The sequence below is a fragment of the Sarcophilus harrisii genome, chromosome 1, assembly GCF_902635505.1.
Source record: "Sarcophilus harrisii chromosome 1, mSarHar1.11, whole genome shotgun sequence".
Classification (NCBI taxonomy): Eukaryota; Metazoa; Chordata; class Mammalia; order Dasyuromorphia; family Dasyuridae; genus Sarcophilus; species Sarcophilus harrisii.
Genome location: NC_045426.1, coordinates 381,972,762 through 382,222,465, shown reverse-complemented (window position 1 = coordinate 382,222,465; position 249,704 = coordinate 381,972,762). Strand labels below are relative to the sequence as shown.

Genomic DNA, 249,704 nt, shown 5'->3' with positions numbered 1-249,704 from the left:
ATAGCTAGGATTTCTTGGGTAAAAAGGGGTCGCAAGTAGAAAAAGTTTAAGAAGCTACTGGTACTAGAATCAGGATTACCTGTGTTATTACTTACTAGCAGTGTGATCCTGGGCAAGCCTTTTAACCTGTACTCTTAGTACACTAGACATGTAGCCTTTTCTCCTTGTTTATATTCAATAAGAAAGTACTTGTTTAAAATCTTTGTTTCTAATGTAGAAAAAAATATACTGTTGTAGGATTAGATTTCTTTGCAGCATTAGCTCTTATAGATGATTTTTTTTTAACTTCCATGGGAATTTGAAGATTTCAGGGTTATTCCAATTTGATATTTTAAAATTTTGTTTTATTTTAATTTGATACATATTAAGCCAGCAGAAATTATAAAACATTGTCTTTTTCATTACTGTAAGAGAAATAAGCATTGCTCATCTTGCAAGAGATTGAGAGCATTAGGAGAAATATCTCCCCTCTCACTGTAACCTCAAACCAAAAACTCCACTATCCTGCCAGTGCCTGCAGCCAGCAGCGTTCTTGTCTCTCTGTGTCTGCACCCACTGGGTGGTTGCTTCCTTCTTGCCCAAGACTCCCATCTCTGCAGCACAGCCAGGCCTGGCATTTCTAATCAATTTTCCCAAACTCAGATATCCAATTCCACATGAACAGGAAGTGAAAGCTCCTATGGTTCCTGGGGATCCAGTCAAACCCAGCTATCTCCAGGATCTCCACTTGGTGTTTGTGTGGAGTTAGTCTGGGAATGTTTGCACTGGTTAATCCCATTTTAGGATCTTTCTTCAGATCTTGGGTTGTCCCAAGAAGATTCCTGTTCTGCCCCAAGTCTTTCTTGTGTTTCATCAATCTATGTTTGCCCTGCAGTACAAACTTGTTCTATTTGTGGGGGAAATCTGGAGAGCTTTAAATTTATTGACCTATTCCACCATCATCAATCATCCTCTTTGCTTGTCATTTTTTATAGCCCATTACTATCATAATACCACAACTTGTTCAGTCATTCCCAAATTGATGGGGATTTCCCCAATTTCTAGTTCTTCGCCAGTACAAAAAGAGCTGCTACAAATATTTCTCTACATGTATGATTTTTAAAAAAATCTTTGTGATACATGCCTAGTGAGTGGTATTGCTGGGTCAAAGGATATGCATGGTTTTATAGCCTCTTGGATATAATTCCAGTTTGCTCTCCAGAGATGGACAGAGTTGGAAAATTCCATCAACAATGCTTTAGTGTCTCAATTTTCTCACATTTCCTCCAACATTTGTCATTTTTCTTTTCTGCCCAATCCGATAGATGTAAGGTGATAGATATCTCAGAGTTGTTCTAGTTTACATTTCTTCAATCAGTAGTGATTTAGAACATTTTTTCATATGGTTATCAGTAGCTTTGATTACTTCATCTGAAAACTTCCAGTTCATTTCTTTGATCATTTATCAATTGGGGAATGACTTGTATTATAAATTTGACTCATTTGTCTATTTCAGAAATGAGGCCTTTATCAGAGAAATTAATAATTTTTTTCATAGTTATGATTATTGTATATTTTCCTTAATCCTATTTTTCCTTCTGTTTATCCTATTCTCTTTTCATCCCGTCCATCCTAAAAAATGTTTGTATCAGTCTCCCCTAATCTTCCCTCTATTCTGGCAGCATCTCCTCCCCTCTTCTTTTATCCATTTCCCTTCCTAATTTTCTATGGGATAAAATGGATTTCTATATTCCAACTGAGTGTGATTGTTATTCCCGCTATGAGCCAAATCTAATGAAAGTAAGGTTCAAGCACACTTCCTCAGCTTCCCCATCTCTCCCTCTACTATAAAAGTTCTTTTATGTCAGAAAAGTGCCCCCATTCTACCTCTCTCTTTCTTTCCCTTCTTTCCAGTATATTCCTCTTTTTTACCTCTTACTTTAATTTTTTTTTAGATATCCCATCATATTCAACTTACATCCATGCTCTCTATTTATGTATATGCTTTCTTTGTGCCCTAACAGTGAGAAAGTTATTAGGAATTATAGCTATCATCTCCCTATGTAGAAATGTAAACAATTTAGCCTTATTGAATTCCTTCTGATTTCTCTTTCCTGCTTACTTTTTAATACTTATCTTCTATCTTGTATTTAAAAGTCAGATTTTCTATTCAGCTCTAGTCTTTTTATCAGCAATGCTTAAAAATCTTCTATTTCATTAAATATCTATTTTTTCCCCTTAAAGCATTATAATTACTTTTGCTGAGTAGGTGATTCTTGCTCCGTTGCCTTGTGGAATATCATATTCCCTTGATCTGGACATCGTGATTTTCTCAGTAAAATCTAAGATTATATTAGCTTTTTTGGCTGCCTGTGTCACATTGTTGAATTATGTTCAATTTTGCAACATGTTAAAACCTTTCATAATGCTTTTCATCTCCAGAGAGAAAACTGATCGACTCCAAATACAGTTTGAAGCATCTATTTTTCACTTTATTTTTTTCTTTTCCCCCCCTGCAACATGGCAAATATGGAAATATGTTTTGTATTACTTCATAAGCTATGTATCAAATTGCTTGTCTTCTCAATGGCTAGAGGAGAGTCTGGAGGGAAGGAGAGAATTTGTAGATAATTTTTTTTTTTTTTTTAAAAGAACAAAAAAAGAAGCAAACAAAAAATCTTCCATGGTCTCAACATCGTGTTGCTTCCAGCATGAATTTCATCTGGAATTTCATCAACTGGTCTAGTCCATTTTCTCTTCCCAATTTCACTTTCTCAAGTGACATTTTGATTTCATCATACCATATGGAGGACTGAGGCTTCAGAGCCTTAACATGGTGTGTCTACTTTCACCAATCATGATGACAGGTAATAAGGCTGTAGATTTAGAGCCTGAAGGGATTTTAGAGGTCAATGTTTGACCTCTAAAACGTCAGAGGTTTCAATTCCTTCATTTTTCTGATAAGAAAATTAGGGGCCTAACCTTTCAAGTAATTTATTTAAGGTCACATAAGTAGCAAGTAGGAGAACTTGGATTTGAACATAGGTCTTTTTTTTTTTTTTTTTTTAAGTCCAGTGCTCTTTCCACAGTACTGCACTATGTTTCTATACATTAGAAATATCAGAACTTTTATATTTTTTAAAAAATCTATTGTATTCCAGTTTCATCTATAAATGTTATCATGATAATATGACTTTTTTGTGTCTCCCAGTTTTTTACAGGCTTACTTTCCCCTCTTTTTGTGTATGTTTATATGAAGCAATATTCCTAATATTCCATTGTCTTCTATAATATCATGAGTTTATATTCTACTCTGGAATTGCACTTGGCTACCATGCTGCTTCACTTAGCACAGAGATCAAATATTTGTTGATTGTACAAATTTGGGGATTTGTTTGACCTCCAAAAATTTAAGCATTTGTTAAGTATCTACTCTGTATCTGCATACTGCACTTTGAATTAGCAATGTAAAGATAAAAATAAAACAGCCCCATTGTAAACTCAGTCAGTCAGTAAACATTAAGTGTTTAAGTGACTCAATGGAGGGAGTGCAAGGCTTGGAGTCAGGAAGATTCCTATACTAGCTGTGTGACTCTGGGCAAGTCATTTAATTCTGTTTGCCTTGGTTTCGCATCCATAAAATGAGCTGGAAAAGGAAGTGTCAGACCATTCCAATCTTTGTCAAGAAAACCTCAAACGGGGTCATAAAGTTAGACATGACCAAACAAATGGCTATTATGTGTCAAGCCCTGTGCTGAACTCTAGGTTTATGAAAAATAAAAGGCAAAAGACAGTCCCTTCAAGGAACTTCTAAGGAATTCTAATTCTGGGAGACTTTAATGCTAGAGTAGGCTTGGACTACTACACATGGCAGAGAGTGCTTGGGAGGAATGGTGTTGGAAACAGCAATAGCAGTGGTTTAGTACTGAAGACTTGGTCATCTCACGATCTTCTCACCAGCACTGTTCCATTTACCTAAACACAATAAAACTTCAAGAATGTGCTCTCATAGCAAACATGGGCATTTAATAGACTGTGATTGTAAGGAGAGGAGTTAGGAAGTGAGAGTGACAAAGTCAATGATGTGTGATGTATAGTGCTGAATTGATGCTAGACATTCTCTCCAAGTTAAATATTTGTATCCAACAAAAGTGAGGGTCCCCAGGTAAAAAGACTATCAGAAGAATTAATGTCAACAGTGCTTCTCTGGGTGTGAACATTTTGATGCTAATTTGTATGGAAAGTTGAGCCAACATAAGACAATCAGAAAAGGAGTGGGCAGCTTTCAGAGATTTGGTGTCTAGTGCTGCATATGCTCATCTGGGTCAGAACCCTCACAAACATGAAATCTGGTTTGATGAAAATGATTGGGAAGTTCAGAAACTGCTAAATGAAAAATGAGAACTCCTAGTGTGTACCAGAAAGACAGTCCATCTATCTCTAAGAAGGCAGCATTAATTCCATCAAAAGTAAAAGTACAAGCAAAGCTTAGAGAAATGCAGCATTCTTGGCTCTGTAAGAAGACAGATGAAATTTAAATTTATGATGATAGTAATGATCCAAAGTGTTTTTATGATGTCCTGAAAGTTTTTTATGGGCCAAAGAAAGATGCTATGGCATCTAAACTACTCAGTGCTGATGGAATACATTGATTAGGGATAAGGATGTGATCCTAGAGAGATAATGTTCTCAAATAGGTCATTAGTCATTGTTAAAGCTATTAACTGTTTGGCTTAGATTGAAGTCAGTCCCTCCCTAGCTGAAGTTCCAACTGAAGAAGAGGTTTTAAATGCCATTAGGCTGTCTTTGTGTAGCAAAATACCTGATGTTGATTTTATTCCAGCTAAGATGTACAAGGTGGGGTGTGGGGGATTACTCATATTAAAGCTGACTGAAACTCCCAGTAATTCAAGGACATCCCAGTAAATGTAAAGAAAATATTGTCCTATGACAATCACAGGGGATTCTCAGTTATTATGGCAAGATTCTTGCCAGAGTCCTCATTAATAGACTGATCCTTCACCTGAAAGATGGTCATCTACCTGTTCAGAAGGGGCCAAGGAACAGTCAATATGGTATTTGCTATCCTGTCCAACAACCCCAGGAGAAATACCAGGAACAGAAGAGAGTCTGTACACAACCTTTGTAAATCTGACCAAGGCCTTTGATACTGTCAGTCCCAAAGGCTATAGAAAATTATGTCAACATTTGCTTGCCTGAAAAAGTTCAATGTTGTATATCAATATAACAGGATGCTTGCCTATGTTCTGGGTAATGGACTCTTGCTGTTGTACTTTCCCTGTCACCAAGGGAGTAAAACAAGTCTGTGTGCTTGCTCTCATGCTTTTTACCATGATGTTTTCAACCATTTTGTCAAACGCCTTCAAGGAGGATGAACATGGCATCAAGATCAGCTACTGAACCGATGGCAAATTTTTCAACTTGAAAAGGCTGCCAGCCAAGACTAAAGTGCTTTAGAAATCAATTTGGCTACTGTAAGAAGAATAGATTTGAGACCAGAGGGACAGATTCTTTGCTGTTATGTTTGCTTTATAATCATTAAAATACTGTGAGAAAAGGCGATACTTACTGCTTTTTTTTTTTCCTATATTCACTTTCAATTTTTCATCTGATAGCTTATTCTATTAAACCAGGTCAAAGTTAAAATTTCATGCAGTCTTTTCTTTTACTTTGGAGCTGATTTTGACCTTTGTTCAACTAGTTAATGATCTAACTGTTCAGAAATCATTCTACATTCAGTAACCAATTTTCCTATCTATAAGATACAGTCAACAGCACCTTGTTATAGTAATGAACGAGATGATTCTTTGTTTAAATCATGTACCCATTTTGACCTTATCTTGCTATTCAGGGTGAGATGTTGAACTATACCTGATTTCTGCCACACTATTTTCAAGTTTTCCTTGCAGTTTTTGTCAAATAGTAAATTCTTATCCCAGAATCTGGAGTCTTTGGGTTTATCACAGAAAGGATTACTAGAATAATTTTCAAGACAGTTGTGAAAATTGAGTAAGGCTTCATCTATTTCAGAGTTGGAGTAGGCCTGAAGGACTTTAAGCATCAAGTCAAGGGCATACTTAAGTCCCCTCCCTGCTATCCCCTAAGGGCATACTTGAGTCCCCTTGTTATGGGCAACTGTGTACTTATTGGTCAAGTTCAATTTCTTGGGTAATTCCCGCTTTTAGAATGTAAGATCCTCAGCCAATAAGGATGAGGGTCAGTGGTGGGAGGGGGTAGCTGTGTTAGGGATAAAAAGTGTTGACCCTGCCCCCTAAGGCACTTCCTCCCTTCGATTGTCTGCTCGGTGGGTGGGACGCCCGATTCTTGAGAACGTATAATAAACTTTGCTTTGCTTCTAGATATTTCTCCAGCTTTTTTAAATAAATGCTGTCTGAACCACACAGTAATACTGTTTGGAGATCATTATGTGCATATGTTCTGACTTTCAGGAGGGAATTTTACATAGTAGATATGTGGCTTTTGAATAGAATACCCTCTTTTGCCAGCTTTTGTTTCTTTAAGCCTGAACCATGGTTTTTCTTGAGGTCCTACCTTGTGTTCACCATTACATGAAAGTAATTCAATATAGATATATATGGTAATGTATTATTCCAATTTTCCCACATTTTCTACATTTAATCATTTTCCTTTTTGTCATATTAGCCAATATGATAGGTGTGAGATGGTACCTCAGAGTTGTTTTAATTTTCATTTCTCTAATCAATAGTGCCCTGGAACATTTTTTCATGAGACTATAATTTTAATTGAAATATAATTTTAATAATGTAAATTTAATTTCTTCATTTGAAAACTTGTTGTTCATGTCCTTTGACCATTTATCAATTGTGCAATGACTTGTATTCTTATAAATTTTTTTCAGTTCTCTATAGATTGGAGAAATGATCTTTATCAGAAATACTGGCTGTAAAAATTGTTTCCCAGCTTTCTGTTTTCCCTTCTAATCTTCATTGCATTGGTTTTGTTTGTGCAAATATTTATTTAATGTAAGCAAAATTATCCATTTTACATTTCATAATGCTCTCTTTTGTTTAGTTATAAATTCTTTCCTTGCCATAGATTTGGCAGGTAATCTATTCCTTTCTCTTCTAATTTGCGTATGATAGCATTCTTTATGTTTAAATCATGTACCCATTTTGACCTTATCTTGGTATTCAAGGTGAGATGTTGAACTATACCTGATTTCTGCCACGCTATTTTCCAGTTTTCCTTGCAGTTTTTGTCAAATAGTAAATTCTTTTCCCAGAATCTGGAGTCTTTGGATTTATCACAGAAAGGATTACTAGAATAATTTGTTGTGCCCTTTGTACTATTTCATTGATCCACCACTTTTTTTTCCTTATGTGTGGCACAGCATTTAATAAAAAAGCTGGAGATATCTAGAAGCAAAGAGAAGTTTATTATACGTTCTCCAGAATCGGGCGTCCCACCCATCGAGCAGACAATCGAAGGGAGGAAGCACCGTAGGGGGCAGGGTCAACACTTTTTATCCCTAATGCAAATACCCCCTCCCACCACTGACCCTCATCCTTATTGGCTGAGGATCTTACATTCTAAACTCGGGAACTACCCAAGAAATTGAACTTGACCCATAAGTACACAGTTGCCCATAACAAGGGGACTTAAGTATGCCCTTGACTTGATGCTTAAACTCCTTCAGACCTACTCAAACTTTGAAACAGATGGAAGCCTTACTCGATTTTCACAACTGTCTTGAAAGATCTTACCTCATCTCGTTCACTTAGCTGCTTGATAATACAGTTTTGGAGCTGGTATGGCTAAGCCACCTTCCTTTGCTTATTTTTTTTTCTCATTAATTCCCTTTATATTTTTTAACTTTTCTTCTTCCAAAGGAATTTTGTTATTTTTTTCTAGCTCTATAAAATAATTTCTGGTGGCTTGATTGGTATAACATTGAATAAGAAAATTAATTTAGGTAGAATTATCATTTCTATTTTATTAGCTCAGCCTACCTATGAGCAATTGATATTTTTCTAATTGTTTAGATCTGATTTATTAGTGTGAAAAGTATTGTGTTAGAGTGTTCCTATAGTTCCTGGGTTTGTCTTGGCAGGTGACAGTTTTAAATGGCATTTCTCTATCTCTTGTTTCTGGACTTGGTTGATAATAAATGCTGGTGATTTTATTTTATGATGAATTTACTTTATATCCTCCAATTTTGCTAAAGTTGTTAGTTATTTCAACTCTTTTTTAAGCTAATTTTTAGGATTCTCTAAGTATGTCATCATATACAAAGTGATAATTTTGTTCTTCATCACTTATTCTAATTATTTCCATTTCTTTTTCTTCTCTTATTGCTATTATTAACATTTCTAGTACAATATTGAATAATAATGGTGAGAATGAGCATCCTTTATATGTCCCTGATCTTATTTGAAGGATTCTGGATTCTCCCCATTATAGATAATAATTTAGATAGATAATACTTTTCATTTTAAGGAAAGCACCATTTATTCTTATGCTTTATAGTATTTTCAATAGGAATGGGTATTGTATTTTCTCAAAAGTTCATTTTCTTAATATTGAACTAGCCCTACATTTTTGGTATAAATTCTACCCAGTTATAAAGTATGATCTTTGTGATATATTGTTGTAATCTCCTCAATCATATTTTATATTAAATTAAATATTTATATTAAATATAAAATATTTTAAATTAAATTCTCATTAGAGAAATTGCTATGTAGTTTTTTTTCCCCTCTGCTTTTACTCTTCCTGGGATAGGTATCAGCAACATAAAGAATATTGTAGGGCTCCTTTTTCCCCTATTTTTCCAAATAGTTTATATAGTGTTAGAATTAATTATTTAAATATTTGATAGAATTCACTTGTGAATCTATCTGGTCATGGGGATTTTTTTCTTAGGGAGCTCATTGATGACTTATTCTATTTATTTTTCTAAGATGGGTTTATTTAAGTATTCTATTTCCTATTCTGTTAATCTGGGCAAATTATATTTTTGTAAATATTTATCCATTTCATTTAGATTGTCACATTTATTGGCATACAGCTGGACAAAATAGCTCCTAATAATTGCTTTAATTTCCTTTTCATTGGTGGTGAATTCACTCTTTCCAATTTTGATGCTGGTAATTTGGCTTTCTTTTTTCTTTTTAATCAAATTAACCAATAATTTATTGAGTATTTGTTTTTCGTAAAAACTCACTCCTGGATTTATTTATTAGTTCAATGGTTTTCTTTTAATCCTTTGATTTTATAACGTTTTGGTCAGGTATACTTATTGTGTATCTAATTTATATTTTAATATATTTAACATCTACTGGTCATCCTGCCATCTAGGGGAGGGGGTGGGGGGGGGGGGTAAGAGGTGAAAAATTGGAACAAGAGGTTTGGCAATTGTTAATGCTGTAAAGTTACCCATGTATATATCCTGTAAATAAAAGGCTATTAAATAAAAAAAAAAATCCTTTGATTTTAGGGATTTCCAATTTGGTATTTAATTGGGTTTTTAAAATTTGTTCTTTTTCTAGTTGCTTTTTAGAATTGGGCATACAAGTAAAAAACTAGAAAAAAATAAAAATAAATAAAAGGGTAAAGTCAGTGTCCTTCTAAGATATCTTGAGAGGACTCAGAGAAGTCCAGGACTGAGATTTTGTCTGAGTGAAGCATAAATACTTTCACTGAATCAACAAACTCCTGAGAGAAGCAGACAATGCCACAAGCAATTTCACCTCAAGAACTTTTACTTGACAAACTTTAATCTGAAGAACAGTGGATGCTGAATGAGGGAAGACAGAAGGACCTCCTTCTGTTTCAGGAAGTCAGGTCTAGCTGTGCTGGCCAGAAATGATACCCCACTTTTGCTGTGGGTGAGAAGTGAGCCAAGCCCTGTCAGTGCAGTACCATAGGGAGCAAGAACATACTGGGGACAGCATGGCTGGGGCTAAGGGGAAGAAGACAGGAGCAGAAAACAAGGAGGATCTGAGGTGTAGGGTAATACTACCCACAATTCAGGATTAAAACTAGATAATAATAATTCTAAGCTACTAAATATAAAATAAAACAAATTAAAAATAAAAATGAATAAACAAAGAAAAAAGAACATCGCCGTTTATAGGTACTTACGTGTAAAAGAAGATCTGAGTTCATATTTAGAGGAAAATAGGTTAAAAAAAAAGATCACTCATCCCAAAAAGAAACATAAAATGGTTGCAAGCCCAAAAAGAAATCTTGGAAGAACTTTAAAAAGAATTTAAAAATCAAATAAGAGAAAATGAGGAAAGATTAGAAAAAAAAAAAATTAAGAACAAGGAAAAATTAGAAAAAAAAAGTAATCCAAGAAAATTATGAAAAGAAAGTTAATCAATTAGAAAAGAGATACAAAATCATAAGGAAAAAATAACTCTTTCAGGACTAGAATCTGGCAAAAGGAATTGGATGATATTATAAGACATCAAGATATAATAAAATAGAAGAAATATAAGAGAATATGTGATATTTCATTAGAAAATATACTTATCTGGAGAACAGATCAAGGAGAGACAATATAAGAATTGTCAGAGTACCTGAAAATTATGATCAGAAAAAGAATCTGGATATAATATTTCAAGAAAATTTTAAGGAAAATCGCTTTAAAGTTCTAGAACAGAAGGTAAAGTAGAAATAGAAAGATTCCATTGATCACCACCTGAAAGAAATCATAAAGAAAAAAAACAGGAGCATCATAGCCAAGTTTCAAAATTCCCAGATTAAAGAGAAATATTGCAAGCAAGAAGAAAAAATTTAGTAATTTAAATATTGTGGAGAAACTACCAGAGAATTTCATAAGATCTAGCAACTTCTACATTAAAAGATCATAGGCCTTATAGAACATTATATTTTGAAGAGCAAAAAAGCTGGGGTTGTATCCAAGAATAATTTATCTAGCAAAATTGAGTATAATTATGAACTGGAAAGGGAAGAGAAATGGATATTTGATGAACTGATTCAGATATTTGTAACTCAATGGGAAATTTGATATAAAATATCAAGGAGAAATATAAAGAAATCATTAAAGACTAATTATAAGGTGCTGATAAAAGTTAAATTGCTTACTTATGATAAATGAAAGGGTTATCAGTATTCTTAAAACTTATCATTGCTAAAGTATCTTGAAAGAAAGGTTGTGTCTTAGTTGTGTGTGATGGGGTGATTCTAAAAAGACAAAACCTGGATAGGAAACAATAAAAGGAAGCATTCATCTCATTAAAAGCAGCCTATGAAAGGAAAAAAAAAACAGATATAGAGGAAACAGGAGGCGGGTGGAGGGTTGGTAATGTTGGTACCTTAGCTTTGTCTGGGTTGAAGAGGAAATAAAGTTCACACAAAGAGATTTAGAAATTTTTTGAACTTCTAAAAAGGTGAGAAAACTGAGGGAGATTTTGGTGGGGAGTAACTTTTAAAAAAGGGTATATAGGATAAGATTAAGAGAGTGAGAAGATAAGAGAGAGACTTTTAGAGGGGTGGATAAACTAAGTAATAAGAGGGCAAGGGGAAAAGGTAAAATAAGAACAATAGGGTAAAAAGAAAGGCTAAAAAAGGAAAATAGTAAAATTTAAGATGGAGGAAAATTTACAAGTAGTAATTATAAATTTGAATGTGAATGGAATGATTTCACATAAATTAGAAATTTAAAATAGAATAGAAATAAAATAGAATAGAATAAAATAGAAATGAATATTAAAATAGATTAAAATTAAAATTCAATAATATATTGTTTTTAAAAAAACACATTTAGGAAAGAGAGAGTTAAAATAAAGGGTGGGAACAGAATTTATGTGCCAGTGATGAAAAAAAAGGCAGTGATAGCAATTTTGATCTCAAAGTTATAGCTAAAAATGGATCTAATTAAAAGAGATAAATGGGGTAACTACATTTTGATAAAAAGTACCATAGATAATGGAGCAATATTAATACTGAACCTATAGATACACTAAATACTAAAGCATCAAAATTTTTAAAAGTTAAATGAATTGCAAGTGAAAATGGATAGTGATACTATAGTAATAAAGGATTTTAATTTTCCCCTCTCAGAACTAGATAAATCTAATCCAAAAATAAATAAGAAAATAGCTAAGGAAGTGAATAGGATTTTAGATAAGCCTGATATGGTAGATATCTAGAGAGAACAGAATAGAAATAGAAAGGAATACAAAATTGGGTAGGAAACAATAAAAAGCAATTATCTCATAAAAACGGCATGAAAGGAAAAATTAATACAGAGGAAACAGGTAGGTTTTTCTCAACAGTTCATAGTACCTTTACAAAGACTAGCCATATTAGTATATAAAAATATTATAGTTAAAAGTAGAAAAGCAGAAATATTAAACGTTATTAATTGTAGGCTAGCTCTCTGGAAGCCTCAGGATCATCCAGAGTCAGGATAAGTAGAAGTCCTTGGTCTTTAGGGGAAGAGGTAAAAGAAGCAGGCAAACTGCCAGGAATTTAGCCAAAGATCTCTTCTGGATTCTGGAATCCAGAATCTCCACCTTTCTTCTCTTTGTCCTGCTGCCAAGTGAGTCTCCAGCTTCTGTCACCCCACCCTCCAATCCTTGCCTACGATTATCTTAACCCCAAACATTGAGCCAGCACCAAACAGTGAGAAGGGCCATTTTCCCAAACATATGCTAATAGAATCACTGTCTTATATGGAATAAGTAATTAGCTCTAAGTGTTTGGCTGTCTGATTCAAGCACACTTTTTTTCACAGTTTCATCCCTTTACAAAAGGTATGATCTGAAGTACTTTCATAAGGAAACTTGTTTCTTTAGACTTATTTTTCTTGAGCCAAACAACATAAATTAGCAGATTTCATCTGATGAAAGTGAAAGCTTATTCACAACTTGACCTATCCAAAAGTAATCGTAGAACTAGGGTGCATTGTCATTGGAGGACTTCATGTTGATAATCTGTTCAGGTTGATTAAATAACTTGTAGAGTTTCAGAAGTTCAGAAATTGAATTCAGGAATTCTTTGATTCTTATATTTCTAACCCTTGATATTCTGTACATATGACCTCAGATTCCTTATAGTCCAACAGTTTGAGGGACAGTGAACTGGCCCCCTATTTAAAAAGTTTGAGGACCCCTGTCAGAAACCTTTCCTGTTGCCTTTAATGCTGGTGTATTAACTCTGCTGATTATCTTCAGTTTTTCCTGTATATATCTTGTTTATACATAGGTGTTTGCATATTTTCTCCCCCAGAGATTCTTGAGAGCAAAAGTTGTCTTTTGATTTTGTATTCCTGATTAGCTCACAGAAGGCATTTAAAAAATGTTCATCAATTTGGCTAGTTGCAGATCACATTCATCGTGTCCCAGTATCTATCTCTGACTTAGAATGGAAACAGCAAATAACTTTCCACTTAGGTTTTGTTAACTTGATTTGCAGTGTAAGTGTTGAATTACTATGAAACAGTTATTAATAGCTACATCCTTTAAAGGAGGCACATAAATTTCAAATGTAGATTATGACATCTTCCATTAAGTTTTCAGTATCAGTTTGATTATCTACTATAGATGATCATAGAGTGTTAATATAGAAAGAAGTCTCAATGGAAATTCAATTTGACTTGCATTTCTTCATTGGGCAGGAATCTCTGTTATAATAGCCCTGACAAATATTGACTTATCCTTTGCTTGAATAATTCCAGTTATGGAGAGCTTAACTACTCCATAAAGCTGTCCATTTACTTGTTGGACAGATGTACTTATTAGAAAGATTGTTTCTATATATTAAAATAAAATCTTCCTAAGTTTCCTTTTTTACTTGTCTTTAAAGCCAGTCATTTTTTACAATAAGGAAGAGTAAGACTGAATTGTCCCTCCAAAAAAGATATGGAACCATCATGTAGGGTAGCAACTGTCATGTATTTGCTGGGGAGCTCTGCATCAGCCTTACTATCCAAGAAAGAACATCAATATCCATTCCAAAGCAATCTTCTATGCCTTCTCAAGGACCCTGTGATTTACTCTTTTCCCTGACTGTTGGGGCTCAGCCATGCAATGCTCACCTGACTTTGGAAAATCTTTTCATTGTTCTGGGTTTTGGTTTATAATACCAAAGAAATTGAGGTGAGTAGAGATTGATTTTAATTTTTAATGTGGAAAGTTTAAGCTAGCTGACCAAATGGAACTGTAGTCCAAAAGTTTTGGTCCAGATAAAGAGAGTCAGAGAGCTTATAATAGGGTTTTAGCTAACAAGAGTGTGTGAACAGAATACATAACCTGAGTATACAATTTTATCCTAACATATTGCAACATTAGGGAAAACAAAGGCAGGTTAGGGGGACAAGCCATAATTGCAAAACAGGATCATAACTTAATCCTGACAGAATAGAGGTCAAGATTAGAAGGTTGTAGACAGGAGACAGTGAGGCAAGGGGCAATACTCAAAAGGAGGGGGGGATTATCCTAGTAAGGATCTAGATAAGGTTCCTGGATGTTTATGACACAATGGTATGTAAAGGGGCATTGGAGCTTCAAGGTTTTCCTGGACTCTTTAATAAACTAAATTTTCCCAGTCCTAATTGTAAGGAAGTGATGGTGGCTATGGCTTATTATCCAGGGTTCAACATGTTTTCTCATAAAAGGATCAAAAATCATGCAGGGCAACTAGGAGCACAGTGCATAGAGTAGCAGGCCTGGAGGCAGGAGAACCCAAGTTTGAATATGGCACTTCTTAGCCATAGGATTCTGGGCAAGTCACTTGACACTAATTGTCTCCATCATCCTCTCCCCCAAAACCAAAAAACAAACAAGCATATAGCACCAAAAGAGATATTAGAGATCATCTAGTCTAACTCCCTCCATTTATAGGTGAGAAGGTCCAAAAAAGTAATGATTGGGATGAGAAGAAAGGAGCAACAGACTTTTCAACCTTAATGATTAATATATTAATCAATAAATATTTATTAAACAATTCTATGTGCCAGACACTACTAGGCTGATTATTAGTTAAAGCAGTAGAATAAATACATGAATACTCAATTCATGTAAATATGTATGTGTATACACACACGTGTTACAGTAAACTCCTGAGGTCCAAAATCATTAAATGACCTCTTCCATGTCCCATATTGGGTTAGAAAGTTTGGTTTTAATTTAGGTTTTCTGATCAGAAATTTTTTGATCAATTCTTTTCCTACCTATACCATATTAACTGAAGAAGTTGGTTTTTTCTAGTCCTATAATCTTTTTCAAGAAAAACTAAGACCAGGCCAGAAGAAAAAAAACTAAGTTAGTGCTAAACAATTCCTGCATTTTCATATCTCTGTTACTTTGATAGAATGTGGTATAATGGAAAAAGCACTGACTCTGGAGTTCGAGGATTTCTATTCAAATCCTGTTCAATAAGTATGAAAGAGTTGGATTAGATATGGTTCTTATAGTTACTTCTAATGTAAGGAATTTATGTTTGTGGACTAATTATTTGGCTTTGTTCGCCACCCAGTGGTCAAATAATTATTTTTTTCTTATTGGTAGAAGTTTTTGTAGGAAAATTCCTGGGCAGGTCACTTAACCCCAGTTGCTTTGCAGGAAAAAGGAAAAGGAAAGGAAAAAGAAAAAGGAAAAAAAATTCTAAGAGTTGTATTTTCTCAACTTTTCTGGTTCAATATTACTAATAATTTAGATTGGGAAAAGCCCTTGAAATCCATAATGAAATATCATTATTGTACAACCATTTTGGATAGTAATTTTAGATTATGCAAACAAAGCAACACTCACCTTTTGACTCAGAGATTCTATTGTTTGGAATATACCCCATCTGGTCATTGATAAAAAGAAAGACCTCAAATACATCAAAATATTTCTAATCGGTCCTTTTAGTGTTAACCAAGAACTGGAAGCAGTATTGCTATCCATCAGCTGGGAAATGCCTAAAGGAATTGTAACATGTGAATGTAATGTATGTTATTATGCTGTAAGAAACAACTTATGTAATGATTATAGCGAAGTATGGAAACAGACATTATTTGATTCAGAGTGAAATAATCAGAGCCAAGAAAACCACACACACAAAAATATGACTACAACAATGTAAATTTTAAAAAAAAATCACAAAAGTGAATGTTACAAAATTACAATGAATAAGTATGCCTAAAAAAGATATAAAAAAAGACATCTTTTCCTCACTCCTATGGTGGGAAGTCCATGGATGTAGAACATTGCCTATATCTTCAGGCTTTTTTTTTTTAATGTATTGCCTGGTTTTGTTAATTTTTTTTCTCTTCCTCTTTTTCATTTTTTGTTCTTTAAAAATATTTGTTATATGGAGTAACTCCTTTACTAACAACCTCCTGTGACCATATCATGACAAAGAGGTAATTTTGAACTCTCATGTGGCTGCTAATGCAATAAAAGGGTTAAAAGGCAGCTTAGTATAGGGCTGTAATATATACAGTGGAAGGCTGATTATGAAATCACATATCTTTTGAAACATTGAGAGAAGACATAATTAAGAAAATGATTTTGCTCACTTTTCACTTTCTCTATATGGATCTACTTACCCACTCACCCATCCTTAAGTTCAAAGCTAAGTATGAATGCCTTTTAGATTGTTATGTCTGTTCTTCTGAATTGGTCATAGTATGACAAGTATGATACTCATTAGCAATCCAGAAAATCAAGAGTTTACTGTTAACATAAGTGTGTGTGTTCATGTACATACATAACTTGAGTATTCATACATTTACTTGTTTTACTGCTTTAAGTAATAATCAGCCTATTTCAGTGTCTGGCACATAGAAGTTACTTACTAAATGTTTATTGATTGATATATTAATCATTGAGATTGAAAGGTCTGTTGCTCCTTTCTTCCCACCCTGATCTTTAAATTTTTCTAATAATGGAATGCTCTGCTATGGTCTTTTGCTTTCTATTCCAAGACATGCTGAAGCAGCTGGAAATTGACAATAACTTTTAAAAGGATTATATTTTCATATTATATGGTTAGGTAGACCCCACCTTAACAAAAGCGGGTCAGTGAGATAGAGATTTGGGATCAAAATGAAACACTGGAATAGTCAGAGATTTTTCTCTTGATGAAAAAAATTCCCCATTTCAAGGGTGCCCAGGAGTGAATTTCATTTCAACTCAGATCTTCTTGACTACAATTCTGGTTCTCTATCCACTGTACCATTTGTCTGTTTTTATATTCTGATTAAACTCTTCTAGATATTCTTCAGCTTATCAATATCCTTCCTAAAGTGTGGCATTCAGAACTGAATGCAATATTTCACACATGTGGTTTTACTAGAGTGAAGTACAGTGGAAGTACATTTCCCAATTCCTGTATACTGTTCCTTTCTTAGACACCCAAGTGGCACAGTGAATAATAGAGTGTCTGGACTGAAGTCAGGAATGTTAATCTTCTGGTCTCACTTATTAGCTGTGTGACCCTGGGCAAGTCTCTTAACCCTGTTTACCTCAGTTTCCTAATCTGCAAAATGAGCTGGAGGAGGAAATGGCAAACTATTCTTTGCCAAGAAAACCCCCAATGAGGTCAAAACAACTAGACAACAATGCCATCTAAGATCACATTTGACTTTTTGGGTTGCAATAGCAAACTGTTTACTCCCATTGAGCTTGCGGGCTACTCAATTCCCAAATCCTTTCCTAGTGACTTACTGTCTACTCACTACTAAAGTGAATTTTAATGAATTAGAGTAATTCCAGTAGAGGTAGCCACTGGGAAGAAGGATATATTTGCAAGAGATATTTTTGAGGTAAAGTTAGAGGTTATAGAAACTGATTAAGTGTGGGGATTGAGGGAAAGGAAGAGAGATTCCATAACCTTCTTCAATTGTCTGCTCTATTCTTCAACAGTTTTCATGAGTAAGACTTTCTGCAGTTTTAATCAGAAAAGATAATAGTATCAACACATTTGGAAAAGAAACATTATATTGGAGATAAAGTATTTGAAAAAAACAAAACACTAAAATGATGTGAATGTAGGAAGCTAAAATAAAGATATATACTATTAAGTGAGATGAGGGTTCTTCCCCAAAATACTAACATGTATGTTTAGTAAAAATAGGAAACTACTATTATTAATAACACCTATTTGTGACACACTGATAGTAGCCAGTCAACTGAATCTTCCTTTAATTCTTGTTCTACTCCCATATCATGAATTACAAAGTTGATGTGAACATCCATTTTGGGTTGCTTGTCCCCAAAATGATACTTATGACTCTGGGAATTAATCACTGAAATGATTGGCAATTGCAATATCAAATAATAGGATCCTAAAATCTCAGAGCTGATTGAGATCTAACAGATGATCCTTCTTAACCCTTACCTAAAATATGAATGCCTTTCTGGTCAAACAAAAATAAATAAACTTTCAGAACCTCAGATATCTTTCATTCTAAATTATACTAAAATAAAGAAAAAAGGCACATGATATCAAAGCACACTTATTGTTTATTTCCAGGCAAGTTATTTTTGTCACTCAGATCTTGATCCAAACTGAATCCTTGTGATATGAATTTGTGAATCCTTGGCATGTGAATTCATGGGTATAATTGGTGAAGATATCCTCCCTTGTTAAGATCGCATGATCAGGGGTTCTCAAACCCTTTTAAATAGGGGGCCAGTTCACTGTCCCTCAGACTGTTGGAGAGCCGGACTATAGTAAAAAAAACTTTGTTTTATACGCCATTAAATAAAGAAACTTCATAGCCCTGGGTGAGGGGGATAATCACCCTTAGCTGAAGCATCTGGCCTGCGGGCTGTAGTTTGAAGACCCCTGATCTAAATAATATACCATGGATACACTATACTTGGTCTCAACAGACTGTTTTTCATGTGCCCAAAATATTGAAAAATCTAAGCACTTATAACAAATAATTGAACTAGAAACTAGGTAGGTGGTGATTCCTGGTAATGATGAATGGGTTGGGTCTACTGATTACAATCTTCCAGACTGGGACCAAACTGCTAAAGAATTTAGGGTTTTTAAAGTAAGTTCTAGAAATGTTCATATGAAAGGGATTTTCTGAAGTTCTAAAATTCAAGGAAGGTCTCAATCTTTAAGGTGTGGCTCTCAACCATCAGTTTTAGATCCCTTGAGTATTTACAAGTCTTGCCGACAAAAGAAGTATCTCTCAGAGTTTCAGAATCTCAGGGGAGAAAGGGATCACAGAGGCCATCTAGTCTAACCTCTTTTTGACCATGAATCCTCTCTATAATATCCCTGAGAAATGGTCATTTATGTTTGAAGACTTTCTCTGAGAGAAACCTACTAACACTCTCTTTCCCCCAACAAGGTAGCCTATTTTCAGGATTAAATGATTCTAATGGTAGAGCAATTTTTCCTTAAGTTGAATAAAATTCTTCCTTATTATGGCTTCTCTTTGAACTACTGATTTTAATACTGTTTCTAATCACTGCAAAACCAAAACAAACAAACAAACAAAAACAAAACCTTGCCACTGGGTTTTAAGAGAACAATGAGTGACAGCGTTAATAGATTATTAATTCAGATCAGAAATAAAAGTAGAAACACTGTCAAATCATACTGCAAAAGTACTGCATGAGTTCTGAAAAAAAAAAAAAATACTTGTGAACCATTTGGAGGACTTGCAAACTTTTACAGATCATATCTTGAAAACCAGTACCATAGAGAATTTATTGATAAGAATGAAAGTCTGGTTTGCTTTTCTCATCTTTCTTCTTTCTATTTCTTTGTTAAGTTCATTAACTTAGTGACCAACTCACTTACTCTTTGTGTTTTCTTGTAGCTCTGTCTCCGTAATTTTTTATCATTCATTTCTTTCTTACCCTATCTTTATTACATCCCTGTTGGCTTGCTACACTTTGGGTAGCTACAATTGGCATCCTCTTCCAATCACCCAGTGCCTTTCCCCACTGCTATGGTATGGTCTTTTCCACACCCAGGACCAAGGAGATTTGCTTGGTCTATAGCAGTCCTCCAAAGCAGGTTGCCTGACCATAATATCTTTTCTTCAGACCGTGCTGGATGGCTGATGCAACTTCTGTGAAGATCTCAGGGATTTTCCCTTCTTCCTGTTAACTTCTACTCAGACTCTCAGAACCGACTATGAAGACTAAAAGAATAGCATTCAGGTGTATTTCAAGTGTGAACTCCAAGAGGGCAGGAACAGGACTAGGTATTCTGTTTTGAACTGTGCCCATCCCAATGCCCTGTATAAACAGGCGTCTAATGAATGCTTGATGATGGTGGTAGTGGTGGTGGTGGTGATGGTAGTCATGAGAATGATAATTATGCTTCATCTTGGTTCCATCCCCAACCCAAGACAGATCTCCAGAGGGAAAAGGAAAATTGATGCAAGAGCATCTCATTGTGATGTAGTTTCATGGACTTCTTTTAAAGCACTTAATTCATTTTTTTTAGTGCTGTGGTAAAGTTTTCTAAAGCATCTCTGAAAGATTGAAGCAAAAAGGCTCCAAGCTCATTGCTTGTTTCTTGAATGTCTGGGTCATAGCTTCCAAAGAGAGGTGTGGAAGCCTTGATATCTTCCCGATTAGCTTGAAGTAGGATTGTATGAAGTTCTTCTCTAGTCTTCTCATATTTCTGGTGATCATATTTGGAGAGGGTAGCATCATCTAATGGATAATTTACACCGTCTGGATAGCAGTCCCTTGGGACTGGGAACTCAATGTATTTCATCTTGGGGAGCTGACAAAAAACATTGAACAGACATTTCAGTGCTTGTGAGGAAAGTGGGTTCCCAAGAAATTTGAAGACTTGGAGTTTCCGGCAGGGAGTCAAGCCTACGATCATCATGTTAAGATTTCGATCCTCAATGTTGCATTCTTCCAAGGTCAGGATCCTCAGAGTACAGGAAGCTTGGCTGAGCAGTTTGAAGAATGTTGATGGGTAGAGATTGACCACATTATGTCCACTGAGATCAAGTACCTCCAGATGAGGAGCATGGAGGCAATTTGCTAAGTAGGCCATATCTGCATAGTTCAGGGAGCAGTTAGACAAGTCCAGAGTTTTCAGGGGAGTTCTCAAAGGACTGCAATGAAAAATACAAAGGAAAATGGTTGAGAGAAATAAAAAATAGGAATCTTCTAAAATCTTCAAGGTAAAATTTGATTAACTGATGACTTCTACTTGGAATAGTTCCTATCAGTAGAAGTCCTTTCTCCTCTTTGAGGAACCTGAAGAACTTTGTAGTTATCATAAAAACATTTCTGGTGGAAGAAAAGCTCAGTTTGAGTAAAGAGAAAACTCTGGAGAGAAGAATTTTCAGCATTTTAAAATTTTTAAAAAATATATTTATTTATTTTTTCTTTTTCTTTTTTTTTTCAGCATCTACCTCCTTTTCCATTTTTCATCTCTTAGGTTGATTTGAATATCACTAAGGCTACTCCCCTTCCCTCCTCAGCAATGATCCATTAATTATTATCAGCTCATTGCAAATCTGCTTAGCTCTAGTAGGCTAGAAAGTCTTTATCAATAGGTCCTTATCCTTTCATTCTTGTCCACAAGATATGAGATTTTGTCAAAAAAGCCTTGACAAAATCCAGATATACTTAACCTCAGTATCATGGAGAAGAAACTAAAAATGGATTAGAAAAGCAAAAGATGCTTTCTTGGCAGAAAGAATAAATTTGTTCTATTTGACTCCAGAGGCAAGAATTAGGAGCAATGGGAAATTACTATAGAAAAATTTTGAAAATTTTCCTGAAAATTAAGCTATTTAAAATAGGGTAGGGGGATTAGCAAATTATAGTCCATAGACCAAATCTGGCATGCCTTCTATTTTTATGTGAGCTAAAATTTTTTTTTTTTTATTTTCAAATAAACTTTCATTGTATTTAAAAATGTTAAATAAATAAATAAATAAATAAAAACAATTCTTAGGTCTTGGGCAATACAAAAAATAGGAGGTAGATAGGTCCACAGTCCACAGATTGTAGTTTCCTGACTGCTTCATGGAGATGATCCAAATAGACTGCTTTTCCTGTCACTGGAGATCTTTCCTTAGATGCTAGGTGATCTCTAATTGGGAATATTGTAGAAAGGATTCATGTTTGAGGTGGGGATTGGATTAGATGTCCTGAGGTCCCTTCCTATGCTGAGATTTTATAGTTCCATGTGATTAAAAAAAATTGTGCTTTACTAGAAAGGAAGGTGGGGAAATAAAAGGTGAGGAAAAGGTACCTAAAACTTTCAGTAGTAATTGAAGAAGTATCTGTTTCGAAATGTAGAATTTAGGCACAATTTTCATTGTTAGAATATGTCAATGAGGAATTTTGAGACTCCCACAGGATGCAGAGACATTATAAATAAAAAACAGATACCTAGATTGGGTTTATAGGGCCTGGCACATAGTAAGTGCTTAATAAATATTTATTGACTGGAAAAGTCAAAAAGAAAGAACAAAAAGACAATCAGAAGTTAATACTTAAAATGAGAGTTTCTTCCTCTCTCCATGCCTGATATATGACAAGGACTGCTTTCTGTTGTGACTCCTTCCACGCCAGTAGAACCAAGGACTATGAATTAACATTGTTCCCTCTAAAACTCATGCATGTTACTGACTCAGTATTTTAGTCTGATGCATTTTTAAATATATATTTACCTCTTACTTTCTAACTGCTTTCCTGATTTCTGAACTCTTGTGACAATTATATATCTGACAGGTAACAACAATAAGCAGTACTTAATGTGGCCACCCAAACTGGGGCAGTCAATTTGAAGAGAGGAAGCTAAAAAACATTTCATGGATAGCCCAACAGCACTATGGTAAAATATTGATGCATGATACCATTATAAAACTGGATACTATTGTAGTTTCTGGGTAGAAGAGCTAGAGGGTTCCTCAAAACAACTATAACCATTTATGAAGCACCATCTGCTATGAGCCAAATCACTAAACTAGCTGATGAGGATGCTAATACAAAGAATGAAATGATCCATCCTCAAAATAAACTTATATTCTAATTAAAGATTGAGGAACAGTGGCTTGGGAGGAAGGAATACAAATATATTTATGATAATTTAAATTGTTTATGTGACTAAGAGTTCTCAGAGCCTTCAGTGGACATGAATAAACAAGTTACACTTGGCTTGGGATGACATTCATCCCTTGTACTCTTTATCTGTAAGCCAAATTTAGATGTAACTGTATCCTAGCTGCATTTAATTCCAAAACTAAGTTGCAGTTGTTGTTTTAAAAGTTTGTTTTGTTTTCATTACTTTGATTTGGATTTGATCAGTGTGAGAGCTTCTTGCAGCAGCCCTTCTATGTCTCAGAAGACAGTTTTATGAATTGTGGCCAATTTTCTAGTCAGGAAATTTTGTTTCTTATGAGTTCAGTTAATGTGTGCACAATAGATACACATTCTGTCCCAAGACCCACACATGAAGCCTTTTTAGCAGGGTAGGACCTGTGATAGCTTATATTAGCCTTTGAGAGCCCAGAATTATCACAATACTCCAATTGGTACTGGTCTATGATTTGAGTATAGAAATTAAAAAAAATAAGTCTAATAATGTTAACTAAAAGGGGCTAGTTAGAAATGAGCACAGAGGTCAAGAATGTACAAAATGCTCAATACATCTCTTTGTTGGTTAATTTTAGACCTTTGGCAATTAGGATTTATCTACATGCAAAGGGGTGTTGGGTGAGAAGGACATCTTTTGGAGCAATTCTGGGATGGAACATTTGAGCTGTTAGCTTTTGGCCCATGTGTCAGAATGACACATCATTAAAATCCAACACATGTTAAATGAAAGAGAGGAATCTAAGACATTGGCAGAGGGGTCAGAAAAGTGTCTGTTTTCTCATCTCCCTATGTGAGTTACATATCCTAGTGATTCCAAATTTTGCCCCAAAAAGGAAAGGGAGGAAAAAAGAATTCATAATGCCAAAAGTTAGAGAGGTATATTTTCTTTCTTTCATTATCAATCCACCAGAAATGTGCTAAGATGACATGACATCTCATGTTCTTTCCCTGTATTATCCTTTTCAAATAATTACCCTGACACTATCCAGCCTTCCTTTAAGTGCCTGACTGTAGCATTTAGTGAAGGTAGAGCCAGAAGGATTACTGAGGCAGAATGTGTATATACCTATATAGAAGTCATAGCCATTCGTCAGTCAGTCAATATCTTCGGATCTTGGTTTCCTCACCTGAAAAATTAAGAGGTTCAAACCAGGCAGTCTCCAAGATCGCTATGAGACTACATGGTACTTTAAAGATCCTCTTTTGCCTAATACCAGTGTTTTACTTACCAAGGCAAGTGCATTGCTGGAGGCAGGTATGTGATGTCTAAAATATGTAGGAGAAATATATATATATATATAGTCATTGAAAAGGTGTCAGGTTTAGAGAATAATGACACATGATAAAGGGTAGTCTAATAGAAACTGGAATCTGTCAAGGAAAAGAAATAGGGAAGATAATTGGCTAATAGGCTGATTTGATCAGAAATGTTATTTTAATGGTGTTTGTGAGCATTGCTAACACTGTAAAGTCTCTCAGAATTGTGTCAGGGGAATGATAAAATTTGTGATAAATCATATCTTAACTACCAAGGAATTACTCAGGTTGAATACATCTTTGAGAATATATCTCTTCACCTGGGAAGATTTACATAGACTGATACAAAGTGAAGTAAAACCCAGAGAACATTATATACGGTAACAGCCACATTGTAAGAATTATCAACTATGAAAGACTTAGCTACTTTGATCAAGGCAGTGATGCAAGACATTTCCAAATTCTTATGATTAAAAAAAAATGCTGCTGTTTACCTCCAAAGAGAATTAATGAAATCTGAATGCATCTTGAAGCATACTTTAAAAAAAAATTACTCTTTTTGGGCTCTGTTTTTTGTTTTTTGGTTTTTTTTGCAACATGGCTAATATGGAAATGTTTCACAGGATTTCTTGTATATACTTGATATAAAATTGTTTGCCTTCTCAATGAGGGGGAAGGGATAAAAGAGTGGAAGAGAACTTAGAACTCAAAATTGAAAAAAAAAATGTTAAAATTTGTTTGTATGCAATTGGAAAATATTTAACAAAATAAATATTATTTTAAAAAAGAAAGCATATCTTCTAGCTCATTAGCTTCAGAGATTGGAAATAGAATTCCAAACACAGCATGTTGGAGCTGGAAGGAATCTTGGAGGGGGTGGTATGTGGGTTGTCTAGTCAGACTTTCATTTTATTTATAAAGAAACTTAGAAAGGAGAAATGATTTTTCAAGTGTCTCATGGGTACTAAGTAGAAGAGATAAGTATCAAACCCAGGTCTTCTCATTCTATATTCAGTGTTCTTTCTGTTTTGTAAATTTACACTATGTGCCAAATCTTGCTGCCTTTTGTAATTTTAAAAATCATCTTGTAGTCATATATTTAGAGGTAGCTAAGTGGCAGTGAATAGAGCACTGAGTCTGGAGTCAGAGAGTCTTGAATTCAAATCTGACCTGAGACACTTACTATATGACTGGACACATCATTTAACCTGTTTTCCTTAATCCATTGGAGAAGGAAATGGTAAACCACTCCATTATCTTTGCCAAGAAAACTCAATAGATGGTCTTGGAGTCCTATTTCACAGGGTCATGAAGAGTCAGATATAACTGAGGGACTGAACAGTAATAATTCATATTTTTATTAGCTATCTCATGTTAACATCTGAACATTCAGTGTACATAACCCTTGGGCTGTAGACTGTTCAGCCATTGCTATTGAATATCTGACACTATTTTTTCAACTGATAGTAGAAACCTGAACGTATGCTGGAGACTTCTCAACTTGAACATGTCCAAAACTGAACTTATTATCTTTCTCTCCATATTCTTCTCTCTTCCAAACTTTTGATTTCTATTGAAGTTGCTGCTTGTCATTCTCCTAGGTTGCTCCTTTTAATCAGTTGCTAAATTTTGCTGTTTATTTCTGTTTATATGGCTGCAAATTTAGTTCAGCAGCTCATTACCTCTTAGATTATTATAAAAGTCTCTGAATTAGTTTACCTGATTCAAGGATCTTATTTCTCCCGTGCCTTCTACATATTCTTTTTGTTGTTTCATATTTTCAGTTGTGTCTGACTCTTTGTGACCCCATTTGGGATTTTCTTAGCAGAGATTCTGGAGTGGTTTGCCGTTTCTTTCTCCAGCTGTGTGAAAGTGATTTTCCTAAAGTGCACAAACTCCATTGACTCACTACTGCCTCTAGAATAAAAGACAAGCTTCTTTTATATTTTTAAGCCCCAATCTTATTAGTTTAATTGGACAGTATTCATTCTCTCTGTTACTCACATATAACTCCATCCCTATGTCCATGCCTTAGGAGTGGTCCTTCCCCATGTCCAGAATGCATATACCCTTTGCCTGTATCTCACAGAATCCCTCTCTGGTTTTAAGATGCAGTTCAAGTATCATTTACTATATGCTAGTGCAGTCCTTGAGATTTTAGGATAAATAAAAGAAATATACAAGAAATGCACAGGGAGCTCTTTGTAAAGGTAGAAAGAAGACTAGTGAAGTGTCTATTAAGATAACAATTACTCCACAAACTTGCATCTATTCACCTCTCAATTTTTATCCTACTGCACACAGCCATGTATATGCATGGGTTTCCAAAAATGAAAATAATTAACAAAATTAATTATTAATAAAATCATACACAAATGCTGGTGTGGGGATTGATTAAACTTTATGGATTGATTGAGGCAAAACTCTTAGCAAGGATTTGTGATTCCTAGCAAAAAATGCACCTCAAACACTATCATATAGTGAATTAGAGCAGCAGGTCACAACTAGATACCACAGTCTCCCTGCTTTAAGTACTTTCTAGTTCTCCTATCTAGAGAGTCAAAGTAGCTCAGAATTAATTTATAAGCTCTAGATTTACCAGCCTATCACAATGCTTTCCTCAGTCTGTTTTCCTCTAAGCTGGAAAATGGAATAACTTTTACTTCCTAAGGTCTGAAAGGCTATGAGTGTAACTGCTTGAATAGCAGACTATTGAATACACTGTGATGTAACTTGGCCAAGGATTCCAAAGGAAATCACTGCATCTCCATCCTAGTCTCTATTGGCTCTGAGTCACCTTGCTGACCACTTCTGCCATCCCTTCTCTTGGAGGGAGAGAACTTATTACTCTGACTTCAATTCATTTTTGTCACTTCTGTCTCCCTCGCTATGATCCGGTTTTTACTTAGATTTATACTTAGTAATGTAGTTGGGATGTATCTGACTTAGAACTATGAAATTTTAAATTTGACCCCACAACTCAAAGATATTAAAAAAAGAGGTAGATGCTAAGAAGAAACCCCCTAGGCTTTAATGCCAACATGTAATAATATTGTCTGGACGTTTTCCTAATAGAAAGAAAAGCTCTTATTCTTTAAGACTAGATCTCTTCATGCTGGATACACTGAAATGCCTTTGAGTTAAAATATATATCTACAATATATAAAATATAAATATTAACATATAAAATACAATATTGTCTGGATGGCTTCCTAATAGAAACAAATGCTCTTACTTTTTAGGACTAGATGACTTTCTTCATGCCTGATACACTGACCTGTCTTTGAGCTAAATTACTTATCTATAATATATAAAATACAAATACATAAATATATAATATATTAATTTATAAAATACAATATTATCTGAATGGTTTCCTAACAGAAACAAAAGTTCTTATTTCTCAGGACTAGATATTTTTCTTCATACTGTATATACTGATGTGCCTTTGAGCTAAAATACATATCTACAATATATAAAATAAAATATACAATACCAAATTTATTATTTCTTACTTGATATAATACCAAAACTACTCTGTATTACTACTTCATTTCTCCTTTCCCAGACTCCTCAGAACCCTATATATTCGTGGAAGATTTTGATACTTGAATCCCACTGCTTGCCTGGGAAATGCTCATTTTAATTAGATTACCTTTTAAACGGTGGATTTCTAGCCATTGTTGGGTAACCTGGCTACCCCAGGTGATAGAGCCTGCCAGGATCAGGATCTCACCTGAGCAGCTTCCGAGTTCTCCCGGTCAGGATGGAAAAGGCCAGGCTCAGCTCGGTGAGCTGGGACATGCGGCTCAGCTTCTCCCCGATGGTGGTGAGGAGGGACTCATCTTCTCCCTGGAGCCGGCGCACGTTGAAGGCTCTGGCAGGCAGGGTGAGTGAGACCAGGCGGGGAAAGTCCAAGTGGTTGAGTAACACCTGTAGGTGCTCCATCTCCATGTGCACGTTGTGGACGATCTCCAGCTTCTCCAGGGAGTCGGGCTCCACCAGGCGCAGCATGTAGAAGAGCTTCTTCAGGCCCAGGCTGTCAGCGCGGAAGGCCACACAGCGCACCTTCAGCGGGGAATGGCACCTCACCATCAGGGCTTGCAGGGCACACTCATAGTTGCCCTCCGTGACAAAGAAGTTGATGAAGACGTCGATCCCCATGTCCAAGATGCTGGGGTTGAAGGGTCGCCTCTGCAGCTCCACCAGCAGATCGAAGCAGAGTCTGGCTAGGAGGCCCGTCCGGCCCCATCGCCCCAGGGAGGTCTGGCACTTGCACAGCTGAACTTCCACATCCTGGATGCCCGTGAGATTGGCCGTTCTCAGCCTTTTGGTGTAAGTTGGGGAATCATTCAGCACATAGTCTTTAAGCCCCACCAGACAGGCTTCCAGGCAGATCTTGCAGGCCCGAGTGCTGAGATCTTCTGGGCAGTCTGCCGTCGGTCCCAACAGGTTTCCAAGGTTGAATTCTGCTAGTGGCCAGTTTTCCAACAGGTCGTGAATCACTTCTCCTTGCTCCAGCAAATAGCTGGCTTTAAACAGGAGGGGGTAGAGGTTGTAGGCCACATTTGGGAGATTCTCCCTGGTCACCTGGGCATTGGACACTAGGGCTTCTGCACTCGCAAACCTCAGAGACTTCATGACACCTCAGGGCGCTCACCAGTATGTCAGGGATCGCTCCGTAGTGTTGCTCAGACTGGGATTGCTTCTCCTTCCCGTCTATTTTTGGGAGCAGCTGCTACCGGGTCCTGACAGTGCTGGGTCTTTGGGACAGGGGTGAGTGAGCAATCACATGCTGCCATCTGAGTTCTATTTTGGGCCCAGCTTCAGATTCTGCCCAGGCTAAGTACTTGGATTTGTTTGTCTGAAGTATCTCTTTACTTTGGGTTTACTGTTGTTGCATTCAGGCAGAATATTGCAGCATGAAAGGAAGGAGACTTTACTTTTTGGGGTTAAAGGACTTTAAGCTGGGGCTGCTTGGTAATCATTTATGGCCTCCTGGTATCAAGAGTTACCTTGGAAATTTAGAGAGAGAAGACCTCAAGGAAGATAAGGGATCCCACAACGAAAACATCAGGAAAAATGTTCCCTGAAACCATGCTGTGGAAGGAGTGCTGAAATTTATTCCTGTGAAAGGACACAAGACCATTAGATTTAGATCTGAAAAACCTGGGCTTAAAGGAACTGATGCAAAGTGAAATGGAGTAGAACCAGGAGAACTTTCTACACAGTAATAGCAATATTATATGATAATCAATTATAAATGGCTTAAGTTATTAGTAATAATGCAATGATCTAAGACATTTCTGAAGGACTTGTGGTAAAAAATTCTATCTACCCTCAGAGAAAGAACTAATGGAGTTTGCATATAGATTGAAACATGCTTTTAAAAAACTTTTTCTTTTTTTTTCTTTTTTCGATTTGTTTTCCTTCACAAAATGACTAATATGAAAATGTTTTGCTACTTGTGTCCAATCTATACGAAATTGTTTGCCTTCTTAAAAAGAGGGGGAAGGAGGAAAAGGGAAGGAGGAAATTTAGAACTGAAATAAAAAAAAAACATGTTAAAATTATTTTTACATAAATTGGGAAAAATAAAAATGCTAAATAAATAACTTTTAAAAGTTTATATCTGAAAGATTTTAACATGAAATCTTAAAAATAAGGACATGTTTATCAGTATTTAGGAATCTGGAGAATACAACTAGCCAAGGAGCATCTGTATAAGGATAGAACCTGAGAGGGATATGAATGGAAGGAGGTCATGTCAGGTAAAAGGGTCAAGTGCCTCCTCTTAGTTAAAACTCACTTGGAAGAGGCAGCAACTGGTTGAGTGGGAAAAATCTCCTTGCATACTGACATATATGTCTGTCTAATACTGCCAGGCTGGTGTTTGTGTGGAATCAAGTCAAAAGTCTACCATTCATAAATACAATTTTAGCATTTGGAATAGAAAGCAGATAATCTCAGTACCTACCACATGAGGGAGCCAGTGTCAAACTTTGCACAATGGCAAACAAAACTCTTCACACAAACTGCTTGGAAAAACCAAGGAACCCGGATAGGTTTTGCAGGAATGGGATTGAGTAGTCTGCAAATAAACTGTGGGACCAGCCTGATGGATCCAAGTGTGGGCTGGGAGGATTGATTGATGTTGATACTGGTCTAAGGCTGGATACAGGGGTTAGAATTGATGAGTTAATGCAAGATTTGGGTCAGTGGTCAGGTGAACTGGAGTTAGATAACAGGGAGATTTGATCCAAGGGATCCAAGACCAAGTGAGAGGCCTGGACAAGGGAAAATAGGGGCTATGACTCTTAATTGAAGTGGGGGGAGTGCAAATAAAATGGGAAGAAGTGATTGCATTGCTGGGATATGAGGTTGAGAGATAAAAGTAAGTAGAAACTGGTCAGTGAACTTACTAAGCTGGAGAAGTTAAGAAATCATCTAGGGACAAGGAGCCAGGGAAATATCCAAAGCAAGAGTTGGACTTTTACCCAAGAGGGCAATGTTGTCCTTCTAATATAGCACTAATTTTTTTTTTTTTAAATAGCATTTTATTTTCAAAATACATGCAAGGATAGTTTTCAACTTTTCACCCTCGCAAAACCTTGTTTTCCATATTTTTCTCCCTCCCTTCCCTACACTTTCCTCCCCTAGACAGCAAGTACTCTAATATAGATTAAACATGATAGCATTAATTTTGAATGAGTGAATGAAAAAAGCACTTATTAAACACAATATGTAGGAAGCACTGTGCTAAGATGTAATGATACAGGTAGAAATGCATGGCAGTACCTGTTCTCAGTGAATTCTTCCTCACATTCTAATGAAGGAGACAACACCTCTAGAAAGTTTTTGCCTCAGATGGAAATTTCCAGTTCAGGGTGCAATAGCATAGGAGATGTAATTTATCTTTTTGTGTATGTGTGTCATTTCTTTTTTTTTTTTTTTTAATTTTAATAGCTTTTTATTTACAAGTTATATGCATGGGTAATTTTACAGCATTGACAATTGTCACATCTTTTGTTCCAATTTTTCCCCTCCTTCCCCCCACCCCCTTCCCCAGATGGCAGGATGACCGATACATGTTAAATATATTAGAGTATAAATTAAATTGTATCATTTCTTTTAAGAAAACCTTATTTGTTTCTAATATTGAAACATTTGAGAGTGCCAAGGATTGGAGTATTGAAAAATTCCTTTTTTGGATCTTTAGAATCTGTGGGTGCTTAAGAGATTGGGGTTGCAACAGCCTGGGAGGAAGTAACCTGGGGACGTCTTCACAAGGTTTGACTGTACCTGTATCAGTGGGTGCTGCTGTTCCCAAAATTAAGCTGGTATTGGGGAAGGGGACAGAAGGTCCTCCCTTTATAAGGATTGCTCACCTTGATGATGGCTGCAGGGTCCAGGCTGGATGCAGGGCTGGTGGTCTGGGGGTTTCTGTTATTCCTGGGCTCTCTCCCCTGAGGGCTTGTAGGAAGTGGTGGTTTGACCCACCTGGGTATTTGTCACCTTATGTTTCTCCCTCAGAGTGCCTAGGCTACTACTGCTAGGTTGGCTTGCCTTCCCTATAAGTGGTGGTCAGTTAGCAATTGGTGTTAGGGTGGTGTGCCTGTTTCCACAAGGATTTCTCCCTTTATGATGGCTGCAGGGACCAGGATGGAAACAGGACAGCTAGTCTGGACAGTGCTGTTATTCCCAGTGGTCTTGGGCTTACTTGCCCCTTAGAAGAAAGAGCTAACAGGGTTTTTAAAGTAACCTTTCTTCAGGTCTGATCACCTTAGAGGAGTGAGCTTGAAGAACAAAGCATCTTCATCTTCCTTATCTTAGGAGCTGCTCATGACAGGATCAGGAGACAGTATGATATCCTTAGGTAAGGATAGACAAGGACTCTCGGGGCCAATTCAATTAAATAAAAATCTATAATAACAATAGTCCTGCCAAAAATGTCTATTCTCTTCCATCTTCCTGTGGCTGTTTCTTAAACCCTAACAAACTAGAAAGGTTTTGAGAAAGGGCCTATGCCTGTATGTGTATATATGTGTATGCATGTGTGTGTATATACACACACACACACGTATCTATGTAAGTGACCAAAACAGGAAATAAGAATGCAAATGGGAACCTGAAAGTCATGTACAAACTATCCCAAAGATCGAAGGAGCATAATTTTGCAAATTATATCATATATTAATTAAATTCATATTCTGGTAGTATGTAATATTCAGGAAAAACCATCTAGGAGCTGCCGGTCAAAGGTCTGGTCCCGAGATATGCAAATTCTGGAGACAAAATTCAGATCAGTAGAATATCAAAAAGATGCTTATCATTTTGGGATGCGGACTTTGAAGTTTTACTGAGAACTCTGGGATGACATGGATATGTTAATGAACTAATCTCAAAGTGGTACAGACCAGAGTTGGTCTAATTTCCCCAAAAAACTCCTGTTCTTTCTTCTATCTTTTTGGTGTCAGTGCTTCTAACAATAATCCAGTCAATCTTGCCACTATATTCTTCTCCATTTTTTGCTGCCTTTCTTTGAACCCTCCATGTCCTATTGAATTAAGATAATCCCCCTGTTTCCTGCTGCCAATCATGGTCTTTCCGGTGAGTACTCAAAGAACCAAGCATGTCTGCTTGCATTTGATAATTGCACAAATTATGAATCTATGCACTTATACATATGTTTCTAATACATGCACAAGAATGTTATGTATGCATGTGTATATATAATATGTACATGTGTAGATATATGTATATACTATGCATTCTACTCTGGAATTTCTATGGGTTATGGAGTTTAGTATAAATTTAAGGGGAAACTAGGTGGTGCAGTGAATAAATACACTGGGATGGGAGTTTAAATCTGGCCTCAGACACTTACTAGCTAGATGACCCTGGGTTGGTCACTTAATCCTGATTGTCTTTCCAAAAATATATATTTAATCTAAGATTTAACTTCTTACTATATGCCTACTCTAATGACAGACCAGGCAAGAACTATTGTTCAAATAGCCATGTATTTAATTGGGATGAAATAACTAAGAAATATTAAGCAAAAGGAAATTCTCAGTCCCCACTACATAAGTAGGTAAGATCTTTCATTTCATCTTGGTGGTAGGGAAAGCTTTAAGACTTCTCCCCTATAACTGCCCTTGGAGCCTAAATCCTCCATTACCCCAGAATATGAGTTTTCTGAGGATTTTTTTTCTAACCTCCTTCCTTCCCATCCTAACCTCCCTATTTAATCCAGGATTATGCACATTATGATAAATCTTTAAAAGCTAAAGAAGGCACAAGAATCACTGGAAGGAGAGGGGGAAAATTAGTATTTTCTGCTACATATCTCTCTACAGTAAGATTCTGGAGTCATTTGTATAGAGGTGATAATTGAAGTCATAAGAGTGGATAAAATCAAGGGAGAAAGTGTAGGAAGAGAAAGGAAGTAAGAACACAGTGACATATTTTTAAAGGGTGGGGATGTTAATGGGAATAATATCTGGTTGCTAGAATTTGTTCTATTTTATGTCAAATTGTTTGACTTACTAGACTAAATCAGTAGATTTAGCTTTTAGCGATGTTTTCCATACTTCTATGACTGCTCATTACTAATTTTCTACTCTTCACTTACCAGTGAAGAAAGAAGCTAATATCACTTAGGACCCCACAGATTTCAAGATCAATTGGTCAGGCTTCAACACTAGTAACTCATCTTGGGTATTTGGAACAGACATTTTTCTGTTCTTTTAAAACTGTTTTTGCTTCTGTTTTCATGTCTTTTAAAATGTTTATCCAACTGTTTTATTGATCAATGCCTTTTGTTGTAAAATCACAATTTCTGTATTTTTCCCTCCTCCTCTCAACATGCTTTCTTTTGTATCAAAGATTAAAAAAGAAAGAAGAAAAAAGGAGCTCAGTAGAGCCACCAACAGATGTTAATGAATCTTTTTTAATAGTTTTCCTTGAAATCTATTTTAGCTTTGTAGGATAGGGGATAAGGAAAAGGCTTCTGAAGAGAAAGCAAGGAAGAAAAAAAAAAAAACAAAAACAAATAGAATGGAAAGAGAGAGAAAACAGAGAGAACAAAAGACCAAGATGCCCATAACAGGGAGTGGAAGAAAACCGTCAGCAATGCCCTTAGACATGACCAACTATAGGCAAGACTGTAAAATTTAATGGAAGCATCCTCTCCACCTCCTATCCACACACACTTTTTGAGTCCTTTCCCCCTACTCTGTGGAATTCTTGTACCAACCATCTCAATCACTAATGAGATAACCTCATGCTCTATTCCACATTCCCACTTTAAAAAATCCATTCTCAGGCTGATAAACTTCACATTAAGGTATAAATGGCTTATAAGGCTTAATGTACTGTTTCCCTGAGGGACATTTGTATCATAACAAGGGATAAGAAGCTGAAAGCTAAAGGAAAGAACTCATAAGTTGTAGTATCATCAAGCTGGCAAACAGGATTTTTTTTTTCTGATCTTTCAGAATGCTTTTTTCCCCTTTAAATCCTACCATGTGAAGCTGGCCCTGACATTGTGGCCCTCAGGTCATATACAGATTATATAAACCAGAGCCAGAGAATGTGAAGAGATAGGTCAGTGGAAGTCAGCCTTTAGTCATCCTAAGGCTTGGGCTTCATGCCTTGGTTTTTTTTCACAGATTCATTTTGCTAAACATAAAAATACATATTAAGTGCAATAAATTCATGAGCGGAAGTGAAAATAGAAAACATACTAACTCTTTAATACATCTAGTTTTGCAATGAAAATCATTTTCATTTTTATCAGTGAAGAAATGTGATATGGTAGAAAAATGTTCCATTTATTTTTTTAAGTAGTAAACAAGGCTGTATTGAAACAAAGTAAAAAAGTAAAATGTTATCAACAGCTGACAGATAGTGAAATGTTTTCATATTTGATCTCCGAAAAAGTGGTTGAAAATACTTATAAAAAACCATTACTAAAATCATTATCATTTTCTAACATGGCCCATACATTTCTATCTATACACAGTGTTTCTGTGGACCTTTGCAGAAGATGCTACTGCTTTAAAAGACAAGAAGACCTTGTCCCAGTTATAGGAATTTTAAAAGTGAGACCCCCCCCAAAGTACTATTTACAAAAGCTTCCAGCTGTTTGCACCTTTTTTGCTTTTGTTCAGAGGGTAGCTCACTCCTTAGGGTTGCCTACCTTGACAGGATTGCACAATACCAAGTACAGTCAACTTGAGATTCTCCAAGCCATGCACTGGTGGAAGCTTGGCACTATTAGTTTGGCTTAACAGGAAAACAGACCAAGAGAAGTGAAGTTATAACTTTGGCCTGGTTTTGTGGAATTTCAGGTACCACTTGGCTTCCCTTCTATGGTATGGATAATCAGAAGTTGACTGTAAGTTCTAAAATACTCCTAAGCTATTTACATAGAACTTGTTAGAAAAGAAAGAAAAGATTTAAAGTTCTTAACACCCACACAGACATGTGTACAAACATGCACATTTAGAGTCAATCTCTGCTCCCTTAACTCAATGGCTAGTACATCTCAGGTACCTATTCCAGTCAGAATTTAGATCAATATTTTAGCTTTGCAGGTTAGATGTACTACGAAACAAATATTTTTAAAAATGAAATGAAAAAGTCTGTTATCAAATTCCAAGTCCATCATTATTTGAAAGATGCAAAAGGGCAAATAAATGAGTCGTACAGGGATAAAAGCATCATCAGCTGGGAGCAAGTTGTGATTTTTGTGTTGATAGTACCTCTGGTCCATGCAATCCTGAAGGCTGAATTTATGTGTCGGGGACAAGGCTGGGTCTTTTCAAGAAAGAAATGTTTATGTCTCCCTGGTGACTTATCAGCACTACTCAGGTCTCTCTGCTTCCATCCTAAAGGATTGGTTGCCTTTCTTTGGATGGCAGATCCATATTTGGTCATTCTGAGGTGGGATTGAGTCTAAAGGCTTTTCAGCTTTTCCCCTGACATATAAAAGCAAAGTCAGGCAGTAGAAAGTTTCCGAATGGTGGTCAAGTGAAGTGAGTGTTGAACTGTTATACAGGTGTAAGTTGGCGTGATCATCAAAGAAGAGGCGATTTCTAAGGCATAAGCAGCTCTACTTATCCCTGTAACTTGGGAACTGTGGGCTCATCACAAGCCTTGATCCTTTTCTTCCTGACAGCATGTTGTAACAAATATGCAGTCTTAAGTTTTCTCTTTGAGATGAACATTCCTGTGTCTGGATCAGAAGGGTGTTGAGATGTTTGTTGCGTAGAAAATGTCAACAAGTTCAAATCAATCACAGCTGTCAAAACAGTGACTGGTATTAATATAATGTTACTTGCTCTTTTGGAGACTTCAATATTGCAGAAAAACACTGGTGACCGATTGCATTCTCCACCCTCTCTCCTCCCTTCCCCATTCCCTCTAAATAAAAAACAGAACATTGAATCATTTTGATAAAAGAATCCAAAGCTGCTGAGAGAGAAAGCCCCAAGAAAAAAGCAGTGTCTTTATATCACGTGATGATGCTGCCAAAGAAAAATGGCCATCCAACCATGCAATGCAAACATGCCTTACCCAAGGCCTCCAAGCTGCAGCAGTCCCTTCCTGGAAGTCAGAGTGCATTTTCCTCAGTATCACTATTTTCAGGTTCATATACCACTCCCCTTCTTTCTCTCCCCCCCAAAACATTCTCCCCCCAACCATGGTCAATAGAGTAAGATGGAGCCCAGGGAAAAAGGTGGATAGGAATGAGAATGGAGGTCCAAAGTAAAAAGCAGAGGAAACTCAATGGGGACAGAGTTGAGAAGAGTGTGAAAATGTGGGCAAGCTTGTCAGATGGCTCAGGTAAAAAGGTCTGTATAGGTGATTTTTCTTAATGTCAGCTGAAGAGTAAGAGAAGTACATGAATGGCAACATGGTATTTGCTATAAATAAGCATTTCTATTTCTGTTCATTATCCTGAAATATGGCAAAGAGATGCTCATTAAGGTCCCTTCCAATGATCCTTTGATCTTATAAACAGAGAAAATATTCAATGGTTGTACTCCAGCTACTAATGGTACCTAATCATTCCACATGAAACAAAGGGGAACCTTCTTGCCGGTCTAGCTACCATAAAGGACAGAGTGCTAGTTCTGGAGTTAGAAAGATCTGAATTCAAATTTGGTCTCAGATGCTTAATGGCTGTGTGACTCAGGACAAGTCTCTCAATCTCTGCCTGAGTTTCCTCACTGATAAAATGGGGGTCATAATAGTACTTAATTCCTGGGGTTATGATATGGATCAAATGAGATTATATGTATAAAGAGCTTTGCAACCCTATAAATGTTAACTATTATTGTGATATCTTTATATGCACAGATATAGTTACAAAATGTAGATATAGATATAGATATATGTGTATTTGTTTATATAGTGTCAAATGTACACAAATGAATTTGCTACCAAATATCTTTCACTAGAATCCTCCTATGTGGCCTCACTGTGGCAAGGAGGTGATAATGGAGTCTCAGAGAGTATTCCAATGCAGCACAAGTGCTTGAGATGGTCATACTAAAGTGGAAAGACCCAAGTACAGGCTGGTGACAGATGATGATACTGTATTGTTTACATAGAAGAAAATGATTGGCTATCAAGAAATAATTAAAAAAAAATTTTTTAATTGTATTTTTCTAAATACATGTAAAGATAGTTTCCAACATTTACCTTTGCAAAACCTTGTGTTCCAAATTTTTCTCCCTTTCTCACTCCTTCCTTCTTCCCCAAGACAGCAAGCAATCTGATATAGGTTAAACAAATGCAAAGGAAAACACCTTTCTTCTTCCCTCTCCCTCCCGTTTTTAGCAACCTATGAAGACATTTAAGTTGGAGTTGGGTAGGCTGTAATCTGCATTAATGGAAAGAATATTCACACAAATGAAGTTCCATATCTTCTAAAATTTTGTAGTTACCCAATGAAATAGAGAAGTAATTAGAAGTGAATGTTTTTCATTAACTCTTCTTTTATCATTGCAAGGTTCTTAAATCAGTCAAGGAGCTTAATTGCTTCATCCCACTACTGTTATCCTCTTGCCTTCTTCACAAAAGAAACAAGGATGGCAAATGTTATTCTGGACCTGATTCTAAACCATAAGCAAAGAATGGATGACCCAACAGAAACGATTATAATGTTTGGAAGGCAGTGATGGTGCCATTTTGAATTCATGGTAGATAAAGAAGCTAGGAGGACTTATGTGAAAATTCTTTCTCAGACATTTTTCATGCTATGTGGCTCTAATCAAATTGCTTAACCTCTATCAGCCTCAGATTTTCCATTTATAAAATGGGGATAGAAATAGAACCTCCCTCACAGGGTTACTGAAAGGATCAACTGAGACAATATATGTATAAAACACTTTGCAAACCAAAAAGTATTACAGAAATATTAGCTAAGGGATCAAGAAGTGTGACTCAGAAAGGCCCAAGGCTGTTAGAAAGCAGATGGGAATCTCAAGACCAACCACTCCATAAAGCCCGGAACCAACTCTATCCCAGGTAACTTGGAAAAAGCTGCTGTGTCTTTGTCATTAATGAAATCTAGAAAGAGTATGGAAAACAAAATGAAAATTGGAGAAGGGCAAAATGTTGTATTAAATTTTCAAAAGAAGAAAAAGATGGATTCTTCAAAATGGTAGGCCAATAACTTGACTTTTTAGTATGTCTTGACTTGATAACATGATCATGGTAGAAGCCACAATACCATGGCTAAATAGGAGAGTTAACTAACTCATTCAATCATACCACTGGGATACAGAAAATTTTAGTAGCCATAATAATGGTCAAAGTTTATGTGATGAAATTCAATAAGGACAAACTCCTGCTTTTGCAGACAGTCAAAATGTAAATTAGTATTTACTTTGTATATGTATATTTTACAATTACTTATTTCTATGCAAATTCTTTTCAGTAGAATGTAAACTTCTTAAAAGTGGGCATTTTTTAGTGTCCCTATACCACTAGCATCCAGTACAATGTCTGGTCCATAGTAGGAGCTCAAAATACCTAGTGAATTGAATTCTTGGAAAAAAATTTTAGAACTAATGAGTTCTAAACGAGTTCTCTTATTAAAGAGAAGCTTTGTGAATAATTTAAAAGGGAATCTGAGCCCCATACATCAGAAGAAATCTATTAAAAACAAATTTTGGCAGACTCTGTTTATTGGCAAGCACTCTAGATTGGTAGTTAGATCAGGAGAATGCTAGGATATGCTGGTAAATGTTTAACAACTGGCTTTCTGGAAAAAAAGTACGCATGTTATCCTTTTAGATTTAATCTGCATTGCGAAAATTTCTATTACTTTATTGTGTCTAGACAATCAACAAAATAACAAATCAATGCCAGATTACAACATTTGCAATTTTGAGGGATAAATGCTTACGTGGAAATTTAACAATCAGCTCTCATGAGTAGATTTGAGCTGGCTACACTACAGCCCTGGAGGAATGCCATATAGAAAATGTAAATTTCAGTGAGGTATCTCTCATGATATCCTTGTGAACAAAACAAGAGAAATGACAGCTCAGTTAGGTGAATTTTTAATAATTATACATATAGACTCAAAAATAGTGATTAATAAGTTGAGATGAATGAGTAAAGTTTGTAGTAGAACACCATAGGGCCCTATTTAGGGACCTGTTCTTTTCAAGAGGTTAATCAATGCTTTCAGGGAAGACAGTATCCTTATCAGCTTTATAGATAACATGAAGGTTGATAGAAGAGTCAGCTAACTCATTGAATAATAAAACTGAGATGCAAAGAGATTTCAACAAACCATAACTATGGGTTCAAAGCTAATATGATGAAGTTGAATATAATTCTTTACATTTGCAGACAACAGGCATTAGGATTTGGGAAATATGGCTACACAAAGGTTTAGAAGAAAAGAACCTAAAGGTCTGAGTGGACTGGAAACTCAATAATGTGACAAGGCAGATAAAAAAGCAACTATGAGCTTAGAATAATAGGAGGTGAATCTAGAATAATGGAGATCATTATCCTACAAGAGCAGCTAGGTGGTACAGTAGATGGAGTGCCAGAACTGGAGTGAAGAAGATTCATTTTCTTGAATTCAAATCTGGCTTCAGACACTTATTAGCTGAGTGATTCTGAGCAAGTCATTTAACCCTGTTTGCCTGTATAAAATGAGTTGGAGAAGAAAGAAGGAAACCATTCCAATATCTTCATCAAGAAAACTCCAAATGTGGACATGTCTGAAAAAGGCTGAACAACAACAAATTATCCTATAATCTAGTCAATGACACATTTTGAATGGAGTTTTCACTTTAAGGGGCCACATCTTGGAAAGGATACTGACCAGATGGAGGATATCTGGAGGAGGTCAACCAGGACATGGAAGGACAACTCTATGTCATATAAGAATTAAAATGCCTTGAGAAGAGAAAACTCATGGAGAACACAATCACAGTATCAAAGCTCTAGAGCTGGAAAAGACTTTTGAAATCATTTTACAAATGAGGAAGCGGGGGCCCAGTGAAGTCACTTTCCAAGGTTACACAAGTAGAAAGTGAGAGAGATAAGATTTAGACAGATAGTGTTTATTTCCACTTCATTCCACTGCTTAATTATTTGGAAGTTTAGATGTGGAAGATGAATCTACGATGTTCAGCTTGGTCCTAACATGTACAAATAGGACTAATGGAAACTATGGGGAGGATGACTAGGGTCCAATGTAAGAAAAATCTCTTAAGAGAGCTGCTCAGAATTGCAATAGATATCCTTTGGAGAAAGTGATTTCCCCATCACTGAAACTCCTTAAAGAATTGGTTGAATGACCACTTATAGAAGAGAGGATTCTTTTTTCTGATCCTGTCTAGGTTAATTGACTTCTGGAGTCTCTTCCTTGAACACTTGAGTTTTTATGTCTTTTCTTTATTTCTTTCTTTTTAATAATAGTGTTTTATTTTCAAAATATGTTTTTAACATTCGCCCCTGTGTTCCAAATTTTTCTTCCTTCCCTTCCCCCGCCCGCCCCCTCCCCTAGACAGCAAGTAATCCAATAAATGTTAAACATGTGTGATTCTTCTATACATATTTCCACAATTATCATGTTGCACAAGAAAAATCAGATCAAAAAGGAAAAAAATGAGAAAGAAAACAAAACGCAAGCAAACAATTATGTTGGTTTTTTTCTCCCCTTTTCATCAGGTATAACTTCCCCCCTAACATCCTCAGGCATAAAGTGACATGCCAACATCAAAGGGGATTTTCTGTGGGCAAAATAGTCATTGCATAAGATGTGGTTCTACATTTGTGATGCTGACCCCTGGATGACAGGATAACTCTATTAATAAGCATGTTTGCAGGAAATGCTTCCCTGAGGGACATTGTCACAGATTAGCCTGGAGTAACCCCAAGGTTGGCGGCAGCAGCACCAGTGGCAGCAATGACATTCTCATCTGGCTTCATCTGACATGAGGTTAGATCACAATACTCTCTTAGAATTCTAGATTCAGAGTGTGGAGGGGTGTTAGGGACCACCTAATCCAAATCCCACCTTTTACATATAAAGAAACTGAGGTCCAAGGAAATTAAGTCATTTACCTAAGGTCAAAAACACATTAAGTGTCAGAAGTGGGATAAACCAAAGCAGTAATATGGATGAACTCATTTGCTTTTGTAGTGTTTCAATTCACAGGGATTTTTCCTCTGAATATATAATGAATAAATTCCTTAGTTAATTCTGGGAAAGCATCTTTGATAAAGGTTTGCTCATTTAACAGTATGGTTAGTGGAAAATGAATCTTATTTTAAAATAAAATGTTGTTTGAATGGATGTTGTTCCAACCTGATTTTTTTTTTTTACATAATAAGTTTATTGTCTCTGATTGGTCCAAATCGGAACTATTCAAGCATTTCAACTTTTCATGAACTTTATCTTGTTATAACCATAACATTGGTAAAGATCATGGATAAGCTATGTAAACCACATTGATTGCAATTCCTGCAGATGTACCCAGGTTCCAGGTAGACTGGGATGGGGTTTTTATCCCTGAATGGATACTGGGCTCTCTCACTACTTCAAGGAAACCCCTTTCTATCTGTCTTTTCCATCCAATGTTGGAGCATCTAATGTGAACACTATGTACTTTAACAGTGCTGAGACCTCATTTCTTGAAAAGGCTGATTGAAAAAGAGATCATAAAAGAAGGAAAAGGGCCCACATGTGCAAAAATGTTTGTAGCAGCTTTTTGTGGTGGCAAGAAGTTGAAAATTGAGTGGATGGATGCCCATCAGTTGGGGAATGGCTGAATAAGTTAATGTATATGAATGTAATGGAATATAATTGTTCTACAAGAAATGATGAGCAGTCTGATTTCAGAAAAATTTGGACTTACATGAACTGATGCTGAGTGAAGTGAGTAGAACAAAGAGAATATTGTATATAGCGACAGCAACATTATGTGATAATCAACCATGATGGACTTAGTCCCTCTCAGCAGCACAGTGATCTAAGACAATTCCAATAGACTTGGGATGGAAAATGCTATTTGCATCCAGAGAACTATGGAGATTGAATGTGGATCAAAACATCCTATTTTCACCTTTTTTTGTTTTCTTTCTTTCTTTTTCTGATTTTTCCCTTTTGTTCTGATTTTCCTTTCTTCACATGGTAGTATGGAAATATGTTAAAATGATTGTACATGTATAATCTATATTAGATTGCTTACTCTCTTGGGGAAGGGAGAGGTAAAGGAAGGAGGAAGAAAAAAATTTAAAACTCAAAAATCTTACAAAAATGAGTGTTGAAAACTATCTTTACATGTAATTAGTAAAATAAAATGCTATTAAAATGGGGAAAAAAGAAAAGGCTGGATGGTCTAGGTAGGTGGATATGGGGAGGGAGAAGGGAAGAGAGAGTACAGGAAGAAATGGGTAAAATGGAAAGGGGAAAAGAAAGGAGTAAGTAGGTGAATAGAAGAGAGAGGACTGCCTCACTCTCTAATTCCTAGTAATATGTTAATCCCAGGCAAATTATTTAGTAGTCATTTCTTTCCTCCTTATGTACCTACTGTGAAACAAGTTTTGGCAGACAGAAGTAAAAAGAAGCCTATCTAGGTATGGGCTTATTCTCAAAATAAGTCATGGGGCTTAGTGTTTTTGTTTTTATTTTTAAATAAAATTCTGGTGTTGGGTTAATTTATGCCAGGGTCTCTGGTCATCCATCCTGTTCTTAGGCAGCTTGTAAAGCTGATGATAAATGGGTTGAGATTAGAACTGCCATATTTTATTGCATTTCCTAAGTGAAAATATTGTCCACACTCTTAGTGGGTAGAGTTTAGCTGCAATAAAAGTCACCTTTCTGTTACAGTGCAATCCATCCCCCAAAACAAGAACTGGCTGGACACATGATACACAGAAGGGAAAATTCAGTGAAGGAGAAGCAGCAGAGAGCAGGCTTACATTACCTTTCTGGCAGAACCCCCCTTAGGAAGGAAGCATTGTTAATATCAGGCAATGCAATTAAGCTTCCAGTGCTCTTTTAATATGGTTAGACATGCAAATCAGCCTGGAGAAACGTGTGCATGCTCCAATTTAATTGATTGTTAACTTTGACCCAGATGTGGCAAATCAGAGCATCCCTCTCCTCCCTCCCCTTAAACAATTTAACTTGATTATTTCAGTGTTGAGCTGAAAAAAACCAGTTACTTACTGAATGTTTGCATGCCAGTCAAACCATTGTTGAGAAGCCTAATACATGAGAAGTTTTGTTCTGACAAAAAAGGGAGGGAAATCAACTAATTAAAACCAATGTCATTGCTTGTCCTAGACAATTTTGGGAATATTACTTCCCCTGAACTAGCTGATTGTTCCAAGACCTATTACCCCTCTTCTTGACTCAGAGAACCATTAAAATGGGTCTATATGCTTGGCACATAGTGAGTGCTTAATAAATGCTTGTTGGCTGACTGGCTGACTAGAACCTGGAGATCAGTTCATTCCTCCTGCTACCTTCTGACTAGATCTTAGGAGAGAAAGGACTATGGAAAAAAAAAGTTATGTATTATGAGTTAGAGAGGATGGGGACTGAGCCAGCATCCTTGGTTAACATTCTTAGAAAAGGATCTAAATCTGAATCATCCTTCAAAAACCACTAAAGGTTTTCTTCTTCCTAATTCACCATATCTAGTCATCCTCTTCTTTCTATACTTCTCACTATAGCTTCATGTCTCCAACCAGACTTTCTTTGCTGCCATCTTTGTGTTTTTACTCAGCTCTACTTCCATTTTTGCTTTTTCTTTCTTGTAAGATGTCTTCTTTCTTTTCAATGTCAATCAAGCTGTTTTTCACTTGCCCCAAATGCTGGGATTTTTTCTTTTAAACTACTTTGTTCTTATTTGTACTTATTTTATATTTATATAAAATATAATTTATATAAAAGATATATTTAATAGCTATAAAATATAAATATAATATACAAACACAAAACATTGTTTATATGTGAAATGTAAACAATGTGTTAAATATAAACAAATATGTAAATAAAATATATATTGATATATATTTGTAATTTGTTTTATATTTATTGTCTCTATATTTACATATTGTCTCTCCCATAGAAAGTAACTAACAAAGATTGTTTTCATTGTTACTCATTCATTCATTTATTTTTGTATTTGCATCCCCAGTGCATCCCAGTGGTTGGCCATATAAAATGATTGATTGACAGATACTCTGATCAGTTTTTTACTTTACATTTCTAAAATCTTGTACATTGTTTGTCCTACATTATCTTAAAGTCTTTATGTGTATTGTGATTGTTAATGCTTTTTTTTTTAGCCTAATTACAACATAAGCTCCACTTGAAGGGCCAAATCTGTTATTTATTTTATATTCCTCACAGCAACTATTACCTAGAAAGGGTAATTAACAAAATGTGGATGAATGAATGGATTGTTTATTTGCTAATTATCTTTTCTATGAGCACCCATAGTCATCTAAGCTGTTAACTTAGTTTTAATAGCCCAATTCTTCATTGCTTAACTATTTAACTATGTTAGTGGTTCTCAATACATTGGGGAGATAGCTACAAGGGAATTTAGGGAAAAACAAATTTAAATGAGAAGTGGAAAGGTTCTGACCTGTACCAATGAAAGGAGTATCATCCTGAAGAGATCACAGGTTCTTTGTAGTATGAAGTATGTAGTTGGCTAAAGAACTTACAATGTTAGTTCAGGTACGTTATCTCTTGATCTCTCATTTGTCAGAATTATAGAAGCTACTTTTGCCTCATTCTAAATGGGTCAAAAAGATTTTTTAAATCTTTCATTTTTAAATTAACATTAGGGAAGGTTGATATTATTTTTGAACTTTGTGTTTAAATGCAGAACAAACTTTTGTACCATGAGTATAAGATTAGCTTTTCTTTGAAGAAAAAAAAAGATGATGAATTGCATTTGTCTTTGGTTCATTGCCTTCACTTTTCAGTTTCATATTCTTGTCCCCCTTTTTCCATGATCAGTTTTAATTATAAATTCTTGGCATTAAGACATTGTTTCATCTAAGTCTGGTTGCCCCAGTTAGTTCAAAAGTCATATTATCTTTTTAAAATCCTTCAAGATGCAGTAATGAACTGAACCAGCTATGCCCAGAGAAAGAACTCTGGCAGATAACTAAAAACCATTACATTGAATTCCCAATCCCTATATTTATGCCCACCTGCATTTTTGATTTCCTTCACAAGCTAATTGTACAATATTTCAGAGTCTGATTCTTTTTGTACAGCAAAATAACAGTTTGGTCATGTAAAAAAAAAAAAAAAAAAGATCCCTGAGGGTTACATATTGACTTAGAAGACTACATTCTAACATTATTTATATTTTACTGCATTTTTATTTATTTTTAAAAATATTCCCCAATTGTATTTTAAACTGGTTCAGCCACATTGATTGTCACAAGCCACATGTGGTGTCAGCCATATTTGACACTTCTGTTCTCAATGATTTTAAATGTCAAAGTGAGTTTTTATTTTATCCTTGAGGCAATAGTGACTGAACTTCAAAAATAAAGATTCTTGAATAAAAGAGTAATGTGATGAAAAAAAAAATAAAATCCTTCAAGATGAAGTGAAATTAATTCTTCTTTCCCAAACCAGTGTTATTACCCTCAACAGAGAGAGTAGGTGGTATACACAAATAGTCACAAATTGGGACCTAAAAGACCCAGATTCTAGTCCCTGCTCTCCCTTTTTTCTAGTTGATTTTTGACAAGTAATTTAACTTTCCTGGGATTCACTTTTCTCATTTTTAAAGTAAAGGAACCAAATGATATCTGGAGTATCCTTAAGCTCCAACAATCTGAGTCTTGAGAACACAGGAAAGAAAGGTCTTATTATTTCTCTTGTATTTCTCTTAATGCTCAACTGACAGGTTGTGAATAGACAATTGACAGGCTGAATTATTGACTTGGAAGACCCTTTGTGAAATTTCTTTTGGAATTATTTTGTATGGACTTAGTTATGTTTTCCCCTGGGACACTTCTTGAGAACAAAAATTGGTTTTTTTATATTTATGTATTTTCAGGCCCTAGAAGAGTACCTAATAGATAGTATATAATAAGTGCTCAAAAATGCTTATTGATTTAAGTTGAAATGATGTTTTCTCTGTATGTGTATTTGTATTAATTATTTAATGATTACAAATACTAATGACTAGGACTTTCTTTGGTTTGACTAGATGGACAGTATAGACTTAGGAGCATCATAGTGAAATTCATTTGTTGAAAAGACTCTGGCTAAGCCGAATTCTTAGCTAATGTCTTCTTTTACTTAAGGTAATGACAGGGCCTTCTTATTCACCTTGACTATCTGAACTGCAAAGGACAATTTAAAAAAAGGAACTAAAATGTGGGATATAAACACCATGGGATCCCATGGGATCCTCTAATGGATCTGGTTTGCAAGCTGCCTCACTAAAACCACAATTTCATCATTGCCTTTAAGGCACAGATCCAAGTTTTAGTATTGGTTTTATGTCCAGTTTGAAATTGTACTTTGTTTAAAGCTTTCCTCTCAGGGCCAATAGGTGTTACTTTGTGCTCTCTACCATGGTAGTTCTCACAAAAATGAATGTTACACTGAATGGACAGGTACTTCAGTTTCTGTTGATTGATAATCAGGAGGCTGGCCAGAGTCATATCATGACTACCATTAACTCCCATTGCTCTCTTGCTGGTGCAATCCTTATAAGAAAAGCAAAAAGACTTGTACATCATAGGGCTAGCCAGTTTCCTCTTTAGTAGAACTGTCCAAAAGTGGAATGGGAATTCTTCTAAAACTTCCCACAGAAACTAGTGAGATTACACTGCTTATTAATTTTATAAGTATGGGGGTCTAATCTTTATAACTCTCCCAGAGTCTAGCATTTTCAACATAGTAAGTATTTAATAATTGTTAATTAAGTGAATGAATGTTCAATGGAAAATTTTATGATAGTAGCCCATTTAGAGTTGGTATGGGAGAATTAAAACTATCCCATAAAACTTGCATTTCCTATTTATCTTCCTGGTGTTCTACATGGATATTATTAGAAATAGGACCTGCTTTGCTAAAAAGATAATACAAATATCTAAAAGAAAGCTCTGTCTCACCCAATTTCCATGCTAAAAGTATATTACACCAATGGGATATGAGTTGTTAGAGTAGCTCTAATGTTGAAAGAAGCTACATGAATTAGGCTGGTTCTTAACTCTTCGTGTACTTTACATTCTATCAACTTTTATCCTTAATTCCCTCTTTGCTTTTACAGAAGCTGTCCTTTGTAACTGTACTTTAGTCCTTCCTCAGCTTCACTTTTTAGCATTTCTAGGTACTACCAAGATTCAGTCCACTTGCTACCTTCTACAGGAAGTCTTTTCTGATTTTTCCTTTCTCTCTGTTTCTGTTTGTCCATCTGTTTCTTCTCTCTCTCTCTCTCTCTCTTCTCTCTCTCTCTCTCTCTCTCTCTCTCTCTCTCTCTCTCTCTCTCTCTCTCTCTTTCCGTCTCTGTCTCTTTCTCTCTCTTTCTCCTTGAATTATTTTAAATTTACATCTTGCATACCTCAATAGAATGAAAGTTTCCTGAGGGAAGGGAGAATAAAAGTTCTGTTTTTACTTTGGTCTTTGAATCCCCAGGACCCATCACAGTGGCTCACACATAGTATATCTTTATTAAATATTTGCTGAATTTAACTGAGTTGAATTCAACATTAATAAATAGCATGGATATAATGTGAATTTATTTTTTAAAACCCCAAATACTTACTGTTGTAATATACTGATTACTATCATGTTTCAACCTGGAATTCCTTCCAGGGAGAGCTGGAGATGTGCACTGGGAAGGAGGTTTGGAGCCAGGATTTGAAGCACTTTCATCTGAAAATGTGTCTGGAAGAAGCTGAGACAATCCAGGATGGGCCGAGTTGCTAAATCCACTTATACTCTCACCAGAGGTGCACTGTGATGACTCCGAACTCTCAGTGACTACAGACAAAGAGGAATAATAATAAGATAGTCTAATCAAGCATTAATCAGCTTACTTATTTACAGAAATAAGTGCCTCAACTTCTCATATTTCAAGTACATTTTCTTTTGATATCAGAAGCCCTAAGTTATAATCTTCTCTACAAATTAATTCCCTTTCACCATGATCAATTCACATAGTCCCTGTTGGTGACTAGGAAATACTTTAATAACTACTAACTTTTACCCAGAATTTTTATAATAACTGCCAACTTTTTAATTTTCCTTGGATCTTTGTTTTTGACAAATATTTTTAAAATAATTTACAAAGACAAGAGTTGGACTATCTTTTCACTGACTTTTCAACATAGCCCTTTCTGCTCTTATAATACTCTAGAATATATATTTATACTTTTAAAGTGAATTAACTTTGAAAATTTCATAGCAGCACTTGAAGCAATCAGAAATACCTCAAGATATATTCAAATTCATTGGTCAAGTCAGTCAGGATATCTTCCTGTTCAGAGTATTTGAACTGGCCTTATTTGTAAACTCCTTCTATCTCCCTCATCATTGTATATTCCTTTCTACCATTATTTTAACCTTCTTTAGTACTATGTACAGATCCACTTACTCATTGATGGTTGGCTTCCTGTTTCCTGTTCTAGTTCATCTTCCTCGATGCAAGTTTTTATGTCATAAGTCCAGTGATAAAAGGGAGGGCTTAATAGCCCTGAATAAGATGGACTAGAATAAACATGCAGGTTTAGTGACCCCAAAATTGAAGATGATGACTGGCTGCTTGAGGAAGATGTGCTGCTATTGGAGATGGTAGAGTGAGGTCTTTTGAAAGGTGTCGAGTGATCAAATGAAGATACAGCTATAGATGCCCTAGATCTTGATTCTAGAAACAAAAAAATAAAAGGTTCATTTTACTCCTTTTTCAAGTCATCATCCAAGCCACGGATTGATTATTTTATCTCATCTTTTCCCTACCTTTACCAATCATTACCTTCTTTCCCCTTCCTTTCTACTGCCTTCCCTTCTCTTGCCTCCTGTTGCCTTTCCTTTGTTCCGCATTTCAGACAAAATCATCTCTCTTGCCTTAGACTAAACATGAAAGTGTCATCACCATTATTGATTGACAAAGCAGCTTTGACCTACTTTGCTTCCAATCTGAGCCAGTTCACCCTGCTTTGGTGACCTGATGGCCTCCCCCCTCTAGGGACTCATCATTTTGGTTCTGGTCTTAGGGTAGACACCTTATTGAGTACTATATTTTAGAAAATCCAAGCTCTCTGGCAGCAGGGATTATGTCCATGCACTATCAGCCTTAGGTTAGCTTCACAATGCACAGTGCTTCTCATATTATCACTTGCTCAAAATCTAGAGCAGTGGTCCTCAAAGTGTAGTCCAAAGAATTGTTGGGGTCTCTGAAACCCTTTCAGAGGGTCTACAAATTCAAAATTATTTTTTATTTCTAATATAGTAAATAGCTATAACTATAACCCATGTGAACAAAAACTCTTTGAACAGATCCTCGATAGTTTTTTAACAACATGAAGATACTGAGAACAAAAATTTGAGAACCACTGATTCTAGAGTCTCAAAGCTAGAAGAAGCTCAGGGATCAAAGTACAACTTGATATTGATTAGAAAATTTCTCTATAATATAATCCAAAGAGTGGTTATCAACTTGGATATGAACACTCTGAGAGGAAACCTGTTCCCACTGAGGGCAGCCTACTCATCACTTTGAGAAAACTGCAGTTTTCCTATTCCATATCAAAATCCTTCAGTAAATTAAAAAAAAATCCCTATTGTCTCCTAAATAAATGAGTGCTCAAGTGAGATGCAAACTTTGTATTCTATAAATCTGGAAATACAACATTATAGAAAATTCATTATTTTGCTTCTAAATTTTCAATGAGGGGATCATTCATTGGTCATGGACAGGAGGCTATGATTGTTATACATAGAATCCTTGACCCTAATCCATACCCCCAAGATGATATTCTCAAGTCTGGTGTTTTATTTTTAAAATCGAATTTCTCCAGTGGAAGAGAGAATGAAGAGCAAAGTAACAGGTGGTACCTGTTCCCTTCATGATATAATCTATTGCCCGGTCACTTATGGCTGCATCGCTGGGTTTGATATCCATGAATGGTTTGTTGCCTATTCCCATAGATACCATTTCTTGCATCCTGAGTTCTAAAATAGAAAAACGTGCATCATTTGAGAGAAAAATTTCATTGAATTGTAGATTTTAAACTGGAAGAAATTTCAGCAATCATTTTGTACATTCCCTCTTTACTCTAAGGACACTATGCCTAGAAAGGTCATGTAACTTGGCCAATGGTGTCCAGATTGCAAACAGCACAGCCAAGATCTGATGCCAGGACCTTTGACTCCAAATCCAACACTCTGTAAGAGGAACTAAATTGACAATTTGCTAGGGAATATCTATTGTTTCAGTCCATCTGTTAATAAATAGATTAAGCAGACAAACAGGAGAGAGGAACATAAATGTACAAAGCTGAATAAAGTAGGTTGTCCAAAAAACCCCAAAAACTATTGTTATGACCTGAGAGATCTGCAGAATCCAAGGAGAAAAGAAACAAGAAAACAGCCTCATAGCAACAAGAAGGATGTTAATAACCAAGGTAGCTCTATGTCTTTGGCTCAGTTTTTGTAGCTGTAATTCCACTGTGGCTATCTGGGGTCCTGGCAGCGGGGAAGTGTGTACATGGAGTCACCTAGCTGATGGGAATTGCATGGGGATAGAGAAGGCAGCAGCTTCTGGTCTGGCAGATCTCCAAAATCAAAGGGAAATGAATTCTGAGAAAAGGCCATTTGAACAGGCAAGAGTAGAGAACAGCTAGGGAGAAGCCAGTTTCATTAAAATTGACTTTCTCCCAACCACCTATTAAAAAAAAAAAAAAAAACTACTTTATGTGTAAAGTATTTATAGCTTTCAAGTAGGTTATTCTCCATAGCTCCAGAGAATAGTTACTCTGACTCACGCAGCTGAATTCTTTATGCTCAAGCTTTAATATGATCTGGCTTGCATCTCTATCATGTTAAACTATCTCATAAAATGAAATTTGAATTATCCCTTTCCAGGATGAGTTACTGCTTCCTCATATTCCATACCTCTGTTCCTCAGAGCTTGTCTCCATAGGATTTTCCCTATGATATTTGTCCAAGCAATTTTCACTTCTGTTGAACTTGCTTGAAGAATGTATGTATCCTGGGATTTCCGCCTCCTTCGGAACCAAATCTCAAACCTCAGACCACTGTCTCCAACATTCTCAGTCATTCCAATTTCAGCAGTCTGAAATCATATCCGATATCCAGAAAAATCAGTGTGTTCAATTTTATCTTAGCATTTTCCACAGCAATGTAAAATTGTTTTTACTGCAAAGAATGTGATGGTTCAAATAATTCAACATGGGAATTAATTTACTGTACAAAGTAAATTCTGGTTTTCTATAGGAGCTCCTAAGAGCTGCAACCATGTCACATATTTATGAAATGTTATTTTTCTCAAATGACTTGTATTTATCAATGTCATCTTCCTAGTCAACCTCATTCATTTTCGTGAATGCATGATTAAAGGGGGAGCAGAGATTATTTTAACAACCCTTTTTATCTAGGACAATTAAAATTATAATTATATGATTTTCTTAAAGTTTAGTTCTGAGTTTTGGGACACATACACACACACACACACACACACACACACACACACACACACACCCCTATAATGATTCCCTTTTTCTTCAGAAGCAAATTTAAAATTCTATGTTATTGGGGGAACTGCAGGTAATATAATGGATGGAGCACTGGCCAAGTTAGGAGAACCTGAGTACAAATCCAGCCTCAGACATTTGACACTAGTTGTGTGACCCTGAGCAAGTTACTTAAGCCCAATTGCCTCACCAAAAAAAAAAAAAAAAAAAAAAAAAAAAAGTCCTATGTGACTTTTATAATTTCACTACTTTCCAGTAGACTATTTGAGGGGTAGGAGTAGAATTTCACTAGCTGTGTGACCCTGGACAAGTCACACAACTCTTGTTTCTGTTTCCTCAACTGTGAAATAATCAGGAGAAGGAAATGGCAAGCCCTTCAGTAGTTTTCCAAGAAAACCCCCAAATGGGATCCTGGAGAGTCATTCATGACAGAAATGGCTGAACAACAATAAATCCCTAGTTATTGCTGTGTTTTGAAGTAATTAAGCTTCTATGAAGCACTTAGCCAGGGTCATGCACATGGAGGGATATTGTGATCCTAGGAGCACTAGCTCCATTACAGTGCTATACTCCCTGGACTATTCAGGCTTCTGAAGGAAAAACCCTGGAACCCAATATTTTTTGCAAACCGAAAGCAGAAGTTTTGCTCTGGTATTCTCTGAAGCATTAAATTGTTATAAATGCACCCAAACTTGGAGAGTAGATGTTCTTTATGTGAATATCCTGTTTTATTTTTTAAAGTCTAGATAGTGGTCTGCACTTTCTCTACAATTTTATAACTTATCTAGTGCTTAGAGGTTAAGGGACTTGTGTAAGTCACACAACCAGTTGAGTTAAACCAAGGTCTTCAAGATTCTAAGGCTGGTGCTCTATCTAGTGCATCATGCGGCTTCCTGTGTCCTCACTGGTGTTCTTCATTGAAGGCAGGCGGTCAGAAGCTCCCAATTAAAGGGGACTGGAAGTTGGCCCAACTTGCAGGAGCTTCTGGACCGCCAAGTGTACCAAGAGGCGTGGTTCAGACAGCTGTTGACTGCCAAATGAGCATAATAGAAATGCAAAATAGAATTATTTGCTCAGGAAACATCTGGCTTCCACTGAGTCCCATTCAGCAAGACATCTCAATGCACTATATAAATAAATACAAGTGGTACAGGGATGAGTAACACCTCTGGGGAATAAAACTGAGTTCATAGTGATCTGAAGTTTTTGGAAAAATCAGGTAATGGTAATGAAGGAATTATAAATACAGTGAGGTACAAAAATACTACTGTGCTGCTCTCCTTTTTACTTCATGAAGTTGAGTTTTTGTGCTTTTTTTCCTTTCCTTACTTATATATATTTCATATATATATATATAAAATCAAGAAAACTGTGAGCTTCTTTAAATTCAGAAATAATTACCAACCAAACCTATTAAAAAAAAAACTGTACAATCAATGCAACAATCCTATGTAGTAAGCCCATGCCTCAAGTTTATTTGTTTTTACCTTGAATGACTGTTTGTACATGTAAATATCATATCCCCCATCAATCTTCTTAGTCTTGCTAAACAAGATAAGATCCTCAAAAAGGAAGACATGTCTCAGATATTTTTTCCTTCCACAACAAACAATAAATTCATCTTGACATCTCAGCTGCCCTTGTTCTTTTAAATTCACCTAAAGAGAGAGAAACATTTTAAAGAGATAATGAAAATTTTGTTTGAAGCAGGTTGAGAGTATTTTTAAGTTGGTACTATTTTTCACCTTTAAACATCCCTTTAGCTGTGCAAAATTCAAGGATAGTGGAACAGATACAAGCTTCTAGCTTTAAAAAACCAATGTCAAAAATTTGCTTTTAACAATATATAAGTACGTATAATACTATATTAGAACATATGGAAGAAGAAAACACATTTAGACAATATTTTTAAAACCCTCTCTCTATTTTTTCTTTTTTTCAACAGTATTTTATTTTTCCAATTACATGTAAAGATAGCTTTCAACATTCACTTTTGTAAGATTTTAGTTCCAAATGTTCTTTTCTCTCTCCCTTCTCCCCAAGACAACAAGCAACTTGATATGTTATACATTTACAATCATTTAAAACTTTTTTCCTATATATTGTCATTCAACAATATACTTTTAAGTGCCGAATAAGGACCAAGAATGGTGCTAGTTGCTGGGAATACAAAAATAAAAAACGACAATCCATACCCTCAATTGTAAAATGGGAGATAATAACAGCACTTCTCAGTCTTCTTGTGAGGATCAAATGAGATCATATTTTTAAAATGCACTCTTAGCAGAGTGCTGACATATAGTAGGCACTATAAAAAAGCTAACCATTATTAATATTAGCCTTTTATCTAAAAGGGAGAATAGGATGTGATATAAATTTGTATGACAGAATAAATGAGAAGTTTCAAAAAATTTTAAGAGATTGAGGAAGTTCTGTTTTATTTCTTCTTATACAACATGACTAACTTGGAAATATGTTCTACCTGATTGCACATATATATGCACGTATATATAACCTACATCAAAGTGCTTACTATCTTAAGGATAAGGGAAGGGAAAAAGGAAGGGAAGGAGGGAGGAAGAAAATTTAGTACTCAAAGTTTTATTTAAAAATGCATGTTAAAAATTCTCTTTACACGTAATTGGAAAAAACAAAATGCTATTTAAAAGGAAAAAAAAAGAAATTTGAGGAAGATATCCAATCACATTCTTTCTCAAGGAGGAAGGAAGGGAAAGAATATAGAATTCAAAAAATTTTAAGTATGTAATTTTTTTATTATGTGTAATAAAAAAATAAAAATAAAATTTAAAAAAGACATCTGAGTAAGGAATGATACAGAGCTGAGGACTGGAGAGAAGTGATCAAGGAAAGCTTCTTGGAAGAAAGTTCACCTTAGTTAGGCCTTGATGAAAAAGAAATTAATATGAATAGTCAGCTAAGGATGCTGGGCATTCCAGGGAGAAGGATGGCCTACATGAATACACAGAATCAGGTAAAAGGTAGCACAAGTTCCAGGAAAAGCTAATAGTCTAATTTGGCTGAAACACGGGATGTGAAAAAGGGGGAAATGTAAGGTTTATTGGAACCAGATTAAGAAGACCCTTAAATGTCAGGCAAATAGCAAATAGTAATAGCTAGAATTTATTAAACTTACTAAGGGCTAGACATTACTTAGGGCTTTACAAATATTCTCATTTTGATCTCACAACAATCCTTCAAAGTAGACTTGACCCAAATCACACAGCTATTAAATACCTGAAGTCATATTTGTATTCAGGTTTTCCTGACTCCAGGCTTGACTGCCTTATCTATTTACCACTTTGCTGCCCAAGGTAAACCAGTGAGTGACATGCCCACACGGTCTGAAGCCAGATGGGGCCAAGTCCATTTGCTTTTCCCTGAATCTTGCTGCCTCACTTTTGCATTAGTTATGTATGTCACAGAATGGGCTAATGACCCTAATTTTAAGAGATACCTTAGAGCAGTGGTCCTCAAACTTTTGTCCTCAATATATTTATCCTATTAAAAATGATTGAGGATCTGTCCAAAGAGTTTTTGTTTATGTGGTTTGTAGTTATAGATATTGATCACATTAAAAATAAAAACTAATTATGAATTTGTAGACTCTCTGAAAGGATTTCAGAGATTCCCAGGATGCTCTGGACCAGACTTTGAAAACCACTGCCCTAGAGAGTCTCAGAGGTTTTGCTTTTTGGTTCAGCTTCAGACAAGGTAGAATGGGAAAGTTTCTAAAATATATTCCAAAATTTCAAAAGCCCTAGATCCAGTGTTTATCTTTCACTTTTCTTTTGTCCCCAGGGCTTGATACAGTGTCTGACACACAGAAAATGTTTAAGAAATGCTGATGGATGGATTGATTAATGTATGATTTCTATCCGTGGTCATATAATTTCAGTGAGCCTCAGTTTTCTCCTCTGTGAAGTGGAGTTTACTTCTTACCTCATAGGCTGTAGTGAGGAACATTTGGCAAACTTTATAGCACTATGGAATTAAGTCATAGTGTTATAATTGTTCTTATTCCTAGTGTGGCTGCAACTGTGAAGTACATTTTAAACCATTCAAGTGAATTGAATTTAGCTAGTTCATTCAGCTTTTTTTCAGAGTAACAAGTTTTAGTATGGCTGGATTTTGCACCTTGAATCACCAAATGACACAATGCCCATCCCTACCTCAGTTAGACACTTGAAGATTTATGGAAGGACAGGTACAATAATCTCATGAAAGGATAAGCTATGGATGGTTTTAAATCTTCACCAATGGAAGAGGGTACCACATCAATGACATGACAGGTCCTTTGTAGGACTGATCATTACACAGCAGAGGGGCTGGCTTCCAGAGATGAGGAATGAATAACAGTGTTCCCTGCTTTTGGTTTGCTTTAATTCTAAGAAAGAAGCTATCAACAGCAGCCAAGATCACAGAATCTGAGTGTTGGAAGGAGTATCAGTAATTCAATTGATACTCAAAAGAAATCATCAATTACAGAACACAGAATTCCACTTTCCCTATCCTTCTTTCCCTTCAAAGCCCAAAGTGGCAGATTGGAGCAGATGATTAAGGTGAGAGATATGTGGATGTAATTTCCTTCTTTACTTTCCCACACCCCTGCAAGGCCCGGAGAGGGACAAATACTTATCCAGATGGTACTTCCTTGGTCACTCCCTTTACCAAGGGCAGCAAAGGGAGACTTCCCACTGACTTACCACATGGTACACAAAGGTTGCCAGTAGGAAGCAAAGAGAGGAAAATGCTTACATCACAGCCCCGGATGGCATCCATGGCCAGTAAGTCATTCCCATGGCGAAGCTGGAATTTGACCATCTCCTCAGCAGCTTGGAGGTCACTGAGTTCCTGCTCCTGAGTCTTCGTGCATTCTTTGATCATGTCCTTGAGCAGCAGGGCATATTTGCTCATCCTCTGGATTGGTTTAAGTAGATAGGAAGCTAGGTCCATCTTATCACCCAGGTCTTGCTGCTTGTTCTAAGAGAATGTCAAAAGGAAGACATTAGTTTTGTGGCTGATGATTCAGAGCCATCAAAATAGCGAACACTCACTGATATTGGGTATAGACTTCACTGGATGGAATAATGGATATATAATTACTTTAAAGAAGGCATTTCCGTGGCTGCTAAGCAAAGCATCAGATTGTGGTTTGTTTTTGCTGTATAGTGCATACATTCCAAACTGTTCTTCCTAAAAAAGAATAGGAAATACAATTTTTACTTTTTCTTAGATGAAGTCAATAAACATTTACATTTATACAAACATATCTGCTTCTAAACTGGAAATGGACCAGGTTTTTTTTTCTGTGAATAGAGGGAAAAACTGTCATTACGATCCCATGAAATAAATGGACTAGGCTTTTACAGTGAATAAAGGGAAAAACTATTATCATTATCCCATGAAATCCTCTAGGTGGTACTCTTGGTTTAGATGTATTTGAAAGTGGCATTTTAAACCCCTTGTAAAGTTTTTGTTCTCAATGGCTCACTTAATGTTTCATTTAAAAATGCCTTAGGCATCCCAAATCTAACAGGAGAACTTTGGAAACCATCCACTTAAAACTGTATACACAATTCCAAGAATTCTAGCATTGTTCTTAAACAACAAGACATGGGAAAAACAGAAAATGCAGGACTTGTGACTTAGTGGGGAAGTCAGGGAAGAGAAACTTGTAATTAGTTTATGGTGAAAATCCTATGACTGATGGTTTGGATACAACTTCTTCTAAAAACAAAAAAAATTACATTGTCCTTTGTGATTATTGTGCAATACAGAAATTGCAATTTATGGACAATAATAGTATTTTTGGTGAGCTGAAGGGATTTTGCAAAGGGGTTCTTATTGATCTCTTGTATACTTATTATTAATGGATTTAAGTCTATTGATTAGATAGATCCAAGAGTTTATCTAGTTAAGCTGTTGGGATGCATAGTTAAGCTGATGGGAGCATAAGAATGCTTTTTTTTTTTTGGGGGGGGGGGGTTATCTTTCTATAGAACCTAATAGAGCAGCTAGGTGGCATAGTAGATTGAGTGATGGGGCTGAAATCAGGAATACTCATCTTTCTGAGTTCAAATATGGTTTCAGACACTAGCTTCTGACCACAGGCAAGTCATTTAATCCTATTTGTCTCAATTTCTTTATCTGCAAAATGAGCTGAAGAAGGAAATAGCAAACCACTCTAGTAACTTTGCCAAGAAAAACTCAAAACCTTAGGACTGAAAAATGGCTGAATAACAGATAGCACCTGCTACACATGTATGTTGAAAAGCTATATTTATTAGCTTGGTAAAAAACATAATGTTGGACAAAATGGCATTATGCAGGGCATAATGCATCCACACCCACAGTGCTATAAATGGGCTTGCTGATGAATGACATTACGGGAAGTTTTGTGATTTTGCAGTAAGTTTTGCCAAAATGCATTAACACTATTATTACAAAATGATGTTGGAGCAATCTCAGATTGTGGCTCTGCATAGAAGAGGGACTCAATAGACACTAGCTAGTTAATTGAGTAACTTTCCTAATTCTGAGATGAGAGAAAGGAGATTCACAGCAAGTTATACAACATAGTTTAATGTCAGGAATAAGATGAGTCCCTTTAGAAAGCAGGGTATATTCCTTTTTTGTCCTCAGAGAAAAATGATACTGCTTTTCAAAGGGTTAAAATAAAAAAGGCTTATCTGAATCCAGAAAGAAGAATATGGGGACTGAATATGGATCACAACATAGTATTTTCACCTTTTTTGTTGCTTGTTTGCTTTTTTTTTTTCTTTCTTATTTTTTCCTTTTTTTTCCTGATTTTTCTTCTACAGCATGATAATTGTGGAAATATGTATAGAAGACACATGTTTAACCTATATTGGATTTCTTGTTGTCTAAGGGAAAGGAGTGGGGGGAAGGAAGGGAAGAAAATTTAGAATACAAGGTTCTTCAAGGTGAATATTGAAAATGTATTTTCATGGATTTTGAAAATAAAAAAATTATTAAAATTAAAAAAAATAAAATAAATGAGGCTTAGGCCCATCCAAGAAGACACGAGCTCTAGCTCCTTATTAGAGAGGAGTCCTAGGGCTCCTTATTGTTTTTCTCTCAGTGGGAAAATAAGATTTATTTTTTTTGTGTGACTCTGGACCCTTCCTAGATTGGAAAAACCCTCTTCTTAGACGGAATACTATATTGGATTTGGAGAAGCTAGGTAGCGCCATAGTGCACTGAGGGCTGAACCTGAGTCAGAAAAACTCATAACCTGAGTTCAAATATGGTCCCAGACACTTATTAGCTCTGGGAAAACTGACCCTGGGCAATTAATTTAATTTTGTTTGCCTCAGTTTCCCCATCTTTAAAATAATTTGCAGAAGAAGATGGCAAATTATTCCAGTATCTTTTCCAAGAAAAGCCCAAATGAGGTCATAAAGAGTTGGGATACAACTGAAATGATTGAACAACAACAAAATGATCTGATTCAGAGAAATAGCTGCAGATGAAGAGAAATGGAGCACCTGAGAGTTTTCTTTGGGGAAAATAATTGCTCTCTTCAATACAAACTTTTATAATTTGGAAAATGGACTCAATAATTCATATTGTAAAATCTTATCGTCCCCTTACACCAATCTTATGGTTTGGCCAATAGTATGAGTGTGGTATATGTATGTAGTGTGTGCGGTATGACTGTGAGGTGGACTACCTTGTTTCAAAGGGAGATATTTGTAAAGTGCTTGCTATAATGTCTGGCACATGGTAGGTTCTATATAAATGTCTTATTTACTTTCCTTTTTAAACAAATATATTAAAATTCATACATCCAAATGAAAGTTATTTTTCAAAGGGAATCATTGTCTTTGAGAAACTTTCTATCTTTTCATCTGATTCTTCTTTTATTTCTCAAAATATCTCTGAGACTTAGTCTTTTTTGTTTGCCTTCAGAACCTGTACCACTTTCTTTGTAATATACTCCATGGTGGCAAATATACAACATGTATGAAAGGATTTGATTTTTGGAAATGGCCCTAAATTATATGAAGTCAAATCAGCCTAGTCCAGTTGCAGAGCTCACTGGCTCTGGATGTAGAAGACATGTATTCATATCCAGCCACTGATGTCTAGTACTTGTGTGTGAGCTTGAGCAAAAAATAATATAATATCAATATTTTAATATAAGATAATATTATATGTGATATATGTATAATATAAAGTAATAAGTAGGATTATATCTATATATATCTATATCCATAAATAGAGCCTTCAAACACCAGATTTATGGTCCTATAAGCTGATGATTAAGGTGAATGGTTAAACTAGTTAGTGCTGATTTTGGTTGAAAAATGAAACACAAATATATCATGGATATAAAATAAAGAGGTTGATTTTCTTGTGGGTCTTCAAAACTGGTTCTAAAGATCATTCTTAAGTTTCCCCCTAAGTTTTCAGGGAGAGTATACTATCTCAGCAGCTTGTATTTATTTGTTGAGGCTAAATACATATTTGTAAAGGCAGAATAAACAAGTATTCCTTTAAATTCCAGAACCATTGCTGTTTATATTTATTCTGTAAGTCGATCATTTTTAAGAGCTTATGTAGGTCAGCTACTTAAAAGTAGCTGAGTTTAGAGTTCTGTGGCAAAATTAAAAATGTCAGGGAATTTGAATATATTTTCATTTACTCAAAAGCATCAATAATTTGTAAGTGGATTATCTTGTTAAAAACCAGCTAGAGATACTGGCTTATATTTGTGATTCCCTTCACTAAGTAACGGTATGACTTTAGACAAATCATTTAACTTTTCTTGGCCTGGGAAATAAGAAAGCCTTATAGAAGTTTCCCCCTGCTCCGTGACTTGATGAAAGAAGTCATTCAATCTGATCATTAAAATGATTAACTTTGATAATTATAAGCAAAATCTAAATGAACAAGCATGCTTATTGTTTTTCCCTGTGGAATGTGAATCTTTCAACTTTGGCTAAAACCCATTTTGAAATTCACTAGAGCTTCCAAAGTGTGGATCTAAATCCCATTCTCATCACATATCATAGAATCACAAACAGAAATGAGTCATTTCTAAGGATAGCTTTTGCACAGATTAAAAAATGGTTCATTATCTAGAGAAGTATAAATTACATTGTGGGTAAAGAGACTGTCATTTACTCATTTAATTTGTTTAAACTCATTCAACTTGTTTTTTGGGAAGGTCAAATTCTAAATAAGAATATAACCTATAAGCACTGGATTATGAAGTAAGAGCTTGAATCTAGAGGTTGCCCAAACATATCATTTACAGATAAGGAAACCAAGGCACAGAAGGATTGTGTGATTATATAAAGTCACACAGTAAGTATTTGAAGTAAGATACAATTTTGATTTCTTGCTCCAATTTCAATGTTTTGTCGCTTTTATCACACTTCAGAGGCCACCAATTTCCTTTCTTTACTTTATAGCCAGGTGGTGCAGTGGAAAGAGCACTGAGCCTGGAGTCAGGAGGACCAGAGTTCAAATTTAGCCTCAGACACTTTTTAACTGCATAACTCTGTTTGGTTTCATTTTCCTTCTGTATAAAATGAGTTGAGGAAGGAAATGGAAAACCACTCTAGTGTTTTTGCCAAGAAAACCCCAAATGGAGTCATGGAGAGATGGATGTGACCAAACATAACATTTTACAGATGAGGAAACCAAGGTCTAAAGAAGAGCAATAACTTGTCCAATGTCACAGAGGAGTAGACACTAATGACCTCACACCTGGACTTTTGCAGTAGGTGGATAGCAAGCAGGTCTTCCTAATACAAATGTCTCTTCTCAGTCCAGTTCTTCCTCTGCTCAGCTATCCATGTGATCTTAAAGCGCAGACCTGACTGTGACCTCCCAGCTCAATAAACTCAATGACTCCCTATCACTTCTAAGATCAAATGTAAAATTCTATGCCATTCAAAGCCTGACTTCTCCACATTTCCAGGCTTCTTACCACCCTTACCTCCCACATACACTATTCTCACTGTTCCTTAAACAAGACAATTTCCTGACTGAGCATTTTCACTTGCTTGAAAAACTCTCCCTTCTGGTTTCCAGAGCTTCCTTCAAACTCCAGATAAAATCCCACCTTCCTCAGGAAGCCCTTCTTGACCTCCTTAAAGCTAGTGCTTTCCCTCTATCGACTATTTCCAATTTATCTTGCAGGAAGCTTGTTTTCACAAAACTATTTGCATGTTTTCTCCCCCATTAGAGTGTCAGCTCTTTGACAGCAGCAAATACATTTGCCTTTTCTTTATATACCCAGGGCTTAGCAAAGTGTTTGACATATAATAGATGCTTAATAAATGGTGATTGATCGGCTGAAATAAGCAATATGTAGCATAGGTTCTCTGATTCCAAATGCAGTGCGTTTTTGTGATTCTCACTCTCCTTGCACTTAGAAACAAACAGCTCAATTAATGCTAACAGTGGCTCTCAATCACACTTTATATAGAGCCAATTCTCAATAGACAATTATTGATTTGATTTGATTTCCAGTAAATGCCAAGACTATTTAGGATCTACCTCTAAAATCACTTACACCTGGTGATGGGGAAAAGACATTAAATGGTTTTAATTCTGCCCTTGGGAGGATGCCTATATTCATCTAAGAAACAAAGAAAAATACTTTTGCAACACTATATCTGTTTTTATAACCAAGTGTTTTATTTATTAACCCTCAAGGGCAGGGGTTTGAGTTGTCTTGGTTACATCTAATTCTCATTTTATTTGAGTTTTTGGTTGGGTTTACACAGCATAATGAAGTTAAGAACTGAGCATATCTTTTCACAATTCTTACTCCAACATTATACTTTTTTCTTAATTATTTGGATAATTCAGGAAATGTGAAATATACCTAGGTGATTGAGGTTAGGTAGAGAGCATGTATTTCTGAGGTTTGGTTCATAATGTATTTATTTCTCAGAGAAAGAGTAATGAAACATAGAAATTATCACTGTCATCACTCTGATAAATTTTCATATTAATGATTCTCAGGTGGAACTTGCCCCTAGGTATATGGCTAAGTTAACCAACAACTCTCTTCTTGGTCCTTGATGAACCTTGCTGCCAATTAAGTACAAATCCCACTTAACTTGTGTTGGTTATCACATATGCAGATAGAGTAATTTATTACTATTTGTGGAGGAAAAACCCCCACTTGATTAACAACACCAGTATCGAAAATGTGCTGAAGGGGGTTGGATGGGAAGGCAATTGAGCTGGTTGAAAGTCAGTGTGATATCCTGAGGATAATGGTTGCTTTGAAGGCTCATGTGGAGAAATCTAAGAAGTCTATGACTACTAGATATAGTGGTTACCCATGCTCAATTTAATTGACATTTTCTTCAAGATGCCTTTTTTTTTTTTTTAAGTTTACATTCTACTCCACATCCTCCACCTAGACTTAGCCCCATCTTCCAACCAGTATCTCAATACCGTCTTACCTGAGATTGTTTTGATTATTTAAACTGCATATGTTCTTTTAAAAAGTGTCTAAAAGCTATATAAGTATTTATGTACAACTTTCTTTTTCATATTTCCTTCATTAGATTGTAAATTCTTTGAGAGCAGAGACTATTTTAGTCTTTGTTTATATCCCCGTGATTTAACACAGTACCTGGAATACAGTGAGAGTTAAGTAAATGTTTGTCAACTTCTACCTGATGGATCCCCGAGGAAGGATAGCTATAGAGGACCTGGACTTCTGTGCTCATTTCACATAAGGTCCATGGAAGAAATATGAATTATGAACAGATGCAGATGAAAAACCCTTTTTGGGAAAAAATTTCTCCTTTTTTTTAACTGACATTTATTAAGCACCTGTAGTATATAAAACATTGTGCTAAGTACTGGAAAAACATGAAATCTTGGTAAAATAATCTTTGACATCATGGAATTTATAATTTAGGAGATGAGGACCCATAAAAATTACCATATTCTTAAAGGCAGTTTTTTTTTTTTCTTTTCTTTTGGCTTTTACCACAGTTTCTGGCACACAGTTAATATTTAATAAATGATTTTTCATTCATTCATACATTGATATACTTACATATGCTCATATTATCTCTCCTAAAGGAATGTAAACTCATTGAAGATAGGGAATGGTTTTGTTTTTGTCTTTTTGTCTCTAGTAACTATGATGTGTCTGTCACAGAATCATTGCTTAATAGATGTTTCATTTATTGTGAGTCCTGAATATTAAACACTTTTCAACTCTAATAGTGTCATACAACAAAATTTGTGGGAAAGGAAGGGGATCGGGCTTCCTTAAATTTACTAAATTGCCCAGGAACACAGCTGTGTCATAAAAGTCTTGCTACCAAAGGGACCTGGGAGAGGATAAAGAATGTTGACAAGTGTAATGATAGTTTGCAGAAAAAAGATTCAGAGAACCAAGGAAGAAGAACAGAATGACCCTTAAAAGATTATACTATTTTCCAATAATCCCCTGCTAAACTTCTTTAGGAATTTAGCCAATTCAGTCAATGGCATAATTTCAATTTAACCAGTCTTATGGAGAAGAGGGTTTTTAGGAACTTGCTATACTTTAATGGAATTTTCTGCCTAATGATGTCTTCTCCCTTGTTAATGTCTAAAACCCCTTTTCCTTGCTAAAAGCTCTAATGGATTTAACCTGCTGTTAGCTGAGCAATAGAGTCTTTGCCTCTTGGGAATAAAAAAAGATTATGCTATTTTAGCTAAGATGAAGTATGAGGTGGAAAAGAAGGATTAGTTTGGTCTAGCAGTGGGGATGGGTTGGAGATACTGGAAAGCAAGGTAAAACAGGTTAAACACTTTTTAGTGGGCCATAGAAAGATGTCAGAAGGAAAAGTGTCACATATGATTATCCTATTAATCCACACTGATAACAATTAACAATAATAATAGCTAGCATTTATTTAGTTCTTTGGGGTGTTAGATGGTGCCATAGTATATAGAGTACTGAATCTGTATAGTATATAGAGTACTGGAATCTTGAAGACTCATCTTCCTGAGTTCAAATCTAGCCTCAGACACTTAATAGCTGTGATACCCTGGACAAGTCACTTAATTCTGTTTGCCTCAGATTCCTCATCTGTAAAATGAACTGGAGAAGAAAAGGGCAAACCACCCCAAATGGGATCATGACTAAAAAAATGAACAACAATAATAACAACGAACATTTAATTCTTTAAGGTTTGCAAAACATTTTTCATAGGATGTTTTTCATTTTATTTTCACAACAATATTCTGAAGTAGATGCTTTTATTATCCTCATTTTACTGGTTAGGAAACTGGGACAAATGGAGATTAACTTGTCCAGGATCACACAATAAGTATCTGAAACTGCATTCAAAGTCAGGTTTCCGGATGCCAAGTCCAGCAGTCAATCCAATGTTTCAATAGAGATCCCTTAGGAATGGAAGATTTGGGAAATGGAAACTATTTTGCCAAAATACATAAACTACATTTTTTTACAATTGGGAGAGGGAAGTACTAGCTGATAATCACAGAGCTGGGTGATATTATTTTTGAGGCTTTGGGGAAATCTTGTTGAAACTGAACAATAAAACCAATCTTAAACCACATAAAGACAGTCCTAAAATAAGAACTAAAACCTCTATTCTGAAACACCCTCATTCAAATATCCTCCTATCCACCTTTAAGTGTAGATGCTTAATCAATCCCAATTGTGTTTACTACATGGCAAGGGCCTAATAGAAACATTAGGAAAGACAATTATTTTAGGAAAGACTCTCCATCCATTTATTTCCCTCTAACTTTCAGGGAGACCTGGGAGATTACCTTGAGGTCTCCAGCTTCATGTGAAGGTAGAGGTAGTGTGGCTTTTGGCATCAGGAATGACCTCTCTTCCAATGTCACTTAAAAAATTCTCCATAGGCAAGTTATCTAGCCATTAGGAGCCTTGGTTTCTTCATCTGTAAAGTGCATGAGTATCAGCACCTACATCATATGGTTATTGTGAGGTTCAAAAGGGAATGTATATAATGGACTTCACAAATCTTAAAATGTGATATAAGAATAAGTTATAATGAGCCAAAGATAAGCACAGGCCAACCTCTGAGGGTTAATCTCCAGAGTCCAGAAACCATATTTAATCATGATCAACCTTAGAAGATTTCCTTGTAATAATGTGATATCTCCAACACAAATTGTTGGAGAAGGAATCTACATCCTTGGGAAAGAGATAATTGAAAGAAAAAAGACTTAAGGTTTAAAGAAAAGAGAAGTGTTAAAATGGAAAAAGAAAAAAGGAAAAAGGAAGGAAAAATGGAAAATAAGATTGCAAATAAATAAAATTGAATTTTTTTTTTTTAAGGATAGGCATTTGATCTTTAATTTCACTGTGATAAAGCCCATCTTGGCAAGAAAAATTTGTACCAAAAATGTACACTGGAACTTTCTCTTCAACTTAAATGCTTTGAGAGTCACCTAGAGTCACACAATTAGTAAATATCTGAGGCTAGATTTGAATGCAGATCTTGACTCTAGGCTCACTGTTGTATCTACTAGACCACTTAACTGTCCCTCTTTTATTAATCAAGAAAATGTTTTCAGAGGTCATGACTTAGTATTGTTGTGGACTAGAATTCTTATTTTTTAAAATAGCAAGATATTAACATCTGAAGCTGTTGTTGTTTATAGGGCTCGTGATTATCAACTGGGGTGGGGAAGGAAGAAAAGGAGATATTAGATTTTGGTTCCCTTCTGAAAGCTTCCATTCTGATATCGTATGCATTTGGTGCCTGACGGTCCAGAAGCTTTTCTTATATTGGTAATGTTATCCAGGTTATCTGTAGTACTTTATTTATTGATGGTATTTGTGTTGTTTTCATTTTGCTTGGCAGACCCTAGTCTCAAACATACTGTTAAGGAGCTGACAGAAAGATATCTAGTAATTTTCCCTTTCTCTTTCTTTAGCATTTTCATTAAGCTTTTGCCATGGGGTGGAGGGCAGTCAGGGGATGGCCATCTTTCAAAATCTGTTTTGACATTCTCAAACCCAGCATGATTTTGGCATTACTTCTCACGCATTTTATGTTTCTACTGTTCAAAGAACAAAGAAACAATAGTTCCAAGGAACACATGTCATTATTCTCCTACATCTAAATAGATTGAGTCCCCAAATCCCAAAGCAGGTTTCTAGCCATCAGTCATAGTGACCTTACTTTCTGACCTCTGTAAACATCAAAAATGACTGCAATTTTCACTGGCAATCAATGGAGGGGAATTGAAGAGAGCTATGTAGTTCTTGACACATTCTGTAGCCTATCTACCATTACTCAAGATATTAAAAGGGGGCATTAATAACTGAAGTCTCATTAATCTTATTATCATTATCTTTTATGGGACAGGACAACTGATATATCCTCTTATCTCTACTCCTTCTTACCCACATACCACAGTGAGAGCAGGAAATTGCTTTAGAATTTAGGAATGAAGGGAGTGAGTTGTGTGTGAGGGGGGAAGGTAGGTATAAGAAATAGGACTTTGAGATGTCATGAAATGGATGGAATCTGAGAATCAGAGGCTCTTAAAATGCAAATTAACATCAGAAATTATGTAGTACTACTTTTATCTGAATGAATCCAATCTGCAATATCCCTGACAAAGGATCATATAATCTCTGCTTGAAGACCTTTGGAAACAGAAAGCTCATTACCTCCAGAAGTGGCCCATTCTACTTTTGAATAGGCTCCAATTGTTAGGAATGTTTCCTTTTATTTAGCAAAGTTCTGCTCTCTTTAATGTCAATCCAGCTGTTTTACTTCAGCCTCTGGGACTAAGTAAATTAAGTCTAATGCTTTTTCATTATAGTTCCTTTTTGAGTATAAGTTTGTTGTTGTATGTGGTGGGATTTAGTAATCTTTTATTTTTATATCCTTAGTACTAAACAGTAAATGCCACAAGTTATTGTAACACATGCTTTTTGTATTGAATTAGACACTGGAAGATAAATCCATGTAAATATTCTTCTCTACCAGATAATATCTATAGTTCTTTGCATCTCTATCTGTATGTCAGTTTTGAGTGTCTCGTAAAATGTGGTGTCAAAAAAAAAAAGACCCTTTACCTTGATTTGCCTCAACAAAAGATAATAGAGTGAATTAATGGAAGAGAAATATTGGGATTATTTTAGATAAAAATGATCCATAAATATTGGAAATTACTACTATTGCAGCTTTCAAAACAACATTCATCTTTATGCAAAATCTAATATTACTCCTTGAAAAATTTCATGAAACTTAATTAACTTGTTCTGTTTGTGTCTATTATTGGGCTTTACAAAAATAAGCTCTGAACTTGCACATTCTGATGAAAGGACAAAAGAGAACAAAAAATTCCCAATAGGATAGAAACTGAAGCTATTTTCCAATTTGAAGGATCATAGATTGAGTTCTGGAAAGTTTCTTAAAGGCCAAGAGGCCATCTAGCCCAATCTACTGTTAAATGATAAGAAAACAGATTAAAGTGATTTATCCAGAAGGTGAACTGAATTGAAAGCAAGCATTCCTTTGTCATAACCTGAGCTCTTCATATCCAAACACAGAGATGATAGAGTACAGTTCTGGATCAGGAACAGGAGGTATGTCAGTAACTAGGCTAATCCACAAATGAGATATCTGCGAAAGTATTTTGAAAACCACAAAATTCTATACAAATCTATAATTATTTTTATTGACAGGCACTAGGAGGCCAACAGCAAGAGAATCCAAGAGACTGAATGCCTACTTCATCCCCTTCGGATGACTAGTCTAAATAACACTTCAGCAGAATTGCATGTGTTTAACTTATATTGGATTACTTGCTGTCAAGGATAGGGGAGTGGAGGGAAGGGAGAGAGAAAAATTTACAACACAAGATTTTGCAAGGATGAATGTTGAAAACAATCTTTGCTTGTATTTTGAAAATAAAAAGCTATTATTAAAAATAAAAAAAAATATGCCTAAAAAAGAAAAGAGGAAAAACGGGAAAAAAAAATTAACACTTTAGCTTTCCCCAAAGAGAATGGAACCAGGTCATAAATAAGCCTGTTAGAAGAACAAAAAATTAGTTTTGGTGTTTTTTGTTTTGCAAATAGCTTTGGATCTCCTATATACATTTCCTGACTGTAGTGTTTCCATCCCAAGCATCTGAAAAATTCAACTTTACTGTTATGGACAAACAGGGGTATTCACTATCCAGGAGGAATTTTTAAAACTGGGAAGGACTCACAAGGTTTTCATTAACTAGACATAATTTCTTCAGTGAAACCCAGAACAGATAAGGAATACAGTAATTCCCTTGGTAATCTTAACACCTGGCTAGCTGTAGACACCTGAAATCTTGGGGGGACCAAGCCTTCCTAGGAAGGGGAACTTACATGTCTCAGAAAACAGTGGCTGACAGGCAAGGGGCAGTCTCTGCAGTGCTCCAGCTCTTTTAGAAAATACTGACAGTGGAAATCATAGAGCTTCTCCAGGTTCCCAAAGATTATGTTGCGCTTCCCTCGCAAGTCCTGGGGCAGGTCCATTCTTTCCATTTCTGGAAAATAGTTGTCGATGATATATCCTAAGGATCTAACATATTCCCTTTCAGTGGTGATCATTTCATCCATTATATGCTGCACTTTATTGCTGGAAGACACAGAACAGCTGTTTTGAACATGGACAAGTCATGACAACGTCTACTCAGCAGTCAAACATGGTGAGGGGTCCTTGGGTGCAGTCACAGTGGCTTTGCTTGGGTTTTATAAAGAAAATTTTATTTAATGTTATACATATCATACATAGGAACAAAAGCAGGCTTAAAGAATTCTGTGTTTAAAAAAAGGAAAGCAATTACTTAACAAGCAAAGAAGTAAGCTAGATTATAAATAGATTAGTCACATGGTCAAAAAGATAATCATTTCATTCAGTTCTTCTAGTTTTCGAAGAGTGAATAATTCTAAGCAGTAAAATGTTCATAGTTTTAGTAAATGACCTAATACCATGGTTTCCCTCCCTTCCTCCAAGATAACCTCAGAATTGACCAAGACAAGGTTTGTGGGTACTTTAAGGAAGGATGAAATTAGCATGACATCTCTGTCTACTTCTCCCTCCACTTGAAAAATTAAATTCCTCTATGCAACTCGATATAAATCATTACAGCATAAATCTCCATATTCCACAGATAATGGAATTTTCTAGCATTAAAAAATATGTGCAGTTACAAAAAAGAATTTTTTGCTGCTGCATCTTTGAGGGCTATCTTACCTTCTCTAATCCTTGGAATTGCCTTTTTTGAGGTAGGAAAACAAGGAAGGATAGAAAGTGAAAAAACCTTATTTGATCTTTCTGTGGTAGGAAAGTTTTCCATATTACTTATATAAAAGGCAGTATTGGCTTTTTCCTACCCAAAATAAAGAAATAAAAAAGACAATGTATAATATGGCTGAATTCTTCAGGAACTCCATGCATCAAGCCCCTAAATTTTAGATTTGGAAGAGATTAAAGAAGTCATCAAAACTAAACTATTCTGAAACAGGACTTTTTTCTAAATGATATACCTGACAAAATGTCACTCAGTTTTTGCCTAAAGAGTTCAGTGAAGGGAAACTTACTACCTGGTAAGGTAGGCCAATTATACCTTTGGATGACTCTAATTATCTTGAAGCTTTTCAAGCCTAAACTTGCCTCTTTATAATTTCCATCCACTTAGCCTAGTTCTGCTATTTGAGATAAAAAAAAAAAAATGAAAAAGCTTAATCTCTGCAACATGTCAGCCCTTCCAATATGTTGACAGCTCTCATGTCTCCCTTTAAGTCTTTTCTTTTCTATGTTAAGCATCCCAAGTTCCTCAGATGAGTCTTCTTAAGGACGAAACTTGAGATTTCTCTGTTTAGGTCACCCTCCTCTACTCACTCCTCAGTTGCCTAAAACATAGCACTGAAAACTTTACCCCAAAATGTCAAATGTAGTCTGATAAAAGCAGATAATGGGACTATCACCTCATTTTTCCTGGATCTTATGTTCTTCAAAGTAACCTAAGATTGCATTAGTTGTTCTGGTTTCCAAATCACACTGTTGACTTTTATTGACCTATAATCCATTAAAACTCCCAGATATTTTTTTCAAATAATCAGCTGTCTAGCCATACGTTCCTCACTTTGTACTTGTTATTTGAATTTTTAAATCCAAATGTGAGAGTTTACTTTGTTCTTATTATATTTCATCTTATTAGATTTAACTCAATCTTCTAACCTATCAAAATCTATTTGAATCCTAATTCTGTCTTCCAGCATGTTAATTTCCCCAACTTTACATTGGATATGCATGATATCTATGCCATTATCCAAGCTATTAATAAAAATGTTGCATATATTTTGAGTCAAAGTGACTTTCAGTTCAGAAATATATCCACTTCTTGGACTCTTAAACATGAGTAATTCTATAATTAAAGAAGAATTAAAAACATTCAACAAGACAAAAAATTAGATGGAGCTAATGAAATAAATGGGAGATAACTAAGTTTTGATTCAAAAGCCAATTATTCAAACTCAAAATGCTCTGAAAAATCCATTTTGTCTTGTAGTCACAAATTCAACCAAATAAAAAATTAAGAGGATAAACTGTGGATGGAAGGCAATAGGCTTCAAAATAAAATGGATTCCAAAGATACAGGAAAAGAAATGTTTCAAATGAAAGGTCAGGAAGTAGTCAGGAAAAGTTCAAGACACCCAGGTCAAGGTGGAGGAATGATGGAAGTAGCAAGAATATACTTATCATATAAATGTCCACAGGAAACTGTCCCTGAAATAATCCATTTTACAATAGGATTGGGAAATAATTTACTACAAAGATAAGTGTATTTCCTATCAGGAAGCAACTGATTTAAAATGTAATCAATGTGAAATGCACTGTGTCATTAGAAATTAAAATATGTCTTGAAAGGCTGCTAAAATGAAGAAATGGGATATTCTAATTCTAAACACATAAAAAGGCTCATGGTCATTATGGAGCATTTAAAAAAGAGAAAGTGAGAATGTGTCATGGTGTTTCCAGAGTGACTAAGTGGGAGCCTGAGCAGCTAAAATATTCTTTGTGATTCAAGGTGTGACTCCCATAGTTTGATTAGCATACATAAATCCATTTAAGTGTGTTGTAATAAAATTTGGATTTGGTTTTGGAGTCAGATTGTCTGCCCTTTGCTACCCAATGAAACTGGAAGAAATCACTAAACCCTTTTATATACTGGATGTTATACTATGGCCTCTATTTTAACTCTGAATCTATGAATCTATAACTTGTAAGAGATCTTGCAATTTTGAACCCATGAATCTGCTAACCTTTTTGCTGTACCTCTGTATTCAGGAAATCCTCTCCTAATTTTTATTTTGTTCCACAAGTAGGTGTCCTGTCTTGCAAGAGACTATGTTATCCATTTATAGTTCTCAAAACCGAACAAAGTGGCCTTCTGGTTTATAAATCAATTTTGTATGAGTTTGGCTAGTATAACTCCTTTCATCAGATTCCTGCAAGAATTGATAAAGTGGGTGTTCCAACTATAAACTCAGCATGAAATCCTGGAAGACAAATGAAAGGCACAGTAACTAAGAAGCCAAGTCTATGGGCTATGAGATTCATTGTTGTTTGTGAGGAGAAATCAGTATGTCATTATATTACGTCCCTAATAGATTTAGCTTTTGTACCTTTTGGCTTAGATCAGCATTCAACCATACTTTCAAAAGGAGACATAAATGAAGATAACTATCATGTACAAAAAGAGTGACAGCTTGTCCAGTCCTTTAAAAAATGAAAACAAAAACCAAATAACTAAGTACTTATCTTGACTCTTTACTAGGATATTGTTAAAATCCTTTTGAAATCCTCAGTAGTACCTGCAATAATTCAGTAGGGCACTGGGCTGGTAAGAAGGGATAAGGACAGATGCTGACTTATCATCATTTATACAATTTGACAAAGTAATTATCAACCTACCTAATATCAAAAATTATATTTACAATGAGAAAGTCTGATGATATTTGATTCATACCATAGCTGGACAACTGGTTTGGTTTGCTCACTTAACTCACTTAACTGGATAATGGTTTGTTTTGTTTTTTAAAATAATGTGAATTGTTTAAACAGATTCAGATATAACAGATTATTAATAGCACCACTGGGTTATGAAGAGCTGGCCAGGATGGCTGAAACACATTTCTGGCAGGTGTCTGTGCTACCAAATTAAACTTTATCTAGCAGGCCAACAAAGAAGGAAACTGCTAACACAGCAGTGAGGATTTCCTTTGCTGAATAAGACTTAGGTTTTATGGTCAGTTTTAGAAGTACTGAGCTACTACTACCTCTTTTAAGGGGGAAGCAAAGACTTGCAGAGAATTATTGATTTTTGTGCTTAAATTAAAATGGGTTGTTATAGGAGCAGTGAGGGAAGAGAGGAAGTAGGGTACAACATTGAGAATAAGTTCCTTTTTCTGTCATTAGTTTGTTAAAAAATCAATACCAATTTTATCTAGACTGCTAAAATACTAATTTTTTTTACTAGGAGGCAGAGGTTTGGTGATTTATTTTAATGTTTTGTTGATGCCTTTTGTTTTTCTATTAGTCTAGTGATTAAGCTCAAAATAATATTTTAGATTAGGGAATAAAAGCCAAGAATGAAGAAGAGTATATAATGATGGCATTCCTGATCATTCCTGAGTTTGTCTCTGCTGAGTTCTATTGTAAATAATTCCTAATGTTAGAAATTTTGAATTACCATAAATATATTAATGAAGCACTAAAATGAAAAAAAAAATGCCCTGTTTAAACAATCGTATCATCATCATCCAAATGCTTGGCTTGTTAGAATAAGTTGTAAGGGACGCTTGAACAAAATGTCTTCTTTTTAAAAAATACAGGGCTTTTGGATAAAAAAATTTTTAGACAATAGTTTGCATTCCCAGTATCTGAAAGTAATATTACTAATTTTTTAGCACTATTTTTTTTTTTGTTTGTTTTTGAACCAGTATTCCCCTAACTTTAATTTTAGGAAAGACTGAATTTCCCCTAAGTACAGATATTTCCCCACAAATGTGACTTCCACAATTCCTATTATAGTCCATATATTTCTACCAATGCAAAATTCTTGAGCCTATCCCCACAAATTTGTGCTTTGCAAAAAGACAATGCTCTTTGAAGTAGCTTATTTATTCTCTATAGGGCAAATTCATGTCAGGAATCATGCCTTCCTCAAAGAGTGCAAGCTACTTCAGAAATGGGTAAGGGGATGGTAACCAAATATGTTCAGTCTTCACATAGCACCCTAAACTCAAACTCTTCCTTCCTGCCTCCGCCCCTAAAACTTAATTAAGTGCAGTTAATTTCTTGATTCAGGGGCTCATTATCAAGTTCACTAACAAACCAGGTTTGGATTCTCTTATTTTTCCTGCTTATATTGTTCTCTCTCTTGGCAATTGCATTACTCTTTAGGACCTCTTATAAAGAATAAGGGAGGAGAAAAGAAATAAAAAACCCAATAAGTTTGACTACCGTCTCAGAAAGAATTTTGGGGCTATGTGTACTCAAAGAGGTAGAGGTGTGTGTGTGTGTGTGTGTGTGTGTGTGTGTGTGTGTGTGTATCAGTTTTTCTTTGGCGGGTGGAAAGAATGGATTATCTATGGATTTTGATGATCTGAGTCTCCTTACCACAGATAACTTAGAATAGATTATAGGTTACTAGAAGTGTAAAACAACTTGGGAAAAATTTTATTTATATTAAAAACCTCACAGAGAAAGACATATTGAATCTCATTTGTATTTGTAAAGACAGTCATTTAATATGGCAGGATAAATAAAATAAAATAAATAAAAAAGGATGAGAAATGAGGGAAGTCCATTTAGATAGGACCATTAAGAGATCATTGATAACCTTCGAGAGGATAATATTGGTTGAATGAAGAAGACAGAAGCTAGAATGCAGAAGAGGCTTAGGGCAGTGATGGGATGTAGAAGTACTTTTTCAATGAGTTTAGCTGAGCAAGGGAGGAGCGATGAATGATGATAGCTGGTATTGGAATGCAGCCAAGCTGTTTTATTTTTTTAAAGAGGAAATAGTCTTGGGCATGTTTGTAAGCAGCACAGACGAAACTAGCAGTTAGGCAGAAATTGAAGATTAGAGAGAATGGGGATGATGATGGAATAGTACTTATAATACCTTCATCATAATGTTGTTAGGGAGAAAGCACAGTGCCTGGCAAATGGTAGGTGTTCAATAAAGTCTTGATGTATTGAATGAAAAGTACTTTGCATACTTTAACTCATAATAATGCCTTTTCATACATTACCCTGAATTAATTTTGCTTATTCTTCTAAGTTTAAATTTCTCCCCCCTATAGAATATAAGCTCCCTGAGGGTAAGGATACATTTTGTCTGCATCTCAAGTGCCTAGTATAGTAGTGCTTGGTGTATAGTAAGTACTTAAGAAATACTTGTGACTGATTTATTATTGTAAAAAATTGCCTACACATTTAGTGATCTTAAGTGTGCATATATATGTATGTGGTTTTGTGTTTTGCCATTCAGAAGTCCTAAAATCTTAGCCTTCTCTTATAATTATTGTTCTGACCTCCTCCTCCTCCTCCTTGGATTAAGATGCCATTTTAAGCACTAATGAAAAATACCTTCCTTTGGAACCTAAAGATAATCAAACTCAAAACCATATTGAAACTGCTGATAAAGAGGTTTAAACAAGAACATACTATGATCTGAATTCTGGTCTCAATTTTTTAACCATTGGTGAATTACCTTTATCCTTATTTTCAGTAAGTCAGTTTCTTTACAAACATTTTAAAGTTTGACAAATCACAATTCCCTCCTTTAAGAGACATGGTGCAACAGAGAAATTGTATACAAAATTCTTACCTCTTGGCACTTAGAAGAAAAGAAAAAAAGTTTTGTTTTTTTTTTTTTAAATGTAATTCATTCTCAAATCATGATGTTAATTTGATTACTATATTTTCTCCATCTGGACCAGAAAAACAAGTCTGGTCCAATTTTGATACAATTAATTACCAGCTCCACAATCAATCAGTGCCAGTATTTGTGAGTCTCTACACCACAAGGGAAAGAGGAAACAAAAAAGAAATATTTTCACTGATTCCCATCTTAAAAAATCAGGAAAATATTTCTGAACATTTTCAGTTATTCAAAACAAACTCATGTCCTTTTCAGGCTGACCAGAATGTTTTTAGATCCTGGAGTCAAGAATTACAGTTTTACTTTGCAGAAAAGCATAGATATATTTACAGTTTGTGTATTTCTAAAATCCTCTCCTCCTTAGATTCAGAGGATTGAGTGGTGGTCATTTCTCACCTTCCTACTCTCTTTCTTTCCTCCTCAGTATGATGAATCCTGGAAGGGGATGACAAGCTTCGGTTCCTACTGACCAGAGGGCTCTTAACATTTGGCCTTTGCCCATGTTTTTTCTCAGTAGCCACACTGCTGGCCACCTCCAGTCCTTTTATATAAACACCAGAGTATCCATGCCGATGCAGCTCACTGGGGCTGTTGTCAAGCTGAGGGAGCTCAAAGCTTTGGGTCTTCTTCATGATCTTTTTGAAGGGGTGTTTCCGGTGGCGGGTTGTTGGGGACTGAATAGGTTCAGAGTAGCAAGTAGAGATGTTGTCCATATCCTCCAAGGGAGGACCAGTCCTGGGGAGCCCCCCCAACAGTGGAGTAAGGCTTGGTGAGGGTGACGTGCTAAGAGGAGTAAACATACTGGAACTCGACTCCTCTGGCTCTGAAAGAGCCTGTATTCCAGAGAAACTGGATCTCTGAGGGAGCAGCAGTCTATTGTTTTCCCAGAGGCTACTATCAAGGTTAGTAAGAGAAAGTCCAGGAGACTGACCATGTTTCCGCAGACCTTCAATGGCAAACTCATGTTCCACTTTTGGACTTACCTCCAGTGGACCCTGGCTGAAAGACTGCCTGCCAGAACCTTGAATGGCTTCAGAAAGGATCTCTTCCAAACGATGTTTGGTTTGCTGACACTTTAGCCATAAAATATTCCACTGTTTCTGTTCCTTCTTGCTACCAAGGCCCAGTACCATCTCATTCACTTTGTGGAAGTTTTCAGCAGACACTTTAGTAGCTTCTTGGTGGTAGCTTTTTAAATATTCTATTACTGATGGCGAATAATTAGTCTCCAGAGAGAGATGTTCAAGGTACTCATTGCAATGGAGCATCCATCCATTTGCCTGTATCACCAGAAAAGAAGGTATGGATTAATCAGAGTTTCTATAAAATTATCATGTAACTACGAAGTATTCTTATTTTCTGAGATACTTCAGAGTAAAGTGGCCCAGTAGGACAATACTATTTCTAGTATTGAGATTGCAAAGCAGACAAATGAGGAATTTGTATAATTTAAAAAGTAGAAACAGACTCACCACCTAATTCTCAGCAGTAACTTCCACATAAGCCATTTGAGAAAAGTCTTTGCTATTGCATAGTCCACAGAGAACTTACTATCTCATCCTCTATTAGTCAAAGGTCCCAGTAATGGAGAGCACTGCTCAGGCAGCATGGTTAAGGGCATGGTTTCAGAATTGTAGAAATTTACAGCTAAAAGAGACTATAAAGATCATCTAATTCAAACTCCTTATTATATAAATGAAAAAATAAAGACCAAGAAAGGTAAAGTTATTTGCTTATGGTTCTGGTTTGGTATCAGAGCCAGGGCTAGACCCTTACTCATAATCCAGGATTCTCTTGCTCCTTCTCATGGCTGCTGTATCTTAAAGAAAACCTCTTCTTGAGGCAGACTTTGATATTAGTAGTCCAGAGAGGAAAATGATGAATACTGAATTGGTTGTTGTTTACCCAAGGGATTTGGGCAATAATGGACTTCAATCATTAACAGAAAAAAAAAGATTTATTTATTCAGGACAACCTTGGCATCTTAAAGTTAACAACATGGAACTGAAATCATCTCTGTTTATGTCTACATTATCATCTCTTTTAAATTAAAAGGCTGGCTATATTTTAACTTTACATCAATAGTTAAATATATATATCTGTATATATATATTTAATCTTGTTGATGAGGATATCCTCTCCTTTGGCATCAGTCATTATCCATCTGTGTTATCTCATCTTGAGTGATTCTTATTCACATTCTTTCACAATATCTCACAGAAACATCTACCCAACATACTAGATATCTTCCTCGAGGTCATTTAACATTTTGTGTTAATACTGATGATATTTAATTCCTTCAACAAAATACAAACTTGGTCATTGGATAAAGATAGAACATTTAGATGAAACAAAATTTAATGAATGTTTATAGTTGATTTCAATTTTCTGGAAACAAAAGGAAAATGCACAGGACTGAATATGATTTTTTTTTCTTTGATTGATCATTGCTGTGACCAAACAATTCATTATGCCTTGATCAAGGTATTGGTGCATTACATCTCCATTGTCAGCTAGGCCCTGAATGGCACAATCAGAACAAATGGGACTCTTTATAAAGCTTTTCTAACTTTATACAGCCAGACAGAGTTTGGGCATAACTTTAAAGAGTACCAGAATGAGACCTAGAGTAGAACGTTGGGAGGAGCTATTTTTTATCAAAAAAAAAAAAAAAAAAAGATGCTGCCAAAATAAAATCATTTTTTAGAGCTGCTAAACCTCTTACCGTCTCATAAAATTCATAGAGATTGGCCAATTTCTCCAGCTCTCCTTTTCTTCTTTCTGTTTGACTGATGATGTCATTCAGGTATCTTTTGAAGTTCTGAATTTTTTCTTCCATGTTTGGTGAGTTATTATCTTTTACCAATTGTAGTCCTTTCCTACAATATTGCTGTAGTACCAAGAACAAAACATCAGTAAAGTCAAATTCTGGAATTTATTATTATTTTTTGACTTAAGATGCCATATTGCATTTTTTCCAGTTTTATACTGGACAGATACTACTTTCCTCTAAGATCACTAGTGGCTTCTTGCTAAATCTTTCTAGTTTCTATCCCCAACTTCTTGGAAACTCTTAAAACTTTTGAATCTGTTCCTTCATAGATATAGTGGCTCCCATGATATACATTCTACTGATCTTCTTCTGATGTCTTTAAACCTTTTTTTATCTTCTTTAATCTTTATCTTCCTAGTTCTTTAAGGGGAGGGTACATTTTCGTAAGGATCTTTCCTCAGACTTCTTCTCTTCTCAGACAATTTCATTTTCTGATCCCACTTCCCTACCCCAATTTATAGTGGCTCCCCCAAATTATCTTGTATTTATTTCACTTATATTTTTCATATATTTCTATGTGGACATGTTCTTTGAAGATAGGGACTGTTTAACTGATATGTTTGTAATAAGACCTAGCACTTAGACACAATGTTGATTAATTGATTGATTGAATCAGAGAGATACTGTTTGTGATGATTTATACTCATACTTTGATGCCTAATTTTTTTACCTTGTCTATGAAAAATAGAATAGACTTTGTGCCTAAGGCATTTAGTTACTATCACAATTAATGAGTAAAATTTGATGAATATAAACTGATATCACTTAAGCATCCTTATATCATTTTATCTACATATGTATCTAACAGATACTGTGGTATGAATAATAGAGATAACTGTATTCCTGTCTTCCAGCAAAAATCAAGATCAATTTATTGCTTTGACATACAAAGCAGATTTAGATATCTACTTAACATGTGTGAGAATATCAGAACACACACAAAAAAAGTATGATAATGATAGAAAAGAACACTTGTGAAGACCACAATGGAAATGACTCATTCCATAACACCTACCATCACCATGTCACCAAATACCCGAAATTCTTCTTGCTTTTTCTTTACATTCTCCAGAGAAAGTAGCTCCAAAGGACCAAGATATTTTTCTCGCTCATTTTCAAACCATAGTTTGATCTAAATAGGAAAAGAAAATTAAAACAATTTTTCAAGTGCATGTAGGACCTTGGCCCAAATAACATAGCAGTGATAAAATGAGGCCTTTTTTTTTTTTAATACCCTGGAAGGCACCATAGTGCATCAGAAGAATCTAATAACCTCATGTACATGAGTCAGCCCCCACTCCTTTTATTAGGAAATAGTCTTACTTGTTTCATAATGGAATTATATTATCATTTATAGGCAAATAGGTATTTTAAATTTCTGTTAAGTTTTGACTAGCTATGTATCAATCAAAATTGAACTGTATAAAGAATTAGACCTATTCTTTTTAAAAAACCCACTACTATGGGGGTGGCTAGTTAGCAAAGTAAATAGAGCATCAGCCCTGGAGTCAGGAGGACCTGAATTCAAATCCGGCCTCAGCCACTTAATACTACTAGCTGTGTGACCTTGGGCAAGTCAGTTAATCCCAATTACTCTGCCAAAAAAAATTATCTAGAAGCAAAATAAAATAAATAATAGATCAATACTATGCATTTTCTAACAGGATGAACTGAAAGACAAAAGTTTTTGAATAAACAAAATATTCACTAATGAGCTTATGTTCTCCATTTTTATTTATACAAATGCTCAAAGCACAAGAAACTGTCTTTGGTTCAAACTTGCAAGTTCCACTGTTTTGAAAGGGGACCTTGGAATAACAAATTAAGTGGATTAAAACTTTCAGGTTTGAAATCTTTGGATGTCATGAGAGGCAGTGTAACACAATAGAAATTTCATTCAAGTCCTCTGTCTGACACTTACTAAATATATGAACACAGAGAAATCACTTTACATCTTAGCACTCTTCATTTATTCCCTAAGAATTTAAGTTACCAAGCAGGTGTTTTAACTGCATTAGGGGAGGGAAGTGTCTTCATTGGAAGTTCCCTACACAAAGGAAACTGTAGATCTGGTCTGAAACAGTAAACAAGAGATGTCATATATGCCAAAAGAATGTTCATTAAGCTGCTCAATAATTGTAGTCTTTAATATTCTCTGTGAAAGATAGAGCTGAACTCCCTTTAAAATGGATGACAAACATCCAGTCTGTCCTGGATTTAACACAGTCAGTTTTCTTGTCATCTCCTCCATCTGGTGCCTATGATACATTTACAATTAGAATCTAAAATTGTGCTTTTTAAAAATTTAATTTTAGAAGCAAACCCTTTGGACCAACATGGTCTGTTATGAAAAATAACAAGGTAATCTTTCTAGTCTTTGGAAAATAGCTGCTTTCAAAAAGGAGAGGCTCAGAGACAAATGATATTATAATGGAAAACAAAGGATTCAGGGAATCTTGTAGCCATATTAGATCATCACAGATAAGGGAAAAACAATGATAATCTCAGGAGTGATTCCCTTGATGATCAAGCTAGAATTCTGGGGGCAAGAAATCAGCCAAATAAAATGTTTTGAAAATGAACATTGGTACCAACTATTCTCATTTTTTTCCTTTCCTTGATAGTTATTTATCAAAGATGTAGATGGCCAGATTGAAAGCCAGAGACTTGGATGCCTCTTATTTCTTCTTTATCAAAAAGAATACTGACCTGGTTACAACCCTCTTCAAGCTTTCTTAATTCCTGCAGGCTCTCCAGCTGCTGAAGACATTTATTAGATGACAAGACTAGTCTATGGACCTCTTCATCTACTTGGTTATACAGTCTGGTTATAGCATCCATAGCATCTCTGATGAAGAGAAAACAACAACAATCAATACATAGGATTATTCAGACAGGCCTGTTGCAAAGAGAAACAGCTTTTTTTGAATATTTCTGGGAAGGGTATTGGAATGCACCAGTGCAATGATGACTCAGAGTAAAACAAATTCTAAATTTTATAAACTAAGTCTTGCTTGAAAGCCAGTACATGATCCCTCCACACAAAGCCATGGTCAAACAATGACCCTTTCACTCTCATATATATGTGGATGTGTATGAAGTCTGCAATTCAGTCTCCTTGGAAGAGAAACAATAACTCTTGAGCAGCATGGAGCAAAGCTGAATTCCATGTCTAATTGAAATGGCAAGAGGAATTTAGGTAGGCGGAATGGAGTTTCCTAAGATGGAATCAAATTATAATATTGGATAACAAAGGGGAATTCATTCATGATCAAACAGGGCTTCTGACTTTATGGCAAATAGGATGAGTTTTCATTTTTCTTCCATTTGAGTATTTAAATAAAATTGGCCTGTTTTTGTTTTATATAAACAGATGCAAATGAATACTGGTTCTGCCAGTTTATGGAGATTGTGGCTTCAAGGGAAGGAGAAGTTTGGGTTGTATGTCTTACAATTGCTCTTTTTGGGGCAACAGTCTCTAAGAAACTCAGTCATATGTGCCTCAGCACATGATATTAAGTACCCTTCTTGCAGATTCTCATTCTTGATTAATGCGAAATTTTGGCTCCTATCTAATGCTGCTTACAAACACCCATTTACCTGTAATCTTCAGTCACACAAAAATCTTCTTTCCGGAGCCTGGCCAGGACTGTGCCACCTTCTAAGCGAAGAGTTACCAGAAGGACATCTTCCAGAACAAGCTTCATCATAGTCTTATGTTTGTTGATTAGTTCTACCACCTCCTATGGGAGAGGGGAAAAAAGAGATATGTAAAAAAGATATATTAAAATATATATGTATAAAAACACAATAAAATATGTATGTATAAATATATATAAACATATAAATATGTATATATATGTATACACACACACACACACACACACATATATATATATAAAGGTTACATAAGTACTTAGCATGGTGATGTAATGGTTCTCTAAGTTCACACATAATCAGGATGCTAACAATGTAATTGGAATAGGGTATATAAGGGCTAAGAAGAACTGGAAGATTCTCCTGCCTCCTGCACTAAGATCAAGACTGTCCAGAATAAAGAATCCAGACTCTATTCTTGGCCATTCTCGTGGTGGCTGTCCTCTTGAGACCAGGGCCTTTCCGAAGGACCTCCAGAAAGCTATCCCGGACATTACATTCCCCCATTAGGTTGTAAGATCTTCAAGGGGAAGAACCATCTTTTGTCCCTTTTTATATCCCCTGCACTTAGTACAGTGCCTGACGTGTTGTAAGTACTTATAAATGTTTATTGATAGATTGATTTTAATTTAAGCAGAATCAGTCCAGGTAAAGAAATCTCAGAATCACTCCACAGGAAGAATTGGCTTGGAATTGAAGCCTATGAATAATAAAGGGAGTTGATGAATGTTAGACTCACAAATAAAAATAAAAATTTTAGGAAGTCTTTGTGGATCTTGAAAAGAAAAACAAAAAAATAGAATAAAAAGAATTGTCAGTTGACTAATCAGGCTATTGATCATCAATACTTAATTTTTGGTCTCTAGACCTTTTGTCATCCTTGAGAGTGTCCCATGTTTGGTTTCTTGTAGCATTTTTGTTGATAATGACAATTATCTACTGTTTTATTTCTATAATTAATCTGTTACTAGTCATTGGATCATTGCTTTTAGAACTGAAATTAACCTCAAAAAAAAATCATGTGGTATATCCTCCTACATTTATTGTTGGAGCAACTAATGCTCATAGAATTTAAATTAACATATTGTCTCTGAGAGGATGACTCTAAAAGCAGAAGACTCAGATTCTAGCCCTTCCAATGATTTATAATGTCTGTGAGACTTTGGGTAATTACTTAACCTTTCAGAATGCTACACAACTAAGATTAAAAGTGGCATAGAAGGTCCCTACCTCACTGTTTTCTATATCAATGAAATCATGAATCTAATTCCTATCAGTGTGTCTACTATTATAAAAATAAAAACTCTAATCTCTATCCCATAATAATAAAATTGAGGTGTATGTTTTTTCTTAATATGAACCTGTATTTTCTACTATGGATAAGGAACTTGCTATGAGAACTAGCAACTTATCATCCTAGAAAATTATTTTAACATATTTGAACTTAAAATTTTTATTCATACAATTTTTTTTCTAAAAAGTTTAAAATTAAGTAGATTAAAAATACTTTAATCCCTTCTGCTTCTGTTCCTGATACTGGGCTTGATGATTAATTGTTTTATGCCTCATCTGGAAAAGGGACAAATAACCCTTTGAGGAAAGCAAAATAAAATAAATGCATAGATAAAATAATAAATAAATAGGTAACATATGCTATACATATCTAGAGAAAGAACTGATTATGTCTGAATACAGATTAAAGGATACCTTTTTAAAAAACTTTATTTTTCTTGAGGGTTTTTTTGGGGGGACATCTATGTTTTTTGCAATATGGATTTTATAGAAATGTTTTGCATAATTTTGTATGTGCCTTCTCAACAGGGATGGAAAGAATCTGGAACTCAAGGTTTTAAAAATAAATGTAAAGTAATTGTTTTACATGTAACTGTGAAGTTAATATTAAAGTTAATATATTTGATATTTTAGGGATAGATAAATATTACATTTATTATCTTGCTTGATCTCACCACAAGCCTAGAAGGTAAGTACTATTATGATTCTATTTTATAAATGAGGAAACTGAGGCAGAAAGCATGCCCGGAGTCATGCAACCAATATCTGAGGCCAGATTTGAACTCGGGTCTTCCTAGCCTCAAGTCCAATGTTCTTTCCATTATGCCAAAAAAGATATGAAAGTGCTGTGAGAAACACAGTTTTATATAAATGAAAGTTAATAATAGGGGCAGCTAATGTATAATTCTAAATATATTTCCATATTGGACATGTTTTGAATTGATGCTGAGTGAAATAAACAGGACCATCAGAATGATGAACAAGTAACACTAAAATTATGTGATGATCAATTGTGATGGACTCAGTTTTTTTCAGCAATGAGATGATTCAAGGCAATTTCAATAAACTTGTGATGGAAAGTGCTGCCTACATCCAGAAAGAGAATTATAGAGACAATGTGGATCAAAGCATAGTATTTTTCACCTTTTTTGTTGTTTATTTGTTTGTTTGTTTTTTTCCCTTTCTTGTGTTTTTTCCCCCTTTTGATCTGATTATTATTATTATTTTTTGCATAACATGACAAATATGTTTAGAAGAATTGCACATGTTTAACCTATATCTGATTACTTGCTGTCTTGAGGAGCAGGGAGGAGAGGGAGAAAAATTTGGAACATGAGATTTTACAAAGGTGAATGTTGAAAACTATCTTTGCAAGTATTTGGAAAAAATAAAATGCTATTAATAATAGGGATAGCTAGATATCAAGCAGTGAATAGAACACCAGACCTGAAATCAGCAGAATTTAAGTTTAAATCCAGCTTTAGACATTTGACCAGCTAAGTGATCCTGGGACAATCCCTTAACCCTAATTGTTTTGCAAAGGAAAAAAAGCTAATAATAAAACCACAAAAATATAAAACTACTATGCACATAGATTAATATTTCATTTTCATCTTTGCATAGGGTTGACAAGGTAAGTTCAATCATTGACTTAGGACAGAGGAGTAGCCACAGGAATTCTCCTTTTGTCTCTTCACCTCTTTCTCTATTAGTAGGAGCTGGGTCCTCTTTACCCTTTTCTCATTTTATCATAGACTCTCCCAACCCAAATCCTGCTCTTGTCAACCTTATTCCTTATCCTTACTCATCAGAATTGCAGGGACCAATGCCAATGATAGCTTAGCCTATAACAGATTTCCATTGAAATACAGATGAATCTTTATTCAATCCATTGTTTGCAGGCCCATTTTCGGCCTACATTTGTTTTTGGGTTTGTTTGTTTTTTTGCTTTTTAAAATTTTTTGTTTCACTTTAAGTAATTGGGGTTAAGTGACTTGCCCAGAGTCACACAGCTAGTAAGTACTAAGTGTTTGAGGCTAGATTTGAACTCAGGTTCTCCTGACTCCATGGCCAGTGTGCCATCTAGCTGCTTCATCAGCCTACATTTGTGAGACATCATCTTTTCTTTCAGTATCAAAGAGAAGGAGACAAAAAGGAAGACCTTTTTTATTTTCTTTTGTTTTTAATAGCTTTTAATTTTTCACAATACATGCAAAAATATCTTTCAACATTTACCCTTGCAAAATATTGTGTTCCATATTTTTCTTCTTCCCTCTTCTCCTTCCCTTTCCCCCAGAGAGCAAGTATTCTTTTCTTTGATAATAAGATTTTTGGGAGGGTGAAAAATCACAAGAAATCCTTATAAAGTTCTCAAGAGGATGATTCAGACCATTTCCAATAGTTTAGTGATGAAGAGAGCCATCTACACCCAGAAAGAGGACTATGGGAACTGAATGTGGATCACAGCATAGCATTTTCACTCTTTTTATTGTTGTTTGCTTGCATTTTATTTTGTTTCTCAGTTTTTTCTGGTTTGATTTGATTTTTCTTGTGTGGCACGATAATTGTATAAATGTATGCATATATTGGATTTAACAAAAATTTCTACCATATTTAACATATATTGGACAACTTGCCTTCTATGGGAGGGGGTTGGGGAGAGGGGGGAAATTGGAACACAAGGTTTTGCAAGGGCTAATGTTGAAAAATTGTCCATGCATATGTTTTGAAAAATACAAAGATTTAATAAAGAAAAAAAAAGTTCTCAAAAAGAATATTTTTCCTCAGAAAGAAACACTGTTTAGAAGTGATAGGTGGTAATGAAGAAGGGACCCTGAAACTCTGAAACTGCTTGAAGGAGAAAAAACCCTGCCAGAGGGAAAAAAGATAAACAGCTTCATTCTGTTATCTAGGTGGGGTTGGTTCAATCCTACACTAAAAGAATTCCAACCCTATTCAATTAAAGAAACTCATTCAATTCTACTCAAATTCCAGCTCAAGCTCAAACCCAGCTTGTAGATGGCGCCAACTTGGGACTCCATACACTAGCCCCCTTCAGCTTGTAACCAAAGCTCCTATTATAAAAGAGCCAATCTAAAATCCTCTCTTTGCAGAGGTTCTAAACATGCCATGGTATGCCAAGGAAGCCTCTGCTCACTGGAATAATATTCTTTTCCAGTGTTACCCTCTCTTTACCCTCACTTATTTCCCTAAAGAGACTTTATGCTTTTCTGTCAGGATTTCTAACCTTACTTCCCAATCCCTATAACAAACCGCTTTGATCAAACTAGGTTTTCAGGTTTGTAAATTCCTTTACAGAGAATCCCTGTGCTGCCAGTAGGGGGTTCCCCAAACTCCCTACTCTTGCGCCAAATCTCAAAGGGGTGCAGGGGAGCCAAATCTCTCCATTTGGTTCCCTGAACCCTAAACCTGCCACTAGACCTTATCATTTAACTCCCTGACCACCAGAAACCCTAATCTCATTTTGGTTTCCTAAATCTAGACATTATCATTTGGTCTACTAAAACCACTTATCATTCCCTACTAAAGGGAACCCCCAAACCTAAACTTCATATTTTTGGTTCCCTAACCGGGAACCGCGAAAACTAGACTTCACCTCATCAGTAGTAGTAGAAGGAGAGTTGGAAGAACAACCTGCAGATTCAGGAGAAAGAGATGACTGAAACCCTGTCCACTATGTTCCCAAGTTCCTGTATCCTCTCTCAACCCCATCATTGCTTCTGATACTCTCCATCTTTGCCTTGCTGGATATAGAATAAAACTTTAGGGTTAGATAGGGTCTTCTCTCATTTTACAGATGAGAAAATTGAAATCTAGAAAAGTGATTTATCCAAAGTCATCTCTCTAATTAGAAGTACAGCCAGGATTGATTAGAATCTAGGTTTTCTGATCCCAAACAATGTTCTCTCCTAATCCAGAAGGCTGAATAACTACTAGGCAATCCCTAGACAAAAGGCACTGTTCTGAAACTTATCTGGTTATCCTCTGACCTGTTCCATTTTTCAAAATCCTCTGTTCCCCTTTCCTTGGTCTCTCCCCACATAGGGAACTTGCACTATTGATGTCTCTTAGTTAGTAACTTATATGATCACATGCCAAGTGACTAATCAAAAACTTCTCATTAAGGAAAAAAAAGTGATCTCTTTTGGGGGAGGCATTCAAGTGATTTTATTTTTTTTTTAAATTCACTTTACCTAAAACTTTTCTGGAATAGATCTGTAGGGAAAGGTGAGTTCATTTTTAGCATAAGACATAAACCAACATATAAACTATTGTTGACTTGTTTTTAGTTATGTCTGACTCTTCATGATGCCATCTGAAGTTTTTTGGTAGAGATTTTGGAGGGGTTTATTTCCTTTCTCTAGCTCATTTTACTGATGAGGAAACTGAGGCTAACAGGGTAATATGACTTGCTCAGTCAGTGTCTGAGGACAGATTTGAATTCAGGAAGATGAGTCTTTCTGAAATCAGGTCTGGTGCTCTATCTTAGTTGCCCAATATGTACATAAGAAGATGATTAAAAGAAAAGGCAAGATAATAAAGATGTTCAACTTCAGATTACTAAATTTTCCTGAGAACCTTATTTTGTTAGGAAATGTTGGTGAATTTTTAAATGAGAAAATTACTTATATTTATAATGTATACAGGATTTTATAAATGGAGAAAGCCATGCTACAGCTATATTTTAAAAATATAATGAGTTCATTTGTTCTGCACACATATATTGTATCTAGGATATACTATAACATATTTAACATGTATAAGACTTGCCTGCCATCTAAGGGAGGGGGTGGAGGGAGGGAAGGGAAAAATCAAAACAGAAGTGAGTGCAAGGGATAATATTGTAAAAAATTACCCATGCATATGTACTGTCAATAAAAAGTTATAATTATAAAAAAATGCACATTATAAGCTGGACAATCAATATTTTTCATTCAAAAAAAATATAACGAGTTCAGATTCATGTATTAGAAACCCCAAACAGTGCCTTGGAGTTGGGGGAGTATTTATTCTTTTTTTTTTTTTGCTGAGGCAATTGGGTTAAGTGACTTGCCCAAGGTCACAAAGCTAGGAAGTGTTAAGTGTCTGAGGCCAGATTTCAACTCAGGTCCTCCTGACTTCAGGGCTGGCATTTAATCCACTGCACCATTTAGATGCCCCCGGGAGTATTTATTCTTATCAGCAACCATCACCAAGTGTCTGGTCTCATTACAAATGGTAGGATAAAGTAGAAGAACATTATGGATTCTATGTCCCAAGAAATTATGCATTTCCTTGATATATCATCAAAAACAGTCCCTTCTTTTTGGGAAGGTTTGCTTTCATGGGATTAGTGAGTTAGAATAGGTATATGAAGTGGTGGAAACAGATGAAGAAAGTTTCTTGTGGAAATTATTCTACCATTTGAAATGTTCACAAACCAAACAAATGTTTGAACACAACGGTCACAGGTGAGCAAGAAAACTAAAAACTAGACTTCCCAATTTTGATAAATACTGGTTTCCAAAATTAGCTGTGGCTACCTAAGAACCTATTCTTTCATAACTATCTCTTTGCTTTTTAGAACCAAAACCTTATCGTCTTTCTAAATCAAATAAACAACTACTTACTTGCACGGTACTTAGAGTCCTGTTTGTGTTCAGGGAACAGACGGAATTCTGTAGAAAAGTAATGGCTTCTTTGCAGTTTGTAGCAAATGGTTCCAGTTTCTGCCATGTTTTGTGAGTTGAAAGAGATAGAAAGTCAGAGATGAGATTTCAAATGATCAGTCTGGGATTTTGTTTGTTGGGTTAAAGTGTTATCATTGGTTATAAAATTCAGTTCAAATAAAATAATCTTGACAAATATTAAATACTGCCTGTCTGCAAGAACATTGTGCTAAACACTGGAAGAGATACAAAGTTTAAGTAGGACACATTCACTAGAATAGGTACCATGACCAATATTGTGTAGTTTACAGGATAGGAAAGAGATAGACCACTTTTTAAATCTGTTTTTTTTTTTTAGTGGATCTGTGATTTTATCAATGTAGAATGTTCCTAATAGGGCTTCCCCTACCATTATAGATTAGCACACTCTCACTAACTTATCGTACTAGAGTTACCTGAGGTACTCAAAGGTTAAATGATTTGGCCAGGGTCACACAGATAGTATGTGTCAGAGGAGGACTTGAACCAAGTCTTCTTGACTCCAAGACCATTGCTACATCACATGTAATCATAGAATTTCAGGACTTCAGAGAATATCTAAGCTAAATCTGATGAAGAATTCCCTCCACATCATCTCCAAGTATTCATTCAGCTTACAGTTAGTGAATCCTATGATGGGTTACTTATTCTCTCCCAAAGTAGCTCGTTCCTTCTCTGAATATTATTAGGAAGATTTTCTTTACATCAGGTTTCAACCTATTTCTTTGTAGCTTTTATTCATTGGTCTTGGTCTTTTCTTCTGGGAGCAAACAGAACAATTCAAATTCCTATTTTTATATGCTGTTTGTGGCTCTGTGGGTCAGAGAATACCAGGCCCTCTTCTGACCTAAGGGATTCATCTTCTCATGTCATATGTTTTAGTGTTTTAATAAGGTCCATGGGGTTTCCTTGGCAAGGATACTGGAGCAGTTTGCCATTTCCTTCTCTAGTGCATGCCTTTTGTTAAAACTCTTTACCATGACCTGTCTGTCTTGGATAAGCTTGCATGGCATAGCTCATAATTTAATTAAGCCACACAAGGCTATCTGTCACAACAAAGCAGTGATCTATCTCTTGTGAATGCCAAAAGATGGTGATCATTTCCCCTTTCCCCCATCCTCTCAGGGTGATAGATTTGTGACTAGAGAAGAAGGGTTCTACGGGACAGAGATTGTAGAAAAACTAGTCTTAGTGCCTGAGTCCCTGTGGGTAAAAGTTATCTCTCTCTCCTATAGTTTTTTACAGAACTTTGACTGTATATCTTTGCTTATTACATCCCACCTCATTATAATTAAGTTAGGAACAGTCCTGTGATTTCAATGGGGTAGAGAATTCCCAGATGAAGACTCCCTTACTACCAATTAAAGTTGGTACCTCCTCTGCTCTAAGACTATAAATTAAAAATATGTATGAATATATATATATACATATATATATAAATTATATATGTAAACATATATATTTGTAAACTATAAATTAGAGAGTTATCTAGAGCACTGAGGGGGCTAAATGACTCCTCCAGGGTCACGCGGTTAGTATACACCAAATTCATCTTAAATATGTTTTCCTTGCTCAGAGGTCACCTCTCCACATCATGGCACTACTTCCATTCCACTTTGTAGTATACTTATTTCAATGTATTATTATAACAAGAAGAATATTCTATAGAACACTCTATAAATTCACATTTATATATAAGTCTAAAGTTTGCAAAGTATTTTCCTCATAATGTAAACTTCTTAATGGCCACTGTGTCTATATCTCTAATACTTAACATTTTGCTTGGCACATAGTAAACATTTAATAAATGATTGTTGTATGAATGAATAAATAATTCTATAAAATAATAGGTAGAAAAACAGAACTATGTGCACATTCAGAAAAGGAAAACATAAGGGAAGAGAGCACTGAGCCTTATTTACCCTTCGGAAACGGATCCAGTCACCATGGTTGTAAGGGAAAGTTCCATCAAACTCTGCTGTCAGTTGTGTACTGTCAATGAGCTTGTGCAGGGCCTTCAGGGAGGTCAGAACCTCACACTGCTGAGGAAAAGGAGTTTAAAGATTGCAGTTATTGCCAGAAATCCAGCTGTTGGGGAGAAGGGAATCCTGCAAGAAATGGTTTTTTTCCTGCTTTCTCAAACGCTCTAGGAAGTAAATAGGTTATTTACTTCCTGCTGGCCTGCTGGCACTTGGAGGTGTTAGGTTTGAGAAAATCCAGGCCTCAGTTCTGTATTGTTTTATTGTGTGGTATTAATCATACCATGTTCCTGTAAGGCCCAAGAGTGACCAAAAGCCTGCCCTGGCTTTGCTCTCACAGCTTGAGAATTAGTGGAGAATGTCACCCTAATGTACTGCTTTCTAATATTTAAATGCTTGAGAATTGAGGTTGGGAAGCTTAGAAATAATTTTTTAAGGTTTTGTTTTCCTAGAAATAGAAATAGAGTAAATCTTTGAATACAACAATGAAAAGAGAAAAGTGAATTATATGGGGGAAGAATGAAGAAAAGAAGGAGTGAAGGATATGAGAAAGGAAAGAGTGGAAGGAAAAAAGGAAGAAAAAAGGAGCACTAAGAAACGAGAATAGAAAGGAGAGGGAAAGCAAAGGGATAGAGGAAGTGACAAGAAAAAATAAAGGAAAAGAAAATGGCAATTGGAGCAGAGGAAGAAGGAAATACTCTAGAATAGAAAAAAGAGTGGAACAGATGAACATGAAATGTCAAGGAAAGGAAGAGAAGAATAGAGAAAAAAGAGGGGAAGGAACGAAGAGAGAATTAAAAAGAAAAGAGAAAGAGAAAACATAAAAAGGAAAGGAGAAGAATATAGAAGAGAAAAGGCCTTTCATAATCTATCTACTTTGGATGGGGTAGGGCGGGGTGGGTACTCCTCACTACTATTGCTGAGATACCTGGGAACATTTTGGTGAAATCTCCTTCTCAATTCAGTGTCAGAAATTGAGAAAGAGAAGAAAAAAGGTGTGAAGAGAAGATATGGACATTCAGTGTGGCCCAAGAAGAGATGAGATGAGAATAGTAGCCAAGAACTCTGAAGGACAGACTTTGTGGCTTTGATCCACCCTTTAACTACTGCCCTCTTAATCTATTCCCTTCTAATCCCATCACAATATGGACACAGCAAGGCAGGTATATTTACATTAGGATGCCTGTCCCTTTTTCCTCAAACACAACAGAAGTGTCAAAGTAGGAATGGTATACTCTTGATGCACCATCTTTTGGGGTTGATGGACTGTGGCTCAAAAGTAGCTCTTTTAGAAGCAACAATCTTTCATAGCTAAACTGGGCACTAACTCTGACTGTTGAACAGCTGTGCTGCTACAAACAGCTGGATATGGAGCTACTTTTTTTTTTTTTTTTTTTTTTTTTTACTTAAATACCAACATATTCCAGCACATCCTAGATGGGAAAAGCAACTGTAACAATAGGGAAGATATGCTATCATTCAACTTAGTATCAATTTTATTTTCCAGTTTTGTTTGTACCATTTATGGTACAAATTTTGTTATATCTTAACTTTGTTATATCTGCATGATTACAAAAATAATCATTCAATTCAATTTGGTGAAAAAAAAATCAGTCAAATGATTTTGCCATAATTAGGACTCGGAGTCTTTGGCTAGATTGGGGGAGAACAGTACCAGAAGTTTAGATAGACCTTAAAAATGGATACAACTTGAAGTCTAGACAAGGTATAATATTCTAGAGAGTAATGAAGGGAAATAAGTCCAAAAAGTACATCAGAAAAGGGATATCAAGCCAAGAAGAAAAGACAGGCGATTTAAATGTAGTTTCTCAAGGTCTATGCAGAATGTAAGATAGAAGCTGTCTATCTAAGGTAGGGAAGATGATCCATTAAAAAAAATTGTTAGAAGTCTAAGAAGGCATGCAGTATATATATAGAAGGAAACAAAAATAGATGAAGAACATAGACCCTGGAGAATATGACAGGAAATCCAGCCACTGGAAAACTGGGATGCTAAGATCTAGATAATGATGAACAGCAAGACTAACACGTGGTATTATCATTGCAATCTCATATGACTTTTCACAAATATTTCCTTATTTGGTCCCTGTATGGAGCAAGGATTGGTTCTGAGTCTGGATAGAGCTAACCTTCCAAGTGGATGTTAAATTGGTCAAGTTTGTAAGGACAAGGGGACAGTGAGTTACACAGACCTGGCATGTTGTGATACAAAACAGGGCTTCTTAAACTTTTCCCACTTGCGATCCCTTTTTACTAGGAAATTTTTGCACAATTCCAGGTATATAGGGATGTAAAAAAGGTATACAAATCAAACATTTATTGATGATGAATCAAAAAGAAAGTTATTTTAAAACAATTCTTTGGTATACATGATTTTATTTATCAATTTGCATACTAATGAGGTAGATGTACTTGTTTATTTTTACATAAAGAATTAAATCTTTGATAGAATATTTGATACTTTTTACTGTTGCCAAAATTTTCACCCATAGCAGTTGGGTGAAACCACAGTTTAAAAAGCTTTGGTATAGAGTAAGACAAAGTCACCTGTTGATTGACAGAAATTTCCACTTTTCAAATAGTTTATTTGGTATGACATGACAAATCCTTAAACTAATTTCTAGTATTTGTCAAATTGTTACAATCAGGCTCTATATTTTAATATTCCCAATGAAGCAATTAAAAAAGGTACAGTAGAACGCAAGTTCCCATATTTTTTTTTGCTCCAAATAAATATAAACTATTATTCAAAGATTTTGTTCCTTTCTATATTAACAATCAATAATTTGAACACGAAACAATAGGATTCTTTTCATTGAGTAACTTGCAGAATACATAAATAATTTTATGATTTTCTTTCTAAGTTGATTTGGATTTTAATTCAAAAAGGACAAGAAGAAATCTAGGTTTAGTCTATTAAACCAAATGGGACATATTTTTGTTTTGTTATGTTTACTTCTCCTTTACCCTGTTCAAGCTTAAACTATCTATCTGTATTTTAATATAAGATTTGTTTTTCTCCAACAAACTACATCTCAAACTGAAGATTTAATAAATATCAATTCCTGCTTTTTAATCATCACAATTGGAAAATAACTTCAAACCTGTCTTAATGGAAATAGATTATATGTAAAAGACAGAAGATACATTTATTTTGAGTAGAATTGGGTTCATTTCTCAGTCAACAAATATTTATTAAGTGCTGTCTATCCATTTAAAGGAAATTGTTAGACGTCTAAGAAGGCATGTAGTTTGGGAAACAAAAACAGATGAAGACACAGACCCTGGAGAATACGACAGGAAATCCAGCCAGTGGAGGACTGGGATGCTAAAAGTAGATAATAATGAACAGCAACACTAACACGTTATCTTCTCATTGCAGTCTCACTATGCTAAGTCATGGGTAATACAAAAAAGATGCAAAAGATAGTTCTGCCCTCAAGAAGCTTAGATCCCAAGAGGACAAAAAGCAAATGCATACACACAAAAGAGAAAAAAATTAAAAGAGGGAAAGCATTAAAATTAAGAGGGGTTTCTTTTCAAGAAACAAAAAAGTTAAGTTTCCAGAATTTTTTTTTACTATATATCTTATTTTTCTCAGCTCATATAAACATTTGAATATTACATATTATTTTGAGTTTAAGTATAGTGTTAAAAATCTAAAACCATTTTTAAAAATTTACCTGCAGTACTATATCCTTGTCAGGCCTGAATGCTGATTCTTTATCCACCAGAAGCAGAATGCTGTGAATAGATTGAGGTGCAGAATTCTGGAATGAAAAAAAAGTGATGTTAATAATAATTTTAAAATTTCATTTAAAATTCTATTTTTATCATCAATGAAATACTACTTAGTAATAAACATTGCCTTAATTGATTGTGTCCCTTTCTGAATCTCTTTTTGGTTTCTACTATGTATTTGTTTTATTAATCTTCTTTTATTTGTATCTCTAACATTTTCCATTAACTCTGAACTCACCCTAATTCATTAGAACCCTCTAAATGAAAACAATCCACACCTAATCAACTATAATAATAACATAATAAATAATATAAAACATGAAATGATATAATAATATGATATATTAATATAATAAATAAATATAGTCAAACATTTCAAATCAACACATTAACCATGCTTGAAAATGTATGTCTCATTCTGCTCCTCTAGCCATCACCTTTTTGGTAAAAAGTAGGAGGGACAAATCATCATCATTAATACTTCTTAAGTCGTAACATTTTCTTTTTTTTTTTTTTACCTTTTATCCCCTACTTTAATTTTCCCTAATTACATGCAAAAACAATTTTTTTTTTGTTATACATATACATTCATTTTTTAAAACATATTTCCTTATGAATCATGTTAGAAGAGAAAAATCAGAACAAAAGGGAAAAAAAACCATGGGAGGAAAAAAAGAACCAAAGGGGAAAAAAAAGTGAATGTAGCATGTGTTGATTTACATTCAGTCTCCATAGTTCTCTCTCTGGATACAAAAGGCATTTTTCATCCAAAGTTTATTGGGATTGCCTTGGATCAGTGAACTGCTGAGAAGAGCCAATTCTGTCATAGTTGATCATTGTACAATCTTGCTATTAATGTGCACAATGTATTCCTGATTCTGCTTGTTTGTTTTTTCTATTTTTTTAATCTGAAAAATAAACTAAATGCAATTGCAGTTGACTGGCACTATTTATGAAAGGTAGAAATTTGCCCAAGCCATACATTTCCAAATTGAAGGAGAGATAGTAGGGGAGATTACCTCCAATCAAAGAGTTGGATATTCTAAAGCTCCCTTTGCTTATAACTACTTGTATGATCTTAGTTGATCACTTGATTTTGTGAGACCATATTTTTCTTTTCAAAAAATAGGTTAGAAGATGATCTCCAAAATCCCTTCCAGTTTTCAATATTCTGTGATTCTATAATTTACAGTTTCATCATTCAACAAACATTTATTTTGTTAATTATTAAATTTACCTTAGTTAGATAAATACTTGCTCCTAAGGACACATTCATTACTGTTCGTGTTTGAAGGAGACCAAAATGACATTATGATGTCAAGGTCAATGTTCAGTGTGTGCAACTGTGGCTGATTAGAAAAATACTAGATTGGAAGACTCTACAAATTGGGCACAAATAGTCTGTGAACATTTGGGAGAGAGATGTTTCTAGATTTGCATGTCTTACATTTCTTTTCAGCTACTGCAATTCTGCTTTGCTTATAGAGCACAGTGCTTTCTTTGATGTAGGAACACCATGCTGGATGATTCTTTCTCACAATCTATTCCAAGGTTCTTCAGAAAGATCTTGAGAACATGCTTATATCATTTCTTCTGACTTCCAAGCAAGTGCCTACCCTCTGTAAAACAGTCTTTTCAAATACACATTTAACATTTGAACAATGTGGCCAACCCATTGGACTTGTGTTCTTTGCAGTAGAATTTAAATACTTGGCAATTCAGCTTGAAAAAGGACCTTAGTATCTTGCCAGCTGAATTGATTCAATTTTCAGCACTGATGAAGAGGGCTAATTCCATTCTAGGAGAGGACAAGGCAGAAGGTCTGCTCATACAAAGGCTGATTGAAATATCAAAAGGCTAGACTTTATTTCTTCATTTCCTTATATTTAAAAATAGTTTTATTGGTTTTTCTTTAGCAGTTGCTTCCTTACCCTCTTTTGTTAGAATATTTTGGAAGAGTTGCATGATTATATGATAGTATTTCATTCCTATAAAGTTTTTTCTATGAATTTTAATTCTGTTCAACAACATTTAGAGAATGAAACAGGCATTTTTTGCCTCTTAACACTTTGTTATATAACCCAATTCAACCAACATTTTGAGAGTTAAAAGTGCTTTATAAGTCCTTTGTGGGTGAATTTTTACCACTACGACTTATTGGCAAAATGCAAGTGCTTTGAGGGGAAGGACTGTTTCATTTTTGTCTTTGCATTCCCAGTATCTGACATAATTTTTGACACAAAATGAGTGCTTAATAATTGTTTTTGATTGCTCCTGTTGCATTCAAAATTCATAACAGAAGAAAGGTGAGCTACAGATAAAACTAATCCTTTACTGTATATGGTAGTCACTTTTGTATGGTGAGGAGGTAAAACGCAGTACATTTTAAAAAAGGATTGTATTTTATTCTTCCAAGATCTTTAACTTTTACAAATATCACTACTCAATATGGCAATGATTTTCAAACTGTAATTAGTTGTTAATTTCAAATTTAACTTAAAAATTAGTTATCTTTCTTGTCAGGGAAATATATGGGGTACACACACAATTATAGGAATTAGAACTCAGTCAAAAATGGAATTGAGAGTGAAAACACTTCCAGATCTTCAAATTTAATCTAATTACCATACTATCATGTCTCCCTAACTCCCTTATCTCTTCTTCCTTCACTGGAAACCAACATCTCATTGGATGCTTTGCCAAAATCCATTCTGCTGCTTTTATGAGTTCTTGGTACAAGATAATGGTGTTTTTTTTTTCTTAAGACCATTACCTGTTAGACCTGAAACTATGCAACAGTTAATGCAGTTTGAATGTCAAATTTTAAAAAAAGAAAAAAAAAAAAACAATTACATCAACATCAGCTTGATAACATTTGGATGTCCTTTTATAAGTGATTACAAAATCCCTTAGAATATCCAGTTAAGACAAAACACTTGAGAAGTGATTGAATTCTATCACTCCCCACTCCCATCATCAGTTTAGCTTTTCTGAAAAAATGCTTGTCTCAGGACAGCAGCTGTGCATTCAGGAAGAAAGGCTAAACAAATCCAAGGACCACATATGGCGACTGTTGCCAGCTGGAGGAAATTAGCTGTACATGACTCAGAATGAATATTAAGCAAAAGTAGTAATTTGCAGACACTTGGCTACTCAAATGAAAAATAGTAAGTGATAAGGCAAATGGTATTGTGTCAAGTTAGTCCTATCTGCAAACCATACAGACAAGCAATCAGGAGCTATATGCCAATTGACTAAAATCTGTCTGGGTTTGTAAAGCTAGATTAGAGAATACTGTTTGAATCTTTTTCTTGTTTTCCCAGATCTGTTTCTGACTATATGGATGATAATTCGGTTAATAGTTTCACTCTGGCATCTCCTTTAGTGCTCAGGATCTCCATGTGCTGCAATAATCCTCCATCAGGATGGCATCCTTTTCCTATTTCTGAGTTATTCTTTGGACCTCCATTTTAAGCAGAGTTCCAGGCTGGCCAGCTTCCCTTTTCTTCTTCCTTCTGTTCCTGACTTCCCACTTCCCAGACTTCTACACCAAATCCCAGGACTAAATATCTTATTCATTCCCTGATTTTCAGTTCTTTATAATGTGTTATTTTCCACAATTAGAATATAAGCATCTTGAGAGCATGCGGCTATTTTTATTTTTGCTTATATTTGCTATTTTCAGCACTTAACACAGTGTATGGAACATAATAAATGCTTCATATATGTTTGATTATTAACAAACATAAACATTTTAATAAACAAAAAACAGAAGAGTATTATATGTAAGAAAAGGTGAGCCTTTGTTACAGTTTTTTCAAGCATATATTATTATTTAATCTGAAAGCAACAAAACTAAACTATTTTTCTGTCTCCTGTGAGTTTCCTTCTTTTTTGTATATTTTAAAGTATTTCATTGAAGTACTTTGCTTTTCAAAAAAAATTTCTATTGCTATTCATGCTCCTTCCCACCAATTAGAAGACTCCATGAAACAAATAGGTATAATCAAATAAAACAAATAAAGACACTTGTTATGTCCAAAAATATGTGCTTCATTCTGCACTTCTATCACTTCTCTACTAATAGGTGGGAGACACATTTCATCTTCTGATGATGAAGATCATGGCAGTGATCAAAGTTTTGAAGACTTTCAAAGTTGTTTTCTTTTACATTATTATTTTGGTCACTGTGTACATTATTCTCTTGGTCTTGCTCACTTAACTCGGCATAAGATCACAAGAGTATTCTCAGGCCAGTTTCTCTGAATCAGTCATTCATTATTTCTAAAGCAATGCTCCATTAAATTCCTATACCAGATTTGTTCAGACAGTCTCTATTTGATGGGCAGTCACTTTGTTTCTAGTTCTTTGATACAAAAAAAAGGCGTCAAATAAATAAATAAAGGATCTTAAGAGATCTTTTGCCTCTGTCTTTGATCACTCTGTTATAGGCAATGGTACCACATGACCAGATAGCATGCACAATTTAGGAATTTTTTCACAGCTCCACATTGCTTTCTAGAAGCATAAATTCTAATAATTAATATTTAAAAGTTTATTAATGGCATTGAGGAAAGATTGTGCCATGATGAGTGGCAAACAGGGTAGAATTTGAACAAGAGTCTCACTAGATGGAAAGCTGGGGATAGGTTGAGATCTACATTTCATTGAGAAACATCCCAGTTAAGGAGATAATGGGTCTACTTACATATTCAAGACAGTTTCAGCTCTATTTTAGTGTATCTTGCTTGAAGATTCAAAAAGAACAAATTGTTTCTTTTGTGTTTTTGCAACCCTGGTATCTAGCAATATGTTTTGAATAAAGCAGTGTTTAATAGATGTTAGTTGAATGAAAATAAATTTAAAAAAATAACTGCTAATTGAAAGATGTTTAGCAGAACCTTTCAGGGGATGTGAATGGAGGAATTGGCAGAATTGGTTTTATCATCATATGCCCCACAGCTACCAGAAATGTCATTTTATGAAACATTTGGCCATCTAACCTTGTAGTGCTAAGAAAAAGCACATGTGATAGACCACCATGAAAACACTTGTAGCTTATTGTAATGACATCTGTTGCAGCAGATCAAGAAGCTAAGAAATTCTATGAAGAGCTTGGTCATAGTTACAATATTTCACAGTTGAAAGGAAACTCATAAGCCATCTAATTCAACCCATATCTGAACAGACCTAATCTGCAATATATCTAATAAGTATTCATATAGCCTTCAGTCTTCTAATTAAGGAGAACTTGCTAGCTCTTCAGGCAGCTGATTCCAGTTCTGGATAGCTCCAATTGCTAATAAGTGTTCCTAATAGCAAGATTAAACTTGCCTCTTTCTAATTAATTCTATTGTCCTAGAATCTAACAAACCAATTCTTATAAATTGGTTAAAAGCTATCAAATACTAGAAGCCCTCTATCATGTTCTTCTCTTCAGCAGGATAAATATAGCCATTTCCTTCAATATGTTTCTATCTGACATGTATCCGAAGCCCTCTATCCTGGCTGTTCTTCTCCAGATGCTCTAGACTGTCAACATTTACCTTGTTATTCAACAGTTTAGTATAAAAGTGGACACCAGAATGCTTAGCAAAACTATACTGGAGATACAATCTGGAATCAAGAAATGAAAGAAAGAAGGCTTGAATACTAATTAGAAAATTTATTCCTATATACTTTGATTACTTTCTTTTCTAAAAAATTGATTTTTTGTATATGTTTTCTCTTTATACCACCTTGACTTCTTTATCCTTTCTCTCTCCTAGAGAATCATTCCTTATCACAAAAAAATTACCTTGATTGCTTCCTTAAAGAAAAGTACTTGATATGACAAATATGGTATACCTGATATGACAAATATTCAATGAGTCCATAAAAATAAAATTAGCAATATTTTAAGGATAGGGATTAGACTTATGATTTCCCTGGCACAGGGAAGTCTCAGATGAAGAAACAGCCTCTACCAACAAACGTTAGAACTTCTCGTACAACATGTTATTGTTGTTCCTTCTTTGTTCTTAAAGAGGACCAATGACATCATGAAAGTGATGTCTTGACTTTTGAGTGAATTGGATTCAGTCTCATTCTCTGCTCCAGGGCCATCAGAGTCCAGTGGCAAGATATAAGTCAAGACAACTATGATGGCTCCTCTATAACACATAGTTCTAGAGAATTATCCAACACTCTAAAATGTTAAGTGACTAGCCCAGATTTACACAGCCAATATGGGTCCAATTAAACGAAATCTTCGCATCAAGGTCAACCCTCTATCCACTATACCATATTTCCTCTCGTTATAACAGAGAGGAAAAAACTAGTTACAGATGTGAAAGTCACTTCAGTGTTGGCTATCTACATGCAATCATATCATTAAATGATTGGAATAAAGTTATCAAAATAAACATCAAATTAAATGAGATTGAAAAGAATTAAAGAAAGTGTGGTGAGTAACCACAGCAGACTCCCTAGCTGCTTACTCCAAAAAGAGGGGAAACGGGCAAAAGAAAAGATATTAACTTAATCACTACTTCTTAGAGAAGTTTACCTAATAAAAATTAGTCATCACAATGAAGAGACTGAAAGAGCCTAGAAATCATCTCAGTTCATAAACACTTTATGTCACTGACAAGAAGAAGCATACAAACCTATAGTCCTATATAACCATGTGAAAAAGAGCCATGTAACATTGTTACATGGAACCAACTGGAAAAACCAATACTCTGAAAATTTAACTTAAAATACGCTGTTAAATTGCTCTCTAGACAGAGCTTCATCAGTCCATTAATATCCTTGTTTTTCCCACAGCCCTTCCAATAATGATAATTTTTTTTTTTAGTCATCTTTGCCAATCTGAGGAGCATTAAATACTCAGAAAGGAATTTAACTTGAATTTCTTTAGTTATGATTGATTTAGAGCATTTTTTATATTCATTGATACTTTAAGGTCCTTTTTCAAAGACCTACTTGTTTATACCTTTTTATCAATTGCCTATTATGAAATGGCTCTTATTTTTATTTTTGAATCAGTTCCTTAAATATCTTAGATTTAACATTTCTAGCAGAGAAATTTTCTTCAATCTCTCCACCCCAATTAATTGTTTTGCCTCTAATTCCAACTGAATTTATTTTGTTTGTGGATTCATTTAGTTCATACAATAATAGGGTGAAATCCTGAAAGTCTTACTCTCCCAGTTTGACTGTTTTTGACTAGGCAAAAAAAGCCTTTCTTTGCCTCATTTCTTTCTTTCCCAGCCTTAATCACCAAATGGGAGGTTGCCTCAGTCTAAGTGAGACCTGTTAAAGATCTTTGATTAAAAAGGCCATAATCTCCCACTGCTTCCAGGATTATCCCCAGTCATCCTGGTCTACATCTGGCTACTGATCCCAGATGGCTCTGGAGGGAAAAGTGAGGCAGGTGACCTTGCACAGCCCTTCCTCCCTCACTTAAATCCAATTCATTTGCATGTCATGGAATCACCTCCTGATGTCATGGAATTGAGAAAAAAGGACACACAACAAGAATGACAACAATAATAACATTTTGTTAGTTGTTAAAATCTTGTCTTCTTGAGATCACAGGGAATTGTAAACCTTTACTGATCACTAGTTGACAAATAGATCTTTTGTGGGTTCATTTCTAGCTTTGTATACCTTTCATAAAGATGTAGGCAATGCATTCTCCAATTGAAAAATGGTCAAAGGATATGAACAGACAATTCTCAGATGAAGAAATTGAAACTATTTCTAGTCATATGAAAAGATGCTCCAAGTCATTATTAATCAGAGAAATGCAAATTAAGACAACTCTAAGATACCACTACACACCTGTCAGATTGGCTAAGATGACAGGAAAAAATAATGATGATTGTTGGAGGGGATGCGGGAAAACTGGGACATTGATGCATTGTTGGTGGAGTTGTGAACGAATCCAACCATTTTGGAGAGTAGTTTGGAACTATACTCAAAAAGTTATCAAACTGTGCATACCCTTTGATCCAGCAGTGTTACTACTGGGATTATATCCCAAAGAGATTATAAAGAAGGGAAAGGGACCTGTATGTGCACGAATGTTTGTGGCAGCCCTTTTTGTAGTGGCTAGAAACTGGAAACTGAATGGATGTCCATCAGTTGGAGAATGGCTGAATAAATTGTGGTATATGAAAATTATGGAATATTACTGTTCTGTAAGAAATGACCAACAGGATGATTTCAGAAAGGCCTGGAGAGACTTACACGAACTGATGCTGAGTGAAATGAGCAGGACCAGGAGATCATTATATACTTCAACAACAATACTAGATGATGACCAGTTCTGATGGATCAGGCCATCCTCAGCAACGAGATCAACCAAATCATTTCTAATGGAGCAGTAATGAACTGAACTAGCTATGCCCAGAAAAATAACTCTGGGAGATGACTAAAAACCATTACATTAAATTCCCAATCCCTATATTTATGCACACATGCATTTTTGATTTCCTTCACAAGCTAATTGTACAATAATTCAGAGTCTGATTCTTTTTGTACAGCAAAATAATGTTTTGGTCATGTATACTTATTGTGTATCTAAGTTATATTTTAATATATTTAACATCTACTGGTCATCCTGCCATCTAGGGGAGGGGGTGGGGGGGTAAGAGGTGAAAAATTGGAACAAGAGGTTTGGCAATTGTTAATGCTGTAAAGTTTACCCATGTATATATCCTGTAAATAAAAGGCTATTAAATAAAATTAAAAAAAAAAAGATGTAGGCAATGTTTTACATTCAAACATCTTTGCTTTTTTTTTTAACATATGATGCAATTTATATAGAATATTATTAGCTGTCATTTGTGGCAACTTATTTATTGGATTAACAGTTATGATGCCCTCTCAGATCTTTGGAATAGGCTGTCATCTGTTAACCTAAATTAACATATGCTATGTTAATTGCAAAGCACTTAACACAATGCCTAACACATAATAACTGTTCTATAAATATTATTATTGTTGCTGTTGTCGTTGTTCTTATGATGTGCTAGCCAAGGGTTGGCTCTTTTATCTAACTTATCTACTTTTTTTTTTTTTTTAGTAGAGCACAGTTTTCTAGTGTTCAGAGCCATGATATATTCATAATGTTTTAATCTTATAGTCTTTGTGTCTTGCCCATTTTCTGGCTAAAATAATTATGGATTTTGTTGAAATATGTTGCTAGGAAATACCTTTTGGAAGAGGAGCATGTTACACACAGCATATATACTTCAGGACTGGGGTTGAATGACTTCATTTTCCATCAACAACTTACTGCCCTAGCCCCCAAATTGATCACCTGAAATTACTATGCAGAATGATTCAAGTTCTGATACTCAACATCTTTTCAATTTGCTCTCAGCTGCCTCTCTTTTCTTACTGGAGGACCGAGGGTAAATTATTAAATTTCTCCCAAAGTCTTTCTTTATAAAGCACTTACAAGTTTCCAAATAGCCCCATTTTGCATCACTACCTTTGCTTAGCATATATTCCACAAAACACCAGGCCCCTGTTCAGGATACTTCCTAGTGGCTTCTCCTCCCTTTTCATCTTTCTTTTGTTTATTGTTTTTCCCTAATTCAATAATTACAATAAATCTATGAGTTAGGTGCTATTATTATGTTCAGATTCTGCCAAAAATATAGTTTTTTTTTCAGCCTTCATTTTATTTTTAGATTTAAGTGGAAGAGATTCCTTAGTTTTACTATGTCCCAATCTTATTGTGTTCCAAATTTGGGGCAAAAGTTTTTTTTTAATTTCTAAATTTTGGAATAATTCAGGAGGCTGTATGAATGGATGAAAAGCATTTATTAGCATTTTCAATGAATTAAGTGATGAGGATTACAAATATAAAAGTAAGATAGTCCCTGCCCTAAAAAGAACATTTTAAGACTTGGATATAGCAATTATGGGACAGTATTAGCCAAAGAAACAGTGCATGATGTGTTTACACAGAAAGAGTGTTTCTATAAGTGTGGTATGGTTAAGGATGAAATAGGCCACAAATTTTTGGAATAAAATAATCATTTTGTTGTATGATGAATTTATGGCTAGCAGAGACCTTAGGGGGCATCCATTTCTCTCCCTCTACTTGTCCATCTGTTAAGGGACAGGTCAATTCTCTGAAAGCCTCCACAGCTGTGGATCATAACATCTGAAGGAGTTTCAGGGCGAGTCTTTATTGATACAGGTGTTGTGGACTGGGAATGAGATAAATTGGAGGCAGAAGGGAGAGGAGAGAGGTCAGATAATGCAACAGCCTCTCAGTTGGAGAGGTCAGAGAACAGCAACTACCTCCTAGTTTCCTTGTATCAGCCTCTCACAAGAGGAGGTCCATTCTGGGTTGGATCTCCAGCAGCCATTGTCAGGTGGCTCCCGTGTATTCCAACATCCATCCCCATCTTTTTTTCTTTCCTCCCTCCCTCCCTTCTTCTCCCTCACCCTCTTTATCTCTAAAAACAGATTGGAGAAATGAGATCCAGAAAGGTTAAATGGGCTAACCCTTTTTACTAGGGTTTTCTATCTTATTTTAAAAAATTACAGGGGAGGGCAGTTATATGGTACAGTAGATAGAGCATCAGCCCTGGAATCAGGAGGACCAGAGTTCAAATCCAGTCACTTACTAGCTGTGTGACCCTTGTGCCTTGCCTCTCCCCCAAATTGGATAATCAATAATAAATGATCAAAGTATCATAGAGCCAGAGGGAGAAGAGATCTCAGAAGCCATCTAACCCAACTCCCCTATTTTACAGATGAGGAAACTGAGGCCCTAAGAGGTTAAATTACTTGCTCAAGGTCACACAGGTAGCAAGTGCTACAGGTGGGATCATGTGTTTGGATTTTCACAAGGATCCAGACTTAGTCCCTATTTTTCTGTAAACATTAATAGCTTAAAACTACACTAAGACATTTGGGCAAAATCCCTTAGTCCTTATATTTTCATAATGTAAAGTAAGATGATATTTCATCGTCTCATCATATATTCTACTAACTTTTTCTCTCATCTTCATGAAAGGAATTGTTGCTTAGTCACACTTCCCCAACCTTAAGGAAAAGACCATTTATTTCTATACCCTCAAGTGTTTTTAATAGGAATGGATGTTGGATTTTATCAAATGCTTTTTTTTCTGCATCTATTGAAATGATCATATGGTTTCCCAACCTTACACTTAGGAGAATGATTTTAAAGTTTAATAGCTTAAAACTACAAAAAGATTTTGGGGAAACTATTACTCTCTAATAGAAGTATAAATATTACTTTGATTCATAATTTTTTCCATTGTTATTCCCTTCTATGAATATTAGTAAATACTAGTTCTTTAGCTGAAACATACAAGCATATATATTCTCTCAAAAACACACATTAAACACAAAAACACAAAAAACACATAAATACACACACACACACATACACACACACACACACCCTAGTTTTTCTCCACATAGAGGAAAAGTGAAAGGAACTTTATTTTCTCATAATTCAAGGAGGCTATTGTCCTTACAGATAAATAAAAATCACATTTTCCTCGCTTTTTGAGAATGCTGTGGAAATAATATATTTCAGCAAACAAGAATTGTTTTTTATTTGTTTGTTTTGTTTTTGTTTTAAGAGGCCTTGTGGGGTAGAAGAAGAAAGGGACACCATTCTAGCAGAACAAAGCAGAATCACAGATGTTTGTATCTTTTTTTTTAAGCCCAAGAGAAAAATACAGGACCAATGACTTCTCTCAAGGGCTGTTCTGGTTCACTTTAATGTCCTTTTTCTTTTGTTTCTTTTCTCTCTGGGATTACATATTCATAACAAATGAATAAAATATGAATAAAAGATTCTTTAAACTATCTGTCTTTTGAGAATCGCATGAGATTTCCTGGAATAGCACATCACCTAATTACACTAGTTATCTTCATAGATGTAAATTTATTTATTTATTTTTTTTTTATTTAATAGCCTTTTATTTACAGAATATATACATGGCTAACTTTACAGCATTAACAATTGCCAAACCTCTTGTTCCAATTTTTCACCTCTTACCCCCCCACCCCCTCCCCATAGATGTAAATTTAGTAAGACCAATATTTTCATTAAGATGGACACCAATTTCCTTTATTTTCTTCTATCCCAAATTCTCTATGCCTAGGGTTGAAGTTCTTTATACCCAGGACTGACTAACAGTCTAGGACAATGGAAGACTAAAAAAAATAGCAAAAAAGAACTTGGGTCCTGTTGAAGAATATATAAAACAAATGTCTACCAGCATGAGAATTTATTAATGGCAGTGAATCAGGTGATACCCTCAAATCATAAGTTTATCAAGTGAAAAGTCCAATCATACTTTATTCCTCATGCTACATATTTTAGCATAATGAAGCCAAATGGGGTGACTGACAAAAGGTTACCTATGGTGAATTTCTAAGATATACATAAATTCTGTTTTTCATCAGTGGAGGGAGAATTCTCACAGTGATGAGATCACAGATGCAATTTGAAGATTTTGAATTGAAACCTCATGATATAAGTAGAAATTGGTGAATGGAGAAGAAGGTGGACTAATTATCAAGAAAGACACACAATCAATAATCAGCTGACTTCCTCCATTGGCATCTATAATAAGTCATAAGTTGGAATTTATCCAGAGAGCTATCACCAGTAAAAGGAATGGAGACTGGGCTATACAAATAATAATAACAATAATAACAGCTAACATCTATATAACGCTTTGGGCAGCTAGATGCCACCCAGGAAGATGAGTCTTCCTGAATTCAAATCTGATCTCAGCACTTACTGGCTGTGTAACTCTGAGCAAGTCACTTAACTCTGCTTGTCTCAGTTTTCTCATCTGTAAAAGGAGCTGGAGAAGGAAATGACAAACCATTCCTTGGTATCTTTGCCAAGAATACCCCAAATGGGGTCATGAATAGTTGGACATAATAACAATATATAATGATTTATGGTTACAAAATGCTTTATATATGTTCTTTCATTTAAGAGATGAAGAAACTGAGACTGGGAGACATCAATTGAATAGTTCAGGGCCACACAATAAGCATATGAGGCAGAATTTGAACTCAGGTATTTTTGTGATTAGTTAGTGGTCTTTGTGTTTCGGGGAGTTGTCTTGCTTGGCAAAAAATAAAAGATACAAAGAAACCAATTTCATTTCAATGTGAAGAAAAGCTTCCTAATATTTATAGCTGTCTAGAAATATAACAGACTGCCTCAGTAAGTATTCATTTCCCCGTTACTGATTATTTTCGAATCAAAGTTGGATGACTATTTGTCAGAGATATAATAAAGAGAGTACTTAGGTAGGGGTTAGAATAGATTGCCTGTGAAATCCCTTCAGAATCTGAAATTGTAAGATACTATGATATAGTAGCCTCTTAGATATCTGTTTACAGAACTGGAAGTAATTTTAAAAAGATAAAAATATGATCTTTTTCTATTTTTTCCACTGTTTATTTCCCCCATTCTTCTCTAGCCAATTTATTGTGACTCAGAAACCAGACTTGGAGTTTTTCTATTGAATGTGAACAATAACACTTGGCCCTTATCCCACTGGTAGCCTTGGAAACAGATCATTGAGCAGAGCAGCTACATTCATGTGCCCAAGAGGCAGAACAGTCCAGAGTAATGTTTCCTACCTCCCAAAACATGTATATTAGTAAAATTTCTAAATTCACCATCATGGGATGTTCAGTCCTCAAGTCTTAGAATTGCAGTCCTGGGGAGACATTGAAAGGAGGAATAGAAACAGCAGAGAGGGATCAACTCAATGATTCAAAGATGAGGAAAGAAAGGAAAAAGTCAGTTTTTTAAAGTCATAGGTTTCCAAACCTAAGAACGTTTTGTGGTAAGCCTTTGTTGACTGGAAAAAATTTCTTTTAGGCTAAAATTAGTTCAAGAACTGGTGATGAGGTAAAATATGATTGAGAGTTTAGAGACTAAGGTTATAGTTCTATCTTATCCCATTCACTGAGCTATGTGAAATTGGTAAGTCACTTACCCCTTTCACTTAGCCTCAATTTTTCTCCCTTGTGAAATAAAGAATTAGGACTATACAACTTCTTAGGTTCCTTTCTAAAGGGCTGTGATTTTTAATATCTTCCCCATTCACCTAATTAATGGGTGTTTGCATTGATGAAATGATAAAACAAAATGCATGATGAAACAAGAAAGATGCACATAGAAATCATCACCATCACAATAACATGGAATCATAGAATCTCAGCAACTGAAGGAACTTCAAAGATCACATGGTCCAAACTACACCTGAAAAGGCATCCCTTTTATAATATGCAAACCATACCTTTGCTTTAAAATTTCAAGTGGAGAGAGTGTTCTCTATGGAGTCAGCTCTTTTGAATGACTCTAGTTCTTAATAAGCTTTTCCTTACATCAAATCCAAAATTATTTCTTTGTTACTTCCAACCTTTGAGCATAGTTCTGCTCTTTGGAGCAAAGCAAAATTTGAATTCTTTGTCCACATGGTAGCTTTTCAAAGACCTGAAGACAGCAGTCCTATATTATTTAAGGCTCTTATCAGGATTAAACAATGCTGATTACTTTCAAAGATTCTGACATGGAATTAATTCCAAACCTTTCAAAATCCTGCTTGCCCAATACTTTCTAGTTTATCATTGTCCTTCCTAAAATGTAAAACTCAGAATGAAGTTCAGTATTCTAGATGTGGCCCAACCAGGAGTAAACTCCATAGTCCTGGTACCATTCCTCTCTTAACATACAGTAAAATTGCATTCTGTTGTCTCAAATGTATTCCACTAACCAGGATTTTTTTAATCATTGATTTTTTTTTAATGAAAATATTTTATTTTTTCAATTATGTTAGTCAATTTTAGCCTTTTAAATTTTTTCTTTCCTTCTTTCTTTCTCCCTTCTTTCTTTCTCCTTCCTTTCTTCCTTTCTTTTCTTTCTTTCTTCCTTTCTTTGTTTCTTTTTCTTTTCTTTCTTCCTTCCTTTCTCCTTCCTTCTTTTTTTTCTTCCTTCCTTCCTTTCTTTTTTCTTTCTCTTTCTTTCTTTCTTTCGCCTTTCTTTCTCTTCCTTTCTTCCTTTCTCCTTCCTTCCTTTCTTTTCTTTCTCTTCCTTTCTTCCTTTCTCCTTCCTTCATTCCTTTCTTTCTTCCTTCCTTCCTTCCTTCCTTCCTTCCTTCCTTTCTTTCTTTCTTTCTTTCTTTCTTTCTTTCTTTCTTTCTTTCTTTCTTTCTTTCTTTCTTTCTTTCTTTCTTTCTTTCTTTCTTTCTTTCTTTCTTTTTCTTTCTTTCTTTCTTTCTTTCTTTCTTCTTTCTTTTTCTTACAATTTTGAGTTCCACATTTCCTTACCCTCCCCCTCCCTATTTCCCTCATTGAGATGACAAGAAATTTGATAAAAGTTATACATGTTCCTTGTATCTTTTAAAAATGAAATCTTGCTTAGTCACATTTCTCTTACCTGGTACCATCTATATATTTAATCAATTGATTAATAAAAATGTTAAATAGGCTAAGCACAGATCCATTGAGCCCTCTGTAGGAGATCTCCTTTCAAGTCAACACCAATCAAAGCTACTTTTGGTGTTCAGACATTCAACCCCTTCTACATTCCAAGGAAAGGCAAAAACAAAAAACAAACAAACAAAAAAAAACTGTTTTGTGAGTTGCCTTGAAAGTATTAGAATATTAAAGTACATAAGAAAATAGGTTAAAATTCCCAAATTTTTTGTGGTTTTGCATAACCTGACCCTGACAGAACTTTCAGTTCCTTAGAGCAAATAAGGATGCTTGATGCTTCAACCACGTGATTTTCCATCACCACAGAACTTTCTGAACTGCTGTTTGTTTTTCTTTCAGTTACTACCAAAAACAAAGGTTATCCTAGTAGCCACTGATGAAATCAAATGCCATGGAATCTTTGCAATAACTTCAGGATCTGCTTCCCTATTTTCCGCAACTAGTGGACAAAGTTGGCATAATACCAGAAAAAAATTCTTTGGCTCTAATTTGTTCTTTTTTAAAAAAAAATCTTGACTTTGGAACAGATACAATATCCTTTTGCTCTCTCATCTCAATTCTTTACATTTCATTTCAGTGAAAGTATTAGTGATAACCTCTCTACCTGTGTCCTCCAGAATTCCTCTATTACTACTTCCCTTAGAGTGTAACATTAGCTTTACCAGCTAAATAGCAGTCTAATTAATTTTGAAGGCAAAACAAAGGCTTTTTAAAAGTAACAACAAATAAACTTTTATCAAGATCAAATGATTGACAGAAAAAGCCTGTTTTTAAGTATAAGGAAACTTTTTTTTTTAAACACTTTTAAGGAAATAAATTTAAAGTGTTCTGAAAAGAACCCAAGAGAGAGAAAGATGAAAAAAAAATCTTGGCATCTTAGAAAAGATGACATCTGGAAAAATGCCCTAGAATCCTATAGAGCAATCTGGCATAAAGACTAGAAGACTAAATAAAAAGTACATAAACAAAGGGGATCAAGAGATATGAAGTAATTGTAATATAGCAATCCATCACAGAATGTAATTACAGTAAATCAATTAATCAACAAGAATTTATTAGGCATTGAATACATGCCAGCCAGTGTGTTAGGTATTGAGGATTCAAGAGTAAAACAATCTAGATGGACAGATTTTAGAGCAACATTGAAAATAAAATTTAGAATCAAAGGACCTAGTTTTGAACCTTATCTGTAAAACAAACAACAACAAAGAATAAGAGCAACAAACACACCTGTAATGCCATGACAGCTCTGAAGAGAACAGGGACAGGTTGGCATTTCCGAGCATCCACTAAGATGACCAGTCCCAGATCCCTCACTTCCTTCCTGCAAAGAGAAAAGCAGTATGACTTTTAATTGTGCATTTAAAATTTCTTAGCAAGAAAGGGTATTGCTAACATTTCAATAAGACTAAGATGATCTTTAAAGTTGTGGCTGTCTAACTACAGTACTACACTGACAATCAGGCAGCCAGTTTTTTATCACTATAAAAGCACACTTAATGAAAACGAAGATTCCTTCTAATTTAAAAAAATGAAATAGATGTACTTGTAGTTTAGACATTTGTAAAAAGGCTCCTAGAGATCATTTGCTAGGGCTATCTTAGAAATGGCATGCATTTAAAAAAAACCTTCTTGGTACTCTACCATGTTATACTCTTCCATGACCATGTAACAATATATTTTTTTCATTAAGAAAAGCTTTTATCAAACTACAGATCAAATGCTTGACAGAAAGAGCCTGGTTTTAACTCTAAGGAAACTTTTTAAAAAACACTATCAAGAAAATAAATTTAAAATGTTTTGAAAAGGACCTAGAGAGGGAAAGAAGGAAAAAATCTTTGGTATCTTAGAAAAGATGGTATCTGGAAAAATGCCCTATGGAACAATCTAGCATAAAGACTAGAAGATTAAATGAAAAGTACATAAACAAAGGGGATCCATAGATATAAAGTAATTGTAAGATAGCAATCCATCACAGAATGTAGTTATAATACATTAATTAATCAACAAGAAAATATATTTAAAGTGTTTTGAAAAAGACCGAGGAGAAAGAAAGAAGGAAAAAAAAACAGTATCTTAGAAAAGATGGTATATGGAAGAATGCCCTAGAATCCTATGAAGCAATTTGGCATAATGACTAGAAAACTAAACAAAAAGTACATAAATAAAGGGGATTTAGAGATAGAAAGTAACTGTGAGATAGCAATCCATCATAGACTTTGATTTTTAATAAAACAATTAATGAACAAGAATTTATTAGGCATCTAATACATACCAGGCATCATTCTATGTGTTGAGGATTCAAAGTAAAACCATTTAGATGGACAGAGTTTAGAACAACATTGATCATGGAATTTAAAATCAAAGGACCTGGCTTTGAACCTCATTTCTTGTGTCATTCTGAGAAAATCACTTAACTTCTCAACCTTGATTTCCCTTACCTGTAAAATGAGGGAGTTGTGATTTCAGATGTTCTTTCTAGCTATAAATCTTATGATCCTAAAAACAAGAAATTGTCTACATGATCACTGATCTTGATTTGGTTCATCATACTCTTGAAAGAGACAAAATGATATTTTGACTCACATCAACTATACATATTATCTTAAAAGAATAAGACAGAAAAGACTTATGACTTTTTGGTTTTTATACAAACTACAATGGAAAGGACCTGAAAGTCAGCCAAAAATTGCATGGTCTATCAGTGAATTGAAATAATAAAAAAGTATGTTAGGATTCTGCCCAGGAAAAAAAAAATACTAAAGAGATATGAATGGAAAGAGACCTGAGATCTAGGTAAAGACTTAGGGAAATACATATGTCTGACCCTTGTGCATTTATATGTGTATGTGTGTATATACATATACACATTTATAAATGATAATATATACACACATATATAAACATGTCAGCCATGTATATATCATATGGATAATTCTGGTTTTTGGTCAAGAAGCACCAAGATTTGTTTTGAAAGTCACTGATCCAAAGTTGAGGTATTTAAAGGGTAGATCAAAGCTTGGTTTATCCTAGCCATCTACAGTGGAAAAAATATTGATAGAGCTTGGCAAAAGATGGTACCAGAGCAGGAAAACCTGGGTTCAAGTCCTGCTTCTGGCACTTTCTGGTGTGTCACTGAGTAAGTATCTTTGAACATTAAAGCTTTGGGTGACCTAAAATGAAGTGATAGGGTGAATTGAAGGAAGAAAGTAGATACCCTTAAAGTCTGTAATTCCCAATTTTTTTGGAGTTATGACACACTATGCTTATTAAAAATTTTTTTTCTGACTAGAGCTCATTATTTGAAAAGTGATATGAAAGATTTTGACTATTTGAAATTAGAGTGGATTAAACTAATTTTGTTTCTTTTTTTTTTTTTTTTTAATTTCATGATATTTCTTGCAGAAACCAAAAGAACCTCTGGTTAAAGATGTGAATGGGAACAGAGAATTAGATGAGGGAATGCAATGGTAGACCCTTTAACAACAGGATTGGGATAAGTATTCTAGGCCTTCAAGCTATGAATCTTCCTTTAGAAATTCTGGTTCAATATCACTCTTGGCACCTAAGTGTCAGGAAATATGAGTAAAAAGAAAGTCCCTTTTTACTCTCCTTATTATCAGGAGATTTGACTGCATTTACAGAAAAATAACCAAAGGATAATTAATTAATTATTATAGCACACAAAATTCAGAAATGAAAGCATGGTATCATTATTATCATCATCATAATCAAGATTATTATCATTATTAACATCACCCACCATTATCATCATTATCATTATTATTGTGAATGTTATCATTATTAATATTATTATTGATCACAGCTGTGACCTTATTAGTGTTGGGAATTCCAGATGTGGAAGCTACCTACATTGTTATAATTTATTGAGGACTTATAGGATTAGAGCATTTCTTGGGATACTAAAAGACTAAATGACTTACTCATGGCCACAGAGTATGAGTCAGTGACAGAACTTAATATGGACTTAACAGGACTTAATAGACTTAACAATTCATCTTTCCTTCCTCTTTCTCTTCCTCCTTCTTGCAAAGAAGCACATTTATTTCACCTAAATTCTTTTTATAATTTAATCTATTTTATTTTCCCCCAATTACATGTTAAACTGATTCCTGTGTTAGTTTTGTCTCCCTTGTGCCAGAGGAGAGCAGGAAATAAGATTGGAGCTAGATCATGAAAGGCCATGAAACTTAAGACAGCTGGTGCCACTAGTGACTTCCTTTTTTCTTGTACCTGTCTAAATGTATCCAGATACATGAGGCTGTGCTGCAGCATTTCTATATTTAAACTAGGGAATTATACAGGATTTATTTAGAAGACAAGACTAAAAGGTTAAATTAACCCAACTACTAATCATATTGAATGAAATTTGCATTTCATTACACCTGGAAAGGAAGAAAAACTCCATAAATAAACAAAAGTTTTTCTCAGATTGTGCCATCACAACTTAATCTGAAAGCAGAAGAGCAAGCTGGTCTGACCTGGGGATGCTGTAGAGATACATCAAAAGGCGAGTGAGTTCACTGCTTGAGAACTGCTCCTTTGACCAGAATGCACTTCTGCTGCACACCTGTATCACTGCCCTCCCATTACGGTCTCTGGTTCCTGCAACAACAAAAAGTCACCTCTGAGAAACCTGTGTACCAGATGACAAAGAAATGGAGAGGCACAGTGTTATTCTGGCCTGGATCCCATTCTTGGCTTCACATGAAAAGTGGTGAGCAACAACAGCAGGGAATTAATCAGTCGGAATGTAAATATAAGTGTTTGTAAAATAGTTTCAATAGCATCTAATGTGTGTAGTTTGGCTTGAACTGAAGAGACTGGCAAGCTTGAGAAGGTGCTTGTGTGGACAGAGATTTGGATGTAACTTACCAGGAATGGAAATGACTCCAGACTGAAGCAATTCTGGGTTGATTTCAAGTAACTGATTGGGCAGCTTATGATAAAAGTCTCCTGTGTTTGTAGACAATGATTCACTCTCACAGGGCAGCGATTCAGGGGATACATTTGAAAATGTGTTGGACTCATGGCTTTGGAAGCTGTTATTTGCATCTCTTATGGTTGTATTCTGAAGAATATCTAGTCAAATGAGAAAAATTTGGTTGAAAGAAAGATTTTTTCTTTCTGGTTAAAGATGTTTATAATAGGTACAAATTCAAAAACATTCACAAGAAAATAAAAGGTTTACGGATGGCTTTCTAGTCAGCTTCAAACTGTGCTGCTGCATTCCACACAAAGGACAGGTCTGGATCTTATTGTCGACTGGTGAGAGTTCATGCTAACTGACCCTGACCCACTGTAGCTATCTGTCTTGGCCCTACTTCGAGCTCTGGGAACAATAATCAAATCAATTCTATGCTCCTGAAAAGAATGGCAGTCAATTATTCCATGACTCAACTCACTATGTCATTTCCTAGACCAAAATACTCTTTCCTTTGCCACTTCTCTACTAAATGTTTGTTTCCCCATTAGAACATAAGTTCATTGAGGGGGGAGACTTCTGTCTTTTGATTTGTATATTTGTATTCCCAATGCTTATTAACACAGTTTGTGGCATGTAATAAATGCTTAACTAATTTATTTTCATTCATTATGACTATCTGGTCCAGAACAATGTTGCTTAATTAGATGTTCCTAAAAAGTTAGCCATAAATGAAAATATAAAAGTGTAGCCTTTAAAAAAGCGTATCAGGAAACTCATTGCTTAAAAAAACCATAAACATAAAAAACCCTGCATTAAACATTTTACAAAGTGAAGACTTTATAAAAATATGAATAATCATCCCCCTAATCTATTTTTAGATTTTTATATAACTAACATTTATAAACACGTAACACTTTACAGTTTATAGAATATTATATTTGAGCTAATGTTTCCTTAAATTAAAATTTTATTTAAATTCAATAAATTCTAAGTGTGGAACACTCTCCTAGATGCTGGCAGAAATACAAGGATGAATTAAGAGACATGTTCCCTCCTCTCAAGTTGCTTAGAATTTTGTAAGGGAGATAAAATTGTGAAACAAATGTATATAATATAATGAACATAACAAGTGCATAAGACATTCAACCAATAAACCCACATATATATTTCTACAACTTTTCCTAGAATACTCTGATCTTTCCCTTTCCCTCCTTCATTCTCTATTGTATTACACATTCATATATGTGTCAAATTTCTAAATAGAGCATAAACCTCCTTGATTTCATTTTCAACTTTTTTTGTGCTTTGTAGAGTCTAAGTAAGATCCTATTGGGAAGATCATTAATACCATATGGAAAAGATGGCTTTTAACCTGGTTAGGAAAAAATGGGTGGAATTTAAACAAATAGAAATATACATGGTGAAGATAGGGTGTTCAGATATAGATCTATATGTTGCCCCTGGACTCAGATACCTCTGAAGGGGAAAGTGAGGCAGGTGACTTTATACAGCTCTCCTTCCCTTAAATCCAATTCACTTGCATGTCATGGCTTCACATCCCTGATCCTCTTTGATAACAAAGGACACATAACAACAACAACATTAACAAATTCATGTGTGAATCCTAAGAGTTAGGGAAAGGGAGGGCATGTTTGAAGCACAATGGAGGGCAGAGTCTGAGAAGAGAAAAATTAATCAAATCCTTAACATTCAAAGGAATGAAGACTAAAACAATTTTTAGATTCCTTTCACAGCTATCAAATTAGAACAAATATTTTAAAACTACAAATTTCAATGGTGGGGTAAAAAGCATGCTATTAGATTTTTGGTAGACTTGAATAAAAGGTTATGTTTGCATATGTATCGGCTTGTGAAAGAGGAAGCATAGTGATATTCTGTAAAATGTATCCTGAAATCATTCCTGAAAGAAAACAATGTTCCTTTTGCCACAGCAGAAAATGTAAAGGGGTTCCCTTAGCAAACTCTTAAAAGGCCTATGATTTACACTGGCTCTGTTTAAAACAAAAGTATTTAAATGACCTTACAATAACAGCAACAAAACTGTATTCTATATAAAAAAAAAAAGTTGAAATTCCACCCATTCTTCCCTAACCAGGTCAAAGGCCATCTTTTTCATATGGTATTTAATGATCTTCCCAATAAGATCTTACTTGGACTCTACAAAGCATAAAAAGTTGAAAATGAAAAAATTATAATTTGTAACTTTGATTAAGTGATTACACTAGCAAGATTATATCCTATTTCTTTTAAAAGAAACCTTTTTCTACAGAACTATTATCAGTTCCTTGAATTTGTAAAAGGGAAAAAAAAAGCCATTTATTAAATGATTAAGGAAACAGCTTAATAAACTATAACCTAAATGTAATAGAATATCACAGAGCCACTTAAAATATGATAATATGAAAGACACAAAAAGCTTTATTAATATAAAGTGATATAAAAGTGAAAACATAAGAGCATATATAGCAATGATTACAATAGAAAAAACATAAAAATTTTATAAGTACAAAGAAATCTAAAGGAAAAAGAACAAATAGATGTTGTTTGCAATTTTTTTAAAAAAGCAAATATTTTGGATAATATTGCTTTGGGGAAGATTTTACTCTATATTGGATTTGTTCGTTTCTGTGTATCTAAAATTATTATGTGTAACAAAAACTGTTTATAATAAAAAAGAAAATATAATAAAAATGCATTCGCAGGGGTTGGAAGGAGATATATAAGATAATGTTGGAGCCAGATTGTAGATGGCCTTAAATTTCAGGAAGCAGACATTCCTCAATAAGCAGTTAAAAGATTTTGATTAGAGAAGAGACATTATTAGATCTGTGCAGAAAGATTAATCTGGTAGTATATAGTATTAACTGGGACTTGGAAGGAGAAGAATGGTGAACCTGAAATCAGAGTTGGAAAGCTCTAGGCAACAAAGGACTATGCTAAGGTGATGGCAATATGAGGAGAGAGAAGACTAACATATTGGGATGGTGATAGGAAGAGAGAGAAGAGTAATATATCAGGAAATATATTAAATATAAATATATAATCCTAAATTAAATAACATAATTTAATTAATCTAATTCATTAAATGGATTGAATGGATTAGATTATGTGAAGTATGTGATATTAAATATAAATGTGTAAATAAATATATATTTTAAAATTAGAATAAATTAGCTAGACATGGAACTATGTCCAAACAATGACAAAATATATCCTATATAATGGAGAAAGTTGTATACAGACTTTGCTATTATAGAATCATGGACCTAGATCTAGAAGTGATTTCAGAGGCTATTTAATCCACAATTACCTTACTACCCACTCCCATCTTACTGATGTGGACAGTGAATCTCAGGAATGTTAAAAGATGTGTCCAAAGTTATACCATTAATAAGAACTCAAAGGCTGAAATTGAACTCATGTCTTCTGATTTAGCCTTGTATGCCCCAGTTTCCTCATCTGTAAAAATGAGCTGGAGAAAGAGATGACAAATCATTCCAATGCCAAGAAAACTGCAAATGCGATCATGAAAAATCAGACAGGACTAAAAAACAAGTGACTTCTGATTTCAGAATCAATGTTCATTTCCCATTCTACCACAATTCCATCAAATTTTGCCATGATAGGAGAAAATAATTTTTATAGATTACTGGTTTAACTGAATTACCTCTGATCCAAGGAGGGACATGAATCACCCCAAGAAAAATGACACATTGCAAGGGTTGAAAGAACAATGGATTTGAAATGGAAAGGCAAACTCTGCTACTGACCACCTGCATAGTCTGGGCAAGGTCCTTCTTCTCTCCAGACCTCATTTCTTTCATCTGTATAAATAAGGGAATTAGACTATATGATCTGTAAGAGGCCCTTAGTTCTACATTCTATTGTTTTTGTGACTATAAAGGCAAGGGAAGTGGAGTTTTAGTGTGAGGGCAGAAATTTGTTCATAGACATTGTTCTGTATACCTATCACATCACATGAGTGAGACATTTTAGAAATAGGAGACTGATTTATCAAAAAGTCCCCACCTAGGGGATGAGAAGGTTCATGAAAACTTAATTGAGTCCTTACAACACTCCCAAGACCAAATTTATCCTTTCTTTATATATGCAATGAATGTTAAGTAGACTGCAAAATACCAAGAACTGGCATTCTGACTTCAGTGATTCATGTATATATCAGCATTATTCTCCCTGAAGTAATTAAGGTCTTTGGGTCAGAGATAAGTAAATAACAAATTCCCAGAATGGATTAGTAAGATCATGTATTGTTGTTGTGCTGTCCTTTTAGTCATGTCTGACTCTTTGTGACCCCATTTGGGGTTTTCTGGCAAAGATATTTGAATGATTTGCTATTTCCTTCTCCAGCTCATTTGACAGATAAGGAAATTGAGGCAAACAGGGTTAAGTAACTTGCTTAGTGTCACACTCCCAGTAAATATTTGAGGTTGGATTTGAACTCAGATCTTCCTAACAGCCCTGGCACCCTATCCACTGTACCATTTCTAAATTAGCTAGCTCTAAATTTATAGAGTGGAGAAAACCTCCAAAAGTTAACTTTTTTTCTTTTGAAATATAACATACAGATTGGTATATGCCCTAAGGAAATCAATGACAGAGATATCCTATATAAACCAAAATATCCATAGTAGAATTTTTTGGTTGTATGAGAAAAGCTGGAAACAGAATGAGTTCTCATCTAGTGGACAATGGCTGGATGAATTATAAAATATGAATTAATGGCATGTTGTTTTGCCATAGGAAATGAATGTGAGTAATTATAGGAAATGAGAAGAGTAGTGGAAAGAATAATGAATCCATAGTCAAAGACCTAAATTTAAATTCACTAACAAGATGACTTTGATAACTCATTTAATTTCTCTGGGTTTTAGTTTCTTCATCTGTAAAATAATGCACTTGGAGTACATGTAATAGAAGAGTCAAGATCTGCAAATACTTGGAAGGTCTTCTCCAAAGAGTTGTGAGGGTAGTAAGGAAAGTGAAAAGAACAAGGAAACATTTGTTAAGTACCCACTATGTGTTGGGAATTTTGCTAAACCTTTACAAATATGTTTTTAAAATTTCTTTTAAAATGAGTCATCACTGTTGTTGTGATAATAATAATAATTATTAATATTTAACTCCAGATAAAAAACAAATAGCAGAAGGGTGGGAGAAGCTAGTTTTTTAAACTGGAAAACTGCTTTCTCTTTTTTATTTAAAACTTTTTTTATTTTGTTTTTTTATTTTTTATTTTTTTGGAAAACTGCTTTCTTCTGAATAGAGAGGATCTATTTTGAGGAAATTTATATTTTTGGTTGTGTAGCTCCTTTTAGCATTTTCTGTGTCAAGGGAACTTTTTAGTTGGATCTAATAGCTAAAAGAGATAGCTAGGTGCCTCAATCGATAGAGCACTAGAGAGTCAAGAAGTTTTGAGTTCAAGTCCAGCCTCAGACAATTATTAGCCATATAATCTTGAACAAGTCACATAATCTCTTTTTGCCTTAAACCATAATAGAAGGAAATGACTAATGACTACAGAAAACTCATAAACAGTAAGTTCTATGGGGGCATGAAGAGTTGAACATGACTGAACAAGAAAAAATAGTCTAAAACAGACTGACTAAATCCCCTGCAATTGTATAACTTAGACAACAGAAAGAAGCAACCAGATGAAACCCTAGGAGACTAACAAGGCCCAGGTAGGATTTGTGCCTTAGATATATTTAGTATGAATTAAAAATGGAAATTCTAATCAAAATCTGAGGATATAGCAGTTTTGGTTTTAATTATATTTTAGACTACTAAGTAAAATACAGCTTAGAATCACACTTTATCATCTTGAAATATTAGCTTTGTTATGTTTTCTGTGATTGAAGAATCAGATATGGTAATATAATTAAATATACTATTATAAAAAGTATAAAAATGAAATACATAACTAGGGAAAGACCTATATAGTGATAGAAGTGAAACTAGAGCCAGAATTGAAAGTATATATATATATATATATATATATATATATATATATATATAAAATCTTAATTGAAATTGTATATATGTTTATATATTTATATTCATCTATATATACAAATAAAGATATATGTATATATCTATATCTATTTATACCTGTGATTTCAACAATGTTGGGATTATCCTGAAGTAGAAACTCCTTTCAGTGAGGCAGATAGCATTCAACACATTGTGGTAGAGAGGTACTTGAGGTACTGAAAGATTATGGAATTTAAATATATATGTCAGAAAAAGTATTTAAATCTAGGGCTTTCTAGTGGGCCTTCTAAACATTCAGCCATTTTAATTAAAAATATAATATGCTATTATGTCATCCTACTATGTTTTATTTAGTCATTTTCTAACCACTGGAAATATAACAATCCTATTTTTCTATAACAATGATAGTGAATGGTGCATAGTGAACTGAGAGAACTAATTGATTTTAGAGTCAGGAGGTCTTGAATGAAGTCAAGTTCCACTGTGGAATATAAATGAGGGAGTTAAGAACATGATCTTGACTGACATGATAAGCGACACATAATAAACCCTTTTTTGGTTTTATTTGTTGTTTCTTAATTCTGAGAATCATAAATCTAGAGCTAAAATGGACTTCATAGTGTTGGGGTCTTATTTACCCATCATTTAATGACCCCCAACAATAGGGATAGTTTTGTAGGCAGAAGATTTAGGTTAAAATCCTACCGCTGACTTTTAATAACTATGTGACTTTGGGCAAATACCATAAACCTTCCTGTCTTCCATTTCCTCATTTGTAGTCAATCAATAAATATTTATTGGTACAGGCTAAGAAACAGAGTAGTTGATGAGTGGAATAATTTAAGTTCACAACATATAATAGTCAATGACTACAGTAATCTAATATTTGAGAAAGACTTCAGCTTCTGGGATAAGAACTCACTATTGCTTTTAGGCTAAGATCAAGTGTAGAACTCACTATTTGACAAAAATTGCTGAGAAAATTGGAAAACAGTATGGCAGAAATTAGACACTGACCAACATTTAACACCCTATACCAAGATAAAGTTGAAATGGATTCATGATTTAGACATAAAGAGTGATACTATAAGCAAATTAGGAGAACAATGAATAGTCTATCTCTCAGATCTGTAGAGAAGGAATGAATTTATGGCCAAAGAAGAGCTAGAGAACATTAAAAAATGCAAAATGGATAATTTTGGATTATATTAAATTAAACAGTTTCAGTACAAACAAAACCAATGTAGCCATGATTAGAAGGAAAGCAGAAAACTGGGGAAAATTTTACTTCCAAGAGTTCTGATAAAGGCCTCATTTCTAAAATATATAAAGAATTGACTCAAATTTATAAGCATGCCAGCCATTCTCCAGTTCATAAGTTGTCAAAGGATATGAACAGACAATTTTCAGACAAAGAAACTAAAACTATTTCTAGTCATTTGAAAAAAATGCTCTAAATCACTATTGATGAGAGCAATGCAAATTAAAATAACTCTGAGATAACCACCACACACCTGTCAGATTGACTAAGATGACAGGAAAAGATAATGACAAATATTGGAGGGAATGTGGGAAAACTGGGATAGTAATATATTGTTGGTGGAGTTGTAAACTCATCCGACCATTCTGGAGAGCAATTTGGAGCTATGTCCAAAGGGGTATCAAACTGTGCATACTCTTTGATCCAGCAATGTCTCTATTTTTTATTTTTAAAGCTTTTTATTTTCAAAACATAGCCTTATGTTTCAGATTTTCCCCTCCTTCCTCCCCTAGACAGCAATCCAACATATGTTATACATGTTAAAATATATGTTAAATCCAACATGTGTAAACATTTATACAATTCTCTTGCTGCACAAGAAAAATGAGATCAAAAAGGAAAGTAAATGAGTAAGAAAACAAAATGCAAGTGAATAACAACAAACTAGCAATGTCTCTACTGGGTCTGTATTCCAAAGAAATAATAAAAAAGTTAAAAGGACCCACATGTGCAAAATTATTTGTAGAAGTCCTTTTTGTAGTGGCAAGGAACTCGAAATGGAGTGGATGCTCATCAGCTGGGCAATGGCTGAATAAGTTATGGTATATAAATGTTATGGAATATTATTGTTCTATAAGAAACAATCAGCAGGATGATTTCAGAAAGACCTGGAGTGATTTACATGAACTGATGCTAAATGAAGTCAGCAGAAGCAGATCATGGTACACAGCAACAGCAAGATTATGTGATGATCAATTCTGATGGATGTGGCTCTTTTCTTTTCTTTTTTTTGTTTTAATTAAATAACTTTTTATTGACAGAACCCATGCCAGGGTAATTTTTTACAACATTATCCCTTGCACTCACTTCTGTTCCGATTTTTCCCCTCTCTCCCTCCACCCTCTCCCCAAGATGGCAAGCAGTCCTATACATGTTAATAGGTTACAGTAGATCTTTGATACAATATATGTGTGCAGAACCGAACAATTTTCTTGTTGCTCAGGGAGAATTGGATTTAGAAGGTATAAATAACCTGGGAAGAAGAACAAAAATGTAAGCAGTTTGCATTCATTTCCTAGTGTTCTTTCTTTGGGTGTGGCTCTTTTCAACCATGAAGTGATTTAGACCATTTCCAATAGACTAGTGATGGAGAGAGTCATCTACACCTACAGAGAAGATTGTGGCAATTGAGTGTGCATTTCAACATAGTATTGTCATCTTTTTTGTTGTTATTTGCTTGCTTTTTTTTCTCATTTTTTTTCCTTTTTGATGTGATTTTTCTTGTGTTGCATGATAAATGTGGAAATATGTATAAAAGAATCGCACAAATTTAACATATGTTGGATTACTTGCTGTCTAGGGGAGGGACAGGGAGAAGGGAAAGAAAAAAATTTGGAACAAAAGGTTTTGCAAGGGTGAATGTTGAAAAATATCTTTGCATGTATTTTGAAAATAAAAAGCATTATTATATTTTTTAAAAGACTGATGGAGTTCTCTTGCAAATCCATTTTATTGTGGGTGATTTTTGAAGGATATTCATTTGTGATTTGTTCAGTTTCCTTTTCTAAGATTTTGTTTATGTACATGTATAAAATGTCCTGTTCAGTTGTTCTGTACAATTTATTTTTTCTAACTATATATCCAATTTATGTGAATGAAATAATTGTTTTTATTTCTTCATTGATTGGGAATTCAATTTTTGCACTTTTATACTAATAAATTGATTTTGTTCTTTCTTTTGTTAAAGTAAATAGTGGATGGATGTGTGTGTACATATATATGTATGTATGTGTAAATATTTACATACTTTTTAAGCATATACTATGTACTAGGCACTGTGCTAAACACTGGGGACACAAAAAGCTGCAAATGACAATCCCTGTTCTCAAGAAGTTCACAATTTAACAAACGTATAAATATATAGAAACAAGTTCTATATAAGAAAAACAGGAAGTAAGTAAGAGCCAGTATAATTAAAAGGAGTTAAAACAGACTCCCTATAGAAGGTGGGATTTTACTTGAGTCTTAAAGGAAGCTGGGGAAGTCAATAGGCAAAGATAAGGAAGGAGAGTTTTTCAGGCATGGGGAATAGCTAGAGGAAAAATTGGGAGTCAACACATGGAATGTCTTATCCCTGAGAGTATCATCTGATTGAAGACTATATGGAGGGATATAAAATATAAGAAGCCTGGAAAAGTAGATGGGACTATATTACCAAGAATTTTGAATACCAAAGAGAGCATTTTTTATTTTTCCTGGAGGCAATAGGGAGACAATGAAATTTATTGAGTAGGGAGCAGACATGATCAAACCTGTGTTTTAGGAAAATTTACTTTGGAGGCTGAATGGAAGATGTTTAGAGTGGGATGAGACTTAAAATAGACAGATCTATAAGCAGGCTATTGCAGTAATCTAGGCATGAGGTAACAAGGTCCTGCACTAGAGTAGTGGGAGCATTAGAGGAGGAAAGGAAGAATATTTGATAGATATTTCAAAACTGAAATCGACAGGCTTTGGCAAAAATGTGTATATGTGGGGTAATATGTGAGAGATCATGAGGAATCCAGGTTGACTCCCAGCTGGTGCACCAGAGTGACTAGGAGGATGGTATTGTCATCTGAAGTAATTGGGAAGGTGGGAGAGAATGGTTAGGAGGAAATATAATGAGTTTGATTTCAGACACATTGAATTTAAAATGTCTACTGGCCATTTAGCCCGAGATATATGAAAAGAAGTTATAGATGGGAAATTAGATGGCAGTAGAAAGATTAGCACAGGAAAGATCTGACAACCGTTAGAATAAACATGGAAATTGCATCTATGGGACCTGATGAGATTGCCAATGATATAGTATAAAGGGAGAAGAGAAGGGGACTAAGAACAGACCTCTGCGGGACATCTGTGATAGAAAACATGGTCTGGATGAGGATTCAGTAAAAGAAAATGAGAAGGAGCAGTGATATAGGTGGGAAGAAAACCTAGAAATCTACAGAGAACAGAGTAACAAGGATGAGTATGATCAACAGCATCAAAGGCTACAGAGAGATCAAGGAAAAGGAATACTGAGAAAAAGTCATCCACAAATTGAGGAGTTGTCCTCGATAGCCTCTGAGGTCCTTTGTGGCTAAAGATCTTTGGCCACATGATCAAGTCCATAATAACAAAACTCTAGCTTTTGCATGATCTCATAACTAATGACTGATACACAACACTTAATTTAGAAGCTAGAGTGAATTACTCTTAAGTTCCTAAACAAGGTAATGATATATATATTCAGATAGCCTTTAGGATATTAAATGGAATCTGTTTGAATGAGAAGGGCAATATAACATATGCATTCCCTCTGGGAATGACCAGTGACACCCATTATATGTTAAACTAAAGATCAAGGATAGAATGAAAACATTTACTTAAAGGTTTTATGGTTTCATCAGAAACTGGAGTATCACTCTGGCAGCTTTGTGAAGGTTGGATCAAAGAAGGGAGAGAGTTGAAGCACAGAGACCAATTAGGTCTCTTCCAAAATGAGGGACTTGACCAATGTCGTAGGTAGCCAGGTGAGAGTTAAGAAGATGCCAGACATGTTGTAGAGATAGGTTTGATAAGGTTTGGCAAATAATTGGCTGGGAAGTGGGAGGGAAAAGAATTGACCCCAAGATTGCAAACTGTAATTAATGGATAGGAAATTTAGAAAACAGGGAACTGGATGGAGTAGGGGTAAAAAGAGTTTTGTTTGGACATGATGACTTTAGGATGTGCTCTTCTTTTTTGTTGATATAGTTTCCCTAGATCTGGGACTTGGCTCCACATCTTGGGTTTCAGTGCTCTTCCCTTTGCTAATTGATTTTCTGGCCCTGAAACCATGATTTTTACTGCCAAATTCTTTCGGCTAGACCAATGCCTAACCCTGTCTTCTGTGCTTTGTTCAGTCCTGCTTCCTTCCAGACCCTGACAATGATGTTATAAATGGGACAAGGGCTGTATAATTGGCTGGCATCTCAGAAAATGGGAGCTGCAATCCAGTTTTAGCTTGCTGATGCTTACCTGTGACCCATGACTGGGTTCTCAGGTAAGGTTCTGCATCTTTATGGTCCTTTATCATGAAGAGATCCACAATGGTGGCTTTGAGATGATGCTGGGGCTGGAGCCATCAATTAATACCATATTTATACTAATAAAAAAGGAGATTCCCTGGGATAGTCTTATGACATCTTGTTTTCATGAGAGTGCCAAGAGGACAGAAAACACACAGCATTCTTCATACCACACAAAAACAAAGCAACACATTATTGGTTAAAGGATCAAAAGAGCTCAAAAGCTGTCTCTGAGTCAGACCACAAATGAACACTGACTCAACTGAAAACAAAGCTTTTCAACCCAAGAAACCAGCTGCGAGGCTCTCTCTGTGTTTGTCCAAGAAGCACTCCTGAGAACCACAGACTGTTTTCAGTCTGGCGTTTTCTGACCTTGTCTCTTGTCTTGCAGTGAGATTCCAGGACAAATGCTTGAGATTTTGTGTTTCTATGGGATACTTGAAAGTCCATGCCCAGAGCAGGAGAGCGCAGGTATTCTCAGGACTCAGTTTAGGCTCTTTAACAAGGGAGGGGGACTCCATAGTTGAAAATGATCAGTTCCAAAAAGACAAAAAAATACTCTCCTGTGGTCATCAGCCTCTATGCTTTGAGCATTTTTGTTTGCTTAAGACAGCTGCTCTATTTGGAGATCTGCTTCTCTAGATTCCTGGGCACACCTGCTCTTAATATTTACCCACCCATGTCTAGCAGGGAGTATAAGACAGAAGACAACTAGCCTCCGCCCTTGGATCACTTAAAACATCACTGAAGATTTCCTTGTTTACATTTTGTTCTGCTTGTTCTGAATCTGCCTGCTATCTAGATCAGACTTGGGGTCTTTGGTTTTTTTATTTTTAATAATAACTTTTTATTTTTAAAATACATGCAAAGATAGTTTTCCATATTCACCCTTGCAAAACCTTGTGTTCCAAATTTTTCTTTCTCTCTTCCTCTAGTCACCCTCTCCTAGATTATAAATAATCTAATATATGTAAAACATGTACAATTCTTCTATACATATTTCTACCTTTATCATGCTGCACAAAAAAAAAAAATCAGATCAAAAAGGAGAAAAAATGAGAAAGAAAAAAAAAAACCAAGCAAACAACAAAAGTGAAAAAAAAAAAAAGACTATGCTATGATTCACATTCAATCTTAGGGCACCCTGTTTGTCCACTTCTTTGGTTTGGAGTTCATGACATTGACCTTGGCTGGTTCCACAGACTCTGCTTACTGTCTCTCAACCCTTCCTGTTGCTGGTATCCTTGGACACTGGACACATCCTCTTCAAATGTATTTATTCTCAGCACTGATACACTTCTCTACTGCTGATTGACTTCCTGACTTTGACTCTAAAGATACAAGTCTAGACTCCAGGTCTTGATCTCTCCTATTTAGCAAAGAGTCATGACCTGGTGTTGACAACCTGAACAGATACATAATCAAACTGACAGGAATATAAATTTCATTCAGTTACTTATTTCTCTCACTGGAGGAAGCAATTCATTACAAGTGCGGTGACTGGCTTGAAGAGAAAAGGATAAAGTGTGAATCTTAGAGTGTATAAATACTTGGTTCTGAGACATAAATGAGAGGATTTTTTAAAAAATGATTATTCTGCAACTTAAAAACAAACAAAAAAATCTAGGATTGCAACAAAGTCTATTATAAACTTGAAAGTCCTTTAGGATTTCTCTTATATCTTCAGGTGTAGCTGGATCTGTTTAATACTCATTAATGTATTATTACAGGACTTCAAATGAGCTTTCACTTCAAATTATGCTAACATTCTTTTTAAAAGAGAATTTAACCAGATACACATCATTAGCAGCATACTTACATGCTAAGTAAGAATCTTTTTTACAATTACTTTTAAAGCCAGTTTGAGCCATACAAGAATTCTGTCTAGGCACTCCTCATTTTTTGACTACAATGGTATTATTGCCCAGTTTGATGAACAATACCTTTCACTAAGTGGTTTTATTTGTTTGTTTGTTTATTTGCTGAGCAAATTGGGGTTAAGTGACTTGCCCAGGGTCACAAAGCCAGGAAATGTTAAGTGTCTGAGACCAGATTTGAATTCAGGTCCTCCTGACTTCAGGGCTGGTGCTCTATCCACTGCACCATCTAGCTGCCCCTTTAAGAGTGGTTTTAAAAATATTTTCATGTGAATTATCATATTTGTTAAATAAATGGTTGCTAAACTTCCAAGTGATACAAAGCTAGAAAGGACAGCTGATACATTAGAGAATAGAGTTAAGTCCCCCCAAAATCTTGATAGGCTAAAGTTATAAGCATAATAAAATAAAAGGAAATTTAACAGGAATGAATATAAATGTCAATAGATGAATTTTAAAAGTCAGCTTTATAAGAACAAGATAGGTAGGGGGATTTGGGGGTGGGAAAAATTCTGATGAAAAGTCTGGGGTTTTCAGTAGACTACAAATTGAATTGATTACTTGATCTGAGCTAAGTAAAAGAACTAAAGACAAGTATGGTATAATGGATAGAGTCCTATACTACATGCAGGAATGTCTGGGTTCAAATCCTGTCTCTGATACTTACTAGGTGATCATGGCAGTCACTTAAACCTCCTGAATATTAATTTCTTCACTTGTAAAAGTGGAATAAGTTGCATTATTATACTCCTTCCTAAGACTATTGTGAGATTCAAATGAGATTATGTAAAGAGCTTTATTACTAATATTAATTATTATACTTAATTACATTTTAATATATAATTATGCTATCTATCTATATGATTATATAATCAATATACTGAGAAGCAAAGAGTTCAGAGTGAGGGAGGAAATGATTACACAACACTCAACTCTGATCAAATTACTTTTGGTTTGTTGTAAGCATTACATTATGGGCAAAATATAGACAAGAAAGAATTCATCTGGAAGACAATAAGCAGGATGCTGAGAAAATAGAAGGGCATGCCATTTGAGGACTGACTGAACAAAATGGGAAAGCTTATCAAGGAGAAGAGAAGATTTAAGGGAATCACTGCTTTCAAGTATTTCAAGGATTGTCAGGAGGAAAGATTAGACATAGCTTACTGTGCTCCAGAAGGCAGAAATAGGAATAAGGTAAAGAAACTACAGAGAAATAGATTTAGGCTAAGCACAAGGTTAAATTTCCCAATAATTAAAAAGTGTCCAAAAGGATAATAAGCTACCTTGAAAAGTAGAGAGTTCCCCTTCACTGGATGCCATTGAACAGTCACTGAGGGATCAATTATTGGTTCTGTAGAAGATAATATTATACAATTTGGGGCAGGAGTTCTTAAACAAGTCTTTTTTTTTTTTTTTTATCATGGACCCTAAGGTAGTTTGATGAAGTCTATGAATTGTTTATCAGAATGTTTTTTAAAAGTATAAAAAAACCACATAGAATTACAAAGGAAAGCAATTATTTTGAAATACAATTATCAAAATATATATTTTCTAAGTTCATGGACCACAGGTTAAGGAAATAGGACTTCCTAAATTTTTTCCACTCATGACCCTTTTTTACCTGAGCATTTTTTTTGTGACCATGGGTTTATAATGAGATCCCATATGGGATCACGAACCACAAGTGAAGAAGCTAGAAGTTAGAGGGTCATTAGAATCCTTTCTAACTTAGATTCAAAAATCCTGTGCAGTACAGGTGGTATTGTTCCTGTAATATAAATGAGGAAACAGAATAAGAGATTTCTCAAGGAGGTAAAAATTAAGCGTTTTGCCCAGGGTTACACTGTTCACTATTAAATGTTGGACCCCATGCACCAAATTACTTCTAAATAACAATATAAATTAATACAATCCCAGATTAAAAATCAAGATTTGCTACCACTGAGGACATTCAAAAGAATATGCCACAGACTGTGGAGGTGGTTGTAAAGGAGGAGTTTCAAAATATTTTTTAAGCAATTTCTATATTGTTGGAACAAGCGCAAGGTTTTCCAAGGTGACTCCTTTGAAGGGTACAACATTCATTTCACTAAATAAGTTCTGGTATATTTGCTAAAGAGCCAGCCACCTGCTACTTTCTAGTGATACCTGAGAATACAGGATCACAAACCTACATGTAAGGAGGGACCTCAGAGGCCCTCCAGGCCAGCCCCTTCATTTTAAAGATGAGGAAATGAAATGAGAAAAGTGAAATGATTTGCTAACTGTCACACAGGTATTAAGAATCAGTGAAAGAATTTGAACTGGGTCTTTTATAAATATGATTTTAAAAACTTTTTTTAGGTTTAACCATACAAACACTCTTTAATTTGATTAGTCTATAAGAATTTCTTAAGTACTTATTAGGACCCAGGCATTGTGCTAATGAATTTATGTTTTCACAGTAATGAGAAGATGATGGTAGTTACAGAGAGAGATGGTGGCAGATTGGAACAAGATTTCTTCTCTTAAGAAAGCCCTGATGTGAGCTTTTGAAATATTGTTGTTGTCTAAGCCAAGCAACCAGGGCCAGAATCCAATTTTGCCTTGCATGTATAAGTCACTTTATTCTTGTTTTTTGAATGAATGAATTGGATCTGAGCATGAGCTAGTAACATTGCTAAAATTAGAGTCCAAATGGCATTCCTGACCTGATCATCCAGAACTACACATCTAGAATAATGTTCTACATTCTCCATTGAATAACAGCCTGACCACCTAAGTAAAATATGGTTTGCGTATTAGGACCTGAGTTTTTCAAAAAGTTACCTTTTTCCCCCTAAAGACATTAGATTGCCTTGATGCTACAAGGAAATGAAGAATCAGGGATCACTGTTACTTCTATCTAACTGCATCCTTACAAATGGAAAGTGATGAGGAAAGGGATGTCTTATTCAGCATTCAAAAGTGCACAGTGTTTTAGATTTCAGATTAGAAAGGAAAAAAAGAAGAAGAAAGGTCTCTTATTTATCTAGGGTTGACAAACAATAAATTGAGGATCCACAATTATATGAATACTGGTATTCTTTCTACTTTTTGCATACTGTAATTATCACCTCCTTCTAAAACACACACACACACTCTTCTCTTCTTCCTCATCCCATAAGTTATATGAGTTGAACATGACTGAGGTTAAAATTTTCCTCAACCATTTCTCATGGCCAAATCCTATGAATTTGGCTATGGCTGAAATTGTTCCTACTGGTGACCAAATCTCTGGCAACAAGTCTCTTTGAATGTGTTAACACCAGTTTCAGAAAACACATACATGTACACACATTTATACATATAAATGCACACAAATACATACACATTCGCATAGACACATACATATATATATAGCTGGGGCAGATTTTGAAATGTAATCGTTTGTCTTTTGCTGGCATAGTCTTTGATAACCTAGGATTACTTTTATACCAGGACAAGCACCGGAATAGAACTTTGATACAGAAAATGATGGCAGCAACTTATATTTTTAAACTAATTTATAATTTACATATAAACTAGGGGCAACTAGGTTGTGCCATGAAATAGAGTCAGGCTTGGAGGCAGAAAGACTCATTTTTATTAGGTCAAGTTCAGACACTTAAAAAAAAAGGCAAATCACGTCGGTATCTCTGCTAAGAAAACTTCAAATGAGGTCAAAGAGTTGGACATGACTGAAATAACTGAACCACAAGGAGCAATTATGGTTTACATTACCATGTTTGATTCCTACAACAACCTTATGAATTTTGGGTGTTCAGCTATCAGCCACATTTTATAGATTATGAAAACTATAGAGATCAGATGTCTGTCCTGAGGTCATACAACTGGTGAGTAGCTGAGATGGAGTTATGAGTCTAGGAGTAATAAGTTTTGAGTTTATTGCCAGTATTCTTCCCACTCTACCCCATTACGTCCCATAAAGAAAATGAGAACAAGAGGCGGAATAGAATGAATCCCTATTAGGAAAATTTCCCACGGGTACAATGCAAAAAAAAAGGATCAAGTTTAAAATTGAGATTACCAAAATAGGCTTGCCAACTATAGCATGTCAACTACTGATAATAATCAGCGTTGTGTGCTCATCCAGATAAAAGTATATTATTCAGTTAATTAAGTGTTCTTGGCATAATCATATATATGAAGCAATAGATAGCTTTTCTAATAGAGCTACAGAGTATTTGAAATGTTGAGGCAACTTATAAGAGTTATTTGAGCTTCATGTTTTGTCTCGTGCCAATAGTATTGTCTAATACAACCATTTCAAGCCAGCATGGATTAAACTTTAAATGTAGCCAACTGATTAAACTTTTGAAATGGCTGGAACATCCAGCAATCCCACTCTACGTTTTAGTGACATTAATGATTATTCCACTGATCAACTTATCTTATTCTATACATTTAGGCTTTTAAGACACCAAATCTCCTATTATAGAAAAGCTTATGTACTTCCATGACTGTACACTAATAATTGCTTTCCTGATAATCTCATTAGTACTATATATATTTTTTGTTTTTGTTTTGTTGTTGGGTTTTTGTTTGTTTGTTTGTTTTTGCTGAGACAATTGGGTTTAAGTGACTTGCCCAGGGTCACACAGCTCGGAAGTGTTAAGTGTCTGCTGCCAGATTTGAATTCAGGTCCTCCTGGCTTCAGGACTGATGCTCTATCCACTATACCAACTAGCTGCCCCCTATATGTTCTTATTTTAATACTAATAACAAAGCTAACAAGTACCATAAGATGCCCAGAAATGGAAACAATTTGAATGATTATGACCTCTGTTATCTTAGTACTAATTGCCCTACCTTCTCTTTGCATTCTTTATACAATGGATAAAATGTATAACCCTATTTAACAGTCAAATCTATGGGTCACCAATGATACTGAAGCTATGAATATATTGATTATTAAGATCTTAGATTTGACTCGTACATGATCCCAACTCAAGACTTTTTATCTGATCATTTTTGACTCTTAGAAGTTGATAATTGAGTAGTTCTCCCTATAAAAGTCCCAATTTGAATGTTAATTTTATCAGAAAAAGTCCTCCACACACGAGCTGTTCTATCATTAGACTTAAAAGGCAGACACTATCCCAGAACAATTAAATCAAGCCACTCTAACCTTAACCTGCCCAGATATCAATTATGGTCAATGCTCAGAAAGTTGTGGTTCTAATCACAGTTTTATACCTCTTGTCTTAGAAATAATCACTTAAAATTTTTTTTTAAATGATCTTCCAGAATAGTCATTTTTGAGAAGCAAGTGTAATATTTAAATATTTAAAGAGCTCTAATCACTCCTCAAAATCAATACTTTTATATTATTCTTAATCATTATCCTAATCATCCTTGGACTATTCTCTGCATACTAACTAAAAATAACAAGTCAACAACTAATTTCTATTTTCCCTCCTGACAATATCATTAAACTTCCAGAATTACCACTTCATTGAGAAAAAAAAATCAATGAAAATCTATTTGCCCTGTTCATCACCCCTACTATCATAGGTATTTCAACCTTACCCATTATCATTTTATTTCCATGTCTAATTCTCTCAGCCTCTAAACACTGACTTCCAAAGTGAATTCAAACTCTATAAATCTAACTAATTCAACTCATTACTAAACAAATAATATCTATCCATACAAATTAGACCAAATGTGAGCTCTAATGAGAATATCACTAATTTTATTCATTGTCTCTACTAAATCTTCTAGGCCTTGTTCCCTACTCTTTTACTTTAATCACATAACTCTTAATTTAATCACATAAATATCTAATGGATGTAATATGTTAGTAGACTTACATCATCAGAAAATCTGAAGAATGATTTCGAAAAATAGTTTATATAGAAATAAATGAATAAGGATATGTGTATAATGTATACATTCAAAAATAAACTTTGTCTTATAGTCATATACTTCACATGTAGCACTGGGCAAGCAATTCACAATGTTATTAATGATTAAAAGGATAAGGCAAAAGAGCATGGATAGTTCAATGCAAGTGGTCACCACAGATGATAACTACAATAATAATAATTTTCTTAATGATGCTTTTCTTTTTTTTTTTTTTCCTTGTATTGAGCTTGTGATTGTACCATCATGGTAATTTGCTATTAAGGGACTTCCTTTACCAGTGCAGATTGTTACCTTCTTTGCAACTTACAGTCTTAGAACATTGCCTGAGGGCAATGGAAAGTCTAGTGTCTTGGGCAAAATCATACTTCAAATAGGGTTTAAAGGTGAAACTTTCTCCCAAATCTTCTTAATTTCAAAACTTGCTCATTATTCATTACCTCTGTCAGTGCCCCAGTGATGCTAGATGGTTATAAACCATGAAATATTACTAAGGGTCAACAATGTATGACCCAAAGGATAATTGATATCTGCATGGTGGCTGCAAATAGATTGTAGAATGTTACCCAAGATGATTTGCATACAAGAAGTGACATAAAAGATAATATGAAGAAAATGTACGAGTAGAATAAGAAGCAGGTGGCTCAAGGGCTACCTCAGGAAATGAAAACTCAAAATCCAAAAGAAAGACTTCCAGGAAGTTCTACCATGGAGATACAAAGGAAGGCATGGGAAATAACTTAACAAAAAGAGAAGTTAGATATAAGCTATGATTTGTACCAGCATAGGAAGTGCTCTCATGATGACATCATGGATATAGCAAGTAAGCTGAAAAAATAGTGACAGGTCTGCCTAAGCAGATCTTCCTGAGTGGAAAAATAACTAAAAAGTTGCATTCCAGTTTAGGGATATCAGAATATCTCAGCTGTTTATTTTCTTTCTTTAATGGAATAACAAAAATAGCCATGAAAGCATTAAACATCATGGCACCACCAAGGGCTGATTCTAAATGTCAGGGTTCCAGAACTGGTATTCCCAAGAGAATTGTGCTGATCTTGATCAATACAGCAGCATATGTTGTTTGACTGAAAGCTGGGGAGTGGGATCCAGGAGATATAGGTTCTAGTATTAACGGTATTAATCAATTTGATAGTTCTAGACAAGCCACTTTTTATCTACCAACTTCAGGGTCCAGTCAGGTATAAGATAAGGGGTCTGGGTTAAATGAAATAGATGTTCTTTCCAGCTCTGATGTTCTTTGGTTCTACTGATTGCAAGTAAATTTCCTGAAGATGAACAGAAGTCTAAGATAAAAGGATTAAATCCTAAAGTAATAGATTTATGGTCATAATCTTTTAGCTCAACCCCTACACACCCAAGGCAAGTAAATGAAATCAATAATCTCATTTCTCAAAAACCTCTTGACAGGTTCTTACAGGCTTGTACATGTAGTCCTCATTTATGGTGGTTATCATTTTCTACCACTGACTTAATGATAATTGCACAGGAGAGCATTGCTAGTCTAGCAGATATTAGAATCGTGCAGAATTGGAAATTTCTTTCTTACAGCTCTTCTGTGATCATTTTTTTTTATTTAGAAGGAATTAAGTTACCTTGATATATCCATGAGAAAATGATAGGGATTTTTAAAATTTTAATATATTGCACTTCAATAATAGATTGAACTTTTTTTTTTCACACAGCTAGGATGTGTTAGCATGTCTGGGGCAATATTTGAACTCAGATCCTTCTGACTTCAGGGCTGTTGCATCATCTAGTAGCCCCTGAACTCACTTTAAAAAAAAGACTTTTGAAACTATCTTTGCATGTATTTTGAAAATAAAAAGCTATTATTAAAAAAAAAAGAAAGTCTATATAATAAAGAAAGAATTTTGGTTTATCTATCAAAATAACATTTGAATGTAATATAATAAATTCTTTTAGTTCAGGAGCTTGGCTTTTGTTTCATTCATTTCTTTTGTATTTGCTTTTGTATCTTTGAATAGTATACACATAATTACTTAATAAATATTTGTTAAATTGGGGGAAAAGACTTTTGATAACTGTATAATTGCAATCTTATGCACTTTATTTTATATATTTTTTAAAAAGATTATTCTTAGAAGGGGTCCACAGGATTTCCTCAAATTGCTAAAGGGATCCAAGATATAAAAAGGATAAGAATTTCTAATATAAAGCAATCAAGGTGGCCCTTTCTTCTTACTATCACAACAAATAAGAAGCAGGAAAGCATTATAAAAAGAGACTTTGCTTCAGAAGTAAATTCCACTCAATATTAGAATAAAGTGACTGGCCAGATCTGGAAGCTAAGGGATTATGTTCTAGGCATCCAAGTTCCAAAACCTCAGAGAACAGGAAATGGAAACATAAATGTTACAGGGGAGTACTGTGGACTAAATCCACTGTCTATTTCCTGAATTGAGTAGCCTAGCAATAAACATATACACACACATATACATATATATCTTCTACATATATACATATATCTGTATGTATATATATATATACATATATATGTGTATGTGTGTATCTCTCTCTCTCTCTCTCTCTCTCTCTCTCTGTGTCTCTGTCTCTCTCTGTCTCTCTGTCTCTCTGTCTCTCTCTCTCTCTCTCTCTCTCTCTATATATATATATATATATATATATACTTATTCTACAAATACCTGAGGAGAGGAAAAGAATAAACTGGAATTCCTTGAATTCTAATATTACCCATGAAAAGAAATTGTTTGAGAAAATTCCGTGCCTGTGACTGTTAGCAAACAGTATTGTTCTAGGCTCTCTCATTCCTTTGGGCTCAACTAATGTATAAATCCATACAAGACAATGTACATGCAAGGAGTCTAATGAGCAAATTCCTAAATGAGGAAATTCCTAATGAGCAAGATCCTAAAAAGGATCTTATTTATACTTCCTTTGGAAAAGCTAACCATTTATTTCTTTTCTCTTTACTATACCCATAGACTGTCAAAATCTGGGTGAGATCCTAGAGATCATCCAGTCTAACCCTTTTGTTTTAGAAATGAAGAAACTGAGACCCAGGGAAATGATGTCTATTTTAATTTTTATAGGATCACAGAATCATATCTTTAAAGCTAGAAGAGATCGCAAAGGTCAAATCTTGTTTTACAAATAAGGAAACTGAGGCACAGGGAGATTAAATGTCTCATCTAAGGGACAGGGTGAAAGGAAAGAGAAAACAGGATAAACTGTGGGAAAATACAGTTAGCAATAGTAATTACGTAAAGAATTTTGAAGCAAGCTCCTCTTTTGAAGGCCTCATATCTCAAATGTATAGGAAAATGAGTCAAATTTATAAAAAATAAGAGCTATTCTCCAATTGATAATTGATCAAAAGATGTAAACTATGCCCAAAGGGGTATAAAATCATGCATATCTTTTGACCTAACAATATCACTACTAGGAATGAATTCCAAGAGATTTAAAAAAAAATTTTTTTAAGAGATTTTTTTAAAAAAAGAAAATTCCCTATAGGTACAAAAATATTTATAGCAGCTCCTTTCTAAGAGGAATGCCAATTAATTGGGGAATGGATGAATAAATTGTAGCATATGACTATGATGGAATATTATTGTCCTACAAGAAATATGAGTACTTTGCTCTCAGAAAAATCTGGAAATTCCTCTATGAGTTCAAGCAAAGTGAAATGTATTATACACATAGTAATAACAAAGTTGGGGGATGATCAGCTGTAAATAACTTTGCTATTCCCAGGAATACAATGATCTATGACTACTCTGAAAGAGTTATGATAAAAAATGCCATCTGCACCCAGAGAAAGGAAGAACTGATTGTGTCTGAATATAGACTGAAGCACATTTTTTCCCACTTTTTTTTCTTGAAGGGTTTTTTTTTTGGGGGGGGGGAGTAGAGAGGAAGATCTATGTTTTCACTCGCAACATGATTTTTATGGAAATGTTTTACATAACTTCATATGTGTCTTCTCAATGGTGAAGATAGGGAGAAAGGAAGAGAATCTGGAACTCAAAGTTTAAAAAAATATATAAAAGTTGTTTTACATTTAACTGGGGAAAATAAAATACCAAACATGGGAAAAAATTCTCACCCAAGGTCACACTGGTTATAAGTATCAGGAACATTATTTGACTCCAAGCTCTCTTATTCCAGGTCTAGTACTCTTTTCATTATTAGCAAATGTTAACATATTTGAATTTCATTCCAGAGACATTTTACAAGGTTTACATAGCATTTTTTCATACTAGCATTTGCAATAAAGACATAAGGTTGACAACTGTTTACCATTAGTAATAGAAGTGCAAACAGAATTCTAATCAATGAATATCCTAATCCTGGTCTTGGGTTTTTTGTTTTTTTTTGTTTTTTTGGGTTTTTTTTGCTATGCTATAAGGAAAAAATAGATACATTTTACCCTAAAAAGCAGAAGTCAGCAACTGCAGCAACAAGCTAAAAAATGTAATTTAAGACCATATAAAGAGTTGCCTTGACTTCTTATTAAAATGCTTTTAAGCATCAACTTTAATAAATGAAGAATTCAAATAATGGAAAACTTTATCTGAGCCTCTAGCATATGTGCTATATCTAATTCTAGTTCCTTAGTATCATGCCTAAACATGTGTAGTAGATATTTAGTGAATGTTTATTGATGTATTGGTTTTAAATGGGATCGGTTCTATGATGTAGAAGGGCCAGAATCACTTCAGAATACTATATGACAATCATTTCAGCACCTGGCTAACCAAAATTTGAAAAGACTCATCAGAAATTTGTGCATCAAGCAATAACTGATCTTTATGAAGTCTTTACTGAGGTCATTTCCAAAGCATTACTGCCCTTTTATTTAAATAAAAATGTTGGAATTTATTCACCATATTAGCACATCTTTTCTATGTTTTCTACCTCAAAATCTCTATCAAAATCACACATTATACATTAGAGAGCTGTATGAAAAAAAAAAAAGACAAACAATTCCTAAACTTCTAGATGAGGCTAAGAAAATATTTATCCCATTAAGGTTTTTTTTTTTTCTTGGATATCTTTTCTACACGTGCCCATGTCTGTAAGCATATATGTATGTTTGTTATATATAAGGAATAATCAGAACACTGATAACTTATCTGATTGCAGAGTATTGTCAAACTGATCTGTGAAAAGTGATTAAATAAATAACACATCTCAAAGGCCTACTTAGAAAGTTGAATAAGTGAATGAGTTAAAATTTATGTGGAATTTTGACTAAAAAAAGTTATCTGTAAAATAATCTCCACTCTTCTCCCTTTCCTTCTTTCTTTCTTTCTTCTCTCTTTTCTTTCTCTCTTCTCTCTCCTTCCTTCCCTCCCTCTCACTTGCTCCCTCCTTTTCTCTCTCTCCTTCTCTCCTTCTCCTTTTGTCCCTCCCTCTCTCTCCTTTCCTCCCCCCATCTCCCTCCCTCCCCTTACCTTCATCCTCTTTGGTGCATTTGTGACTTTTAACAGTGATGCAGAAGTGGTTGTTGGGGTCCACCTTTTCAGGGCTTAAAGCTTGTCCATTTAAGAGCTTTTTAGGATTTACATTTGATGAATCATCTGAGGCCCGACGGGGGTCATGTCCTTTATCCTGGGAACTTTTGTGGGATCGATCCAAGGATTGAGACCTCCTAGGAATAACCCTTTTTCCAGACACTAAAGAAGATCCACCAGGTCCAAGCCACTTTTCTGATGGCTGGGAACAAGACTTAGGACTCATGTTTCCTCTTAATTCTTCCTTAGGGAGAAGTCTCTCAGAAAGATAATGCTCCTTCTGAGTTGGTTCAGCAGTAGCCCTAGCAAATGCTGTCTGTTCATCATTCACTTTAGGTGAATGAACAATTTGGTCTGAGATTTCCTCGGCTATTGACTCCTCTGAACTGGATCCAAGGTGCATTGGGTTTTGTAAGGCTTCCATGTATGATTTTCGAAATAGACGTCTGGTCTCAAAATAAGTAGAATCTCTCAGCTGCCGCCGTCTAGCACATGGACTGCTCAAGTCTGTGCTGAAAGTAATATTTCTTAGGCCAGTCTTCTTCTCCTCTACTGTGTCAGATAATTCCTCAACATGGAGTGCTCTATCTGCCTCCTTACATATCTCAGGGGATTCAGATAGTTCCCTCTCTAAACTAGAACACTCATGAGCAAACACGGCAAGGTTTACATACTCGCCTTCACAATCCCCAATAGGGGTTCGGGGACTTTCTAATTCAGTTCTACATTCAGGGGAATGGAGTGGGCTGGACAGGTCACTGCCTGAGCTTCCACGGCTGCAGGACAGTGAGGCTTCCATGACTGTGCAGCCAGTGTCATTGGAAGTAGAGCTACCTTGAGAATGGTTGCTCTCCATGGTTTGCGTGGGTGAATGGGAATCCAGATTGTGGAGACTCAATGAGTTTAGCACCGGGCTACTAGAATAATTATGAAGGATGGTTTCAGATGTAGGAACAAAGATGGGGTTCATAATGTTGCTCCATGGGGTACGGTAGACCACTGTGCCTGTGGTCAGCAAGCAACTTTGCAAGGGAAAGTTGGTCCTGTCACAGTTCACATTTTCCAAAAATTCTGCTGTGAAGATACATCCATACATGGTTTCAGGTACAGTGAATTCTTCCATTCCTTGTCCATGTTGGGCAAGGCATTTCAGAACCAGTTTGGCAGATTGTTTTCCCCCTGCAACAACTTGCAGATAGAAATCTCCTGGCTTGAGCCGTACTTTGTGGAGGGATGCTAGCTGTACCACCACCTTTTCATGGATGCACAGGGGCCAGCCTTCATGGTAGAAAATGAGGCCTGTGTACCTTGCCTGAAAGCCAAGAAGAGAGAGACATACAAGTCAGTGAAAACAAAGGCATCCATCCATTGGGAAAACAAAAAACTCTGTCCATTGTCTTGTGAGGTTAGCATGCCTCTTATACACTCTACTTCCTGCCAAGACACAGGAATATTAACTAGTGAACACATACACCCAAGAATACAATGAAATGAGTTTGTAAAACTAGTATGTTTAGTTTTTTATTTGGATTGGTGATTTCCTGGTTATTGAAAATTTCTAGGAGGGAAATTCCTTCTGTCATTGAAGATTCACAATTGCTATCTATTTATAGTATCAGAGAGCTGCTGGGCTTAGCAAGAATTAAATGACCTGCCCATGTGACAAAGTGAACAAAATGCTGGGCTTTGGAGAAAGATGAGTTCAAATTCTATCTCAGAAACTTACTGTGTTACCTTGGATAAATCACTTAATTTTGTTGTGCCTCAATATTCTCATCTATAAGTAAAATGGTGTGTGTGTGTGTGTGTGTGTGTGTGTGTGTGTGTGTGAATTCAATGGCTTCTAAGTCCTTTAAACCCTAAATCTATGATTCTAAGTATCAGAGGTAACACTTACATCCATGTCTTCCTGACTCCAATGATAATTCATTCTGCATAGGAGAATTAGATTTTTAAACAAACTTACTAAACTTTTCATTTTTGTTTAATTGTCTTTATGACTTCACTTGGAGTTTTCTTGGCAAAGATACTGAAGTGATTTGCATTTCATTTTCCAGCTCACTTTATAGATGAAGAAACTGAGGTAAATAGGGTTAATTGGCTTGCCCAGGGTCACACAGCTGAGGCCATATTTGAACTCAGGAAGTTCCTGACTCTAGGTCCAACACCTTGCTGCTCATTACTAAATTTAGATTAGTTAACTCTGCACTTATTGAGTCCCTACTTCTTACTCAAGTTCTACTTATCACAAAGTAAAGTTTAGCTAATTCCACAAGACATCTTGAGTTTCTTGTTTCTTGAATTTTGAAACATTAGAATTCAAAATCAGTGAAACAGAAATCCAATATGCTAATTTTAAGTTCTGGTAAAAAAAAAAAAGGAGAGTGTAGTATTATTGATTAAAAAAGAAAATTAAAAAGGCAAAATCACATGATCATCACAAGAAAATGGTGTCCCTTCCAAAAATTGTATCATTGTGTTGAGAAATCTTCTTTTGATAGCTGCAGTGTCCTAGATGTGGAACTGCCATTACTATCCATGTTAGGAACTCTTATTCTATTTCTATGTTGTCTGAGTTGCAAAAATAAATACTTAAATCAGATTGCTGAGTATAGTAAAGTAGTTCAAGGATAGTACCAATAACAAAAACTTGAAATATAAATGTTCACTGTGAGATCATTGTGAAATAGGTCACAATTTCTTTCTTTTTCTCATTTTGACTAGAACCAGACCATTAATATACTTCAACAACAATACTATATGATGATCACTTCTGATGGACATGGCTCTCTTCCACAATGAGATGAACCAAATCAGTTCCAATTGTTCAATAATGAAGAGAACCAGCTACACCCAGCGAAAGAACTATGGGAAATGAATGTGGACCACAATGTAGCATTTCTACTCCTTCTGTTTTTGTCTGCTTGCATTTTTGTTTTCTTTCTCAGGTTATTTTTAACTTATTTCTAAATATGATTTTTCTTGTGCAGCAAGTAACTGTATAAATATGTATACATATATTGCATTTAACATATATTTTAACATATCTAACGTATTGATCTACTTGTCATCTGGGGGGGCGGGGAAGAGGGGAAAAGTTGGAACAGAAGGTTTTGCAAGGGTCAATGCTGAAAAATTACCCATGCTTATGTCTTATAAATAAAAAGCTATAATAAAAAAAAAGTGTAGCTCATTTTAAATGACATAAAATATAGATTAATTTTTTTCTATAAATGCACTTGGAGATTTACTCACTAATAGTAATCTTTTGTAATGAGGAAAATAACTTATTCCATAGTATATTTTATGAGCTTGGATTTTATCAACCCATACTCTTGGATTTATTTTTTCTATAACTTGCATTTATTGTATGATTTTTGTGAATTTCTCTGAAAGACTGACTTCTAAGCCACCTATCTCCTTGAATATTTAGTTCTGGCTTTGAAAGGGGAAAGGAAGGTAAAAGAAAGCTTATTATATCATAATAACTTTCTAATCAAGCAAATGTATCATTGTTTTAAAGGCAAGGGGTGTTTAATTTCTGCCTTCAAAGCTGTTGGTGATTAACAGCAATCACCAGGACCCTATATAAACTCATGGGGGTATGGTCCAATTTGATATCTAAGAGAGTAAATCAGAGACCATGGGAAGTCAAACCAAAGTTTACTCTTGAAACCAAATCCGGACATAAGGAGGATAGTAGTAGGAAGTAGTCTGTAGCCCTGCAAGTTAATACCATTATCAGGAAGAATATATCACAAAGAGAAGGTGGTTGTAAAGCCATCCATGGTTATAAGTAATGTGGCAAGAGATCCTGAAGCAAGTGAAAAATGTGATCTAATCCCCCAAACATCAACATTTGCTGCCTCCATATTTGGCTGCCCATTTACCCTCATACTTTTAGTCATCACTATTTTTTTTTGGTGGTTTTTTGGTTTATTTTTTTGCTGAGACAACTGGGGGTAAGTGACTTGCCCAGGGTCACACAGCTAGGAAGTATTATGTGTCTGAGATCAGATTTGAACTCGGGTCCTCCTGACTTCAGGGCTGGTATAGCCATTACTATTTTTAAAAAACTGTAACCTTTTATTGGTGAATTTCTTTTATAATGCCTTCATTTCTAAATATAGCCCTTTCCCTCTAATCAGTGAGTCATTCTTTATAAAAATGGGGAAAGGGAGAGGGAAACATTAACAAAACTAACCAACATTAAAGAGTAGCTGGCAGTCTATAAGGTAGTCCACATCAATAATCTCCAAGGCCTAACAAGAAGGAAAGCAGGTTAAGTTTAAATATGTGCAATTCTTTTAAACATTTCCATATTTGTCATGTTGTATAAGAAAAATCAAATCAAAAGGGAAAAAAAATACAAGAAAACAAACATCATTAACAAAAAGGTGAAAATATTATGTTTCAATCCACATTCGGTCTCCAAAGTTCTCTCTCTGGATGCAAATGGCATTTTACATCCTGTCTGTTGGAACTGCCTTGAATCACCACATTGTTGAGAAGAGTCAAGTCCATCACAGTTGATCATCACATAAACTTGTAACTTGTACAATGTTTTCTTGGTTCTGCTCACTTCACTCAGCATCAGTTCATGTAAGTCTTTCTAGGCTTTTCTAAAATCAGTCAAGCAGGTGTATTTTCTCAACTATTCTCTTAGGACAAGCTTGGTCATTAGTAATTATACAGAACCCAGTTGCAATTTTTTCTTTTCATTTACAATATTATAGTCATTGTAATACAGTTATCCCTTCCACATCATGGGGGTTGAGGATGTGGTGCTCTTGTGATTCAGAAAATCCATGAAAATTTCTCAACTCTCCCTTCATACCAGAGAAGTCTGATTTTTTTCTTTTTCATTTGTGGGGTATTGAATGGGGTATGGTATCTTATTGTAAAATTTGAAGTAAATATCTGTTCATAGACTCTGTCACCTACCAGACCGCATGACATTTGTGGCTTCCACAAAACACCCCCAAAATTCTTATATCAATCCATGATTTATCAAAACCATAATCCAAAGTCATGATGTAAAAGGGATAACTTTTATTTTTTCTCTCCTGAGCTTTAATCTCAGATTACTAAATACATATTGTACATTTCAAGTTGCATGTCCCTAACATCTTAAACTCAGCCTGTCTAAAAGTGAACTCACTATTTTTACTTCTAAACTCTTCCTTCTTTCAAACTTCCTTATTTCTGTCAAAGGCATCATTAATCCTCTCAGTGTCTTAAGTCAAGAAGACATAAGTCCAAATCTTGCCCTAGATACTCAGATATCAGATGACTGAGCAAGTCACTTAAAATTATTCAGCTTCAGTTTTTTAATCTGTAAAATGGAAGCAATAATAGCACTTACCTTCAAGAGTTATGAGGATCAAATTAAATATATATGTGCATGTTTATTGAAATTTTATAGTGATATATGTATTTATGTATGATGATAATAATAGTGATGTAAAATACTAATATGAACTTAATTTCTGCCAGAATGATTTTCAAGATGGTGGTCGTTGTTGTTTGTCCTTCATTCTTGAAGAGGACCATGACATCATGCAGATGATTCTATGACTTGCAAGTGATTTGGATTTAAGTGAGAGAAGGCTGTGCAAAATCACCTGCCTCACTTTCCCTTCCAAAACCATTGGGGTTCAAAGCCAGATATAGATCAGGATGACTGGAGATGGCTCTGAATACAAGGGAGATCTTGGCCTTTTTAAGCTAAAGTTAGAAAAAGAGAGGAATAGATTGCTAGAATTTTCTAGGTATAGATGAAAATTTCCACGGAGTTTTCATAAGAGAGAGTATTCCATTTATCTACCTATCTCAAGTAATTGTTTTGGGATTTACAAACACTGAGTTACTGAATTCAATTGTGATTCTTCTATACCTGGATAATTCTACCAATCCACTCTTCTATTTTTCTAACCCAGGACCAAATAGTTTTCATGAGCGCTGCTTTACAATATAATCTGAGAACTGCAAATTCTATTACCTCTTTGCAACTAGCTTTTTCCATTCTTGAGATTCAGCCTTTTTGTTCATTCAAGTGAATTTTGCTGTTATTTTATCAATTCCAGAAAGTATACTTAAGGTATAGCACTACATTTGTAGATTGTTCCTTCTAATATTTCTGATTCCTATATAAAATAGTTAATAATTTTTATGTATTTTATTTGTTATTCTGAAATTTTACTGAAACTTAATTTTCTCAATGTTTCTCTGGTGATTCTCTGGGGTTTTCTTAACCACTATGATTCACAAGTAGTAGATAGTATTTTCTCCTCTTTGCCTTTAAATTTCTTTCTGTTCTCTTATTGTTATCTGTAATATTTTTATAACTATATCAAATAACTAGAAAAAGAGAAAATCATGATTTACTCCTTTATTCAGAAAGCTCCTAGAATTTCCCATTGCAAATAATGCTAACTTTTAAGTTTAGAGATTTACCACAGTAGTAACAATTCTTTTCCAATAGAAATGAAACACTGGAGGTTTGACATGGAATGCAGGACTTCTTAGCTCCACATTTTCTGTAATCATACAAGACTTTAAAGCAAATGGGGCAGATGTTCACATGTATAAGTACAACTAGGTTGTGGCAACAAAGAATTTGTTCTAAGTTACCAAAATTAAGAAAATGTGCAACCATTCAGGAGCAACCCTACTAATATTTAAAATAAATTAGAAATCCTACACAAATATTTATAGAACAGTTAATACTTATACTATATATAATTTTTTCCACAAAATTGGGAAAGAATACATTCTACCAAACTCTTTATATCAAAGATAGCTCTAATGCTTAAAATAGAGAAAGACAAAATAAGCAAACAAAATGCCTTTATAATATGGAATTCTACTCTCTTGTTCTTTCTGGCAGGCACATATCAGATGATTTATTCCACTGTCTGGACCTCTCACTCCCTTTTCACAATGGTTCTCTTAGAAATGGACTTTTAGTATTTTCCATTCTTCTACTTAATCCAGAAGTCAGAATTGCTAGATATGGTTCTGCTCATGTAGCAGAATGATTTTTTTCTTTCCCTCTTCTTAGCATAAACTTGCCACCTATATGAATTTATTTTGTTCTAAAATGGGGATGGAGGGGGAATGGATCAAGCCAGATAATTTACTGTGAACTGCAGTAAATTAGGGAAACAACACAAACTTCACAAATTATATGTTTTTATTCACTGACATGGGAATGTTTAGCTTTCTATGAAGATTTGCTCCAAAGTCATCTTGTAATATATTATAGCAAGGATAGGGAGCACAGGAAGAAAAAGGAATGGCAGGTTGAAAAGAAACAGCAAAAAAGAAGATTCTTTTTTCTTAAATGGAGAGGATATCATGTCTCACTTCCTCTGATATCTTTTCACATACTAGACACCTAACATGTGACTGTTGTGTGTGTTCTTCATTTTGGTTACCTACCTGCCTTTCCTTTCAGTGTCAAATTTCTTTTTGAACAGGTTCTGTTTGCTTTGAATTCCCTACATTGTCAAATGAGGTCTAAAGTAAGTTACTGGATACACAGGTGAAGTGACTAGGAAGACAACGTCATTGGTAGCTTTGTCTAAAAAGATGTAGAGGAAAGAGTGCACAAAGATCTGTTTGTCTGAGATGCATTACTTTACTCTTTCTGAAAGAGTGAGGAATTTGATTAGAATGCTAGGTCTACTTGCCAGGAACTAATACTTTCTGTCTCATATTCCCCATTATAATGTAAGAGTTGTCTTTACACTCAATTGTTCTAAGAAATTATCTAGGTTATGAGGAGAAAAAGCAAGTGATTCAGAATCAGAGAACTTGAGTTCAAAATCTGCCTTCATTACTTTACTCCCTGTGACAGGCCAAATCTTTTTGCCTCTTCTGCATCTTAGTTTCCTTTTCTATAAAATAAGAGCTTTGCAAGCCATTAATGAACTTCCTAAGAAAAAATCTCCAGGAACAGATGGATTTACAAGTGAATTCTACCAATTGTTTAAAGAACATTATTTCCAACACTACATAAACTATATGGAAAAACAGGGGAAGGAATCCCACCAAATTCCTTTTATGACAGATGTGGTGTTGATACCTAATCCAGGAAGGGCCAACACAGAGAAAGAAAATCATAAACCAATTTCCCTAATGAATATTGATGCAGAAATTTTAAATAAAATATTAACAGAGTGCTTACAGCAACTTATCACCAAAATAATACACTATGACCAAAAAAAATTATTTCCAGAAATGTAGAGCTGATTCAATATCAGGAAAATTATCAGTATAATTGACCATATCAATAACCAAATCACATGATTATATCAATACATGCAGAAAAAGTATTTGACAAAATACAATACTCATTCCTATTAAAAACCACTAGAGAGCACAAGAATAGAGTTTTCCTTAAAATGATAAATACCATCTATCTAAAACCATCAGCAAGCATTCTATGTAACAGGGATAAACTAGAAGCATTCCCAGTAAGATGAAGGAGAAAACAAGGTTGCCCATTATGAACACTACTATTCAATATAGTACTAGACATGTTAGTTTTAGCAATGAGAAAAAGCGATCGAGGGAATTAGAATAGGCAATGAGGAAAAAAAATTATCACTCTTTGCAGATGATATGATGGTATACTTAGAGAATCCTAGAGAATCATCAAAAAAAAAAAAAAAAAAAACCCCTGCTAAAAACAATTAACAAGTTTAGCAGAGTCACAGGATATAAAATAAACCAAAATAAATCATCAGTATTTTTATATGTTACTGACAAAGTCCAGGAGCAAGAGATAGAAAGAGAAATCCCATTAAAAATAATTGTAGTAACATAAAATATTTAGAAATCTACCTGCCAAGATAAAGCCAAAACCAAAAGAATACAATTATAAATACTTTTCTCATAAATAAAGTTAGATCTAAACAATTAGAAGAATATCAAGTGCTCATGGGTAGACTGAGCTATATAACAAAAATGACAATTCTACCTAAATTAATCTACTTATCTGAAAACCATACCAATCAAACTGCCAAGAAAAAATACTAACAAAATTCATCTGGAAAAACAAAAGGTCAAGAATTTCAATGGAATTAACCCCCAAAAAATTACAAAAGAAAGTGTCTATACCAGACTTTTAACATATTATAAAGTGGCAGCCACCAAAACCATTTGGTACTGGCTATGAAATAAAGTAGTGATCAGTGCAATAGGTTAGGTTCACAAGATACAATAGTCAATGACTATAGTAATCTAGTGTTTGATAAACCCAAAGACTTCAGCTTCTGGGATAAGAACTTGCTATATGATAAAATTATTGGGAAAACTGGAAAATAGTATGGAAAAACTAGTCACTGACCAACATCTAACACTCTATACCAAGATAAGGTTGAAATGGGTTCATGGTTTAGACATAAAGGGTAATACTATAAGCAAATTAGGAGAGCAAGGCATAGTCTATCTCTCAGACCTATGGGGAAGGGAGGAATTTATGGCCAAAGAAGAATTAGAGAACATTATGAAATACAAAATGAATAATTTTGATTACATTAAATAAAAAAACCCAATGCAACCAAAATTAGAAAGAAAGAAGAAAGTTGGAAAAAAATTATATCCAGTAAAATATATAGAAAATTGAAAAAGTTATCAAACTGTGCATACTCTTTGATCCAGCAGTGTTTCTACTGGCTTATATCCCAAAGAGATCTTAAAGGGGAGAAAGGGACCCACATGTGCAAAAATGTTTGTGGTAGCCCTTTTTGTAGTGGCAACAAACTGGAAACTGACTGGATGCCTATCAGTTGGAGAATGGCTGAATAAGTTATGGTATATGAATTTTATGCTATATTATTGTTGTATAAGAAAGGATCAGCAGGGTGATTTCAGAGAGTCCTGAAGAGACTTACATGAACTAATGTTAAATGAAATTAGCACAACCAGGAGATCATTGTACATGGCAATAATAAGATTATATGAAGATCAATTCTGATGGATTTGGCTTTTTTCAACAGTGTGATGATTGAGGCCAGTTCCAATTGGTCAGTGATGAAGAAAGCCATCTACACCCAGAGAGAGAACTGTGAGAACTGAGCGTGGATCACAACATAGCATCTTCACTCTTTTTGTTATTGTTTGATTGCATTTTGTTTTCTTTCTCATTTTTTCTTTTTGATCTGATTTTTCTTGGACAGCATGATAATTGTATAAATGTGTGTGGGTGTATATATATATATATATATATATATATATATATATATATATATTGGATTTAACATATGTGATTTCAACATATTTAACATATATTGGATTACTTGTCATCTAAAGGAGGGAGTGGGGGAAATGGGGGAAAAATTTCAAACACAAGGTTTTGCAAGGGTCAATGTTGAAAAATTATTCACGCATATGTTTTAGAATAAAAAGCTTTAATAAAAAAATGGAAAAAGTTTTAATTTCTTATTCTGTTAGCTTGGGTATTTATGTTTTCATATATATTCATTCATTTTGTCAATTCTGTTAGTATATAATTGGACAAAAATTGCTAAAATTTCTTTTATTTCTTATTAATGCAAGTTTTTTCATTTTTAATAACTAGCTTTTATATAGTACTGTAAGGTCTGCAAGTATACAATGTATATACATAATAACAATAACATAAATACATTTTGTTTTATTTAATTCTCATGACAACTTTAGAGATACTATTATCCTCATTTTAGATACTGACAATTTGGTTTTCTTGTGTTTCTTTTTTAATCAGACTAGCTAATTATCTATTTTATTGGGAATCCAGTCATATGTAGGTCAGATTAAGGTAGTTGGAATGTTTACTCTGCAATAGAAGGATATGATAGCAATCTTCAAACTGATAAGGACTCTCTAGTGGTTTTATGTACTCCTAAGGTGAATACTAGGAGTGATGGTTAAAAATTACAAAAAAGCAAATTTTGACTCCCATAAGGAAACTTTTCTCACAATTAGAATGTGTCCACAGTGGAATGTGATTCTTATAAGTAGTAAATTTTGCATCACTGGAGGTCTCTAAATGGTCACTCATTAGGGAAATTACAGATGATATGCCTGATAAGGTACATTTTGGACAATGTGACCATTCTAGGTCTTCTGCAATTGACCACTGCTTACTACCTAGAACTTTGTACTTTCTATCAACACAGATTCCATCACAGGTGTCCTTCCAAGGTTTCTGAAAAAAAAATGTAAATAGTGCTAGCAATGCTTTCTTAAAGATCTCATTATTTGCATTTTTTCCTAACTAGAGAAGTACTCTTCTTTTTCCCCAATTCAATTACAAAAACATTTGCTAAGGACCTACAAACAACTTTGCTAGGATTTAGAATGCAAAAAATGATAGACTCTTTGCCATCAAAAATGTGACATATATGTTGGTAAGTATAATAAAAAAGAGAGTATGAATTGGCAAAAGAGAGATGAGGTCAGGTTTGGGGAGCTACCAAGAAATCATTCTGGCTATAACATATTGTCCATGAAAGAGAGTAATGTATAAAAGAAAGCTGGAAAGGTAGGTTAGAGCCAAGATGCAAGATGTAAAAAGCTTCACATGCCAAATTGAGGTACCAAAAGGACATACTATAGAGGCAGAAATGTCCAATAATCAGATAGAAATGGAGTAGAATTTTGGGGATAGATCAGGGTTAAGTATAAAAATTTGAATTATCATTGTGTAAGGAGTAACTGAATCCATGAGATCAGATGAGAATACTAAGGGAGAAAAAAGAAGACTCAAGACAGTCTTAGGGTATATCCCTAAGGATGATAATGGGATGAGAGGGTAAGGATAATAATGATCCAGAAAAGGAAACAGAGGGGTTGAGAAATAGGCAGGAGAAGAATTAGGAAAAAAACTGCGCCAGAAGTGGAGAGGGAGAAAATACCTAGAAGGAGGAGATGTTGAATGCTGCAGAAGGATCAAGGAGAAGGAAAATTCAGTTTTTCTGTCATCCAGAATTATCAGGTAAGAAGATAGTAGCCTTTGCTTTTTTTGTTTCTAAATCAGTTCTTCACATACGAAAAAAGTTTTCCCCAAACTACAGTTTCCATTTTAAATATAGCCTTGCAGTTTCCTTTTCTGTATATATTTTGTTAATTGAGTTTTTTTCAGACATATTCAACTCTTCATGATTCGATTTGGGGTTTTCTTGGCAAAGATACTGGAGTGGTTTGCTATTTCCTTCTCCAGCTCATTTTACAGAAGAGGAAACTGATGCAGTCAATATTAAGTGACTACATAGCTAGTAAGACTCTGAGACAGGATTAGAACTCAGGAAGAAGCTTTCTGACTCCAGTCCCAGCCACCATTTACAATGCCACCTCCTTTTGCATACTTTACACCTGGGTTTATTTATCTTTTCTTCAACATACCAATTTAAGTAATTCGGTGACTGTATCCTTTCTTAGTAATACTACCAATTTGCCCAGTGTAGAAGACAGGTACCAGAATTTGAGGAGTCATCAAAATAAATGACTAGAAATGAGATTTCTCAAAATTTATTTTTTTCCTTGTTATCTTATCAATAGAGGTTCTCACTAAACAAAATAAAATTGGGCTAAATGGGTGGAGGGTGTGGGTAGATAGCGTTTGGTGACATTTAGGCAATCAGCATAATCATTAAGCTTGATTAGTTTGTTTTTCCTCATGATTTCTTTTGCTTAACCCTGTTTCCATTAGTGTAAAAGCCTCTAGGAGGTTATTTATTTCCCTGGATTCTCTTCTATGACAAACTTCCATCCGCTTGTAGGCAACAAGGAGACTCACTCAAGGTGTTCCTCTATTGGTGGGAATTGTCTGTTCTGATAATGGCATGCCAATTTTTCCATTCCAATTGTCTCCTCTCAAAGTACAATGTTATTTCTACCACATAGTCTACTGATTATAGTGACCTAAGGAGGAATGGTTAGTAGTCCATTCCAAAAGAACTTCACATTCTTTCACCATGTTATTAGGCAAATTATGGTTCACTTCATACAAATTATGGGTATGCCTTTATACAAAAAACAAATGTACTCAACAATTATGTCTCTTAACATTTATGAGAAATATGGTAAATCTCTTCTGCTTTTCCCACTGATTTTCTTATGAAAGAAAATCAGACCACAAATCTTGAAAGATAAAGTTACACAATAAAAACATGAAATCACGTGGTTTATGATGTATAAATTGATCTTGTTTTCTGACCCTGTGTTATTAAAAGAATTCTACTGCTTGGAAGGTACAGATAGCATAAATAAATAGTATAGTGAAAATAGCTCTGAATTTGGAATTGGGAGGCATGGATTAGGATCTTAGCTGGTATATACTAGCTATGAGACTATATGCAGTCTCAACCTTTGTGAGCCTCAGTCTCTTTATCTGTAAAAGAATTTGACCTCAAATTATCTCAAAGTTTTCTTTCACTTCCAGATACCATTTTCCCCCCATGGGGAAATGGGGATGGTTAATATCTAGTCCCATAGTTTTATAGTTGTAGTGTACCTTAAAATTTTTTTTTTTAAGGCAGCTAGGTGGTGCAGTGGATAGCTCTGAAGTTAGGAGGACCTGAGTTCAAATTTGGCCTCAGACACTTAACACTTTCTAATTGTGTGACCCTCAGCAAGTCACTTAACCCCAATTGCCTCAGGAAAAAAAATCCTTTCTCTTTACTCTCTAGTCATGAGTGAAAAATCCTCTTACTACCATTGTAGATTGATTGATGATTGAAGTAGGGCTAATAGTCTTAGAAAACTGCTAGGGGATTCAAGAAACTTTCTGAGTCACCCAGGCAGTATATGTCAGAAGTGTGACTTGTACTGGGGTCTTCTGGATTTGAAGGCCCTAGCCTTCATTACCGTACATCTGGCTTTATCCAATGATATGCTCCTGTGAAATATATTTTTCAGAAAATGGTATAGTTGATTAACTTTTACTAATATAAACCGAAAAAGAAAATGAAACCTGTCATGGGTTTACTACAAGATACAAGTGATTTATATTTTGACAGCTGACATCACATATTGGAGAAAAACAATTTTTGCCTCGTTTCTGTACTTATTTTTTTATGGGTTATTAAGCAAGGGGCATTTTAGCTCCCAGAAAAACCACTTTCTGGGCACTGGTTCCATATTTCCCTTTTTTTTTTTTTTTAAAAAGGGCCTAACAATATTGAGTTACTAGGGAACCAAAGAACAAGAATAAAGAGGCTGAAGAAAACTAATCAACCAAGCCTGAGTTAAAAAGTTGTCATAAAACCAGTTTTTTCCAAGTCACTCAAAGAGCCAAGAATATACAGGATAGGCCAGTAGGCAGACAGAGAAAGACTTGAAGACATCAGAGGAAAGCAAAATTATCTGACGCTCCATGGCTTCTTTTGATAACCAAGAAATTCTGCTTCCCCAAAGTTCCATCTCATCTGAGCCCTTTAAGCATAGAAAGTAGCAGTCCTATGAATTTGGAGTCCAACTCTTTCTCTCCTTCCCCAGTTTATATAGGTAGATGGCTAATGAGGCTATCATTAAGCTGACCAGAATGGAAGAAGATTATCATATAATTATCTTCTTCCACAGATGCTCAGTCCTAATTTTACTTTAGAATTCACAACCCTTTAGGCTTAAACATGAATGTCATACAGAACTGGAAGACTGTAAAATAATTCTTTGGATGTTAGTGTGTTATTCCATTTTCCAAAAATTAGACTCAAACTTAGTTGTGAACTTGTATGAGCATAGATCATAGATCTAGCACTGGAAGGGAGTTTGAAAACTGTCTATTCCAAATCCCTTATTTCACAAATGAGGAATCTCTTGCTCAGGTTATTTGCTCAAGGTCACATAGCATAGGAAGCAGGATTTGAACCCAGTGCTCTTTACCTCTTCAAGACCTTTGGGCAACCTGATTTTTAAAATATCTTTTGGACCTTAAAAAATGGAGCTTTTAGAAGAGGCAAAGGAACCCAAGGTTATGAATTAATTCATTATTTAGTACTGGGTTGGCCATAGACTATTTCAAGGCAAAAGGAATTCAGTTTTTGTACTTCAAAGGAATCCTGGAGCACTATAAAGCAATTTCTGGAGAGCTCTTACCATCAAGGAGGTAGGTATAAAATATATTCTAAATTGTTTTCTTTACTATCCAATTGTTCTCCCTCATTCTTCATTCTTAGAGTTGTAATTAGAAAAGCAAAACAACTGAAAAAATGAAAAAGTAGCTTTGCCACTATAAAACATACTCATAAAAGTAAATTTTTAAAAAGCCAAATTAAATTACTTTTAATCACCATGTGTTTTAAAAAAATTTTGTGCACTGAAATGGTTTGTCATCAGGGAGTAGGAAGGCACTTCAGAGATTCTCTCATCTAGACCAAGTCTTATATAAGGAACCTCTTTATAATATCCTTGACATGACAGGTGATTAGTCATTAAGCCTCCTGAGGAAGAAGTGAAGAGACAAGGAACAAGAGCAAAGAGGCTGAAAAAAATTAATCAACCAAGCCTGAGTTAAAAAGTTGTCATAAAATCAGTTTTTTTCCAAGTTACTCAAAATGCCAAGTATATATAGTATAGACCAGTAGGCACATAAAGAAAGACTTGACATCAGAGGAAAAGAAAATTATTTCTTATCTTTAACAGGTCACTTCTATGGCTTCTTTTGGTAACCAAGAAATTCTGCTTCCCCAAAGTTTCATTACTTCCAGAGTAGTCCTCCAGAGGCAGTCCATTACTTTTTTATCTAATGGTTTTTCCTTATATTGAGTTGAAATCAGCTTTCCTTTAACTTTCTCTCCTGTGGATCCTAATTCTGCCATATGATAGCCAGATAAAACTAGATTAAAAATTTATCAAGAAATTAATATATACCAGGCACCATACTAAGCCTTGGGAATACAAATACAAGCAAAAAGAGAGTTAGTTCCTGTACTCAAGAAGTTTACATTCTACTAGATTAAGACAACATATCAAAGGGAACTAAAAAAAGAGAGGGAGATTTGGAGGCTGAGGTAGGTTGGAGGTTGGCTGGCTGGCTGGCATGAGGGATTTCTCAAATAGATTTTCTTAGAAGGAGCTCACCAGTCAGAGGAAAAAGAAGTCCCAAGAGTAGAGATGTCGTCTGAGAGTTCCCTGATAGGGAGGTAAAAATTGGTTTGGAGAAGTTTAGGCTAAGCAGGATTAGATGTGTCACCTACTTATCCTTGCAAATAATTGATAATAATCAACTTTCCTGTACATCTCTCTTCTCCAAGCTAATTATCTTCAACTGATTCTTGTTGGAATGTTTCTGAGTTCTTTCAACCCCTGGGCTGTCTCTTCTAAATGCCCCTAAAAATAGTCAATGTCTCTCTCTTTTTAAAAATTTATTTATTATAATAATATCTCTTTTAAATATATACATACATATATTTTTTCAGTTACACATGAATACAATTTTAACATTCATGTAAAAATTTTTGAGTTCCAAATTCTTTACCTCTCTCTTTGCTTTTTGCCCTCCCTGACAACATCTCTTTTAAGATGCATGTCTAGTCCTAGGTTTCATTTTGCAATTAAGAAAGGTAAAATGCAGAGAGTTTGTGGCCTTCTTAAGTTTACTTACTAAGTAGCCTTAATATACTCCAAGCCCAATATAATTAGAAAAATCTTTCAAAATCACTAATGTGCTTTTAGCCTGCATTATTAGAAGTATAAGGGCTTTAAATCAATCATAATAAAAGAAATGAAGTTTCATCTGACAAAGTGACAAAAATTGGCAACAGTCAATACTGAGAGAAGTTATGGGAAGATCAGCATACTAAAACATTGTTGGTGGAGCCATGAAATAGTACAACCATTCTGAAAAACAATTTGGAATTATGCAAGTTAGTTGACTAAAATGTCCATATCCTTTGAACCAGAAATAAAATATTAGAAGGATATATTTTCTTATCATTAATTTTATTTTTCAAAGTTCCTAATTTCCTCTTTAAGCTAATTTAATACATTTGATAGATATTTAATGTTTAATTTAATTTATTATAAATACAAATTCATGTTTGTTTGTCCTCTGTTTTTCTGAAGGTACATATCAACTTCCTTCATAAGTCTAAGTCTTTCCATATTTTTCTACTCCACCAGCTCATCATTTCCTATATCACAGCAACATTCCAATCTTAAAGTCTGACAATGCAATCTTTCTCATGTGTCCCTTTGAGTTGGAAAAAACTTCAAAGGTCATTTAATCTCACCTTCATTTACAGATAAGAAAATTGAGGCTAAGACTGATGTTTATTGTCTAAGGTCACACAAATACTAAGCAGCAGAGAATTCAAACTCAGGTTCTTGGAACTCTAAACCCAGACCTCTAATTGAAGTGAAAGTAAAGGTACCAGAAGTGATAATAATATGGGAGGCATAATGGCTGGTGACACGCAACAACTAAAACACAGACATCCATCACGGAAAACAGAGATTACATCATTCTCCCAGTAGGTGACCTGTCTCCAGTTCAGATGCTACCACTTCAGTGAAACCCTGATCTCCCTTATGGTTTTTTGCTCCTCTTAACTATCATTATATACTGTACCTCTCTAAGTATATACAAACACACACATATACATATACATACATATATTTATATATACATATATTACACACATATACAGTCACAATACATATATTTATATATACATTATATTTATATATACACACACACACACACACACACACATATATATATATATATATATATATATACGCAAATACGTATACACATACATACAAAGAAGGGATTCAATAAATCTTTGAGTAGAAACAGCAGGATGGTGGTATGAAGATTAAAATCTTTGTTGTTTATATTACAAAGGAATTAAGTGACATACTAGATAGAATACTGGTTCTGGAGTCAGGAAGACCTGAGTGCAAATCTGCCTTCAGATACTTACTGTGTCACCCTGAATAAACTACTTACTTTGTCTGCTTCACTTCTCTGAATTGCAAAATGAGGTTAAATAATAGCAGTCAGGGTTGTTGTGAGTATAAAATGAGATAATATTTATAAATTATTTTGAAAACTTTAAAATACTACATAATTGTGATTATTAATTAATCTATAATATATAGCTTATAAGTAGAATCTTTAGTAATACAAGGGAAGCAAGAGGTAAGAACCAGTCCTTCTTTCCTATTCCAACAGGATTCTATATTTCAGAGGGAAACCAATCCCAAAGTTTTGAAAATAAATCCTTTGATTATACTCCCCAATTCACTCCCTGCCCCCTAAGGGGATTCTAAATTAGAAAAAGTAACCATTATAAATCTTCAAGTCATTTTCTGAATAGTTCCAGTCCTGAGAAAATTCCAGTTTGTAAAGTGCAAAAGTGGGTAAATCTTCCTCTTTCTCTTCCTGTCCTTGGCTTTGAATGTTTTCTCCAATGCTAATCTAAGCTTATTTACACAGTGGGTTTCAACAAAGGATTGTGTTGGTTTTTCCCTTTTCTTTTATTAAAAAGAAAAGTTGTCTTATTCAAAAGAACATGGAAGAACTTTGTTATCAAAAACCTTACTCAGCTGCTTTTCTAATATGTGATGTCCTGCTTTAGCAGGAGACTAACAAGGAGATGAGGAATTAAATTTCAAAAGACAGCTAAATCTTCCCCAGGGTGGTGAAACATTAGTTTAAGTGACAATAAATTAATCACAGTAACTATGTCAACATTCTTTTAAAAAGTGTAACTTGGGAAACCCCTAGGAAAAGACAGGGAATGTTGCTATCTTTTCCAACTTCTTAAAGAATACATGTTTCTAAACTTAGATTTAATCTTTAAATAGATTTCATATGGAGGGCCACAACCCAGTTTTACTGAGGAGCAATAAAAAATAGATGATAATAATAATAATATCAACCACAGTAAAATTTCACCTCAATAATTGGTACATTTACACAGAGAGAAAAAGTTAGAAGGGCAATTAAATAAAATATTCATATTATGCCTCAATTTTTGGTGTTTCATTTTTTTTCATGTATCTTCATTTTAAAACTAATGTCCAGTACAATCAAAATCTGTAAATAGTCAAGTATCTCTGGACCCTTCAGAGAGTGTCTTATTTATGTAATCATTCACTCACTTATCCAAACATCCATCCATCCATCCATCCATCCATCCTTTCATCCATCTATCCATCCATCTAGGAAAGGTGTGGGGCAGATTAACAGCAATGGCACTATAGGAAAGGCTTTTCAGAGAAACTTAGGGCAGGTGGAATTCTAGGAACTTAACATCACAAACAGTCATTCAGCCAGTACTTTAAATAGCTTAAAAAAAAAAAAAAAAACACAACAGAATAAGGCAAAGAGTGAGAGTCCAAGAGCTGTGATTGAAGGGTCATATCTCTAGGTAATATTAGAGAAATTTCATCTTTGCGAATCAGGAGCAAGGAGAAAAGAAGTCAGTTATTCAAATGAGTATTTTGGATGAGAAGTCATCTGTCTGCCTGTAGCTTTATAGAATAAGAAAATTCAAGTTGAAGCCATTAATACATTCCTGAACTAGAGGAAGAGATGCCAGACATTACTCAGCAAACAATACTGTACTTTCATGTGTCTTGGGCTCAGCAAAGCAGCCTCCCTTAAACTAATGATAATATTTAGCAAGGCTGAAGATAAATATTGGTTTCACCAAGCTCTTGTGAGGTCATGATAACCCCCTGTCACCTTCTTCTGTCTCATGTAGTTTTATCTGTCAGCACAGAAGGGATCAGGTGAATTAAGATAACAAAAAAAAGAACTATGCTAGGCTTGAATATCAATTGAACTGTAAATCAGTGCTATGGACTCATTTACATAATATAGTGCTTGAGGAACAAACATTAAAACCTCCCAAATGTGAACTTCTATAATTCAAAATTTGTAATCAGTTGACTAAGGGCTCAATCATGATTCATCTTTGTTGGCAAGTCCTTTTGTGAAAGAAAGTTCAATTAATTAGCAAATACTAGGCAAGAAGTGCAATGTTTAAATATTTAAGAGCAGAAAGCTTTCACATTCCACCTCCTTTATTTTTAGGTACTTGGAAAGCACCTATTCAACAATCCAAATCCCAAATAACTCTTTCGAGTGGCTCACTGGAGCTGTATTTATGCTACTTCTCCGAGAGTGGGATTGTGGGATATCTCCCAGCATGCTCTCTGGCCCTAAGAACTTCAAGGGAGGTGTGAATTCGGTTATTTCATACTAAGCCCTGAAATCTCCCAAACGTGTGAACTCCATTGAGTACTTAGATACTTATGAGCTCTCTAAAGGTGTGAACACAAGCATCGTTTCTATCAGTTGTATTTAGTACCTTGTTTCAAGTTCTGGCCCAAAATATCTCCTTCTAAGATCAAATCAATCATATTGAACCATGCTAAATTAGATAATTAATGTTTCTATCAACTCTAATGGCTTAACAGTTTGTAAAGATTCCAACAGTAGATTTCAAAGTCAGGATTCATATTCAAGTCTTTCAGTCTCTAATTCAGCCCTCATTCATCTACAACATTCTATGTTCTCATTATTTCCTCATTTTATCCAACTCAAAGATAAGCATTTCCTGGAGAGACTTACATGAACTGATCCCAAGTGAAGTAAGTAGAATCAAGAGACCACTGGACACAGCAACAAGATTATGTGATGACCAATTCTGATGGATGTGGATCTTTTCAACAATGAGGTGATTCAGGCCAATTCCGATAGACTTGCAATGGAGTCATCTGCATCCAGACAACTGTGGAGACTAAATATGGATCACAACATAGTATTTTCACTTTTTTTTGTTGTTGTTTGCTTGTTTTTTTTTTTTCTCATTTTTTCCTTTCTCTGATTTTTCTTGTACAGAATGATAAATGTAGAAATATGTATAGAAGATTTGCACATGTTTAACAAATATTGGATTACTTGCTGTCTAGGGGAAGGGATAGATAGAGAAAGGGAAGGAGAAAAATTTGGAATACAAGGAACAAGTGTAAATGTTGAAAACTGTCTTTGCATATATTTTGAAAATAAAAAGCTATTACTTAAAAAAAGAAGTTATGCCTTTAGCAAATCTGAGCCTCTTTCTATCTTTTACTGAGCCCTCTTCCTTAATGAACCAGTTTTGAGTCAGAGAACTTAGGCTCTGATTCCATTTGTTGTCCCTTTGACACTTTTATGATCTTGAATAAGTCATACTCTAGGCCTTAGTTTTCTCATCTAAAAAATGAGATCTCTAGAACAAATGATCTCCAAATCCGTTTCCAGCTATGTATCTTATGACTCTTAAGTAATCCATGTAGCCTTAATCATTCCTATCTACAAATGAGTTTTTCTTCCTGTCTTGTATACCTTCTTTGGGTTAGGGAACCTTTCTCATTAGATATGGGTCATTTCCTTTTTTTTCTTTGCTATTTAAAAAATTATAATAGATTTTTATTTTTCAAAGTACATGCAAAGATAGTTTTCAATATTTATTATGGGTTTTTTTCTACCCTAGACTCAGAAGCCTTCATTTTCTTTCTGAACCATATGTAGTCTGAGAAATGGGGAAACTGGATCTCAGAGATGAAACATGACAGACATTCAATTATTTACCATATGACATGATAATCTGAATTTTAGCAAGCTGGGGGAGACAGAGGAGGGCTGTAGGTTCTATATAATGATCTTGAAAGACAGGTTTTTGCCTGATTTTCCTTTGTTGAAAAAATTTCTTTTCTTGGAACAAAATAAATGACCAAAAATTCTGAAGCCCTGTGTTCTAATCTCAATCCTGCTGTTAAGTAGCTTTGTGACTCTGAATAATTCATTTCCTTTTTCCATAGCATCATAGAATCCATCTCTAAAATGCAGGGATTGAACTAGTTGGTCTCCAAGGTCCCTTTTTAACTTTAACTCTATAATTCTATGAATAGATGGTCTGATTTAACAATGGTGAGATTCTTCTCTAATTCAGAACTAAGTTTCTTCATCTGTAAAATGAGAAGAATGGATAACTAAATGATATTCAAGATTGCTTATATCTCTAAATATTATGGAATGGAGACCTAGAGAAGCAATTCCTTGATGGTATGAGTAGGATTTGAACTCAGATATCCCGATTCTACGTCGTGGGCATTTTCCCCTAAAGAATACTTAAGCTGAAAAATACAATTGTGTCTTTTCTTTCTCCTTTTCTTTTTTTTTTGGGGGGGGGGGAGGTTAAGTGACTTGCCCAGGGTCACATAGCTAGGAAGTGTTAAGTATCTGAAGTCAGATTTGAACTCAGGTCCTCCTGACTTCAGAACTGGTGTTCTATCCACTGCACTACCCAGTTGCCCTAAAATTTTGTCTTTTCAAACTGACTTAAGTCTTTTATTCCTCAAGGTTGATATTGTATTTTGATTTACATATAATATTAACTAGACTTCCAAGTCATTATTACTGTTCAAAATTACTGGATATTGTTATGACATATAAAGCAATTAGTATTTTTTTAAATTGGCATTAAAAATATTCAAAGAGCATAGTAGATAGAACATTGATTTTGAAGTGAGGAGGATCCGAGTTCAAATTTGACCTTAGATCCTATTAGTAGCTATGAGATCCTGAACAAGTCACTTAATCCCAATTGCCCCCCCCCCAAAAAAAAGTTCTACAATTCAAGCTTTCACCAATTAAGATTGGCTTCCTCTCCATTTATCTTGATAAAGGAAAGCTTGGCTAAAAGAGATTGGAAGGAGTCAATGCAGAATTTATTTTCAATCTAAAATTATAAATTTGGAGATGAAAAGAACCTTAGTATTCCCCTAATCCAATCTTCTTATTTCACAAAGAAACTAAGTTCTCCTAAGGTTAAGTGACTTATTGGAAGATGAATAATTTTTTTCTTTTTTTAAATAATAGCTTTTTCTTTTCTTTTTTTTTTGATTATAGCTTTTTATTTACACAATATATGCATAGGTAATTTTTCAGCATTGACAGTTGCAAATCCTTTTGTTCCAACTTTTTTCCTCCTTCCCTCCCTCCCCCCCAGATGGCAAGTTGACCAATACATGTTAAATACGTCAAAATATAAATAGCCTGTGAAGGAAATAAAAAATGCAGGCAGACAAAAATACAGGGATTGGGAATTCTATATAGCGGTTCATAGTCATCTCCCAGAGTTCTTTCCCTGGGTGTAATAGCTTTTTATTTTCAAAATTCATGCAAAGATAATTTTCAACATTCACCCTTGCAAAACTTTGTTACAAATTTTTCTCCTTCCCTTCACTTCCCTCTCCTAGACAGAAAGTAATCCAATACATGTTAAACATATGCAATTCTTCTTTACATATTTCCACAGTTATGCTGAACAAGAAAGATCAGATCAAAAATACTATGTTGTAATCCACATTTAGTCCCCATAATTCTCGTTCTGGATGCAGATGAGTCTCTCCATCATAAGTCTATTGGAATTGAACTATCAATTCGCCAAGTCTATCATAGTTGATTATCACATAATCTTCTTGTTGCTGTGTACAACGTTCTCTTGGTTCTGCTTACTTCACTTAGCATCCGTTTATATAAGTGATTAGCAAATATTTAGCAGCAATGGTTTTGGCTGAATTGTTTCTCTTGTGTATGACTCTTCACGAACTCTTTTAGGGTTTTCTGGGGAAAGATCCTGCAGTAGCTTGCCATTTCCTTTTCCAACTAAATTTTACAGTCAAGGAAACTGAGACAAATGGGATTAAGGGATTTGTTCAGGATCAGAGAGTAAATGGGATCAGATTTGAACTTAAGGAGATAAATCTTCCTGACTCCAGGCTTGGCAATCTGTCCAGTGCATCACCTAGTTCTCACAGTAGGGCTGGGACCAAAATCCAGTTTAGGATTTTTTCTATTAGGCCATGTTGTCTCTTTCTCAAGGCAGAAGTTTAGAACAAAACCTTCCAAAATATTCAAGTCTTACTCAGTGTGTAAAGAGAGTGTGAAAGAACAAAAACAACAATTTAAAATATTTCTACTCTGTGTAGAGAGGGTTAGCAAGAGAAGGTTGGGGCAGGAAAGGGGGAGCTGACAGAAGGGAAAAGTTTGGATGAGAATGCCATATTATTATATATATAACATAATTATAATAACCTTCTTCTTATTACTCTCAAGTACTCACTATGCTTTTGCACAGGTGAGTATATACTGGTGGTACATGAGCATCTTACTAACCATTTATTAAATTAAATTGTATATATATATAATATACATGTACATATATATATTCAATGTATATGTAGTCTATTATACTCAATTCCTGCTCTGATGGCATCATAGAAGTGACTATTCTCAGATGACTATGCAAGTCAAATACAAACTCTAACATGGCCTACACCAAGCTGAAAAGTCTCATATGTTTATTATATCAATATTTGTTATTATTACACTACTGTATCATTATACATCATATATTATATCATTGTTATATTTATTACATCATATTTATTATACTGTATTTATTGTCCTAGGACCAACTTTGCAAAATATGGAGTGGTTCATAATCAGAACTCTGGTCTCCAGATAAGTTAATTAACAATAAAAAATTAAGCAATATTTATTCACTTTATTAACTGCCAGTAAACATAATAGTTATTAATAAAAATAACATCAATCATAAAAATAATGCAAATGTTATCTAATTTAATCCTCACAATAACCCTGGAGTGAGAGTTATTATTATACTCATTTTTATATATGAGAAATCTACAAAAGAACTTAATTGATCTGCCCAGGCTTAAACAGCTAGTAAGTATCTCAACTTTTAATATCATCAATAAGCCATGAAGATCATTTACTAAAGAGAAAAGGAAATTGGGGTCACATAAGTACAAAAGGTAGGGCCTACCAATGCAGTCTTTTATTTTTCGGAGTCACTTCCTACGTTACCTTTGTGTGAATTTAGCTTATTGGAATACCTTTACAACTGGAGTTCTTAATCTTTTTTGTGTCATGGATTCTCATGGCAGCCTGGTAAAACAAAGGAATCCATTTTCAAATCAAAAAGACATAAAATAAAATATCCAGGATTACAAAAGAAACCAGTTGTATTGAAATATGGTTCACAATATATATTTTAAACAATTTATAGATTCCAGTTTAAGAATCTCTGGTGTACAGGACTTTAGGAAGTAAAAAGAGTCACTCACATAAACACTTTTAGAGGAAGTCAATTTTTGAAACAGGAGGGGAGAAAGGATGTACCAAAAGAGAAGAAAAAGCTGGCTGGGCTATTATTTCCAGTAGAAAAATTTCAAAGTGAAAAGTTTAACTGTGACTACATATCTATGAGTCCTTTTTATATCCATCAAATTATATTCATGAGTCCTTTTTAAATAAAGCTCATAAGAGAATAGTTTTAAACTTTTATGGGAAAATGTGATATGTTGCTCTACTTTTTCTTCTTTTTTACATCAGTTCCTTTCCTGATCTTTGATTGATTTTTTATATATATATATATGTATATATATACATATATATATATATATATATATATATATACACACATACACACACACACACACACACTAAAAATAAAGAAAATTTCCCTGGGTAGGATGACCCATTTTCCCTAAAAGACAAAACTAAGTCAAAGTTGATTTTCTTCTAGCTAACTCACTAAATATTGATTGTGAAAAAATTTAATGAGTAAAAGTAGTTCACTGGTAATAAAATTACATAATTAAATACAAATGGAGCAACAAGATAGGCCGATATGTAATAAAAACATTGTTTGAGAACTATGCATAAACTTCCCACTACCCCATGCCAATAAACACATAACTTAGCTACTGTGCTGCTTTATCTCTACCTCAAAATACTCTGTAATAAAAAAAAAAAAATTACAAGAAGTGAACTAAACACATAAGAAATCTATTAAGTAAAACTTGTATACACTGGATTTGCTCCAGTAAATTGGTTGTGATGATTAGATCAGGGAATGATTCACTTCCTTTTTTCCTGCTTCCCAATAAGAATCTCCCAGAAGAGCCAGGGAGAATTGGATTTACATATAGGGAACTCATTATGACCTTTACCCAAGGTACCCCAAAATAAAGACTAAGAATATGAGACTAAGAATTTGAAAGGGCATGGAAGCATGTTTAGAAGCAAAGTTTGGGTCAGGAAAGAGAGAAGGAGCATGAAAGGGAGGAAGGAGACAGAGGTAGCAGAATTTAAGATATTTATTCCAAATGCACTCACTATCCCTGACCTTGTATCCAATTTTTCTATGCTTTGATTGTACTTCTTTGGGTTATAATTTTCTCATTTGACAAATTTCACTGGACTAGATGATTCCATGGTTGCCTCCCATTATCACATTTTATGCCCCTGTGATTATGTTTTACTTTGTGCTAAGATTGGATGTGTGATCATTTCAGTGGATAAGATGATCACAGGTGGATAGGAGAAGAATAAGTAGCTACTTTTGTGCCCAGAGATGTTTTCATGATCTATACTGTAATAATAGTGTCAGGAATGCTAAAGCTCAGAACAAGCTAAGGCTAGCAATGATCACTAAGGATAGCAAAAATGGCTTTTAGAGCTATATGGTAGGGAAAGGCAAGATAGTTGAGACAAGAAGAAGAGCAAAGAAAACCAGAGAAGCTATAACTGTCTCAAAAATAACCTATAATTAAAGCATAATGAGAAGCAAATTGAATTCATTAATTGAACAATGAATGGATGGCAACACAAACTATTTTCTTTTTGTTTTCTACACAAAATAGAACTCAGGATTGGGAAGGAAATAATAAAAATGGTTAACAGAGAGAAGAAACTCAATATAAAGTGAAAGAATAGTAAGAAATTATGCCTTCAACAAGTTCAGATCTTAGGATAGTAAAAGAATTGGTTATCTGAGTGGAGAACAAACCCAGTATGAATTAAGAATGTTGTGTTTAGCCATTTGTATTCAGTGCTAATACTTCCTCTCCTCATTGAAGCCTTTTGCAATCTAGTTTTCAACTTGATGATTCAATTGAAACTCCTCACATCAAAGTTATCAATATTTGCTTTAAACTGTCAAATCTAATGTTCTTTTCTTAGTCTTTTTGGACTTCTCTGTATCACTGGGCAATGTCAGCCACTTTTTCTTGCAAATTCCTCCTCTTTGGAGTTTCATGACCCCACCCTCTCTTGGTTTTTCTTTTTGTAATGTTTCTTTTTAGACTCCATTAAATTTTATGTCCATCTCATGTCCATTAATTGTGGTGGTTCACCAAACCTCTGTTCTAGGCCCTCTTCTCTTTTCTCTCTTAACACTTCTTGCTTGATGGCACTATCAACTCCCTTGAGTTCAAATATCATTTTTATGAAAATTATTTCTATATCTTTGTCATCAATCCCAATATCTCTCCTGAGCTATGGTTACATAAGGTTAATTACTTATTGGACATCTCCATAGGCATCTTGAACTCAACATGTCCAAAATAAAATTCATTATATTTCCTCCCAAGTCTTCCCTCTTCTCAACTTCTTTATTATTGTTCCCACCATTTTCTCAGCCACTTAGATTCACAACTTGATTGTCACCTTGAGTTCTTTACCCTTATTCACCCTTCCCCCATATCCAGTCAGTTGCCAAATCTTGCCAATTTTTCTCTCCATCCTTTCTCCATATGACTCCTTCTCTCCACTCCCCTAGGTACCATGGTAATTCAGATCCTCACCATCTCTTGCCTGAATTATTACAAAAGCTTTCTCATTAGGCTTCCTATCTCAAGTATCTCTGCACTCCAGTTCATCTTATTTTTCCAAATACATGTAAATATTGTTTTCAACATTCATTTTTGTAAAACTTTATATTCTAAATTTTTCTTCCTCTTCCCTTCCCTCCCCAAAACAGCAAGCAATCTGATATAGGTTAAATATGTGCAATTCTTTTAAATATATTTCCATATTTGTCACACTGTGCAAGAAAAATCAAATCAAAAGGGAAAAAAAACAACAAGGAAGAAAACAAACAACAAAAAGGTGAAAACACTATGCTTCAATCTACATTCAGTCTCCATAGTTCTCTCTCTGGATATGGATGATATTTTCCATCCCATACTATTAAAATAGCCTTGAATCACGACATCCATCCCAGCTACCAAGTGGTTTTCCTTAAGAATAAGTCTGATCAAGTCAACCTTGCACCCCCAAAATAAACTCTTAAGAAGGAATCTTATCTATAGGATAAAATACAAACTACTCTTTTGGGTGCTTTTAGCTTTTCATAACCTGTCACCTTTCCATTGTTCTAATCTTATACTTTAATCCCCTTCACAAACTTGATGGTACAACACTACAATCCTATTTGTTATTCCTCTGACATGACGTTCCATCTCCAGCTTCCATGCCTTTGCTGTGGCTGTTTCCCATCTTGGGATGATTTCCTTCCTAACTTCTGATTATTGGTCTCTCTGGCTTTCTTCAAGTCACAGTTTCAGCCCATTCTGCAGGAGGCCTTTCCCAGCTGTACCCCGCAACTGCTCCTCTTTTTTCCTTTCAAATTATCTCCCATTTACTTTGCATATAACTTCTATATATGGGCAAGTAGGTGGTACAATGAATAGAGTGCCAACCTGGAGCAGGAAAATTTATCTTCCTGAATTCAAATCTGGCCTCACTATCTGTCTGATCCTGAGAAAGTCCCTTAATCCTGTTGCCTCAGTTTCCTCATCTATAAAATGAACTGGAGAAGCAAATGGCAAGCCACTCAGGTTTCTTTGCCAAGAAAACCTCAAATGAGATCATGAGAAGTCGGGCATGACTGTGATATTAACATACACACTTAATATCTTCTATATACATACTTATGTCCATGCTGTCTCCCCATTAAAAAAGTAAGTCCCTTGAGGGCAGGGACTAGTTTTTCTTTTTCTTTGTATCTCCCATGCTTAGTGTGGCACCTGGCACATAGTAAAACTTACTAAATGCTTATTAATTGCTTTCATAAATGAGGGCAGCCAAAAAACCTAAAGAAATCTGAGGATGAGCAGTGTCCAGAACAAGAGAAACAACATTCTGCCTTGTACCTGGTTCTACCTCAACTGGAATACAACGTTGAATTCTAGGTACTTTATATTAGAAAGGACATTAACAAAATGGATTATACGCAGAGAAAAACGAAGGACTGGAAACCTCTTCATATTGAAGAAAGGCCAATTGAAGAAAATGAGAATGTTTCACCTGTAAAAGAAAAGACTTAGGGAAGAAAACAACAGTTTTTGAGTGTTTGAAGGATCTCAATTAGAAGACTTTTTTCAGGTCTCCAAAAACAGAAATTAGAGGAAAAGACAAAGTTATAAAGAGACAGATTTAAGCTTTAAGGGAAGAAAAAGATACTCCTTAATGATTACAAGTGTACTCAAGTGGAATGGACCACTTTGTCATGTTCTACATCTAGAAGCGAGTCATTTCTGCACCAGAATGGTAACCCTGGGAAATGACTCTGTCCTAGTTATAGGACATGGCTTTGGGAGATGGTTTTTCTTCCTATCTCCTTGGGGATGTTTCTTTAGAGAAACATTCTCTTTTTTTTTCACATCCTCTATGGTTTTCCTTAGCAACGTTTAGGAAGCAGCAAATGTTTAAACATTATATGTCAACTCTTATTTCTGGCCCAGTTTTAAAAGGTTAGAAACTGTCTATTGTCACTATCATCAGATGCCTAACATTTGTACTCTTCCCTTATCCAAAATTCGTTTTGCTTGGCTCAGAAATTCTCCAGTTAAGAGATTCTATTCTCTCTTATCTCTTTTCTCCCAGTCAGGAACATAAAAAGCCTGTTTTGGCCAAAGGAGCTAAACTTACACAGGTTTCTTGCTGAATACACTGTAAGATCCTCTTGGCAGGAACAAGGAAATCAATCAGGCAACGCAGACCATCTCCTCCATACAGCTTTTCAACAATAGTGAAAAGCTGCCACAGGACAGTGGCAGCTGTTGCCTCAAAGGGAGGATACAGCGCAGAGAGTGTGTTCTGAATGTAGGTGTCAAGGGATTCAGAGTCCTGTGGGGAAAAAAATAATCATTAGGGACATTCAAATATATAGTTTTGACAAGGCACAAGGAACCCCTTAATAATACTGCTATTGGAAAAGCCTGTCTTCCAGGCTACCCGAGCAATGTTGGGTTTTTACCCTGTAGAGAATTCTTATAATACTGAAGTATGTTAAATGGTTTTATCATTCCTAGATTCATCAGTGTTATACTAAAAACCAGTTGTCAATCACTCAGAAATACATCATAATAGGACGCTTTCTCTCTGAGAAGTAGAATTTAAATGCCAAAATGAAATTCAATATTCATGGAAACCTTTACAAAATATCTAATGCCACTATAACAACATAATTGTAACAAAGATTTCATTAGTTTGTATTTGTTCATTAAATGTTTATTCAGTTCCCAAGTAGAGGAATAAAGATGTTGTTTATGCATCTGTACACTGATTACACTTCCCTGTTTAACCATTTAGCTCCTGCCTATGTTTTCACAATTTACTCTGTTGCAGATGAGCTAGAATATATTTGTTTAATTTTCATTCATTCATTCACTGATATTAGAAAACTACTTTTATTATTTTTAGGGTATGTCTGTGAGGATTGTACCTATGTTTTCTTTTGTATAAAAAAATGCCCTCTTAAGCAACTTCCTCTGCTATGGCATATTAATACCAGTTTTGCAACTTATTGCCTTAGAGTGTTTCTTGGGACACTAAGAAGTTAAGAGACTTACCCACACTGTGTAAGTTCCCACAATCAGCAAGTCTCAGAAGTGGGATTTAACCCAAGACTTTCTGATTTCTAGGTCAATCCTCTATTCACTAGGATGCAATATGGAGGCAGTGTAGCATAATGGAAAGGCTCCAAAATCAGAATTAGGACTGCTAGAATTTAATTCTGGTTCTGCCATTTACAAGCTGTGTGATTTCCAGATAATTACTATATTTTGTGGTTGTTCGGTCATTTCAGTCATGTCTGACAGGCATATTTTGAGGTTTTCTTGGAAAGACCCTACAATGGCTTGTCATTTCCTTCTCCTGCTTATTTCTACAGGTAAGGAAATAGGGGCAAAAAGGATTAATTGACTTGCCCAGAGTCACACAACTAGTAAGTTTATTCTTTTCTAAAATTAGGAGTTTAGATTAGATGATCTCTAAAGTCTTCTGGAGAAAGTTCTAGGATTTATGAATTCATTTTCTTAATACTGCTGAGGAAGAGCTACCTAGTTTTTAGGTAGCATGGGAAACAATTTTATGGATAGCAGATGGATTTCAGTTGCACTAGTGACTGATTTTTCCCCTCTCAAAAATAACATTATTTCTGAGTTAGACAGGAGGCATAGTTCATTAAGGTCACATAATTCTTCTCATAGCAATTTGTTGCGGTAGGTTTTTTTTCCCTCTGTAATGAGGGAATGCTGTTCTCCCAAAATTATACTATGATTTTAACAGTGCTATTTTTAGAGTAGACATTTCCTGAGGAAATACCACAAGATATATTTTTGTTGGAAAAGAAATATAAAAGTAGAAAACACTTTAAAAAAAAATCCAGAGGATCAAAAATGAGGAATCAAAATTTAAAAACAAGTGTTCCCCATCTGAATTTTCCTAAAAGGATTTTTTAAAGGGAAAGTAAAGAGGAGTATATATGAAACAAAAATTCATTGCTCACTAGATGACTGGCCCAACTTCCTGTCTCAGATACAAGGAAGGGTCTTTTGGCTCAAACAGAAACGAATAGAGAGATAGGAGGACCTTAGAAGAGAAATATAGCAAAATTCCAGGGGAATGAAAATCTCAAAAAAGCAAAAATGAAAAAAAAAATTAATGAATGCCCGCTTCAAATACTAAATCAGTGTTCTTTGATTTTCAGTAAAACATGCAGACTCATTCTAGATGTTCATCTAGACTATAGAATATTTCTACAGAAACAAATATTCCCATTTCTCTCAGATTTATAAAGACTGAGCAATCTATTCATAATTAATTCAGCTTGATTATGCATATTTGACATGAGGGTTTTGTTTTTCTCCCCCCCTCCATAGGGGAAGGAAAGAAGAAAATAAAATAAATGTTTGTTATTTGAAAAAAAATTAATAAATACAAAAGAACTAGAATTCTGGGGAACTTTCTAGTTATAATGTTTCCTCCAATATTTGTATTTTCAAATTTCTAGTGCTAAACTTTTGTGTTTTTAAGTTTGAAACAAGAAAAAGGGAAAAAAGAAAGACTGAGAAAAAAATCCCAAAGGAGTAGGGTAATGAAGGAATATTGACCTAACAAAAATGATAGCAGATATGATCAGTCATTTCATTTGGGAAATATTATTTTAATTGATATAAGCAATTTATCTGACATGCCCCCAAAGTCTCTGTATAAGTGCACAGTAGCATGAGAAAATGAAACCATCAAATCTAAATGCCTTTAGAACAATTAGCACACAGACACAGGCAAGAAGTAATTCCTTAGCTAGGTTTGTATTCAGTCTTCCAAAAGATTAAGAAAAACAGAATTCCCTTAAAAATTCTCACACCCTTGTGTTCTATTCTCTGACATTATTCTTTAATAGATCCTTGTTTTTGCATGTTTCTGGAATAATAGGGTCTCTATATCAGACAAATCTGTGTTATATATTGAACAAGGCACTTTATTAGAGGAATGACCTGCCATGCATATGATCATAACATTTTTTTGCCAATAACATTGTCCTATTGCACAGACCTCGAACACTGCAATATGGTGAAGCTCTTGCCAATATTCATCTGAATTTGTCTCTTGTGCACCTTGGAACAAAAAAGATCCACACCACACTGCATACCATTAACTTTCACGTCAATATGTCAGAGTGTCACCCATGATTTTTCTCAGAGTGAAATCTAAAATTAAGAGTTTTACACACAGAGAACCTCCCTTAATACCAAAGGCAAAGGCTTGGTTAATTAATTACCTTTCCACACATATCTTATCATCCAAATCAAGTTTCATTAAAACTCAGGTGCTGCCAGATTTCTAAAAATTCCAATATATGAAGATCTTGTCTTAGAAAAAATGTAAATGAAGAGCTAGCATGCATTTTCCAAGATATTCTTGGCTTTGTAAAACATTAGACTTCCTGTTTCTTTTGAACAGTGAATGCTAATGCATTCAAGTGATACAATCTACCAAAATTTAATCCAACCATATACTTTTAGGAGCACGTCTATTGTTTCCAAGAAGAGATTATCAAACACCACAACACTCTTGAGTAAAAGCTGAATCCAATTAAAATGTAACTAGGAGATATTTAACAAAATAAATAAAAATATAGTAAAACATAATATATTTTAAAACTAAGTCAATATGTAGTAGTCAGTGATCCTTATCTGTGAATCAATGGTCCCCATTTCAATTTATCCTAAAGTAAGGCATACCTTTCCTAGGCATCAGAAAATGTCCAGGAAAATACATCACAAAGCAATGGCGAAAGTGTTTTGGAGGGAATAAGCTAATTTGTGAAAGCAAGGAGAGAATAAGAAATAGTGAAAATGGAGAAGGCTATGCAGGTAAAAACAGAGATATTAAACCTGATAAGTTGAAGAAACTTTTTTTTTTGTGAAACTATTTTTTTTCAGTTACATGTAAAGAGAGTTTTCAACATTTATTTTTATAAGATTTTGAGTTCCAATTTTTTTCTTCCTTGCATCCTTCCTCCCCAAAACAGCAAGCAATCTGATAAAATTATTCATGTGAAATCATGTAAATATATTTCCACATTAGTCATGTTGTGAAAAAAGAAACAAAACAAAAGCGTAAAACTACAACAAAACAATAAAAGAGTGAAAATAGTATACTTAGATTTGCATTCAAACTCTATAGTTCTTTCTCTGTATATAGACAGCATTTTCCACCATGAGCCTTTTGCAGTCATGTTAGCTCATTGTATTGATTAAAAGAGCTGTCTTTCAAAGTTGATCATCACTCATTACCATTACTGTGTACAACATTCTCTTGATTTGGCTCACTTCATTCAGTATCAGTTTATATAAATCTTGGTGAAGAAATTTTTTTAAGCTGTTAAGCAGGAGCATATTTTGATTTACCTCACTGAACATCTGACTATTGTTTCACAAATTTGCCTGCCATGAATTAATTAGAAAATGGCCATAGTTTTTATTTCCGTTCTAGACTTTGAGTTGTAGGAAAACTAAATGATCTTTATTGCTTTTGTTGTTTAGTCATTTCAGTCAATCTTCATGAACCCCATCTGTGCCTCAGTTTTTGCTTCTGTTAAATGTCTATTATAATGCTTTCCCTGCCAACCTCACAAGATCATTATAAGGATCAAGTGAAAAAACCAGACATCAAAAGTGCGATAAAAGCATAACGCACTAATATAAATTGTAAGGTATCATTAGAATATGGGGCCTTCCTCTCAGATCTCATGAAGAACACCCTATTTTGCAATTGTCTAATGCACTTGTATGATACTATGTGTTATAGTTATCTGTATTTGTACCTTATCCCACTATGACTCCGAGTTCCACAATATCTCCTAGTTATGTGTCCAGTGGAAAAATCACTTAACTTCCTGAACTCAACATTTCTATAAAATAGAGATACAAATAAGTTGTGGACCATAGTATCATCATAGATCTAGAACTGATCCAATCCCTTTATTTTTTCTTTTGATTTCTTTTATTTGTCTCTCAGGATTTCTATTTTAAAAATAACAGCTTTTTATTTTCAAAATATATGCAAAGATAATTTTCAACACTCACCCTTGCAAAACTTTGTGTTCCAAAATTTTCTCTCTCCCTTTACCCTCATCTCCTCCCCTAAGACAGTAAACAATCCAACATAGTTAAACATGTGCAATTCTTTTAAATATATTTCTGCATTTAGCATGCTACACAATATCAAAAAAAGAGAAAAAATTTTAAAAAGCAAGTAAACAACAACAAAATGGTGAAAATACTATGTTGTGTTTCATATTCAGTCTCCACACTTCTCTCTCTGGATGCAGATGTCTCCATCAAAAGTCTTTTGGAATTGGCCTGAATCACCTCATTGTTGAAAAGAGCCTTGTCCATCAGAAATGATCATCATGTAGTCTTGTTATTCCTGTGTACAATGTTCTCCTGGTTCTGCTCACTTCACTTAGCATCAGTTCATGTAAGTCTCTCCAGGCCTTTCTGAAACCATCCTGCTGATTATTTCTTACAGAATGATAATATTTAATAACATTCATATACCATAACTTATTCAGCCATTCCCCTACTAACGGGCATCAACTCAGTTTCCAGTTTCCAGCCATTATGAAAAGGGCTGCCACAAGTATTTTTGCATATGTGGGTCCCTTTGCCTTCTTTATGATCTCTTTGGAATACAGACCCAGTAGAAACAATGCTGGATCAAAGGACATGTACAGTTTTATAGCCTCTTTGGGCATAGCTCCAAATTGCTCTCCAGAATGCCATCCTATTTTACAGTTAAAGAAGCCAAGAAACCCATTTCAATGCTTTTCTTGCCCGAGATCAAACATTAAGTATCACAGGTGGGATTTGAACCCAATTCTTCCAATACTAGAATCAGTGATAGCTCTAATTTCTCTCTTAAAAGGTTATTGTGAGGATCAGATGAAATGTTTATTGTCCTTCATACTCAAAGAAATTTGTCAAGTGAGACTACTAAGTCAACTGTCATTTATTAAGTACCTACTATGTGTCAGGCACTGTGTGAGATGTTGAGGATATAAAGATAAAAATGAAAAAACTCCTGCCCTCAAGGAGCTTACATTCTTTTGGAGGGACTATCTATCTATCTATCTATCTATCTATCTATCTATCTATCTATCTGTATATAAACATACCCACTTTCACATATACACAAACATGTATATATGCACATATATAAGTACATATGCATATGAGCATGTAAATCCAAAATAAATATCTGGAAACTTTTTGGAAATAAGGCAATGGAAGTTCTGGTTTTTATAGCAATCAGGAAACATCTCATATAGAAAATGGTGCTTAAGCTGTCCTCTGAAGAAATTGCTAGTAATTGAAGAGGCAGAGATGAGGAGGAAGGAACCATGCTGCAGGCAATAAAGGACAATTTTAACAAAGTCATAGAGAGAAGATAGAATATCATGTGGGAGGAACATCAAGAAAGTCAGTTTAGCTGGACAATAGCATGTATAAAGTGGAATAATAAACAAGTCCAGAAAAAGAGATCAGCAAGTTGTGAGGGGTTTAAATAGAGAAGCTTATATTTGTTCTCAGGGCAATGGCGTCTCAGGTTTATTTATTGCAGTTTATCCAACTATTACAGGGCAGCTAATGTGATGCAGTGGATAGAATGCCAGGTCTAGAATCAGAAAGCCTGAGTTCAAATCTGGCCTTGGACACTAATTTTGTGATGTTGGGGAAATCACTTAACCCTATTTGTAAAGTCACTTAGCTTCATTTGTAAAATGAGCTGGAGAAAAAAAATGGCAAAACACCTCTATCTTTGCCAAGAAAATCTGAAAAAGGGTTACAAAGAATTAGACATGATAGAAATGACTGAACAACAATAAATGTTCTTACTATGCCAAATTCCATGACACTTATCTTGAGTGAAAAAATCACTTAATTCTGAACCTCAAACTCATTAAACCAGTGGGAAATTAACATTGTAAGATCTGAACTTTAGGAAAATCACTTCAGTTGCTCTGTAGAGGTTGGTAGGTGTAGATATCATCCTGCAAACTTTAAATCAAAATAGATTTCAGGAGATGATGATGATTATAAAGAAGGAAGAAAGAAGGAAGAAGGAAGAGGGAAGAAGGGGAAAGAGGGAAGAAGGAAACAGAATTTTATCTAAATTTTGCATCTCACCCAGTGTCAAGCTCAGTGCTCTACACACAGTAGGTATATGTTTTCTTAAGGGACGACATTCAGAGTTTTCCAAATGATTTGAAAACTCAGCTGCACAGGTGATTAAGATTTCTTATCACCTTGTCTACTATGACTCGGTTTTCCTGAGCACATAGGTTTTGTTAAAGAGAAACTTTCCAGTGGATTAGGCAAACTGCATCATCTTGACTTCCTCTAGCAGCTGTGACTTGTTTATTCCTCTGTTTGCCTTGAAGTTTCTGGGAATGTTTGTTGAAACTGTCTCCTAGAGAAAATTAATATTCTGTTCCTCTGACAAGGATAATTGCTTTTAAACAAGCTCAATTTCAATTTAGTCTGTCATAGATGAAGTACAAAACAGAATCATGATTTGATTTCTTTCTCAGAACATCTGGTGCCCAGCCTGAGAAGGCAGAATGGTGAGCCAGACCAGCCAGGGAGAGAAGGCTGGGAGGCTAATGAAAGCAAAAGAAGAGGGAAACACGTCTCTTGGGAGTCTGGAAGGGAACATCAGAGCAACATGGTACAAGGAAAGCAGTATGGTGTAGGGAAAAAATTCAATTTACAGTCAGAGGACCCAGATTTGAGAACTGTCAGCTCCTACTTTCTTATTGTTCTGTCATTTCAATTGTATCCAGCTCTTTCTGATCCCATTTGGAGTTTTCCTGGCAAAGATACTGAAGTGATTTGCTATTTCCTTCTCCAGATTACTTTATGGATGAAGAAACTGAGGCAAGCAGGATGGAGTGACTTTCCCAGAGTCACAAAGGTAGATCTGAATTGAGGCCAGATTTAAATTCAGAAATATGAGCCTTCTTAATTTCAGATCTGTTATTCTACCCACTTCTCTGCTTATTTCCCAGCTGATCAAATTTAGGGACATCACATTTCTTGGGGTCTTAATTTCCCTAACTATAAAATGAATTGTATTAGGGATTCCTAAAATTTTTTGCCTCATGTATCCCCTTTAGCAATCTAAAGAAACTAATGGACTCCCTTTCAAAATAATATTTTTAAATGCATAAAATAAAGTACCAAGATACAAAATAAAACAAAACACAAAAAGCCTTAAACCAATTATTTTGAAATACAGTTGTCAATATTTTAAAGACCAGAACAAGAAAGCTATGTTAATTATCCTGAATTAGATACTTTCTAAGGTCTCCTTTCAGCTCCAAATCCTATGATTTTTCCAGGAAGGCCTGGCTTTCTCCTCTTTTTCTTGTGCCAATATTACAGAAAAGGGTCAAGTCAATTGCACTTTTGGACTATTAACTCAGCACTATCACTGTCTGTCCTTTTTAAAAGTCCATGTCATCTAGCTATATCACTTTGTTCAAATCAGTGATTTAGACTAGCCAATCTCTACTGTCCCTTGCATTTTTAAATACATGATCTTAGATCTTAGATAAATACAAACAAAAAGGGTACCATTAGTGTCTAGGACCAGCTTTACTTTTGACCTTTGAAACATCTCTTGCTTCTGGGTAAGAAGAAAACCTCTATGAGGAAGGCAAAGGTCTGTTCAGAGGAACCAGAGACATCTCTATAATGCCTGGTTCTGTCAATAGATTCAAATGTTTTCAGGCCAGAGTGCAAGCCAAACCTGCCTTGCTTTAATCAAAACGTGTGTGTGTGTTCATAGTTGGAGTTAAACACAAAGAGACAGACAGACAGACACACACACACAGAGACAGATAGAGAGACAGAGAAACAGAGAAAGAGAGAGACAGAGTCGGGGGAAGGACAGAGAGACACAGAGAGACAAAGATACAGAAAGAAAGAGAGAAGAATGGTCACTCATCTAGGACAAGGATTTGTCATAGAATTTAAGAGCTGGAAGGGTTCAGAGATAATATATCACATTCTTTTATGGAGGAGCAATTAGATCCAGACAGATTAATTGAATAACCCATCATAAAGCTAATGAGATCTAAATTATAATTTTTCTTAAAAATAAAAGTTCCTCTATTTATGTTTTAGTGTAGAGCTATCTATTTTTCCCCTTAAAAAAAGATCCCTTTTCAGGAGTATAGCATGTATTTGTGGTGATCATGCTGAATAGCCAAAAGCCTTCATTTGAATCTGCTCCCATGACTTTTGTCATAGTATTAAACTAAGGTGCTTTGACATACAGCTGTAGCTATGGAACTTCTGAGTCAATGCTACCATGGTGATAGCAGATTACACCAGAAAAAATTCGCCTAGAATAGTAAAGTTTTGTTGGTGGACAGATTTCTAAAGGGCTATTAGAATAGTTGTTGCTAGCATGACCTTTGTCATACCCATTGTCTCTTCAGGCAGCTGTGTGGGCAGGTTTCCATAGAATGAATCTTACTATCATAATCCAGTAGATTATTCTACAACTTGAAGCTCCATGCTGTTACTCTTGGGTGTGGGAGAAGGGAGAAGGACAGAAAGCTGCCTGGTGTTTCTAATGCTTCTTCCCACTCCCACAAGAAGATGAGGATAGGGTGGTTATTGCTAACAGCATTGAAAAGAATGAGCATGTGGAAATGAGACTCTTCCTATCATTAAAGAACCCTGAACTTGAAGAACTTGGGTATAAATCCTGTCTCTAACCTTTCCAGTTCTGTGATACTCAGTTTTTTAATCCTCTCAAATGTGAATAATAGTAGTACCTAACTCATTGGGTTGGGTTTTTTTTTTTTTTGGTGAGGATTATATGAAATAAAAATTATATATGTCAAATGCTTTGCAAAGCTTAAAATGCTAAGTAAATGTTCATTATCATTATTCTTCCTATTGTGATTAGATGTACCATCTCTGACCCCCTTCATTGGTTTGTTATTTCGCTAAATTGAAAACACTTTTCATAATGGGTGGATGAGGAAGACAAGAAACGGGACTGGAGAAAAGTGGTGATCTCCTATTTTCCTCCACTTTTCTATGTTTCCGTTTATTATTTAAGTTCTCAATCTCACACCTGGCTTGGCATTAACTAGACTCTCTGATGCCATTTTCCACTCCACTTTCCCATCCAATCCACCAGAGCCACTGATGCTTCCTGGCAGCTTTTTTTTCTTCTTAGGTAATACATGTGATATAATTGTCTGGTTTAAGAATTTGTAATGGTTCTCTATTGTCTAGTGAATTAAATTCTAACTCTTCACCTTAGCTTTTGAGGCCCTATAATAATCTTTATTTCTCTTATTGCTCTGATCAGACCCCTATACACTAATATCCATGAACTTTATAAGACAGTCACTCAGAATTTTTTAATTCTTCTTTTGCACATAATTTGAACAAACTTGATGTTTTGGTTTTACCAGCCCATAGATGATAAGAAAATTGGAAGAGAAAAAGATCATAGAATCAGAGATCTAGAAGTGAGCTTAGAAGTCATATCCTCTTATTTTAAAGTTTGGGATAATGAGTCCCAATGGGTAAGGTGACTTGCAGTAAACATAAGAAATGGGATTTGAACTCAGATCTTTTGACTCCAGAGGTAGTACTCTGCACTGTACAATGTTGCCAGCTATCTTTGGGAGATATTGTGGATAATGATTGCAGAAATGAAATCTAAGCTATAGTCTACTTCTTTGACAGTCAGCAAGCGGTTATTAAGCACTCTGAATATAATATGCACACTACTAAGCATTGATAATCAATGAAAAATATAAGTAAGGTCCATATCTTCAAGGAGCTCACATTCTAATGCAAATGACCATATTCATATAAGGCATATACAAAGCAAATCTCAGACATCCAGTGTGATTTCTGGTTATTGGGATGTCTTGTTGAAGAAAAGATAAAAAGGGGCTACTTCTCACTCATTATTTATTCCTATGGGGAATAAAACACTCATTGAGAGGGAGCATGAGGAATGAGTGGAAAGCCATTTTGGAGACAAGAATATCTGAGTTCAAGTCCTATTTTTTTTAAACCAGATATAAGTTCTGTAATTAAGGGCAAATAACTTAACCTCTTAGAATCCAATGCAACTCTTTGGAGACCATACAACATAGAAGAGTTTTCTAAAAGTCTTCTAGTTTCCATTCTGGAAATCCCCCACCATGGTAAAATCACATAAACAACAACAAAAATAAACAAACAAAAATCTATTTAAAAGGGACAAGGAAGAGTTGGCTTACTAGATAAAATACTAGACCAGCATCAGGAAAACCAGAGTTCACCTCTGCCCTCAGACACTTCCTAGCTCTGGAATCCCAGAAAGTCAAATAAGACAATATTTATGAAATGATTCACATACCCTAAAGCAGTATATAAAAGCCAACTATTATCACCACATTAAAAATGTAATACTTGAAGGAAAAACTGGAAAATTCGCTTTACAAATAACTTTCAGTTGCCTGGAAAATTCACTTATAAGTAACAATTCATTACCTGACAAAGTTAAATAGAAGAGAATTTTGCCATGTTATGAAACTTGATCTAAGCACAAAATTGGCGCACAAATTAAAAACTGTGATGAGCATGATTACAAATACAGGTGGGATAACAGCAGATTCCAGTTATCTTGCAAACCAATTCCCTTAATCAAAAGACTAAGGGAGTCAGCAGGAAAAGGAGAGAGGGAAGAGGGAAGGAGTACATAGAGATAAATACATGGGAGGGAGGCAGCGTGTGCAAAAATGTTAAGAGCTGAGGAAGAGTTAAAATTGTGTATTAAAATATATTTTTTGAAAAAGAAACTTAAAAATTAATTGCTTCCATTCCTATGCTAGGGTTAGAAATCAGTGAAAATGTAAATTTAAGACAACAGATTAAATGTGTCTTGTGATAAGCCCCTTTAAGTGTCCTGACAACTATATTTATGATTTCATTTTACTATATACCAAATCCTACCATACCACTCAAAGAGCTATATTTATGATTTAATTCTACTTTATACCAATTACTAGCATACCATTCAAAGCACCCATCAGAGAAGAATGGTAGAACACAAAGAACCATGTCAATGGCTTTCTTGACACAAACAATACTGAGTCCTCATATATCCCAGAATACTTCTTTCAATTGGATGTGTGTGTGTGCATACATTCGCACACACACACAAACTAATATGACTGAGAATTAAGAACTTTTTGCTGTTTACCAGATTGCTAATGTTGCCTGAAGATACAATTATCTATAAACATAAGCTAGAAAATGGGGTTGATAAATGATAGAAAGAACATTTAACTTTAACTTTAATTTGACTTGTAGTTCTGTATCATATTTATACTCCATGAATCCACATATTGGAAATGTAAATTCAATGTAACAATTACTTTAGACATATAGATAAAATAAATCCCTGATGATTACATATCATATGAGTCATACTAGCCATATTTTTTAAAAAGACTGACAATATCTAACACTTTTGACATTATCAAGTCAACCAGAATGCTTCCCCCACTCCCTAATCCCTGTCCCATCACCAGATTCCCTCCTAAATATATATATAAATATATATGTATATATATATAATTTTGTATATGCTTGCTGTCTTATCAGACAGAACATAATTTTTCTGGCAATTTAATCATTTTATTAACAAGGCCAATGGGTTATTTAAAAGGATGGTCATTTGGCCATTTCCTTTAGACCAAAGACAAACATTCATCAAGAGTTTCTTTGGGACTTATGAAGGGAGACAATGTGAAAGGAAAAATGGAAAAATGGATGACCCTTGATGAAATTAAAGGGGCCAGTCTCCTTTAATAAATAGACCTTACAGATAAAAGGTGCAAAAAGGAAAAAAAGTGGTCTCCCTTCCTCTAGAAACATCTAGTGCAGTTCTGTGACTTTGATCTATTCCTCTCCAGCTCAGGTCACTTGTAGAAAGAACATACTCTTTAAAGACTCAGCTGTTTTATTTCTGTCTTTGTATCCCCAGTGTCTTGCACAGTGCTTGGCCCATTGTAAATAATTAATAAATTCTTATTAATTAATATGAAATAAGATGTCATGGCCTGGGGAATAGTTGGATTCTTCAAATATATTTTTGCCCTCTGAGAGCTAAGCTGAAGTATAATGCCCAGGGACAGAATACCTTTGTCAAACTTTAGTCAAAGAATGACAGTCAAAGTACATACCTGATAAAGGAATAATATAAAGGAAAGCAATATAGAAAGATTTTGGAACTTTGATAAACATATCACCCAATAATGATTTCAGGAAACAGGATAAAGATGCAGAATGACACATATATTACTAGATATGGCCAATGCATTCATTTGTTTTGTTTACCTCCTTGTTACAAGGGAGGGTTCTGTGTGAATGGAATCACTGGAAATTGACATGAATTTTTTTTTTAAAGTAGTTTTTTTTTTTTCAAAAGTAGATTGATGATGGGGAGAGCAAATTCAGAAAAGCACTGTCTAGGTAGGGACATCTTTGATAGAGCTGGGAACTGGTTCAACCAGAATGAGAAAGTAGTTAATTTATTCATATCCTTGCACCCAGCAATACTTCTACTAGGTCAAAAAATAAAAATAAATTGAGTGTCTACCCATTGGGAAATGATCAAACTGTAACATAAGAATGAAATGGGCTAATATTATACTAAAAGAAACAATTATTCAGAGAAACTTAAGATGACTTGTATGAAATCCAAAGAAGAGTGAATCAGAACTAAGAGAATAATATTCACACTGACTACCATGATAAAAAGCGAAGTTTCTTAAACTATAGGCTGCAACCTCATGGAGTTGCATAACTGAATTGGGGAGGGGGTCAAAAAATTATGATATATTGTCAGTAAATGTTTGATGTACGTACCTATTTTGTATACTTATATGAGGAACCATGTAAAAATTTCTTGAACAAAAAGGAGTTGCAAGTGGAAAAAGTTTAAGATACCCTGATATAAAGGAAAAAATCACTTAAAAAATTAGCTAGGTGACAGAGTGGATAATGCACTGAGCCTGGAGTCAGGAAGACTCATCTTTTAAGTTCAAATCCAGTCTTAGATACTTTGTAGTTATGTAACCCTGGATAAATCACTTAACCCTGTTTGCCCCAGTTTCCTCATCTGTAAAATGAGTTGGAGAAGGAAATGGCAAACCCCTCCAGTATCTCTGCCAAGAAAACCCCAAATGGGATCTCAAAGACTTGGACACGACTGAAAAAAAAATAATTAAACAACAATAACTACTTGCCTTTGGAGGGCTGAAGATCAAATATAGTTCCTCTTTCCTGATAGAGAGGGTGTAGGTTTTAGGTGCATAATGAAACATGCTGTCAAATATGGTTAATATATTTATTCTGCTAAACTATACTTTGTTATAAGGAGAAGGTTATATTGTAAGAAGAAGCTTATGGAGAGGTAACAAAGATACCATTTTAAAGATGGTAACTCAAGACCATTTTTCCTTTTTGGATAGGAAACTGTAGGTGAAAGGTCCAAAAGCAGAGGAGACCTCTTCATGCATAGATGAATTTCAACCTGGAAGGTGACAAATTGAGATTACTAATTATTATCAGAAGTCTCAGAGCAACAGACACTTTGTACCTGCTTTGGTCTGCCACTACAGAATCAAGAATATAATGATGGGCAGCAGATCTATATAGTCATTGGTGCAGTTTTCTAGAGGTTTTTGAGGTCCCTTTGGCTACTGGTCAGGGACCTCAGATTCCAGATTCTCTAAGGAAAGGGATATGAAGGGCCTTCTAAGTCCTCTCCTGAGGCTATTCTCTTTTCAATTAAAAGAATTTTAGCTGGGCAATGAAAAAGGTTGGGTGTGAAATCCTATTCTCTCCAGGAGGTTTATCATAGGGCTATTAACCAGGCTATATCCTCTCAGGTGCTATAAACAGTAGTATTTGTTCCTTGGAGACACAGATAGACCTTGAATGGCAGATAGTACTCACATTCTTTCATTTACTGATATCCATCTTTTCCATCCTGTTTGCATAGAATTCAGAATCTACTTTTTTCCTTTTAAAAAAAAATTTCAGAAACCTGTCCGCCTAGTTAGGCTCTGTTTGTCTACTTGTCTATACTAGTTCTTTGTATTTAGCATGGGCAAGTCTCTTGTGTGTTTTAGAGTCTTGGCCACCACAGTATAAGCAAATTAGGTTTTTCAGGTAGTTAGCCCAGAATGTGTGCACAGAAAGATTTCTAGCAGTTTTTTTCAAGTTTTCATTCTTTACCTTTATGTGGTCTGGTGACCCGCCTGAGAAACCCAATAATCAACAAAATAAAAGCATGATAGGATGAATTGTGCAATTGACACTCAAAATTAATTGGTTTGTCTTAAAATTACTGAGCAAGATCCTTCAAGTAGAACATCTCACCAAGATAACCTTTATAGTCAATAATTTACTCCTCAATCAATATCATCTTACTTTAAAACTTGAATGAATCTGAGATTTCATCAATGGAGGTGCCTCTTCCAAAAGGTACAAGATCTAGGACTAGACTTATTCATCAGATTTCACATTTCCAAAATTAATATTTTTCTTTCAATTCTACTTGAGGCCAGAATATGAATATCAAGTCTGAACTTTAACCAGACTCTGAGCTCAAATGAGCTAAGAAGCAAATTATCCCTTTCCCCTCAATGTATTTTAAAAGATTGTTTATATATCCAAGCTTAAGGTTTACTCCTCCTGATTGTTCTACAGCTGTTTAAACAGTAACATGTTAACCTCATTTAGTTGAAACCAAATCTGTTGTGATCAATAACCCAGAAAAAAAGTGTGAATTCAGTAAGCCCCTGGGAAACTCTGCCCTTTCCTCCCAAATGTTATGATAGAAAAAAAACAAACCAAAGTATCAAGATTGAAGTAGTTCAAGGATCTAATTGATCCTTAGGAAAAATTCTCCCTTGAGTCCAGCCTGAGACAGAATTTGGAATTTGTCATCATCCCTTCATTGTCAACAACAGAAAATGTTTTTAGTCCTGTGTCCAGATCTAATTCATTGATGCTCTCATTACTGTAGTATACTGCAGTATTTCAAGACTCAAATGGCCCAAAGTGCTTTGCTAGACTGTTCAAGTGCCAATAAATTTCCCCTTTAATTCATTCATTTTCTGATTCTAATTCCTACATTGGTAAGGGAAAAGGGAGCACTCACAGGATAATTTGAAGTGAGGGGCACTGTAGAGGAGGAGCACAAAGTACAAATAAGGGCATAGACGATATGGAGATCCAGAGTTTATCTGTGGGTTCTATTTTTGGCAGACCCTGTCATTTTGGGCAGACATTCTACTTTGAATACTAACCAGTGATGACCACCCTCCTTAAGAGTTTAGTTGTTTCAGACTCTGAGTGGAGACCTGGAGATCAGCTGAAATTGATCCTGTCACTGAAAGAAATTTTAGGCACTTTTTGGTATAGTCAGTGAGGACCCTAGGTGCACCAGACCATTTTCACACTAGCTGAGAGCTGGAATCAAGGGTGTCAGTTTGTAAGAGGCAGCAATCATTCATTACAACCTCTGCTCATCTCTGGTAGTCATATAGATTCCTATGTGGTTAGGAAAAAAAGAAACATTACTTCAGAAATCCCACCATGCTGAGTTTTCAGCATGCTGCATCCTTAACTCTCCTGTAATGTGTGGATGACCCTGATAGGTGGAAAAAGACCCCAAATTAAAAACAAAACCTTAATCTTTCAGCCTGGAATGTCTTTCCTCCTTTGTTATTAAATTACTATCTACCCTCAACTCAGATGTCACTATTCCTAATGTCTCTGCCTGGAACAATCCTTCTTGGAACAATGGAAAGATCACTTTCTTCTGTAACCCTTTAGTGCATTTATCATGCATGAATATCTATCCCTCTTCTAGAGAAGAAGCATGAGAGCTGGCCTTGGATCAGGTAATGCTCTAAGCCTGTTAATTAAAAATACATGCTAATTTGGAACTATGCTCAAAGGGCTATCAAACTGTGCATACCTCCTTGATCCAGCAGAGTTTCTACTGGGATTATATCCCAAAGAAATCTTAAAGGAGGGAAAGGGATCCATATGTGCAAAAGTGTTTGTGGTAGCCCTTTCTGTAGTGGCAACAAACTGGAAACTAGAAACTGATGGATGCCCATCAGTTAGAGAATGGCTGAAAAAGTTATGGTATAAGAACATTATGGAATATTATTGTTCTTTAAGAAATTATCAGCAGGATGATTTCAGAGAGACCTGGAGAGACTTACAAGAACTGATGCTAAGTGAAATGAACAGAACCAGGAGATCATTATACACAGCAACAGCAAGACTATATGATGATCAATTCTGATGGACGTGGCCATCTTCAGCAATGAGATGATTTAGGCCAGTTCCCATGGTCTTGTGATGAAGAGAGCCATCTGCACCCAGAGAGAGAGAGGACTGTGGGAACTGAGTGTGGATCACAACATGGTATTTTCACTTTTTGTTATTGTTGCTTGCATTTTGTTTTCTTTCTCATTGTTATTCCTTTTTGATCTGATTTTTCTTGTGAAGCACAATATTTGTGGAAATATGTATAGAAGAATTGCACATGTTTACCATATATTGGATTACTTGCCATCTAGGGGAGAAAATGGGGAAGGAAAGGAAAAATTTAGAATACAAGGTTTTATAAAGGTGAATGCTGAAAATTGTCCATGTATATAGTTTGAAAGTAAAAAGCTTTAGTTGAAAAAAAGTAGATGCTAATCTGTATTGGTAGTGGGAATTTCCTTATTAGGAATCCCCTATGCCAGTGAAATCATAGTTTCCCTTCCCTTCCCTACCCCAAAGAAGCCTCTTCTTAGCCTACTGAAAGTAGGGACTATATTTTTTCTGGATTTTATTAATTACATACAGCATAATTTCCCTCAGATGTTTATTGATTCAATGGGCACAAAGAGTTAGACATCAGTGTCTCTAATTCTTTTAGGAGCTAATGGCCTCAGAAAGCCATTAGGTAGGCAAAAAACCCTAGAAAAATATAAATCTTGATGTACAAGTAGAATTGAGTATGATCATATCCTAAAAAAAGAAAAAAAAAACATTGAAAGTAAAAATTTCAGAGAAATACGAGAAGACTTGTAGGAAATGATTCAGGGAAGTACAACTAAGACAATACACAACATCACCTCTAAAAGGCAACTCAATTCACATAAAATTCCAAGGGAGAGCTATTAAACATACTTCCCTCCTTTTGAAAAGAAGGAAGGGAACAAGTATTCATTCATTTAGCATCTCTGATGTGGAAGGCACTGAGCTAAGTGCTTTAAAATATTATCTCATTTAATCATTACCTCATTTGATCGTTACAAGTCTGTTACATAGGTGCCATTAATGTCCAGTCTATAGTTGAGGAAACTGAGGCACATGGAGATAAAATTATTTGCTCAAGTTCAGATAAGTTTCTAAGACTAGAATTGAACTCACTCCATGTCTGAAATCTTTATCTCCATTGCCCACCCCCTTATTGACTCGATAGGTGAATAATGCTTCATATTCACTGTCATATACAGTTACCATGTGGTTTCTTTTGCTTAACTCTTTTTCTTAGTTACATAGCAAAGTTCTAGAGGGGTGAGACATATTAGAGAATGACTGATGTGCCCTAACCAAAAACCATCAATAAAATTTAAAAGAAAAAAAGACAGCCACTAGAGGATAATAGCAGGGATGGCTGGAGGGAATGGGGCGATGGAGATAAAATAGAAGGATTTGTTCAGAAATTTAAAAAAAGATATCAATATAAATTTTAAATATTTAAAATCCTCTTTGAATGCTTGGGTTTTTAAACTGTACTGCTAATAAGCTTGACAAATAAAAACCATCACCTTAGTCTTTCAGGCAATGCAAACTAAAAACCTACCAGAGGTTAGTAATTTTTGAAAATGGCTTGGGAGTCAGAAGATATTGCTCTGTATGATCTCAGATGAATATTTTCACCCTTCTAAGTGTCATTTTCTCATCCGTAAAATACTGATTTGATTCATCTTCTAAGGTTATTGGAGGAGGGAAGTTCTTTATAAGCTATAAAGTACTGTGTAAATGTGATCTATTATTTCAATCTTCTCTGTCTTCTTGCAATCACCTCCAGGTGACTCTAGGGTCCACAAGTTTATGCTTCTAAAGCTCTAGCAAGTCCTTGTAAGCAACAAAGTTTGGTCTATCCTGTAGCTATGCATTGGTAACATGCTGTGTGTCTTAACATTCAAGGATCTGCCAAGCTAATTCAATTCAATTTGACAAATATTTTAAAATGCCTCCTGTACACAGGATACCTTGAAGTGAAGAAAGGAGTAAATTTAAAAGTTTAGACAAGAAATGGGAACTTTGCAGGGGCTTTTAATGGAGTGTGTCTGCATAGATGAACATGCATTATGGATCTCTTTGGCAGTATGATGACATTTATGGTCCTATTCTCAGAGTGATGTATCTAATGGCATAAAATATATAACATTACAAAGTAAAAATAATTTTGCTGAAGTGGTTATCAAAATATTTTTTGTAAAATAAGTTCACGTGGGTTGGACTTGGCTCTTCTCAACAATGTGGTGATTCAAGGCCATTCCAAAAGACTCAGGAGGGAAAATGCCATTCACATCCAGAGAGAGAACTATGGAGACTGAATTTGGATCGAAACATAGTATTTTCACTTTTTTTGTTTGTTTGTTTTTTCTTTCTTGTTTTTTTCCCCTTTTTGTCTGACTTTTCTTACACAACATGACAAATATGGAAATATGTTTAAAAGAAGTACACGTTATTTAACTTAGATTACTTGCTGTCTTAGGGAAAGAGGAGGTAAGGGAGGGAGAAGAAAAAATATGAAACAGTCATAAAAATACTGAAAATTATTTTTACATATATTTGAAAAGTAAAATACTATTAAAAATTTAAAAATAATAAATTCATGGACTCCCTAGGTTAAGAAGTCTAGCAGAATGGAGAAATCCATAACCAGAGACTTAACCACTAGGAGATTTTTTTTGGGAGGTGGGATGGGATGGGGGTGCTTTTTGATTATAGCAACTGATGGAATCCAAAGCCTTCAGATTGTGGTATGGAAGGGCTGTAATCCAAGCCAGCAGACAGAGTACTCAAATTAGTGAAATCATGGATCTTTTGAAGTATTGGCCAATAAGGTATTGAATCTGACTTAAACCCAATGGCTATGATGAAAGCTTAATATTGACAAGCTTTAGAGTGATCATGATTTCTGTGGACTGACAACTGTTCCTTGAGTAACAAGCAAGACAAGAGCATAATCTTGTACTGTAGCTGGCTGACCATTGATAATGAAGTCCATTATGTCTGACTCCTACAACCCATTGGAGGTGTTTAGTGCCTGCCAAACATTCCAAATAGGCATACTTGAAAAAATCCACACATTCCAGTACACTACCCACTATCTGCTTTGCTCCATGGTGGAAGCAAAATCATCTTGCAACAGTACTGATGATATCAATGGACACTTTGCTTTTTGTCTTCTGCCTTCCCAAATGCAAGCACCTAAATGGCAATCAACAGGCTGCATTTTATATAATCTCTTCTCAGAGCCTGCCCCCCCATCTCTGTTTCTCTGCTTGTCTGAATGACTCTCCTTTCTCTCTCTCTCTCTTTCTCTCTCTCTCTCTCTCTCTCTCTCTCTCTCTCTCTCTCTCTCTCTCTCTCTTTCTCCAGAGCTTCACCTTCTGCTCAGTTTTAAACCCAACCTAATATTCTTCTAAAATGTTATATCTCTATCTATGACATGAAATATATGCTTTGGGAACAATACAAAAGCCTGGTATAGTTTACATTTTCCCCCCGAACTTCCAAATTGAAATATCTTACATTATAAAGCTGATAAAAATAATCTGTAAATAGAAGCTGTTGTTATTTGTCACAAGATCTGAAAAGAAAATTCACCATACAAACTTGTTTCCTGGAGCTGACCTAAACCATAATAAAATGACACTAAGGTGCTATTTAAAGTTCTTAACTGTCACACCTACAACACAAATCATTACTTTAAAAGTTCACAAGGACTCTGAAAATCTTATCTAATGTGACCCCAACTTTTCTGAACAAAAGCCTTTAAATGTGATTTAAATGACAAATAAAGTTTTAATCCAAAGACTGTTTACCCTTCTGCAAAATGGGAAGCTGAGAGAAAATGATTCCTGAAGATCACTTCCAGCTCTAATAAATAATGTAAACTCCTTTATTAGACTAGAAAACTTTGGAAGGCAGGAGCAGTATATTACTCTCCATTTTATCTTCCCTTTACCCATTCCGTTTGTCTTATCTGGTCAATAAATGGTCAATAAATTCCTCTGAGGTTGAAGTCTTGCTTTTTGTTTGTTATTGTTCAGTTGTTTTTTTATGCCTGACTCTTTGTTATCCCATTTGGGGTTTTTCTTGGCAAACTACTGGGTTTGTTTGCTATATCCTTCTGCAGATCATTTTATAGATGAGAAAACAGAGGTGAACAGGATCACCCACCTAGTAAGTGTCAGTGACCAGACTTGAACTCAAGAAGATGGGTCTTCCTGATTCCAGCTCTGGCACTCTATTCACTTCTAAATTTCCAACTGAAATTAGGAAGGGTAACATGAAATTTCTATTCTTTAATATATAGAACAAAAGCATCTCAAATCCTCATCAGATTTTGTAAGGATTTAATGGCAGAACCCAAGATTTTAGAATCCCTTCCAATAAAAATACCTTATTATTCCAGATCTTTCCTTTTGTAAAATTCACAAAATACTAGATTTGAATAAAAGATGGGAGTAGATGAACAATCCTGTGATATTTCAAATCAATTAGATTTTCATTTTTAATAAATATATAGAGAAAATGAAACAATGTGTATTTCTTTATTGAACTTATCAGAAAAGTTCTCATTAAACTCATGAAAAACACATCAAGTACAGTCATGGAGGGTTTATAAGGTGCCTGTTATGGGCCAGGCACCCTGCTAAGAGCTGGTGATACAAGAGAAAGCAAAAGAAAAAATCCCTGTTATCAAAGAACTCACAGCCTAAAGAGAGAGATAACAAGTCCAATCTATGTATATGCAAAATATATAAAGGAGAAATTGATGATAATCCCAGGAGGAAGGCACTAAAATTCAGAAAGACTAGGAAGGTTTCACTTAGAAGGTAGAACTTTAGCTGAGATTTGAAAGAAGCTTGGGAAGCCAAAAGACAGACACAAGTTCCAGGCATGAGAGACAGCCTCTGAAAAATACCCAGAACCGGACATCAAGAATGATATTTATCCTAATATGAGATCTCTTATTTACTGAAAGCAGAAACATTTCCATTGTTTATGATGCCCTCTTTCTTTCCCTCATGATTTCCCTTGCTGAATTCTTTCTTCATCTTTTTGCAAAACTAAAATTCATTCTATTTTCTGAAAGAATGCATGTGTTTATACTAACAGATTGGTGGTTCTAGAAAAAAAAAACTTGTGAATAATCCACAACTAGAAATCTCAGGATTCCTTTCAAACCAGAAATGAGGCTACTGAGATAGCAAAGAATATATCAGAAGTTGAAAGCATATTATGGGAATTACTGATAAAAGATTATTAACTTAAATATTAAAAACCCAAACTTTTTACTTAAGGGTAAAGAATTTACAAAGGCTATTCCTCCTCACCCGCATATTTGACTTTTTGCTTGAAATGGGTATACCATTGAAGATTGATGCTGATGACGGATTGAAGATAAATAATATATAAATACATGCATATATACATATATTTACTTATAAAAATATATATTAAGCAATCTAACTTCATCTCTAGAAATTCTGACCCCATCTCTGGGCAGTTAATCCATAAAGCTTTGGAACTCCTGACTTGGAGCTGAGATATCATAATTAGTAACTGTGTGGAAACTATTATTTTTAGCTAACTTCATCCAGATCATACTTCACATCCCATCTAGGTATCAACTTAGGGCAGTATTACCATCTGCCATGCTACCATACCACACACTAAACTCCTTCCTTCTCCTACCTCCATTTCCCTCCTCCTCTTCTGAATATATTTATCAAATTAACACTGCCATTACTTCCAAAAAATTTTTTTTAATCACTTAGCTTCTTAATAGTCCCATTCACCATTCTTATGATTCTTCAGAACAAAATTTCTTTCTCTGGACAGTCCTCTCCTATAATTGCCATCTACCCCTAATAGAATATAAGTTCCTTCAAGGCAAGGTTATTTCACTTTTGTTTTTATATTTTCAATGCTTTGCAAAGTGCCTGAAAAAAATAAGAACTAAATAAAAATTTTTCCATTCATTCATTCATTCAAAAACAAACTTTTAAAGATTTAAAAAATCCCCCCAAATAAACAACAAACAACAACTGTAATTATTCTTGGAATTACTAGACCTTAGACATTATTGATAACCTATCTGAGGAAAACCAAGAGCAAGTTCAGCTAGCATAATTTAGAAAGGTAGGATTAAACAAAATCCAACTGAGCTAGATTTCCACTTGCTCCCTGTGATGGTATGTCCTATATGGGATTTTAATAATTATATTATTTTAAAAAACAGGCATTTATATATTTGCTAAGAATTATACATATACATTATCTTATTTGAGCCCTACAAAAAATTCTATAGTAGTTTCTACAGTATTGTTATTCCCATTATAGAAATGAGTGAGATTAGGTGACTTTTTCATATATACAAGACAAGAAAATGCTAGAAGTAAAATTTAAATGCAGGATTCACTTGATTCCAAGTCCAACATTTTTTTCTCCATTACAACATGCTGCTTCCTCAGTTGTGAAACTAGGCACACTCCCAAAAAACACAGACACATATGAAGACTTCCCTCCCCGTCCCTGGTTACCCCCAAACTTAGCTAGAAGGTAGTCTTTCCTTGTAGCAGACACTCCAAAAATATTTGTTGAATGATTGAATAAACGAATGGATAAACAGACTGGAAATGTTGCTAAAATCGACCTAACAAAAGGAGAGGGCATCAGGAGTATGTATAGAAAATCTGCAGTCACAACAATGCCAGACAGGAAGCTGATGAGTGGTTTGGATTCGGGGAAAATGATAGAGGATCAGTTTCCTTTCTGTTTTTTAATCAGGGTTATCACGTCAGAGTAGATGCACAATGGCACCATTACAAAAGGCTGTTGTTGAGTGCAGGTAAAATTGGGATAATGGATGCAAGCCTCTTGGAAATGGTTTTTCAGAAGGATCTTATTTAAAAAAAAAAAAGATAAGAGGCTCAAATAAGCAGCTGGGGGGGATATATATATACTCACCACAGGATTGAAATCCATTGGTTCCATTAGCAAGCAAGGGGATCTGGAAGATACTCAGTGGATTCTGGAAATAACCTTAAGGGCTGTGCAACAGCTACCCCTTTGCTTTCATTTAATTCTCCTCCCCCCACTTTTTCCCAAAAGATGAAATTGCTCTCAAGGAGACCTTTGCTTCTCCACTGTTTGGATAATTGTTTATAAAGGTGTGACCTGCTTTAAATGAAGCTCAATATACATAATGCATCTATGTAATATAAAATCATAAAAATATAAAATTAGAACATACTTAGATGTGACCCTTTACAAAGGATTCTTTCATTTATACAAGAGGCTTCTCTTCAGCCCTCTTTTTAACTTAAGCTCTCCTGTATCAGCTTAAAGTAAGATTTCATTTACTAATGCTTGGTTAATAGACATACATTTTTCACTTAGCTCTGGGTGGAAAAATGAACAGTGTTATTCCCTAAGACACTGTGAGACCCGGTTCTGACTGCCTATGTGTTTGAGAGCATGCATGTATATGCTTGGACAAGTATAACAAACACTGTTTGTCTACCCGGATCCACCCTTCAGTGAACCTGATCTATCCCTGCTGAACTCCCTGTACTCCACCAGTCACATTACTGGACTTATTTCATGCTTTAGGAAGAGTGATGGTGATTGTTACAGATAAAGAAAGAATCACTGGCTACTGATTAATAGGTAATTAGTAACTGGAATGATTCACAAGTAGTTACAGTTTGAATGTAAAGTTGTTTAAACTATTTGAAAGCAGAAAGTAGATTCAGAGGGAAGAATATGGTATCATCTATAAATGAGATATTTCTCCATGATAATCATGGGCAGCATGGAATTTTGGCACGTTTTAAGTGTTTTGGGAACATTTTGGTCTATTAGATTGTAAGCTCCATAAAGGAATGGATCATTTCATCTTGATTTTGTGTTATTTAATCCAACCACAATGCTATGCTAGAGGGTATATGCTTAATAAATGTGGAATTGAACAGGTCATAAGGTGCCCTGCTGGGAATCCCCCAGAACCTGGGTAATTTTTAAAGCCTTAAGGGGAATTTTAAGAATACTGGTTCTATTCTATGTTGGGAGCAGTACATAGGAGGTCCATAAGGAGGTCACATCTCCAGAGGAGTTCAAAGTGACTACATTTGGAATGACTCATTCTTCTTCAATAAAGATCTGGAATTCCACTGGACCCCTAATTCAGTGCCCTCTCGGAAGCCTTTGGAAAAACAGGTCCAAGTCAAAATGCTTCCAAAATGGGGAAGATTAGGTCTGTTTCACTTTAGATGTAAATCCAAATCTCCCTAAGAGACTGAGGATACCTTTGAAATACCTTAAGTCAAAGTCATATACTTCTTCATAACTCATAAAGCTTCCCTTACTGAGAGGGAACAATGGCCAATCCTAAGGCAGAGGGACAGGATAGGAGAGCATGGGTATAAAAGAACTCTAGCATCCTGTACTCAAAGAGATGCCATGTTTAATAAAACATCACTTCCTACTTTCCATGAAAAGAACATGGAATATGGAATATTATAACCTGATCTGCCACTTACTAGGTACAATCTTTTGATTTCCAAGAGTTATTATCAATGAAATGCTTTCTTAATCTTGATGAATAATACAAATAAGAATCACTAGCAAAAAAAGAAGTCTTACTTGATCCTTATAACTATGTGAGATAGGCAACATAAATATTACTATCCTCATTTTGTAGATGAAGCCCTTGAGGCTAAGAGATGTGGTTCTTATTCTATCCATCAAAATACTGAATAACAACCACATCCCAGAGTCCTCATCTGTAAAACGGAGGTAATAACACTTATCCTGCCCATTTCACTTATCTATTGTAAGGATTAAATGGGGTAAAGTATGTAAAGCAATTTATAAAATACCATACTGCTGTCAGCTGTTACTATTATTTAACTGAAGAAGGGTTAAACAAAAGCAAAGTATTCTAAATTTAAATTCTTATGGGGCATTTTCTTAATGTACACATTGCTTATCAGACAGAGAATAAAGCACTCAAACTGCCAGCATTCAATAACTTTATAGACAGTGTTTAGATTACAGTGGATTAGAGAGTGTTGGGGGTGCACTGTCAATGATAAATCCGTTAACAGATCCGAACAGTTCCAACTTTACTCCCGGGCAGCTGCCAATTTCAGCATGCTGGGACTTTTCACTTTGGTAATTAAACTGAAGTTGCTCAGCTCTGAACTACTGCCAGGCCAACTTCTTTCTCAAGTTTATAAGAAGGATGAAGAGAAAAATTAGAAATGAGCTTGTATTGCTTTTTTTGCTTTTCTTTCCACCCTCCCCCAAATTCATTGTTTCTGTGATTTAGTCTTCATTAGACCACAATCCACCTAAAAGCATGGACTTTCCAGATGGCTTACATTCCACTATTGGAATTTCTTTTTTTTTTTTTATTAACTTAAATTTTTACTGCTTATATCCTTTATCACAGGCTAATTTAGTGCTATGAGCAGATGTTTAATGAAATACCTTTGAAGAATTGACTAAAAGTTGTAATAAGAAAAGCAGACTTTTGACAGTTTGGTTGGTACATCCTGGAAGAAGAGCTCTGGCTCTGGCTCTGGAAAATGAAAGACTACAGAGAACCTTTCTCCCACAATTTATCTCAATCAAAACTAATTACTTCTATATGAATAAGGGATTGCATATGCATAATGTGGCTTGGACTTTAGCTATGGGGAGTTAGGTTGTACAGTAGATAGAGTACTGGGCCTACAATCAGAAAAACTCATTTTTGCAGGTTCAGCTCTGGCCTCAGGCATATACTAGCTTTTTGCTTAACTTTAGCCCTGTTTGCCTCAGTTTCCTAATCAATTTCCTAAAATAAGCTGGAGAAGGAAATGGCAAACTACTCTAGTATCTTTGCCCAAAAAAGCTCCAAATGGGATGTGGGAAAACTGGGACACTAATGTATTGTTGGTGAAGTTGTGAACTGATCCAGATATTCTGAAGAGAGCAATTTGGAGAGAATTTAAAGCTCAAAGGGATATAAAACTGTGTACGTCCTTTCATCCAGCAGTGTCATTACTGAGTTTGTATCCCAAAGAGGTCATAAAAGAGGGAAAAGGGACACTAATGCAAACAATGTTTTTAGCAGCTCTTTTTGTGGTGACAAGGAATCAGAAATAGAGTCCATCACTGGGGGAATTGTTGAATAACTTATGGTATATGAACGAAATGGAATAACATTGTTCTAAAGGAAACAATCAGCAGGATAATTTCAGAAAAGCCTGGAAAGATTTACATGAACTGATGCTGAGTAAAGTGAACAGAACTGGAAGAACATTGTACAAAATAACAGCAAGATTGTGTGATGATCAACTATGACAGATTTAACCCTTCTCAGTAACATGGTGATCCAGGATAATTCAAATAGACTTGGGATAGAAAATGCTATCTGCTTCCAAAGGGAGAACTATGGAGACTGAAAGAGGATTGAAGCACACCATTTTCACCTTTTTGTTTGTTTGCTTTTTCTTTCTTTCTTGTGGCTTTTTCTTTCACAATATGACTAGTGTGGGAAATATGTTTAAAATGACTGTTCATGTGTATCAAATTTCTTATTGTTTTGGGGAGGAGGGGAAGTAAGGGATGCAACTCAAAATCTTACAAAAATAAAGATTGAAAACTATTTTTATATGTAATTGGAAAAAATAGAATACTATTAAGTTCAAAAAAAAAAAGAAAATCCAAATGGGAAAGAATTGGACATGACAAACAACCAAACAACAAAAGTGCTCAGTTTGGTTAAAATGTATGTATCATGTTCATTGTAAAGCAACTTTGTTTGGGTGCAATGCAATGTAAAGATGCCTGTCTTATCATTCTTTAGCATCCATACCCCCAGTGACTATCAGATGACTTTTTAATGAAAGGACTTCTCTTTATGCAGAATAGCTTTCTCATTTTGGTCTCTTAAGCATACTGTTCTTTCATCCAAATATAGGCAGTCCTCAACTTTTTTTGCCAAAAAAACCACAGTGTAAAGTAGACTGGCATGATGCAAAATGGATTTTCCCATAGAAGCAATATTATAATTGAAGGTGGTGTTTCAAACCATGGGCTCAGCAAAAAATAAATCACAGATATGGTCAAATTGCTGTCAGAGAAGCAAAGATACAACTATAAACCCCCATAATCACCTTGGATGGTAAGTATATGCTCCTAATTATAGTGATAGAATTATAGAGGCAACAATACTCTTGAAGATCATGTAGACTAGAGCTTCATAAACTTTTTCTACTCACTACACCTTTTTATCCAAGAAATTTTTATGACTACGTGTATATAAGTATATAAAACAGGTATACAAATCAAATATATACTGATAATAAAACATAATTTTGTGACCTCCACATTCAGTTATGAGTGCCCATATGGGGTCATGAACCACAATGTAAGTTATAGACCAATTTCTTCATTTTATAGGTAAGCTTTGAGAGATTAAAGTCATATGAATTTATGGAAAAGTTGGGGCTAAAACCCCTCTACTGACCAATCTAGTGGTCTTTTATGAGTCTTGCCTTCCTTAAATTAAAATGTCTTATGAAATGATTCTACAGAGGTTCCCCAATGTATTATAAAAGAACATTAAATATTCCTCAGGTTTATCTAGCTAAAATGAATCAACTCTCAAGAATAAATGTTAGATATTTAATTAAGAATAAGTTGGAGGATTTTTTCCCTGAGAATATAGGAAGAATCTGGGCTGATAATATGGGAACCTCTTCAGAAAAAAAAAGCTACACAGGCATCTCAGTCCATTATAGTTGGTTGGGGAATATTTTGAGAGAAAAGCTAGCCAAAAATTCTAAAATGCAATAGGCCTTATAAAAGGCAAATTTGATTTCAAACAAGGGAAAGTGGCAAATTTTAAAAACTGGGGGAGACAGACATGAGTATGAGAAAAAGAAAAGTTAAAGATGGTGGGCAGAGAACAGAACTAAGGCCATGATTACTCATAAAGTCAAGGATATAAATAGAACTCTTGAGAAAGTAGGATATATGATATCCAGGCTATAGATATGTTGTGAGGATCTTCAGGTTCAATAGGAAGAGAAAGGAAACTAGTGAATGACATATGCAAGAAGCACTTCCATTTTGACTCCTTAGCATATCAAGCTCTTGATCACGCCAATGCCCCCTGAACTATTCCCCCTAATACTAATTTGAAAGAGGTCAGATATTTTATAAGGATGGAGGGGTCTTGCTTAGGAGCATTTGATTTATTTCCAACCCCTGATGTTACAGGCAGGGAAGTGTCAATGAAAAAGATTGCATAGGTGATAAAAGTTTTCAGAATGGATGATTTCTGACTCATACATATGTATGTGTGTGTATCTATGGAAGTATTTATGCGTCTGCATATTTATCCATGGGTACACAGGCAAGCAAGGGGAGGAGAAGGTCTCCAGAGAAGGGACAGGGAACAGGTAGCAGACAGGAAGAAGGGATAAGAAGAGGTATAGAGCTGCCACTGCCAGAAAGTCAAGATTCAGAAAACTCAGATTTTTTAGAACTACCACAGCAAAGAAATTTGATCATCTGCCTTCACCCCTCCTTCATAAATTTCCTACTAGCAATTGTTTGCTGTTATTGTGCATCCTTCAATCTCAAAGAGGACCAATGAGGTCTTGACTTGCAAGAGAATTGTATTTAAGTGAGGTAGGACTGTACAAAATCATTAGCCTCATTCTATCCTCCAGAGTTATCTGGGTCCAATGGCAAAATAGAGGTCAGGGTGACTAGAGATGTCTCAGGATGAAATGGGAGGAGCTTGACTTTTTTAAGCTTGGGTCTTTTCCCAGGCCCCTCTTTGTCTGAGATGACATTCATTCAGTTGTTAAAAGCTAGGTAAGAATTGAGGTAAAAGATGCAGTGGCAATTAGAAGTATGTAAAGTTATATCATTGATAATTCTTTTAAAGAAAAGCAGAGGAGCATCTAAACATCTGAAAGTCTTATAAAAGAATTTCATTCTGAGAAGGTTTAGATAAACTCTTTTGAATCTGTTCTTTTTCACAATTTTCTTATCCCCTTCCTTTCCTTATCTTTGTTCTCCCCCTCTTCTCTTTCACTTTAAAACAGTTATGAAAGAGTTATAAAATGGCGATCCAGAAGAGATCTTGCTAGCCTTGATGGTGGTGTGGAGATTTACTGCTTGAGATGTAATCTATAAAGTGGTTATCGGCCTTAGATTTTTTTATTTTTTAAACATCAGTTGGTCAGAAACCTGTCTTCTTCTTCCTACCTATTAGGCTCCCATGATGAGTTCATAGCATAGATGACTTGGGAATTATTGATATGTGGGAGTGAAAGGGGATAGTTGACATTTCCCAAGAGAGAAAGATTCAGAAAATATTATCAAAATGCACCTTTTTCTATCCCTGTTATACATTGTCATCTTTGGCCAGTCCTTTGCCTAAGCCTTAAGGCAATCCATGTCACAACATAAGGCATAAGACTTTACCAGGAATGCACATATTACAGATGCATAAATAAAGTCACAAAACTACAATAGGGTCCTACATGGATCTTTTGTGTTCTTCCTATCAATTCATTCAACAATCATTTGTTGAGCTCCTGCTATGTGCTGGGAAGCATCTAGGTAGCTCCATGGATAGAGTGTTAGGAGTGTAGTCAAAAAGATCTGAGTTTAAATCTGGCCTCAGATTCTTACTAGCTATATGATCCTGTGCAAGTCATTTAACCGTGTTTGTTTTGGAGTTAAATTTGTACTTAAGGAATATCATTTTGGCAGCTGTGTGGAGGATGGATAGGAGAAGCAAAAGAACAGAAATAGAAAGAACAATTATTCTACTTTTTCATTAGCAAAAGGTGATGAGGTCCTGAACTAGGGAAGCAGGTTTACAAGTGAAGAAAATGGGAATATATATGAACGATTTTAGTGACAGCTAGGTGGAATAGAGCACTGGTCATGAAAGAGAAAGATTCCCCTTCATGAGTTCAAATCTAGCATCAGACACTTAAAAGCTATATGAACTTGTACAAATCACTTAATCCTGTTTGCTTTGGTTTCCCCATCTATAAAATGAGCTGGAAAAGGGAATGGCAAACCACTCCAGTGTCTCTGACAAGAAAACCCCAAATGGGGTAACAAGTTAAATACAACTGGAAAAAAAATGATGGCAATAATAGATTTTGGAGGGAGAACAGAGATACTCAGCTTTGGAGTCACAATATAAAGATCTGTCTTCCTTCCTGTTTCACTGTGCATACGGGTCCTTATACAGAAGCCAGCAAATGAATAGATCAAGGAATAAAGAAGAGATGAATAGTGGTGAAATAGGAGTCAAGAAAGGTTCCTGTTTATGAAAAAGGGAAATTGGGGTTTATTGTGGGGACACACAAATCCAGGTAGAGCAAGCAAATGGTGGTCTTGATGTTAGCTCTGTCACTGACTAGGGCTTTGGACAAGAGCTCTGAACTTTCACAATAGCATTTAGAAGTGGAAAGAATCTTTAGAGATTACAATCCAACCTTCTCATTTTAGAGATGAAGAAATGGACGTATGCAGTATGGAAGGGACTGCCCAATGGCACTCAGATATTATGGTCAGTATCCAAGCCAGGTTTTGTTTTTTTGAACCCTAAATCTACTTTCCACTCTACTCTGTTCCTGTAGTATGTTTCCTCATTTGAAAAATGCTAACCTTGCTCATGGAACATTCTGTGAGGGCAAGTGACAATTATCAATCACAGAGATTGTAAAGTTCTTTTGTCATTAAAAAAACCAAACTACTTTTTTGTTACTAACACTCTGGCCTGTTCCAAACATCTTTGTGCAGCTTTTAAGCTTTAATAACTTCAGAAGTATAATTGCAACAAGCTTATTAAAAATTTTTTATAATTACCTATATATTAACTATTTCCTTATATAATTATGATATGTAATCATATAATTATCATTATATAATTATATATCTTAATTACCTCTGAATTGAAAAATGTTAATGTTTCTTATTAAAATTCAACATAACCACCTTCTTGTGCTATATATCTCTATAGTAAAATTTCACACTCTGTATAAGCTTTCATCAGCTGCTACTCAGTAAGAGAAAAGATCAATCTGTCATACCAGTCTTAATATTATCAAAAGAATCAAAAGTTAATGCTTACATGATAAACTGGATATGATTTCACAAGAAAAATTCTAATGGGGATAAATTAGATAGCCAGGATAGACAAGCAGACCAATCACTGGTCTGAGAAAATATTATCCAGAAACAGGGCATATGCATTCCAAAAATGATAGGGTGACTATTTCTTTAAATTAAAAATAAAAATCAGTTATTTAAAATTGATAAAATTAAGTAAGTATTAAAGAAATCTAGAAATCATTTTAATAAGTTTGTAGTGTTTATATTTCTAACATTATGAAACCTTAAGGCTACACTAAAACTTTTGAGACACGACACAGCTAAGACATGTATATATGCTTCACAGTATTAGTTTCATAACTGGGAAGCAGGATAGAAGAACTGGGTTCAAATTTCACCACTAATAGTACTAACCCCGAGTAAGTCAACTAGCCTCTCTTTGTCTCTCTTTTCACATCTATGAAAAAAAGAATACTGGACTGGAAGAACTTTGAGGACCCTTTTAGATCTCCATCTATTATCCTGTGAATTAATAAATACTAAAAGAATAATGAACTAGAGTCAATATTATCCCAATCCAAATAGGGTCTCTTCAGTTTTCTCCAAGATCAATTCAATGAAACAAAACTCTTCTGATCTTCTACTCAATGATGATAACTATTGACTATTCAAATTAAATTCTGTCTTAAGGATTAGCTCAGTTGCATGAAAGTTCACCTTACTAATGCTAAAAGGCATTCCAGGAAACATCAGTGAATAGGTTAATTTTAGCAGGTCAGGCATCTCACTAGACCTCCATTTCCCACCAATAAAACAAAACTATGGATAAATGGATGATTTTTAAAGTGCCTAGAAAGCACTGAGATTGGAAAGAAATATGTTCCCTAAGCATATGTTTTCAGTATTCCTTCAGGGCTTTAAAATAATCCTTTCTAATATCCTAAAGTCAAAGGTGGAGAAACAAACATTGTTTTATTCTGGTCCATGAAAGTATTTTGTTTTTGTTCATTCTCTTTCTCTTCAATTTCATTCACTTAAATCTAGCCAAAACAAACTAGCTTTAAAGATGAACAAAAATGTCTTTTGTATGAGTCAAACCACCTTGCCAATGTCTGTCTGGCATCCTGTCTTCAAACAACACACCTGGCTTATTGCTCCCTTCCCAATGGATGTTTCCCAATAATATAACAATTACTCCTTTTTAGTATTTCTGGATGCTTTAATTTTTCTAGCTAGTTACTCTAACTTACAAATGAGAGCAGAACCACTTATTATAATAATTTTAAATGAATTTTCTTTATTTTAATTTTAATCTATTACTATGGGCAAGATTTGTCATAATAACTGATAGAAACACTAAGAGCAACTATATGTTTTTAAATTACTGGTGAAAAGTACGTTCTCTTCTTTTTAGAAATATGAATACCATTGTATTATTCCAAGTAAGACTAGTGGTTGTATCTTCATGGTACCTAATGTATACATATACATACTACTTTATATGTGGTTGGTACTGAATAATCTTTTATTGAGTTGATGTGAATAATAAGAAAAACAAATGAATAGAAAATAAAGGAAAACATTTTAAGAACTATGACAGTATACTTTTTAAAAAGAGCAGCATAATTTAAAGTTAATCTTTCAGGTTGAATCAGACAGTTAATGACTAATATTATGAGTTGTTTTCCCCCAAGAAGTTATGCATATCAAATGAATTATTAGTAGAAGTTAACCCTGAAACCAACTAGGGATATCACTATGTATATAATATTATACCTGATACGTTAAACATATTACTTTTCCAGACTGCATTTTTGTTTAAGAAAATTTTTTTTCTTTTCCTATTAATATTTCTGGCAAATATTTCATTGAATAAGAGTCCCAGGGGATCTTATTATTGCCAAAATTGCATTTTAAAAATCCATCAACTTTGTCTTGTAATACATGATATATATTTTTATAAATCACTTGATTGGCAATGATTAAAATCCTTTCACACCATTTGTCATTGGGATAGAATTTTTGGCATATGTTTAGCCTTTTGTTTTTCCCATTAAATTTTCCACTCATATAACTAAATTTTATTTACCCACTATTTTTTTATTTTATATTTTCTAATAAAAAAATTTGAAGCCAAGCTATCTTTACAAATACTAACAATCCTTTGGCCATCAACAATTAGTGATGAAAATTATTAGCCTTTGGTTCTAGAGAACTGATGATGAAAAGATACACTTTTTTTTCCTCAAGACAGAAAAGTGATATACTGAAGAGTTGAATTTTTGTTTATACTATTGTTTCAGCATCGATTTCTTTTGCTGAATTGTTCCCTATATTATAAGAGAAAGTTATAGTGGAAGAGAGGTTACTGGGAAGTGACATTGATCTAAAAAAGAAACATAAATAAAACCTTTAAAGAAAATAAGAAAGTTAATTTCTTATCTAAACAAAAGTTTCAGAGTAGTGGAAAAATTGCTAGACTTTTGAACTGAGTAAAAAATCTACTATTCTGATTAATAAGACATTTACAAGCTGTGTCATACTAGGCAAGTCACTTAAATTCACCTAACTTCAGCTTTTTTATCTGAAAAATGGGGGCAAAAGTAACATCTACCTCACAAAAGTGTTGTGATGTTTAAATATGTAAAATATCTGTAAACCTGAAAGTAATATTTAAGGGCCAGTTTTTTTCTTTTGAGAGAAAGACAGACTTGGAGAGTTAAGCCCACTGAATAATGGACATAGCCCTAGACTTACAATCAGGAAGATTTTGGACAGAATCCCACATTAGACACTTGTTATGTGACTCTCTGTGATTCCAAGAAATTAATCCCTTTCAGCATCAGTTCCCATGACTATAAATTGGGGATAAAATAACTCTAACATATATCTCACATTTAATTACCCAAAAGGAAAATTTTTATGTTGCTATTTGTCATATAGAAGAAGATACAGGTACCCTCATTTCTTTTAGATTTTGTGGAGACTAAATTCCTTTGTCCTATTTCCTAATTTTCTTCCTCACTGTCATTTTTCTTTGAGAAGCACTGCTACAGGGGCAGTTAGGAGACACAGCAGTTACAGCACTATCTCTGAAGTCAGGAGGACCTGAGTTCAAATGTGATCTCAGATACTTAACACTTCCTAGCTGCGTGACCCTGGGCAAGTCACTTAACTCTAAGTGCCTCAGCAAATAATAATAATAAAATAAATAAAATAAAATAAAAAGAGAAGCACTGCTACATAGTTCATAGGATTAGTTCAAAAGGACTTTAAAAGACTTTCTAGTCCAACCTCTTCATTTTACTAATTTGGAAACTGAGGCCTGAAAGATTAAGTGACTTGTTCTGTACAACACAAGTAGTATCAGAGGTAGAGTTTTAAACCCAGGGTTTCTCTTTGTACTCTCCCACCATACAACAAGCAAAATTTTGTGATATAATGGATGTAAAGTTTTTTGCAAATCTTAAAGTGCTTTATAAATGCCCATTATTGTTGTTGTTGTTATCATTATTATTAATTAGTCACCAGGCTTCCAACCTGATGATGACTATATTCTCTGAACCTTCTATTACTCTCCTGCTGAGCTCAAGCAATGGTGACACGACATTATAGGAGACCACTGATCAATGTTAAACAATGGGCTGGGGGTGGGAAGATATGTGTACAAACACTTCAAGTTGAATCTGCATTATTAAAGCTTTCTTAAATCTAGACAAAGGCAGATAGATAGCATAGTGGATAAATTTCCCAATCTGAAGTCAGAAAAACTCACGATCTTGAGTGCAAATCTAATCTTAGACATTTACATTTGATAGCTGTGTGATCCTGGGCAAGTCACTTAACTCTATTTGTCTCAGTTTCCTAATCTGTAAAATTAGTTGGAGAAGAAAATGGAAAACCATTCTAGTATCTTTGCCAAGAAAACCCAAGCAACTAAACCATCACAATAACAAAAAGTTTAGATAATCAATAAAACAATTAAAGCAAGTCCTAGTTTTAAGAAATTGCCAATTACTTCTCACAACGAAACTGAACACTTGCCTGTTAAGCAGATTAGAGCTGACTCTAGCACACCACAGCCACACACTCAGCTAAGAGTCAAGGAGAATCAGGTTCATGTATTGGCTCTGCTAGCAACTTCTGTGTGACTTTCAACTTATTTTCTTTCTTGGTTTATTTATCAGTCAGGTTTCATCCTACAACTTCAACAGCTATATCTATATAAATGATTCCCAAATCAAAATCTCTAGCCTGAAGTCTCTTTTAAAAATTAGTCTACAAAATTTTTACATGGATGTTCTGCTTATATTTCAAAATCAACACAGCTAATTTCATCATCTTACTTCTTTTGCCTCCACTATTTTTTCCTATGACATATTATTTACCATGTAGCTCATGTTTGAAACTTTGGGGTTATCTTCAATTCTCCCTTATCTTTCATTTCTCCAGTCTAATAAATGATTACATTCTGTCAATTCCAGATCTGCAGCATCTCTTGAATCAATCTCATCATTATTCCCAGTGGTGCCATCCTATTACTGACTTTCATTAAAACCTTCTTTCAATACTATAATAGCCTCCTAACAGGTCTTCTCATGTTCATTGACTACTCTCTCTAATATACTTTAATCTTATTGTATGATATATGTATATATAATGTTTCATATATATTATATATAAAACATATATACACACATATCATATGTATACTCCAATATAGAGATATGTATATGTATATATGTATGCATATGTCCTATAATTTTTATTTAAGCTTAGCAGTAAATAAGATGACCATTTTCACATACATAATAGACAGAAAAAAAGGATTGTAAATGAAACTGAGGAATCTCTGATGTACAGCTTGTGATTCTTTTTAAATATAGAATCAGTTAAAATTGTAACTCTCAAAGCTGACCTGTTCACCTGTGATTCTTTTTAACTTTCCTTCTGTTATCTTTTGTGCATTAAACCATGTTTCAATAAAACCCCCTTTTCTTTTTCCTTTTTTTAAACTACCAGATTTCTAATCCCTCTTTCTTTCAATCTCCTTAAGTTGAGAAAAAAGAGAAAAAGAAAACCAACAAAAAATTACTAGAATAATTTCAATTTACAGACTTAATCATGTAACTCCTCTACTTGGATGTGTTTGGTACGCTTTTAATGTCTACTAAGTAAATTGTTAACTACTTAGCTTGTCATTCAAAATTTTCTATAAAATAGTGCTACCCTTTTTTCAGCCCTTTATCATATTACTCCCCTCTATGCACTCTATCCTTCTGCTCAATTGGACTATTCATTATCCACAGGATTCACTTTAGTTCTTGTGTTTGGAAAGTCTTTTCTTCATATGTTGGTTTTAAAGATCAATTTAAATGCTACCTCCTCTACAAAGATTCTCCCAATCTTCAATTTTAAAGAAAACATCTTCTATGGACATCACACAAAACTTTTGTTCACAACTTTCTCATGCATTTAATATGTGATATTAATATCTGTATTTGTGTCTTAACTTCTATTAGAGTGTAAGCTCCATGAGGGTAGGTGCTTTGTCTCATTATCTTTTCCTCATTACCTTGCACAGTGCTCTGTATACAGTGATCAATTAATAAAATATCTCTTGAATGAATTTTGAACATTATGAAAATAAGACATGATAAATACATGATATACACATAAAATGCATAAATTGTATTGTAGCCATATTGAACATATTGTAACCATTTTGTAGCCATAATGAACATAAATGGGAAATCTATTGGAGCTTTGTAAACTGGTAAGAGTTTCTCAAATTGCATCTCAAAAAATGGAGAAATGTGTTTTGACAACATTACACTGTTAACATTTTCTCCATCACTTCCCTAGGTCTAGATAACCAACAAAACAATAAATCAAACCCTGTTTTATAGCAATGTCAATTGCTGAAGTGTAAATGCTCACACTGAAAATTTGGCAACTGGCTCTCATGAACCAGCTCAAGTTGATTTTAGCAGCGAACCCCTGGGTGGACTAATGTTTTAAGAAGAATTCACCTCCAGCTCTGCTTGTTGTCATAAGCAAGGGGGAGGAAAGATAATAAGCTCTGCTCAAGAAATGTTGAATTTGAGATGTCTATGGGACATCCAATTTTTAAAAACAAATAGGCAATTGGTGATTCTGGACTGGAGCTTGAGTTCAGCCATAGCTACATCTGCCATGTCATCTGCACAGAAGTAATGGATGAAATCATGTCATCTTGTAAAGTCACCAGAGGAGAGAATAAAGAGAGAGATGAGGAGAGCCTAGGACAGACATGTGGGGTAACCCATTGTTGGGTAATGGGATAGTAGTGATGATCCACAAAGGAAACTTGGGAAAGGTTAGACATTTAGGAGGAGAAACAAATTAGGGCAGTGTCACCAAAATCCAGAGGAAAAAGAGGAGGACAGAGCATTCAGTGTTCTCAAATGCTCAGACAGGTAAAGAAAGATGACAATTGAGAAAATACTATTGCATTGGATGCTTAGGTGATAATTAGTAACATTTGTGTTTATAGATAAATATTTTAACAAGATGGAATGCATGTATGTCATTTATTTAGACTTCCAGGATTAACAAGGTACTATACTATGCACTATTTTTAAAATATTGAATCAGCATAGGATTGGGAGTAATATTTTATATAGACAAGGAACTGGCATAGAGACAGGAAATAGAAGATAGAGATAAATGAGTATTCTTCATGGATTGAAAAACTATAAACAATGAGGTCACCTAGGTATGAACACTAGGATTAGTCTTATTTAACATTTCAAAAAATATTTTGAAAGGGGAAAACATAATGAAGTAGTAAGTCTCCAAGCTTAAAGATGATGTTTAAATTCTTTTAAATTTTGATATACTGGTTAAGCTGACAGATATAAATTGTAGGAAAATCTCTTGAGGTTAGATATGTGGGCAAAAAAGTTTCAATGTGGTTAAGTGTTAGTATATTAAGGGAAAGATAAATCCAAAACCATATGTATAAGACTGAATATAAAAGTAAAGATAAAACATTATACTTATTTTAAACCACAAAGTGTGTGCAGTTACAATACTCTACTTTGGTAAACTTTACATAAGAGCAACTAAAATGATTAAAGAATGAGAATGATGAAATACTGGGGGAGGGAAATAGAAAGATGCTCACTAGTCACTAAATGAGTTAGAAACCTTTAATCCCAGAGGAAATAATTGATGTGTCTAAAAGTACAAGAAGAATAGGAGTGGAGTAAATATAGGTTTTTTCCATCAAATCCTAGAAATCAAGCACTAAGGCAAAGCCTTTGATGCACTAAAGAAGTAAATTTATTACAGGTTAATGAATTAGTGCTTTATAAGGTAAATAGCAATTCAGGAAACTCATTACTTCAAAAAACATTACAGGGTCAAAGTATAAACAGGATGAAAAAGGATTTATAAAAATTCATTAAAATTTGTTTGCAGTACATACCTTCCAGCTAATATTGGGCTGAACAAAGCATTATTTTATCTTATATTATGTTCATATCTAATATAAATTGATGTGAGCACTTTGTGAATGAATACATCTGAGATAAATTGGCTAGTACAAGTTATTATGGTGTTTTATCAGTTTATCTATTCTTCAGAGCCCTGGTTCAGAGGAAAGTTACCTTCCATGTTAGTAAACCTTCTAAAGGAGACATTCCCTATTAGAGAAACCTCTCTGAGATAGGATTTCCTAATGTCTCTATTCAACTTCCTAAGTTCCCTTGTGATTCTTTTTTCACCCTAGTTTTTGCCTCAAAGAATGGTCTAACTTTTCAAAAGGCTATATTTTCAATTTAGAAAGGCTGCCATAAGAACACTGCTGGGTGAATAGTCAGCCTCATGGTTTCAAGTACAAACTATGTCTTATCTTTCTTGAGACTGAAGACAGTAGCTATCCACTCAAGACTCCACCAAAGTATAACCACAGCTGACCCCATCTTTTTCTTTAGATAAAAATATAACTTCATGAAAACAGCTAATCTTAAGCAAACATTAAAGCAAATAAAGCTTTGAAGCAAAATGTTTATTTTCTCAGACTTTCTGTGGCCTGTATTTTTGGTTTCAATTTGTGTCTTACACACAGACTGAATAGAAGTTGGTTCATGTTCCTCTGGTGCATCAAGAAATAGGCTAAATGGCACTGGAGCCTTTAAGACATAAATAGTAGGTCAAAGGAAGTCTTTTCCATTCTATGTCTGAGAAAATAGGTAATGATCATCTTTTTTAGATATAGAAAGATAAACAGTATTACATATAGACTGAACAATGAAGACAAGTTGAAGGAATTGAGGATCTTTCATTTTAGGTAAGATCTAGGAGCCATTTTAGTTTTCTTTAAATAATTTTTCTGGTTGCCATGTTAAAGAGAGGTTAGATTTATATCACCTGGACCAGAGGTCTACTAAAATCAATGAATAAAAGATGCAAAGAGGCTTAACATAAGGTAAAATATGCAAAATTGGGACGAGCTACTTTAGGAAGTAATCATATACTAGACCCTCACCTTTCTCAAGAGGCCAGAATTTTAGGGAGAAATGGTATTCCCTGGAGTGTAATGCAAGAAGAAATTCTGAAAAGATCAAAACATGTAGGAGCACTGTGGGTTATGAATGGTTTAAGATGAGGAGATGGGACAGTGATAAGGTGAGGTGGATGAAAAGATGAGGGCAATGGAAGGTTTTAGCAGGTTCCTTTACCTTTTGCCATACCACAATGCTACATACATGGTACTTAGGCACTTATTTAGAATCACAAAATCTTAAAGTGGGGAGGAATCTTATGCAACCTACTGCCCAATATAGATATTATTTTTATAATATGTTTATCATATTATTTATCCAGTCTCTTTTTAAAAACTATTAACAAGACAGAATTCATAACTCTATATGAAGACTATTCCATAGTAAGACAAATAAAGCTTTTGCAAAGTTCTTCCTTATATTGAGTTGGAATTAACCTCTCTATAAATTCCAACTATTCATTGTCTCTTTCTCTGACTTAGCATGAAATAAATTATTCTCTGATCTCCTTAAGAATTCTTTAAATACTTGCAAACATCTATCATAGCTTCCCTAAACTTTCTACCTTCCAGGAAAAAATCAAGTTCTTTTGACTAGTATTGGAAGAATACTTCATACGATGCTCAAGTGCAGTTGGATATCAAGACATTCTGCCATCTTTATCAATTTATTCTAGGTGAATTCTAGTATATCTATATACTTTTTAAAAAATTAGGACTGGAATTGAATGCCGCTCTCTGAAGAATGATCAGAATGATTCACAGTACAATGGAAGTATAACTTCCTATAATCTAGATGTCATATTTTTTCAATACACCCAAAGATGGCATTGGCTTTTATTTATCTTAGTAGCTGCATTATAGTTTTGACTCATTAGTTTGTAGTCCACTAGAAACCACCAGATCATTTTTTACAATTTATTTTTCAAACTTAAATCCAAGACTTTACATTTAATTCTTTTAAATTACATCTTCCTGTATAAAGTTCTATGCTGAAGCCTCATTATACTATCAAAATGACCTGGAAGTTTGTGAAGGCTGGATTGAATAGATGGTGCAAGCTCCTGGAGGGCTGACAAAGCTGAAAAACCTTTTATAGAGGTTTCAGATTGTCTCCTGCCTCAAAAGCAGCCAAGTTAAATGCAGAGGCTTATAACTGGAATTGTAGCTACTTGTTGATTAATTTTTTGGCCAATCCATTTGGTTCTATTTTATGGATATAATAATATGGATATAATAAAAATGGTATTTAGTCCTAAAAACTATTTTTAAACAACCTATAATTGTTGATTTAATTTCCCTGAATCCCCAATTATTAGTGTTTTACCTCAATCCTTGAAACTGCCTTTTAATAGCTATTTATATGCTCTGTATGTCTTTATCACTGTATATTATATTCTCCTAGGATTATAGAGGATTCCTGAAGGCAGGAATTTTTTTTTGCTTTTGCCTCTGTAAGCCCAGAATGTAGCAGAGTTACAATGATAGGAGCCAAATAAATGCTTACTGAATTGAAAGACACTATCTTATCCATGTTTTTGTTCTTAACTATACCTAAGAGAGGAATGTGGAGACTGAGTGTGGATCACAACATGGTATTTTCATCTTTTTTATTGTTGTTTGCTTGCTTTTTGTTTGCTTTCTTATTTTTTTTCCTTTTATGATATGATTTTTCTTGTGCAGCAAGATAATTGTGGAAATTTGTGTAGAGGAATTGCACATGTTTAACATATATTGAATTGCCATCTGGGGCAGGGGATGATGGAGAAAGGAAGAAGTGAAAAGTTTGAAGCACAGGGTTTTGTAGGAGTGAATGCTGAGGACTGTCTATGCATATGTTTTGAAAATGAAAAGCTGTAAAAAATAAAATAGAAAAAAAATAACTTGGTTATTTCACTTTTCAGTGGTTATGATAAGCAAAAGCAGACAACTATGAAAATAATTTTTGCTTGTATAATCCAATATTTGTTCCAAAGAATCAAGGAGGAGAGCACTCTATGAAGAATTTACCAAGACCCCACAAATGAAATTAATGCTATATTTAATTAATTTGGTGACTTCAATTCCAGATGGCCCAGGGGAAAAATGGAGAAAATTGTATTTATGTCAAAGACATAAATTATTCAGAAATGTTATGCCTGGTGACACATTTTTTTCCCAAGAAGAAAGTCAGAAATCTCTTGCCATGGTGAACACTTAATTATAGCACACACACAAAAGTTAACTTTTTTTTTTCCTGAAGCAATTGGGGTTAAGTGACTTGCCCAGGGTCACACAACTAGGGAGTGTTAAGTGTCTGAGGCCAGATTTGAACTCAGGTCTTCCTGATTTCAGGCCTGGTGTTCTATCCACAGCACCACCTAGCTGACTCAATTTTTTTTTTTTTTAAGAAACAAAAGGATTTGTTACAGATATAGCAGTTGTTTCAAAATCAGTTTGTATTTGGAATGTATAGGATATTGGATCTGGAGTCAGGGAGTTATGAGTTCAAATTTGGCTCCAGACATTTAATAGCTTTGTGGTACTGTGCAAATCACTTACCCTCTGTTTGCCTCAGTTCCCTCATCTGTAAAAATAGGGATAAAATGACACCTTATTTCCCAAGGTTATTGTAAGTATCAAATGAGATAATAAGTGTTTAGCACAGTGCTTGTTACACAGGAGGGCTATATATATGTCAGTGATGATAATAACGAGGAGGATGTTAAATATTATCAAATCTTTATGCATTAGTGCAAGAGTCCAAGTAAATAACAATATAGATGTAGGCTCACCTCATATGAGCACAAAACTCCAACCTTAGTTGTTTAAATATGCTATCAATTGAAAAATGCAAAATGGATGAAAAGCATTGAAGTAATATAAGAACTACTGGGTTCAAATTTTTGAATTTTGGAAAAGTCATGTAATCTCTCTGGGATTCAGTCTCCTCATGTTAAAAAGAAGCAGTCAGACTAGATATAGGGTTCTTTATGACTTTGAATCCTATTTATTACAAAAAATTTGACTTGTGTAAAGCAGTAACCATGATGGAAGAGTCCAGAGCTAAGATTTGGTCTCCTCTTTCCAAAGGAGCACAATATCATTGCTTTAGAAACATTATAGGAGGAAAATAAAGATTAAAAACACTACTGCTCAATATAAAAATAAATGAATCTGCAGGGATCTTGATATAAGATCTAGCTAAGTCAAATCGTCCTGAAAAAAATATTGATGATACTAGTATAACAAACCGAAGCAAAAATAGAACAGATCTTTCACTATCTTTAGAGTGATCTCTTCTCATCAGTGGCAAAATTACCACATTGACTTCTATCATCATCAAATCCAATATATTTTGTGAAAAAGTGGCAGTTCACTTTAATTCAAAAAGCTTTGCTTAATCACCTATTATAATACTAGGTTAGGTGCTAGAGATATAAAGACAAAAAAAGGAAATAGAATCTACTCTCAAAAGGTTATCACTATTATTATTATTATCACTAGAGAGATACAGCATATATATACAGATAAGTAAATAAATACAATGAAATTTTTCAGAGACGTCAGGGGGGCTTTTGCTAACACTTAAGAAAGGCATTTTCTAGTGGGTTACCTGAGATAAACCTTGAATTGATTCCAAGAAGTTGGGGTAAGTAGAGCCTTCTAGGAATGGGGCAGTTTGTACAAAGGATAGTAGTAGGAGATGAAATATCATATATAGGGGAGTAATAAATCAGTCTAGAAAGACAAGAAGAGGCCAATTTGTGGTAATCTTACCTACTGGACAGACAAGTTTCCATTTTATCTAGATGAGAATTAAGATCTCTTAAAATTTCTGGGGGAATAAAATGGTCAACTCTGGGTTAAAAAAAAATAGCATTTCATGTAAATTAAGACAACTTGAAGATACCACTATACACTCTCAGATTGGCTAAGATAACAGGAAAAGATGATGACATATGTTAGAGGGGATGTGGGAAAAGTGGGACACAGATACATTGTGGAACTGTGAATGGATCCAAACATTCTGGAGAGCAATTGGGAATTATGCTCAAAAAGTTATCAAACTATGCATCAAACTTTGATCCAGCTGTGTTTCTACTGGGCTTATATCCCAAAGAGATCTTAAAGGAGAAAAGGGGACTCACATGTGCAAAAATGTTTGTGGTAGCCCTCTTTGTAGTGGCCAGATACTGGAAACTGAATGGATGCCCATCAGTTAGAGAATGGCTGAATAAGTTATGGTACATGAATGTTATGGAATATTATTGTTCCATAAGAAACGATCAGCAGGATGATTTCAGAAAGGCCTGGAGAGACTTACATGAACAGATGCTAAGTGAAATGAGCAGAACCAGAAAATCATTATACACAGCAACAACAAGATTACATGATGAGCATTTCTGATAGATGTGGGTCTCTTCAACAATGAGATGATTCAAACCAGTTCCAAATGTTCAGTGATGAAGAGAGCCATTTACACCCAGAGAGAGAAGTATGGGAACTGAATATGGTTCACAACATAGCATTTTCACTCTTTTTGTCGTTGTTTGCATTCATTTTATTTTGCTTCTCTTTTTTTTCTTGTGTGGCATAATAATTATATAAATATGTATACATATATTGGATTTAACATATAGTTCTACCATATTTAACATATATTGGATGACTTGTCATCTAGGGAAGGGCATGGGAGAAGGGGGGAAAATTGGAACACTGGGTTTTGCAAAGGCTAATGTTGAAGAATTGTCCGTGCATATGTTTTGAAAAATAAAAAGCTTTAATAAAAAAAAAAAGAATAGCATTTCATCCTCTATGTAGAGAATGAACTGAAGAAGAAAGAAGCTATAGGGAGGGTAACCAATTAGGAGGAAGGAGTGAATGAAGGAAGGACAGAATGGATGTGAGTAGAAAAAAGATGGTTGTAAGAGATGTGGAGGCAGAATTAATATGGAGGTGAAGGAGAATGAGAAAACAAGGGTGACTCTTAGATTGGGAGCCTGGAAGACTGGAATTATAGTAATATGCCAGGTAGCAATAGAGAAATTGGAGGAAAGATGGGTTGAGGAAAATCGTTCTTGAATTCTCTTTTAGATATGAGTCTGAGATGATTATGGCATATGCCAGTGGAGCTGTCCAAGCAGGTAACTGAGTGATTCAGATTGAAGAGAGATAATGAAGAATGCATATATACATCATACTTAAGATGAATTTAGAAAGAATGCCTAGAGATGAACAAATATATAAAGAAAAATAGTCCACATTTGGGGCAATATATTTTAAAGGTGCTCAAAGATTGATTTCCAAAATTTCAAAGAGAAAAGAATCAAAAATTATAGAAAAGATCATAGATGGTGCTATTATAAAAAAAAGTAAAGATGTAAAGAATTTGGAATATCAAGCCATGGTTAATATCTTATATCCATAAAGTAGGGGTTTTTAACCTCAAGTATATGGACACATTTGAAATTTTGATAACTATATTTCAATATAGTTCAGTTTTCTTTGTAATCACAAATATTTTTTTTTTTAATTAAGAAGGATTATTCTGAGAAGGTATCCATGGGATCAATCATATTGCCAAAAGAGTATTGTGGCACAAAAAAAGATTAAGAACCCCTACCATCAATTCTTAATAATGGTTTATACTCAGATAAATATATTCTTAATGAAAAACAAATTTTAAAAATAGGCAGGCTTTCTGTAAATGACTTTTAATAGCACTCTATAAACTCACAGTCATTCAAATGAGAGCTATAGAGAACATAAGATACTCTTGTCTATCTGATGTCATGTGTGTGTATTTAGGTTGGAAGCAATGAGGGGACTGAGTGGACAGAGAGCTGAACCTGGGGTCTGGAAGATCTGAGTTCAAATACAGTCTCAGACATTTATTAGTAGCATAATCCTCGGCAAATCACTTAATTTCTGCTTGCTTTCATCTAGTATTTTTGTCAAGCAAACTCCATGGACCACACTGGCCTGCTATGATATACAGAACCATGAAGAGTTGATTACAAATGAACAACAAAAAATGTATTTAGTTAGACATAAAAGTGAAATGATGAACAAATGTTGAATAGGGGAAAAGATCAGATTATGCTGCATTTGGAGAAGTGGGCAGTGCTTTTGATGATCCTAAGCTGCTTATCATTGCAAACATCTATCTTTTAAACACCTACACACTTACATTGATACTAAATGACTATGAATTATGGAATAAAGTGATCTCAGAGGAAACAGACTTGTTTGTGCCCTAAAGAGCAATGGAAATGATCATGAAAAGTATATTTATATAGGTTATAATCTTACCAAAGTGGCTTTTGCATAAGAGACCATTAAGTAGATGTATTTCCAAAAAAGCTGGTGATCTGGTTATGTACTAAAGAAGAGAAACAATATCTAACTAGCTCAGGTGTTATTTTGTTACACTGAAAGAATCACAGAAAGGCTTTTAACACATTAGTTGGGTTTTTGATGAAAAATTACAAAAGGTCAAGAACAAAATTCCCATGAGATGAGAAGGTGAAGCAAGAGTATTTCCCCACTGATGACATCACAAAGCATACATATATGCATACACCCATATACTTATATACATACATACATACACACACATATCAACAAATTTATCAAAAATTCAAGAAAATCAAGATGCTGGACGTCTGTGAACTTCTGCCAGTCCATTAACCTCATAACAAAAAGGAACTTAATTATGTTGACCTAATATCCTTAAAAAGTCTTTGTTGGCTATCATTAATAAGCATACTCTTACTTGTTAGAAATAGATAGTTCTTAAAAACTACTTACCATCTGTTGTATAATTTTATAATCAATGTTAAGCTTATCACACTTTTATTTCTGGATCTCTTTCCTAATTTTTTGAAAGCAGGAAATTCTTTTCTCATGATTCAAGGATTGTTGGCAATGGTCTTCAGTACCCTGAGGTGTAACTCATTTTGGCCTGGAGATTTGAAATAACTTAAAATAGGTCAGGGTTTTTCCTAATATTTACCTACTTATTCTGGGTAGCAATTCTTTCTTTATATTGTGTAGCCCTTCCAATGAGAGGACCAGTCTTTTCATTGAAGACAGAAATCCAAGAGAAATAGTAGTTTTCTGTCTTCTTTCTGTCACTTGAAAATATTGTATTATAAACCCTCAGCAATGGAGTCTCTCCTTTTTTGTTCTCTATCTGCTGTAGTACAAAGAGGTAAGATATGAGGCAAAAGGGGAAAAATATTCTTATGGTAAATGAGTTTGTTTTGATGGGAAGGTACTTGTTGGGACTATTTGCCTTTTAAATCTCCAACATTTACTTCACACAAGAGTTTTGAAAAATGATATGGATTAGACTATATGGCTCCCAAAACCCCATTCCAACCCTGGGCCTATAATTTAAGGGGTTTTATCAAACAAGGGTTATGTCACACAAAGTAGACACTTAATAAAAAAACTTCTTGATAGGGAAGATAACATATACAGGAGAGTGATAACCAGGTAGGAGTGTTGCAGTAGATTCCTATTCTCAGCTAGAGGACAGTAAAAAAGTGGAGGTAAGATGGAAGAGTACGTGTGCTCATTGATATAGCATAAAGATGTTTGGCGAGTAGTAAGGTGGATCTTGACTCAATTACACATGGTGAATGCTCACCAATGAGAAAACCCAGGGTCCCAGAGTAAGTTTTCATTTAAAAATGAAATAAGTATATTTTTCTTTTTTTATAACAAAAATCTAAATTGCTTTTAAAATAAACAATAAACTAAGTCAGTATTGGAATCATAAAACTGTATGGCACAAAAGAAAGTGTCTAATGTAACCCTTACTTGAAGCAGAAAACACACTTTACATTTTAAAAATATCTTTCCTTTTGGTTTTCTGCTTATATAAAAAGTCTTTTGAGGATTTTTTTCCCTTTTTGACATTTTTGTTAATTTGAGTCTTTCCCTCTCTGTTTTCTCTTATTGTTCACTTTCTGACTCCTTCACCTACATAGGTACTTTCCATGGGAGTTAGATCTCAAAGCTTTCTCAACTTTCCCCCAGCTGAGCAAAATTCAGTTTACCAGCCTCAGTTTTTGATGCAAATGACTTCTGGGGGGCACAAAACTAGCCCTAGTTTTTTCTCAGTTCTAGTGTAGTGTCAAACAGACACACAGACACACACACACATACACATCCTTCTGGAATTTCTTTTGTTCCTCAGTTCTTGGATGAATTCTGTTATGGCACAGAATAATGCTTTACTGCTGTGCCAATAATAGAGTTCTGCCCTTTGGAACTCAGCAATTTTTAGGAGTGAGAGGGCGGTAGAGTCAAGTTCTTTTACAAGTCCTTGGATCAATTTGGGTATTCCTGCTGCCCAAGTAGGATGATGGAAGAGCTGGCATGTTGGATTAGGAATTATTAGTCATCTCTGTTGTTAACTTTCTGTTGTTAACTCACTAGATTTTTATTTAGTTTTACAGATGGGAAACTGAAGTGGAACAATGGATAAAGAATTAGACCTAGAGTCAGGAAGACCTTAATTTTAACTCACTTTAAACACTTACTAACTATATCATGCTGCTCAAGTCCTTTAACTTGTATGCCTCAGTTTCCTCAACTGTAAAAGGCACATAATGATACCTCCTGGGATTGTGGTGAGGGTCCTACGAGATAATATTTATAAGGCACCTAGCACAGTATCTTGTACATAGTAGGTATATATAAATGTTATTTATTATTATTGTGAAGTTCAGGAAAACCCTTAGATTCCAAGACTGTTGAGATGTTAAAATATATGCTACCAGGAAGCACCAGGTATTGATTCCCACACAACAAAAGTAATCATTTGCTATGGATTTATCTTATCTATCTATTTATTTATCTGTGGATTCGCTTTGCTGATATTAATTAAGCTAGTGGGACTCTCACGAAATACAGTAAATTATAAGAGGAGTTGGAAGGTGTATGTGAAACAATCAAAACTTAGTTATGATGGTCCTCTGAGGTTTGGGGCTCCCTTCCTCCTAGATTTCTCCCCTCTAATTCACTGTGGCATCCCTCTGTTCAAAAAGAGTGCCTATTCTGTGGATATGACTTATGCATGTGTCCTCTTGGGTGTTCTGAAAATATTGTCTTCCATTTTCCTGGTCTTACAGAAGCAAGTGTTACAAATTTTAGGATGGACAAGGAATCAGGACTGAATGCCAATTTACACCACTACTTGACCGAAGTTTTGGACTAAGGCCTTCCTCATTCCTTGTAAAATTAAGACCTCTTCAAACATTATAACACCAAAGGGTCACAGAATCTCAGATTAGAGATGGGGGTGACTTTAGGAGGAAAGAGGAACAATGAGATCTGATGACTTGCCTACAGAGCTATTAGGTATCTAAGGCAGGATTTGACCCTAACTTTGTCCTATTAAATGATGTATATATAGGCAGTAAGAGACAAATATGGGACTCTAGTAGTTTTGTATGTGAACAAACTGGATTGAAGTGGAAACATTGCTAATGAGTTCAGGAAAGTTTGAAAAGAGATATTTCTTAAGTTTCAATTAATTTCCTATATTCTCTGATTAACTAAAATAAAATCTCAACTCCTTTGAGGTTTACCAGAATCTTCTTTTATCTACTCATCTGTCCTTGTTTTAATGATATAGTTTAAGACCAAGTAGTAAAACAAATGTGTGTAATTGTAGAGAACTGTAAAACATGGCATCCTGGGAATAAAGGCAAAGAAGGACAAATGAGAATAAAGTGCCAAAAAAAAAAAATCAATTCAGCCAGATTTTAGTTTTAAAGGAAACACCTGGTTATTCTAGGCACTGCTATGAGATTAACAACACAAAGGTTAATCATGATAATGTAAGTTACATATACATTATGTATATTTGTGTATATATGCATATGTGTATGAATGTGTGTGTTTGTGGGTATATATGTAAATTGTGTGTAAATATATGTATACATACATATATATATATATATATATATATTTCCCCTGTCCTCATTCCCACTGAAGGATTTAAATACTTAACATGTAAGGTTATTTTTAATGGTCTACCTTTTTAAACCTTCCCTGTCCCCTGTAAACTTGCAAATACTTTTTTTTTTTAAACAGTCAGTATGGTTGTAACAGAAACCCCATATTCCTTTACTCTGTCTTATTGATAAATAATGGTTCTTAATACTTTGTAAATAAATTGTGACAAACTATCACTTTATCCCAAGACAAAACAACAGATATTTATTCAAACCTGAGTGATGACAAGGTAGAGAAATACTGGAATAGAAACCATATTGTTTTATCAATGCAAGAGTTCTTAACCAAGGACCCCTTTGACAGGCTGGTGAAATCTAGGAACACTTTTTTAGAATACCATTTCTAAATGCATAAAATGAAACCCTTGGAATTATAAAGGAAACCAATTATGTTGTTTTATTTTATTATATTTATATTATGTTTATTATAGTTATACACATAAAATTGTAATTATTACCTCTAAAGAGTCATGGACTCCAGAATAAGAACCTCTTTTGTTAAAGCAACAGAAGAATTTTTTCTAGCAGTCTTGACTTATCAGTGGTCCTTCCCTTACTCTAACTCTAGTCAAACTGACTGTGCTGTGCACGTTTGTTCACCTATAGGCTTTTAAGCACTGACGCCAGGTCTTAACTTGACAGTAGTTTCTAATAGCCTTCTACAAGCCATTCTGTTTTGGTGTTAGAGGGTTATGGCTACTTTGGTTGCTTGAGGTTGGGAAGCTCATAGCCCTGACTTCTATCAGAAACCTAACCACGTCATGGAGCAACTTTTACAGTTCCAGAGGATGCTTCTTTCTCTACCTATTCAGTAGCTCCTCTGGGAATCTGGCTGCGGCTTCTTCCTCTGTGGTGAAAATGTTTAGTTGTTTTTCAGTCATTTCTGACTCTTCCTGACTTCATTTGGGGTTTTCTTGGCAAAGGTACCAGAGCATTTGCCATTTCCTTGTTTTAGATAAGGAAACTGAGGCAAATAGGCATAAGTGATTTGCCCAGGGTCACACTTAAGTAAGTAAGTGTATGAGAATAAAGTTGAAATCATGAGTCATGAGACTCAGTTACTTTTCATTGAATAGAGATGATGCATTATCCATGTTGTCACCCAGCTACCCCATGATGGGAATAGCAAGACCTTAAGGAAGAGTCTGTGAAGATGCCATTTTCTTTTAAAAATTCATATTCTCATCAGGAAATCTGAGTGTGAAACACATATCCAAAACCAATCTTGCCCAAATTTTTTTCCCCTTAATCCCAAGATTTGCTCCTGTTTATTTCCCCATGTCCCACCTCTGATAGATAATAATAGACAGCTATTATTGATTCTGTGATTCTGTGTGATTCTGAGTGATTCTAGGGAACTAGTTGAATTTCTCAGGGCTCTAGGCAATTCTTAAAATTCTAAGTTGCAGAGAAAGTGCAAACCTGCATTAGCAAAGGGATTTTTCTCATTAGGGAATTAGTTTCTTATACCAGCAAAATCTCAAGTAAAGTCCTTTTTTCTATCCTTTCCTGGAAGTTTCTCAGTTATCCACATTCAAAACCTCATGAGACACTTTTCTTCATGTTTGGCCATCCATAATAATCTGGTCACATTATCCATCTCAATTTTATCGCATTTTGATAGCAAAGATGTGCATTATAATGCACAGAATTTGACATATGTAAATTCTAAGATCTCATTGTTAATGAGCATATTCTCAGAACAACCTATTAGTTTCATAGAGTGTTTCAGAATATTTGGGAGCCTTAGCAGAACTTGGGAAAAAAAAAAAGAAAAGAAAAGTCAAGAAACCATTCCCTAAATTTTAACAATCAATTAATAAATTATGGCTTATTAAATGGCACACTTTGTACCCAGCACTGATGCTGTTGTACTCTATGGTATGGGTGTTTGTGAAAAGGCATGATACAAATTGGATGCCATACAAATTTTATGAAAATACTACAGAAGTATAGGCAGTCATTTAAAGAAAACAAATAGAATTCATCAGAACCCTTAAGCAATTAAAAAAAATTTTTTTTCAACAATATAATGAATTTTATTGTGCCTTTAAAAGAGCACATAAAATAATGAACTAAAGGTCATGCTTTCAAAAGGAAGTTTCTTTTAGCCAATACAAATAAAAACAATTTAATCTTGTTTTCTGTTTTGCTATAGAAACAGAATGTAGATCGACATTTTTGTAACCCCTGGGGGATACAAACTCTCCAGCTATCTCTCACTGAAGCACTAGTCACAATGGAACAGTGCCAGCTTTTTAGGTGTCCCCAAAGTTCAAATACCTTTGTGGCTATTGTGAATCCAGGAAAGATTATTTCAGAGATAGATCAGAGATCCATTAGGCCTTCCTTCATTCCAAAAGTACCTCTGTGAATCTGTGAATTTGTTTTTGAAAACCACAAAATCAAATCTTCCTATAACATTTTGGAGGACCAAATGGACCCCTTAGATGTTTTCATTATTGGTCTAAAGAAAAAATATTTCTACCCTTATCATGGACACAGAAGGAATCTTAGAAGGAAAAAAGTCATATGTGATGACTTATGTAAATTTTCTACCCCTGGAAATAAAGCCTTATATGCCTAGTAAATGTTATATTGAATATATTTCACGTATTCAATAAATAAAAAATATTGATTGTTAACTTAAAGATAAAGAAGTCATTGATATGTAAAGAAAAAAATCTCTCCCTTAAAAGTCACCATTATAATCCGAATGGCAATCAGTAAAGTGCCTAAAACTATAAAATACATACTGATATATAGAGAGGCATGAAACCTAACTTGGGAAATTTCATAAGAATACAACTATTATTACTGCCACAGAAAGAACACTAGTTTTGAAGTCAAGAGATCTGAATTCACATCTTGCTTCTAATGCTTATATGGGCCTCAGTTTCCCCATCTGTAAAATTATTGAGCTAGACTTCTCACTCTAGATCCTATTACTTTTGACTATATCAATAGCCATGATATCTTCCTATTCTCCATTAGGCAATTTGGTGGTGCAGTGGATTGACTCCCAGGCTTAAAATCAAAGAAGACCTGAGTTCAAATCAGGGATATTTGCAAGCTGTGTGTCCCTGATAAAGTTACTTTGCCTCATTTTCTTCATCTGTAAAATGGGGATAACAATAGCACCTAGTTCCCAGTGTTTCTGTGGGGATCAAATGAAATAATAATTGTAAAGTGTCTAGTACATAGAAAGTACTGTATAAATGCTAATAATAATAATTATTATTATTGCTAATAGGATCCTTACTATATTCCTTTGGGATAAAAGTCAAGGATAGTAGGGATTGTGATTTTATTAGTACAGGTAACTCCTGGTTAGGAAACTTGCCACTGTCTCTGCAACTTTGGGTTCTTAAAGACTGGCACTGGGAAATGAAATTTCTTGCACAGGACAACCTAGACAGTAAGAAGCAGAAACAGAACTTGAATTCTGGTCCTCCCAGCTTTGAGACTGGCTCTTGATCCCCTGCCCTGTTCTGCCTGCAGGATTACAACAAAAAATAAATCATGATTAGCATGCTCAGTGAATTGTAATGAGACTTTAAGCAGTTAGTCAGCTAGTAAACATTTATTAACCAGTTACTATATACCAGACTCTGTGCTAAGTCCTAGAAGGCGATAAAAGAAAGAAAATCTTTGTTCTTTGGCAGGAACAGGAGAAATGCAGAACATATTATGTAGATTATATTCTGTGTGTTGATGAGAGAGACAGAAAGACAGATAGATACAAACACATAGAGAGACAGCAAGAGACAGTGAGAGACAGAGACAGAAAGGCACAGACACACAGAGGGCCACAGAGAGATAAACTCAGAGACAGAGAGAAAAAGACACACAGGGAAAAAGACAAAGAGAAACAAACAGACAGAGACAAAGACATAGAAAGAGACTGAGTGAGAGATACAGAGACAGAGACAGATAGAGACAGAGACAGACAAAGAGCCTCCTGATTTCAAATCTTCAGCTTAATCTTATGTGAATCTCTAGATCTCCAGACCCATTTCTAATTCCAAGTTCAGGCGTATCTGTACAGTCAAGAACCTGTTTCATTGTGACCAGAAGCATCTTCAATCCTCACATTCAGGGCAGGCTACTTCCTTATTTACTTTGTGTTGAAATTCGAATAGAAGTAATCAGTTCCCATCAATTAACACAGCTCTTTCCTTTAGAGTTCATGATTTTCCTGGTTTCAAATCTGACACTTCTCTCAGCCTTCACACCAGGCTACATTTCTGGATGACTTTTCTCTCAAACTCATTTGTGGAAAGGAATGACAGACATATTCTTCAATTTAGAGCTTAGTGGTAGAAACAATTTCCTCTTTCCTAAGAGCATTAAAAATAATATATTTATCAGATTAGGCTTGTCATCTCTGCCCACTTCCTCTCATTGATGTCCCATGGATGAAAAAAATCTCTGGAAATTGGTCTTTTCTTAGAATTGTATAGGACAGTTTTATAATATCCTAAACACAGTGTTAGGTGTCAACATAAAGATTCAAAGAGTTGTAGGTCCTTTAATATATTGTATATGTCAATATTTATTATTTCTAATAATATTTATTATTATTTTATAATAAATAATATTTGTTAATATTTGCTATATTGTATATAGGAATAGCTAAGTGATATAATGGATAAAGCACAGGCTTAGAATCAGGAAGACTCATCTTCCACAGCTCAAATCTGATCTCTGATATACTTGCTGTGACCCTGGCCAAATGAATTAGCTCTGTTTGTCTCAGTTCTTTATCTAAAAAAGAAAAGAGTTGGAGAAGGAACTGACAAACTATTCCAGCTTCTCTGTCAAGACCCAAGTGTGATCATGAGTCGGACATGATGAAAAAGACTTAACAACAACAATGGTTATAAATCAGTTCTGCCCATTGGCACACTTCCAATCAAAAGAAATCATGAATTCATTCATTTCTGACATTCAACAGCTTATCTTGGTAGAAGGTTACTCTACAGTTCCCATCTAGGTAGTTCCCAATTTTCTTCTTTATCTGTCTTGCTAACTTACTCCCTCCTTCTTCCTTTCTTGGCATTCATTGTATTGATTCAAACTTTGGTAATTCACTGTGGTTTACCTGTCCATCACTTCTGATACTTTGCATTCCCTGCATCACCTGATCAAACACTCCTCTATCAATCCAGACAAATTAATTCTCTGCCTCTTCAAGCTTAGCAGCACCCCAGCTGTCAGAACCACCTCTCAGCTCGAAGGAGTTTGCCCTGAGAGCCAGGATTCAATTGCCTTTTTGTTATCTTTTGGGGCTCCAATGAGCCAGTTTAACCCCCTACTTGCCTGCAAGAAACTATGCTCAGTTTTGAAGATAGCAAAGAAAAAAACCTCACAAAGTAATTAGTCAAGAATTGTTTATCAAGCACTTATGTTCTGAGCACTGTACTAAGCAATGGATGAGAGAATAAGAGTTAGCATTACTGGGCAGTCATACCAGAATTGCTGTTACATTCGATTCATCCATAATCATCAATGGAGCAAAATAGCATGAAGACTACTTTGATTTAATTTCACTTAAAATGTGACTGATGACATATTAAAGGAACTAGCTTCAGAGTTTGCCTCTGGCCATTTGGGAAATTTCTAGTCTCAGTAGATTATGAAGATTATCAAAAGTCCAGGAATATTTGAGTCATAAATTCTATACAATTATTGAGATTCTGAAGTATACCTCTGATTAAGGACCTCTGATCACAATGAGCACAATCGAAGCAGCTACTTTCTACATGGTCATTTCATCCCTCTAGAATCTAGTTTACTCATTTGTAACAAGAAGGGATTGTATTAGATAAACTCTAAGGTCCCCTCCGGAACTAAATCTAAAATCCTCCCATCTTGACATCAGGTGAAGTTATGCGCTAGTTGTTGCTGGTCATTCATTTTTAGTCATGTCCAATTTTTTATGATCCTCTTTGGGGTTTTCTTGGCAAAGATAATGAAGTCGTTTGTCATTTCCTTTTACAGCTCATTTTACAGGTTAGGAAACTGAGGCAAGCATGGCTCAATGATTTTTCCAGTTAGTAAGTATCTGAGGCTATAACTGAATTCAGGAAGATGGGACTTCCTGACTGACTCCAGGATGGCACTACGACACTACCTGGCTGTAGCAGAAAAACTTTATCCTTTGTCAAAAGCTGCCATTGATTATTAACAGTTATGTGGCAAGTATCAGGATTGTATGACCATTGCATTCAGAAGTTAAGCTTTTCAAGGCCAGTCTTCACGAAACAGTCCATTTTCTCCCAGGACTTTTAAGTGCAATTAAGCTAAGTACGACCACTGGAGCCTCAGTTATGTGATCTCAACAGCTAGTCTTCCTATTGCTGCATTTTCTGTTGCTGCAGTTCATTTGCTATTTGCATTCCTGGACTTTTGTGTTGACATTCAGACCTTTGCTACTTGAGTTTCAACAATCCTGTCTTGAGCTCAGTCCCTCCAATCAACTTGTGTTCTAATCTTTAACTAATCCAAGTGGTGACTGAAAATATTCAGTACCATAAGAGAATTTAAGAGTAGAAATCAAAGCGACCATTAACTGTAGCTGAAATAGACCTTAAGAGGAAGGAGTTTAAGATTAGAGAAAAGGGAGAAGGTCAGGTATCTACTGGAGGAGCACAGGTTATTGCTAAAAGAACCCCCGAAACCAAAGGAGTAAGAACTTCAGGGTCAGATAAAACACCAACCTAAGCAGTATGAAAAATAAACAGAGAGATGACGTCCAGTTCTGTGGACTATGAAGTTGAGGCACCCTCATTACCTGGAGGCAAGGCTTCCTAATTAAAGGTAAAATACCAAAGAGAAATAAGAAGGAGAATCTTCAGGGTGAACATTGCCAACCCACATCCTATCATGACAGTCAGTGTCAGAGTAATAACAAATCAAATGTTGTCATTCAATTTTACTACATGGGTAGAGTTTTGTTCAATAATCCAATCATCCAGTGTTGATGAAGGGTTAGAAAATGGATTCAAAAAGACCAGTGTTTCCTTTGGGAGACTCAGAGACGTCATGTGATACCAATGTATCATTCAGCTCCAACTAAATTAAAGATATAAAAGAAAATAGTTTATAATTGTCTTTATTGTTGTAAAGCCACTGCCTACTTGAAATGTTAAAGCTAGTTTCTCTCTCCATTTCATAATCATAATCTTGATGCCATAACAAATATGGACTAATTGGGGTTTGGACCTCTTGTCCTTTCAACCATTAAGTCTCAGTTGCCAAAGCCAGCTGATACTCCTTAACACTGTATGTGTGAGGCCATCCTCATCAACGAGATCAACCAAATCATTTCCAGTGGAGCAGTAATGAACTGAACCAGCTACGCCCAGAGAAAGGACTCTGGGAGATGACTAAAAACCATTACATTGAATTCCCAATCCCTATATTTATGCACACATGCATTTTTTATTTCCTTCACAAGCTAATTGTACAATATTTCAGAGTCTGATTCTTTTTGTACAGCAAAATAACGGTTTGGTCATGTATACTTATTGTGTATCTAATTTATATTTTAATGTATTTAACATCTACTGGCCATCCTGCCATCTAGGGGAGGGGGTGGGGGGTAAGAGGTGAAAAATTGGAACAAGAGGTTTGGCAATTGTTAATGCTGTAAAGTTACCCATGAATATAACCTGTAAATAAAAGGCTATTAAATTTAAAAAAAAAACAAAAAAACACTGTATGTGTGAGGCAGACCTGAGAAGCAAATGATATTCCAAGAAATTGAGTAAATAAAGTCTAAGTCTCCTGCTCACAAATCCAACACCCCCCCCCCATTGTTTCATGAGCAAATTCAGAAAATAGGACATTGAAATAATCCTTTTCATTTCAAACACAAGTTGTCTATATGCTCAATTCAATCAGCTTTAGGATAACTGGAAAAATTCTCACTGAGGCTACTATCTTTTTTTTTTTTTTCCTTTAAGTATTCTTTTTTTTTTTTCTCCTTTTTTTTAATTTTTTTTTATTTTATTTAATAGCCTTTTATTTACAGGATATATACATGGGTAACTTTACAGCATTAACAATTGCCAAACCTCTTGTTTGAGGCTACTATCATAGGCTTCTTTTCATGTCCTGTTTACATTACTGTGCACCATATCCTTCACCTCCCTCCTAAGGAGGGATGTATTTCCCAATTCTCTTTCTCTCTTTTTAATAGTCACACCTCAAGGAATCTAGATGGAGCTAGGGAGGGAGTTATAGGAAGAGGGCAAGTCATACACTTCTTCCTGGTGAATATGTCTCCTTTCTTTTATTTTTTTGCTGAGGCAATTGGGGTTAAGTGACTTGCCCAGGGTCACACAGCTAGGAAGATTTGAACTCGGGTCCTCCTGACTTCAGGGGTGCTGCTCTATCCACTGCACCACCTAGCTGCCCTCCTCCTTTCTTTTCTAATAGTCTCACTCAGATTCAGTTTGGAGTTTCTGGCATTTCAAGCATTGCACTGGGATCCCAAGTATATGCCCTGGCTGTCTTCCTACAACTCCCATGCAGCCCTCACTTTCTGTTCAGGAATCTCAATAGAGAGCCAAACATTTCTTTCTCTGGACTATCCTTCATACACTGCTGAATTATTTTCCTATAGTCTAGCTCCAGACATGTCCTCCTACTTAAGAACCTTTTCTAGTTGCCCATTTTTTTTTTATTGCATTAAGCCCAGACTCCTCAACCTGGAGTTCAAGACTTTTTGCATGTCTCCAATCTATTTATTCATGTTTATTTTAAACTTCTACAAACATTAAGTTGACCTTTCATTGAATCTGTGATCTCATCGATGTGGATACTCAGTTTAACAGTACAATTTGCAATTCATCCACACCTTTTCATTCTGTGTGTCTCCTGTGCATGGTGCCTTGTAATTTTTCCATATGGAGACCACCCAATATGATGGAGTTCTTCCTTTTTTCTTTTAATATTCCCTGAACGGCACCCATTTAATATCCCTCGGGGTTGTCACATGATTTGTTCACCTCCTTTTCTGATTATACATGTCTCAGAAAATGTATTTTATGCTACTTCTTAGGTGAAAGTCATTACTGGTCACATGCTGCAGCCTATTTTTACAGCCATATGTTTCTATTCTTGCTGGTTCACCTATAATTTTTGACTATGCAGATTTTGGTGCCCCATAACTTGTAATGATATAGCAAGAATCTCAATGTAATTAGATGACTTAGTGGATTGAGGACCAGGCCTGGAGTCAGGAACACCCGAATTCAAATCCAGCCTCAGCATTTACTAGTTGTATGAGCCTGGACAAATCATTTAGCCCTATTTGTCTCAGTTTCTTCATCTGTAACATAAGATGAAGAAAGGAAATGGCAAACCATTCCAGTATCTGCCCAAAAAATTCCAAAATGGGCATACAAAGAGTTGGACACAACTAGAAACGACTGAACAACAACAGAATACTGGTGTTAAAAGGATGGGGTTTCCAGAGGTCAGTTTGGAATCATTAAAAATGCTATATGATTCCACACTGTTGTCTATATATATGTTTTAGATGTGTGTCAAATTTTATTTTAAAAACAACAAAATCCCACATCTTTGTTTATATTAGTCTCGCTACTTGAGATGCCCTCTCCCTCTATTGAAATCTTATTTATCCTTCAAGACCAAGTTCAAATATCACCTCTTTCACGAGGACTTCTGTGATCCACTCTGCTCAGTGATTAAGCACACTCTTTTTCTCTCCCTCCCCATTTTATGCCTTCACTAGAGTATTTATAAGTATTTTTTTTGTCCAATTATTATTTGCATGTCTATCTTCTTCCTTATACAAGACTCTAAACTCTTTCTTTTCTTTCCTATGGCTTTTCTGCTTTCTACCTACTAGAGTCAGGGGAACCCCACTATTTCCAATTTGAGTTACTTTTTCCTCTATGGAATGATTGAGTGAGCTGAGCACAAGAATGTGTTTTGTATAATCTATCATCATCCTTGTCATCATCAACATCATCATCACCAATAGCATTAGCAAAAGGCAAAAATATCTTGTGTGGGCTAGTGTCTTAGTCACTAATTAGTGTCACCAATAATTTGCTGCAATTTTTATGAGGCAATTCATATTTCTATGCTCATTCTTTTTTCTTAAATAAAGATAATGATGCTTTGTTTTTATATACACGTGTAGGTTATTATGAAAATGAACATAACATGCTCTAAGGCCTATAAATATGGGTCTAGTAAGCATCAAAACTATTATTATGCTAAATTTAATTATTTTGTTTTGTGATCGTTTCTTAATTAAGCTTAGAGTTACATTCAGTATTGAAAAATTAATTTCCTCAGACTTAATTTTTTGGGATATTACTCAAGTAATCAAATAGTCATTTCAGAGTACCAAAAAACACATGGATATTAATTCACCAGCCAGTCCCAAATTTGCGAGTTTAACATATATGGCATAAGATAGGACAGCTAAAAAAAATTGTTCCTACACCCATTGTAAAGGAACAAGGGAAGGGAAGGCTTTTTAAGCACCCACTACATACCAGGCAATGTCCTAAAAGCTTTACAAATTTCATCTCATTTGATTGTAGAGAGGAAAGAGTGTGGACTCTGGAGTTGAGGTAGTCATTTAAATTAGATCTCTGATGCTTATTGTGTGTGTGTGTGTGTGTGTGTGTGTGTGTGTGTGTAAGAGAGAGACAGAGACAGAGAGACAGAGAGACAAACAGAGACAGACACAGAGAAAGAGACATAGGGGGAGACAGAGATAGTGCCAGAGACAGAAACTGTTACAGAAAGAGAGACAGACAGACAAATACCTAGGATAAGTCATTTAACTTCACTCATAGTTTGTAGGGGTGGGATAGGTGAAAGAAAAAGGAAAAGGAAAAAAAAAAAAAACCACTGGATAGTCTTGGAGATGCTTTTTCAATCTATTTTTTTCAATTTTTAAAATCTATTATCCTATGACTCTTTCAAAGGAGGTGCTAAATACTGTAGAGGGAGGCATATGGAGCTAACTAAACACCAAGCTACCCATAAGAACTTTGAAAGAAGCTAAAGTCACTGTTCTCTTCTTATTCCCACTCGATAAAGTAGCTTAAGTCCTAACCATTCAGCATTTGCTTATATAAAACAAATGCCAATTTTTGGAGTATGATACTTTACCCTGTACCATGGTCTAAATATGTTGGTATTTTCTTAGTAAACAGGAAAAGTTGGTAACCCTGGTGATCCCCTTTAAAGAAATGCAATTTAGTAAAGGTGGACATTAACCATGCTGCCAATGCGGGGAATAAAATCCCATTAGAGATGGAAATGTGTTACTATTAAACACCTTATAAAATTTTGAGTGCATGTTCACTATGAAGAAAATGTTTTCCTAGAGAGGCAAAGTATTTCTTGGAAAGATCAGGACAAGGAACTTTGGTTTCTAGCTCCAACTCTGTCACTACTTAACTTGGTAACTCTTAGATAAGTCCCTTCTTTCTGGGGGAGTTTTCTCATGTGTAAAATGATGGGGTTGGACTAAGTGATCTCCAAAGTCTTTAAAAGCCCGGCACATTTTATGATTGTATCTTACATTTAAGCAAATCCCACTATAATCCAAAATTTCAATTCTCTAAAATCTTACCTGAAGTAAAGGGATACTTATCTCTTCTAAGCAGGGTCATCATTTAGCATAAACAATTTTTTTTTTCATCCTCTGCTCATTTAATGCAAATGTTTCAAAATCCAAAAAAAAAAAAAAAAAAAAAAAAAAATCATGCACAAAGTTTCACCCATGCTTCATTTAATTTTTTAATTATACACTTTATTCTTAATTAGGCACCTGAAACGACCGACTAAATGTGTGTTAACCTGCTTGTGAGCAACAGAAATGTAATTAACTACCGGAAAAGCAGTCTTTAATTTAGCTTTCACAGGAAAAGGCAAAGACCGGTCCAACTCATTTTTGCAATTCACATGAAGAAATATAAAACAGCTTCTTTCACGTTTATCCAAAAGCTGAAAAGATCGACTCGTTTTACTAAGCAATGCCCATTATTTAAGCCAGCAGACATTCCTACATCAAAGCCAACCCTGGTATTTTTAAGGCGACAAATTCCTTTTTTTCTCCAGCCCGAAGCAGTTCCCGGGGTTCATTTTGCATGCTTTGGGCTAAAGACTGGACTCAGCACCACCCCCGGCTTGGGAAGCCAGAAATACAGAAGAGGTAAAATGTTCCTAAAAGCCCCTTTTGTCCCCGATACCCCCACTCAGATCCTGAGGGTCTGAATCTCCCTTGAAAGGCAAAGCTTTGAGTTCCTTTTCTTTTACATATTTATGAGCGGCAGGGTTTGAATTTTCCAAACCGGTTTGATGTCAAAGAATCAAACCCCCAAAGTTACCAAAATGTCAATGTTTCCTTTTCCCATGAACTAACAGAGGAACAAGGTAACTAGAGTGGTCTCTTCATCTGCATCGGAAACTTCCCCAAGACTGGCACTTTTCTGTTATCCCAACATACCTTTATGCTCAAATAGTTATCACCTCGGGTCTTGGGAGCGGGGGCTCTGGGATTCATGTTGGCACTGCCTTTGTTCCAATCTCAATGTAAAAAATGTTTCCATAAAATCCACTTTGTCAAGAGAGCACACACTGTGCAGAAGTCCCCGGTACCCTGAAAAATTTCATCTGACACTTTCCTGCTGCCCTCCCAGCTCTCCGCTTTAGCCCGCGGTCTGTCCCGCGCTACATTTCTTAGGGGAGAGTACCAGGCTCCACTCAGGCAGTCACCCACTTGTTAGACCGTGAGAAACCGAGAGCCTCACGGGCTAAAGGCTCCCGAGCTGCTTAATTATGCAGGCTGATGTAACTTCCTCCAGCAGCACAGAACAGAGAGCTTCCCGCTCAACCACCAAACAAAGCTATTCTCACTGCTTCTCAGGGAGCCAAGGCTTCTTCTTCGCTCATTTTACACTGGGATGGGGGGAAAATCAAAATACAGCAATGTTCTTTCCAAGATGAAATTACAATCTCCTTTCCATATCAAAGGACAATTGCCCCCAAAGTTGGCTTAACACATTAGTAGATCTGCAATAGCCCTGATATGCTGATTATAGGGATCCAGCAGACAATGAGGAATGATGCCTTTGGTAACATGAGAACAGCTATAGTTGAATATGGATTCCTTACTCCGAGGAGCCCAAGCACCTGTAGCTTAAGGAGATTTGAAATTTACAGTGAAAGATAGAACAGAAGAGGGTCAACAGGATTTCCCCCTCTCCATTTAGTTTTTTTTTTTTAAAGACTGCTCCTACACCCCCCACCAAGAATCAGATTTTAAGAATTTCATTCAAAAGAGACCATAGAGATCATATAATCAAACCACCCTATGCCGGAGGAAGAATCTCATTCATCTTCAGTTGTAAAAATAAAGGGATTAGACCATTGAGGTCCCTAATAACTCTAAAACTATATAACACGATGGTTTTATGATCCTACTGCACAACATACCTCTAAAGTAATCATTTAACTTTCTCAGGGTAACTTCTAATTAGAGACAACTCACAGCCTCCCAAGATAGCAGGAATCTTCACAAACAACCTTTCATAATGGAAATTCATTTCAACAAACATTAAAAGCCTCTTTGATGAGACGCACTGAGCTCAGAAAAGAGATGAGTGGTGTGGGTCATACAAAGCATAGGGTTTTATATTCCAAGTCAAGAAGTTTGTACTTTATTTAATAGGTAATGAGAGCATCTGAAAGTTCTGAGAGGAGGGAATACATGTGATTAGAGCAAAGATATTATCTAGAAATTAGGTAAAGGATTCAAAGTGAAGAAATTAGAGGCAGGATGACCAATTTGGAAGCTTTGGGTGAAAGCTGATTGACTGTTGTGTGATTGGAGAGAAGGGAATAAGTGGAAGAGATATTTTAGCTGTAGGAATTTTTAAGAAAATGAAAGTTCTTATTAAAATTCCTAGTTCTCTTAATCTGCATGAATAATTGCTTCTTTTCTCCATTAAAAATCAGATAAGTATTAAGACTCAACAATAATCTTAATACTTAATACACAAAGATTTGCGCTCCAGTCTCATTGTTGTTATTCTGTTGATTTTCAGTTATTTCCAAATCTTCATAATGACAGTACTGGAGTGGTTTGCCGAGACAAATAGGATTAAATGACTTGCCCAGAATGACAAAGAACAAATTTGAATTCAGGTCTTCCTGATAGTTCTAGTTTTGAGTCAAGATATGTTCACTAATACCATTTTCTTGCTCTCTGCAATGCCTGAAATTTCCCTTCTGCACATTATAGAAAATCTGTATCATCTCCCTCCTTCAATGGAAGGGGGAGACATGAGAAAATAGAATGGGGGTTGCCTTGATTTAGGTAACACAGTTTACACTGAACTTTTCCCTTTGAAAAAACACAAAGTGTTTTTTACACATACCTGGAGTTGTGTTTCATCCTGCAATATATACAAGAACTCAGAGTAATTAAATGACTTGCCTGAGGTCATAATTTATGGCAGAACTGGGTTTAGGATCCAGGTGTCCTATCTCCCAACCCAGAATTGTTTCCAGTAGGCCACCCATCTCATTGGATAAAAGAAATATGTTTTGGTGCCTCCTTCTCTGTAACCTGCATACTTATCGGTAACAATAATTTAATGCACATATTTTGAAGCCTTAGTAACTTAAAAGAAGAATGCATATGAGAAGACAACTCCTTCTTCCTTCATTTGCAAAAATTGGGGAGCATGAGTGCATAATAATACTCTTCAACTTCTTTGTTTCTCCATTTTTTAAGATCTTCCCCTGCTTCTTTCTTCATACTTTTTTATAACAGATAACTCCAAGAGGAAATACAGGAAAGCATATATTGGAAAATATCAATAAAAATTTTTAAGTAGAGGTAGATCACAAATTATGGATAAAACACCTGCATATGTGAATTGGGGCAGGAAAGAGTTCTTTTTCTCCACCCACTACTGAAATGCTATAGCCACATGTGAATACTGTTTAAATATCTTATACATCCCTCTGTCCTATCTTCTTCACACTTTCTTTGCTTTCTAAAACTTCCCAGTTCCCTTCAGGGTCAACCCATTTCCCTGCTGCCCTCCCTCACCCCATCTCTCTCTCTCATAGGATGATAGCAGCCTCTTTGTCTCCACTGTGGTTTCTAACCTAATAGGATGTGAGTATGAAAATATAAATGTACGTAGCCTGCAGGTGTAAATTTGGATTGGAAACTCATGAATGCAGATCAGATGTGGATAAGCAAAAATAAACAGACACAGTTCTGGTTGTTACCATGTGTTTGTTTGACTAACCTTGTAACAGTAATTGGAGACTGAATAATTACCCCCAGTTCAAATCCCATTTCCTCCATAAAACATTCTTTAGGACAACTTTATCCACAGTGTTCTCCTCTTCTTCTGAACCTTGGTGGCATTAAACTTTATACGCCACTCACCTGTCATAAAGCATATACAATATTGTATTAGTAAATTTGTATCCCCTCCCCCCAAATAAATTTTTGGCTCCTCAGCAGCAGGGATCATATCTCATTTTCCTGACCTCTCCCTTTGAATTGAAGATTGTTGTTTGGGAGGTTTTTTTTTGGGGGGAAAGAAGGTTCTTTTATGTCTAGTGCCTAGTACAGTGCTTTGAGTATAACTGGTACTTAATAATAATGATTGAATTCAATTAGACAGAACTATTAAGTGTCCTGCATATACCAAAAAAGATACTCTATCAACATCACTTAATTTATTATAAGACCCCCAGAGAAGAAAAAGTATAAAATTTGGAATTAACTGGGACAGAATTTCATCTGCTCCACCCAAGGTCAAGGGACAGTAGTCTCTGGCTCAGAGCAAGGCTGTTTTATCCACGTTCCCTCAAGACTGGGTTTCTATCATCTGCTCTCAGGGGTGGGTGGTCCTAGAGGAACAGTGTTCTTGTGTGGTCCACTGGCATGTCACTAGTCTGTGATGAGCCTTGGCTCACAGACTCTTATTAGAGCAAAGTGATCCTAGACCCCACCACTAATATTAATAACGGTGAGTAGAAGAGTGGAGTCAAATTACTGGTGACAGCATCCTTGGAAGAAAAGGTTAAAAGCCACACAATTCCACCTATGCAATCAAAGGAGGAATACACTTTACCATAAGGGGACAGATACTATAGAAATGACCTAAAATAGTTATAGACTTAATTCTTTTCCTTTCTTAACAAAGATTTTACCTTTTGTTTTTTTAAGGAAGAAAGTCTTTTCTTGGAAACTCAAAATACCACCTACTGTGTCAGACTGCCATGAAGCATTCCTATCTAGAGATAGGGGTAGGAATTGACCTTGTGATTTCATTGGTGCATGATGTTCCTGATGAAGGACAATACAGGTCAGCCTCTTCTCTGCAACTTAGACTTTTAGAGAATGGCCTTGAGCTTTGAAAAGTTAAATGAATTGCCCATATATATTCTGTATATATCTGCAGAAGGCTTTGAACTCAGATCTTCCTACTCAATATCAAATGCCCTGGCACTTTAGTTGCAGAAGCTAACACAAACTGGACCTCACATATTGCCCTCAATCCTCTATAAGTCTATAAATTTCTTTTTTTTTTATTTCCAATAGTATTTTATTTTTCAAATATATGTAAAGATAGTTTTCAACACTCATTTTTTATAAGACTTTGTATTCCAAATTTTTCTCCCTTCCCCAAGACAACAAGCAATCTGATATATGCTAAATATATACAAATATTTTAAACGTATTTCCATATTTGTCATGCAGTATAAGAAAAATCAAATCTGTTAATTTAAAATATGTGACCGACTCAAACGTTCCTTCTGTGTACTTTTATGATGTTCTTCAAAATCCCAAGAGATTAGTGGATTCTAAAGAATTCAAGATATATCCAAAAAAGACAGCAGCTTGTTTTTTCCTTGCTTGTTTGATATAAATATGAATAATTGTCCTTTAATTTTTTCAGAGAAAAAGAGTGAAGCCAAATGACCTGAAACCCATAGCTCTGATCAGTCAAAGGAAAAGGAAGCTGGTGAAAGAGGGGTTTACTGAAAAATCAATCAGGCTCTATGAAAGTTCATTATGATTGGCAGAAGAAAAATGAAAATGAAAGCTACTTGAGCACAAAAAAAGAGAAGATTTTAATTCATTAGTCTTGAGAGAGCATTTTTATGGGCTGTAATATTACATCACAATACTGCATTAAGACCTTGTTCTGACTCTATTTTCTATTCTTTTAAAAATTTGATTAATTTATTTTTGTTTCATTTTTAAGTTACAAATTGTCTCCCTTCCCTTCTCCCCACTGTGTACTAGAGAAGGCCACCATTTGATACAGATATGCAAATATATGGATATATATTTATACATATATAATACACACATTATATATAAACATATTTGTAATATATATGATATATAAAACTGTAGTATACTTCCAGTTATCAGTTTTGTTTTTTTTTTCTGGAGATGGATAGCATTTTTCTTCATAGGTCCATTGTGGCTATTTTGAGTATTTATAATACTCAAAATAACTTGGTCATTTGAATTATTCTTTGAAAAATATTATATTTCTGTTATTGTAAACAACATTCTCTTGACTCTATTCACTCTTCATTATTTTTTGTAAGTTTTCCCATTTTTTAAAAAAGTTAAATTGTTCAGCATTTTTACAGCACAGTAGCATTTCATTACAATCACATCTAGTAATTTATTTAAACTGATTTATGTAACTGATAAGCATCCTCTCAAGCTCTATCTGATGCTGTTTCTAGAAGGCACAGTTCAATACAAAACAGGTCTATACAAAACTAACCTAGGGGGTTTAATCCCTAACACACTTCAAGGGCTTCTTTTATAAAGTGACTCTACTAAATAACCCTGATGAGCCATTGTACAGTTTCCTCTGCACAGAGCACCTTCTCCCAGACTTAATTTCTTAATGTTGAACCAAATACACCTCTTAAAGCCTGCTCTGAGGTCTCACTATGGATATACTATAAAATTTTTCAGGAGGTCTTAATTCAGCTTTAGGAGATGAGCCAGTGATTATAATGGGCAGAATTAAAAGCTGATGATCATCTGTATTATAGCAATAAGTAAGCTTTTCAGTTTTAAAAACCACAACCATATTATATTCTTAAATCTATTTGGCATTTAACAATTAAAATTCAAATGACCAGTCTTCAGGATGAAAAGGGAAACAATCATTTTCCTAAAAATGGCAACTTTGGACTTTGTAAATTCTAATTAAACTAATTAAAAAACAGATGAAAAACAAATCCAACACCAGAAACACCTGAATTTTTAAATAGAACATCTTTTTATCTCTGCCTCTGTTATTTCCTTCTTGAATTAGAAAAAAAAAAAAATCATTCTCCCAAGGAGAACTGGGCCACCAAACTGACAAAGCAGTTCACTGTCACATTTCTAATTATAGGTGTTCTAATCACATGAACAATCTGCTGAGAAGTACAAATTATGGGGAGGTAGGACATGATACTTGAGTAAAAGCACCCAGAGATAGTCCAGGACAAAAACACCAGAGATAATGCAGAGACAAAAACATCCAGAGTCATCAGACAAAAACATCCAGAGATAGTCCAGAGATAAAAACATCCAGAGATAGTCCAGAGATAAAGCAGGAAAAGGGTTTTATAAATTCAGGAAGTAAATACATAAATAAGTGGCCTTTAAATATATGAGGAAGAATTAGTCCCAGGGGATTTTCAGCTAGAAGGAATTTTTGTGTCCAGCTCCCTGCTTTTGTACTGCAGTTTAGAAAGGGAAAATGATTTGTCTAAGGTCAGAGAGGCAAAGTATCCAAACCAGTGGCTCTGAAAGCCAAGACCCTTTCCATTTAAGCAATTAAATAATCTTCAGGTATAAACCCCAAGAGAACAGCTCTTCAGAGAATGATGCTGCTTTTATGTGTCAGGCATTCAAGGCAGTCTTCTGGAGGTTCAGCAATGGATCTTTGATGCTGGCACTCTATGGATTTGTGTGTGTGTGTCTGTCTGTGTGTGTGTGTGTGTGTGTGTGTGTGTTTGTTTTTCCCTAAAAGATTAGAGAGCAAAACAGGAGAGTGTCCTATCGGTTGAGAACAGGCTTGGGGGAAATAGATTTCACTTGTAGATCTTAAAAGGAAGGGTAAGAAAAGAGCCCCCTTTCCTCTGCACTTAAAAAAAATATGCCTTTCCTGATGAAAGGAAGATATAGTCCAGCTCATTCATTGGTGTTTGTGAAGCATAATTTCTAATGACAATACAAAGTTCTACCTATTAACTCTGTGACTTTCGGTGAATCATTTAGCCCTTGTATATCTCAGTTCCTTTTTCCTGTAAAATGGGATGATAGGATCATAGATTGACCATAGAAATCACTTAGTGGATTCCCTTCATCCTTTGAATCCAGCATTCTTTCCAATACATCATGCTGAAAAAACCCCTAAAAACACTCCATGAATTTTAATTTTTATCATGATTATAATAAGCCTCATCATAACACACTTTGGTATATTCCCTGGATCAAATTATGCCTCAGTCTACTTCTTCTTCCACTCCATGGGACAACTATATACAGTAAAATCCAGATATAAAATGGTATATATGCCAAAAAGAGATGCTCTATAAATTACGTATTTTATACAATCCTGAATAAGCATTCATCGAGTACTTACTATATGCCAGGTACTTGTGCTAGGTATTTGGGAATACAAAGATGAAAAGGAAGAATGTGGGATTTGCTGGGATAACCCATTGCAGACAAAACAGATTCCTTAGTCAAGTGTTCATCAATAGGGAACATACATACAAAGTGCACTAACTCAGACTCACTGGGGATGGACAGTGGATTTCAGCCTTTCCTCGTGCCATGTTGCTGTATCCTCAGGGTTCCTCAGTGCCTGGTAATACTTCTCTTAGACTTTATTATTATGAATTATAGGTGGGACTGGGGTAAGGTTTGGAGAGTCTTACTTAGGATGGGAGAAGAGAAAGAGTATGTAAAAGACTACAGAAAAGAAAATTTAAGAGAATGATACTAACCTCAAGCAGAAACCACAGAGAGTTAATTACATGGCATGCATTCAGAAGACACAAAGACAAATTGGCATTTCTTTCAAAACATCTATTTTTTTTTTTTTAAAGAAAGTCTGGATAAATGCTTTCTCCTGGCTAACAAATAGGACACCCTCCCCTTTTCACTTGTAATTCATTTTCACAGCCTGAATCAGTAGCCATCATACAGTCAAATTGCACTAATTATGGGGAAGATTGGTAGAAATTATTATAATTGTTAATAACAATACTTTACATTTATACTTTTAGCCTTTCCAAAGCATCTTCTTAAAGAGTATTTCATTTGATTCTTACAACAGCCTTGTCTGACAGGCAGAATGAACCATTATTATCCTGTTTTACAGATGAGAAAACTGAGACACTATGTTGTTAAAACACTTGTTGAAGATCACGTAGCTAGTTTAATGACAAAGACAAAATCACGCCTTAGACCTCCGGAACACTTGTTCTCAACATGCAGCCTCCAATAAGCTAATCTTAGGAATGCAGCTCATTGATTGTGCCACAGCTTTACTCAGGAAATGTCCATGGCTATTTACATTCTCCTGAAAAAAGTAGAAATTCTTGATTCCAGCATTCAAGGCCTTTTGGAATTTGTCTCCAACTTACTTTTCCATTCTTTTCTTGTATCCTCCATAGATGTTATCTTTCAGACACTTTAGAGTGGATTCTCTCCTCCATTCTTATCGGCCTTTCCTTTTCCAGACTATTCTAATGCCATTCCTCAATCTGGAATGAATGCCTTATCACCACTTTATTTAAAAATCTCTCTTCAAGATTAAAGTCAAGTGCTACTTCTCCCAGGAGCCAGGCAAGAAACACTTCCTGTCTCACATCTTCATTCCCCCCTCCCTTTTTTTTTTAATCATAGGACTCTGCCTGGATCATTTCTTAGTGCTTGCCCCCTTCCCTTCTCATAATGGTTGCTTCTTTCCAGCTAATCATTAGATTATAAACTCCTTGAGAAAAGATTTTATATCTCTGTATTCCCAACTCCTTGTACATATTAGGTTTTTAATAAATATTTATTACATTAAATTGCATGACCTCCCAGAATTAGTGGAAAGTTTGAATCTGAATTTTCTTTAAAAGAAATTTATATTTGTTAGTTGCAAGTTAAGAAAACATCAGCAAGTTGAGGTCCTTGAAGACCCATCAAAATAAAAATAAATAAATTAAATTTATTTAGAAATAGAAATAAAATTAATCAATTAATTTAATTAGGTGAATGGGTTCTTTGTATCCAAAAAAAAATTTTTTTTTCTCTAAATATTGGTTAAGGAGCAGCTAGATGATACAGTGGATAGAGCACTGGGCTTGGAGTTAAAAGGACCTGAGTTCAAATTCGACCTCAGATACTCAACACTTAGTAGTTGTGTGACCTTGGATAAATCACTTAACCCCAATTGCCTTGTCAAAAAACAAACTAAATATGGGTTAAACTTGCCTCCTACAAATGAACAATAAACAAAGTTTTTTATCATATGCTGAACAAAGGCAAACTTTAGTCCAGAATGATTAATATTTCTGAAAGTGAGATTCAAACTGATAAAATTTATAATAATTTGAATTTGAATTTTAAATTTCATCTTATTTTCACTCCATTTGAGTCTGTAATCATGATTTGTGACCCTACTCCCCAAGACCACTTTCTACTTTAGGAATGGAAATGAGAACATTAGTAAAATCACGATTTTTGTGAAATCATATTGTCTATTTGGACAATTTCCTCTACCTCATATCTTACTGTCCAACTCCCTATTAATGATGACTATTCTAACCAGAAGTATAATTAGTCTTTATTCTATCTCTTATAAGAATTTGGGTTTCTTTCTTAGAGGTCAATGGGAAAAAAAAGTCATTGGGAATGCAAAGAGGCCACAAAGAACATAGAGGGAATTTTGTAAGATACCTAGGAGATTTTCTGAGATGCTTTCTACTGTGCCAGAGCAACAAAAGACAACTGAACCAACTGGGACCTGATTGTATCAGTACTGTGAGGGAATTTTTATTTTTATTTATATTTATGGGAAGCAGATAAGGGCAAGAGGGTGGTGTACATTGGACTGAAATGGCTTAAATGCATCTGATCAATCTATCAGATAAATTAATAGTATATGGTTGCTATATGGCAGAAACTGTGCAGAAACCCACTAAACGATACAAAGAAAAGGCAAAAATAGTTTTTGATCCCTAAGAAGCTCACATTCTAATGAGGGAGAAAAATATGTAAATAAGTCTATATAAGCAAGACACATATAGAATAGATGGAAGGAAATCTGAGAGAGGAAGGGACTGGCATCTGGGAAACAGCAGGAAAGGTCTCTAGCACCAGTTGGCTTTTGAGCTGAATCTTGAAGGAAATCAGGAATTCTAAGAGGGATGACAGAGAGCATTGTAGGCATGGAAGCTGGGTATAAAAGGCCTAGAGATTGGGAGACAGGACCTAGAGTGTCATGTTCAAGGAAAAGCAAGAGATCAGAATGGCTGGCTCAAGGAGAGTCAGTGAAGGAAAAAGACTGCTTCAGACTAAAAGGCACTGGGCAACTGTTCAGACCTGAGTCTCACTTCTCCACCATCCATAGATGTGGTGTATGTAGTCATTCAGAGTTGCTACAGAGCCCATAAATAGCATACAATAGAATTGGGATGGTACATGATGATGCAGTTTAGTGTCAGATAAAATCCAGTGTAGCACAGTTTAATCTGATTAAAACCAGATGAATTTATGCCTTACTTCCACCCCTAGAAAGGAATATATAATACAGAACATTGGTCATATGGGCCACCAAGCATACTACCTTACCTTTGTCTTTAACTAAATTTCATCCTGGTTGTTATTATAGTCTAGTCATTTGAAATGAATAACTATTGTTTTTAATACAAGGATTATAAGTAATCTTCTTCCACTACAGCTAATGCCCGTCTGACTGCTAATATGCCTGTTCTAAAGCTGTCATTAAAACATCACTAAAACATAGTTCTTCATCTTATATTATGGTTATTATGTACAAACTATGCTTACATGGAAGCTTTCACTTTAACAAGCTACCTGTCTTCTCTGACTGATGCATTGTTAACCCTAGTGATACAACCAACCTCACGATGTAGTTCAGGTATCCCACCAACCATCTCTTTCATCAGTATCTCCCTTTTCCAGAGCTTTGATTGATGTGATCATTCTTCACCTGAATCCATGATGACTTATTATAACTCCTGACCCCCATTGTTACGCTTCTCCTATATACAAAATCAGTCACAATAATACTATTTACTCTTACACATAAAACATTTACTTAATGAGAAAGCAAAAGTGGTAATCATTATATGGCAAAAGTAGGCATAACCACAATGTAAAAGGTCATCCATAAACAATACACATAGCATTCATGGGAAGAGAGCAGGTAAACACGTATGAAAACTTACTTAGGAAGCACATGAGTAGGGCAACTCATATCCTCAGGGTAACTCATGACTCTGGAGCAGATGTTACTGATCTCTCTTAGAGAGCAATTTAAACAATGTCACCTGCTCCTCTTCTGAGTCCCTCCAAACTCCTGCAAATGAAACTACTTCTTCACTATTCTTTTTTTAAGCTTTTTATTTTCAAAACATATGCAGGGATAATTTTTCAACATTGACCCTTGCATGGCCTTGTGTTTCATATTTTCTCTTCCTTCTCTCCACCCCCTCCCCTAGATGGCAAGCATTTCACTATTCTTAAAACAGTGTTAAGCACTGTTAGTAAAGGCTTTAAATCTATGTTCCTATAATGTATTCAACAAACATATTAAATAGTATTATGTGTAATGGCCTGAAATAGGAATTAGATCATATATGAAAGGAACAAGAACCATATGAAAACACAAATAACAAAACAGAATATGATAAGTGCTAGGAGATTTTTTTTTTTTTTAGTGAACTGGTATTCTTTCTATTATAGAATTTGCAGAGCAAATCAGGTCTCTTCTTTATGGGGCTATAAGGCATTTTCCTTATTAAGTCATAGAGGGCAATAAAGGTGGACTAAGGCAAGCCCTGAGGGGTTTGCTCCTTTCTCAAGTTGTAAATCACAATAAAACAATATATAATCTTTTTGAAGACACCTATTCAAGTAGCTAAGAATTCTGTTTTCTTTAATTAGCTCTCAAAAAACTAATGCCTCTTTCTTAAAGACCTCTCTCACCACCACTCACTCCTTTCCCTTTTCAATACAGAAGGCAATAGAAGACAAGTTCATAAAAGTTTTTTCTTTCTTCAGACTGTAGGTGTCACTAAAGAGCAATAAGCCCAAATGGGGATTTTGCTTTTCTCTAATTAATTTCCAGCGGTTCCCAATCTATGGGATTCTAACTACCTCCCTTAATCAATTTATCCTCAAGCAATTATTTTCATCTTCTGATTCTATTTTCTTTTCAAGGAGTTAACAGCAATTTCTACCATCAGCTTCTTTCTTTTCTATCTCTTTATCTTTTCATCTCCTTGTCTATTATTTTTCTAATCCTCAAATCAGTGCTTCTTACTGAGTAATAATGCATACCATGATCCAACAAGTCAACAATAATCTATTAAGAAGCACCTACTAAGTGCTAGGCTGTTTACATCAGGTGTACAAACAATAAAACCATTTTCCCACAGCTCCCCAAAAGTTCTCTGAAATACAATCTCTTAGCTATATATTACAAATTCTTGGAACAGTTATATATAAATGAACTTATAGACAACAGGGCCTTGAAATTAAACCCACTTTCAGTCATTACTTGTGACTGTGAGCTGCTTGGAAATAGATCTTCTCAGTTTATTTATCAAAAGTCTAGTCTTTCCTCAGGTCCTTAGAATTATCACAAACTGTTTATTTTTTCATAAGAATGTCCTTTTTCTGCCCCTTTGGCAAATAAAATGTCCACACAGAAAAGAGACAGGATTTTATATTAATAACACTTTGTTATGTTAATATTAGCACCTCAATTTTCTCATTGCTTATTCTCATTGGACTTAGCTGACCTTAAATGTTCCATGAATCTAGTAACTTTGCTTTCATGTTATGAAAGTTTAGTTTCTTCAAAAATGTTGTTTTGTAATCTTTAGAAGAGAAACCAATCACAAAACTCCAAAGTTCTAGCAATATTTTTCTTTAATTTGTTTGTTATTTTTAATATCAAAATCTCTGTGGGATTCATGGCTTTCTTAATTTTCAGTGGTAAAATCAGGCCATTTTACCTCACCTCAGCAATAGGGATGTATGGTTGTGTGTGCTGCCCTCTTCTGGAAGCCATGAGTCATATCACACCAGGTGCTAGAGCTGGGAGACAAAAGGAAGACAGCTTCCTTCTGTCCCACCTTGTCAGCCCACCATAGTTGGGGACACTGAATTGGTGTTGGAGCTGCATGGTGGAATGGATTCTGGAAACAGTTGGTCAATAAATTTTTATTAAGTGACTATTATGTGCTAGACACTGTCCTAAGAGCTTTAGCCAATAATAGTCAATAGCATTTATTAATCACTTACTATATACCAGGCACTGTGCTAAAAGAGGCAAAAAAAAAAAAAAAAAAAAAAAAAAAAATCAGTCCCTGCCCCCAATAAACTCATAATCTAATGAATCAGAATATCTGGCTCTGATACTCTCTGGGCAATCTTCAACGAAGCCCTTCACCTCCATGAACATCTTAGTGTCTCATCTGTAAAATGACAGCGTTGGAGAAGAAGATTTTAAAGATAAAGCCTAGTTTTAGATCTAGAAACATGCTATCCTGGATATTCTCCCTTCCTCTTCATTCATGGATAGTGATTGTGGAGCCTGCTGCTTCTGTAACATTGGCTCCACAATCTAACCTGAAAAGCAAGGAAAAGAGATCATGTCTTCAAATATTTGTATGGTTGTCATGTGGAAGAGAGATTTTATATATATATATATATATATATATATATATTTGTGGGTTTATGTATGTATATACACATAAGTAGATAAAATATAAAGGATAGGTAGGTCGAAAGATGATAGAAGAAAGAAAGAAAGAAAGGGAAAGGAAGAGAGAGAAAAAGAGAAAGAAAGAACAAAAGAAAGAAAGAAAGAAAAAAAAAGAAAGAAAGGGAAAGGGAAAGAGAAAGAAAGAACAAAAGAAAGAAAGAGAGAAAGAAAGGAGAAAGAAAGAAAAGCTAAGATGGATGGTTAGACAAGTAGGTAGATAGATAGATATTATATAGACTTGTTCTGTTGGACCCCAGAGGACAGAATAAGGACCAGAGTTCAATATCAGAAGAAAATTTTCCTAACATTAAAACTGTACAAAGATTTAAAAAAAAAAAAAAAAAAAAAAAAAGGCTGTTTTGATAGGAAGTGAGTTTCCCATCACCAGAGCAGAGACTGGTTTATTATTTGCTGGAGATTTTGACATTTGTAGTTCCTTTCCACTCTAAGAAGATATAATCCATTCATTTTCAGTTTTCTCAGGAAGATAGCCTAGGGATCATTAAGGATACCCAAGTATGCTTGCCTCATAGGACTATGATAAAGAAAGCACTCTGTAAATGTTAAAATACTATGAAAGTTTTACTTTTTAATTCATTTGCTTATTCATTCAACATTCAGATATTGGTTTTTTTCCCTTCTGAGGAAATTGCGGTTAAGTAAATTGCCCAGAGTCACACAGTCAGGACGTGTTAAGTGTCTGAGATAAATTTGAACTCAGATCCTCCAGACTTCAGGGCTGATGCTCTATTCACTGCGCCACCTAGCTGCCCTTAACATTTAGATATTGTTTAGATAGCTAGATCTATAGTGTAGTGACTAGAGTGCTGGACTTGCAGTCAAGAAGTGAGTTCAAATCATACTTCAGACACATACTAACTGTATGATTCTGGGCAAATTACCTTTCTTTTTGTACCTCAGTTTCTTTATACAAGGTTACTCTAAGATCCCTTCCAGCTTTATGTTCTTATGGTGACAAACATTTATTAAATATTCTTTGTATGTAATAGTATGGTCTAGGAATTAGAGAACATTCAAAAATAAATGACTAATATTAGTCCTTGCTCTCATGGAAACAAATGTCATATGCAAATAAAAATAAACACAAGTTAGAATACAAATGCTTTGAGATCAGATGAGTGAAAGAATCTAAAAAAGAGGAAAATTAAATGAGTGAAGACTTTTTTGTGGCTCATCATAAGGAAACATCTTTATTTTTTTTAAAGTGAAATGTGTAAATAGATGGGAAGATAGAGTTTCTCCCCTATTTTTGCATCTTCTGTATATGATTACACAAGGCCTTTTCAAAGAACTAATTAAAAAAGTAGAACAAATGGAATAAACTGAGATGAAATTGAACCTTTCCCCCCCAAAATTAGAAAAGATGTGAATGATGTTGAGAGGAAAAGTTTGGGAGGAAAGAATGCAGTATTCTATCCTGTGGCAGTGATCAGGAACAATTATTTTCTTCTTTCCTCTTCTCTGTAGGTACATGCATAACATGATTGGAAGGTGGAAGTTGGGGAGAGAAACATTTGGAGAAAGAAAAGAAAATTTTATAAAAGGATGGAATTCCTTTTTTTCATTCCCTGGATTAGTGATTGCCTTTGATACAATAATGTATTTTAATCTGAAGAGACAGAGGAACCACAATGGGTCCGATAGTGCTTTATTCTAGTTTTATTCTAGACTCAGGGTACCAAAACAAGGACATAAGTGTAGCCTAGTTTATTTGGGGAAGGA

The 249,704-nt window shown here is 34.9% G+C and overlaps 2 protein-coding genes, 1 long non-coding RNA gene and 1 pseudogene across 7 annotated transcripts; 2 read left to right on the top strand and 2 right to left on the bottom strand.

The window, feature by feature from the left end:
* Positions 1-18,750: 18,750 nt before the first annotated feature.
* On the bottom strand, positions 18,751-29,474 carry LRRC14B (leucine rich repeat containing 14B). Its single transcript, XM_003759577.2, has 2 exons — positions 28,039-29,474; positions 18,751-21,046 (listed from the first exon to the last, which is right to left on the bottom strand). The coding sequence occupies exons 1-2, from the start codon at positions 28,941-28,943 to the stop codon at positions 20,401-20,403; spliced, it is 1,551 nt and encodes a 516-aa protein (XP_003759625.1). The 5' UTR covers positions 28,944-29,474; the 3' UTR covers positions 18,751-20,400.
* LOC105749279 lies at positions 27,084-27,336 on the top strand (annotated as a pseudogene).
* Positions 29,475-35,032: 5,558 nt separating the features above from the next.
* On the bottom strand, positions 35,033-234,874 carry PLEKHG4B (pleckstrin homology and RhoGEF domain containing G4B). Of its 4 annotated transcripts, none has more exons than XM_031946065.1 (24): positions 234,395-234,858; positions 170,906-171,103; positions 141,052-142,423; positions 116,168-116,374; positions 115,774-115,897; positions 112,502-112,595; positions 95,698-95,784; positions 91,937-92,053; positions 89,937-90,035; positions 82,957-83,099; positions 82,066-82,204; positions 80,372-80,488; positions 79,249-79,413; positions 76,920-77,803; positions 69,952-70,204; positions 57,681-57,770; positions 57,333-57,557; positions 54,044-54,214; positions 51,958-52,138; positions 50,899-51,015; positions 49,439-49,708; positions 48,608-48,825; positions 44,020-44,079; positions 35,033-36,609 (listed from the first exon to the last, which is right to left on the bottom strand). In XM_031946065.1, the coding sequence occupies exons 1-23, from the start codon at positions 234,449-234,451 to the stop codon at positions 44,038-44,040; spliced, it is 5,370 nt and encodes a 1,789-aa protein (XP_031801925.1). In that variant the 5' UTR covers positions 234,452-234,858; the 3' UTR covers positions 35,033-36,609; positions 44,020-44,037. The 4 variants fall into 4 exon arrangements, with proteins under 4 accessions (XP_031801925.1, XP_012396632.1, XP_031801927.1 ...); XM_012541178.3 differs by having other exon boundaries at positions 91,937-92,056; positions 234,395-234,847; XM_031946067.1 differs by lacking the exon at positions 50,899-51,015 and having other exon boundaries at positions 91,937-92,056; positions 234,395-234,874.
* LOC116420531 lies at positions 209,690-239,156 on the top strand. Of its 2 annotated transcripts, XR_004230875.1 has the most exons (4): positions 209,690-209,783; positions 212,447-212,550; positions 238,145-238,283; positions 238,878-239,156. It is a non-coding gene; the product is annotated as an uncharacterized LOC116420531 (long non-coding RNA). The 2 variants fall into 2 exon arrangements; XR_004230874.1 differs by lacking the exon at positions 212,447-212,550 and having other exon boundaries at positions 209,691-209,783; positions 238,878-239,154.
* Positions 239,157-249,704: the final 10,548 nt, after the last annotated feature.

Coding starts and splice junctions, on each gene's coding strand:
- LRRC14B (XM_003759577.2), bottom strand. CDS start 28,943: ATGAAGTCTCTGAGGTTTGCGAGTGCAGAAGCCCTAGTGTCCAATGCC. Junction 21,047..28,038: donor AGAACTCGGAAGCTGCTCAG/GTGAGATCCTGA, acceptor TTTTCATTGCAG/TCCTTTGAGAACTCCCCTGA.
- PLEKHG4B (XM_012541178.3), bottom strand. CDS start 234,451: ATGAATCCCAGAGCCCCCGCTCCCAAGACCCGAGGTGATAACTATTTG. Junction 171,104..234,394: donor ATAACTATTTGAGCATAAAG/GTATGTTGGGAT, acceptor TTTTCCCCACAG/GACTCTGAATCCCTTGACAC. Junction 115,898..116,167: donor TGGAGTCATTTCCATTCCTG/GTAAGTTACATC, acceptor TTGTTGTTGCAG/GAACCAGAGACCGTAATGGG.